General features: G+C 44.8%; 1 protein-coding gene across 4 annotated transcripts; it reads left to right on the top strand.

The window, feature by feature from the left end:
• Positions 1–62,941: 62,941 nt before the first annotated feature.
• RBM47 (RNA binding motif protein 47) lies at positions 62,942–276,683 on the top strand. 4 transcript variants are annotated; one of them, XM_075333897.1, is made up of 7 exons: positions 62,942–63,005; positions 63,194–63,415; positions 171,089–171,289; positions 248,386–249,548; positions 264,100–264,303; positions 268,226–268,413; positions 275,003–276,683. In XM_075333897.1, the coding sequence occupies exons 4-7, from the start codon at positions 248,417–248,419 to the stop codon at positions 275,240–275,242; spliced, it is 1,764 nt and encodes a 587-aa protein (XP_075190012.1). In that variant the 5' UTR covers positions 62,942–63,005; positions 63,194–63,415; positions 171,089–171,289; positions 248,386–248,416; the 3' UTR covers positions 275,243–276,683. The 4 variants fall into 4 exon arrangements, with proteins under 4 accessions (XP_075190012.1, XP_075189997.1, XP_075190017.1 ...); XM_075333882.1 differs by having other exon boundaries at positions 264,097–264,303; XM_075333902.1 differs by lacking the exon at positions 264,100–264,303.
• The last annotated feature ends 11,675 nt before the right edge of the window (positions 276,684–288,358 follow it).

Raw genomic sequence — 288,358 nt, 5'->3', positions numbered from 1 at the left:
ATACCTTCGGTCCGCTCAGCGACTGAACCCACGGCAAGCCAGGTGGTCCTTATTCTTTGCCAGGTTTGATTTCCAGCTCCATTTCCGACCCGCGGACAAGAATGTACGCGCTGATGCCCTGTCCAGGTCTCTCATGCCCATGGAGCAGGAGGAAGAGAGTACCCAACCTATCATCTCTCCTAGCAAGATTATTCCGGTGGCTCCTGTCACCCTGGCCCAGATACCGCCCGGGAAGACCTATGTCTCTGAGACCGACAGGCAAAAAGTCTTACACTGGGGTCATGCCTCAAAAACAGCCGGTCATGCAGGTCAGAAGAGAACATGGGGTGCGATTGTACGCCATTACTGGTGGCCATCCCTTCGCACGGACGTCGCTGCTTTTGTCTCTGCCTGCTCCTCTTGTGCCAGGAACAAGACGCCCAAGCACCTGCCATATGGCCGTCTTCTGCCTCTGCCTATACCCTCAGTTCCATGGCAACACATAGCGATGGACTTTATTACGGACTTGCCATTATCCTCCGGGCACACAGTCATATGGGTAGTGGTGGACCGGTTCTCCAAAATGGCTCACTTCGTCCCTATGGCCGGACTGCCCTCTGCTCAGGAACTCGCGGAAGCCTATATACATCACATCTTCCGCTTGCATGGCTTTCCATCCCACATCGTGTCCGACAGGGGAACTCAGTTCACCTCCCGCTTCTGGAGGGCGCTCTGCAAACATCTGGGAGTGACTCTGGACTTTTCTTCTGCTTACCATCCTCAGTCTAATGGCCAAGTGGAGAGGGTCAATCAAATCTTGACCGCCTTCTTACGTCACTATGTCAACGCCCATCACGACGACTGGTCCACGCTTCTGCCTTGGGCTGAATTCTCCCATAACCACCACATCAGTGAGTCGTCCTCCAAATCTCCCTTCCATGTCGTTTACGGACTTCAGCCCTCCGTCCCGTTGCCTATATCCCCTTCTTCGGATGTCCCTGCTGCTGATACTGTAGCCCGTGACTTCGCTACCATTTGGGACTCTGTCAAGGCGTCCCTTGGGCGCGCTTCCCAGCGGATGAAGAAACACGCCGACAAGAGGCGCCTGGACCCTCCGTGTTTCTCTCCTGGTGACCTGGTCTGGCTTGCTTCCCAGTACATCCGATTGAAGATACCTTCTTACAAGCTGGGTCCTCGCTACATCGGGCCGTTTAAGGTCCTCAGCAAGATCAATGAGGTCTCCTACAAACTGAGGCTTCCGGCCACGATGCGGATTCCCAACTCCTTCCACGTCTCTCTGCTCAAGCCGGTTTTCCTTGGTCCCTTCTCCGCTGCTGCCAGTCCGGCTCCTCCTCCTATTGCTGAGGACGACATCTATGCGGTAAGGGATATCGTGGCCATGAAGACTGTTCGAGGCCGACAGTTCTTCCTGGTGGACTGGGAGGGGTATGGTCCTGAGGATAGGTCCTGGGAGCCCAGGGAGAACGTGGGCACTCCTCTGATCCGTGCCTTCATGTCCCGGTTGCGGGGAGGGGGGCGTGGGGGGGGGGGGTACTGTCACGCTCCCCGGGTCCTCGGCTTCCCTCCCCGGGTCCTCTGCTCCGCTCCCCGGGTCCTCAGCCCCGCTCCCCGGCTCACCTACCACGCTCCCCGCTCTCCAGCCTCCGGTGCCCGTCATTCCCAGGGTCCCTGGCCTCCGATCCCGGCGTCCGACGGCTTCCCAGGCCCTGGCCGGCTCCCCTGCGTCCTCCTCTCAGCTTCCTTCCCTGGCTTCTGGCACCCGGGCGGCGCGCATGCGCATTAGGGCGCGCGCGCGGTCACTGACCCTTTCTTAAAGGGCCAGCGTCCATTAACAGGAAATGAAGCTAAACAGGTACAGGGTATATAAGGGTTTATTGTCCAAGGGGGCGGGGCCTGATCTTCGTGTTTTCCAAGCTAGGAGTCAGGTCTCCTTGTGTCTCCTTGCCATACTCACGTATCTCTCTTCTAGAGCTGATCCTGCCTCGGCATCCGGTCCTGCTGAATCCCGAACCCCGCACGCTGTCCGTCTGCCATCTGACAGTCCGTACCATCTCGGATCCCTGCGGTGACCCGTCATCTCGCTCCAAAGGTTCCGGACCCCGCCTGACATCATCTCGGCTTCCGAACCTGAGCTACGTCACCCGGACTACCATCTGTGACTCCGTGGTCCCAGGGACTTCTCCGTTACACTCACTTGCACGGACTGTTCTGCTGCCCATAGTGCTTCAGCTACCGGACTCCTTACCACCATCTTAGAGTTCGGCCCAGTGGATCCACCTCCTGGGTCTGCCCGACCGCCTGGCCCTGACACTAAGTGACTCTAGAATCTGAGTTGAAGAAGGGTGTGGGTTGAGGCACAAGGAAATTGTCCATGATATACACCTAATAACCATATAACCACTTAAAGAGAACCAACCACCAGGATTTTGCAATATGAACTAAAGGTAGTGCCATACTGGCACTTAGTACCTGAATCCAGGCATACCTGTTGTAGAAAGATCTGATGCTTGGTTACAGAATTGTCTTTATTCAAAGTTGCTGCACTTTGATTGACAGGTGCAATGGGTTCGGGTCTTTGTGGGTCAGGTCCTCACTGTAAAGTCCTCCTCCAGCTTCCTTTATGGTGTGTCTTTTTTCATTATTTGAATCTCATGCATTACTGTTGTTGGCAGCGCGTGCACATTGACAAAGTGATTCTGTCTTCATTAAGGTGATACTGGAGTCCGCATATGCGCAAACCGCCATCTCTAGCGGCATTTTATTGAAGACAATGTGGTGAAAACTATGAGAGGCATTGGCACGTGCGCAGATTTTTTTTAAACATTTGAATATGTGGTAGAGATGTTTTTTTGCCAGGTGGTATAGATTGGGTGCAGAAATATGGTGTAAACATTTTAGCATAAATCTGCATCTCTTGCCAAAAAACCCCACAGTTTTCTGCCAAGAAATGCAGGTCTGTGAACTCAGACCTCATTGAGGTCCCCTAAGGTCAGGTTACCTGCGGTCACAGGCGGAGGGTCGTGGGAACCTCCAGCTGTGACCGCAAATAACCTGAGTGACGTCAACACTCATCGCTGCGGCTTAGGCGCTGCCTGAAATTTCATTGTGTGGGCATGTTTTATTGCCGCACGCTGCTAGTTCAGATGTAGCAGAGCTGGAATCGTCGAGTGGATTACGTCGGACCTGGGTCTTTTGAGGGTTAATAAAGTGGTGAAAGAGGGTGTTTTTTGTATTTTATTTCAAATAAAGGATTTTTTCCAGTGTTTGTGTTTATTTCTTTTCACTTACAGATTAGTAATGGGGGGTCTCATAGACCCTCCCCATTACTAATCTAGGGATTAGTGGCAGCTGTAAGCTGCGATTAATCCCTTATTACTCCGATTGCCACTGCACCAGGGTAATCGGAAGAGCCAGGTAAAGTGCTGGGAGCTTGCACCTAATAAATATGGCAATTTTGAGTGGCTGCAAACTACTATTTTTAGGCTTGGGGGATCAATAACCATGGGTCTCCCCAGTCTAAGAGTACCAGCATCCAGCTGTCGGGCTTTATCATGGCTGGGTATCAAAATTAGGGGGCACCGCATACAGTTTCTTCAAAATTATTTATTTAAATAATTTAAAAAAAACAACGCATGAGTTTTTTCCTATTTTGATACACAGCCAAGATAAGTGCACAGCTGAGGGCTGTATCCTAAAGCCATGGCTTTTTCTGTGCTGGCATCAATACATGGGGGACCCTACGCCAATTGTTTTATTCATTTATTGATTTTAGATCACTATAGAGACCCACACAGCGTCTGTGATTCCAGCCAATCACAAATGCTGTCTGGCAGCAGGGTCTGACTGCCGCCAATCAGAGACGCCAATGGCCAGAGAAAGCAGTGAATATGGATGAGGGATAATTATCAGGCAAGGAAGTAGCGCTGCAGCTGCGGGGAGAGTCAGTATGTACTACGTTAACCATTTTGCTTCTTTTTTTTACACTGGCCAATCACAGCCATGCCAATACTTGACATGTATGTGATGGACAGGGAAAGTATGTTTTTTTGCCATCTGAACATTTACCATTCCTTGGCAAGATCGCCGACTTTTGCGGTAAATGTTCCGATGTCTGATCTTGATCTAATCCGGCCAAAGGTTGTAGAATTTAACATTTTACGATCTTTTCCAATCAGGATTGCTCATCTCTAGTAATAAGGCCTATGTGATGGCAACTCCTGAAATCCCCCCTCTGAGAACACAATACTAAAATCCAAGAGAGAGAAGACTTGTGGTAACCACCGAAATACAGGTTACTAGACAGTGGTCTTTACAATTTGTGCTCCATTTTGTTATCTCTTGGTTTTGCCAATTTACGGTAGGGTTATGTAAAGCTAATCAGGAAAACCCCAATACTATTTGTGTTAAGGACATAACATAATTTGCGCTCCTAATTAAGAATACCTATGAGGACTTCCAGCCCCTGCAGACACACAAAAAAGCCCCCTTGTGTAAAAGGTGAGAAGTCAATGGCAAATATCTACGCAGGATTTGATAATGACTACAAATCCAACCCTGCGGAACGAGCAAACTATTCATCAATCATGTTTGCCCCTGAACCACGATCAAGAAAAACCATAATAGAGACTTCAAGAGACAGGCACTGATAAAGTGTCCCCTTTGCCACACAAAAAAAACCCTCCACCCCTTTTTAGTGGCATGGACTTTGCATTGGCTTGGGTGAAGCCTCCGGAGGAAATGCCGGTACAAAAACACCTTCCCAGAAAGTTTTGGTTTCATGGGACCTCTGCCAAAATTGGTGATCAATTCGTATTACCTGAGATATGGCACATTCTAAAGAAGGAGAAGTCTCGTACATAACTAACGCCTTCTTTACCTTCTCGGATAAACCCTGGAAAGACTGGCATTTAAGTGCAGGGTCGTTCCACTGTGTGTCCATGGACCAGTATTGGAATTTAGCGCAATACTCCTCTGCTGCCTGATCCCTTTGGTAGTGAATGGATCTTAGACTCAACTAAAGACGTTTTATCTAGATCACCATAGATGAGACTGAGTGCCAAGAAAAACCCATCCACCATCAAAAAAAACGGTGAATCAGAGGGAAGCAAAAGGCCCACGCTTGCAGGTCTTCACTCAACAGCGAGACAATAATTCCAAGCTGCTGTTCCTCACCACCACAGAAGTGGGGACATAAACCGAAGTATAACTTACACGACTCTCTGAAACTAACAAACTGGCCGTGCATACCCAAAAATCTTTTTGGGAGAGGCAGTTTTGGGTCAAATGATCCAGCGTCCAGAACTGATTGTAGCGGTAGTGGCAGGCGTATGGTGGTATTATTGGTCTTTGTATAATGTGTGTTGTTTTTTGGAAGTAATGGCCATATTATAATATTGTGTACTCACAATGTAGTTAATATTATATAACAGTATTATTTTGGCCTTGTATAGTAGTAATTTTGATAATATTGGTCTTTGACTAATGTCAACAGCAACAGTAGTATACTATAATTATATATGTATAGATCTTCTTTCAAGTGGCTGGAAGATCATATGGGAAAACGTGCTTTGGGGCTCGGGTCCCTGATATTTTAGAACATTAACAATGCCCCTGGGCTACTGCACTATAAACAAAAGTTATGTTAGCACTAGTACAAGTGTTGTCAGTCAGTTCTCCCGTCTATGTCGAGCTCCTGCATTTACCAATCACTTCTCAGTTATTTCTCCATTTTATCTTATTAGGTGGTGCAGACTCGCTCCTTTGTGCTCCACATCAGCTGGCCTTACTTTGAAATACAACTTTTGGTAATTGACTTGCTAGCGACTTGAGTTGAATGGGTTTAGACAGATTAACATTCTAACAGCAAGAGGCAGTCAGTCAACGGAGCTAAACAAAATCCTCATTAGTTGCAGTGAAAGAAATGAAGGAAAATTGTTTTGTTTAATAAAAACCCCTATAATAAATGCCTCATACCCATAGGTGGATTATAATGAGGGTAATCTGGGCTACTACCCAGGACCGAGGGCTCTGAAGGGGCCCATAGCCAGATTTCCCTACTATAATGTTTTGTATGTCGCCATCGATGACGCACATGTTCAGCCAGGAAGCTCCGCTGCCGGTAATACACAATGGCAGGGGAGCTCCTTTTTCCTTTTCTGGGAGGTGCTGGCACAATGGTGTTATATATTCGCTGGCCACAAGGAGAAGTGGAGCCACAGGAGGTCATGTGGATCATGTGGAAAGGTAAGTGTTAATCTTTCTTTTGTTTTCAATAAATGAATGAAATGAGGGTGGAAGAGATGTCTAACAAATTGTGTGTGTGTGTGGGGGAGTGAGAGAAAAAATTATAATGAATTGAGGGTGGTATGGTGGGAGAGAGGACATGACATACTAAATTGGGGTGAAGGGGGCATGTCAATATAATGAATTGGGGGGCATATAATTATAATGAATCAAGGGGGACGTGAATTTATAATGGACTAGCTGTAGTACCGGGCATTGCCCGGGATAATAGCTGTCTCTGTCTCTCTCCCAGTCTGTCTATTTGTCTCTGTCTGTCTCTGTGTCTGTGTCTGTCTGTCTCTGTGTATGTCTGTGTGTCTGTCTGTCTGTTTGTCTCTGTGTGTGTCTCTGTGTGTCTCTCTCTGTGAGTTTGTCTCTGTTTATCTCTATCCATGTGTGTCTCTGTCTCTATCCATGTCTGTCTGTCTTTGTCTAGCTCTCTGTCTCTCTATCTCTGTCTGTCTCTTTGTCTCTCTCTATCTCTGTGTCTGTCTCTCTCTGTGTCTGTCTCTCTCTCTGTCTCTCTCTATCTCTATGTCTGTCTCTCTCTAGCACTATGTCTGTCTATCTCTTTCCCCGTCTGTCTTTTTCCATGTCTGTCTCTTTCCATGTCTGTCTCTTTCCATGTCTGTCTCTTTCCATGTCTGTCTCTTTCCCCGTCTGTCTCTTTCCCCATCTGTCTCTTTCCCCATCTGTCTCTTTCCCCGTCTGTCTCCTTCCCTGTCTGTCTCTGTATGTCTTTGTCTGTCTTTGTCTGTATCTCTCTGCTTGTCTCTTTCCCTGTCTGTCTATTTCCCTGTCTGTCTCTTTCCCTGTCAGTCTCTTTCCCTGTCAGTCTCTTTCCCTGTCTGTCTCTTTCCCCATCTGTCTCTTTCCCATCTGTCTCTTTCCCCATCTGTCTCTTTCCCCGCCTCTCTTTCCCCGTCTGTCTCTTTCCCCGTCTGTCTCTTTCCCTGTCTGTCTCTTTCCCTGTCTGTCTCTTTCCCTGTCTGTCTCTTTCCCCATCTGTCTCTTTCCCTGTCTGTCTCTGTATGTCTTTGTCTGTCTCTTTCCATGCCTGTCTCTTTCCCCTTCTGTCTCTTTCCCCGTCTGTCTCTTTTCCCATCTGTCTCTTTCCCCGTCTGTCTCTTTTCCCGTCTGTCTCTTTCCCCGTCTGTCTCTTCCCCCGTCTGTCTCTTCCCCCGTCTGTCTCTTTCCCTGTCTGTCTGCCTTTTTCCCCTGTTTGTCTCTGTCTGTTTGTCTCTGTCTCTTTCCCTGTCTGCCTCTCTGTCTCTTTCTTTGTCTGTCTCTGTCTGTCTGCCTTTGTTCCCTGTCTATCTCTGTCTGTTTGTCTCTCTCCCTGTCTGCCTTTATCTGTCTGTCTCTTTCTGTCTGGCTTTTTTTTCCTATCTGTCTCTGTCTGTTTGTCTCTTTCCCTGTCTGTCTGTGCTTGTCTGTCTGCAACCAATCACAGCTTCTATTAATAGCATGTAGGTTGCAGCTCCATTCACTTTAATGGAGGCAGGTTTTTTGGAAAGTCAAAACATAGTCTATGACGTTCCCTGAGTCACATGGGGCGTCTGTGCAAAATTTTGTGATTGTAAATGCAACGGTGCGGATTCCTTTAGTGAACATACACACACACACATACATACATACATACATACACATACATACACTCAGCTTTATATATTAGACTAGCTGTAGTACCCGGGTGTTGCCCGGGATAGTAACTGTCTCTCTGTCTCTCTCCCAGTCTCAGTCTGTCTGTGTCTGATGTCTGTCTCTGTGTCTCTTTGTCTGTCTGTATCAGTCTCTTTGTCTGTCTTTGTATCAGTCTCTCTGTCTGTCTCTGTATCAGTCTCTCTGTCTCTGTATCATTCTCTCTGTCTATATCTCTGTGTCTGTCTGTCTCTCTCTGTCTGTCAGTCTCTTTCCCCATCTATCTCATTGCGGGTCTTTATCGTTCTAGGTCTGTCTCTTGCCCGGTCTGTCTCTTTCCCGGTCTGTCTCTTTCCCGGTCTGTCTCTTTCCCATCTGTCTCTTTCCCCGTCTGTCTCTTTCCCCGTCTGTCTCTTTCCCCTTCTGTCTCTTTCCCCTTCTGTCTCTTTCCCAGTTTGTCTCTTTCCCGGTCTGTCTCTTTCCCCGTCTGTCTCTTTACCCATCTGTCTCTTTCCCCGTCTGTCTCTTTCTTTGTGTCTGTCTCTTTCTGTATCTGTCTCTGTCTATTTCTCTGTCTGTTTACTTGTCTGTCTCTTTCCCTGTCTCTTTCCTTGTCTATGACTGTCTGTCTGTCTCTTTACCTGTCTCTTTCCCTGTCGATCTCTCTCTGTTTTTCCCTTTCCCTGTCTCTCTGTCTCTTTCCCTGTCTGTCTGTGTCTTTCTGCCTCTGTCTGTCTCTTTGACTGTCTGTCTCTCTCTATCCATCTCTTTCCCTGTCTGTCTCTTTCTGTCTCTGTCTCTCCACCGACATCTTATTACTTCACACATATGCTTCTTATACTAACAATGTCTTTCGTCCCTACAGCAACCAATCACAGCTGCTATTAATAACCTAATACCTCGCAGCTCCATTGACTTTAATGGAAGCAAATTTTTTTGGAGAGTAACCGTAAAGCGCGGGGTTAAATTTTCCCATCAAAACTTAGTCTATGACGTTCCCTGAGTCACATGGAGTGTCTGTGCAAAATTTCGTGATTATAAATACGACGGTGCGAATTCCTTTAGCAGACATACACACATACATACACACATACACACATACACTGAGCTTTATATATTAGATTGGGGGAGCGGGAGCTACACAGTGCTGAGGCGTTGAGAACACAGGAGAGTAACTGGTAATAAATTGGGGAAAGAGCACAATGGCTAATTCATTTATATATTTATTGGGTGGGGTAAAAGTAGATAATTATAGTTAACAGGAGGCCCAGTGGTGGATTATCAATTTATATTTGTAATGGGGAGTTGCATAATCCCTATTTATACATTAATGGTAGGTGCATGTCGGTATCCATTGGCTCAGTATGGGGGGATTTCTTATTCAGGAAACATACGTACAGTATGTGTACATATATGTGGCCTTTTTCTATTTTCAGGGGCGATGTGATCAATGCGGCAAACTATGCAGTGACCAAGTCCTGGCATTAAGACATCAACATCAAGGTTTGATAAAATGAAGAAAAAGGCTGAAATCAGATGAGACGTCAGCAGTAAGTTACTGGATGTATTTATTCTGTATAGGAGTATGTCTACAAGGATCCACCGGCAGCACTAAACGGCCACCGTTCAGTAAAACATTAAAAGCCGGTAGTCGTTTACTGCAGTCTGTCTGTTTAAACACACTATTAAACGATGCACACTGAATGATCTATCCTGTATTATATAGCATTATCCCTAGTTATATATAGCGCTGTCCCTTATTACAGAGTGTCCACATGTTATATATAGCACAGTTTCCTATTACATATTATCTTTTATTATGTATAATGTTATGTTAAGACCCCCTTCACACGTCATTGTAAAAACACACATTTCTCACGGTCCGTCCATGGTGCAGTGAATATTCATGAGCATAATGAGCGGGCCCAGAAGCAAGTGACAGCAGCGCCGAAGACAGCAGCGCTGGAGACAGGTGAGTATAGAAAATAATTTTCTTTTCAAAGACAAGTGTTTACTCCGGTACGTGTCACATTGATGTCACACGGATCACATCAGTGTGCGGGCCCTGTGACATCCGTGCTGCCGGAGAAAAACAGAATTGTCTCTATGTGAAGCACACAGACACGCATGTGCTTCACACGGACACACGTCCACAAGAAAACATGAATGTGTGGGCAGACCCATTGATTTTAAAGGGTCTGTGTATGTCTGTGTCTCTGCTACGTATGAAAACGGATGACATACGTACCGGAATCACAGACATATGAAGGAAGCTTTAATGTATAGTAGTGGGGAAACTTCAGCACTGAGAAATGAAAATGACGATTCTTACTGCAAATAATGCTTCATTACATGGCATACACAGGATAGTACCTGTACAGGTGTCCCTGAATAAGACCAAAAACTGGGCGAAACGTTGGACTGTGGACTGTGTTCAATTTTGTTGCGGAATTTTTGTTATAAAGCCTTATTTACAGTAAGAATCCTTATTGTTCATTTCTCAGTGCTGCGGTTGCCCTACTACTATATTACAGGACTTTGCAGCTCTTTCTCAAGCATGCGCACATATTTTCACAGTGCTGAGCTGTTTCTAAATAGCTATGTTTTGCATAGCGCTGTACACTAGGGAAAAAACTTTGTGTGGCGTGGATTCTGCGTTGCTATCTGTGTCATTTTGCTTCTGGAGATCATGATAAAGGAAATTGTGACACATCGGGTGCTGGGGGTCCCACACCCTCTAAACTGCCCGGGGCACTGGCTACTCTTACACAGTTCATGCTCATGCCATATAAAACCTTGACTTTTACTTACATCATGTCATCTATAAAGCACGTATCAAATGAATTGAATGTAAAAATTGATTAGATTTGTCAAATGCATTCACAGCAGTTTATAAAATTTCTCTATAGGTTTGTAAAGTTATGGTCACACATGTGCCCTGATGTCTGGAGCCTGTAGACTCTTCTGTCAGATAAGAAGAAAGCAGTAATATAGACAATGCAGAACTCTAAAATAGTTTATGATAAATGCACAAAATGTGATCATATTGCACAGATGCATACTTCATCTTTATTGACTATAAGTCACATAAAGTGTAAAATATGATGTTGCTCATGACAATCCATCCCTCGGCCTTTCCTCTTCATCCAGCTATTGTGACGCCCTGGACTAGTCAGGTCCTCCCAGGTAGTCCCATGCACACCCCCCCCACCTCCCCTTAGAAAGGTGACAGCAGCCAACCTACAAACCCTTGTCACCACCCTCCGGGTTTGATGTCCACACCAGGGGGCGGAGCCAGGTGGTTGGCTCCGCCCACCGAGGAGTTCACAGGCCTGGAGGCGGGAAAAACAGTAGTTATAGGTGGAGAGAGTAGTCTTGACAGTGGAGGAGAGAAGTCAAGTTGAGGGGCAGACCTGTGACCAGGCCTGCCATAGTCTACCAGGTGTCTGGGTTGGAGCCCAGTCACCTCTGGCAAGGAGGCAGACGGTGGTGGCCGCCTGCAGGAGCTGGGATTACAGCCGGTGGAACCGTAGGGACCGGGGTCGGGCGGTGGCCCGCCGGTACCGAACCCGGGAAGCCGATTGGAAACCAGACCACCTGGAGGGGTACTCAGACCCAGTACGAAGCCCCGAACCAACAGGGCTGAATCAAATCAACTGATTGAGGACTGGACTTTAGGACCTTTCCCACACAAGACCCGACTGAAGACAACAGCCCAACCATTAAGGTAAAGCCACCGCCAAGGCATAGAGACCCAAGGGGCCAGCATCTGTGGGCAAACAGGGCTCTTGCGACACACAGCAAGCCGGGGAGCGGACTACCGTTCCTTAGGCATAGGAGTCATAATGTTCACATTAAAGAGGTGCAGGAGAAAGGCGGTAACCACCAACCTGTTAAGGGGAAGCTGCAGCCGGCTGCGGGCACCGTTCATCATCCCGTTTGGTTTACCAGAGGCTCCAGTGTGTTGTGTCATTGTGAGTACACCAGTGCCTTCGGGCCGCGCTCCGCGCCGCACCGCACCGACGCGCCGGCACCATCCATCCCCCTGCCTCGGCACCTCCCCCGGGCCCCCGGGACCATCACTTCCCTACCCACGGAAGGGTTAACACCACCCCAACACCACGCCCCAGCCGTGAAACTCCCCACCGAGGTCCCTGCGTGTGGCGCCAACCCCCTTGCAGAGCGACGTGACCCCCGGGTCCGTGGGGAGCTCAAGCCACCCACTGTACGAGCACGGACCCAAGCGGCTCAGCAGCCGGCCGAGCCCGCGGGGCAGTACACATCGACTCATCTGGCGTCACGAACAGGATTGAACCCATCCACTTACCTGTGGAAGTGCGCCTTGAAGTTATCATCAGTGGAGTCCCCATTGAAAAATTGCAGAATCCGCCATCTTGTCACCTTCCTGTGACGCAAAGTTTCCCGCCCAAGCCGTCTTCTCCAAGCAGAAAGGGCGCGAAAGAAAAGCCCGCCCCCTGAGAGCAGAGCGGTGCAGAAAGCAAGTGAAGTGCCCCGAAAAGACCTCGGGGGGAACAGATGGAAAGATGTCGGTGTTTCCGGACGGGAGCGGCGGGACTCGGAAGTAGCAGAGGTGGAGTAGCCTTTGAGGACTGCGGCCCGGGTGAGCTTCCTGATGGAACCGCTGCCTGGTTGGAGCGGGAGCTGGGTCGGTTCTGCATGAAAATGAGGGCGCAAATTCTGCAGCAGTTACTCGACTGGAAGGTCCGCAGGATGGTTGCCGTGGTGTGGGCCCGTGAGCAGAGAGCCGCTGCAGCCGTGGAGCGCCGAGATAAAGCCACGCAGACTCCCATGTCGTCCCTCATCAGCTGGGAGCTAGAGCCCGCCAGTACCGTAACCAGCGAGCCCGAGGTAGCACAACTCATGGAGGAAGAAGTACCATGTGCGCTGCTCCCACCACCATTCCCGGTAGTGGCCTACAGCCCCGGAACCTACTGCACCTGGAAGGGGAGCCTGATTGATCGTCAGACCGTTGGCGGATCCGGTCCCCTGCGGTGGTAGCCGCTCCGAAATTGCAAGTTTTTCCAAGTTTTAAATGTTTTAAAGACCCGCTGCTACGAGTTCCCGTGTTCCTTTGTTGAACGTCCCCATGTTCCCGGGAGACGCCATCCGGTACGCCGGGTGGAAGGAGCCAGACCCTGCCTGACTTGTTGAACGCTGCCGGGGTCGGAGCCTCGGTGGGCGCCATCAGGGGTTGGAGCCCCTGGTGGAGGACGGCAGGGAGTTGTGAGGAGCGAGGACAGTTCCCGTTACAGAGCCCGGTTCACCGTACCCGCACCGCAGGCAGTGGAGAAGGGGTCTTTCTGGATGGTGTCACTATGAGTAAATGTGGCATTGGGGACCCGTGCTGCCCTGTAGTGGACTGTGGGAAAGTGGCTGGAGGAGGCTGCGCCGGCAGCCAGAGTCCCGTTTGTAAATAAATCCCTAACTGGCCTTCCCATTTCACAGCCTCCGGAGAGGCAGATGGGCCTGCGGGAAACAGATGGCCGAGGCCCGCCACCATTGCAACCGGTGGCCATCCTCTGGGTCCAGGGGCCCCATTGACGTGGGGCCTCTGAGAGGCAAGCAGATGTGAAGCCTGCACCCGTCCCGTTAAACAACGCCTGGGCCCATTCCTGGACTGGGGAAAAGGGGTGCTGCCCGTTTCTTAGGGGCAGCATCAAGGCCAGGTTTGTTTGGGTGGGTGACTGAAGGACCCGGTCCCGTCTCGCATTAATAAAAGTGTTACCGTTTGCAACGTTTAAGAATGTGCCTCCCGTAAGGGAAGATTAAAAAAAAAATGCATAATGTTTAAAAATGTTTTATCTTTTTGCAGTTACAAAATAAACCGGTAATGGACGGGCAGCCCGCGGACGGTCTGCATTAAACCATGGGGGAATGTGACGCCCTGGACTAGTCAGGTCGTCACAGGTAGTCCCATGCACACACACACACACACCCCTCCCCTTAGAAAGGTGACAGCAGCCAACCTACAAACCCTTGTCACCACCCTCCGGGTTTGATGTCCACACCAGGGGGGCAGAGCCAAGCGGTTGGCTCCGCCCACCGAGGAGTTCACAGGCCTGGAGGCGGGAAAAACAGTAGTTCTAGGTGGAGAGAGTAGTCTTGACAGTGGAGGAGAGAAGTCAAGTTGAGGGGCAGACCTGTGACCAGGCCTGCCATAGTCTACCAGGTGTCTAGGTTGGAGCCCAGTCACCTCTGGCAAGGAGGCAGACGGTGGTGGCCGCCTGCAGAAGCTGGGATTACAGCCGGTGGAACCGTAGGAACCGGGGTCGGGCCGGAGAGCCGATTGGAAACCGGAGCACCAGGAGGGGTACTCAGACCCAGTATGAAGCCCCGAACCAACAGGGCTGAGTCGAATCAACTGATTGAGGACTGGACTTAAGGACCTTTCCCACACAAGACCCGACTGAAGACAACAGCCCAACCATTAGGGTAAAGCCACCGCCAAGGCATAGAGACCCAAAGGGGCCAGCATCTGTGGGCAAACAGGGCTCCCCCGACACACAGCAAGCTGGGGAGCGGACTACCGTTCCTTAGGCATAGAAGTCATAACGTTCACATTAAAGAGGTGCAGGAGAAAGGTGGAAACCACCAACCTGTTAAGGGGAAGCTGCAGCCGGCTGCGGGCACCGTTCATCATCCCGTTTGGTTTACCAGAGACTCCAGTGTGTTGTGTCATGGTGAGCACACCAGTGCCTTCGGGCCGCGCTCCGCGCCGCACCGCACTGACGCGCCAGCACCATCCATCCCCCCGCCTCGGCGCCTCCCCCGGGACCCCGGGACCATCACTTCCCTACCCACGGAGGGGTCAACACCAAGCTGCGCAACACCGTCCCCGGGAGCCTTGTCAACGGCAGCGGTGGTGTCCATCCATTCACCACAACCCGTGGGTGGCGTCACGAACTTAAATCCCCTACAAACCACCGCGGCCCCATCCGTGGAACTCCCCACCGAGGTCCCTGCGTGTGGCGCCAACCCCTTGCAGAGCGACGTGACCCCCGTGAGCTCAAGCCACCCACCGTACGAGCACGGATCCGAGCGGCTCGGCAGCCGGCCGAACCCGCGGGGCGGTACACTATCACCCCATATGACTACTCCCATTCACCTAAAGACATCTCAGAACTATGTGTGTTGTGGAGCTGTGTGTGTGCTGTGGAGCTGTGTGTATAATATGCCTGCTGTAGAGCTCTGTGTATAATATGCATGCTGCAGACCTGTGTGTATAATATGCATGCTGTAGAGCTGTGTGTGTGCGCTGCAGAGCTGTGTGTATAATATGCATGCTGTAGAGCTGTGTGTATAATATGCATGCTGCAGAGCTGTGTGTATAATATGCATGCTGCAGAGCTGTGTTTGTGTGCCGCCCCCGCGTCAGCAGCCGGGCTGCTCGGATCTGGATCCGCGGTGGCTCGAGGAACGTCCGGACCCGGGGGGGTCATGCAGCCACTCGAATTGAAGGGGGCTATATACAGGGGATGGTGTGGAAAATTCATGACACCACCCGTGGTGTGTGGTAAGGGTGAAATACCACCGCTGCGGCTGGGAGTACCCGGTGGCGATGGTGTGGGCAGCCAGGTGTTTAACCCCTCCATGGGTAGGGGGGATGTCCCGGGACTCGGTGATGGTGTCAGGGAGGTGCCGTCGGGTTGGTAAGGGTTAATTGCGTACTCACTCAGTCCAATAATGCTGACGCTAACAACCGGGGTAAACCAAAGTTCTTGATGCCACTACAGCACGGAGGGAACCTGCCTGGATCCCGTGCCCGTTGGTGATGCTTGTTAGCCTGTGACCTTGACCTTGGCACCTTTTTCTACAGTTGGTCTTTTTCAGCTTGAAACTAAAATGGGTCCCGCTCACCCGTAAGGCTAACGGAGCTTGCTCTCCGGGTTCACGCTTGGGATTTTCTGGACTAGGCAGTGGGAAAGTCCTATCCCCCTCGTTGCGCTAGTACCCCGATTTTGGAGCGGGTGGAGAACGGATCTTGAAGGCTTCGTCCTCGTCGGGTGAATTACCAGGACGCCTGAAGCTACTTCCTGGCCTGGGGTCCATGTACCCCGTCGTGCCCTGGCCCCTGCCCGGTGATGGCACAAGGTCGCCAGCTGTCCTCCTCGACAGTCCGTCCCCCTTGTCATGATCCCCTGCGACCGGGGTCCAGCTCCTACCAGGCCCAGAGCAACGTCTGCCACCTAGTAGTAGCAAGGAGCCCAGCTCCTGACCTCTCCACTTGAGAGTCACCACTCAACTTACTGTCTCCTAACACTCCTGACCTCCCCTAACTTAGCAACCCCAAAGGTCAGGGACCCGTAACCAAGGAGGAGGTGGATATCATGCAGAAGGGCAGATTGCACAATACCCTGTGACGACCTGATAGGCCAGGGCGTCACATTTGCAGAGTGGATGTGCTGAGAATCTCTACTTGTGTATAAAAGAGATATTAAAAATTGTTAATAACAAAACAAAAACTAAAAGAAACAAGCATGGTAAGAATACAGGGGAATATGGAAGAATCACAGAACAGAACAGATTTATCTTGATAGCCAAATGTAACAGAACAACTATTGTATATGCACCATTGCAGATTGTTCCAAAGGTCAGAAAATGAGCACATACTAACAGGAGCTGACTGTTAACCATTAACCTCTCTTCTATCCTATGATAAAAAATGTTAGTGACATTGAATCCTTCATTTCTTAGAAGACCAGGGACATTTTAATTATTTAATTAATATTTTCTGTTGTCAATGCCTGGGTGTGTCTTGTAGACTGAGAAGTAAAAAAAAAACAGTTAAAGGAAACCTGTCTGTCTCTTTCCCTGTCTGTCTCTTTCCAGGTCTGTCTCTTTCCAGGTCTGTCTCTTTCCAGGTCTGTCTTTTTCCCCTTCTGTCACTTTCCAGGTGTGTCTCTTTCCAGGTGTGTCTCTTTCCCCGGTCTGTCTCTTTCCCCATCTTTCCCTGTCTGTCTCTGTCTCTCTTTCCCTGTCTGTCTCTTTCTCTGTCTGTCTCTTTCCAGATCTGTCTCTTTCCAGGTCTGTCTCTTTCCACAACTGTCTCTTTCCAGGTCTGTCTCTTTCCCCGTCTGTCTCTTTCCTCGTCTGTCTTTGTCTGTCTCTCTCTCTGTCTCTTTTGCTGTCTGTCTCTTTCCAGGTCTGTCTCTTTCCCCGTCTGTCTCTTTCCCTGGTCTGTCTCTATCCCCGTCTGTTTCTTTCCTTGTCTGTCTTTGTCTGTCTCTTCTGCTGTCTGTCTGTCTCTTTTGCTGTCTGTCTCTTTCCACGTCTGTCTCTTCCCCGGTCTGTCTCTTTCCCCGTATTTCCCTGTCTGTCTTTGTCTGTCTCTCTGTCTGTCTCTCTGTCTGTCTCTTTCCCTGTCTGTCTCTTTCCAGGTCTGTCTCTTTCCAGGTCTGTCTCTTTCCAGGTCTGTTTCTTTCCCCATCTGTCTCTTTCCTAATCTGTCTCTTTCCTAATCTGTCTTTGTCTGTCTCTCTCTGTCTCTTTCCGGATCTGTCTCTTTCCAGGTCCGTCTCTTTCCCCGTCTGTCTCTTTCCCCATCAGTCTCTTTCCCCATCAGTCTCTTTTCTTGGTCTCTCTTTCCCCGGTCTGTCTCTTTCCTCGTCTGTTTCTTTCCTCGTCTGTCTTTGTCTGTCTCTTTTGCTGTCTGTCTCTTTTGCTGTCTGTCTCTTTTGCTGTCTGTCTCGTTCCAGGTCTGTCTTGTTCCAGGTCTGTCTCTTTCCCCGGTCTGTCTCTTTCCCTATCTTTCCCTGTCTGTCTTTGTCTCTCTGTCTGTCTCTTTTGCTGTCTGTCTCTTTCCAGGTCTGTCTCTTTCCAGGTCTGTCTCTTTCCCCGTCTGTCTCTTTCCCCGTCTGTCTTTGTCTGTCTGTCTCTTTCCCTGTCTCTTTCCCCATCTCTTTCCCTGTCTGTCTTTGTCTGTCTCTCTGTCTGTCTCGTTTGCTTTCTGTCTCTTTCCCCGTCTGTCTCTTTCCCCGTCTGTCTTTGTCTGTCTCTTTCCTTGTCTGTCTCTCTCTGTCTCTTTCCCCATCTGTCTGTCTCTTTCCCCGTGTGTCTTTCTGTCTGACTCATTCTGTCTGTCTGGATTTTTTTTTCCTATCTGTCTATGTGGGTCCCTGTTTGTCTCTGTCTCTTTCCCTGTGTGCCTCTTTCTCTGTCTGTGCCTGTCTATCTCTGTCTTTCTGTCTCTCAGTCTGTGTCTGTCTGTGGCTGTCTCTCCACTGACATCATATTACCTCACACATATGCTTCTTATACTATGAATGTCCTTTGTTCCTATAGCAACCAACCACAGCTGCTATTAATAGCCTGTAGCTCACAGCTCCATTCACTTTAATGGAGGCATGTTTTTTGGAGAGTAACTGTAAAGTGCAGGGTTACATTTTCTGTCAAAACATAGTCTATGATGTTCCCTGAGTCACATGGGGCATCTGTGCAAAATTTTCTGATTGTAAATGCGACGGTGCGGATTCCTTTAGCGGACATACACACACACACACACGCACACACGCACACTGTACATACACACACACACACAAACACACAAACACACCTTAAATCTTAGTTTGACCACAATACCTAACAATTGTGCTGTGGATCAATCCTTAAAATCTGCACCATAACCTATAATGACCTGCATAAAGAGTTTAATGTAGATTTAAAGGGAACCAAACACCAGGATTTTCATATATAACCTAAAGCCAGTGTTATACTGGCACTATCAGGTTGATTCTCTACATACCTTTAGTGGTCAGCTCGGATGTTTAGGTTTTGAAATCCAAGAAAGTAAAGTTTATAAAATCATCAGCTTCTTAAGTAACAGCAGCTGAGGATTGTCACACTGTACAAAGGTTAGTAAGACGTAGTACAGCGTAATACCCACTAGGTGGCAGCAGAGTAGTGAAGGAGAGACAAGGAAACAATGTAACGGAAAGGCAGCTGAAGTACAGCAAAGTAACTTCAGTAGGCAGTTAACAGGCGAACCACCAGGGGGCAATAGAATAGTCAAACAGTCAGAGTCTAGCCAGGAAAGTCGAGTCACTGCAAAGGGTGGATCAATATCAAAGTCAGAAAACAGAACTGAGTCGGAAGCTGGGAGATCAGGTATGCAGAGGGAAATGAAGCGTCCCTGAAGCCATCAGGGAGCTACAAGGTACTGCATCCCTCACCAGGATGCAGGGCCTACCCCCTAGGGACCCAGAAGACCAGTGCTGGTAACACACAAACATTCCAGAAAATCCCAGTTTTCCCCAACATTCCCCCCATAGAATGTTACCAGGCTAGGGTCAGACCAATGGATGGCCGCCTAGAGGTGGAGCCAGTCCAGTCCACTAGTTGACCAGGTGGGAGGGGCAGACTGTGGACAGTCAGACAGTGAAGAGTGAGGAGTTGAGCAGTAACTGTGAAAGTGAGCAGACGTGCTGGCCGGAGTGAAAAGTGACTTGAGGGTCCAGGTGGTTAGTTGCCGGTGGAGTATGGTGGAGTACTTCCGTAACTACGCACCAACGGCGTACAGGACCCTAGGTCAGGCTGAAGCTCCAGACAGGCCTGATAACACCTGCACAGTGAGGGAACCATCAAGGATCTCACTGACCTTGAAGTTTGGGACTCAGTAGATAAGGGAGAACTGGGGACAGGACCAGAGACTCCAACCCCACAGGGTTCACGCTACTGTCATACGAACTGCAGTTGAAAAACCACCAGGAGGGGACCCCCAGCTGCTCTACGCCATGGGGACCCACCAAACAAAAGACAGGTGCAGGGGAAGAAGTCACCAGGTTGTTAAACCAGCACTGGGACAAAGGGGACCTGAAGGTGAAACCAGCCGGTCTCAGGTGACCAGTTACCACCAGAAAGTGAGTAAAGAACCAGTTGCACTGAAGGTGTCACCTACCTTCTTCCGATACCCGTCACATCACCTAGCCTTTGGGGCCCGGCCCTGCTTGCAGAGGGCCAAACATCCAGGCTGCCATTAACACCAGCCCCAGTAGTGGACATTGTGCAGCGACGGCTCCATCTACATAGCCGCAACACCGCAAGTGACGTCATGTGTGAACATTATTCTAATGCCCTGTAAATATTCCACTTTGAAAAAAATCACTCAGGGCACGGAACCGGGCAACGGCCACCAAAGTGACATTCCCCAGTTATACACTGCAAGGGACCGAGTACCCCATAACCCTGGGCGACACAGAAACACAAACAACAGACAGGAGAGGGAAGTCAGGGACCAGGACAGGCAGACGAACGGGGGAGGGTCAAAGTCAGGACACAGTAGCAGGGAGGCAGAATAGATCGGGAACACTCACCAGATCCAGTATACAAGCTGAAAGTGTCACGGGCAGGGGGTTACTGACCACGTCAGGGAAGGCTGCCCGAGGCGCTCGGATCCGGGATCATGGCTGGGGCTCGAGTGGCAGCCGTATCCGGGGCTCGCGCAGTGGCCCGTCGCCCACAACAACAAAAAAAGGGGTATTTACAGGGGAAGAGATTGTCAGTGACGCCACCCGTTGGTGGGTTGATGGAGCGGGACAGCAAGGTGGAATCCCCTCCACGGGTAGGGGAGGTGTAGTCCCAGGGCCTGGAGGATGGTGAGGGGTTGCAGGGAGCAGTCTTTAGGTATGGACCGGGTGGTACCGGTGTACTTACTGTGGTAATAAATCACACAAAGTCCATGTGGTAAACCAAGACCGAATGCCAGGAGCCTCTGGAGGGGTGTGCTTGGTCCCGCACACGGGCTGACAGGGCAGGGGCCCTTCCTCCTGCACTTGTAGTTTCTTGTGTGGTGACTTAACCCGCATAAAACGGGAGAAATCCGCTCCCCAGTGTTTTGTGTACTGTGGGAGTCGTTGCCCGCAAAATCTGACCCTTGGGATCTCTGTGGGTTCTGGCGGACACCCTATCCCCCTCGTTGGGTTTCCGTTTCGCTCTATGGGCTACTCGTGGGACAAAGTCTGGAACTTTGTCGCCTGCTGGCTAATCGGTAAGGTGCTTGAAGCAGTCCTTGCCCTGGGGTCCAGGTACCCCGACTGTGCACAGCCTCCGGACCGGATTTCTGTTGTCGGCACCAGCGGGCTACAACCCTGCCCCGGTCCACTTAAGGTCTCCTGCGACCGGATCTCCGTCGCCTGTGGCCCTGCTCTGCTGTCTGCCACCTAGTCAGTAGTCCGGTAGTCCAGGGGCTCCAGCCACTGACCCTGCTTCACTCCACACTCCTCTTGTGACGCCCTGGCCGGGCCAAGTAGTCACAGATAGGCCCCTGCACTACACCATTCCCTCACAGGTGACATCAGCCAACCTTTTTAAACCCTAGTCACCCCCCTCGGGGCTGGATGGACACATCAGGGGGCGGAACCAGGCGGTTGGAAGACGCAGTGATGTCACAGTACAGGGGTAACATGCAGTGCTGTCACAGTACAGGGGTAACATGCAGTGCTGTCACAGTACAGGGGTAACATGCAGTGCTGTCACAGTACAGGGGTAACATGCAGTGCTGTCACAGTACAGGGGTAACATGCAGTGCTGTCACAGTACAGGGGTAACATGCAGTGCTGTCACAGTACAGGGGTAACATGCAGTGCTGTCACAGTACAGGGGTAACATGCAGTGATGTCACAGTACGGAGGTAGTGAACACAGGGATGTGACAGCACAGGGCAGTTTATGTAGTGTTACAGGCAGACATTTGTACATTATAATGTTCACCTGCTCCTGTGCTGTGAGAGATATTAGTGGCTCCCCGCTCTGCTGCACTTCCTGTGGGTCTGGCTGTGTTCAGATCCTGTCCTTTGCTTTTCTTTCTGGTTCTTCTGCTCTCTGCTTCTCTCTGTGTGCTCTACTCTCTGTTTGCTGTGCTGATTCTGCTCCTTCTGCCTTGTTGCTCTGCTCTGTTTACTATGCTCTCTGCTTCTGCTCTGTGTTTTTCATCTTTCTATCTCCCGTGCTGTCCTGAACAAGCTCCGCCCCCTCTCTTGATTGGCTGTCCTCCTCCTGACATCTCTCACAGAGGCCGCGCTATTTGAACAGTGCGGGCCCCCAGTGGCTACAATCAGCTGCTTGGTGACCTCCCCGGGGCAGCCCGCTGGTGCTGGAAAGTGAGAACGGACACTCAGCGGGCAGCCGGGGCTGGGCCCCCTTCACGTCAGGGGCCCCATGGCAGTGGCGTGGTCTGCCTCTATTGACGGTACGCCACTGGCTGCAGGTTATATAGGTAAATCCTGGTAATTGGCTCCCTTTAATAAATGGTATTCCAATGAGTGAAGTCTGTCATAAACACTTGGTATATGAAACCAGTCATTTTCTGAAAATCTGCACAATCTTTTGTTTTCCCCTAAATTTCTTGTTCCATTGACAGTAAGAGCTCATTTGTTTTCATACGGCAGCAGAGTAATCATCCTAATGAACATAATGTCCCAACATTATCATAACAGTCACTTTATGTATCAGTGCCAATGTAACACAATACCACAGGAGGAACAATGACTTTCTTCAGGCTCTCACAAAAGAGAGACAGCGTCACCTTCTTAGGTAAATACGTTTGCTGTGCCTCTCCTTGTGAGATAAGAAAGTTCATCAACAGAAAAAGTCTCCCTATTATGTTTTCTTTCGTTTCCTCCTCCATCATCAGATAAAGATTGATTAAATATTGATTAAACATTTATTGAAGGAATGCTATCATCAGATAATTACCTATGGATTAAATCAGGTTTTTGTGTTATTTTTTATTTTTAGGTATATATACAGTATTTTTTTTACACAGCACATTCTGTATTAAAAATAAAAAGTAGATATTTTGCAATATTGCAAGTTTAGCACTGGTCACTGGGGCTTATTTTGGCCTTGTGCGCATGCTGCATTTTTTTCAGTGTTTTTCGGGTGCAGTTTTGGTCCCAAAACTGCATGAATTTCCTTCCCCAGCAAAGGTTATGAGATTTCATTTTTGCTGTGCGCACGTTGCAGATTTTTCGGCTGCATTGTTGTGGTGACCACAAAGATGCAGCATGTAAATTCTTTTTGCGTTTTGTCCCTGCATTTCGGGGGACTGGCAGATCAATCCCTTGCTGACTCAGGGACGGCAGGTGATTGATCTCTGGTATCTGGCCAGGTGCTGGATCCAATATAAAGTCTATCGGGACTAAAATCAAAGGGGTAGAAGCAAGCACTTCATACTTACCGATTCACATGGGCGGTTGTCACACTGCTCCATTGGCATCTCATTCTTCTTCCCAGAACACTCATTAGGCTCATACATATTCACTGCTTCCCAGGTCCACCAGCTTCTGTGATTGATTGCAGTCAGACAAACCCCCACACTGAGTAACAGCGTGTCTGAGGCTTCCAATTACAAATGCCGGTAGACAGGTGTCACACTGTACAAAGGGCTAGTAAGACGTAGTACTGTGTATTCCACACTAGGTGGCAGCAGAGTAGTGAAGGAGAGTCAAAGTTACACTGTAATAGAAAGGCAGCTGAAGTACAGCAGAGTAACTCCAGCAGGCACAGCTAACAGGTGAACCACCAGGGGGCAATAGAGTAGTCAAACAGTCAGGGTCTAGCCGGGAAGTCAAGTCAGTGCAGAGGGAGGATCAAAATCAAGTCAAAAAACACAATCGAGTCAGAAGCCGGGAGATCAGGAATGCAGAGGGAAACACAAACAACAGACAGGAGTGGGAAGTCAGGGACTGGGACAGATGGACGAATGGGGGAGGGCACAGGTCAGTGCATGACAACAAGGAGTCAGATAAACCAGGAAATCTCACAAAAGCAACTCACAGACTGTAGAGCAAAACTATAACCAGCACATATAGTGTCTCCTGAAACCAGAATGAGGCTGATGGAAGTTAACCCCTCAGATGACCAGGCCGGGTCTGTGAAACTCTGGAGCGGAGAATACCGGTCCTGGATCATGACAGTAGGTTTTTATCGTACATTAAATTAAATTATTAAAAAAAATTGCTGTAGGATCCCCCCCATATTATGATAGCAGCACAGATCAAGCCGACAGCTGGGGGCTGGTATCTCAGGCTGGGGATACCCATGGTTATTAGGTGCCCCCCAGCCTAAAAATATCAGCCACCAGACACCCAGAATTAGTGCATCCATTAGATCTATTTTGAAATGCAGATACGTTAACACAAAATCTTTGTTGTAAGGTTTCACAAATGACAATGTAATGTTTAGCAACCTACAGCCAAAACGTTTTGACTGGAGTCCTTACCATTTCCCTTTCTCATGTAATAACCATATTAGCAGCAGCTGCCTCCATAAATAAAATACTTATATTATAGGTGTTTTAAAATTTTTGACTTACAGACCTCAGTTTCATCTTACAATAGCAATTCCTGTCCATACGGGGACAGCAGCCACACACCCTCTAACCCTATTATTCTTACAGTGAACTCAACACTAAAGGGTGCTTTACACGCTGCGACATCGCTAGCGATAGCTAGCGATGTCGTGCGCGATACCACCCACCCCCGTTGTTCGTGCGACATTTGGTGATCGCTGCCATAGCGAACATTATCGCTACAGCAGCGTCACACGCACATACCTTTTCAGCGACGTCGCAGTGACCACCGAACAATCCCTCCTTCAAGGGGCAGCTGCGTTCGGCTTCATAGCGATGTCACTGCGGCGTCACTAAGCGGCCGCCCAATAGCAGAGGAGGGGCGGAGATGAGCGGCCAGAACATGCCGCCCACCTCCTTTCTTCCTCATTGCCGGTACACGCAGGTAAGGACTCGGATGTTCGTCGTTCCTGCGGTGTCACACATAGTGATGTGTGATGCTGCAGGAACGATGAACAACCAGCGGCATGCACCACCAACGATATTATGAAAAGGAGCGATGTGTCAACGATCAACGATTTTTGACGCTTTTGCGATCATTGATCGTCGCTCCTTGGTGTCACACACTGCGATGTCGCTAACGGTGCCGGATGTGCGTCACTAACGACGTGACCCCGACGATATATCGTTAGCGATGTCGCAGCGTGTAAAGCACCCTTAAGGCCCCGATTCATCATTGCTGTTTCTCAACTTTTCTGGAGTAATTTAATCCTTTTTTGTGGCTTTATGTTTTGTGACATCTTTTAAGTTGTCTTTCTTATTTTATGCCTTTTTTATTGTTCCCTTGCTGCTTATCCAGATATGTTAGACAGATTCATGAAATGCGCCTATTATAAAAATGTTGTTTTTTTGTTATCCCTGACTGGAGTAAGGTTTCTGGTGGAGTTTTCTGCATTTTTTACAAACCTGCGACTTTTTAAAGGATTTGTGACTTGGGATGCAGAAAAGTCACAAAAAAAACCATAAAACATAAATATAAAGAGCGTTTTTGACTTTGCGCCAAATTCATGAACCATTATGAAGAATTTGGAACAAGAAGTGTCAACATATACCACAAGACAAAAGAAAAAAGGAAAGTCACTTCAATAAAACTGGAAGGGTGAATCATGCCCTAAGGTTTCTTCTGTGCCAGTTCGCCATTCTTCAGCATAGAGCATAGTCTGACTTGATGAGTGTAATGAGTGTGATTCCCTCTCGGCAATGTGGCTGACTGGTTCTCCTTATAGCGATCAGCTGACAGGCAATGCTCCATGGGAGAAAAATATACAAATTAGGTCTGTCATAGCACAAAATAAACAAGCTTGGCATTTGTCTCTGTTTATATACTAAAGTATACTCACAGCAAAAAAGAGGGCAACCAGTCCAGTTAGCCCAGGCCAACACATCTAATGCACCAACAGGATGCAGACAAGCCTCTCAACATGATGGACATTTCACAGGTGCAAGGTAAATTGCACACTAGTGGCGCGCATAGGGCACTGTTCACACTTGTATGCGCATGGTATCCAGCCAGCAACCTATTATCACTCCCTTACTATTAGGTTAGGCGGGTTACCCGGACACTACTCACTGCAGCACACAAGGGACAGAGACTCCACTATGCACGGCCGTATTAAGAGGCCCGGCTGCACCCCGTGTTAAAAAAAAAAGGTGCAAAAAATATATTTCAAATATATATGAGGTATTAGTTAGTAAATTGGCCAATGTACATAAACCCACAATACTCATCACGGATCCTCATGCTTGTGGGTCCCTACACTAATAAATATCAAGAAATAGCAACAGAAAGAGGAGATAAAAACTCCTCCAAAAATTTAATATACTCACAGCAAAAAAGAGGGCAACCAGTCCAGTTAGCCCAGGCCAACACATCTAATGCACAAACAGGATGCAGACAAACCTCTCAACATGATGGACACTTCACAGGTGCAAGGTAAATTGCACACTAGTGGCGCGCATAGGGCACTGTTCACACTCGTATGCGCATGGTATCCAGCCAGCAACCTATTATTACGCCCTTACTATTAGGTTAGGCGGGTTACCCGGACACTACTCACTGCAGCACACAAGGGACAGAGACTCCACTATGCACGGCCGTATTAAGAGGCCCGGCTGCACCCTGTGTTAAAAAAAATACATTGGCCAATTTACTAACTAATACCTTATATATATTTGAAATATATTTTTTGCACCTTTTTTTTTAACACAGGGTGCAGCTGGGCCTCTTAATACGGCCGTGCATAGTGGAGTCTCTGTCCCTTGTGTGCAGCAGTGAGTAGTGTCCGGGTAACCCGCCTAACCTAATAGTAAGGGTATGTGCGCACGTTGCTTTTTACCTGCTTTTTACCTGCTTTTTTGCTGCTTTTTCTTCTGCGCTGTTTAATGCCAAAATGGATGTGTTCTTCTATTCAAGCAAAGTCTATGGGAATTTGGGTTTCTTGTTCACACTATGTTGTTCAAAATGCTGCCTTTTTGAGGCAGAACTTTGGTCAAAAACTCAGCTTTGCAGTGCAAAACCCAAATGGCAAAAACAATTGACATGTTGCTTCTTTGAAAAGCTGAGTTTTTGACCAAAGTTCTGCCTCAAAAAGGCAGCATTTTGAACAACATAGTGTGAACAAGAAACCCAAATTCCCATAGACTTTGCTTGAATAGAAGAACACATCCATTTTGGCATTAAACAGCGCAGAAGAAAAAGCAGCAAAAAAGCAGGTAAAAAGCAGGTAAAAAGCAACGTGCGCACATACCCTTAGGGCGTGATAATAGGTTGCTGGCTGGATACCATGCGCATACGAGTGTGAACAGTGCCCTATGCGCGCCACTAGTGTGCAATTTACCTTGCACCTATGAAGTGTCCATCATGTTGAGAGGTTTGTCTGCATCCTGTTGGTGCATTAGATGTGTTGGCCTGGGCTAACTGGACTGGTTGCCCTCTTTTTTGCTGTGAGTATATTAAATTTTTGGAGGAGTTATATACTAAAGCTCACTAAAGGGTCGGACATTGACTTTTAAGGTAGCTCCCCAGTGTCCTATCTACAAGCTGATGGGCCCCAATGCAAATTCTTCAAAGTGTCTTTAAAGGGAATCTGTCAGGTGGTTTTGTAGTACAATACTAATGTTACCATTTAAATAGGGCTTAAGGAGACTTTTCAGGAACAGTGTTTTATTTCACTACCTTATCCTGTTATCTTGCTGTAACCTCCATAGAATTCAGTGTCTACTGCACCATGAACAAGTGTAAATACAATTTGCATAGTCACACCTCCCAGTGCATTCACTATCTGTGCTGAGACCTGGGAGGGACTCTGGGTGGGGACAGCAATGCAAATTCAATTCACATTTACTATCACTGATGCCAGCAGTGAGAGGTGGGAGGAGGGAGCAGGGCATATGCAGTTTGTATCTACATATGGTTGACTAGTTACTAATCACAGTGCATTCTACAAGATAACAGGATAAAGTACAGCAATAAAACTTACTGATACTGAAGTCCAATTTATAGATAACATTAGTATTGTACTAGAAAATAATAATAATAATCTTTATTTCTATAGCGCCAACATAATCCGCAGCGCTTTAAAATTCAGGAGGTTCATATACAAACAAATAACAGTTATAGAAAATACAATAATTAGAGTATGAAAAAAACAAAGAGACAATCCTGCTCGTGAGGGCTTACAATCTACAATGAGATGAGGAGGAAACGAGGTGCAAGTGCTTATTAACAATGACTATCCAGCCATCTCAAGGAAATGTGGGATAGATAAGGGATGCCTGAACCAGTCAGCCAGACCCTTGAGATGCATTTGGGTGCCATGGAGTTTGACGTGGCGTTATGTTCTGAGAAGTTGTGGAGGGACTATGTAAATTTAATTTGGCTAGGGAGTGTGATAGGCCACCCTAAAAAGATGTGTTTTTAGGGAGGATCTGAAGATGAGTAAGTTGTGATTCGTCCTAGCTTCTTGGGATAGAGCGTTCCAAAGGATTAGTGCAGCTCGGGAGAAGTCTTGGATACGGGAGTGGGAGGTTCGGATTAGTGTGGAAGTAAGTCGAAAGTCATTTGCAGAATGTAGGGCACGGGTAGAGTGACAGAGAGGAGGGTGGAGATGTAGGGAGATGCCGCACTGTGGAGAGCTTTGTGGGAGAGAACAAGCAGTTTGAATTGGATCCTGTGATATATAAGGCAGTCAGTGCAATGACTGGCACAGAGAGGAGGCATCCGAGTAGCGGTTAGCCAGGTAGGTGACCCTGGCTGCTCCATTAAGGATGGACTGTAGAGGAGAGAGTCTAGTTAGGGGGAGACCAATTAATAAAGAGTTAAAGTAGTCAAGGCGGGATTGGATCAGGGCCACGGTGAGGGTTTTTGTCATTTCTATTGTGAGTAAGGGGCGGATTCTAGAAATGTTCTTGTGGTGAAAATCACTTGACAGATTCCATTTAATAGTATTAGTATTCTAATATGGGTCAAAACACATTTTTGGCTCCTCCCTGACATCCAGAGTGCAAATGCCCTCCATACACCTATTATAGTAATGTGACGCCCTAGCCTATCAGGTCGTCACAGGGTATTGTGCAATCTGCCCTTCTGCACAATATCCACTCCTCCTTGGTTATGGATCCTGGTCCTTTGGTGTTGCTAACAGCTTAGCCAGTCAAAATCCTAGGAACACTTTGCACCATACCCACCAGACACACCATTGGGGGGCCTGAAGGGAATAGGGCCGCCCACATGGGGGTTGGTAGGGGAAGGTGAGAAAGTGACAAAAAGCAGTGAAACAGTAGTGGAAGGAGGAGGAGGTGGAAGGTGACTCTCGGAGAGGGAGAGATCACCGGTCCGGAGAAAGGCTCCTGAAGTTTTCTAGGTGGCAGATGTTGGTCTGGGCCTGGTAGGAGCTGGAACCCCGGTCGCTGAGGATCACGTCAAGGGGCATGGACTGCCGAGGAGGGCAGCCGGCGGCCTTGAGCCATCACCGGGCAGGGGCCAGGGCACGACGGGGTACGTGGACCCTAGGCCGGGAAGTAACTTCACGTGTACCGGTAATTTACCCTACGGGGGTGAAGACTTCAAGATTCATCCCCAACCCATTCCAAAATCGGGTTACTAGCGCACCGATGGGATAGGACTTTCCCAAATACAGTCCAAAGAAATCCTACGCGTGAACCCTGAGAGCAAGCTCACTACGTTAGCCATATGGGTCAGCGGGACCCGAAAAGTTTCAAGCTTGAGGGTCCAACTAGTGAGAAGGTGTCACGGAAAGGGCCACATGCTAACAGCAACACCAAGGGCACGGATCTACGCGTGCTCCCTCCATGCTGCAGCGGTGCTCAGAATTCTGGTTTACAAGCTGTCAGAGTTATTATTCTTGGACTGAGTGAGTACGCTGAAAAAGCCCCTTTTCCTCTACCCAACGGCACCCCCCTCACCAACACCCAACGGGCCCCGGGGCACAAACCCCCTACCCAAGGAGGGGTTAAACATCCTGCTGCTACACCATCGCCACCGGGCTCCCCAACAGCAGCGGTGGTCTCCTACATTACCACGCACCGTGGGTGGCGTCACGAACTTACACATCCCTTGTACATACAGTTAGGTCCAGAAATATTTGGACAGTGACACAAGTTTTGTTATTGTAGCTGTTTACAAAAACATGTTCAGAAATACAATTATATATATATAATATGGGCTGAAAGTGCACACTCCCAGCTGCAATATGAGAGTTTTCACATCCAAATCGGAGAAAGGGTTTAGGAATCATAGCTCTGTAATGCATAGCCTCCTCTTTTTAAAGGGACCAAAAGTAATTGGACAAGGGACTCTAAGGGCTGCAATTAATTCTGAAGGCGTCTCCCTCGTTAACCTGTAATCAATGAAATAGTTAAAAGGTCTGGGGTTGATTACAGGTGTGTGGTTTTGCATTTGGAAGCTGTTGCTGTGACCAGACAACATGCGGTCTAAATTGAGTCCTCAATTGCGGTCCTCAATTGAGGTGAAGCAGAACATCCTGAGGCTGAAAAAAAAAGAAAAAATCCATCAGAGAGATAGCAGACATGCTTGGAGTAGCAGGAGTAGCAAAATCAACAGTGGGGTACATTCTGAGAAAAAAGGAATTGACTGGTGAGCTTGGGAACTCAAAAAGGCCTGGGCGTCCACGGATGACAACAGTGGTGGATGATCGCCGCATACTTTCTTTGGTGAAGAAGAACCCGTTCACAACATTAACTGAAGTCCAGAACACTCTCAGTGAAGTAGGTGTATCTGTCTCTAAGTCAACAGTAAAGAGAAGACTCCATGAAAGTAAATACAAAGGGTTCACATCTAGATGCAAACCATTCATCAATTCCAAAAATAGACAGGCCAGAGTTAAATTTGCTGAAAAACACCTCATGATGCCAGCTCAGTTCTGGAAAAGTATTCTATGGACAGATGAGACAAATATCAACCTGTACTAGAATGATGGGAAGAAAAAAGTTTGGAGAAGAAAGGGAACGGCACATGATCCAAGGCACACCACATCCTCTGTAAAACATGGTGGAGGCAACGTGATGGCATGGGCATGCATGGCTTTCAATGGCACTGGGTCACTTGTGTTTATTGATGACATAGCAGACAAGAGTAGCCGGATGAATTCTGAAGTGTACCGGGATATACTTTCAGCCCAGATTCAGCCAAATACCGCAAAGTTGATCGGACGGCGCTTCATAGTACAGATGGACAATGACCCCAAGCATACAGCCAAAGCTACCCAGGAGTTCATGAGTGCAAAAAAGTGGAACATTCTGCAATGGCCAAGTCAATCACCAGATCTTAACCCAATTGGTCATGCATTTCACTTGCTCAAATCCAGACTTAAGACGGAAAGACCCACAAACAAGCAAGACCTGAAGGCTGCGGCTGTAAAGGCCTGGCAAAGCATTAAGAAGGAGGAATCCCAGCGTTTGGTGATGTCCATGGGTTCCAGACTTAAGGCAGTGATTGCCTCCAAAGGATTCGCAACAAAATATTGAAAATAAAAATATTTTGTTTGGGTTTGGTTTATTTGTCCAATTACTTTTGACCTCCTAAAATGTGGAGTGTTTGTAAAGAAATGTGCACAATTCCTACAATTTCTATCAGATATTTTTGTTCAAACCTTCAAATTAAACGTTACAATCTGCACTTGAATTCTGTTGTAGAGGTTTCATTTCAAATCCAATGTGGTGGCATGCAGAGCCCAACTCGCGAAAATTGTGTCACTGTCCAAATATTTCTGGACCTAAATGTATCTACCCCCCTTTCTTTTGAATTTGAGTGTCCGCGCGAACCCCGGGTCCGAAGACCCCTCGAGCCACCGCAGCTCCGGATCCGAGCGGCTCAGCCGCTGGCTCGGGGGCGGTACAGTAACACTTCTGTAGCTGACTTTCCTTGATGGTACGGAAAACCTAGAAGTTTTGCAACATGGAGTCTTTCATTATATGAGAGAGCTAATGTGCTTACTTTCCTATAATGGAGCATTATCTTTAAGAGGTACTTTACACGCTGCGACATCGCTAGCGATTGCTAGCGATGTCGAGCGCGATAGCTCCCGCCCCCGTCGCTTGTGCAACATTTGGTGTTCGCTGCCATGGCAAACATTATCGCTACGGCAGCGTCACAGGCACATACCTGGTCAGCGACGTCGCTGTGCCCGCCAAACAATCCCTCCCTAACGGGGGAGTTGCGTTCGTCATCATAGCAACGTCACTGCAGCGTCAATAAGCGGCCGGCCAATAGAAGCGGAGGGGCGGCGATGAGCGGGACGTAACATCCCACCCACCTCCTTCCTTCCTCATTGGCCGTGGACGCAGGTAAGGAGATGTTTTTCGTTCCTGTGGTGCCACACATAGCGATGTGTGATGCCGCAGGAACGACGAACAACATCATACCGGTGTCAGCAGCGATATTAAGGAAATGAACGACGTGTCAACGATCACCATTTTGGAACGATTTTGCGATAGTTGATGGTCGCTCATTAGTGTTACACATTGCGATGTCGCTACCAGCGCCGGATGTGCGTCACTAATGACATGACCCGGACAATTTATTGTTAGCGATTTTGGGAGGAAAAATGCATCTTATAAATTGAAAAATACGGTACATTGTGGATTTGCTGAAGATTCTACACTGTCCATTACCAATGGTGAAATCCATTGTGGAAATCCGCACCATAACTGGACATGTTCTAGATTTAAAATCCGAACTTTGGGTAAATTTACACTGCAGATTGTTATTAGCCGTGTAGATTTTGTAAAAACGTGTTTTCTTTGCTAGTGCTGTTATACACAATTGTGCTGTGAGAAATCCATAGCATATGTTACCTCGTGGGAAAAAACCCTAAAGATCAATAGCCTACCCTCCTATTTAACATATATGTTTGATTTGGCCAGGAATATACGTTATGTATATATATGTATGCTTATTCTTAGTGTAGTTGTGTGACTGCTGACTTGATCCTATTAATTATTCATGTATGTGAACTTCTCTACGTATTACTGAATCTATATCACATGCTTCTTTGTGAACATAAACCACGTTATACTGTGAGATTGAGTGGGTGATAGATCGCTGGCGTTTGTCCAGTCTCCTCTGTGACTCAGCATCTTGTATCATATCAATAAGTTCTTCATGTGCTGTCGAAAGCTGAGCGCGTCCCATCCTCTTCTCAGCATTTTAGTCATTGCGGCTAATACTGAAGCATGATTTTGTTGGAAACTTCATGTGATTAGGCGACACATTTAGTTCTCAGTCCGGATTTTTCACACACTAAGAAGCAAATTCCTAAGAGATCTGGAGACACTAAAATGTAACGTCCCTTTGGTCAGCTGCAATTATGACTATGCAGAATAGTATTGGATTTTTATGTGGTTTATAATGCTTAATCAGTATAAGGCGAGGAACGCACTTTGTGTTCACCTACTTGCAGTTTAGAATGCACGTTTTGGGCTTAACCCCTTCAGCCCCCGGGCACTTTCCGTTTTTGCGTTTTTGTGTTTTGCTCCCCTTCTTCCGAGAGGCGTAACTTTTTTATTTTTCCATCAATCTTGCCATATGAGGGCTTGTTTTTTGCGGGACGAGTTGTACTTTTAAATGAAACCATAAGTTTTACCATATAGTGTACTGGAAAACGGCAAAAAAATTCCAAGTGCGGAAAAATTGCAAAAAAAGTGGGATCGTACAATAGTTTTTGGGATATTTTATTCACCGTGTTCCCTATATGGTAAAACTGAGGTATCTATGTGATGCCTCAGGTCGGTGCGAGTTTGTAGACACCAAACATGTATAGGTTTACTTGTATCTAAGGGGTTAAAAAAAATTCACAAGCTTGTCCAAAAAACGTGGCGCACGTTTTGCGCCATTTTCCAAAACCCGTAGCGTTCTCATTTTTCAGGATCTGAGGCTCATTGATGGCTTATTTTTTGCATCTCGACCTGACGTTCTTAACGGTACCATTTTTGCGCACATGCTACGTTTTGATCGCCTGTTATTGCATTTTGCGCAAAATTTGCGGCGACCAAAAAAACGTAATTTTGGCGTTTGGAAATTTTTTTGCCGCTACGCCGTTTACTGATCAGATTCATTGATTTTATATTTTGATAGATCGGGCATTTCTGAACGTGGCGATACCAAATATGTGTGTATTTTTTATTTTTTTAACCCTTTAATTTTCAATGGGGTGAAAGGGGGGTGATTTGAACTTTTAGGTTTTTTTATTTTTTTTTAATTTTTTAAAACTTTTTTTTAAATTTTTGTTTTTATTTTACTAGTCCCCCTAGGGGGCTATAGCAATCAGCAATCCGATCGCTCTGCTACAGAGCTGAGAACTGCAGATTTGCTGCTTCACTTTCAATACCGGCTGTATTGCGGCATTGAGAGGAAGTGAGTCATGTTAGCTACAGGTGTCATCACATGACCCTGTGCTACCATGACAACCACCGAAAGGCACGTGATCATGTCAAGTGACTTCCGGTGGGGGCGGGGTAAGTGACTGTCATGGCGGCACCCATATACATATCGCTGCCAAGATTTTGGCAGCAAAATGTAAGGGGTTAATGGCCGCGGGTGGAAGCGATTCCCCAGTACGTCATGGGTCGTTAAGGGGTTAATTGATATGACCAAAGTTTTTGCCGCGTATTTGATGCGTTTTCAACGCTTTTTATCTGCGTTTCCACCTGCGTTCTGATAGTTGCGTTTTGAACATAAAGACACTGCTTAGTAAAGTTTAAATAGTCAAAATCTTAGAAAAAATGGTTAAAAAAAAATCAAATCTATAATCATAGAAAAAATCATGAAATTAAATTTTGTTCATTAAATTATTGCGGTAATATGATATTTTATGGAAAAATTGCAATAAAGTATTATTTTCCTTAATTTAAATTGTCGGACTATGTGTGTCTGTGTAAAGGGACTTATGAAATCATTATTTTATTGATCAAAAAGCATGAGTTTTGGTAGTTCAAAACGCATGCTTTCTGCACTGAAAAAGCAGGTAAAACGCAGGAATTTGAAGGAATCTTGGTTTTTGCCATTTCTCATTGACTCCAATGTTAGCAAAACGCACCGAAAATGGCAAATACAACTGACATGTTACTTCTTTGAGCGCATGGTTTTTGCCACAAAATATGTAAATTAAACGCAGCGTTTTGAAACGCAAAGTGGGGTCGGAAAATCCAATTTTTCCATAGACTTTGCTGGTAAATCAAAACGCATGCCTTATGGCAAGAAAATGGACCTGAAAAGCACCTAAAACGCAGGTAAAAACGCAAAGTGCGTTCCTAGCCTAGTCTATGGTACTTCCTGCAAGGGGAACAATAGAAAAAAAAATGATATGTGTTGGTCCTTATACACATCCCAGACATAAAATATCATTAATAAAAAGCCTTAAAACATTGATAAACAAATAAATAAGAAACTAATAGTAGTTTGATAATTGGCTTGTTTTACTTGCAAGGTAAGTGGTCATTTTTGGAGAGTAATAACAGAAAGTACAGTCATATTAGGTATCTCTTTTTTTAAGTTTTATTCTCAAAAAAAACAGATTATTTCCTATTGGTTGGAAGGAGGGATAACTTGCTGACTGCTGGTGTGACGCCCTGGCCCATCAGGTCGTCACAAGGGTGCCGTGCAACCTGCCCTTCTGCATGGTACCCGCTGCTCCTTGGTTACTGCCCCTTTGGTGTTGCTAAGAACAGGTATACACAAATCCTGAGGAACACTCTGCACCACACCCACCAGACACCCATTGGCAGCCTGAGGCGAATAGGGCCACCCAGATGGGGGGATGGTAGAAGGAGGGACAGAAGTGTCAGGAGTAGAGAGAGGAGTAGTTGGAGAGAAGTGTCTATGAGCGGTGACAGGAAAGGTCACGCTGCGGAGCTGGGCTCCTGTAACCATCCCAGGTGCCAGACGTTGGTCTCGCCTGGAAGGAGCTGGAACCCCGGTCACAGAGGGTAGTAACAGGGGGCACGGTGCTGCCACGGAGGGCAGACCGGCGGCCTTGTGCTACAACCGGGCAGGGGCCAGGGCACGACGGGGTAAGCGGACCCTAGGCTGGGAAGTAGCTTCACGCAGCCCAGTAATTCACCCGACGGGAACGGAATCTTCATGAACCGCTCTACACCCACTCCAAAATCGGGGTACTAGTGCAATGAGAGGGATAGGACTTCCCAAAATTGTCCAGAAAATCCCAAGTGTGAACCCTGAGAGCAAGCTCACTCTTCTAGCCACGCAGGTGAGCGGGACCCGAGTAGTTCTAGGTGAAAGGGATCCACCAAGTGTAAACACGGTGCCAAGGGACAAGGCTTCAGACCAACCAGCAATGCCAAAAGGGCACGGAGCCGTGTTTGGACTAAGGCTGCAGGGCGTTCAAGACTTTGGTTTACCTGGTGTCAGTGTCAGCATCTCTGGACTGTGTGAGTACGTTGTGCCCTTTGCTCCCAACGGGTCCCCAGCCTGCCAGCACCAAGCCCTGGGACACCTTCCCCTGCCCACGGAGGGGTTAACAACAATAGCTGCCGTTCCATCGCTCCCGGGCGCTCTCATCTCCCCTAAACGCAGCAGTGGTCGTATCCCAATTTTTACCACGAACCGTGGGTGGTGACTACTCTTTTAGTGTGACCTCTGCAGCCTGTCTTATATCATCACAGGAAGCTGGGTTATAGAGAGACTGGAAGGAACCTTAGAAGCACCAGGAAGGTGAGTATAGTGGTTTGCATTTTTGTGTTTAAAGAGAACCTGTCAAGACCCTTCTGCGTTGTAACCTACAAGCAGGGTGATGTGTGGCCTAGAAACCCCTTCCTGCCTATCCCTTTGTTGTAATATTGTGTAATATGAATTTATAAAAAAATATTTTATAACTTACATGTACCATATGTAAATAGGAGAGGGACTAGACCTCTGGGCGTCGCTTCGCCCCGTGGGCGTTTGCATGCTTTCCGTGGTATCACGTCCCTGTTGACGTGATACCATGAATTTAGATGACCGACTTCACCGTCAGCTCCTGGAGATCCCGCATGTGCACACTTCACATTCGCGCAGCCTTCTTATCTGGGTGTTTACTTGCCGGCTTCAGACGCGCTCTGCACATGGTCAGAACTGCAGGAGTCTTCTGAGTGTGCACAGTGCACTTGTGAAACTGACAAGCAAACACCTGGATAAGAAGGCTGCACGAATGCCAAGTGCACATGTGCGGTATCTCCAGGAGCTGACAGTGATGACTCTCATGTAAATCCATGGTATGACACCCACAGGGGTGTGATAAGACGGAAAGCATGCAAACGCCCATGGGGCGAAGCGATGCCCAGAGGACTATACCCTCTGCTCATTTACATAGGGAAAATGTAAGTTATAAAACTTTTTTTATAAATTCATATTACACAATATTACAACACAGAGATGGGTAGGAAGGGGTTTCTAGGCCACACATCACCCTGCTTGTAGGTTAGAACGCTTATGGGACCTGACAGGTTCCCTTTAAACTTAGCAATTAGTTTTTTTCTAGTAGTTGCAGTTTTTTTCAGCAAATCCACTAGTATTCTAACTCAGTAAGCATTATAGCAAAAATAATTACCAAACTTTGCCTATGGCTCTACCTTCTAATTTATTTACATATGATTATTTTTTTCCATTTAGAGTTAAACACTCTTTAATTTATATTAATAAATTTATTCTTTCAGCCAAAAAACATTTCAGAGTCTGAACAAACAATTTGCTTTTCATTTAGTAATCTCATCCTTTGTCAGATTTATTTTTTTCAGTTTTTTTCACTGCATTAATCATTTTCACTTCCTGTAATGTCACAGGCGTAAAACCAAAGTTTAGACCCCAGACTAAACCAGGCTCATGACTTCCTCATAATCTTCTTTGTCAACAACATGTATTTTGCAATGAAGCTGAGATTGCTAATTTTGTATTCTCCATAAAGAGTTGAGTGATTTGTAACAACTGTCCATTCACATTTTGCCTATGCTTGACATTATTCGTAATATTGATATTGATAATAATAATAATAATAATAATAATAGCAGCAGCAGCATTATTATAGTATTATAAAAGGAAAAAAAAATGGGGAAAAAAGAGTCTCCTGAATTAAATCATGGAAGGGGTAGAAATGGTCAGCAGAGGTCTTCAGTGTAAAAATTATGACTGGACCACCATCAGCTACCAGTGTCTCGTATAACACATGCCACACAAGTACCCGTATGTGCTTAGAGAGCAGATCCCACACCATTCCCTGACTCATGTCATGTCACCAATAACATAATGTATATTTATTTAAAAAGGTTGTCTGGTACTTTGAAATTTGATGACCTATCCTAAGGGCCGCTTTACACGCTGCGACATCGCTAGCATTTGCTGACGATGTCGAACATAGTACCCGCCCTCGTCGTACGGCCAATACGTGGTGATCGCTGCCGTAGTGAACATTATCGCTACGGCAGCGTCACACGCACATACCTGTTCAGCGACGTCGCTGTGACCGCCGAACAATCCCTCCATCAAGGGGGAAGTGCATTCGGCATCACCGCAACGTCACTAAGCGGCCGGCCAATAGAAGCGGAGGGGCGGAAATGAGCTGGACGTAACATCCCACCAATCTCCTTCCTTCCTCATTGCCGGTGGACGCAGGTAAGGAGAGGTTCCTCGTTCCTGTGGTGTCACACATAGCGATGTGTGCTGCCGCAGGAACGACGAACAACATCGTACCTGCAGCTGCAACGATAATTGGGAATGGACCCCCATGTCACCGATTAGCGATTTTGAACCTTTTTGCAACGATTCAAAATCACTCATAGGTGTCACACGCGACATCGCTAACGCGGCCGGATGTGCGTCACAAATTCCATGACCCCCAACGACATCGCTTTAGCGATATCGTAGCATGTAAAGCGGCCCTAAGGCTGTCTGATCAGTGGGGTTGTGAGACCCAGCACCATTGCCAAAGAGCTGTTCTCAGCGCAACCGCTGCTGGCCGAAACTACTCAGTTACAAACCTGCACAGCTCCATCAATGGAATAGTGGCCATGGTTGAAAACCTCACGTCTGCCCCTTATTTATTTGAATAGGGGCGGCAGTTTTGTAGTCCCCGTCCACAGCCACAATATATTTCACTGAGCTGTGTTTTTCCAAAAACTTGGTGACAGATTCCCTTTAAACGAAATCTGTTATCTGTTTTTTTGCTAACAAATCTGAGAGCAGCATAATGTAGAGACCCTGAGCTTTGTATAACTCTACCCCCATCAGTTGGCAACTTTCTGCCTAAACACATGGTATATAGAAGCTGCTAATCAGTGGTGTGGACGGGGTTGTACAGAGCTCAGAATTCATAGAACTGGCAGAACTGCAGCAGATAAAATTGTGATTTTATTAAAACAACCCACATCACTGCAATCAGGATTACTGCCCCTCCATCGTGCTGCATTCAAATGGGGTAGCAAAAACCTGGTGATGGATTCCCTTTAATTTTGCAATTTCAATTCCTATAACTTAATTTCCTATATATAGAAATGTATACTTACAAGATACAATCATGCATGTAGATGCTCTTGTATGATCCAATTTTGTAAACACCTTTTTGGCCAAGAAGAGAGGGATATTTCTTAAGATCAAGAAATACCAGGCACTTCTCGGCATGGCATGTACAGTATGCATGTTTCCAATAATTCTTAAATTTAGGGTATGCTCAATTTAGTTAGTAAAAGTTATGAAATGTCCCTGTGACGCCCTGGACTAGCCAGGTAGTGACAAACACAACACCACACACACCCCTTCCCCGGACAGGTGACACCAGTCACACAGAAATCCTTGTTGCCACCCTCCAGGTCTGATGTCCACACCAGGTGGGGCGGAGCCAGGCGGTTGGCTCCGCCCACCGAGAAGTTCACAGGCCTGAAGGTGGGAAAACACGGCAGATAGAGTTGATTGGAGTGAGGAGAGGAGAAAAGACACGCAGCGGCGGACCTGAGGCCAGGCCCGCCAGTGGAACTGCTTGGTGTCTGGGTCAGAGCCCAGGCACCTCCAGCAAGGTCGGCAGACGGTGGTGGCCTTCTGCAGGAGTTGGGAGTACGGTCGGTGGAACCGTAGGACCGGGGTTGGGTGGTGGCCCGCCGGTTCTGAACTGGGGAGCCGATTGGAAGCCAAGCACCAGGCAGGGTACTCAGACCCCGACTAGGCTCGTAGCCGCACTGATAGTCAAATTCACTGATTGCGGTCTGGACCTCAGGGGTTCATTCCCACCCAAGTCCCGATTGAAAGCAACAGCCCAACCATCCAGGATAAGTGCCACCGCCAAAGGCAAGAGATCCAAAGGGCCAGCGTCTGCGGGCAAACAGGCTCCTACGACATTTATACGCCGGGGAGCGGACTACCAGTGCCCAGGCACAGGAGTCAACATACACACAACATAGGTGCAGGGGAACGACAGCCATCACCAACCCTTCCAGGGAGAACACTGCAGCCGGCTGCGGGCCCTGTCCATTCTGCTGTTTGGTTTACCAGAGACTCCCATATCTTGTGTCAGAGTGAGTACACCAGCGCCTTCGGGCCGCGCACCGCACTGCACCGCACCCAGTACGCCCATGCTCCCTCACCTCAGCACCTTCCCGCGGGCCCCCGGGACCAACGCCCACTGCCCACGGAGGGGTTAACACCGAGCTGCATAACACCATCCCCGGTAGGCCTAGTCAACGGCAGCGGTGGTGTCCACCATACAATCACCACAACCCGTGGTCACGAACTCTAACTATTCCACCCAAAACCCCTGCGTGCACTGCCACTACCCCTTTTAGAGTGACGTGACCCCCGGGTCCTTGAGAGGCTCGAGCCACCACCCGCAGTACACGAGCACGGATCCGAGCGGCTCGGAGGGGCGGTACATCCCCATACCCCAACAACCATGGAGAAACCTTTTCTAAATGCAATTTATCAGCATCTGACATTGCTACATTTTCTAAAATATCAAGGATTTCTATAGATTTGACACATTTAAGCTGATCAATAAAAAATTTTAAGAATGATTTGTAGGAATGACATTACAAAAAACAAAACAAAAAAAACAGAGGAAGTTGAAGCATATCAATAAAAAAACATTAAAATATTTTTAAAAATCAATTTAAAGGGTTATTTCCATCTTCAAAAATGGTTATATTCAGTTACATATTATTAAAACAAGTGACTTTCCAATTTACTTGTTGAAATTTCCTCTGATTTTCCCGATATGTCTGATATTGTATTTTAACATTTGCATTGGCAAGGAGACTGGCCAGAGCTTGTCATCTGTGAGACCAGCCAGAATCTCCCCCTGCCCATTACTAATAGAAAGGAGGAGCGTCCGGTCCGGTCCACCAACCCACCCATCAGGAAGCCAAGCTGCTTTAAATACAAATGGGTATCAGGGTCAGGCATCCTTATTGATTGTAACATTATTACAACATGTAATTATGCAACAATCTGAAGCTCCCGGAAGAGACGAACAATCTCCGCCTCTGTTAGTTGGTTCTTGGCTGGCTTATGACAGACGGAGCTGCAATTTTTTCAGGCTCTCTTTCTGCCAAAGTCACGTCCCTGAATGCAGCTGTTTCGAAACCAATGTATTCAAAGATACAGTCTCTAAAACAGAACCAGACAAGACAATACTGCCCATACAGTAGGCCAAGCCATAATACAGCTGGCATAGTTTTATACTAAACATTCGGAGGTTGTGAAAACATCAGGACAGGAGTGGACACAGATCGAAGAGGTCCCCTGTGCAAGAACAGCTCAAGAACCCATTTATGTGTCGGTGACAAAAGCTACTTACAGCTTTGGAGGCAGAAATGGCCCCATATTGCAGACGCGTGACCACGTGACCGCCATTCCTGGGTCTGAAGCCGGCAGATCCTCACAACGCAGAGTGCATACGATGTGAGAATTCATAAATCCGCCGTCACATACAGTATGTCATAAACATTAGTACACTCATCACGTTTTTTTTAAATATTTTATTATATCATAGGACAACTCTAAAGATATGACACTTTGATACAATGTAGAGTATTCAGTATACAGCTTGTATAACAGTGTAAATATGGTGCCCTCTAAATAACTCAACACATTAAAATCAAAGCCGTGGGCAAAAAAGTGAGTACACAGTAAGTGAAAATGGCCAAATTACACCAGATTAGCCATTTTCCCTCCCCAGTGTCATGTGACTCATTAGTGTTACAAGGTCTCAGGTGTGAATAGGGAGCAGGTGTGTTACATTTGGTGTTATCACTCACACACTCTCTCATACTGGTCACTGGAAGTTCAACATGGTACCTCATTGCAAAAAATTCTCTAAGCATCTAAAAAAATAACTGTTGCTCTACATAAAGATGACCTAGGCTATAAGGAGATTCCCAATAAGATGAAACTGAGCTGCAGCACGGTGGCCAAGCCCATACAGCAGCATAACAAGACAGGGTCCACTCAGAACAAGCCTCGCCATGGTCAACCAAAGACATTGAGTGCACACGCTCAGTGTCATATCCAGAGGCTGACTTTTCAAAATACATGTATGAGCGCTGCCTGCATTGCTGCAGAGGTTAAAGAGGTGAGGGGTGAACTTGTCACTTCTCAGAAGATATTGATCTACATAGCTGTCATCCCAGAAGGACACCTCTTCAAAAGATGATGCACAAGAAAGCCCTCAAAGAGTTTGCTGAAGACAAGCAGATTAAGTACATGGATTACTGGAACCATGTCCTGTAGTCTGATGAGACCAAGATAAACTTATTTGGTTCCAGGTGAGGAATACAAAGACAAGTGTCTCGCCTATAGTCAAGCATGGTGGTGGGAGTTCCATGGTCTGGGGCTGCATGAGTGCTACCGGCTGTGGGAAGCTACAGCTCATTGAGGGAACCATGAATGCCAACATGTACTGTGACATACTGAAGCAGAGCATGATCTTCTCCCTTCAGAAACTGAACTGTTGGGTAGAATTCCAAAATGGTATCGACCCCAAAAACACCTTCAAGACGACCACTGCCATTGTAAAGAAACTGAGGGTAAAGTTGCTGGACTGGCCAAGCATGTCTCCTGACCTAAACCCTATTGAGCTTCTGTGGGGCATCCTCAAACGGAAGGTGGAGGAGAGCAAGGTACCTAACATTCACCAGCTCTGTGATGTCGTCACTGAGGAGTGGAAGAGGATTCCGTGGCTCTTGTGAAGCTCTAGTGACCTCCATGACCAAGAGAGTTAATCCAGTGCTTGAAAATAATGGTGACCTCACAAAATATTGACACTTTGGGCACAATTTGGACATTTTCACTTATGGGGTGTACTCACTTTAATTGCCAGTGGTTTTAACATTAATGGCTGTGTGTTGAGTTATTTAAAGAACACCAAATTTACCCTGTTATACAAGCTGTACACTGACTACTGTACATTGTATCAAAGTGTCAGATCTTCAGTGCTGTCCCATGAAAATATATAATAATATATTTACAGAATGTGAGTGGTGTACTCACTTTTGTGATATACTGTGTATGGATTTAGACCAAACAACCCTTTTAATCTGTTGCAGCAAAATTTGTCTTTGTATAAATATGCATTGGAAATGTACTAGTGAGTGCAGGTATTGATGCAGTTGCAGTCCATGGCTCCTTCACTTCTATCTGCTCTCCTCCTTTGCTTCAAAGACCATAGATAGAGCCTTAAAGGGAACCAATCACCAGGATTTTCGTATATAAGCTAAAGCCAGTGCTATACTGGCACTATCAGACTGATTCTATACACACCTGTAGTGGTCAGCTCGGATGTTTAGGTTTTTAAATCCAAGAAAGTAAAGTTTATAAAATTGGCAGCTTCTTGAGTGACAGCAGCTGAGGATCAGATAATATCTGGGAGTATTCATAGTTATCCCCTCCCCCTATTAGAATTAGCATAAGTATTATACAAACAATTCACTTTTTCCCTTGCAGGACCTGTGTGAGGTCATACCCATGTGACCAGAAGGGGCAGGGCCTCAGCCAACAAAGCTGATACTATGAAGCAACATTTTTCTGTTGACCTCTCACAGGTCCTGCAAGTGAAAAAGTTAATCATTTGTATAACACGTATGCTAATTATAACAGGGGGAGGGCATAACTATGCATACCTCCCAGATATTATCTGATTGTCAGCTGCTGTCACTCAAGCAGCTGCCGATTTTATAAACTTTACTTTCTTGGGTTTCAAAACCTATAAATCCGAGCTGACCACTACAGGTATGTATAGAACCAGCCTGATAATGCCAGTACAGCACTGGCTTTAGGTTATATACAAAAATCCTGATGTTTGGTTCCCTTTAAGTAATGCTATAATAAAATGTGTAAATAAATTGTGCATATACTTCTCAAATATTGCCGTACCAATGTCCACATGGTCTTATGGATGAGTCCTTAGTTGTAAAAATTGAATAGATTACTAGAAAAACATATTTGACTGTGTGAACTGATCCTTAGTTTTGCTCAGTCCTGTAGCTGTATAGACAAGAGGCACTGAATAATTGATTGAATAATGCCACTAATGATTTGTTTGAGGGACATGTGAAGTGGTTAAAGGGAACCTGTCACCAGTTTTTTGCCCTATACGCTGCGGCCACCACCACTGGGCTCTAACATGCTGTAAATAAGAGGCCAGGCCGCTGGATATAACATAAAAAACACTTTATAATAAGGCTATGTGCGCACGTGTGCGTATTTCATGCAGTTACGCTGCGCTATGTAGCGCAGCGTAACTGCATGCGTCCTGCGTCCCCTGCATAATCTATGGAGATTGTGCAGGGGCCGTGCGCACGTGGCCTCTTGGAGCGCAGTGCTTCGGCTGCTGTCCGAATCGCGCGTTCTAAGAAGTGACATGTCACTTCTTTTCTGCGATCTGCCGGCAGCCCCCGCTCTGACTATGGCAGGAGCTGCAGTCTAATACTCACTTAGAAGGTTGCTCCGGTGCACAATGGTCAGATGGGTGGCGCCGTTCTCCGGGACCGGCGCCTTCCCTTTTGGCCATCTTGGTCTTCCTTATTCTGAATAATTCAGGACCTCAATGTCAGTGCATATGTATGATGCACCGCGGCTTCAGAATAGGGAAGACCAAGATGAGGCCGAAAGGGGAGGGGCCAGTCCCAGAGAAAGTCGCCACCCATCCGACTGTTGTGCACCGGAGCGACCTCCTAGGTGAGTATTATAAAGTGATTTTTATGTTATACCCAGCGGCCTGGGCTCTTATATGCAACATGTTAGAATGCTGTATATAAGAGCCCAGTGATGGTGGCTGCAGTGTATAAAACTGGTGACAGGTTCCCTTTAAGATTACAGCAGGGAAAAAATGGGCTGCATACAATACGAAGTGGAAATTTTGCAAAAATGATGTTGAAACCACCTGACAATACAGTCATGCAGGAACACAATTTTTCCACACAATGATACATTTTTTTTACTAACTCACATTTCCCATTTTAACAGACAACACATCATGTATTGTCTGATGGAGAATTTGATAGGCAGTAACCAGATGGTTCTTTTCATACAGGTCTTCTTTCTCTTTTTGCAAACCCCCTTGAGTTTGAGAACAGTCTTCTAGGAACCTGTTAAACTGGTCGGGGCACATTTAGGGAAAATGAGAATAATGTTGTTTTTGTCGTTTTGATGCAGTAGAATATTTGCTACTCATTCAACACAATGACAGTGCAGTATTGATACTAGAATTAGAAATGTAGGAAAATGAACGTTCTACTCTGCATGCTATCATGTCATGGAGACAGTCTGACCCACGGAGAGCATATCTGGACTTTAATTTTCTAATTCCATCTGTAAACTGAATGTCTACTAGAAGTAAAACTTGTTTTTTTACTGACTTTGTCATAAATTAGCCCAGTTGTCTATTCTAGAGAAGCCTGCTGTGTAAACTTGCTAGAAAGGTCTACAGTTTGCTTACTCATGTTTTTGTGGGCGTCTTTGACAGGTAAAATTTACTCATTCACACTTTCCCTAGTTATGTGAGACACGTGACACTAAAATATTTTTGTCAAGTAAGAATCTCTTGTACAGTTTAAGGCCTCCAACACACATCCGTGCCGCCGGTACGTGTTTGGTACTTTTTACCCTATGGTAACAGGCACAGACACGTAAAACCACACGGAACATGTGTCCGTGTGGTTTGTACGTGTGAGCGTTTTTTTGCACGGATGACATGTCCGCGTTTCTCCGGCATCACGCAGACACGGACCCGCTAAAGTCAATGGGTCCGTTTCTGCACGTAAGTGACACGGACCCTGTACGTGTGTTATCCGTATGGTCTGTGTGCGTTTTGTATTTTTTTAATGGTGAAACGTCTGAAAACACACGGACTCCATATGGACTGCACACGGACATGACATGTACATATCTCACGCATACACGGACATTCAACACGCACGCACGGCAAGCATACAGCACCACACGGATGTCATACGCACCAGAGAAATGGACCTGAAAAAAGGAACACGCACCCGAAAAACGGAATATGAGACACGTACGTTTTTTATACTGAAGTGTGGCAGAAGCCTAAGAGATTGTCGAGGCTTCTGATATTGATGACCTATCCTCACATAAGATTATCGATTTGAGATCGGTGTGTTTCCGACAACTAGCAAGCCACCTATAATGCTGTGCTCACAGCAACTTGTAATGTCTGTAACACTCACGGCCGGTGAAGGGCCAGAAAGAGGGCTTAGTGAACCCACTGGACCACAGGAGAACCCCGGGCTTACCCCTTAGTGGGAGGGGCTTAACTTAGCACCCACCATGAGACAGACACCAGGTACCACTACGGGGGTAGTGACCAGGACTGTGGCAGCTGACCCCCAAGGCAGGAGATGGACTTGGCTATAGACACAGGTGCAGGCAGGTACAGACGGGGATGGCTGAGGCAGACAGGCAGGTGGGTACGGACAGGTAGGGTGGGCACGATAGGGACAGATAGGTATGGGAAGACAGGTACAGGGTGTTGGACACAGGGATAATGGGACAGGAGCACAGAAACCTGACAACTAGCTAGCAGCAGTCTGGTATACTAACTAACTAAGGTTGTTGTGCAAGCACCTCTCCAAATGGGAGGGTGCCTTAAATACACAGTGTTTCTCAGCCATAGGCTGAGATGCATTTCCTTGAAATAGTGCCGGCCCGTTAAGAGGAGGGCCAGTGTGCGTGCTCGTGCCCTAAGTACACTCCTGGGAGAGCTGGGCTGTGTGCACATGCCCTGGAAGGGAAAGGAGGCAGTAGCACACATGGATGGCTGGGAGGGTGCTGAATAGAACGCGACCTGCCCGGGGCATTGTGTAAGTCGGTGTCCCTTCAGGGATATCGGCTCTACAATGTCTCTGCAGTGAGAGCAGAGCAGAGTGACATGACATCTTACACAGGAGTAGTTCAGAACAGGCAGACAAGACATGTGTGACACATATAATGACTGACTTCTCTGATCTCACTGCAGAGTGATTACAAGTTTCTGTGAGCACAACCGACATAAGTGATTACTGACACTATTGAGATCTCATCTCTGGACTGGCAATGTGGTAGGAGAGACAGTACAGTAGAGGTGACCGTGGTAAGAGAAGAGGAGAGCTGATAGTAGGGTTCATAATGTGACTCAGCTAAATTTAACTGCTGGCGCTCCTCCAATAGGTACCTTATCCTAAAAGTGTTAAGGGGGCTTTACATGCAGCGACATTGCTAGAGATGTCGCTCGTGAAAGCACGCGCTCTCTTCGTTTGTGAGTCACGGGCAAATCGCTGCCCGTGGCGCACAATGTTGCTGGGAGCCGTCACACATACTTACCTTCCTAGCGATGTCGCTGTGACGCCACACAAACCGCCCCATTAGAAAAGAGGCTGTTCGATGGCCGGCCTCTTTTCTAAGGGGGCGGTTTGTGCGGCGTCACAGCAACGTCACACGGCAGGCGTCCAATAGAAGCAAAGGGGCGGAGAGCAGCCGCAGAAAGTCATGCCCACCTCGTTGCCGAAGGACGCTGATACGGTGTTGTTCGTCGTTCCTGGGGTGTCACACTTAGCGATGTGTGCTGCTTCAGGAACGATGAACAACCTGCGTCCTGCATGAGCAATGACATTTGGGAAATGGACAACATGTCAACAATCAACAATTTGGTGAGTATTTTACATCGTGTCACACGCAACGCCACCGCTAATGAGGCCGGATGTGCATCACGAATTCCGTGACCCCAACGACATCTCGTTAGCGATGTCGTTGCGTGTAATGGGGCCTTTAGTCATGTGTGTGCACTACTCTAGCACTTTCTACTCGTGTAGGAGGTTAAACCAGGAGATCAGGATTTTTGTCATCATTACATTTCACAAAATGAAAATCTGCTCTTGGTGGGGTGTGTTCTTCTTTCTCATAAGTGGTACTGCCTGCTTATGATTGGGCAACATAATACAGTGCGAGAAGTGTATTGCAAAAACTATCTAATAATACTCACTTGGACTTAACAAAAAAATGAATTATGTGCCAAATACTTTGATTGCTAATAATTCCACAATGTAGAGGTGAAATTAAAAAGCAAAGTTATATTCTGCTCGACAGTAACTACTACATTGTGTCCAGTTCAACATGAAAGACTTAGTGAAAGATTCTGTCCAGCATTTCCCTACTCCTCTTTTCCATAAACATCAATGGGCAGCACCTGTAACCTGTTTTATCTGTTAGCTGATAACTCATTTTCGTCCCTGCCACCCTAAAGACCATTCTCTGCTAAACAGGTCTTTCAATGTAGTCATAGCTTCTTTATGATGTCCATAGGACCTAGCCACATAAGACAACTAGTTTTACTCAGACTATAAAACTGTCAATTAAATGCTGACTTGGAGGGAGTTAAAGGTCATGTATATACTGTAGCTATATTGTGTTCATAAAGGGATTAAAAATTAACTCATTTATTCTCATCTACTGCTACCCACCTGGATCCAGCACATTGGACTCCATGGTCTGTGGTGAAACAGGAAGAGAAGACATCACCGTTCCACCAGCAGCAGGATCACTGTGGCCCGTGATTGGCTATAGTAATCAGATGACTTGAGTAGTAAGTCTTTGCATTTTTTTTTATGGATATTGAAAAAAGTGAACGGATATAATAATACAATGCTGCCACCAATGTTGATAATTAATGTTCAGTTTATTTATTTCAGGTCGACGCTTATCTGGAATCAACGTCCCCTTCCTCAGGACCAAAGAAATACAACATATGTCAACTGACAAACATATAAACCCCCTATTTTTTTATGATGATGTGCTTCTCATCTGACTATTCCAAACCATTACAGTAATTAGTGCCTTCTCACATGATTTAAGATGTACAATCATTGTCAAAAGTATTGGCACCCTTGAAATTGTTTCAGAAAATGAAGTATTTCTCATGTTTATTTTCTTTGTATTTGAACAACATACAAAAAAACCCCAGAGAAGAAAGGCAAATTGGACATAATTTCACACAAAACCCCCAAAATGGTCTGGACAAAATGATTAGCACCTTTTGAAAATTATGGATAAACAACTTTGTTTGAAGCATGTGATGTTCCTTCAAATAACAGGTGTGGGCAATATGAAAATCACATTTGAAACCAGATAAAAAGGGGAGAAGATGACTCTCTGACATGTGTGTCAATCTTTGTATTTTGTGCCACACTAAGCATGGTGAAGAGAATGAAAAGAGAACTTCTTGAGGACTTGAGAAACAAAATAGTTCAAAAATATCAACAATCTCAAGGTTACAAGTCCATCTCCAGAGAACTGAATGTTCCCTTGTCCATGGTGCACAACAAAATCAAGAAGTTTACAAAATATGACACTGTAGCTAATCTCCCCGGATGTGAGTAGCAGAGAAAAATTGATGAAAGGATGCATTGCAGGATAGTCCAGATGGTGGATAAGCCACCCCAATCAAGTTTCAAAGAAAATTCAAGCTGTCCTTCAGGATCAGGGTGCATCAGTGTCAGAGTGAACTATCCGTCAACATTTTATTTAAATTAAATGCTATAGCAGGAGACCCAGGAGGACCCCACTGCTGACACAGAGACATAAAAAAAGCTACACTATAGTTTGCAAAAATGTAAGTTAGTAAGTCAAATTCCTTCTGGGAAAGTGTCTTGTGGACAAATGAGATCAAGATAGAGCTTTTAGTAAAGCACATCATTCTAATGTTTACCACAAATATAATGAGGCCTATTAAGAAAAGAACACAGTATGTACAGTCAAATATGGTGGAGGGTAAAATATGTTTTGAACTTGTTTCACTGCTTCTGGCACTGGGTGCCTTGACCATGTGCAAGGTATAATGAAGTCTGAAGATTACTAGATGATTTTGGGTCGCAATGTACTGGTCAGTGTCAAAAAGCTGTAGTTGCGTCTTAGGTCATGAGTATTCTAGTCGGACAATAACCCGAAACATACTTCAAGAAGCCCCCAGAAATGGATGGAAACAAAGGGCTGGAGAGTTGTGAAATGGCAGCAATGAGTCCAGATATACATCCCATTGAACAACTGTGGAAAGATCTTAAAATTGCTGTTGGGAGAAGGCACCATCAAATATGAGAGACCTGGAGCAGTTTGCAAAATGAGAGTGGTAAAAAAATCAAGTTGAGAGGTGTAAGACACTTGTTGGTGGTTATAGGAAGCGATTGATTGCAGTTATTTACTCCAAAGGGTGTGCAACCAAATATTAACTCCTAGCCACCACTAAAGGGTGCTTTACACGCTGCGACATCGCTAGCGATAGCTAGCGATGTTATGCGCGATAGCGCCCACCCCCGTCATTCGTGCGACATTTGGTGATCGCTGCCGTAGCCAACATTATCGCTACAGCAGCGTCACATACACATAATTTGTTCAGCGACGCCGCTGTGACCACCGAACAATCCCTCCTTCAAGGGGGAGGTGCGTTCGGTATCATAGCGACGTCACTGCGGCGTCACCAAGCGGCCACCCAATAGCAGAGGAGGGGTGGAGATGAGCGGCCGGAACATGCCGCCCACCTCCTTCCTTCCTCATTGCCGGTGGACGCAGGTAAGGAGATGTTCATCATTCCTGCAGTGTCACACATAACGATGCGAATTTGCGCTTGTTGATCGTCGCTCCTTGGTGTCACGTGCTGCGATGTCGTTAACGGCACCGGATGTGCGTCACTAACGACGTGACCCCGACGATATATCGTTAGCGATGTTGCAGCGTGTAAAGCACCCTTAAGCCTGGTTTTCCCCTTCATGATGGGGCCATTTTTTCAAATCTGACCAGTGTCGCTTTGACAGATTATAACTTTGGAATGCTTCAACAGATCCTGGTGATTCTAAGATAGTTTCTTCGGGACATATTATACCACATGATATTGGTAAATTTACGAATATCTTTTTTGCAATTATTTATGAAAAAATCGTAAATTTAAAAAAAAAAAAAATTGAAAATTTTGCAATTTTTAAACTTTGAATTTTTATGCCCTTAAAACAGAGAATTATGTCACACAAAATAGTTAATAAATAACATTTCTTACATGTTTACTTTACATCAGCACAATTTTTGAAACATCATTTTTTTTGTTAGGAAGTTAGAAGGGTTCAAAGTTTATCAACAATTTCTCATTTTTACAAGATTTATAAAATCATTTTTTTAGGGACCATATCGCATTTGAAGTGACTTTAAGAAGCCTAGGTGACAGAACACACCCACCATTCTAAAAAATTGGACCCTTCAAACCTCTCAAAAACACATTCAAGAAGTTTATTAACCCTTTAGATGCTTCACAGAAACTAAAGCAATCTGAAAGGAAGAAATGAAAATGTTACTTTTTCCCACAAAAATGTTACTGTAGCCCCAAATTTTGCATTTTTACAAGGGTAACAAGAAAAATACACTAATCAGTTTGTTGTGCAATTTCTCCTCAGCACATGAATACCCCATAACGGGTGGAAATCTATTGTTTGGGCACACGGCAGGGCTCAGAAGAGAAGAAGTGCCATTTGAATTTTAGAGCACAAAATTGTCTGGAATAGATAGTGGACTTCATGTTGTGTTTGTAGCCCCCTGAGGTGTCTAAACAGTGGAAACTCCCCACAAGTGACCCCATTTAGGGAACTAGACCATCTCAAGGAATTTATCTAGATGTTTGGTGAGGACCTTGATCATCCAGGTGCTTCACAGAATTTTATAACATTGAGCCGTGAAAATGAAAAATAAATTTTTACAGCAAAAAAGTTAGTTTAGCCCCAAATCTTTCATTTTTACAAGGGTAACAGGATAAAAGGCATTATACTGTTGTGCAATTTCTCCTGAGTACACTGATACGCCACATGTGAAAATCTACTGTTTGAGCACATGGCATGGCTCAGGAAGGGAAGGAGCGTCATTTGACTTTTTGAATACAAAATTAGCTGGAATTGCTAGCACCTGGTGTGCTAAACAGTGAATTTTCCCCACCAGTGACTCAATTTTGGAACCTAGATCCCTCAAGGACTTTATCTAGATGTATAGTGAGCACATTGAATCCTCAGGTGCTTCACAGAATTTTATAGCGTTGAGCTGTGAAAATGAAAAAATTCATTTTTAACTATAAAAATATTGCTTTAACCCCAAATTTTCATTTTCACTAGGGTAACAGGAAAAAAATTGACCATACAATTTGTTGTGCAATTTCTCTTGAGTACATCAATGCCCCATATGTGGTGGAAAACTACTTTTGAGGTACAACACAAAGTGAAGAAGTGAAGGAGTGCCATATTTCAGTTCAGATTTAGTTGTAATGGTTTGTGGGTGTTGTGTCACATTGACAGAGCCCCTGAGGTGGCAGCACAACAGAAACCGCCCACAATGGACCCCATTTTACAAACTGTATTCCTCAATGAATTCATCTAGGGGAAGAGTGAGCATATTGACACCACAGGTGTGTCACAAAATTTTATACTATTTGGCGGTGAAGAAAAATAATTACATTTTTACCACTAAAAATTTGTTTTAACCCAAGTTTCCAATTTTCACAAGGGAAATAGGTAAAATAAGCCCCATAATGTGTTAAACAAGTTCTCCTTAACATATCAATACCCCACATGTGACTGTACAGTACTGTTTGGCCGCACCGCAGGGCTCGGGAGTGTCATTTGATTTTTCAAGCACAGATTTTCCAAGAATAGTTTGTGGACTCCGTTTGCAGAGCAGCTAAGTGCCAGAACAACAGAAACCCCCTCAAGTGACCACATTTTGGAAATTACGCCCCTCTGGGAATTCATCAATGAGTGTACGGATGATTTAGTCTCTGGAAAACACCTGTGTCAAACTCTGTGAATATTGCAGAATTAAAATTTGCTTATAAGCCCTTGTTATGCCCAATACATTGTAGGGCCTGTGCATTGTGTTCAGCTTGTGCTTCTGGAGACCTGCACCTTGTAAATTAAGTGGGCTATCCTGACTACAATAATGCCAAACATGTGGATATTATCTATGATTTAGGCACAGTGTGGGGCTCAGAAGGGAGGGGGATATTTGCATTTGGGAGCTGAGATTTAGCTGGATTTGTTTTTGAGGTGGAGGAGCCATAGCATTTTTGCAGAGCCTTTATGATTCCAGTAACAAGGAAGCTCTTTATATTCCTGTTAGCTGATAATGGATATGAGTGGGGACTTGTGTTTTTGTGGGTTGAGTTGAATGTTATTTGATGGCAATTTGGGGCACATAACATTTTGGATCAGTTCACATTTATCCTGTGCTCTATGCTGAGCACTTACATTGGGGTTTGAATCTACATCTCCGAAATACGTGATTCAGGTGAAACCCCCGATGGATCCATTCACTAATGAGGCAGCAGAGTTAAGCTGGTGTCACACATAACGACGACGACAACGACGTCGCTGCTACGTCACCATTTTCTGTGACGTTGCAGCGACGTCCCGTCGCTGTCGCTGTGTGTGACATCCAGCAACGACCTGGCCCCTGCTGTGAGGTCGCCGGTCGTTGCTGAATGTCCAGCTTCATTTTTTGGTCGTCACTCTCCCGCTGTGACACACACATCGCTGTGTGTGACAGCGAGAGAGCGACGAAATGAAGCGATCAGGAGCCGGCACTGGCAGCTGCGGTAAGGTGTAACCAGCGTAAACATCGGGTAACCAAGGGAAGACCTTTCCCTGGTTACCCGATGTTTACGCTGGTTACCAGCCTCCGCTCTTGCTGCCAGTGCCGGCTCCTGCACTGTGACATGTGGCTGCAGTATGCATCGGGTAATTAACCCGATGTATACTGTAGCAAGGAGAGCAAGGAGCCAGCGCTAAGCAGTGCGCGCGGCTCCCTGCTCTCTGCACTGTGACATGTAGCTGCAGCACACATCGGGTTAATTAACCCGATGTGTGCTGCAGGAGAGCAAGGAGCCAGCGCTAAGCGCGGCTCCCTGCTCTCTGAACTGTGACATGTAGCTGCAGCACACATCGGGTTAATTAACCCGATGTGTGCTGCAGGAGAGCAAGGAGCCAGCGCTAAGCGCGGCTCCCTGCTCTCTGAACATGTAGCACAGCGACCTTATGATCGCTGCTTCTGCTGTGTTTGACAGCTAAGCAGCGATCATAACAGCGACTTACAAGGTCGCTGTTACGTCACCGAAAATGGTGACTTAACAGCGACGTCGTTGTCGCTGTCGTTTAGTGTGACACCAGCTTTACTCTGGATTCTGTTGGCCTCTGTTCAGCTGTGTACGTCTTTTCAAAGGTGAACAAAAGTGTTGATTACCGCACTTTTATGCACGTCTAAAAAAAGAGTAAAAAGATGGACACTGCCGGACCACAGGCCAGATGGGAGTTCAAAGTTAATTTTTTATTGGGAAATTTTTCTGAATCACGTTTTTCAGAGATTTACACGTAATACCTGGTCTAAGCACTCAGCGTAGAGCGCATGAATAAATATGAGCCACGCCGTAATGCAATCTTTGGGAGACAGAATAAACAAATCATCAGCAGTTGAAAATGCTTTTTTACAAAAAAAAAGGTTTTTTACATCACCAAATTTTGAAAGCTATAGTTTTTTTCTGCTGACAGAAGGATGCAGGATGAGTTGGAAATTTTATTAGTACCATTTTGTATCACACAATATTTTTTGATCACTTTCTATTCTGCTTTTTATGAGGCAGAATCACAAAGACAGCAACTCAGGAATTGTTTTTCGTTTCTTTTTTATAGACAGCTTTAATCTTCGGGTCAATACGATTACAGCGATACCACATTTATATAGTTTTTTTATGTTTGCTGTTTTCACACCATAAAAACTATTTTATAGAAACAAAATAGTTTTTGCATTGCTGTATTATGAGAGGTATAGCTTTTTTATTTTTATGCTGACGGAGCTGTATGGTGGCTTGTTTTTTGTGGGACAAGTTGACATTTTCAGCTGTTCCATTTTTATGTAGATATTACTTTTTGATCGCATGTTATTTCACCTTTTTGTAAGCTGTATACTGAAAAGACAGCTTTTGCTACATTTTATTATTTTTTTTACCGTGTTCACTGAAGAGGTTAACTAGTATGACAGTGTTATAGATCGGGTTGTTTTGGACTCGGCGATACTAAATATGTGTACTTTTTTTTTACATATGAAGTGATGGCCCAGGGGCACCTCTGGCTGTGTAGTCGTGGCACTGGTACTGAGGCAGACCCCTGGTTCCACCACTTCTTTAACTTCGGGGGCTGACTTGAATGTGCAGTGTGGGACGTCTCTTTCACCGGCCGATGCACAAAGAGTCTTCAGGCAAAAGTTGAAATGCATAAAAACTGACATTTATTCACACAGAAAATAACACTCCGGTCAACAGATTCCGGCAATATTGGTGGAGCTGGGGACAACCTGCCCAAACGCGCCCTCTGGTGGGGATATGCCCTAGATACTCTTCTTCTCCGGGCTCCCACTCTCCGGTCAAGCACGCACTGGACCCACACCAGCGGAATAGACCCTCCTTTGCTCCGGCGTCCCCTGGTGTTCCGCTCACACACTCACACTTGCCGCTGCAGATGTTCACTGCCTGCTGTCCCGGATCCTTCTCTACCCACACACACTCAGACCTTCCCTAGATATCCGGCCGACTCCTCCTCCCCGGTGGCAACAGCCGTCCCACCCGGCCACTAGGGGGTGCCCTAATACACAACACATACAATAATAAAAATCAACACTTTTAATAATCACAATGCCGGGTAAACTATGCTAAACTAGTAGGGGGTAGGCCCACCCACTACATTCCTCCCCTCTTACAATCCGAGCCTCCCGGCAAGGCTCTTAACCATAAACACATTAAAACATAAAACCTTTTAGGGCAGTCCACACCAACAGCGGCACCAGTTCAGCGGCGCTCCCGGTCTTTAGGGGCGCTTTGAGGCGCAGCAGCGCTCCCGGTCTCTAGATAGCGCCCGGAGGCTCAACAGCGCTCCCGGTCTTACGATGGCGCCCGGAGACGCAACAGCGCTCCCGGTCTTAGATGGGCGCCCGGAGGCTCAACAGCGCTCCCGGTCTTAGTTGGCGGGCAACAGACCCGTAAAACTTTCAACAGAAACCTTCTGCCGGTCTGGGAACAACACCGGTCTTAAACATGTTGGCTGAAACGACTTACTCTGGGGGCCAGGCCCTCTTCCACTCCTCCGCTTGAGCCTGGATGTAGGCCCCCAGAGATTGTCCCGGCTGACGGCGGATCCGTCGGAAGGACAAGGGGGCAAAGGGTGGTTCTGCTGGCGTGGCTGCCTCGGCTCCTGGCGGGGGTGAAGGTGTCGCTACCCGGGGTGGCGGTGGCGCGTCCAAAACAATGACCGGTTGATTGGTCACATGCTGACTCACGGTTACCACTGGAGGAATCTTCTCCGGGTCAACGGTCGGTCCAGACGATGTTTCCGGGGCAGCAGTCACGGTGCGCCGGGGGTGAGAGGGCTCGGACGGGACTGGTCTTGCATGGCTCCGGCGCCGCTCTTGTTGCTCCTCCCACTCCAGTTCCTCTTGCCACTGAGCCGCTTCCCGGGCGGTCGGCGTCCGGTTCACGGCCACGGCAAATAGGCCGCGACTACCTGCGTCCGGCAGAAATTGAACCTTCTCGCCCGGCCAGAGTGTGTGGAGCCGTTTGGGCAACCCCTCCACGTCCAGGTGGACTCTATTATAAAAATAGTCGTCCCCGGTGCTGACCTCGCGGATGAAGCCGTACCCCTCCTTCTGATTGAATTTTACCACCACGCCGGTGGTAAACTGCAGGGCCAGCTCCTCTCCGCCCGGACCGGACAGCATCTCCCGGACAAGGGTTTCGGACAGAAGACGTTCCTGAACAGGGTCGGGCTTCGGGGACGGAGCTCTGGGGTGCGGTTCGGCGGACGGGACGATTACCGGGTCCCAGATGAAGCCCCGGTGGTCCTTCTCCAGCCGCTCGGCAAACACTTCAGCCGGCTCCGACAAGGGAGCAGATGGTGTGGCGGCGGCGCCAAGCTGTGGAGTCTCCCAAGGGAAGGCTGTAACCCCCGAACGGCCTCCTGGTGGCGTAGCATACGTCGCCTTCACTTCGGTGATGGTACTTCCGGTCTGTGCGTCCCAGGTGGTTTTCCAAGACACCTTATCAGGGCGCGTAGAACCTCCCGGTCCCACTGGAAGATCCACCAATGCTGCCTCACTGGCAGGGGCAAACCTGGGTCGGCCCCGGCCTAAGCTGATCAAAGCCATGGTTGTAGCCAGTTCTTCCGGTTGCCCAAAAGCTTCCATCTCGGATCGCTGTGCTGTAACTAGCGGTGGCGTCAAAGCGAAGACTGAGGAAACAGAAGGCGGGCCTCTGCTTCCCGCTCTTAAACAGTATCCTCCCCCAGCTTCACGCAACATCTTGACTCCTCCGCGGCGGTACTTCTTTCTCTTCAGTACACCGCCCACTCTACATGTTCTTCGGCGTGCCCTGGGACTGGCGCCTCCCCTCTTTGGGCGGAGTACTCTGTACCTCTTCCTCGGCACCGGCCAGCCCCAGGCTCTTCTTTTGGCGCCAATTTTTCGCGCCTTTTCTTCTTCTTGGGCCCGGTCCAACGCTACGGGCACTGTGTTCTCTTCCCACCAGGGGGCTGGGAATTTTCTTCCATAGTCAGGATCCTGTGCCTCAGGCACTACCTGATCTTCAGCTTCCTGGGTCCCCGGCAGGGAACTCGCATCCTGCCGACTACGCCACATGAAGTGATGGCCCAGGGGCACCTCTCGCTGTGTAGTCGTGGCACTGGTACTGAGGCAGACCCCTGGTTCCACCACTTCTTTAACTTCGGGGGCTGACTTGAATGTGCAGTGTGGGACGTCTCTTTCACCGGCCGATGCACAAAGAGTCTTCAGGCAAAAGTTGAAATGCATAAAAACTGACATTTATTCACACAGAAAATAACACTCCGGTCAACAGATTCCGGCAATATTGGTGGAGCTGGGGACAACCTGCCCAAACGCGCCCTCTGGTGGGGATATGCCCTAGATACTCTTCTTCTCCGGGCTCCCACTCTCCGGTCAAGCACGCACTGGACCTACACCAGCGGAATAGACCCTGAGGTTGCGTCCACCTCCTTTGCACCGGCGTCCCCTGGTGTTCCGCTCACACACTCACACTTGCCGCTGCAGATGTTCACTGCCTGCTGTCCCGGATCCTTCTCTACCCACACACACTCAGACCTTCCCTAGATATCCGGCCGACTCCTCCTCCCCGGTGGCAACAGCCGTCCCACCCGGCCACTAGGGGGTGCCCTAATACACAACACATACAATAATAAAAATCAACACTTTTAATAATCACAATGCCGGGTAAACTATGCTAAACTAGTAGGGGGTAGGCCCACCCACTACACATACATGTATATATTTAAAGGAATAATAGTTTTACATTTTTTTGTTCTTTATTTTCAGGCGGCTTTTGGTTTTTTTTAAATATTTTTACAGATTTTTTGTAACTTTTTTTATTTACCCCAGATTCCTATGGCAGCGACCGAGTCCCCGTGATCACGTCACAGGAGGCCTGACCGCTTGGGAGAACAATGCGATCCTGTCCCTGCAACCTAAATGCTGCATTTGCTATTGATCACACCATTTAGGGGGTTAAATGGGCACTGCTCCTGGCAGTGACAGCTAGGTCTCAGTTTTAACATAAGCTGGAGACCCAGGGGCAATCATGGGGGCACAGCGTCTGAGCCTCCGTGATTGCCATGACATACTGGGTACGTCCTTGGTCCGGAATGCACTGACTATCAGGATGTACCCAGTACGTCCAAAGTCATAAACAGGTTAAGTTTAGGATGCCAACAATGTTGCCCTGTCCATTTTTGCAATTTTGTGTGGTTATGTCCACTTTGACTTCTTTTTCCTCTTTTTTTTGTTTGTTTCAATACACACAAAGGAAATAAACATGTGTAGGACAAAATATCTGGAATTGCAATAATTTTTTTGGAAAAATACTTTACTTCCTGGAACAATTTCAAGGGTGCAAACACTTTTGGCAATGACTGTAAAGCCAAGCAAGAATATTTTCCAAAAATAAAAAACATCCAATTTCAAACAGTTGTTTCAGGGTGTTTGCCCTTAATCAGTGCAAGGCTCTTTAAAGGATTAATATTGACTTTTAGGATTTCTGCCTCCCAGAGGTGGCAGGAGAGTCTGTCCTCTTCAATTGCATGGTGTCACATGATATTTGGCTCTAAACCCGCCCACTGTCATGGTGGCACCTGACGGTGTTCACACTGCAGAATCTGACACTCCACACTATGCCTTCTCTGGTCCTTCTGAGTTGCACAGGCTGGCTCGTGCATCGACCACCTGTGTGCTCATTAGTGATCGGGCTAGCAGGAGTTAATTTCTGCTAGCCTGCTGGTTACCTCTTGGATCACATGTTGTGGGAGACCTATAACGACAGCTGTGTTCCAGTTGCTGTTAATTTATTGCATGCTGCTTGGTGTGCTGTGGAAATCCTCTTGTTGCCTAGTTATTCCATCCCTACTTTTTATAGCCTCCTTATCACATATCGTCTTATATCTCCGTGTGTACTAGAGATTTTAGTTTCCCCATTTGTCTATATCTGTGGGTTCAACCACTCCTGCCCCAGTCCTCCGCTGGGGTGGGGGAGTGGGGGTATAAGATCCGGTCTTGCCAGGAGCAGGGCAAGAAAAGCGGCCCAGACATCTACACCATTAGAAGTATCTTTGGGATTAGGGACAGCTAAGGACCCCTAATCTGAGGGCCAGTCTAGGAGCCCCGGTTCCTTGTTATCCCCTCACACCCCGTGACACATGGCTTATAAATTATCCAACATTATTTTAGTGCTATCCTTAAGGATAGACTTTGCTACCAAACTCACTGTAGAAGGACAAAGCCAAACATTCTCCTACATTGTATTTATGAGTGGCAAGAACCCCCAAACCACTTTCTGTTTTCCCCAGATACTCTGACTGAGGATACGGTTCCACTAGCGTATAGTTTCCGATGCGAGAGCATCAGAAGCGATATGCTAATTACCCTCTGCTGCGAGCGTCAGCCGAAGGTCATGTGACTGTAATCCAATCTTGTGATCGCATCACAGGTGCGGAGAAGAGGGAGGGAGCACTTTCTCCTCATCTCCTCCGCTGCCTGTCTCTGCGTATATCGCACTGCACTTGGATTACATGCACATGCAGTGCGATATTTCACATGTTCCCATAGACTTGTATGGGGGTACATGAGCCAAGACTGACTGCCAAACGCAGCATGCTGCGATTAATTCTACATGCTGCTATGGCATGAGAAATCAATTACAGATGGACACTGCTCCATAGTTTTGCACTGGTGCGAGTGCAATCCATTGTTTTATCGAATTGCACTCGTCCATGCAAAATGCAAGTGGAACCGAACCCGCAACTGTAATCCTCGCATGACACTCGACTCACGCTGGCAGCACAGCAGGAGCCGAGTGTCAAGCGAGTGTCATTGCGACTGAGGTCTTATCGTGCAATCGGACCACAGCTTTGGGGGCGGGCCGACTCTGAGGAGGGGCGGGCCAGCGCTGATGAGGAGAGGGAGGGATTTATCTGCCGGCTATTGCCATTCTCATTCTGTACTCGCGGTACACCGGTGTAATGCAAGTGCAGTGCGATGTTTCTCTCACCCCATAGACTTGAATGGTTGCGAGAAAATCAGGATCGCATTGCACCCGCAGCATGCTGCAACTGTTTTCTCGGTCTGATTAGGGCTGAAAATATAATCGCTCATGGGTGCTGGCACATAGAGTAATATTGGTCCGAGTGGAATGCAATGTTTTATCGCATTCTACTCACTCCGATTTTCACTCCGTGTGTCTTAGGCCTTACTCCTACACTCCTAAAAGACATACTGATATGCTATTTTGATTGTGAGCCTTAATGAGGACAGTGATTGATGACTGCATGTAAACTGCTGCACAACATTGAGATGACTAAAAAGATTGACAGGAACCTAATCCAGCAGCCAAGTGTATATTCTGTTGCTACCAGAGTAGAGCCCTGCAAACCTCCTTCTAACTGCCAGATTCCTTGGCATCTCTTCGATTTGTAACTCTGGTATGACGTGACTGTAGCGATGTGACATACACATGGCGTCGTGCCGGTCCTACTAATCAATCTGTAGATGTGCCTGGGATTCGGGAGTGTAGGTGTAGGCTTTAAAGAGGTTATTAAAGAGGTTGGCCACCACTGTAACATTGATCTCTTATTGTTAGAATAGGTAATCAATGTCTGATTGGCTGGGGTCCTACACCCCACTCCCCTGCCAATCAGCTGTTGTCTGTGCTGGCGGCAGTACCACGTGGCCGGAAATGCTCAGTTTCAGAGCTGCTTCATCTTCTGATTCTAGCCGTGGCCTGATACTGCACATCAATAAGAGGCGGATGTGCAGCCACTATCAGTTGACTGAACATTTCCGCCGGCACTGAGAGCAGTTGATCGGCGGGTGTGTGGGTTGTCGGACCTTGATGACCTATCCTAAGGATTAGTCACTAATGTTAAAGTAGCGGACAACGTCTATAAGTCAGGCATCCAAAGACAACCAACATGGCCGCTGGACAAGGGTCCTGCAAATCTTTTTGATCATGTCTTATAATGAAAAAATACATAAACAACTACGTTACATCTTGAGCACCAGGCACATGCATGGTATTTTCTAGAAAGTAACTTTAACAATTTTACGCTCTTGTCAGTTGACAAGTGGTGAGACTGTGCTGGAATTTTCCTTGTCTTTAAGGCCATATTTTGTATTATTTGTATGCTTCTATGATGTCTTTATTATGTCTATATTGGCCTCGCTAATCATTCTCTGAATTAAAACAGACCGTGGAGTGATCTAAGGCCAGGGTTAGGCACTGACATACCCATAATCAGAATTTTTTTTTCTACAATCGAGTTTGTTTTTTGTGCTCTTATCTGTTCCCTTACTGTTAACTGCCTATGTTTACTATAAACCCTGTCTGTGTGTTTTAGCTGAGCATGCCATGAGATTTGTCACTTGCTTAACCCTTGAAAGGCATCTGCGTGCCCTTATTGTGTCAGGGGGAAGTAAAAACAGCGTTTCACTCCGTAGATCTGGGCATGGTTTAAAACTAGGCTTGGCAGTGGTAGAACAGGTTTGGTCTCCTATTTTCTTTCCCTCGTATCCATTTTGTATACGGTCTATAAATAATACCGGCAGAGTAGAGGACTGAGTGGGTGATAGGGTGTTACACCCACCGCGTGGCATTGTCAGTGTTGGCATCATCCACATGTGTAATCGTGATATGCACATTTTCTCTTCGAGAGTGTGGAAGTTTAGTAAAGAAAGGGGAAATGAATCAGGTGCCTTCACGACAAAAAAAAAATAAAGACAAAACTTCAGATCGCCAAATGTGGAACTCCCTCTGTGTGTGTCAGTGACCAAAAAGGACCCAAATGAAGGCATCATGAGCACTTTTGCCTTTGTAGTAAAGGTATCCGGAGAGGAATGCTGTACTGGCCCATGGCCAGTAAGGGCTCACTGAGCAGGATAAAATTTCAGTTTGGATGTGCGGGAAGTTGCTTGTGTTAGTTAGGAGTTAGATTCTGGTTTGGTGAGTTTAAGGGCAGGGAGTATACCAGCAAGAGACAGGCTTCTCACAGCGAAACTGATAAGACTGCCGGCCAACCTCTACTGCCTGACTCCGAATACCACTTTATCCGCTTTTCCTCTACAGCAAAGGGGGCTTTCGGTATGCCTTAGGAGGGATCACATACTTCTAATGATTTCCGTCTAGTCAGGCTTTTTTTTTTCCCCTTCTAATTTTATTAAAATATCCTTCTGAGACCCTTCTTATATTATTGGAATGTGCAGCGAGGATTTGAGATTAGTAGGATCCTGCTAATTGAGATTTATTTTTTTTTCTGTGCCTTTTTCCAGTTTTCAAAGGGAAAGAAAAATTAAAAAAAGAGAGCGTTGTGAAGACTCTGAAAGTGAGCGTTCAAGGCTACGGGGCTTGGTTGCTATCAACAACAGGAGGTGCTCACAGATCCTTCTCCTGCCAGAGGAAAGGAAAGCAGGAGATGCAGTAGGGTTTGAGTCACACAGAGACGTCTCCAGGTTTACAGCACATGCTTGGCTGCAGAAACACAGGAGAAGCAGGTAAGTGTTAAACTTGAGTAAACGTGTTTATTACGGACCATGATCGAGTATAAGCAGCGGCGTGCAGAGCAGAAAGTTGCATAGTACTATTGATTTTTGAATTTTAAAAAAAGCATGTGTATATAATAAATAATAGTATTCTTCCCCACTTCTACCAGTATAGAGCAGGTGAACATTAGCTGCCATATGTTTAAAGGGCACTATGGTGACAACTGGCAACCATCATCATCTTTTCACATTAGGCTCTTTGATGTTTTTCTGGGATTTTTACCCCTAATACAGAAATCTCTCTGGACTAGACTTTTAGGGAAGGACTAATTCTCCTATTGGATGTGGCAGAACGCTTCCAATAGATTTTCAGACTGAGACGGTATAACTGGTGGTGGGAAATGGCACGTAGGTTTGCATCATGATTGTCAATTTTCAATTTTTCACACTATATAAAATGTAGGGTTCCGTTTTCAGGACCCAAATACTATCCGAGCAAATGCAGGTGTAGCAATTTTAGCCCAGACTGGAGGAGTGAGCGACATCATTATCAGAAGGAAGACGATGGTAACTTTATATTGGATTTGGGCAGCCACGTTACACTTTGCCTGAAGTAGGGATTGATGCTGTAAACCATAGTTTGCAGCGTGCCAATTGCGCTTTTGGGGTACGTGACCACGATCAGGACGCGCTGCATCCTGGACAACGCGGGTCCTGACCGGCGGGGCCAAGAGTCTCCTCCGTAGGAGACCACAGCTGCTCATAATCAGAGTTCAGGGGTCTCTCACTTGTGTTCTCCCAGCAACTCCGCAGCAAAGAATTGACATGCTGCGGCTCGGAACTTGTGTTCTCCGCATGGAGGACGCTTTCAACTCAAAAATTGACATGCCGCTGGTCAGAAAGCCACACCCCAGGTCAGTTTACACTGCGGGCTGTACACACACAGCGGGCATGGGATTTCTATAAATCCCATCCACTGTGCTTGTACTGTACAATGCAGTGTTTTGGAAAATGGGCTGCACCCAAAACGATGTGAACACTGATCATGGGCACGCAGCCTTACAGGAAGCTAAATCTGTAGCCACAGAGGCATCACTTACAGTTATTTTGTGACAATCAATCATATTTTGGGCTTCAGTGGACCTGCTCCAAAACTGCTCCAAAACTGCATACAATATTAGCGCACGTCTGTTATATTTTGTGCCATTTTCATATCAGAAACTTTTTACACCTGAAATCTATAATACAATAGTGGTGATTATAGAGGACTTTTTAGCTAATGCTGAATTGTATTCATTTAATTTATATTTTCATACAACCATTATTGCCCTCGCTGTGTTAGACTTGATTCACACATCAGTATTTTGATCAGTATTTCATCAGTATTTTTGATCTGTGTTTCATCAGTATTTTTGATCAGTGTTTCATCAGTATTTTTGATCAGTGTTTCATCAGTATTTTTGATCAGTATTTCATCCGTATTTTGATCAGTTTCATCAGTATTTTTGATCAGTGTTTCATCAGTATTTTGATTAGTTCTTCATCCGTATTTTTGATCAGTATTTCATCAGTATTTTGATTAGTGTTTCATCAGTATTTTGATCAGTTTCTTTCATATTTTTGATCAGTATTTCATCAGTATTTTGATCAGTGTTTCATCAGTATTTTTGATCAGTGTTTCATCAGTATTTTGATCAGTTTCATTCGTATTTTTGATCAGTATTTCATCCGTATTTTGATCAGTTTCATCAGTATTGTTGATCAGTGTTTCATCAGTATTTTGATCAGTTTCATCAGTATTTTTGATCAGTGTTTCATCAGTATTTTGATCAGTGTTTCATCAGTATTTTTGATCAGTATTTCATCCATATTTTGATCAGTTTCATCAGTATTGTTGATCAGTGTTTCATCAGTATTTTGATCAGTTTCATCAGTATTTTTGATCATTGTTTCATCAGTATTTTGATCAGTGTTTCATCAGTATTTTTGATCAGTGTTTCATCAGTATTTTGATCAGTTTCATTCGTATTTTTGATCAGTATTTCATCCGTATTTTGATCAGTTTCATCAGTATTGTTGATCAGTGTTTCATCAGTATTTTGATCAGTTTCATCAGTATTTTTGATCAGTGTTTCATCAGTATTTTGATCAGTGTTTCATCAGTATTTTTGATCAGTATTTCATCCATATTTTGATCAGTTTCATCAGTATTGTTGATCAGTGTTTCATCAGTATTTTGATCAGTTTCATCAGTATTTTTGATCATTGTTTCATCAGTATTTTGATTAGTTTTTCATCCGTATTTCCAAAAACACAGAACAGGTGTCAATGTTTCAATTATAGTTTTTCTTTGTAAGTTCCACTTCTGGTTTTGGCAAAACAGATAGCAATCAGGTAACGGATCCATTTTCCATAGACTTCCACGTTAAAAAATAAAACGCAAAAAAGCCCCGGATCCTGTAAAAATATTTTTTGTTTTTAAATCGAACAAGATAGTTGTGTTTGCAGTGCCATTGGATCAGTTGGAATAGATGACTACTACTACATGTGAACTCAGCCTTACACCTTGTAAGTTGTTCTGAGCTCGCTCCAAAAAGGTCCACTCTGATCCTCTGCTTCCTTGTAGTAGTACCTGTAACTCAGCCAGCAGGTGTAACTGAATTAAAGGGAATTTTCCGTCAGTTTCGTCTGCCCTGTATTATCCTTACTTCCTGCACTTTACATGTAAATGACTTGTATGCCACATCATCATCTTATTGTCCCCACTGAAAAGGAAAGGATTTGGCATATTGCGAGTGACTGGAGCAGGGAGCTTACAGCTCTAATACAAGATGTGACAGACTGGTACTGGTTTGAATGAAAAAAAAAAACATTTTCAATGGAAGTATACGAGATTACTTGAGGGATCAACCTTCTTTCCTGAACAGAGGTTATTCTGAGAGCCATGAGAGGGATTTATAGAGAAATCTCAGATCTCTGGTTCCCTCCTCTTACATAACATATGATTTTAGGTTGGTTTATTGCAGCATATCTAAGAAAGTATTGGTCGCGTATCGCCCCAGCGCCAGGACAACAGAAATAAAAGGGGGGTATTTGCAAGGGGTTTTGTCGTTAGAGTTCGTGACGCCACCCACGGTGTGTGGTAAGGTGTAATACCACCGCTGCTGTGGAGAGCGCCCAGTGGCAATGATATGGCAGCTATGGGTAAGGGGAGAATACCCCGGGGCTTGGTGGCGGTGAGAGGGTAGCTCCGTTGGGGAGGAAAGGGTCACTGCGTACTCAGTCCAATAACGCTGACACCGACAACTTGTAAACCGGAATTCTTAGCACCGCTGTAGCAGGGAGGGAGTACGCTGGGATCCCGTGCCCGATAGTGGTGCTTGTTAGCCTGTGATCTTTTCCTTGGCACTTTCTTTACTGGTTGGCCCCTGTAGTGTAAAACTAGTCGGGTCCCGCTCACCCGTATGGCTAACGGAGTGAGCTTGCTCTCAGGATTCACGCTTGGGATTTTCTGGACTATGTATTGGGAAAGTCCTATCCACCTCGTTGCACTAGTACCCCGATTTTGGTGCAGGTGGAGGACAAATCATGAAGTTTTCGCCCTTGTCGGGTAAAATACCAGGACGCTTGAAGCTACTTCCCAGCCTAGGGTCCACGTACCCCGCCGAGCCCTGGCCCCTGCCCGGAGATGGCTCAAAGCCGCCGGCTGCCCTCCTCGGCAGTTCCATGCCCCTTTACACGATCCCCTGCGACGGGGGTTCCAGCTCCTACCAGGCCCAGACCAACGTCTGCCACCTAGTAAATGAGGAGCCCAGCTCCTAACCTCCTCCAACTACTTGTGACCTCTCCTCTCGAGAGTCACCACTCGACTGACTACTCCTGACACTCCTGACCCTCCCTAACCAACCACCCAAATATGCGGCCCTATTCCCTTCAGGCTACCCATTGGTGTGTCTGGTGAGTGTGGTGCAGAGTGTTTCTAGGATTTCAATTGGCTTGTTCTTAGCAACACCAAAGGCCAGGGACCAAGTAGGAGATGGACACCATGCAGAAGGGTAGATTGCACAATGTCCTGTGGCGACCTAATAGGCCAGGGCGTCACAGTAGCAGGTGTGTATCTATAGGGGGTGCGGAGATCACAGTCACACTAATATCCCTTATGTTACATAAGACACATTGGATGCACTGTTACAGATTTTGCATTTGCTCATTTCCCCTACATTTTATGTTATATGCAGCAGTCAAAAAAATGTCTTTCTCTGCACCAAATATCTATTATCTCATGTCTGCAAACATCTCAGGAAAAAAATCATGGGCATGCCTGGTGATATTTTTAGAGTGGCATGTAATAGTTTGGGCACCCCTGGTCAAGATTGCTGTTATTGGGAACAGTTAAGCAAGTTAAAGAGGAACTGATCTCTTAAAAGGCATAAAGTTATAGATGACACATTTCCTTTGTATTTCAGGCAAAAAAGTATAATTTCATATTTTACATTTTAAAATGAACAAAAAAGGAAAATGGGCCTATGCAATAGTTTGGGCACCCTGCATGGTTAGTAACTAGTAGCACCCCATTTGGCAAGTATTACAGCTTGTAAACGCTTTTTGTAGCCAGCTATGTCTTTCAATTCTTGTTTGAGGAATTTTCATCCATTCTTCCTTGGAGACATCTTCCAGTTATGTGAGATTCCTGGCTCGTCTTGCATGCACTGCTCTTTTGAGGGGATTGTGAGGGCCATTGTAAAACCTTCAGTTTGCATCCTTTTGAGGTCGTCTATTGTGGGTTTAAATGTGTGTTTAGAATCATTATCCATTTGTAGAAGTCATCCTCTTTTCAACTTCAGCTTTTTTACAGATAGTGTTATGTTTGCATTAAGAATGTTGAAATTTCATTGAATCCATTCTTCCCTTACCTGTGATTTATTCCCTGTTCCATTGGCTGCAACACAACCCCAAATCATGATTGAACCACCCCCATGCTTAATGGTTGGCAATATGTTTTTTTCCTGAAATTCTGTGCCCTTTTTTCTCCACACACACCCTTGACCACTTCGGCTAAAGTGTTCTATTTAATCTCATCGATCCACAGGATTTGTTTGCAAAATGCATCAGTCTTGTTTAGATGTTCTTTTGCATAGTTCTGATGCTGAATTTTATGGTTAGAATGCAGGAGAAGTTTTCTTCTGATGATTCTTACATGAAGGCCATATTTGTGCAGGTGTCTCTGAACAATAGAACAATGTACCACTACTCCTGAGTCTGCTAAATCTTCCTGAAGGTCTTTCACAGTCAGGAGGAGGTTCTGATTTGACTATTGCAACCCAATAAGCAGCTCTCACAGAAATTTTGATTGGTCTTCCAGACTTTATATAGAACTACACTGTTCCTGGTAACTGCCATTTCTTAATTACATTTTGAACTGAGAAAAGGGCAACTTGAAAACTCTTCTATCTTCTTATAGCCTTCTCCTGCTTTGTGGGCCTCCACCACTTTCATTTTCAGAGCGCTAGGCAGCTGCTTAGAAGAACCCATGGCTGCTGTTTTTTGGCACAAGGTTAGAGTAGGATGGGTTTTTATAAAGCTGTGATATTTGCATCATCTGCCTTTCCTAACGTTGACAGTTAATGAACAAGCCATAATCATAACAGGCTAGTCTGAAACCTTGGTCAAAGTTATCTGAGCACACAGATCTCCAAGGGTATCCAAGCTTTTGCATCAGCCCATTTTCCTTCTTGTAATTTTTAAAATGTAAAATATGAAAATATATATATTTTTGCCTAAAATACAAAGGAAATGTGTCATGTTTAACTTTATGACTTTTAGAGATGATTTAATGCTCACCTTGCTTAACTGTTCACAATAACAGTAATTTTGACCAGTGGCGCCCAAACGTTTGAGTGCCACTGTATATCTGCTTTCCACAGTTCCATGCTACCTAAAAATTTGTAGTTTCAGCATATTTGGTTTCAGCATATACTGTACTTCTGAATGCTACAATATGTAAGGACTTACCTATATAATAGTAATAGATATAGTTTCATAGTTTTTAAGGTTGAATGTAGACTTAAGTCCATCAAGTTCAACCCATGACCTAACATGTTGATCCAGAGGAAGGCAAAAAAAAACATGTGGCAGACAGTAAACTCCACATTAGGGGACAAAACTCCTTCCCAACTCCACATACAGCAATCAGACTAGTTTCCTGGATCAGCGCCCAAGCACAGAATCTAGTGCACATAACTAAAAATATTATCCAGGCCTCTCTTATATTTTAGTAATGAAACAACCATTACACTATTATGTGTCAGAGAGTTCCATAGTCTCACTGCTCTTACAGTAAAGAATTTGCATCTGTGATTATGATTAAACCCTCTTTCATCTAGATGCGGTGGATGCCCCCTGTCCCCGTTGCAGACCTAGGTGTAAAAATATTATTAAAGAGAGCTCTGTACTGTCCCCTCATATATTTGTACTTTGTAATAAGATCGCCCCTAAGCCTTCGTTTTTCCAAGCTGAATAACCCCAAGTTTAATAACCTGTCTTGGTACTGCATTCCACCCATTCCTTTAACATTGGTTGCTCTTCTCTGCACCCACTCTAGTTCAGCTATGTCCTTATACACCGGAGACCAAAATTGTACACAGTATTCTAAGTGTGGTCACGCTAGTATGTAACTTGTATAGGGGTAAAACTATGTTCTTCTCATCTATGCCTCTATTAATGCATCCCATTATTTTATTAGCCTTGGCAGCAGCTGCCTGACACTGGTCAGTAAAGATGAGTTACCCGTCCAACCAATATCCAAGTACTTTTTCAGTGAGAATTTTATCCAGTGTTTTACAATTAAGTACATAGTTTTACATTTTATTACCTTTACCCAAGTGCATGACCTTACATTTATCCACATTAAACTTCAGTTGCCATTTGTCAGCCCAAGTCCAGTTTACACAAATTCTTCTGCAATATTAAACTATCCTCCTCTGTACTAATTACTTTTTAGATTTTATTATCATCCTGAAATATTACCATTCTACTCTCAATGTCTGCTACAAGGTCAATAATAAATATGTTAAAAAGAAGAGGGCCCAATACTGATTCCTATGGTACCCCACTGTTAACTGTATCCCAGTCCTAATGTGTCCCATTAATAACTACCCTTTGTTTCTTATCACTGAGCCAGTTTTTAACCCAGTTACAAATATTTTCCCCTATTGCTATTAATCTCATTTTATGTATCAATGACTTGTGTGGCACTTTATGAAAAATGCCTTTGAAAAATCCTTATAGACAACATCTACTGCATTTCCCTGGTCCAGTCTGGATTAGTTTGACAGGATCGATCCCTCATAAACCCACGTTGATACTGGGTCATGAGGTTATCCTTCTTGAGATACTCCAAGATGGTATCTCTTAGGAAATCCTCAAGGATTTTACTCACTGTAGAGGCTAAACTTACGGGCCTATAATTACCAGGCTCAGATTTTGTCCCCTCTTTGAAAATTGGCACCACATTTGCTATGCGCCACTCATGCCGTACATTTCCTGTTATTATGGAGTCTTAATTCCGGCAGTACTCAGGGGTGTATGCCATCCGGGCCTGGGGATTTATATGCTTTAGTTATTTTTGAGGTGGCGGCATACTTCCTGCTGGGTTAAGCAGGTGACATTTAGGCTATGTGGACACAGTGCTTTTTTCGTGGCGATTTTGAACTTTTTTCGGGTGCATTTTTGTACGTTTTTGGGCTCCAAACTGATGACTTTGCTTCCCCAGCAAAGTCTATGAGTTTTCATTTTTGCTGTCAGCACACACCTTTTTTTTTTTGTTGCGTTTTTGAGCTGAAAAAAAAAAAGGTCATGTCAATTCTTTTCTGCGTTTTACTGCATTTTCCACCCGTGCAATGCACTGGAAAAACACAGCCAAACGCAGTGATCAAAAACGCAGCAAGACGCAGCCAAAAACACACCAAAACGCTGCAAAAACGCATGTGTTTTTACCGCGGGTGCATTTTTGTGCGTTTTTAACGGCAAAAATGCAGCGTTTTAAAAAAGCAATGTGCGCGCATAGCCCAAGTGGGGAATTTAAGGTATCCCTGATCATGTCTTGGGATTTTCTTGTATAAATTACTGAGTCAGTTTTGTAGAGCCGCATTGGCCCATGCATCAAACATCAGTTTCAGGTAACAAAAATGAAGCTGTCAATACAGTGGTAACTTTAAGGCTATGTTCACATGTAACATTTTTTGCAGCTTTTCACAGTGGGTTGTTTTCCTGACAAAATTTGAGAAACGCAGCAATTTTTAAATTTTAAATCTGCATAATGTCAATCCTTTCAGCGTTTTGCAGTGTTTTTGCACTCAGAAATCAGCGAGAAAGTGAAAAAGCACAACAAAGGTTTTTGCAGTGTTTTTGTAGGGTTTATTAATAGGGATGATCGAATACCTCAAATATTCGGCTTCGCCGCTATTCGCGAATATTCGATGCGCAATGTAAGTCTACAGGAAACCCGAATAACAATTTTTGGAACTATTCGGGCTTCCCATAGACTTACATTGCGCAGCGAATATTCGCATAGCGGCGACCTATTCGTCGGATATTCGCGAAGCCGAATATTTGAGGTATTCGATCATCTCTACTTATTAAATGTGAGCGGCACGGTGGCTCAGTGGTTATCACTGCAGTCTTGCAGCGCTGGGGTCCTGGGTTCAAATCCCACCAAGGACACCACCTGCAAGGAGTTTGTATGTTCTCCCTGGGTTTGTGTGGGTTTCCTCCGGGTTCTCCAGTTTCCTCCCACACTCCAAAGACATACAGATAGGGGACTATAGATTGTGAGCCCCAATGGGGACAGTGTTCCTGATGTATGTAAAGCGCTGTGGAATATGTTAGCGCTATATAAAAATAAAGATTTGATTTTTTTTTTTTTTTTACATCCCAACCTGTTTTCAAATATCCAAAAAACTGACCCGCACATCCAACAAATGTGAACAGATGGTAGCTGAAAAACCATAGTAACTATAAAATGCATACAGCTGCACACTGAAAAGCCAAAAATGTACAAGGGCACTGCATTACTGCAAAAGAGAGATATTTAGTTTATGTATTGGCCAATGCATGTAAGCCTGTTTTGATCTTCATGACCAGGCCATTTTTTCATTTCTTACCAGTGTCACTTCATGATGCACCATAATAACTCTGGAACACTTCAACGGATGCCAGTGATTCTGAGAATATTTTTGTGTGACATATTGTACTTCATGTTAGGGGTAAATTTAGGACGATATTTTTAGTGTTTATTTGTAAAAATATCGGAAATTTGGAGAAAATTTTGAAAATGTTCAAACTTTGAATTTTTATGCCTTTAAACCAAGGAGTTATATCACACGAAATAGTTAATAAATACATATTTCCACATGTCTACTTTACATCAGCACAATTTTTGAAACATCCTTTTTAATAGTTAGGAAGTTAGAAGGGTTCAAAGTTTATCAGTAATTTTTCATTTTTCCCCAAAAATTTACAAAACCATTTTTTTAGGGACCACATCCCATTTGAAGTGACTTTGAGAGGCCTGGGTGACAGTAAATACCCAAAAGTGACACTATTCTAAAAACTGCAACCCTCAAAGTATTCAAAATTACACCCAAGAAGTTTATTAACCCTTTAGGTGCTACACAGGAACTAAAGCAATGTGGAAGGAAAAAATGTAAATTTAACCTTTTCCCACAAAAATGTTACTTTAGCCCTAAATTTTGCATTTTCACAAGGGTTACAAGAGAAAATGCACCATAAAATGTGTTGTGTCATTTTTTTTTTGAGTACGCTGATACCTCATATGTGGTGGAAATCTACTGTTTCGGCACACGGCAGGGCTCATAAGGGAAGGAGCATCATTTGAATTTTACAGTGCAAAATTAGCTGGAATCGTTAGCAGACGCCATGGAGAGAGTCCCTCCCCTTAGTGGAGCTCCCCCACAAGTGACCTCATTTTGGAAATTAGATCACTCAAGGAATTTATCTAGATGTTTGATGAGCATCTTGAACCCCTGGGTGCTTCCCAGAATTTTAAAATGTTGGGCCGTGAAAATGAAAAAAATACATTTTTAACCATGAAAATGTTGCTTTATCCCCAAATTTTCAAATTTACTATGGTAGCAGGGTAAATGATGATAATGAACTATACAATTTGTTGTCCAATTTCTCCTCAGTACCCCATATGTAGTCGAAAACTACTTTTGAGGCACAGTACAAAGTGAAGAAGGGAAGGGGTGCCATATTTGAGTTCAGATTTAGTTGGAATGGTTTGTGGGTGTTATGTCACATTAGCAGAGACCATGAGGTGCCAGAACAGCAGAAACTTCCAAAAGTGACCCCATGTTACAAACTGCACCCCTCAATAAATTCATACAGAGGTGCAGTGAGCAAACGGATACTATAGGTGTGCCACAAAATGTTATATTATTGGGCAATGAACAAAAAGAATTATATTATTACTACTAAAATGTTGTTTTAACCCCAGATTTCCAATTTTCACAAGGGAAATACTTAAATAATGTGTTGCACAATCTCTCCTGAACGTGGCAATACCCTACATGTGACTGTACAGTACTGTTTGGCTGCACCACAGGGCTCAGGAGGGAAGGAGCGCCATTTGATTTTTGGAGCACAGATTTTCCTAGAATAGTTTGCGCACTCTATTTGCAGAGCCCCTAAGCGTCAGAACGGAAGAAATCCTCTCAAGTGACCTAATTTTGGAAATCCCACCCCTCTGGGAATTTAGGTATGGGTGTAGTGATGATTTAGTCTCATGGTGTGAAAAGCAGTGAATGCTGCAGAATTAAAAATTGCAAATAAGCCCTTGTCAGAGTTGGAAGTACATTGTTGGGGCACCGATCGGAGAGGAGAGGGAGCGCGATCCCTCTTTCAATCCCCTAATCGATATTCATGGCGGCATTTAGGGTGTTAAATTACCATAGATGGTGCGGGGATCATCCCTGGCTATGAGTAGGGGGCTCAGCTGTTGGAAAAGACGAATTTTCGACTCCTGTGCCCCCGCAATCGCCAGGACATAACTATACGGTCCTAGATCAAGAACTACCTCCCTTCTAGGATGTATGGGTACATCCAAGGTTATGAAGGGGTGAAACACGTACAGTAGACAAAACCCACATGTAATCTGTACCAAAAAAATATGAGAAAAGTTGCAAAAATGGGCATTTTTAATGGAGTATTTTTAATATCAAGAGACCAGGTTTTTGGTTGCAGAAAAAAACGCAGCAAAAATGCTGTACGGTGGCTCAGTGGTTAGCACTTTTTACTTTGCAGCGCTGGGGTCCTGGGTTCAAATCCCACGAAGGACGACATCTGGAAAGAGTTTGTATGTTCTCCCCGTGTTTGTGTGGGTTTCCTCCGCATTCTCCAAAGACAAAGTGATTATAATGTCTGTGGAGCCTGTGGAAAAAAGCATAATAAATTAAGGATTTTTGTTTTGTAATTGGGCTCTTTTTATAAATGCCCATTTAGTACATTTTGACTGTATAGAGATTTTTTGATATATTACTACTATTAGCTAAACCTGTCTACTAGATGATAAATGTAAAGAATTGCAGGCGTCCAATGAGGACAATGGACACACATTATATTGAGTAGGTACGTTATAATAACGTTTGGATACAGGTTATTGGAAAAAAAAAAGCTTCAAAAACTCTCATAAATGAAGCACTTGTGAAATATTTTTTGGGTACTTTCATGGGAGTGAATAAATTAAGAAATAAATGTCTCCCATTACAGTTGATTTGTCTATAAGTATGTAGTCATGTATTGTATCACGTAGTATGCAGTATGGGTGGGATGAGCACAGATTTTCATTCTTAGCGCTTCACAAGTATTGTGTCGTAATCCAGCTGTATACATGAAACATAATGCGGGTGCATTGATGTTGATTTACCCTTGTCTCTGGCTGCAGGCTAATTGTGTGTTATTCACAGCCATGAAAAAAGTATTCATTATTTGTACTTTTGTCATGATGTGACTGCAGTATAGGCGATATAGCAAAGGACAGGGGGTCCTATACTGTCCCTCATGCTATAGGCTATCCCTAACCTTGGGATTACCCCTGAAGATGGAGATGCCAGAGTCCCATGCTTTACTATTCTCCTGACTAGATCTAATGTTACTGCCTTCCCCAGGGAATGAAGTGGCAGGAGTGTAATGGAAACACAGATTAAAGCCCGCTTTACACGCTGCAATGTATCTTACGATGTGTTGGCGGAGCCATGTCGTAAATGACGCACATCCGGCATCGTAAGGTACATTGCAGTGTGTGACAGCTACGTGCGATTGCGATTGAACAAAAATCCGTTCATCACATGCACGTCGTTTATGCCTCATGAATTGAACATGAGGTTGTTCAATGTTCCCGAGGCAGCGCACATCGCAGTGTGTGACACCCCAGGAATGATGAACAGATCTTACCTACGTCCCATGGCTGCAGCTGGCTATGCGGAAGGAAAGAGGTGGGCGGGATGTTTACGTCCCGCTCATCTCCGCTCCTCCACTTCTATTGGCCGGCTGCCGCGTGACGTGGATGTGACGCCGAACGTCCCACTCCAGGAAGTGGATGTTCGCCGCCCACATCGAGGTCATATGGATGGGTAAGTACGTGTGACAGGGGTTGATCGTTTGTGCGGCACGTTCAACAAATTGAACGTGCCACACATACGATGGGGGCGTTGCAAATCGCATACGATATCGTATGCGAAATTGCAACGTGTAAAGCAAGCTTAAGACAGACAGGGGAAAACCAAAACTCAGACACACTGCTAACTCACAAGATTAAACAGTAACAGACAAAGGAGAAAAGCAAGAGCAGGAAGGCAACAACAAAAAGACAACAGGGGTTAACACCCCAACTCCTCACCACAATAATGCACAATAGCAACCAGTAAGTCTGCATCACACCACACCAGACCAGTATAGGTAAGCTATAGCTGGCATTAATGGAATAGTCCAAGGAGCATATATAGGAGGGGAGAAAATGTTATTGGCTCCCTCACAGCATATTATCAAGTAGAATAACAAGCAGCCCATGAAAGATTAACTCTTGCTAGCCTACCTAAATCTGTGGTCCGATGCCCGCATCTCCCTACGCTGATCACAGAAGATCAGAGAAGTTAGTAGAGTGCCACAATCTGTAATTTCCACAGATCCTGGAGCTGCCATGACAGCTGGAGATGCCTGCAAAAATCTCCAATGCCCAATCTAACAATTTCCATCTTTTGGGAAAAAAAAGTGGATTATCATAATGCCTAGATCAGCAATTATTTTTTATTGACAGACATGCAGAGCTTAGTAAGAATTCTGGGCTAATGGAAAATTTAAGAGTATCAGGGTTAAGAAAGTGATGTACTGTTAAGGGTTTAGTTAATTATAGGGATTAGAAACTAGAGAGGGGCAATAGCTGGTGGATAGTGAGACAGCAAGACGTAGAGTTCACCAAAGGAAAGAGATTAGGACAACCTCATAAAAGTGAGACACAAAGACATTTTTCCATTATGTGTAGGAAAGCTGTTCCCACCCACCCTTCCTTTTAGGTTCTCATATATATTAGATTCAGTTTGGCCAACCTTCCAATGACCTGATGAATACTAGTGCCTTCTGACTCTTCCGTAATGGATGAAGAGTAAAGGATCGGGCAGTTTGAATGTTTATGATCCTATTTTTTCCAGGGGACATAAGCCACCACCAGAGGTGTCTGACAGCATGTTTCACCCCATTACCCATTGAAAACACATGAATGCTTGTTTGAGCTTGGTGTTCATATCTGTGAAGGAGATGGCGGAAATAGTTGTTTCCACCAATCTCAATTCAGTATGACTAAATTAAAACATTCCTATAAATGCCACCAGTACACTGGTTTATCTGTGTATTTTACAATACTTAAGGTTACATTATGGTTGTGTTCCATCTTGCTCCTTAGCTACTGTGTGCAAGCCCCAGTACATATAAGGCTGGCAGGGTACATTCAAACATGCAACTCTAAGAAAGCTAGGGGTTCAGCATTTGACATTATGGTACTAATATCCAGCAAGGCTTCCCTACCGCTAGGTAAAGTGATTGTCTTCTGAAGTGTGGACATTGTGGACATTGTAAATGGTGTAAAGACGCCACTCTAATGAGCCAGAGCTTCTAACAAACAGCATTTCTTTCTTTCCGAATGGCTCAAGTTATTTAATGTCTTAAAGGAGTTGTCCACTACTATGTCAACCCCTTCTCATTCCTCATGTTTCCCCCAGGTAAGATAAAACAGCCTATACACCTCCCGCACCAGCACTGTTACAGCACTGTCGCGGCTCGCGTTCCTGGGGCTCACGTGATATTGTGACATCACGCGAGCCCTGCGCCTGTTTCTGTCTCCTCGCCTTAGGACCAAATCAGCAGGAAGTGAGCTGTGTGGCTGTGCTCACTTCCTGTTTGCCTGTTTGGTCCGAAGGTGGGGATGCAATAGCTGGCGCTGAATGGACGTGTGGCTTGCGTGACGTCAGAATATCATGAGAGCCTTGGCACCGTGAACCTGGACACCACTCGAGTGAGCTTCAATTAAAAATACTCAACTATCCAGTGTATACAACTCCAATGTGTCCCAAGGTGCATAGTATGTACATAATAATAATAATAATAATCTTTATTCTATAGCGCCAACATATTCCGCAGCGCTTTACAATTCAGGAGGATCATATACAAACAAGTAACATTTATAGAAATACAATATTTAGAGGGAAAAAAAAAGAAAAAACACAACTCTGCTCGTGAGAGCTTACAATCTGCAATGAGGTGGGGGGGGGCAAGGTTCAAGTGCTTATTTACAATGACAATCCAGCCATCTCACGGAAATGGGGCTAGATAGTGGTTTTCTGGACCAGTGGGCCCGAGCCTTGAGATGCCTTTGGGTGCCATGGAGTTTGATGTGTAGTTATGTTGTGAGACGTTGTAGAGGGACTATGTGAATCGAATCTAATTAGGGAGTGTGATAGGCCGCCCCCAAAAGATGCGTCTTTAGGGAGCATCTGAAGCTGAGTAAGTTGTGATTTGTCCTAACTTCTTGGGGTAGAGCGTTCCAGAGGGTTGGTGCAGCTCGGAAGAAGTCTTGGATCCGGGAGTGGGAGGTTCGAATTAGTGTGGATGTTAGTCGAAAGTCGCTTGCAGAGCGTAGAGAACGGGTGGGGTGATAGACAGAGAGGCGGGTGCAGATGTAGGGGGGTGCCGCACTGTGGAGAGCTTTGTGGGTGAGAACAAGCAGTTTGAATTGGATCCTGTGATCATGTACACACCCGGTGTATTCCGATCACACACTTACTGGACCCGCTTTACGATAACTTTGATGAATACTACTATTCCACATGTTTCATTTACGCTGTTGTATTATTCAGGTTTGGATCTATTTTGTAAATATTTTAGGATTTGGTAAAGAGATATTCATGGAAAATCATTGTTGGTATCAAGCACAGCCTGGTATGAGAGGGAAAATGTAAAAGCTGTGCTCCGGAGATGTGACAGATAAGGTCTTATTGTGGATGATGTCCAAAAATAAAGGAAAAACTTTAGTTAGATGTATTTTCTTACTGCACAGACGAGGGGCTGCTGATAAGTCTTTGTGATGTTTTTTTGTTTCTATAGTAACGACTGTTACATCACATGAAAGCCTTATGTGTCTAATATATGTTTTCAAAATTTTGTGTTTGTTGCTTATGGCAACAGTGTTCTACGCATGCGGAAAAACAAAATGGCGGAGTCTAATGCGATATTCACAGCAACTGAGAGCAGAGGAGTGATAAAATTCTTGTTTCTACAAGGAAATACCGACAAGCATATTCAAGGTGGTATGTCGCAGACATTGGGGGATCAACGCCCTTCATATTCCACAGTTAAGAACTGGGTTGCCAAACTTAAAACTGGCCACTTCAGCACCAATGATGAGCAACGTTCTGGACGACCGAGAGTGGTTGTTGTTCCGGAGATCGTCGATGCTGTGCACAACCTCATACTGAAGAATTGACAAGTTTCAGCTAAAGCAATAGCAGACATCATGGGGATTTCCCGTGAATGTGTTTGTGTCATTATCCATAAACATTTGGACATAAGGAAGTTATCTACAAAGTGGGTCCCTAAATGTTTGACAACAGATCAGAGAAGCATACGAGTGAAAACTTCCCAGTCCATTTGTCAGCATTTTGAGACTGATAAGAACTTCCTGGATCACTATGGTCACTATTGAGGAGACCTGGATTGATTTGTATGACCTCAAAAATAAGGAGCAGTCAGAAGAGTAGAGGCACAGTGGTTCTCCTAGTCCAAAGAAGTTCAGTGTGAAAAAAAAAAAATCAGCCACTAAGGTGATGGCGACTGTGTTCTGTAATAAGGAGGGCGTGATGGTAGTGAACTAACTTCAAAAGGGTTCCACCATCAATGCAAGGTATTACATTGAACTTTTGGACCAATTGAAGGCAGCTCTGAAGGCCAAAGGTGCGGCAAGCTGTCCAAAGGAATCTTGATCCTGGAAGACATCGCCTCCATTCACATTACCCAAGTGATCATGGCAAAACTGGCAGAGCTGGGCTTCCAGCTGGTTGACCAGCCACCTTATTCACCAGATCTAGCTCCCTCTGACTATCATCTGTTTCGAAACCTGAAGAAACACCTCAAGGGTACCAAATTTCACATCATTTCTGATGCCATGGCTGCTACGGATGCCTGGTTTGAGGCACAACCGAAATCCTTCTTTTTGCTAGGCTTACAGAACTTGGAATACCGATGTAAGAAGTGTGTTGACATCAGTGGAGAATATATGGAATAAATGTAAAGTTTCATCATCCTATCTCGTTTCCTTCTTTGTAAAGCCAAAGACTTATCAGCAGCTCCTCGTACTAATATCCAGGAAGGCTTCCCTACAGCTAGGTAAAGTGATTGTCTTTTGAGGAGCAGCTCTGTCGTCTGTATGTGTGGACATTGTACAACAGTGTAAAGATCCCCTCTAATCAGCCAGAGCTTCTAACAAACAGCATTTCTTTCTTTCCGAATGGCTCAAGTCATTAATGTCTTAAAAGGGTTGTCCACTACTAGGACAACCCCCTCTTATTCCTCATGTTTCCCCTAGGTACAATTAAACAGCTTCAATAAAAAAAAACTCAACTATCCAGTGTATACAGATCCAATGTGTCCCCATGGCTGCATAGTATGTACAAACCCGGTGTATTCTGATCACACACTTACGGGACCCGCTTTATGATAACTTTGATGAATACTACTATGCCACATATTTTTCATTTACGCTTTAGTATTATTCAGGTTTGGATCTATTTTGTAAATACTTTAGGATTTGGAAAAGAGATATTCATGGAAAATCATTGTTGGTATCAAGCACAGCCTGGTATGAGAGGGAAAATGTAAAAGCTGTGCTGCGGAGATGTGACAGATAAGGTGTTATTGTGGATGATGTCCAAAAATAAAGGAAAAACATTAGTTAGATGTATTACACAAATAAAACAGTGTAACCATTGTGAACATTGTAAACACCAGAAATACCTTAAAGAATAAAAGAAAAACCTTTCCAAACCAGTACCACTGTTCCAAAATTGGTACGGTGTTCCCTGCCGGTCTCCTGGAATCAACATGTGTTGAAGGGAATCACATGACTGCTGCAACCTATCAGCAGCTGTTGATGGGCTACAGCCTTCATGTGATGCCCTAGCCTATCAGGTTGTTGTCACAGGGTATTGTACAATCTGCCCTTCTGCACAGTATCCACTCCTCCTTGGTTACGGATCCTAGTCCTTTGGTGTTGCTAACAGCTTAGCCAGTCAAAATCCTGGGAACACTTTGCACCATACCCACCAGACACATCACTGGGGGGCCTGAAGGGAATAGGGCCTCCCACATGGGGGGTTGGTAGGGGAAAGTGACAGAGTGAAAAGGAGTTGTGCGGTGACTCTCAAGGAGAGCGGTCACGGGAGTGTTGTTGGAGGTCAGGAGCAGGGCTCCTCAGTACTAGGTGGCAGACGTTGGTCTGGGCCTGGAGGAGCTGGAACCCCGATCGCAGGTGATTGTGTCAAGGGGCATGGACTGCCGAGGAGGGCAGCCGGTGGCCTTGAGCCATCTCCGGGCAGGGGCCATGCCACGACGGAGTACGTGGACCCTAAGCTGGGAAGTAGCTTCACACATCCCGGTAATTTACCCGACGGGGGTGAAGACTTCAAGATTCATCCCCAACCTGCTCCAAAATTGGGGTACTAGCGCACCGATGGGATAGGACTTTCCCAAACTACAGTCCAAAGAAATCCTACGCGTGAACCCTGAGAGCAAGCTCACTCCGTTAGCCATACGGGTCAGCGGGTCCCGAATAGTTCCAAACTTGAGGGTCCAATAGAGAGAAGGTGCTACGGAAAAGGCCACAGCCTAACAAGCAACACCAAGGGCACGGATCCACGCGTGCTCCCTCCCTGCTACAGTGGTGCTCAGATTTCTGGTTTACAAGATGTCGGTGTCAGTATTCTTCGACTGAGTGAGTACACTGAAAAACTCCTTTCCTCTCCCCAACAGCACCCTGTCACCAACCCCCAGCTGGCCCCCGGGCACAAAGCCCCCTACCCACGGAGGGGTTAAACATCTTGCTGCTACACCATCGCTACCGGGCTCTCCAACAACAGCGGTGGTCTCCCACATTACCACGCACCGTGGGTGGCATCACGAACTTCTAACTCCCCTGTATATACACCCCCCTTTCTTAACTTCGAGTGTCCGCGCGAACCCCCGGGTCCGGAGACCCCTCGAGCCACCACGTTTCCGGATCCGAGTGGCTCGGCCGCTGGCACTGGGGCGGTACATTCACATTTCATTTTTACAGTAAAAAAAGAGGTTTGGAAGGCTCCAAAAAAGATGTGGAGGCTGCAGTTGATTAGAAGCTGCTGATTGTGCTCCACCACCGGTCCCCTATGCGCTCTACCACAAGTCCTCTATGCGTTCCACCACAGGTCCTCGCGCTCCACTGTACTGCGTGCCATTATTGTCGCCCGGAAGCAATCGGTATCACCTGATGTGCTGAGTGTGTGTGAGATTGTGTGTGCGATCTGATGTGTGTATATGAGTGTGTGCGATCTGATGTGTGATTGTGATCTATTGTGATCTAATGTATGAGTGTGTATGTGCGATCTGATGTATGTGTGAGTGTCGGCCAGAAGCAGGGAAGGACCGCGTGGAGCATACCTGCTGGGAGCGCCCACTGAAGATCACAGGAGGACCTAGGAGCGACTCAGATGTACGGGGGGTCTGGTAAGTATGATTCTCCTGGAAAGGGGGATCTGCATTTTTTGGGGGTAAACTTTCCTCCAACCGTGTTTCCCTGAGAATAAGCCCTACCCTGAAAATAAGCCCTAGCACATTTTTGGGGCAAAAAAGTATAAGACAGTGCTTTACTTTCAGGGAGACACAGTATTTCTCAACTTCTTTAACATTAAGGACAGATATATGCTAGTGTGGTGCCATACCTTTAATTGTGGCTGATATTGCAGATCACTTTGGCTCAGTCTACATAGGAATAAGATTGACCTGGAGAGCCAGGCACAGCCACACTTGTATATACAGAGGGGAAAAAGTCCTCCCCTCCATCAACAATTATAGTAATAATGGAAATGCTAATCCAAACATTAAAGGGCATTTGTCAGGTTATTCATGCTGAACAAACCACGGGCAGCATTAATATAGTTTTCTCTGAAATGTACAAGTGAGGGAGAGACCTGTCAATCACCTGCCATAGAAGCCGGACGGGGCAGTGCTGGACTAGTGTCAGCTCCCTCTATGGTCCCTGTGCAGATCTACTAACGATATACCTGTCTGCAATCGTACAGCCAAGGTGCGACTCATTCACCCCGCGGTTTCGGCGGCATGACAAGTTCCCAGATTTTTCAACTTCCAAACATGTGTGTTTATGTGTGTAAACTACTGGTAAATCTGAATGAGTTTATGCATTGTAAGGTCATGTGAGTGCTTAGATTCTGTCCTTTTATATTTGTTTGTTTTTATGTTGTTTTTTTGTTGTAGCTGGGTGTGTATTTAGATGCATTTAACTATATCAATTTGTGCATAGCTCTGCCATGTGTGATGTTAAGAAGGCTGCTGCATATTGACTGATTGTAATTTCACAGCTTGTTAGTAAGATGGAGTGGGTGTACAGTATGTATGGTATGAGGGGCTTAAGGACAGTTTTGCACCAGGGCCCTGAGCTTCTAGTTATTAGTGTATCAGTAGATCTATTTTCTCATTTGTTTCTTTTTTTTTACTGTTTTGAGTAGTATAACTTTATAATGTAGTAGTCAATTTTGCATGATTGTGACAATGGGTATTGTAGTCACTTTTTTTATTAGTTACACTACATTTAAAATTTACAATGCCGGATTAATTTTAAAGGGAACCTGTCAGGTCCAATATGCACCCAGAGCCACGAGCAGTTCTTGGTGTATATTTCTAATCCCTGCCTAACTGTCCCTGTATCTAGAAGTATAGATAAATAGATCTTTAGAAAAAGTATTAATAATGGACCTTTATGATATGCTAATGAGCGAAGGAACTAATCGCAAGGGTGTTAGTTCCTGCGCTCATTCCACCCTCTTTGCATGGGACAGGGGCGTGCTAACATGCTGTTCAATGCCCATCACCCAGTGTCATCAACGGTGATGCTCGTACCTGTGTCCGTTGTCACCACATAAGGTGCTGGGCAGTGCGCATGATCAGAAGTCAACGCACTTCCGGTCATGCGTACTATGAAGCTGGGTGTACGCGTAGTTAGGCAGGGATTAGCAATATGCATCCAGAACTGCTCGTGATTCTAGGTGCATATAGAGAAGGGTTGGAGCCGGGGCACAGCCATAGCGGAAGAACGGACATGACAGGGGTTTGTAAGGCCAGGCACATATAGGGTTATTACGGAGTTTTGTAGGAAGCGGTTAACAAGGAATTGGCGGGCTGCTCGGCAGTATAGGGGGAGCTATGGGCATTCAAATAGTCACGTGGTGAGGAGTCAGATAAGGGATTGGAAGCAAGTTTGTAGGAAGAGGTGGGGAAACAGGGTGAGGGAGTACCTTTATAAGAGGAGGAAGAGCCATTGCGACATCCTGTCTTTTGGGATCCAGGACCGGTGAAAGACCCGCCCACACGCCCCTTATTAAGTGGTGAATAAAGAATTTATAAAAAATATATATATTTATTTATATATGTTAATGTAATTATACTTATGTGTGAGGGTTTTGATTGTAGGTTGCATTTATGTCATGGCAGCGGAGGTGAGGAGGTCAGGGATGGCCTTGGTTAATGTAGTAAGGGCTCACATCGGAGGTATGCTGACCCTTCATATTTGGTTATGGTTAAGTTCCGGCCAGGACAGTTCCCGGGGAACAGGTTAAAAATTTGGAAGCGACAGCACTGTGACCTGTGACAATGGTCAGCCCCGAGTCGGTGTGGTGCGACTCGGGATGGTTTCTGGTGCTGTTTTTTCAGTGGTTTAGGCCATCCAGGATCTCCTCAAGGAAAAGGTTATGGTTATGATGGTTTAACATTTTTGAGTATGTTATTAATTGTAATTAATAGGGATGATAGAATAACGCAAATATTCGGCAGCGCCCATATTCACCGAATAGGTTGCCACTATTCGACGATTTGCGAATATTCGATGCACAATTTAAGTCTATGGGAAAACCGAATAGTTGCTGAATAGCAAGTATTCGGGCTTCCCATAGACTTACATTGTGCATTGAATATTCTCATAGCGGCAAACTATTCGTCAGATATTCGCGAAGCCGAATATTGCCGAATACTTGTGATATTCGATCATCCCTAGAAATTAATAAAGGCTGCTGTGGCAGTATATTTCAATAGTCACTCAGTGTTGGTGTTGTTATTTGTGCATGGGGATAATTTACAATTCCTTGGTCATGCACCTGACAGGTTCCCTTTAATAGTGGGAAAGACAGCGTTTAGTACATTTATACCTTTATATATGTACATTTTAGTACATTTATATATGAACCTCCTGAATTGTAATGCACTGCAGAATATGTTGGCGCTAAAGAAATAAATATGTATTATTATTATTATTATTATAATTAATAATACTACAGTGTTCAATACTTTTCTTCCTGGATTTACAAACCGCTAATAATCAATTGTTCTAATCAAAAGCTGTGACCAGCGGGCATTCACCGGACCATCAGGTTACAAGGCCACTAGTATTGTAGAAATTGAGCAACCTTTTGTTATTGTATATGTAATGTCGCTAGTATCACAACAATACATCAGGAATGCTTGAGCTTGATACCTAGTAATTTTTTATGTCATAATCACATTATCATTCCCTTTGTATTCACACATGAATATGTGAGGTTACAAATGGTACACAGAGTATCACAATATACAAACATGCAAACATTTTTGTGTATTGATATGTTTCTACTGTTTTCTTATGGTAATTGGTGCAGATGAAACAGAATGCGTATGATTGGTGCTGGGATGAGGTCTGGACAGATTAAGTTGTTGTTTAGGGTTTATAATTTTATTTTTTTAAAAGCGAAGGTGTCACATTAGAACAATTGTCTGATCTGCCCAACAATTGTTATAGGATAGGAGGAGCTGAGCAGATTGAGAAAAGATTAGTTTTTTTGCTGAAATGACCAAACGTTCTAGTAACTTTCCAGAATAAAGTGTGAGGAAAGCATTGGTAGATCAATACGATCTTTCTGTGTCTCCCTCCACTTGTTTCCTCACTGTGCTCCTCCTCATTCCTCTTCTCACATCTCCATATAGTAGACTACATGACACCACAATGACCTGGAAGTCTGTCTTGTCTGAGAGGTATGGATTTGAGCCGGGTTTTTTCAGAGTAGATGACAAGTTCAGCAGTCGGGGTAGATGTGTGGGTGGGAGAAGTGTCTGATTAGTGGAGAAGGAAGCAGATTTCTTTGTTAAAATATATGGCAAAGTTTTTTATATTCACCTGTACTATTGATTTATACAAAGTTTGTTGAACGTACAGTTATATGTGAAATCCAGCTCATCCTTGTCATAATTGCCAAATGGGTGGCCCTAATCGGTGACTGACAGCCTATACTATATAGTAAGAATAGAACTGTCAATCTATGACTAAATCCTGGCGCTTAACTTCTTAAATTCATAATATTTGAGTATTTCAGTAAATTAAAAATACATTTTGCTGAATATTTTTCACACAAAACTATTGCAAATCAGATCAGTTAAGTCTGTACAGGAGGGGAGGATATAAACCTTCATTGTACACTGCAAACACTTCATAACATGTCTGTTACCCACCTATCTCGGCTCAGGCGATGGTCCTTGTTTTCCCCTTTGCATGGCTCCCCTAGTGCTAGATCATGTCAGGTTTCTGTGGTAGCACCAACACTCAAGGCCTTTTAATGCTGGCTCAGGCTGCCATATGCTGCCTGAGTATTCAGGAAATACCACTTTCTTTCCATAGGCTTTATTAGGAGTTGTTTTCACTTCCACTTGACTCACTTCCAGCCAGGTGGCGTATCTACTCAACAACGCCAGTCTGTGCGTTTTCAAGCAACTTCTACCTCTAAGCTCAGACCAGGGAGTCCTTTTATTTTCTGCTATCAGTTCCACATTGTCAAGCTTCAAATGCCACCTTCATCTCTGCATTAAGGTGCTGTTCACACCTGCTACTCTGCTGCAACAGGTATCTGATAATAAACTCCTCTCTGTTAGGCCTCTGCCACACTCACGTGAAAATCACGCACGTGCCGAGAGACACATATTTCCCCTGCGTGTTGCGTGCAGGTAAGTACGTGTCTCTGGTACGTGCGGGACACGTGTGTTCTACGTGTGCTATCCGCGATAGCACACGTAGAACCGGTAATTTACATACTCACCTGGTCCTTCCTGCTGTCCGCACTGCTGTCTGAGGTGCTGATCCTCGGTCTCCAGCCCTCCCGTCTCCCCTCTGCTGCTGCTGCTGCTGCCAGGCAGTGAAGTGAATATTAAATGAGAATAATGAGCGGCGGTCAGTAGCAAGAGGCAGCAGCGGCAGAGACAGAAGGGCTGGAGAAGGTGAGTTAATGTTTTGTTTTTTTTACTGACACGTGTGTTTTCTCCGGCGCGTGTCACACGAGACCGCATCCACACTACACCCGTGTGGTACGGGTGCGGGCCGTGTGACACCCGTGCTGCCAGAGAAAACACTGACATGTCAGCGCTTTGAAGAACGCACACACGTACAAACGCACACGGACAAACGTTCCGTGTGGTTTTACGTGTGTGTGCCTGCTACAATAGGGCAGCATTGCTTAACGTGTCTCCGTGCCGCCGGTACGTGTAAAAAAATGACAAACACGTGCCGGCAGCACGGATGTGTTTCGCAGGCCTTCTTACTAGTACTTTTTACACCTATGATTCTGCTGCAACACATATCCAATAAAAGATTCATCTCTGATTCTGGTGCTGTTCACACTTACAAATCTGCTGCAACAGGAACCTGATAATAAACTCCTCTCTGTTAATACTGGTTCTGTTCACATCTATGATTCTGCTGCAACACATATCCAAGAAAGGACTTATCTCTGCTGATTCTGGTGCTGTTCACACTAACAACTCTGCTGCAACAGGTATCTCATACAGAACTCAGTGCAGCACCAATTACATTCAAATGGAACTATATATTCAACAAACTTCATAAAGCAATGTTAAAAGCACATATACAAAACACTTCTTTATATTTTCAGAGAAATTTTCTCCTTTATCCACTTTTGAGTCACTTTAATCCCCCTCCTTTGCTTCTTGAACTCACAATCTACCCTCAAAAAACAGCTGAACTCAGTCTTTCTGAAGACAACGCAAGCTTTTTGCTCACGCAGCTGTCACATTACAGCTACTATTATATTCTATGGCAAAAAGCAGCAGCAGGGGGGTGAGGAAAAAATTGAAAAAAATAGGCAATAGGAGACACAGAAAGATCATGCTGAGGTTTCTAACATATCTTTTAGGCCCCCTTCACACGTCTGTGTCTTCGGTAAGTGTTTGGTCTGTTTCCTCACGTGCTGGAGACACGGGCACACGTAAACTCATTAAAATCAATGGGTCTGCGCTCACGTGCGTATGTTGCCATGGAACGTGTATACGTGTGGAGCATACGCGTGTCCGTGTGTTCCACACGTAGACATGTCCACCTTTTCTCTGGCATCACGGGTGTCACACGGCCTGTATACGGACCACACAGATGTGTTCTGTGTGACACGTACCGGAGAAAACACATGTGTCAGAGAAAAAAACCCAAATCTTTACTCACCTTCTCCAGCCCTCATGTCTCTGCCGCTGCTGTCACTTGCTGCCGACTGCCGCTCATTATGCTCATTTAATATTCACTTCACTGCGGCCAGAAGAAGCAGCAGCGGGGAGGCGGCAGGGCTGGAGACCGAAGTTCAGCACCACGGACAGCGACGCCAGGAACAGGTGAGTTGAAAGTTCTCGTTCTCCGTGTGTTATCACGGATAACACACGGAGAACACACGTAGTGCCATAAATACGGCTCACGGAGGGGAAAATGCACCTTTGACACGTCCGTGAAACACGTGCGTGATTTTCACGGACGTGTGAAGGGGGCCTTACCTGTACTGCTGTATAATTTCCTCAATGCTGCTGCCTCTCGCTGTGTTCTAACTAAGCAAAGAAGAGAAGCCATCCCTCTCTGTGTGTAGGAAACTTCATAGCAATTAATCAACTCCCACCAGCTCAGAGTCAATTGTAAATTAACAGCTAAAACCTGCAGAGTGGACAACTGGAGAAAATATACAAGCTATACAGTATAATGGTCAGTTTCCATCATGTTTTCTGGGCATATTATGGAAGTAGATTGCCAGGCCTTTCTTCTGCGCAGCAATGTCGCACCCCCAGAAGGAACCACACTGAATCAGAGCTGTATATTGTCAATATAAACCGCCTCATCAAACAGTGTCCCACTGCTGACGTTGGTGCTTGACGGTATGCTTAGTGCGGCATCTCAGTTGAAACCTGTCTGCCTGGGGTGGCCCTGATGGTAAAATGCATAGCAGAAGACATGGCTTTCAACACCACTGATCCACACAAATGCACAATACAGATAAGAAATATACAATATAAAAGGCATCAAATCCACAATACACAATATAGACACATAACCAATATAGACATCAACAGGGCTGTATTTTGCCTTCGTGCTGCCCTAGGCACTTTAAGTGGTCGCGCCCCTTAGTGACAACGTAAAACTGAGTTTTCGCACACGACATCTGTTTAAGGCAGATCTACTCTGTAAAACACTTTAAAAAGTATCAATAAGAAACTAACCCCCCCCCCCCCCAATGGGAATCACCACAGGCACATCAAAACATAGCATGTGTATAAAATATTCCCACCACACCGTCCCCACTTATATACTGTGACTGTCACACTGCCCCTAATAAACTAAAACACCACTCTGCCCTCCCTTATAAACTACTGTATATCCACCACACCTTCCTCGATTATGAAATATGATCTGTACATTGTGAGGAGGGAGCGGCATGATGTGAGGACAATGTCCCATGCATGCTGCCCCCTGCTCACAATGTCCCATGCATGCTGCCCCCTCCTCACAGTGTCACATGCATGCTGCCCCCTCCTCACAATGTCCCATGCATGCTGCCCCCTCCTCACAATGTCCCATGCATGCTGCCCCCTGCTCACAATGTCCCATGCATGCTGCCCCCTCCTCACAATGTCCCATGCATGCTGCCCCCTCCTCACAATGTCCCATGCATGCTGCCCCCTGCTCACAATGTCCCATGCATGCTGCCCCCTCCTCACAGTGTCACATGCCTGCTGCCCCCTCCTCACAATGTCCCATGCATGCTGCCCCCTCCTCACAATGTCCCATGCATGCTGCCCCCTGCTCACAATGTCCCATGCATGCTGCCCCCTCCTCACAATGTCCCATGCATGCTGCCCCCTCCTCACAATGTCCCATGCATGCTGCCCCCTCCTCACAATGTCAAATGCATGCTGCCCCCTCCTCACAATGTCCCATGCATGCTGCCCCCTCCTCACAGTGTCACATGCATGCTGCCCCCTCCTCACAATGTCCCATGCATGCTGCCCCCTCCTCACAATGTCCCATGCATGCTGCCCCCTGCTCACAATGTCCCATGCATGCTGCCCCCTCCTCACAATGTCCCATGCATGCTGCCCCCTCCTCACAATGTCCCATGCATGCTGCCCCCTGCTCACAATGTCCCATGCATGCTGCCCCCTCCTCACAGTGTCACATGCATGCTGCCCCCTCCTCACAATGTCCCATGCATGCTGCCCCCTCCTCACAATGTCCCATGCATGCTGCCCCCTGCTCACAATGTCCCATGCATGCTGCCCCCTCCTCACAATGTCCCATGCATGCTGCCCCCTCCTCACAATGTCCCATGCATGCTGCCCCCTCCTCACAATGTCCCATGCATGCTGCCCCCTCCTCACAATGTCCCATGCATGCTGCTCCCTCCTCACAATGTCCCATGCATGCTGCTCCCTCCTCACAATGTCCCATGCATGCTGCTCCCTCCTCACAATGTCCCATGCATGCTGCCCCCTCCTCACAATGTCCCATGCATGCTGCTCCCTCCTCACAATGTCCCATGCATGCTGCCCCCTCCTTACAATGTCCCATGCATGCTGCCCCCTCCTCACAATGTCCCATGCATGCTGCCCCCTCCTCACAATGTCCCATGCATGCTGCTCCCTCCTCACAATGTCCCATGCATGCTGCCCCCTCTTCACAATGTCCCATGCATGCTGCTCCCTCCTCACAATGTCCCATGCATGCTGCTCCCTCCTCACAATGTCTCATGCATGCTGCTCCCGCCTCACAATGTCCCATGCATGCTGCCCCCTCCTCACAATGTCCCTTGCATGCTGCTCTCTCCTCACAATGTCCCATGCATGCTGCCCCCTCCTCACAATGTCCCATGCATGCTGCTCCCTCCTCACAATGTCCCATGCATGCTGCTCCCTCCTCACAATGTCTCATGCATGCTGCTCCCGCCTCACAATGTCCCATGCATGCTGCCCCCTCCTCACAATGTCCCTTGCATGCTGCTCTCTCCTCACAATGTCCCATGCATGCTGCCCCCTCCTCACAATGTCCCATGCATGCTGCCCCCTCCTCACAATGTCCCATGCATGCTGCTCCCTCCTCACAATGTCCCATGCATGCTGCCCCCTTCTCACAATGTCCCTTGCATGCTGTCCATCTCCATGAGCTCCTAATGCTGCCTTCCTCTTTTCCATAATGAGACCTTCATGTTGCCCCACTCATGCTAAGACCACCACACTAACGCTTATGCTGAGACCCCCCCACACACACTACCCCAATCTTGATATTGACTCCCCTACATTGCTCCACTCCATACTGATCTCACACATGCTGCCCCTTCTTCATAATGAGCTCCCAATGCTGCCCCCCTCTTATTCTGAGTCCTTACACTCCCCCCACCCAATCGATTTTGTCATTGCACTATCCCTCATCCCTTGTCCTCTGTCTCTAGCATTAGCCCCTCTCTCCCACTCCCCCAGCCAGCATCAGCCTCTCTCCCCCAGCATCAGCCTCTATCTTCCCTCAGCATCAGCCTCTCTCCCCCAGTCTCAGCCTTTGCCTCCCCCCAGCCTCAGCCTGCCCCAGTCTCCGCCTCAGCCTCCCTCCAGCCTCCCCCCAGTCTCCGCCTCAGCCTCCCTCCAGTCTCCTCCTCAGCCTCCCTCCAGCCTCCCCCAGTCTCCGCCTCAGCCCTCCTCCAGTCTCAGCCTCCCTCCAGCCTTCCCCCAGTCTCAGCCTCAGTTTCCCTCCAGCCTCCCCCCAGTCTCAGCCTCTACCTACCCCCAGTCTTAGCCTCTGCCTCCATCCAGCCTCCCCCCAGTCTCAGCCTCTGCCTCCCTCCAGCCTCCCCCCAGTCTCAGCCTCTGCCTCCCTCCAGCCTCCCCCAGATTCAGCCTCTGCCTCCCTCCAGCCTTCCCCCAGTCTTAGCCTCTGCCTCCCTCCAGCCTCCCCCCAGTCTCAGCCTCTGCCTCCCTCCAGCCTCCCCCAGATTCAGCCTCTGCCTCCCTCCAGCCTCCCCCCAGTCTCAGCCTCTGCCTCCCTCCAGCCTCCCCCCAGTCTCAGCCTCTGCCTCCCTCCAGCCTCCCCCAGATTCAGCCTCTGCCTCCCTCCAGCCTTCCCCCAGTCTCAGCCTCTGCCTCCCTCCAGCCTCCCCCCAGTCTCAGCCTCTGCCTCCCTCCAGCCTCCCTCCAGTCTCAGCCTCAGCCTCCCTCAAGTCTCAGCCTCAGCCTCCCTCCAGTCTCAGCCTCCCTCCAGCCTCCCCCCAGTCTCAGCCTCAGCCTCCCTCCAGCTTCCCCCCAGTCTCAGCCTCCCTCCGGTCTCAGCTTCTGCCTCCCTCCAGCCTCCCCCCAGTCTCAGCCTCCCTCCAGCCTCCCCCCAGTCTCAGCCTCCCTCCAGCCTCCCCCCAGTCTCAGCCTCCCTCCAGCCTCCCTCCAGTCTCAGCCTCCCTCCAGCCTCCTTCCAGTCTCAGCCTCTCTCCAGCCTCCCCCCAGTCTCAGCCTCAGCCCCCCTCCAGCCTCCCCCCAGTACCAGCCTCTGCCTCCCTCCAGCCTCCCCCCAGTCTCAGCCTCTGCCTCCCTCCAGCCTCCCCCCAGTCTCTGCCTCTGCCTCCCCCCAGTCTCTGCTTCTGCCTCCCTCCAGCCTCCCCCCAGTCTCTGCTTCTGCCTTCCTCCAGCCTCCCCCCAGTCTCAGCCTCTGCCTCCCTCCAGCCTCCCCCCAGTCTCTGCCTCTGCCTCCCTCCAGCCTCCCCCCAGTCTCTGCCTCTGCCTCCCTCCAGCCTCCCCCCAGTCTCTGCCTCCCTCCAGCCTCCCCCCAGTCTCTGTCTCTGCCTCCCTCCAGCCTCCCCCCAGTCTCTGTCTCTGCCTCTGCCTCCCTCCAGCCTCCCCCCAGTCTCTGTCTCTGCCTCCCTCCAGCCTCCCCCCAGTCTCTGCCTCTGCCTCCCTCCAGCCTCCCCCCAGTCTCTGCCTCCCTCCAGCCTCCCCCCAGTCTCTGTCTCTGCCTCTGCCTCCCTCCAGCCTCCCCTCAGTCTCTGTCTCTGCCTCTGCCTCCCTCCAGCCTCCCCCCAGTCTCTGCCTCTGCCTCCCTCCAGCCTCCCCCCAGTCTTTGCCTCTGCCTCCCTCCAGCCTCCCCCCAGTCTCTGCCTCTGCCTCCCTCCAGCCTCCCCCCAGTCTGCCTCTGCCTCCCTCCAGCCTCCCCCCAGTCTCTGCCTCTGCCTCCCTCCAGCCTCCCCCCAGTCTCTGCCTCCCTCCAGCCTCCCCCCAGTCTCTGCCTCTGCCTCCCTCCAGCCTTCCCCCAGTCTCTGCCTCTGCCTCCCTCCAGCCTTCCCCCAGTTTCAGCCGCTGCCTCCCTCCAGTCTCAGCCTCTGCCTCCCTCCAGCCTCCCCCCAGTCTCAGCCTCTGCCTCCCTCCAGTCTCAGCCTCCCTCCAGCCTCCCCCCAGTCTCAGCCTCTGCCTCCCTCCAGCCTCCCCCCAGTCTCAGCCTCTGCCTCCCCCCAGTATCAGCCTTGGCCGCCTCCCCCCCCCCCGCATGCGCAGATCTCCGGTCTGCATTAGAGACACTCCCACGCTCCTTATGAATCCATTTACTTGCTCCAGTGCCCGCCGCCATCTTCCTGGCTCACATGAGTATCCTCTTCTGACACCGGCTTCCATCACGGCGTCCTCCGCGGCGTCCTGCTGTGCTGTCCTCTGCATGTGACGTCCACACAGCAGTGGACGCAGCACAGAGGAAGGAGCTGATTGGCGCGCGCCTGTGACCCCGGAAGTGCAGGCGCCGGCAGTTCCTGTGACCCCGGAAGTGCAGGCGCCGGCAGTTCCGGGGTCAATCAGCTCCCTGTGCTCGGCGGCCGCAGAAAAAAAAAAAAGTAAAAAAAAAAAAAAAAAAAAAAAAAAATTTTTTTTTTTTTTTTTTGCTGCCAGAAGGTGCCGCCCCTCACAACCTGCCGCCCTAGGCACCGGACCACGGGTGCCTAATGGTAAATACGGCCCTGGACATCAAATACACAATGCAGACTGTCATGATCAGGCCATTTCTCAGCCTCCTCCATGACGTGGGATAGGGGTGCCTATAAGGGGGTCACATGGCTTTACAGATCAATCTCACACTCGCCCCTCACTCAGGCTACAGAATGAACACAGAACGTACCCCCAATTAGTCCACACACCCAACATGATCAATGCTACCAGCGCTTACTGAAAGTGCGATAAGTCCCAAAGCCATGCACCCAATGTACTCACAGCCCGCAGGCCATACACAGATCACATGCACAAACTACCATTTAGTCTTTATGGAGACACTTAACTTCTTTTCCCACCACTTGTCTCAGCTAATTAAGGATTCACTATCTAAGCTCAGTTTATTTATTTAAATATCTACTTAGTATGCCATGCCTCTGATCTTTTTGTGTATATAGTAGTGTTTATTCAGATACTTTTTGCTATACCATGTGTTATGAAGAAACTCAAGTTGTGTTGATAGCTTGCTTTGTAACATCATTTATTTTATTTTATCAAGGTATCATAAAAACAAGACTATTATTTTATTTCTCCCACTGAGAGCAATTAATCTTTTTTCAAGTGGCTAACACGGTGCCAAACCTTTTTTCTTTTAGTGGTAAAGATGTCATTATTTTATTAAAGTAGATGAGAAACTGTGGAAAGAAAAGCGCAATAGGGTCTCACCCCAAAAAGGGGAGGAAGATATGTAATAAAAACACACTCACCTATAATGGTTGTGCCAGTCACAACCACTATACAGGCATATATAAGATCCAGGTCCAGGCAGCAGTCCCAAAGTTGGCTGATAACAGAGAGTGATAGAAGAAGGGTCTTAATTCCGCGCCAAGGACTCAATGGATCCAGGAAGAGATTAATGCTTCTTTAATAACATGCACAAGTCTACGCGTTTCTGGAGACACAGCTCCCTTCATCAGGACACAGCTCCCTTCTTTGAGATTTGATGTTCTCTTTCCAATGTCCTGATGAAGGGAGCTGTGTCTCCAGAAACGCGTAGACTTGTGCATGTTATTAAAGAAGCATTAATCTCTTCCTGGATCCATTGAGTCCTTGGCGCGGAATTAAGACCCTTCTTCTATCACTCTCTATTATTTTATTAAAGGGACTCAGCCACCAGGTTTTTGCCACCAAATCTGAGAGCAGCATAATGTAGAGTCAGAGATCCTGATTCCAGTAGTGTGTCACTTACTGGGCTGCTTAGTGTAGTTTTGATAAAAATCACTGTTTAATCAGCAGCAGATTATCATTAGAGGACTACTTGGCATGCTGCAGGTAGTCCAGCATATTCAAAAGCTCTGCATAACTGCTAGATCTGCAGCAAATAAATATCAGATAAAGCTCAGTAAGTGACACATCACTGGAATTAGGATCTCTGTCTCTACATTATGCTACTCTCAGATGAGGTAGTAAAAACCTGGTGACAGATTCCTTTTAACTGCAAATTTTTCGGTTACACAAGGGTTAATAAGTGAAACTGAACCCCACAATTTATTGTACAATTTCTCCCTAACATGGTGATGCCCTATATGTCATCAGAAAGTACTGGTTATCCACATTGCATGGCTAAGCAGGAAGGAGCGCTATACGGCTTTTAGAGCAGATTTTACTAGAATAGTATACGGGCGGCGTTTGCAGCGCCCCTAAGGTGCCAGAACAGCAGGGAAACCTCAAAAGTGACCCCACTTCGAAATACCAGAAAGGATATAAGTGTGCTGAACAATCTGATCAGCCTCATTAGGAATCTGTACAACGACCAAAATACAACAGTCCCAATGAAACATGGCGATACGACATGGTTCAAAGTAGAGTGAGGCATTAGACAAGGCTACATCCCATCACCATTTCTCTTCAATTCATATGCAGAATCTACTTTAATTGCTACATTGCATGCAGGAGCTATTTATGTTTGCTGGACAAATCATCAACAATCTCAATTACACAAGAAATACAACATTGATAGCAAAAAGCATAGATGGAATGAAGGACTTATTATGAAGTCTCAAGATGGAAAGCTCAAACATGGGACTGCTAGTCAATAAAGATGAGCGAACCTGAGGTTCAGTTTTCGAACTGAACATCAACTTAAAAATACAGAGCGCGGGTTCGGAATTTGGATGCTTTACATGCAGACTTATCTTGTGTGAGCATCGCTGTGCTCGGGTACTCTCGGTGCTTGGCCCTGTGCGAGCCTCTTGCAGTGTTTGAATGGCTCACACTGGAGGTAACAACAGCATGATCAGATGTAGAGTGCAACCCAAAAAAAAATTTGAAAAAGTCCATCCACCCTCTCCCGGAAGTGATCTGCTTATGCCTGGCTGTATGTGCGTGGAGACTCAAACTGCTAATCAGTGTTTTCGAACCGGGCTCGGGCTAGTTCGGACCAGTTGAGGTTTGGTTAGATTGCAGCCAGTGTACCGAACCTCCAAATGTTCACTCATCTTTTACTTGTCAATCTAAAGGAGACAAAGATATTGACTACTGCCAGGTACAACCGGGACACATTTGAGATGGACGGCGATCAACTGGATTTTGTAAACAACTTCAACCTGCCCGGATCCATGATTACTCAAGATGCAGCGATGACACCCGTAAGTAAATAGCAGAATAGCTATGAGCAAATCAACAATGAAGTCACTGGACAAGGTCTTCAACTCAAGGAACAGTTCACTGGTGACAAAGACACAGCTCGTCCATAGTCTGGTCTTTTCTGTGGTAACAAACGCATGCGAAACATGGGTGATAAATAAACAATACCATGGTTGTCAAAAAGAACAAATAAATCAACTTTGGGACAAATTAAGCCAGACATGTCATTTGAAGCAAGGATCACCAAGCTAGGACTTGCCTACTTTGGACATATCATATGTAGAATGCAAAAACTAGAGATGGATATCATAGTTGGAAGACTAGAAGGAATAAGGCAAAGATTAAAGGGGGTGTTACATGCAGCGATATCGCTGGTGAAAGCACCCGCCCCCGTTGTTTGTGCGTCACGGGCAAATCGCTGCCCGTGGCGCACAAAATCGTTTGGAGCAGTCACACGGACTTACCTGCCTAGCGACATCTCTTTCTAAGGGGGCGGTTCGTGCGGCGTCACAGCGACGTCACTAAGCGGCCGCCCAATAGAAACAGAGAGGCGGAGATGAGCGGGACGTAACATCCCGCCCACCTCCTTCCTTCCTCATTGCTGGCGGCCGCAGGTAAGCTGCAGTTCGTCGTTCCCGGGGTGTCACACGTAGCGATGTGTGCTGCCTCGGGAACGATGAACAACCTGCGTCCTCAACAATCAACGCTTATTTCAAAAGGAAGGACGTGTCAACGATGGACGCTAACGTGAGCATTTTCCATCGTTAATGGTCGTTCCTTGCTGTCACACGCAACGACTTCGCTAACGAAGTCATGCACAACCTGTCTCCTCCCTACATCTGTGACCTAGTCTCCCGGTACCTACCTGCACGCAACCTTAGATCCTCACAAGATCTCCTTCTCTGCTCCTCTCTTATCTCCTCTTCCCACAATCGTGTACAAGATTTCTCCCGTGCATCCCCCATACTCTGGAACGCTCTACCTCAGCACATCAGACTCTCCACGACCGTGGAAAGCTTCAAGAGGAACCTCAAGACCCACCTCTTCCAACAAGCCTACAACCTACAATAGCCTTCAGCCCAGTAGACCACTGCGCAACCAGCTCTGTCCTTACCTATTGTACCATCACCCATTCCCTGTAGACTGTGAGCCCTCGCGGGCAGGGTCCTCTCTCCTCCTATACCAGTCTGTCTTGTACTGTTAATGATTGTTGTACGTATACCCTCTTTCACTTGTAAAGCGCCATGGAATAAATGGCGCTATAATAATAAATAATAATAATAATAATAATAATGTGCGTCACGGAATCCGTGACCCCGGCGATATATCGTTAGATCCGTCGTTGCGTGTAATGGGGCCTAAAGACCAGCAACCCTATTGATTGGACACAAGTGATGCATGGAAATATTACTTTTTAAACTGGGCCAATTGTTATCAGCAAAATAATTGCCAGCTGACTTGTGCATCAAGAGATCTTCTCTTTCCTTCAGGTGTGATGCCTGCACTATATCAGACTCTGATGCAAAGCAAAGAAATAGGATACAAAGCACCATTGCAATGTGAGAAAAAAGATTTATGTGAAAACAATGTCTGTTCTGGAGGTGTGGCAGCCCTTTTACTATGGGATTTCCATGATATTTTTAGATATATTCTTTTCACTGTCAAATATGTAGAATGCAGAATGCCCAGAAGTCATATAAAATGCGTGTACATTCATCAAATGTCAGGACACATAGCTAAAATGCTGCATTTAGTTCTGCTAATACCAATTTCACGTGTCTTCAGAAAAGATTTGTCATTTCTTTTCATACTGTAGACAGTCCTTATGTGTGAAGTTAGGTGTAGTGACATTTTTGAGGTGTTGTCTGTTTTCGCTAAACACATCTCATGACATCGATCCAACTGCAAAAGAAAAATTGACACAATATTTTGAGAAATATAATATTCAACATGTATGATTTTTATCGAACTATTGCAGTTTTGTAGCTAAGGTATCCATCACGCTAGGGGACCCTAGACTATCCCTAACCTCCAGATTACACCTGATGGTGAAGACGCCACAGTTCTGTGCCTTACTATACTCCTGAGTAAAGTTGATCTGTCCCCTCCTCCCCCAGGAAAGGAAGGGGCAGGAGTGTGATGGAAACACAGATGAGACAGTAAGGCAGCAATAAATGGACAACAAAGGTTAACACTACAACTGCACACAACAATAACATCACAACCACTTGTAAACCTGGATAAATCTACTTCTCCAGACCAGGTAAAGTCAAGCTATAGCTGGCAACATAAGAACAGTGCAGCCAGCATATATAGGAGGACAGCGAACTTGACTGGCTCCCCCATAGCATGTGACCAAGGAGACTAACAAGCAGTCCAGTAGAGATAAACTCTTGCTAGCCTGCCACAGGTCTGAGTCACCCTTAGCCTTAAAATTTTTGGAATCAACCAGTAAACTCACATATATAGGCCCCGATTCATGAAAGTAATTTTTCGACAATTCTGGAGTAAATTGCTTAGAAAAGACTCTAAATTTTGTTAGGCAAACATTTTATGAGTTTTGATGTTTTCACACCAATTTCTCCCAGCTACACCAAAATGGAAGAAGCTGTGTGGAGCTGGGAAATGACAGGAGCTATAAGGGGGCATGATTCTAAAGGAAGAGGATCATGTTCAGCTTCAGTATGTCACAGTACATATAGGCATTCATGGTTCCCTCAATTGACTGTAGCTCCCCACAGCTGGCAGCACTCATGCAGCCCTAAACCATGACACTCCCACCACCATGCTTGACTGTAGGCAAGACACACTTGTCTTTGTCCTCCTCACCTGATTGCTGTCACACATGCTTTACACCACCTGAACCAAATAAGATTATCTTGGTCTCATCAGACTACAGGAAATGGTTCAAGTAATCCATGTCCTTAGTCTGCTTGTCATCAGAAAATTGTTTGTGGGCTTTTTTGTGCATCATCTTCCTTCTGTGACAACAGCCATGCAGACCAATTTGATGCAGAGTGCAGCATATGGTATGAGCACTGACAGGCTGATCTGTCTATTGGGAAGAGACAACCTCTGGATATTACGCTGAGCATGTGCACTCAACTTCTTTGGACAACTATGGCGAGGCCTGTTCTGAGTGGAACCTGTCTAGTTAAACCCCTGTATGGTCTTGGCCACCATGTTGCAGCTCAGTTTCAGGGTGTTGTCAATCTTCTTATAGCGTAGGCCATCTTTATGTAGAGAAACAATACACTTTTTTCAGATCCTTAGAGAATTCTTTGAAATGAGGAGCCATGTTGAACTTTTAGTGATTATAAATGGTGTGTTACATTTGGTGTAACTAGGGCTGGGCGGGCCTGGACTAAAAAAGTCCGAATCCGCACAGTTTCAAAGTTGCCTGAGTGTCGGACCCGGGCCCGGGATTCCGGGTGTTTGATCCAGATCTGGCACTCGAGAAAATTAAAAAAATAAAGAAAAAATAAAGAAAATAAGAATGAAGTAAGTGTGCCGCCCCCGTGCCAGCAGCCTGCCGCTGCTCGGATCCGGTCCTTACGGTGGGTGGCTCGTGGGTCTCCGGTCCCGGGGGAGTTCCATGGACACTCTGAATGAAAAGGGTGGGGGGTGGTGGATGTAGGACGTATATGTACGGGCTGAGCCGTATTAAGTTCGTGGCGCCACCCACGGTGTGTGGTGAGGTTGGACACCACCGCTGAAGTTACGGGGCACCCGGGGAGATGTTATGCAGCAAGTTGTTAACCCCTCCATGGGCAGGGATGGTGGCCCCGGGACCCATTGGGGTTTGGTGCAGGGAGATGGAAACACACGAGTCTCTGGTAAACCAAGGTGATGGTGGTCGGTGCCCGCAGCCGGCTGCATTCTGGTTCCCTCACCCGGCTGGTGGTCTCTGTCTTTCTCCTGCACCTTTTTAGAATAGTGGCCTGCCTGTGCTTGCAACTTCAGGAGTCCGCTCCCGGATGGATGTGGCCTAAGGAGCCCTTGCCCGCAGACGCTGGCCCGTGGGATCTCTGAGCCTTGGCGGTGGCCTTTTATCCCCCTCGGTGGGCTGTTGTCTTCTTATAAGGACTTTGGGAGGGGACAGGACCTCTAGTCCTGGCCTCAATCGGTTAATTAACTGGTTCCAGATGCTTCTGGTCCCGGCTTCAGGGTCCAAGTACCCCCCTGTGTGCTCCGGTTTCCGAGTCGGTTCCCCGGGTCAGTACCGGCAGGCTACAACCCTGTCCCGGTCCACATCGGTTCCACCGAGCTGTCTTCCTGGCTCCTGCAGACGGAGACCGCCGTCTGCTTCCTAGCCAAAGGCACCAGGGCTCCTACCCTGGCACCGTTCAAGTTGGGGTATTCGCCTCTGCTGGAGCTGGACACAGCTCCAGCCCACACTCCTCTCCAACTTTAACTCTAATGCCTCTCCTTCCTTCGTTCAACTCTTTACTTTCCCGCCCCGGGCTGTCTAGACTCCTTGGTGGGCGTCTTCCAACCGCCTGGTTCAGCCCCCTGCTGTGTCCATCTAGCCCTGAGGGGGGTGACTAGGGTTTTAAAGGTCCGCTGCTGTTACTTGTGAGGGAAGGTGTTATGCAGGGGCCTACCTGTGACTACCTGGCCCGGCCAGGGCGTCATATAAGCATTTCATACTTACCAAGGCTCAGGCCCGGCTGTACACTGCTCCCACACTGCTATACACTGCTTCTGTGGCCTCCCTGGGTCGCTCATTTCATATGCATGGCTTTCCGTGCCCTCCGGCAGGCCTGGCGTCTGTGATTGGTTGCAGTCAGCCGCAACCCCAGCCTGTGTGATGCATCTTCCTGCATCTAGTCACTGCTCATCGTAGCTCATTCATTCTGCACTCACACCGGGCAGCCATGCTGCTCTATAGCCACTCACTGTGATATTCAGGTGTAGCAAAGCTGAATCATTATGGGACCTCGTGTGGATTACGTCGGACCTGGAGGGTGTGTTGAGGTTAATAAAGTGGTGAAAGAGGGGGATTTTTTGTATTTTATTCCAAATAAAGGATTTTTTTCAGTGTTTGTTTACTTTTATTTATAGATTAATGATGCGGGTGTCGACACCCGCCATCATTGATCTAGGGTTTAGTAGCAGCTGTGCACTGTTATTAACCCCTTATTACCCCGATTGCCACCGCATCAGGGCAATCGGGAAGAGCTGGTAAAGCTCCGGGATTGTCACATCTAATGGATGCGGGAATTCCGGGAAGCTGCATGCTGATATTTTTTTAGGTTGGACCTCCCCAGCCTGAGAATACAGCCCCAGCTGTCAGCTTTATCTTGGCTGGGTATCAAAGTTGGGGGGTATGCACGTTGTTTTTTTAAATAATTTATTTAAATAATTTAAAAAAGAAAAAAAAGCCGCATGCAATTCCTCTTAGGCAGGAGGCACATATGAGTCTTGCATCGCATCACCCAGCATGGCTGCACACTCTCCTGACATGAGCGTGCATCTGCATGTAGTTCTATGCAGCTGCTCACTCATGCCTGGAGACCATCAGGCTGTGCCAGGTGATGTGATGCGAGAATTGTGCACATGTGACTCCGGCCTTGTGGTGCGCTCACAAGAACTATATGACTCGCACGAGTCTCGCATCGCATCACCTGGCAGCTGCACACTCTCCGGACACGAGCGTGCAGCTGCATATAACTACATGCAGATGCACGCTCCTGTCAGGTGATGCGATGAGTGACTCGCGCAAGTATGATACACAGCCATGATAAAGCACAACAGCTGGGGCTTCAGCTGCGGGCTTTATCTGTGCTGGCATCAGAATATGGGGGACCCCGCGCCGATGGTTTTATTTATTCATTTATTTTTATACCACGATACTCACCCGCAGACAGCTGCACTGCTTTCTCTGCCCACTGGCCGTCCTGGCGCCTGTGATTGGTTGCAGTCAGCTGCCACTCAGGGTGGGGGCGCGTCTACCTGCAACCAATTACACGGGCGGTGGGCGGGGAAAGCAGTGAATATTCAATCGGGGTTAATTGTCGGCTCCAGAAGGGAAAGCGTGACCTGAAAGTAGCTTGCCGCCATGATGGAGGTTTGGTGACTACACCGTGCACGCTCCTACCCTTCTACCAACATTTTTAATCTCCAGATTCTGGTTCCCATAGACATATATGGATACCAAATTCCGCCCCAGATCCGGGTTTTTTTTAAAATTCAGCAGGAACCCGCCGGTTCCGGTTTTCTGCGAGTTCGACCAGCTCTACTTGTAACACTAAACTAAAGGGTGTACTTACTTATGTTGCCAGCGGTTTAGACATTAATGGCTATGTGTTATTTAGAGGGCAGTAAATTTACAATGTTATACAAGCTGTACACTGACTACTTTACATTGTTTCAAAGTCTCATACCTTCACTGTTGTCCCATGTAAAGTTACAATGAAATATTTATATAAATGTGAGGGGTGTACTCACTTTTTATATATATTATAGATACATTAAAAAACAGCAGTAGTCCAAGTGTACTAAAATAGAAAAAAACCCAAATCAAATGTAATGAATAAATTATTATTATTTATTATCACGACGTTAATTCCATGCTACCTTACATATGAATACATGGCTAAAGTCAATGCCTGATACATGCTACCATTTACCAGCTGTCAGGTTACCTTTAATTAGCAGATCACATTAATTTTCTATAGAGAATTAGTTACTATATTACATTAAAATGGCTGCCGTCTTCATACACAAGTGTTAGTAGGGCTGGTGTCTGTGAGCATGTGCATTAGGAAGCCATGACCTACAGATAGGTATTGGTTGTCTCCGGCTTCCTACTGCACATGCTCACAAGCACCAGATGTGTCCTAAGATTCGAGGACAGGCCTATTAAACATGTTCTACCATGTATGTGATACAAATATTATTTTGTAAGCCCAGGTAAGACAGTGATGCTATCATTGAACACAATCTTTGTACAGATGTAGGGGTGGCAGGGGGCCATAATCGTGAGCAGAGACGAGTCCCTGCTTCCAGGCAATGTCTCTCTTCGGTGCTGCACTCCTGCCGCCTCCACAGTGCAACCAGGGACACCGCAGCTTCTCCTCCTCAAGACAAATCCAGACATGAAGTCCAGGATAACGTTTAACACTTCTTTACTGAATAACTCGCACAGTTTCTGTGGAACACATCCACTGCGGGTGTGGCGCCCTGGACAAGCCAGGGGCCACAGGTAACAACACACACACGCCCCCACCCCCAGCAGTTCACAGCAGTCATCCCCAGTGAGACCTGATTTCTTCCCTCGGGTTCAGACAGACACACCAGGAGGGCGGAGTCAAGCAGATAGGCACGCCCACCGAGGAGTTTAGCTGGCCTGAGGCAAAAACCAGCTCAGACAAGTCCAGGCAGAGGAAGAGAGAGGAGGTCTGTAGAGAGGCAGACGCAGACTGGGGCCTAGGTTGGCCTAGGTCCCTCGTGTAGCCAGTGAGGCAGACGGTAGTGGCCGTTTGCAGGAGCCGGGAAGACAGTCTTGGTGGAACCGTAGGTAGCCGGGGCTGGGCGGTGGCCCACCGGTACCGAACCGGGGAGCCAGCTGGAAACCGGAGCACAGGAGGAGCGTACACGAAGGTGAAGGAAAGGACTTACACTACCAACCTGGGGTCAGGGGAAAAACACCGCAGCCGTCTGTGGGACCCGTCCATCCAGCCATTTGTTTTACCGGAGACTTTGCCTTATTCATTGGCTGAGTGAGTACCACCGTGCCGTGCGGCACCGCGCTGCCCCCGCGACCCTGCACCTCACCAGGCCCCGTAACCCGCCTGCCATCCCTAACCCTCACCGGGCCCCGGGACAACCAACCCCCCCTACCCACGGAGGGGAGAACCAACATCCAAGCTGCTCCCTGTCATCGCTCCTGGGATCCCCGTCCAGAGCAGCGGTGGTGTCACAACCTCACCACAACTGTGGGTGGCGTCACAGACAATATCCACAAACCACACCACCCCCTTTCACTCACGGGCGAGGAACGCCGCTCGAGTCCCCGGGATCCGGCCCACCGCTCGAGCCACCACCAAGCAGCAGCAGCAGCCGGACCCGAGCAGTGGGTGAGCGCAGCGTCCCCTCCTCCGCCCGCGACACGGGCACATGGCTTGAACGTTACAAGCATGTTACAGTTTGGTTTCTTTACACTTTTTCATGCTCACTGCTGCGTCCTGCACAACTCTCCGGCTACTATAGGACTGTCTGTTTCCACCAGCAACACCTCAGTGGCAGCTAGTAAGTGCATGGAGTCCCACATGGATCTAATCGCGTCCCCTCCCACGGGAATTTGTTTCACCACCGGATGGAGTTCCTTCACCACTGTCTCTGTGATGACCCGTTTGCCCAGTCTATGTTACCTCACACCTAGACCAGTCCTATTGGAGTGAATTGTTTTCCAGAAATTCCACTAGAATAAAGGCCCACAACTTTAGGGTCGGTCCATGCTGTTTCTGCATCTGGCTACTGAAGAGTTTCCTTTGTTCACTTGATCTGGGTTTCCTGGGGTGACCCTGAGGGTCTAGCCAAATTACTCTGGGCTTTTCTAACTATATGTAACGCCTGCCTGGAACTACAGTCTCAGAATGGCTGTCACAGACAGGCTAGAGGCTAGCTGCCCACTAAGCAGGATCCCGAGAACCCCGAAACCCTTTAACCCCTATACATGGATTTTTAATTACTACAGGGCCCTGGAGATCACTACCCGTGAAAAGCTGCAATTCCAACAAGAGTAGCTGTCAGGCAGGGTCAAACCAGGAGATACAGAAAAGGGACGAAATCGGCAGACAAGGGCATAGTCAGGAAATCAGGCTAAGGTCAAAACTGGAGATGGCAGCGAGGTACAAAAAAGGCAGGCAGAAGGGTAGTCAGAGAGCAGGCAGAGGTCAAAACACAGGGATCAATATACAGAATAGAGCAGGTACCAGAAACAAGCAGGAATACAAAACTATATATGGCAATGACCAGCAGTCAGGAGGGGGAATTAGAAGGTAGAAGGGTGTGGTGTCTTCCCATTGGCTGGAGCTGAAAGGTGGTAACTTCAGCTGGAAGACATACGCCACCTACGGTCAGCCAGTGGTACTGAAGGTCCCAGGGAAACCCAGCTTAGTAGATGAGTGGAGCCTGCACCCACCAGACCACTGGCACCGACTCCTCTCCTATCACCAGTACAGTCCATGGCGGGAATACGACGGCACCTGGTGACCGAAGCAGAAGTCGCAGGAGTGGATTCCAATGGGGACATGATACTATATCTCGCTCAAGTACAGTTTCTTCTCTCTACTCATCGGTGTCTCTCGCTGACTAATCCCAACTGTCAACTCACTGTTGCTGGGCAGATTTAACCTTTAACTGCTTCAGCCCTGTTCTCCATTTCAACCCCAAGATATGGGACCAGGGAGCAGTGACACCTAGTGGTGCCTGAAAACAGTGCACCCGAGAGCACACACATATAAACAACATTTCCCATACATAAATACACAAAATAATTATGATGTCTTCAGGGGGCTGCAGGGCACCGGTCACCCTCCTACACAGACACTGTTCCTTCACTGTGTTGTAGCACGATAATCATAGTGGCATTACAACTTCATATTTATTTTGCATGGTTAAAAAGCATTTCATGCTTTGGGGGGAAAAGTCTTGATAAAAAACCCAAAAGAAAGGCCAATGTGGTTCATGTTAAACATATGATTGGTGTGCAGCACTGCAGAATGTATTGAAGAAATAAATGCACAAATCCCATCTTGCGTTGGTTGGTGTCATCTATCCAGACACATATTGCATAAGATTTCATTCGTTTTCATGAGTTTTAGTCCTACGCTTCCCTGCTCTGTAATACTCCTCTGTCTCTGTTGGCACTTGGCAGTAGAGGAGTTAAGGTCTCTGTGTCAAGGTCACCTTGTGAGGAACAATGGTGCTGGCAGCGCAGTTTATTATATTTAGTTTTGCAACATTTGTCCTTCGTTCCACTTTTTTTTTAACTTGCAAAAAATGTATGTGTTATAAAAATACAGTGTGGGGTTTTTAGGGTCAGAGGTATACTGCTCATCTAACTGCAGCTGCAATTGTATAACAAATTCATTCATACAAAATGTTATTAATCACACTGGGTTGACGCATGTTATGCAAAATTCTACTTAGAATGGAAATAAAGGAAGGTTGTAATGAACCCTTTATTCTGTGATATTTAATAGGGAAAAGCTAATTAAAGGAATCTGTCAGCAGGGTTTTTTTACCTAATCTGAGAGCAGCATATCGTAGGGGCAGAGACCCTGATTCCAGCGATGTGTCACTTACTGGGCTACTTAGTGTAGTTTTGATACAATCACTGATTAATTAGCAGGAGATTAACATGACAGGACTATTAAATCTCGCATTGGTCTCGAACCAATGTTAATCAATGAGGCACCTCCGATCTGCTTTTTTTCTCAGCTCCAATCGGACTGAGAACAGAGAGAGGTAGAAGACGGGTTTTCAATGCCGCGCCAAAGATCACCAATCAGAGGATCAGATTTATGTATCTTTATTGTTGCATAGGTCTACGCGTTTCAGGAGCTCTGCTCCCTTCCTCAGGACCGTCAGAAATAAGACCACATCAAAATCATGAGATTTTGATGTCTTATTTCTGACGGTCCTGAGGAAGGGAGCAGAGCTCCTGAAATGAAGTAGACCTATGCAACAATAAAGATACATAAATCTGATCCTCTGATTGGTGATCTTTGGCGCGGCATTGAAAACTCGTCTTCTACTTCTCTCTGTTATATGCCGTTTGGGTTGCTGCTGCCTTGGTCCATTTCTACATGCGATTATAGTGGTTGTGACTGTCACAACTCCATTTGGTGAGTAATATTGCTCCCCCCTCCCCTGTACATATTAGGGTAAGACCCTATTGCGCTTTATTTTCCACAGCTTTTCTACCAATAGGACTGAGGAAATAATCACAGCATGCTGCAATTGCAAGGGTATCTCGTGCGAGACTCACCAATGCAAGTCTAAGGGTGCGAGAAAAATACGGATGTCACACGGACAGCACACGGACCATCCTAGTGACGTCCATTTTTGTGGATACAATTCTATCATGTAGCACAGAATGGTCCTGTAAATGGTCCTGTAAATGACTAATAGCTGCTGAAAAAAAATGGATTGCACACTGACAGCACATGGATGACAAGTGAGAAAAAATCGTCCTACTCTACGGCATGAAAATCTGACCAATTTTTCATACGCAAGTGTGACTCCAGCCTAATTGCTAAATCTGCAGCAGAGAAAAAACTTATTTTATCAAAATGACAGTAAACAGCTCAGTAAGTGACACATTGCTGGAATCAGGGTCTCTGTCTCTACATTATGCTGATCTCAGATGGGGGAGGAAAAACCTGGTGACAGATTCCCTTTAAATTGACCTCATTTTAAGAAATCTCTTAGCAGTGCCAAAGGAGTTTATAGAGTTACATTCACACAGCACCAGGCGGCACGGTGGCTCAGTGGTTAGCACTGCAGTCTTGTGGTGGCTCAGTGGTTGGCACTGCAGTCTTGCAGCGCTCGGGTCCTGGGTTCAAATCCCACCAAGGACAGCATCTGCAAGGAGTTTGTATGTTCTCCGTGGGTTTCCTCTGGGTTCTCTGGTTTTCTCTCACACTCTGAAGACATACAGATAGGGACTCTAGATTGTGAGCCCCAATGGGGACAGTGTTCCAATATATGTTGTGAGCCGCTCTGAGTCTTTGGAGAGGGGCGGCATACAATTTTGACAAATACAAATGTAAAATTGACGGTGTGTCTGCATTATTTTTTTTATATGCTCATGCGAACTTAGCTTCTAGAAATCACTTATGGGCAATTTCTCACCAAAGTGACCTTCTCACATCTATCTAGGATACATTAGAAGGCACTGCTTGGGCTCCTACAGTGATAAACAGAACAAGCACAGATTAGTGTCTTCTTGTTCCGCCATTGAAGTCCCTGTACCAATGCTATGGGAGTCTCCCTACAGCCGGGGTATGTTAGATTGTTATTTTATTATTCAAGAATGTTCTTGATATTGTAGGAGGTTTTATTTAATCTTTGTCAGTTACTTATTAGCTCAAGTCTAAACTCACAGGAATCCATTTGTCTATATTTTTTTATGTGATACATTGTGTCACCCTAAATGTATGTTACACAGTGATAGAGCATTGAGGGTCTATGGTTACAAAGTAAAAATGTTTGTTGGAATATCAATTTGAATAACCGAGGCTGCACCTATCTAATCGAATTCTGCCTGGGAGTCTGCATATTATTATTATTATTATTATTATTTATTATTATAGCGCCATTTATTCTATGGCGCTTTACAAGAGAGAGAGGGTATACGTACAACAAACATTAACAGTACAAGACAAACTGGTATAGGAGGAGACAGGACCCTGCCCGCGAGGGCTCACAGTCTACAGGGAATGGGTGATGGTACAATATGCATATCCCATATCTCGAACCACATGACCGCCGTTCTCGACTCTGGAGAATCCTGACAGTGAGCAATGTGCCGGACTCGATACTCGCGATATTCGTAAGTGCCGCCCAGCAGGTTTGGTGCCTGTCTTGCTGCCACTAAACATGCTGGGCTTCTTAACCAATCACAGTAGTGCTGCAGCCATCTTGGTTGTGGCATTACTGTGATTGGCTAGCCACGCTTCATACTTACCAATCACCGGAGCAGAGCGTAGCGGAGAGAAAGAGACAGAAAGAAAGAGAGCGAGAGAGATCCATATGTGAGTCAGAAATGCATCCAGACTCTCCCCATTCAGTTTCCCCACTTTCCCATCCATTTCAGCCTTTTCCTCGGGCCCCCAGACCTCTTTGTTGGGTCTAGCAGAAAATTACTCACATTTCCCATTGACTTGCATTGTACTCGCTATTCAGAATGAATACGCAAGTATTACAAAGTACTCATTACGAGTGTAGCAATTACCTATATTTCGGTACTCGCTCATCTCTAACATTAAAAAATCATCCAATAAGCCATAGATATGTGCAAGAAGTTAACTTGATCAAAAACTAATTTTCTATATAAATATATTCTGTATCCCCCATATGCATAATAAATATACATCAATACATACCGTATATACAATATATATATATATCACATATGATACATAGAAGCATCACCGTGCAATGATCTTGCAGTATACTCATTAAGATCTGCCATTACATACAGGTGACGGGTTATGTTTAGCAGACGTATGACCCACAGCTTTGATTTTATCTGTGTTTAAGACATAACAAAGACACATAATATGGGCAGAAGTTAAACTGTTTGTTTGTCCAGGTTGTTTTTATTTCACATTATACAAATTGGAGAAGTCTAAGGAACTCTGCTGAAAAGAATTCTTTCTTTACGTGATGGAGACACTGAAACCTTTTTTCCCCTCTCATTAGTGATTGTCTTAGATGAGACTTTTATTTGTCTCGTGCACTTCTTCTTCCTAAAGGCTGCATGTATTGCCAATGATAACTATATTATATGTAACCCAATACCTGGGCATGATGCTTGGCTGCCCAATAGGCTTGCACTGTGTAAACTGGACTTGTCTGCTGTTGGCAATGGCATATATTGGTGGAAAGATATCCTACATCACTGTAGAGATCAATACTCATCCTTGGTCCCAATGAGGCTAGGGCCACACGAGCGTATGGCATCCAATCTGCTAATGGTCCTCCTCTCCTGCTCTGCTGCGATCATTAGCCGAGTATCATACAGCTGTGATCCGATCTTGTGATCGGATCACAGGTGCAGAGGAGAGGGATAAATTAATCTCTCCATCCTCTCCATTGTCAGCTGATGCGTATATCGCGCCAGTGCGGTACTCACACAGGCTGAACGGGTGACAGGGGGTAAGGGCAGCACACAGCATTCGCTGTGAGCTGTACAAAGATGGCGGTGATCTCCTCCCTCTGCTGTGATCTGGACAGCCCAGGGGGCTCATCCAGCTTACAGCAGAAGCTGTCTCTGTGTTAAGTCTAGGGGTCGCAGCTCGACAACGGTCTCCTATGCACAGGGCCCTGCTGTATTTGAGGTAACTGTCGTTACACACAGCAAATCCAAGATGGCAGCCCCCAGTGTTTCAGTAAAACTACAATTAAATAAAAACTAAATAAACAGTGAGTTTAATTTTGTATTAAAAATACTTGATTTCATAATCACTATTATTAATACAAAAATACAAAAACGCGAGACCTTACCTATAACAATATTTTAAGGACTAGTTACATTTATAGTCTTGCAATTACAAGAGGCCATTTGAAGGCTTCCATAATTCTGTTGTGGCCGTTGGTGAAATGAAGTTTGACGCTCATGTTCTATATCACTTCTAGGAAATTAGACTCTAAATTGGAGATTGTTGTGTCTTTCATGTCTCCTGTTAATCAAATCCATTCTTCGAGGCAGAATGTCGCTTTAAATGAGAGAGGGACAAGGAATGGACTCTTCAGAAGTGAAATGTTTGCTGTGGGAAAGCCCACTTGACAATTATCAGGCAGCATGAATATCTTTTTGTTTTGGTATTTCTTTAATAGATAGGTTCTGAGTACACTTAGACCTTGCCAAGATCAGGGGCATCTTCTCAGTATCCTACTCCACACAATGTGAGCTTTGTGTTCTTAAGACAGGAGGGTTCAGTGACACAGAAAAGTCAATGGAGCACTAAGATCTCCTTTTTAACCCTTCGCTGTTCAACCTGAAACTTGCATGATTTACGAGAAGCTGGCCAATGTCTTTCACATCTCATCTCCTACAACCCAAGTGACCCCATTTAGAGTCAATCTAAGGAATGTGCAGTTAGAAGTCATTCATGATTTATGAGAGCAGCAGCATAAGGTTATGTCGTTGTATTAAGATATTTCATTAAGACCATGCGCATTGACAGGGCTTAGAGATTATAACAACTGGGAGCAACTAAAAAATAAAAATCCCGAAGGTGGAAGTAAATTTGTGAATTAAGGATGAAAAAGAAGCACCTTTGGTTCCTGAGGCCACTGTGAAAGACTATTGTATTCCACTTGGTATTAGTATTAGAAATGGCTCACTTTAAAAATAATAATAATACAACTTTAAATAATATTATATGTGTATATACATTGTGTAGAGATATAGATAATATATATATATATATATATATATAATTTTTTTTTATACCATTTCTATAATAAAAAATAAAGCTAATACTAAAATACCATTGTGCTGTTTAAGTGTTCCCTTTATTTTTTTTTGAGAAGTAAATATGCATATTATATACACATATATATATATATATATACATGCATATTTTCTGCTCAAAAAAAATAAAGGGAACACAAACAGCACAATGGTATTTTAGTGTTCCCCTTATTTTTTGAGCAGTATATATATATATATATATATATATATACCAAAAGTTTGGACACACCATCTCATCTCGAGAACAACTGTTAAGAGGAGACTTTGTGCAGCAGGCCTTCATGGTAAAATAGCTGCTAGGACACCACTGCTAAGGACAGGCAACAAGCAGAAGAGACTTGTTTGGGCTAAAGAACACAAGGAATAGACATTAGGCCAGTGGAAATCTGTGCTTTGGTCTGAGTCCAAAATTTCAGATCTTTGGATCCAACCACCGTGTCTTTGTAGAAAAGGTAAACGGATGGACTCTACATGGCTGGTTCCCACCGTGAAGCATGGAGGAGGAGGTGTGATGGTGTGGGGGTGCTTTGCTGGTGACACTGTTGGGAATTTATTCAAAATTGAAGGCATACAGAACGAGCATGCCTACCACAGCATCTTGCAGCGGCATGCTATTCCATCCAGTTTGCGTTTAGTTGGACCATCATTTATTTTTCAACAGGACAATGACCCCAAACACACCTCCAGGCTGTGTAAGGGCTATTTTACTAAGAAGGAGAGTGATTGGGTGCTATGCCAGAGGACCTGGTCTCCACAGTCACCAGACCTGAACCCAATCGAGATGGTTTGGGGTGAGCTGGACCGCAGAGTGAAGGCAAAAGGGCCAACAAGTGCTAAGCATCTCTGGGAACTTCTTCAAGACTGTTGGAAAACCATTTCCGGTGACTACATCTGGAAGCTCATCAAGAGAATGCTAAGAGTGTGCAAAGCAGTAATGAAAGCAAAAGGAGGCTACTTTGAAGAACCTAGAATATAAGACATATTTTCAGTTCTTTCACACTTTTTTAAGTATTTCATTCCACAAGTTTTAATTCATAGTTGTGATGCCTTTAATGTGAATCTACAATTTTCAGAGTCCTGAAAATAAAGAAAACTCTATTAATGAGGTGTGTCCAAACTTTTGGTCTGTACTAATATATATAAAGTGTGTGAATAAATATATATATATATATATATATATATATATATATATGTTATAATACATATATATGTGACATACAGTATATGTTATATAGTATATTTATTTGTATTGAGAGCATAAAATGCAATTTAAAGGGAGTTTTCTGGGAATTACTGTACATATTGATATCCTACTCTTTCATTGAGTCATTAATATTTATTAATAGGGAAAATGTCACATCCGCATACACATTATTATTTCCATTACCTGTTGCTGTCTCATATTCAAGAGAGGATCTGTGGTCCTTTTGTTTCACTGATCCCAAAGATAAGTGCTGGAAAACCCCTATAAGTTCTGCACTTAGGGTATGTTCACACAAAATTTTTATTTCGGATTTTGGAAAGAAATCCATGCCAAAATCCACAGTGGAATAACTCTGCAAAACCACTTATTGCAAGCTTCCTATTCATTTTAATGGGAAAACTAGCCTTTAGTGTTACAAGCTACATTTTTTGTACAATTTTTTTTTTTCCACATGGACAACTCACTAAATTTAATATGGAAATCAAATAAAGTTGGACAAAACCTTTCCACACTCCAAAGCTGCACAGAATGACTGTCCAAACCAAGTGCAGGTGCTCAGTGCATCATCGTATGACCAAACATTTAGAATCTTCCCACTTACTTGTTCTTTTTTTATCGCCACCGCCCTCTTTGATTGACAGCTCTGGCTTTATAGAATCAGAGAAGTGCAGAGATAGATGGAAAACCAGCAGGTAGGAAGGTGGATGTAAATGATTGGCCGCTATGATGCGCGAGTGAGTCGCCCACCACTGCGGCGGCCATTTCAGGGACACCGCTCCACCTCCAGGGACGCCGCAGGGACCACTCTTTGTAATCTTCTCTGGTGACAGGTATGTCCGGTTATTTAGATCTGAGTCGTGACGCCACTCTCGGTTTCCGGTCAGGATTATGGGTGACTGCTACTGCAGTTTTAACGAGAGTCTGGGGCTGATGGAATCTGCAGTCTGATGGTGTGGCCTCCCGAGAGTGAGGCTGGCCCCAGGGGCTCTGGTATATGTGTGTAGAACAACAGGTCGCAGAATAATTCAGTCTCAGTCCAAAGTGCCTCGCAACTGGTTTTTACTCACTTTCAAATGCTTCAAGTGGTACCTGGGCGATGCTGAGATACACCAAGAGAGAACCAGGTATCATTCAGGCTGGTATAAGGGTAACCGTTAACTCGCCTTCCTAGCACTGTTTGTTTCAGATAACCCTTGACTTGAAGTACCGTGGGATTCATCCACCGAAGTCGCAACTGCCTTTTCTCCCCTTTTTGGCCCGTTTGCTGGCAGCGTGGACCAAGGTGGATAGCTTCAGGCTCAATCCTCCTTATGGGCCCCCTCCTTGCTGCTGATGTTCGGACTCTAGTTGGTTGGTGTAGGACTTCTGGTTCCCCCACACTGGAAGGTTTAGTAGGTAGTTAAACTTGAGCCTACTTCGGGAACCTGTTTCCCCCGCGTGCCTAGCTACCAGTAGTTTCCGTACTCGTCCAGCTGACTTATTCAGCGGCTTTCTGACCGACTTTCTGGCAATCGTTCTTCCCCGCCAACGGTTACTACATGGATAGGGTCTGACTAGCATGTCAGCGCCCCTCACTCCTCTGCGACTACACTCTGCGCTCTCCCCTAGCAGACTGACTACTCCTCTCACTTTCCTTACAGCCACTGCCACCTAGCTTCCAGCCTCTCTACCGCACCCCTTGATTGGATGTGGCGGCACGCCCCCTCCTGGGTCTGCCCATGGGGTCCCCTCAATGGTGTGTGAGACCTGGTCACTATGTGTCTGTGCGTACACACCCTATTCAGCCTTTGGATTACCTGAAGGTACTGCCCCCTCAGCATGGGTGCAGTACCCAGTGGTGCCTAACCAGGTCAGGGGCACCACACGAGCACCTGCACTTGGTTTGAACATTTATCCTGTCCGGATTGTCCCTTTAAAGTGAACCTATAAGTAACACTACACCTACGCAAGCAGAGGGAGTGCAGGATATGGCCATATAAAATATTATGGAACATACCATTGCTGTCAATCACTGCTCTGAAACTTGTCTTTTATTGATATACAATTTAAACATGTCCCTCCCTCATGCTTCTTGATTGACAGCAGAAATACAGGTTGTGTTCCATCTTGTCATCTCTGTTCTGTTAAGGCTACTAGTGTACTTCCCTACTTAATTTACATATATAAAAAGCTGAATTTCGGCGTAGAAAATGGTGCAGTTATACTCAAGTTTCATAATTTTTTTATAGTACCCTACCCTGCATTACCTCTCCTTGAACAGGCATAGCACTACTGACAGGTTCCCTTTAAAAATGCTTGAACATATCCTTAAAGGGAATCTGCCAGCAGGTTTTTGCTACCTCATCTGACAGCAGCATGATGTAGGTAAAGAGATCCTGAATCCAACAATGTATCACTTACATTACTGGCTGCAGCCGCTCTGACACAATCTGAATTTTCATTATTAGTCATGTAGGAGAGCTGAGAGAGCTGAGAGAGCTGTCCCCACCCGCACCAGGATCTGAACAGAGATTTTGTATTGACTGTGTGGTGTCAATCACAGCAGGGAGTGTGTCAGACTCTAGTTCTGTAATGATAAGAGTCCTACTGCTTAAACAAACATAGAAAATAATCCAAAGATCAGACTGTGACAAAACAGGCATGCCAGAAATTTCTGTGTTAACCCTTGCAGCATGCTGGCTTCAGTTTACATAGCAAAAACCTGCTGACTGATTCTCTGTAAGGCTATATGCCCACGGCGAAGCTGCAGGAGCTCCCAGAAATCCGCAGCACAACTTTTGTCTGTTTACATGCTGCGGATGTGCTGCTGAATGTCCTGCGGATATGCTGCGGTCATTCTGCATTGAGGATACAGTGCCATGGCTTCGTCACTGCATCCTCAATGCAGAACAAGTGCTGGAGTGTTGGGGGAGTTCACACTTACCTCCATCACGCAGCACTTCACTTTACGGCCGTGTCTGTCTGCACTTTGCAGGAGAAGGTGGGCGGGCCTGAACTAGCTCTGGCTGTCACATGACTGGAGCTCGTGCAGGCCCCGCCCACCTCCTCCTGCTGCCTGCTCCTGGCTCCACCGCGCTCCTCTGCACTGGAGGAAGTGACTCCAGTGTCTGCTATCAAGGCAGGTAAGTATGGGATCCTATGGAAAAATCCGCAGGAATAATTCACATGCTGCAGATTTTTCCACAGGGAAATCCGCATTATTTCCGCTGCGGAAAAAAATGCAGCATGGGCACAGCATTTCCAAAATGCCATAAAATCCACGGAATTTCCGCGAAAAAATCGCTGCAAATTCCGCGAATTTTCCGCAGCGTTGGCATATAGCCTAAAGGTGAACTGAATTCTATTTATTGCACTGGACTCTTCGGTAATGACTTCTCCTAGGCAGTATAATCATGCGGTGCTGAACTGAGCACCTCAATGGTCTTATAATGATTCTTATGCACTAATTAGGCCCATCTGTATCAAAGACTGTAGGGTCAGCAAAAACAAGAATATTGTAAACTGGAAAAATTAATCTGATGTCTCCATTGTTGCTAACATTGTGTTTTTGCATTTTCCAGACAACTAAGCCTCAGGCCATTTTACACACCACAAAGTATTACCTCATTGTGTCTTTAAATAGGTGAAATCTGTAGCAAAAAAAACCCCCACACACAATTTCTGCAACAAATCTGCCTGTGTGAACAAGTATATATAGTGAGAGATGTAATTTTCAAATTAATGTTCTATTCTTTTCAAAGTTCCCACCCCGAGGCCTCGTGTACAAGACATGGTGAACTACAACTTTGCTTTCATCTTTTTCCCCCTTTACTAATTTCATAGACGCGTTTCGCACAGTGCAACATCTCACAAGCGAAATAACACGTAAATCCGACACTTCTAATCCCCAGTACGTTGGATTACATGAATCTGCTTTACCCAAGAAACCAAATTCCTGGATAAATTCCCTTTAAAGAATTTGAGGCTCGATGTCACGCTTTCTTATAAGATGACTCCCATTCTTGGGATCTTTCATTGGAGGTGTAACATAAAGGCGTTTCTCTATATTGTCCCCTTTGTCAAGATGAAATGTATATTATAATGCCCCGTGAGAAAATAAACAAATAAAAGAAAAGGATAATTCTCTAGTTCTCTATCACTTTACAGTTCCTCCTACCCGCACAATAAGAATCTGTGAATTTGAGAATTTGTGCACAAAAGTTAATCTAATGCAATTTTTTTTGTTAATGTATTAAGGATTATAATGGAATTAAAACATTTTTTTAGCTTTTTTTTTTACACCCAAGTGTCAAATGCCAGTCATGTTAAGTAACATTCTCCTCCCCTGCCATTCTGTCTGTGTGGCATCCTACACATGGCCGGTATTATTATTATTTAGTATTATAGCGCCATTTATTCATTGGCGCTTTACATGTGACAGGGGTATACATAATAGGGACAAGTACAGTAATCAAACAATACAAGGCACAGACAGGTACAGGAGAATAGAGGTCCCACGAGGGATCACAGTCTACAAGGGATGGGTGAGGATACAGGAGGTGAGGACACAGCTGGTTGCGCAGTGGTGTACTAGTCTGAGGGATATTGTAGGTTGTAGGCTTGTTGGAAGAGGTGGGTCTTCAGGTTCCTTTTGAAAGTTTCCACGGTAGGAGTCTGATATGTTGGAATAGTGCATTCCAGAGTATGGGGGAGGCGCGGGAGAAATCTTGTATGCGATTAGGGGAAAAGGAGATAAAAGGGGAGTAGAGAAGGAGGTCTTGTGAGGATCGGAGGTTGCGTGCAGGTAGGTACCAGGACACTAAGTCACAGATATATGGAGGAAGAGCTTGTGGACGGCTTTGTATGTCATGGTTAGTGTTTTGAACTGGAGTCTTTGGGCAATGGGAAGCCAGTGGAGGGATTGGCAGAGAGAAGAGAGGCTGGGGAATAGTGGATTAATCGGTCCACAGAGTTTAGGATAGATTGGAGGGGTGCAAGAGTGTTGGAAGTTAGGCCACAGAACAGGAGGTTACAGTAGTTGAGGCAGGAGATGATGAGGGCATACATTAGTGTTTTTGCTGATTCTTGGTTAAGGAATGCACGAATGCGGGAGATATTTTTGAGTTGTAGTCGGCAGGAGGTAAACATGGGCTAGGATATACTATGAAGCCATAGATGTCCTAGATGCTCTCTTTGCCATTGGCTGACAAAGATAGAAAAGAAATAGGAATAACGTTTGGAACACCATTCTAAGTCCGAACTGGGTGCAAAAACCTAAAAAAACATCACTATGGGGAGATAACACTACGCCAAAGTATTTCTCATACGCATAAATAGCCTGGGTCTCAGCTTCCCATACACGGTAAGTTTTTTAACTGCATGAGAGGACACACACAAGCTAGGGACCCCAACGTAGAGAAATACTTTGGCGTAGTGTTGGGGCTCTATTGCATTGATCAATTCAGTAGCTACATTTCTCTTGATTCATATGTTCATGGCAGTAATGCAGATTCCATTTTTCACATTTTCACTCTTACATATAGCTATTGGATTTTTCAAGTCAGTATTCACACAGCAGTTTCTGCTATTACATGTATTCCCCTTACATAGTCACTGGTGTGCATACCTTATCTCCCCATAAAGATAGAAAAGAGCTCCTGTGCCAAAAGAGTATATGGGCCTTTTCAGTCCAATAACTCATCAAAATGCTCTATTTCACCTGCTTTGGAGGTAGAAATGGGGCCCCTTACCTCTTGGTTCCCTGTTCTGCTACACAGGTTGCACCAATGATATGTTCACCCCCACCTGTTTTCCACCACATGGTGTCTTGATATTGCTGCTCAATAGCTTTCTAACAGCTTTTTTTCTGTTTGATTTAGTAGAAATCAGATGATAAAATTTCTATGTACGGTTGAAACCAGAAGTTTACATATACTATCTATAAGGACACTTATGCATGTTTTTCTCACTATCTGACATTTAATCAGAAAACTCCTTTTCCATTTTAGGCCAATTAGGAACCAAAATAATTTATATTTGCCAAATTCCAGAATAATGAGAGAGAAAATGTTTTAATTCATTTTTATTTCTTTCTGCAAAGTCAAAAGTTTACATACACTAAGGGGTACTTTGCACACTACGACATCGCAGGTGCGATGTCGGTGGGGTCAAATCGAAAGTGGCGTACATACGGCGTCGCTGTCGATATCGTAGTGTGCAAATCCTTTATGATACGATTAACGAGCGCAAAAGCGTCGTAATCGTATCATCGGTGTAGTGTCCGACATTTTCATAATTTACCTGCAGCGACGGTACGATGTTGTTCCTCGTTCCCCTGCAGCAGCACACATCGCTGTGTCTGAAGCCGCAGGAGCGAGGAACATCAGCTTACCTGCGTCACCGCGGCTCACGCCGGCTATGTGGAAGGAAGGAGGTGGGCGGGATGTTTACGTCCCGCTCATCTCCGCCCCTCCGCTTCTATTGGCCGCCTGCCGTGTGACGTCGCTGTGAAGCCGCAGGACCCGCCCCATTAGTAAGGAGGTGGGTCGCTGGCCAGAGCGACGTCGCAGGGCAGGTGAGTGCATGTGAAGCTGCTGTAGCGATAATGTTCGCTACGGCAGCAATCACAAGATATCGCTGCTGCGACGGGGGCGGGGACTATCGCGCTTGGCATCGCTAGCATCGGCTAGCGATGTCGCAGCGTGCAAAGTACCCCTAAGAGTACTATGCTTTTGAACAATATGGGACAGCCCATATGATGATGTCATGTCTTTGGAAGCTTCTGATAGGTAAATTGGCAACATCTGAGTTAATTATAGACACACCTGTGGATGTATTTTAATGCACACCTGATAAACACTGCTTCTTTGTGTAGCAACATGGGAAACGCAAAAGAAATCAGTAAAGATTTAATGGTTGTACATGGTGTCTTTGAAGCTGTGATGTGAACGTTTCCATGAACTCAAGTCACAGCATGAGTCATGTTATGATGGGACCAGGTTGACCTATCTTCTTTCCACTCACTTTCTGGAGCAGCGGCTACAGAGAGAAAGTGAATATTTGCTCTTCCGGTTCCAGTCAAGGAGTCACCACTCATAGTGAACGGGCTGTAATCAGTTCCCGGCCTTCTGAATGACAGCTCTGCCGCACATTGAACACACACTGCAGACATGTCTGTCAATCAAAGAGCTGGGAAGTGATTAGAGTGTGCTCATTGTATAATGTGGTGACTGTATCTGCTTCCTTCACCACCCGATGACTAGAAACCAATGGCTGGGGGACAAATTTATACCCCATTACGTGTAGGTTACCCCTACATCTGCAGGTAAATAGCGTTTATGGACATGATAGATTCTCTTTAAGGTATCATGCACATAGCTTCCTTTAGGTGGGGGGGGGGAGTGTCTATAGTGACATAGACCAGAGCCATCGGCACCACATGCTCTATTGTGTTGTGTAAGTACTGTACAAATGTAAGTGAAAAATATTTTTTTCTTTACCTAAAACATGTTGAGAATCAGAAAGCAATGCTGGTTTGTGTTTCTGCCCCATGGGGGATAACAAACAGATGGAGAAAGGTATATATACCTACGGCAGATTGGTCACTTTATATGACGGTTTATTGTAGCAGCGGGACCCCGGGTACAGAAAGTGACATTTCTTAGGAAGAGATTGACAAAGAGAGTTAAATGAAATAATTTTTAATCTTTTGATCCTTGTCACACCACCCTAGTGCTATGCAGTAATACACTGAGGAATTTTTAGAAAGTAATGTTTAGGGACTTAACTTTTTCGCGGCCCGGGTGGTCTGCAGTTTGTTCTTTCTATGTTCATAATATATCTGCCATTTAATTTGTCTTGATATATATATAGGCACAACTAAAAAACAAAAAAGCAAAAATAAAAATTCTAAATATCTTTTGTGGGGTTTTGCATATCAAAATGACCATTCTCATACCAGCCCAGTAGCCACATCATGGTAGGACATAGTACAATGAGGTTGACATGGCAACTGGGCAGGTATGAGATATGCAAAACACCTAAAAAAATATTTAGACATTTTTTTTGCTTTTTTGTTTTTTTTAGTTGCAAGCTTTTGCATGTAAGTCTTTCTTTTTTGGCTTGATATATAGACAGGCTGATGTCCCCCTCATACAACAGTCATTTCACCTGTCCTCCCACTTAAACTTCCATTCATGTGGGGGGTTTTCATTCCACCATCTGTTAGCTATTATTATTAATATATGTACAGTGCATGCATTAAGATACTTTCTGAATGTCAGCTTCTGCCGTTTCCAACTTAGCATCAATCCTCTCCTGCATCATATGACCACTGTAGTGACCAGCATTTCTATGTGGGCTGGAAGTCACTTTCTCAGTGAGGTTCTCATAGTCTTACGTTAAATGCTATTAACCTGTAGTCATAGGGTTAATCTGCAGGTTAATAGCGTTCTGAACCTGGCCAGTGCCTACACAATGAACCCCTCTGCTGGGAGGAAATGAACCTTAATCCTCCTGGCAGCATTCAGCTTTCAGTCATGGGGGAGGTGCCATAGCAGGTTCAGTCACTGCTCTGTGTATGGAGAGTAGCAGCTGTCACCAGGCCCCACACACTGACTGACAGCTGGCTCTGGTGCTGAGAGGCTGTCAGTCACTGCAAGGGGGCAAGGTTATACCCGTCGCTTTAGATTCACAGAGCGATGACTGAACCCACACCAGTGCCGTGACTGAAGCCAGAATGCTGCCGGGAGGATTAAGCTTAATTTCCTCCCGTCAGCGGGGTTCAATGTGCAGGCGCCGGCCAGGTTCAGAATGCTATAAACCTGAAGATTAAACCCATATCTGTAGGTTTATAGCATTTTTCCACATGACAGGTTCCCTTTTATGGGCTTTCTCACACTGACAACGATTCCCTCATGTGAAATAATCAGATTCATTCTGCAAATCATAATTCTGCAAATCATACTCGGTTCAAACTCTGCATCCAGAATCGGATCACAGGTGCAGAGAAGATGGAGAACATAATTTCTCTATCTTCACCATTGTCTGTTTTTGTATATTGCACTGCACTCAGATGACATCTATTAATAAATGTAAAAAAATGACATCAATTTAAAAAGAAAAAGCGTGTGGGATCACATCTGTTTTTGAAAACCAGGGAAAGTAAAGCAGGCAGCTGAGGGTTGCAGCCCAACAGTTGTCTGATTTACCTGTCCTGGTTATCGAACATAGGCAGGAATCTATGTCATTTATTTTTAAAAATGTATTCCCTATCCATATCAAATGAAATTTCTGCTAGAAAATTCATCTGACGTGCTTAAAAACCTGTCTGCATACACAATGGTTGTAACATGTAAACAGCATCTGAAGGATAACTGAAAGGCAGCTCCATTATAGGAAAGAGAAAAGGTTTTGTTTTGGGATGACAACCAATTTGATCATCTGTACTATTCGGTGTGTGCACCCAGCTTTACTCACATCGTAGATTATGCTTATTTCAATTTTGCTTTTTTTAAATGGCTTCTCTCCAGCTTGCTATTTCTTATAACTCTTGGCTCAGTTTTTTGCTTCTGTTAGAAAGGAAGCGAACCTCTACTCTACTAACCATAATCATCTAAACTTGACTTTGTATACAGTGGATACGGAAAGTATTCAGACCCCTTTAAATTTTTCACTCTTTGTTTCATTGCAGCCATTTGGTAAATTTAAAAAAGTTCATTTTTTTTCTCATTAATGTAAACTCTGCACCCCATCTTGCCAATCCCCCCCCCCCAGAAAAGTAGAAGTTTTTGCAAATATTTTAATAAAAAAAATGAAATATCACATGGTCGTAAGTATTCAGACCCTTTGCTCGGTATTGAGTAGAAACACCCTTTTGAGCTAGTACAGCCATAGTCTTCTTGGGAATGATGCAACACGTTTTTCCACACCTGGATATGGGCATCCTCTGCCATTCTTCCTTGCACATCCTCTCCAGTTCCGTCAGGTTGGATGGTGAACGTTGGTGGACAGACATTTTCAGGTCTCTCCAGAGATTCTCAATTGGGTTTAGGTCAGGGCTCTGGCTGGGCCAGTCAAGAATGGTCACAGAGTTGTTCTGAAGCCACTTCTTTGTTATTTTCGCTATGTACTTAGGATCATTGTCTTGTTTGAAGGTGAAGCTTCGGTAAAGTCTGAGGTCCAGAGCACTCTGGAAGAGGTTTTCTATGATGATATCTCTGTACTTGGCCGCATTGATCTTTCCTTCAATTGCAACCAGTCGTCCTGTCCCTGCATATCATGATGCTGCCACCACCATGTTTCACTGTTGGGATTGTATTGGGCAGGTGATGAGCAGTGCCTGGTTTTCTCCACACATACCACTTAGAATTATCACAAAAAAGTTCTATCTTTGTCTCATCAGACCAGAGAATCTTATTTCTCATAGTCTGGGAGTCCTTTGTGTATTTTTTTGCAAACTCTAAGAGGGCTTTCATATGCTTGCACTCAGGAGAGGCTTCCATCGGGCCACTCTGCCATAAAGGCCCGACTGGTGGAGAACTGCAGTGATAGTTGACTTTGTGGAACTTTCTCCCATCTCCCTTCTGTATCTCTGAAGCTCAGCCACAGTGATCTTGGGGTTCTTCTTTACCTCTCTCACCAAGACTCTTTTCCCATGATTGTTCAGTTTGGCTGGACAGCCAGGTCTAGGAAGAGTTCTGGTGGTTCCAAATTTCTTCCATTTAAGTATTATGGAGGCCACTGTGCTCTTAGGAACCTTGAGTACTGCAGAAATTCTTTTGTAACTTTGGCCAGATCTGTGCCTAGCCACAATTCTGTCTCTGAGCTCCTTGGGCAGTTTCTTTGACCTCATGATTCTCATTTGGTCTGACATGCACTGTGAGCTGTGAAGTCTTATATAGACAGGTGTGTGCCTTTCCAAATCAAGTCCTATCAGTTTTATTAAACATAGCTGGACTCTAATGAAGGAGTAGAACCATCTCAAGGAGGATCACAAGGAAATGGACAGCATGAGACTTACATATGAGTGTCTGAGCAAAGGGTCTGAATACTTATGACCATGTGATATTTCAGTTTTTCTTGTTTTAAAAATTTGCAAACATTTCTACATTTCAGGGGGTTTTTCTGTCAAGATGGGGGCAAAGTGTACATTAATGAAAAAAAAATGAACTTTTTTGAATTTACCAAATGGCTGCAATGAAACAAAGAGTGAAAAATTTAAAGGAGTCTGACTATTATCCATACTTACTGTACATGAAAAGACGTAATAACGTGTCATATATATTACATAACCATTTATAGGCATAAACAGGTCACTATCACTCTATTTATGTCTGTTTTGTTCTTTGAGGATAGGTGTGTGTCGCCTAGAGCTATGGGGTACTTGGTCCCGGGCGGTGTACTGCTGGGGAGATGTCACTTGGTGGCTGTTGCTCGGTTCCATGACCCTGGGGACGTTTTTAAAAGGGGTATATTTACAGGGGAGATTAAATGAAAGTTAATAACATGACGCCACTTGCGGGTTGCGGCTATGTAGATGGAGCTGCCGCTGCACAGTTCTCACTACTGGGACTGGTGTTGGTGACAGCCTGGATGTCAAGCAGGGGCAGGCACCAGAGGATAGCTGATGTAGATGGGTGCAGAAAGAAGGTAGGCCACACAAGGGGTTGCAGTATAACTGGTGCCTTTACTCACAGTCTGTTGCAAACTGGTCACCCGAGAAAGGCTGGTTTTCACCGCTGGTCCCCTTAGTCCCATTGCTGCTTTAGTTACCTGGTGGCTTCTTTCCCCTGCACCTGTCTATGGTTCGTGAGTCCTCGTTGCTTGTAGCGTCTGGGGGTCCCCTCATGGTAGTCTCTCAACGGTAGTCAGTATAATGGTAGCGTGAACCCTGTAGAGTCGGAGTCTCTAGTCCTGTTCCCCGGTTCTCCCATTGCTACTATATCCCGAACTTCAAGGTCAGTGAGGTCCTTGATGGTCCCCTCACTGTGCAGATTTTATCAGGTCTGCCTGGAGCGTTTGCCTGACCTAGGATTCTGTATCCCGTTGGTGCTGTGGTTCCGGGAGTACTCCACTGGCAACCACACTCCTGGGCCCTCAGGTCACCATCACACTCCTTTCAGTGCTTACACTCGCTCTCTCTCTCTCCGTCACCGACTAACTCTTGATTCTGGCTGCCTGTCCACTGTCTGCCCCTCCCACCTGGTTGTCTAGTGGACTGGATCGGCTCAACCTCTAGGTGGCCATCCATTAGGTCCAACCCTAGTCTGGCACCAGTCTTTGGGGAATTTGGGGAAAAAACAGGGATTACAAGGAATGTTTTTGTTGTTACCGGCACTGGTCTTCTGGGTCCCTGGGGGTAGGCCGTGCATCCTAGTGGGGATGCAGTACCTTGTAGCTCCCTGATGGTTTCAGGGGCACTACATGAGTTCTATAACTTTTATTTTTAAAAGAGGATCTGTCACCACGTCAAAAGTGGCCAGCTTTTGGTTATATTTTACTCCCATTGCTCCCCTGAGTATGCCGATTTTTGTTTGGTTTAAATCCGCCATACAGTTCCAGAGAAAGGGGGTTCTACTCACAGCATTTTCTGGGGCATGAGAACCCCCTTTAGTAAAAAACATAAAAATTAGCACTAAATAAAAATGCCCATACCTCTAGAGCCATATAGCATATTTGATAAAAAAAAATGTTGGGAGAGAATACCCAGGGAAGCATCAGGAATAAAATAAGAACAAAAAAATGTTCCATTTGACATGATGATATTTTCTCTTTAAAGGGGATCTGAATATATTTTTAAATAAATCTTTTAGACCTGATGAGGCTAATGTACTTACTGTGATAATACATGTCAGAATGTCTCTAATGTTTTTGAAACTTTAAACTTAAAGGAGTTGTCCCATTTCAGAAAATCTTGGTCCCCGGGTGCAGTTTGTTATAAGAAAACAAACTAACTGTGCTTTACTCACCGTCCACAGGTCCGGCACTGAGCCTCTGTATATGGTGCGGCAGCCAATCAATGAGCTTAGTAGTTCTCAGTGGTGCATTCTGTCTATACAGGCAGCGCTACTGAGTTCACTGATTGGTTGTCATGCTGTTGATGTGATGTTAACGCTGCAGACATTACTGGACACCGGGAGCAGTGGCAGACTTGATGCTGAGCCCTCGGACAGGGAGTAAAGCCCATTTTATTTTTTAATAGCAAACTGCACCTAAGACTTAATTTTTCCGAAAGGGAACAACCCATTGCTTGATTGAGTCTCTCCTCCATTTGGCTAATGAAATCTCACACTGCTCAGTACATGCTACAGCTGTCAGTCAGGCTGGGTGGGTGGAGACTGAATACATTGGACTCTCACTCTTTATCTGGACTCATAAAATGCTCTTAATTTCAGGATTATACAGCCATTCTGATGTGGATTTTCAAAGTACACTAGCCTCATCAGGTTTAAGAGAGCTATTTAGTATGCAGTTCATTTGTGGGATCTGGTGACACTTTACAGTCACTTCAAAAAAGAAAGAACATGACACAGCATACTTTTATTTTTTGCAGCGTCCACATACATACATGGCCGAAAGTGTTGGCACTCTTGAAATTGTCCCAAAAAATGAATTATTTCTCCCAGAAAATTATTACAATTACATATGTTTTGATATAAACATGTTTATATAGTTTGTGTGTATTGGAACAAAAAAGAAAAAAAAGAGAATAAAAGGTAAATTGGATATCATTTCACACAATTCTTCAAAAATGGTGTGAAGAAGTCCTTCTTCTCAGCCGTGTGTGAATGATGCATCCTACATCATCCACACAGAGGCCTCCATTGCGCTACTGCGCATGCCCACTTTGATCTGCCCGCTTGGGGGCAGATCAAAGTATTGTGGTGCTCATACGCAGGCGGTTTTTGACCTTTCTTCGCTCCTTTGCATTACAGTACCTTGATCTGCCCTCAGCAGGGCAAATTAAAGTGTGTATGTGCAGGAGCGCAATGGAGACCTCTGTGTGGATCAAGTAGGACGCGTCATGAACATGGGGCTGAGAAGGAGGTTGTCAATCGCACAAGATGGAGGAGGTGCCAGACCGAGAGCAGTAACACCCATCGGACCGGACCACCCTCTAGGTGAGAATAATAAAGGTATTTTTTACGTTGTACAGCGCGGCCTGGGGTCTTATATACAGTATTCTGGAATGCTGTATATAAGCGCTCACTGGTGGTGGCTACATCTCATAAGGGAAAAACCTGGTGACAGTAATCATAAACAATACAAGACACAGACAGGTACAGGAGGATAGAGGTCCCTGCCCGCGAGGGCTCACAGTCTACAAGGGATATGTGAGGATACAGTAGGTTAGGGTAGAGTTGATTGTGCGGCACTGTATCAGACTGAGGGTTACGGCAGGTTGTAGGCTTGTCGGAAGAGGTGGGTCTTCAGGTTCCTTTTGAAGCTTGTCAAGGTAGGCGAGAGTCTAATGTGTTGAGGCAGAGCATTCCAGAGTATGGGGGAGGCACGGGAGAAATCTTGGATGCGATGGTGGGAAGAGGAGATGAGAGGGGAGTAGAGAAGGAGGTCTTGTAAGGATCGAAGGTTAAGTGCAGGTAAGTACCGGGAGACTAGGTATGAGGACATATGAGGACATTATGTTACCTCACTGCCCATTTTTGTTCTCCTGTCACTTCCTATAAGCCATAAAGTAATACAACTCTGTTTCCCTCAACAATTAAACACTTTATAGCTTCAGTTATGAATATAGGCTGTTTTTATTAGTCACAATCCAACCAGACATCTTCATAGTGACAGAAATAGAATATTGTAAAGCGTGTACTATATGTGACGTCACTATTTGTCATTATTTGCACAACTCTATGTCTTTCGACACGCACCCAAGATGGACAAGAGGAGTTTTACAATTAGCAAACTATAGTGTAAAAATAAAATTATCATAAAAAATGTATGTAAATGTATATTTCATAACCAATGTAAAAGATCCTTGCAGTAGACCAAGTGCTTCATTCAATGATTTGTTTATGAAGGGCAGGAAAGGTTTATGGAGCTACTAGGTTTTGTAAACTGGAAGTTTTCCAGGATTAGACAAAATAATTTATTTGCTTTTTATATTAGCGATAGGCCCTGCTTAATTAAAACATAAGGCTGCGTTCCCACGATGAACTATTGGTACGGTTTTGATGCTACAAAATTTCTGCAATATTTCTGCCCCTATAATGTAAATTAGGTTACTTTAATTTTTTATTGCATTTTTGAGTACATTTTTCAAGTGCATTTTTATTGCGATTTTGACTCTTGTGGGTTTGTCATGTTTTATATAAAACTGCTTTGTCTTTGATATGTTATGATACCGTTTGCTTGCTGAATTGATCTTGATTTGTTGGAGTATGTTCTAACTCATATTCAAGGACCAGGTATATATCCAGCTCCAAGGGACTGCAATGGGGGCATCTTGTGCACCCTCATATGCAAATATATTTCTTGGAGCTTGAGAAAGGGACATCTTTGTGAGCAATCCAATTGATGAGTCACAATATATCCACAACTGGATACGTTATATAGATGATATACGGTTTGTTTGGGAGGGCTCACTTAGTCATTTGGAAAATATGATGACCAGGTTAAACAATAATCATCTAAATATCAAGTTGACATTCCCACATGGACCCAAATTAAACTTTCTGGATATTGAAATTTGCAAAACGGCTCAAGGATAGCTCAAAATGGCTCAAGCATTTTCAGGAAGCCAACGTCTAAAAGCTCATTGCTTCATGCCACATCCTCTCATCCAAAAGGCACCATAAAAAGGTATATCTATTGGTCAATTCCTCAGGGCCAGAACTTTTTCCACTAAGGAAAATTTTAAACAACAATCAGTTGTAGTTCATGATACTAATAGTATCCTGAAATAGGTGTTGGGCAGCTTTTTCAGGATATGTTACTGTTATTGCTGTACATTTCCCCTTTGTGTTGCTACAAGCCTCGGAAAATTTATAGCCTCGCGCCGGCTGGTTAAAGTATGTTAATGCAAAAAAAATATTCACTCTTTGACCCGCCTACACCTCTGTGCCGCATGTCAGTGGTTGGGTGCATCAGACTGCTGTATCAATTGCCCGTTAATGCAAAACGAAAAATAGAAATACATGCTGTCACGCTCAGGTCAGGAGAGCCACCGGCCAGTCTGAGGACGGCGATGCGATCCTCAGGCAAGTAATACAGCAGTCTGACTGCACCCAATCACTGATATTGGCATAAAGGGATGGGTGGGAGATTGATTTTTGCATTAACATATGTTTAACTAATTGGCATATGACTATACATTTGTGGGGGCTTACAGCAGCACAACGGGGCAATGAACAGCAATGTATAGAAAAAGTAATCAGACTTTCAGGCTCAAGTCCAAATTTGGATCCCCATCCTTTCCCCCTTTAAAAATAAGACATAAAAAAATTACAAAATAAACATATTTATTATGAACACATCAGTAAAAGTCCAAGAATCAAAACAAATTAAAAATCAAAGCAGTAAAAAAAAATATATGTTTTTAAGTTGCCGCATTTCTCCAATAAAATGCAATAAATAGCCATCAAAATTGTATTAATAACAATATCATCTCTCATACAGGTGCATTGACAGAAAAATAAAAAGTTTATGAGCCTCAGAAATAGATAGCAATACAAACCAAATTTATGTCACAACCATATAAGTTTGACATCGCCGTAATCGAATTGACCTGGAAGATGAGTTTCACAGGTTTTCACTGCACAGTGAACTCCATAGGTACAAAAGACAACTATGGGGAAAATCAGTTTTTTCACTATTTCACCCAACTTAGAATTTATTTCTTGTTGTCCAATATATTTTATGGTAAAATAAATGATGTCATTCGAAAGTACATTTTGTCCCACAAAAAAAATAAGCCCTTCTTTGGTTTTGTCAAGGTAAAAATGAAAAAGTTACGTCTGTGGGAAAAAGTGGAGAAAAAAACAAAAGTGCAAAAACGCCAATTGGTGGAAAGAAGTTTAATGATAGAGTTGTACACTTAAATAGGCGACTATGACATACAAAATGCAGCCACCAATTTTTTATGTCAGAAGTTTATAAGTTTATGGGGACCAGAATATAGGTATTAAAAATGGTAGTAGTAGGGATAGGGGGATAGGAGCAAGCGGGCTGTACTTACTGAGTCTCCGACGTGGCTGTAACTGCTTCCAGGCCGCGCATTCACTTCCGGAGCTGCTCATTTACCTGCATTGCATATGCACAGCTGCCCCCACCCTGAGTATCAGCATGTCAGTTGACTGGTTCCAACCTGCAAGCAGCTGATCAATGGTGGTGTTGGGTATCAGACCCACAAAGATTTGATAGTGATGACCTGTCCTAAGGATATACAGTAAGTCCTCAACAACCCTTTTAAGGCCCATACACATTTGGTTAAAGGGAACCTGTCACCAGATTTGGGGTCTATAAGCTGCCACCAGTGGGCTCTTATATACAGCATTCTAACATGCTGTATATAAGAGCCCAGGCCACTGTGTAGAACGTAAAAATGACTTTATAATACTTACCTAAAAGATCGTTGCGGTGGAGTTGGATCATATGGGCGTCTCCGTTCTCTGGTGTCAGCGCCTCCTCTTTCGGCCATCTTTGTCATCCTTCTTCTGAAGCCAGGGTGCATGAAGCGTCCTACGTCATCCACACTCGCCGGCATTGAGGTCCTGCGCAGGCGCACTTTGATCTGCCCTGAGCAGGGCAGATCAAAGTATTGTCCTGCGTCTTTACGGGACCAGTGAGTGTGTATGACATAGGATGCGTCATGTACCCCGGCTTCAGAAGGAAGACGAAGATGGCTGAAAGAGGAGGCGCCGACACCGGAGAACGGTGACACCCTTGTGGCCCAACTCCACCACAGGGATCGTTTAGTCATTTTTACATTCTACACAGCGCCCTGGGCTCTTATATACAGCATGTTAGAATGCGGTATATAAGAGCCCACTGGTGGCAGCTTATAGGCCCCAAATCTGCTGACAGGTTCTCTTTAGGCCCCCTTCACACGTCCGTGTCTCCGGCACGTGTTTGGTCCATTTCCTCACGTGCCGGAGGCATGGGCACACGTAGACCCATTAAAATCAATGGGTCTGCGCTCACGTGCGTGTTTTGCTATGGACCGTGTGTCCATGTTGAGCATACGTGTACCAGTGTGTTCCACACGTAGACATATCCGTTTTTCTCTGGCATCACGGGTGTCACACGGACCGCACGGATGTGATCCGTGTGACACGCACCGGAGAAAACACACGTGCCTGTGAAATAAAAAGAATTTCTATACTCGCCTTCTCCAGTGCTGCTGTTTCTGCCGCTGCTGTCACTTGCTTCAAACCCCCGCTCATTATGCTCATGAATATTGACTTCACTGCGGGCTGGAAGCAGCAGCAGCGGGGAGTCGGCAGGGCGGGAGACTGCAGATCAGCACCACAGACAGCGAAGCCAGGAACAGGTGAGCAGTAAGTTCTCGGTCTCCGTGTGTTATCACGGATACCATACGGAGAATACACGTGTGCCATAAACACGGCACACGGAAGGCAATATGCCCCTTAGACACGTCCGTGAAAAACGTACGTGATTTTCACGGATGTGTGAAGGGGGCCTTAAAGAAAGCTAATCCTACCAATTTTGTTAGCATCAACATACCATATAATGTGTATAGAGGCCTGCTGACAGATGTCTATGGAGTGAAGGATCAGACACTTTAAATTGAAGCACCTGATCCTTTTCTTTTCAGTGTCTTTCTCACTTCTTTCCATTTAAAAAAACATGAAGACTGAGCTGACATGAATATTCAAGTATGTATGGGGGTAATTGGGAGACAGAACTGTAGGTGAGGCAATCTAAGGCTATGTTTATATCACGTTTTAGTATATATTCAGTGGCTGTCAGGGCTTATGTTCGAACCTCTGCAAAATGGAATTCGGACTACGCGCTGATGGCGCCATTAACTATAATGATAGAGACAGAGTCACAGTGTTCTCTGTGTGCATCATTTTCGCTCATATGTGTCTATTGGAAGCGAGCATCTAGACACCTAAGGTACTGTATATGGGTGCTTTTATGGAGAAATATTATTTTTTTTTTTTGCTAGTTAGTTTACATTATAGGTGGGACACTTAGGTTTTTATGTTTGCACCTTATCTTTGCTGCTGTCTATTTAGGAGCATGCAATAGTTTGAAGAAGTACAAAGTTGACAGCTTTTGTATATAGCAGGAAGGAGGGAGTGTTTTTCAGTGGAAATTAATACATGCTTACAAAAGAAACAGGTTTTTCAGAATGCTGGTGAGGTTTATGTGTTTGCCAAGTGTATTATATGTTGCACAATATCTATGCACTCACAAGGGCACGTTGCATTGGAACAGCTTGCTTTTCTGCTTAGTGCTAATATAGAAATAAAACAAACTCATTTCATATAAAGTTGACGTAAACATGACCGTCATATATTGGTTAACATGCACGGTATCTTTCCATTTCGCTGCATAAATTCAAAATACTATATTATGCAGACTAATTGAGATATATCTATATATATATATATATATATATATATATATATATATATATATATATATATATATATATATATATATGTGTGTGTGTATATATATATATATATATACATATATATATATATATATATATATATATACACATATATATATATATATATATATATATATATATATATATATATATATAGTCATATGAAAAAAAAATAAACAAGATTTGACTGGTGCAAAGGTATGGGCACCCTTATCAATTTCTTGATTTGAACACTTCTAACTACTTTTTACTGACTTACTAAAGCACTAAATTGGTTTTGTAACCTCATTGAGCTTTGAACTTCATATGCAGGTGTATCCAATCATGAGAAAAGGTATTTAAGGTGGCCACTTGCAAGTTGTTCTCCTATTTGAATCTCCTATGAAGAGTGGCATCATGGGCTCCTCAAAACAACTCTCAAATGATCTGAAAACAAAGATTATTCAACATAGTTGTTCAGGGGAAGGATACAAAAAGTTGTCTCAGAGATTTAAACTGTCAGTTTCCACTGTGAGGAACATAGTAAGGAAATGGAAGAACACAGGTACAGTTCTTGTTACGCCCAGAAGTGGCAGGCCAAGAAAAATATCAGAAAGGCAGAGAAGAAGAATGGTGAGAACAGTCAAGGACAATCCACAGATCACCTCCAAAGACATGCAGCATCATCTTGCTGCAGATGGTGTCAATGTGCATCGGTCAACAATACAGCGCACGTTGCACAAGGAGAAGCTGTATGGGAGAGTGATGCGAAAGAAGCCGTTTTCTGCAAGCACGCCACAAACAAAGTCGCCTGAGGTATGCAAAAGCACATTTGGACAAGCCAGTTACATTTTGGAAGAAGGTCCTGTGGACTGATGAAACAAAGATTGAGTTGTTTGGTCATGCAAAAAGGCAATATGCATGGAGGCAAAAAAACACGGCATTCCAAGAAAAGCACTTGCTACCCACAGTAAAATTTGGTGGAGGTTCCATCATGCTTTGGGGCTGTGTGGCCAATGTCGGCACCGGGAATCTTGTTAAAGCTAAGGGTCGCATGGATTCAACTCAGTATCAGCAGATTCTTGACAATAATGTGCAAGAATCGGTGACGAAGTTGAAGTTACGCAGGGGATGGATATTTTAGCAAGACAATGATCCAAAACACCGCTCCAAATCTACTCAGGCATTCATGCAGAGGAACAATTACAATGTTCTGGAATGGCCATCCCAGTCCCCAGACCTGAATATCATTGAACATCTGTGGGATGATTTGAAGCGTGCTGTCCATGCTCGGCGACCATCAAACTTAACTGAACTGGAATTGTTTTGTAAACAGGAATGGTCAAATATACCTTCATCCAGGATCCAGGAACTAATTAAAAGCTACAGGAAGCGACTAGAGGCTGTGACTTTTGCAAAAGGAGGATCTACTTAATATTAATGTCACTTTTATGTTGAGGTGCCCATACTTTTGCACCAGTCAAATTTTGTTTAAATGCGGATTGCCCATTTTCTGTTAGTACAATAAACCTCATTTCAATCCAGAAATATTACTCAGTCCATCAGTTATTAGATATATGAAACTGAAATAGCTGTTGCAAAAACCCAAATTGTTATAAAGAAAAAAGGTTAACATTAATAAGTGTGCCCAAACTTTTTCATATGACTATATATATATATATATATATATATATATATATATATATATATATGCAGTACATCTATATATACAGTACAGACCAAAAGTTTAGACACACCTTCTCATCTCTAGAACAACTATTAAGAGGAGACTTTGTGCAGCAGGCCTTCATGGTAAAATAGCTGCTAGGACACCACTGCTAAGGACAGGCAACAAGCAGAAGAGACTCGTTTGGGCTAAAGAACACAAGGAATAGACATTAGACCAGTGGAAATCTGTGCTTTGGTCTGATGAGTCCAAATTTGAGATCTTTGGATCCAACCACCGTGTCTTTGTAGAAAAGGTGAACGGATAGACTCTACATGCCTGGCTCCCACCGTGAAGCATGGGGAGGAGGTGTGACGGTGTGGGGGTGCTTTGCTGGTGACACTGTTGGGGATTTATTCAAAATTGTAGGCATATAGAACTAGTATGGCTACCACAGCATCTTGCAGCGGCATGCTATTCCATCCGGTTTGCGTTTAGTTGGACCATAATTTATTTTTCAACAGGACAATGAACCCAAACACACCTCCAGGCTGTGTAAGGGCTATTTGACTAAGAAGGAGAGTGATGGGGTGCTACGCCAGATGACCTGGCCTCCACATCACCAGACCTGAAACCAATCAAGATGGTTTGGGGTGAGCTGGACCGCAGAGTGAAGGCAAAAGGGCCAACAAGTGCTAAGCATTTCTGGGAACTCCTTCAAGACTGTTGGAAGACCATTTCCGGTGACTACCTCTTGAAGCTCATCAAGAGAATGCCAAGAGTGTGCAAAGCAGTAATGAAAGCAAAAGGTGGCTACTTTGAAGAACCTAGAATATAAGACAAATTTTCAGTTGTTTCACACTTTTTTGTTAAGTATTTCATTCCACATGTTTTCATTCATAGTTTTGATGCCTTCAATGTGAATCTACAATTTTTAGAGTCATGAAAATAAAGAAAACTCTCTGAATGAGATGGTGTGTCCTAACTTTTGGTCTGTACTGTGTATATATATATATATATATATATATATATATATATATATATATATTTATATACCATGTATATGTATGAAAATAATGGACTAATTCATCAGTGATTTGGATCAGATTCCACGCTTGATCTGTGTGTCAGGTTTTATCATCATTGTTTCATTAGATAATTATTTATTTTTTATGTATTTTACTCTCTTATCAAACATTATTAACCTTACAAACATCAATATCTTGTCTCATATGCTAAATAACAAATTACAAATCTTCTGTTACCCATAATTATGTTTGAAGGCACCTGTAAGGCTGCTTTCACACTTGCGTTCAGCGCAATCCACTGCTATGGAGAATAGCGCAGTCCGTTAACGCACTGCGCTATTCTCCATAGACTTGTATTGATGACGCACTGTAACGCAAGTGTCTGCGTTTCATCAGCTGGACGACGCTGAGTCGTTATTTTGACGCAGCGTCGGGCGGAGGGAACGCTACATGTAGCGTTTTTTGGGTCGTTAAAATAACGCACCTTGACGGATTCCATTGGAATCCGCCAAGGTGTCTAATGATTGTCTATGGTGGCGGATTCCGCCGCTATGCGCAAAGCGGCGGAATCCACTGACGGATTCTGTCACCTACTGAGCATGCTCAGCATGTCCAGCAGAACGATCTAAATCATTTAAAATCACTCCTGGTCTCTCTCCCCCCTCTCTCATACTCACCGATCACCAGCGCGGTGCTGCACAGTTGTCACAAAGCTCCAGCGGCTTTTCCTCTTTTTAAAATTATTATTATTCAATCTTGTATTCCCTGCTTCCTGCGCCCACCGGGGGAAGTTGCAGTTGGCTCTCAAGCCTATACAGGTTGGAGTAGGACAACATGTATAAAAAGTATCATGTGATCAAAATACTCATTTGCCTATTAATTCTGCACACAGTGTAGAGGACTTGGTCCACTAAGAAACAAAAACAAACAAACAAAAAAACAAGCAAAAAATGGACATACTGTATGGCTCCATAAGGTATAATTTAATGTATTCTTTTCATGAAAATCAAAGAAGGTGTATATGAATAATGGATGTCTGTATGAGACATTAAGGGTTTTCTAACATCTGTGTATAAATATGCCGAGTGCAATGCAATAAAAATCGCATTGCACTCACACCAATGTTAATCAATTAGTCAGTGCTGATCTGCAAGTTATCTGGAATCCGGCTGAGGAAAAAAATCGCAACATACTGTGTATTGCCGTGTATGCAGGACGAAACTCGCCAATGCAGCATGGCATGCATGAGACATGTATGAATATTCAGTACTATTATAGAGTTAATTAATAGTGATAAGTGAATACTAAATGTTTGTGTTTGGGTAATTCATACTGAATACTTAGGGGTACTTTGCACACTACGACATCGCAGCTGCGATGTCGGTGGGGACAAATTGAAAGTGATGCACATCCTGCGTCGTTGTCGAGATCGGAGTATGGAAATCCTTTTTGCTACGAATAACGATCGCAAAAGCGTCGAAATTGTATGATCGGTGTAGTGTCGGTCATTTCCATAATTTCGGTGCAGCGACAGGTACAATGTTGTTCCTCGTTCCTGTGGCAGCACACATCGCTGTGTATGAAGCCGCAGGAGCGAGGAATATCTCCTTACCTGCGTCCCGCCTGCAATGAGGAAGGAAGAAGGTGGGCGAAGATGTTTATGTCCCGCTCATCTCCGCCCCTCCGCTTCTATTGGCCGCCTGCTGTGTGACGTTGCTGTGACGCCGCACGACCCGCCCCCTTGGGAAGGAGGCGAGTCGCCGGCCAGAGTGACATCGCAGGGCAGGTAAGTGCATGTGAAGCTGCCGTAGCGATAATGTTCGCTACGGCAGCTATCACAAGAGATCGCATGTGCGACGGGGGCGGGGACTATCGCGCTCGGCATCGCTACAATCGACTAGCGATGTCGCAGTGTGCAAAGTACCCCTTAGTGCTATTCCAATATTCATCATGAATAATGAGCCTAATGCAAGTCAATGGGGAACCCGAGCAGTTTTCTTGAAGATTTACCGGAAAAAATGCTACGGTTCCCCATTAACTTGCCTTAGATGCAATAGGTTCAAAAGTATCACTTTCTGGAGCTCCAGGGCTGCATTCTATGAAGATACACCTTGTTCCCTGACCCCCCTTGTAGACCCCAGAAATACCTTTATATAATCTGCCGCCATGAATGTAAATTAACCGTTCTGGTTGGATGGGCGTCTTTTTCTTGGTCGGATGGCGTCCTTTTCTTGGTCAGATGGGCGTCCTTTTCTTGGTCGGATGGCGTCCTTTTCTTGGTCAGATGGCATCCTTTTCTTGGTCGGATGGGCTTTCTTTTCTTCGGCTCCTGTCCCTCCTTCTGCCGTTGTTTGCCATCATCCTTTCATGATTGACGTGGGTGACACCTTCCTCATTATCCAAGTTGCTCTGCAAAATCTCGCACTTGTGCAGAGTCATTCCCGGCTCACAAAGGTGCAGTTTGCTCTGCCCCATCGCAGGCAGAAGTGAAAACATAGGTTGTCTATTGGAATGAGCACTGAGGCCAGTATGCAATGGAATTTATTGCCATATAATGCGTGTATAACATTGGAATAAGAAGGATTAAGCGGTTAGCTTGCTGAATGGTGCCAATGTTTCCTCCTTTTTCTTCTATGGTTTGAAAACATAGGTGCCCTTGCGCAAGCCGGTGAGGTCTTTACACATGCGTGAAAATTAGGTTGGGTACGAGGATAACACAGTTGACGTCATCCATATCGCCATCCATAATCTCGCTAAATGGCTAAGTAGTTAAAAAAAAATAATAATTCAAACTCATGCAAACCACATATTATTCAAAATGTTTTTAAAGGGAACCTGTCACCAGATTTGGTGACTATAAGCTGCGGCCACCACCAGTGAGCTCTTATATACAGGATTCTAACATGCTGTATATAAGAGCCCAGGCCGCTGTGTAGAACGTAAAAATGACTTTATAATACCTAAACAGCCGGTACACGTCCTACGTCATGCACACGTGCCGGCATTGAGGTCCTGAGCAGGCGTACTTTGATCTCCTCTGAACAGGGCAGATCAAAGTATTGTAGTGCGCCTGCGCAGGACCTCAATGCCGGCTAGTGTGGATGACGTAGGATGCGTCAGAAGGAGGAGGATAAAGATGGCCGAAAGAGGAGGTGCCGCACCCGGAGAACAGAGACACCCATCTGACCCGTCTGCACCGTACCAATCATTTAGGTAAGTATTATAAAGTGATTTTTACGTTCTACACAGCGGCCTGGGCTCTTACAGTATATACAGCATGTTAGAATGCTGTATATAAGAGCCCACTGGTGGCCGCAGCTTATAGTCATCAAATCTGGTGACAGGTTCCCTTTAATATTCTAGTCAAGCATTTAATGGCAACTTGTGATATGTTTAGAAAAATGAATTTTAAAGGCTCCAACTCAAATTAGGTTTAAAAGGTTATTCCCATCTCCAAGATCTTATCCCAATATGTAGTAGGTGTAATAATAATATTAGCAAATACCTCCAATTAGAAATGTAGTATCGTTCTTCTGATCTACTATGTCGTTTACCTCATGTTCAGGGCATTGTGGGACCTTAGGTATCCATGGTTATGATCAAGAGCAACTAACTATCTAGCTGTCACTACATGCGTGGTCGTAACCATGGATACCTAAGGTCCTGCAATGCCCTGAACATGAGGTAAGCGACATAGTAAATCAGAAGAACGATACTACATTTCTAATTGGAGTTATTTGCTAATATTCTTATTATTTCACCTACTTCATATTGGTAAAGGATCTTGGAGATGGGAATAACCCTTTAAGTCTGCTGAAGCTGCTGTGCATGTTTATAACAGGAGCTTTCAGTCGAGTTTTATTGATCTGATATATTTGGTAAATTTTTCAGTCCCTAGATATTTGGATTCCAAATTAAATGTTAGGACATGTCTTGGTGCTTCTTTTGTAAATAAATGTTCCCATATCAAATAGTAAATAATATGGTTTTCAAATAGTTACTACAAAAAGTGACTCCCAGTTTAGTAGATAAAGCTCCATCAAATTAATTTCAATAGCCAAATTAATGGCTATATTTCACCTTTTTCAGCTTTATGTGTTAACAAGAAGCCATTGTCTAAGGCCTCATTCAGATGGTTGATTTTCTCACGTAAGACCAATTATTTTGATGACAGTTTCTCCACCTCCTCCTTCAAAAGAAGCAAAATGGGGATTAAAGCAAAACAATTATACCAAGATTCCGCGCAGCTGTCACACTGTTTCCAGGTCCACTCATTAAAGCTTATGAATATTCACTGCTTCCCCCACCCACCCTCTGTGCCAGCGTTTGGGATTGGTTGCTGTCACACTAGCTGTCTGAGTGCCCCAAAATGGAGTATAAAAATGTGAAAAAATGGCATAAGGTTCCCTAAATTTTGATACAGTGCAGATAAAGCAGACAACTGGGGCTGCAAGCCACAGCTGTGTGTTATCTCGGCTGTGTATCAAAAAATGAGGGACCCTATGCGGCTATATTTTAAATGATTTGAATAAATAATAGGATCCGGCGTGCGCCCCCCCCCCCCCTCAATTTTGATACCCAGCCAAAATAAGTAGACAGCTGTGGGCTGGTTTTCTCAGGCTAGGAAATACTATGGTTTTTGGGCCCTCCCCAGCATAAAAAGAGCAGCCTGCAGCCATCCTAGAGTTGGCGCAACCATAAGAGTTTGAGTTTCGCCCATCACTGTTTGTAAGCCAAAACCAACAATGGGTCAAAAATGTAGAAGTGGTACACATGTTTCTATTGTACTTTATATTATTATAATTTTCCTCTGATTGTTTCTCTTACAAATACTGATGCAAAAAACTACAGAAAGGGGGGGAGCCAGCACTACTTGAGAATGGCATGTAAACAATTAAAAGTGTAAATGGCTTCCCCCCTTTCTGTTGATATAAAAAAACTGTCTAAATACTTAACGTGTGAACGTGGTCTAACTGGATAGAGTGCAGAGAAGGGAATTGGTGCTATTAGGGGTTGGGAGATAACGTACAGTCTGATAATGTGAAATGTTAAATAAACGGCCAGATCGAGAGTGCCGAGGTTGGTGATAGGGGTTTGTACGTTAGGACAAAAAAAAAAGTTTTAGAGTTGTTTTGGATGATTGGATAGGAAGGTGTTGCGTTTGGTGAAATAGGCTTGTTGGGCACCATGAAGGGCAGAGTTGGTGACGAGACACAGAAATTTATGTCCATCTGTCAGCTGTTGGTCACATGCGACACTGGTGGGACTGCTAATGCGTCGTCATGACACCACGGCCTAACAATGGCCCCCATGCCTGTCAGCTTACAGCTCCTATTAAACCCAGCCAGGGCTGGGGAGAATGTCTGGCAGCATTATGCTGACGCACAGAATGCCAAGCAATACAGAAGTAGAGCGATCAATCTCACTTAAGTTGAAGTCATTGCACGTGACTGCTGGTTGTGTTTTCTACTGCAATTCTCTCAAACTGTTGAATGTTTGAAGGTTCCTTCTCCTAATAGAAGAATAGAAGATTTCAGCCATTACCAAAGATTTTTCAATTGGATAGAGAACAGGACTCTTTTCCTGATCAGTTTAGGGCCACATTCACATGATTGTATTTTCAGTCCAGATGCTGTCTGTGGGAAAAATGGCAACACTCGAGCCAATGTTATCAATTAGGGCTTTTCAGATGACCTATATTTATATTGACATAATGTCAGCATGAAAAGAAAAATCTGCAGCATGCTTTAGTCTCTTCCGTCTAGCACTTTTATGGATACCTTGTATTTAGACTTAATTTTAATAACTGATGATATAAAATAAAAAAAATGCCATATGGCTTGCTTGCAAACAAAACAGATGCTTTCTTATTTTCTCAATGAAAATTGAATATCTTATATATTTATGTGCCTTTAGCCTAAATCAGTCCATTTTTTTTCCTTCCTAACCATTCTTGTGTACGTTTGGTGTGTGCTTTAGATCATAATTTTGCTGTATGAACCATCAGTTTGACTCAAACCTAGTTTTGTTGCATTTGGGTGCACATTTAACTCTAAAATTCTCTGATAATCCTCTGATTTCATTTTTACTGTAACATGTTCAAGGTGTCCAATCTCAGAGGCAGCAAAGCAGCTGAACAACGTTATGATCTTCCACCATGTTTCACTGTAGGTGCATAGCTTTTGCACAGAATATAGTTGATTGCTGGTTGCTTAGCTGCCTGGATCAACCAGTGTAAAAGCGGAAATAAAAATCATTACACCTAACTAATAAGCTTTTTTTTGTCATGTAATTGTTGGGAGCATGGCTTTAAATGAGTCATTAGTAGAGATGAGGGAACATGTGGAAGTTCGGATCAGCGGCTTCAGACGGACTTTAAAGTTTGTTTTAGGACCCAGACTTGACCTGAACCCCAATGGAAATCACTAATTGGGCAGTTCGAGTCTCTGCCCCATGCAGCCAGCCATAAACAGAACACTTCTGGGGGGTGGGCGGGCAGAGTTTTAACATTTTTTTTGTTTGGTGCACACTACATCCGATCATGTGGTTGTTACCCCAAGTGTGAGCCGATCAAACACTGCCACTGCAAGCAGTTCGCAATGGGCCGAGCACCGAGTATACCTGAGCACAGCGATGCTCGCATGAGTGGTGTTCATATGTAAAGCACCGCAACTCCGAACCTGAGCTCTTTTTTTTTTGTAAAGTCTGTGTTTGGTACCAAACCTCAGGTTCGCTCATCTCTAGTCATTAGATTTAACCCCCTTTCTCCAAAGACCCCAAAAAACTGAAAAATAAGGAGCGCTGATAGTGTAATATCAACAGATCGGTGAGGTAGATCAGGAAAAATACACTCACCTGAAAAGGGTGTGATAGTCAGAACCACTGATAGAGCATAGGATGATGGCGTCTGCTGCAGCCCCACGTGGATGTGCATACAAATCAGAGTGAAGAGGGGGTTAATGCCGCGCATCAGCCAAAATGAAGATGTAGCACGTTGATGTTATAAACGTATTCTTTTATTCCATCGGTCTACGCGTTATATCCTCGAAACGCGTAGACCCTATGCACATCCAAAGACCCCAAAGCAGCCACACCTACCTCAGCTCTATTGTATGTACTGAATGTGCCCCAGAAAGTAAGATCAAATAAGTGAATTATGGAGTTGTAAAATCGTCAGCTTCCTCACATGAAATAACTCCTCTCTTTGAGATGTTTTTACAGTATGACATGATCATCTAAATATAATAAAATTCATGGGGTGGAATTTGCGACATTCTCTACTGTCAACTATAAATCTCTTGCCTTCTGTTAATTGAACGGATATAGAATTAATCATTAATTATACTACATTTACATGTGAGGTTAATATATTTTTAAATTTTTTTTGTTAATGCTACGTAATTGCTTTGTTATATTATTCTATGTACTTTTTAATTTTAGAGCATGCATCATAAAAGGTGTGTTTCATTACAAAGTGCTTACTAATGCATTATGACCCCAGCCCAGTTCTGCAAGTCATATATTTGTAAAGGCATTTACATTAAATTTAAATAGACTCCGTAATGATTATCAATCAATCATTATTGTTTTTGATGTACCGCCACTTAATAGGATAATCAGACCTAAATAGTTAACAATTTTTTCGAGTCTACAAAAGCACAGGGCCTCAAGTTAAGCATATGGACGCGATCTCTGTGTGTTTCTTAACAAGTACCTAGGTTTTATTTTATTAATTCTGGGCAAAAGTAAACTATGTTGGGGTGCCTTATGTGCAATCTTGATACGCAAGATGCAGGGTATGGGGCTGTGCCGCCGTTCTCTGCTTCGTTCGTGGAAAAAAAGGATTTCTAGCTGTAAAACTAACCCTGAATGCCCTTTTTATTTGAAAAAAAAAATAAATTGGTGTGGAGACAGCAGTCAGATCCCGATTGCCAGAAAGCGATTGCGTATCCTGGTGATATGCCGTCACATTGTGAGATAAGGAAACACCTTTAAACGTTTGTTTTCTGAACAATTTCGTCAAAACATTTATCAACTATTCACAGGATAGGTGATAAATGTATAAATGCTGGTGGTCCAACCTCTGGAACCCCCAACAATCCTAAGAATGGTTGTCCGAATATCGTCTGTGTTAATGCAGGGATAGTGGGCTTGGAGTGCAGATCACACATGCTCGCTACTGCGTCACTCATTTAGGTGATTTTTGGGCCTCCCACTATTTTTGTGATTCAGGGGGTTTCAAAGTAGTTATATCCTGCGTAGGCGATAAATGTTATTTATGGGACCACTCCTTTAGGTATTGTGCAGCCCTAATTGAGAATTGGTTGTAAGGAATTACAGCGTTGACCCCATCATTTATTATGAAGTCAATTATATTATAGTTACCCCATCCTCTCTCATGGGTGTGTCATGGGTGACAGACAGTCATGGGCTTTGTGGTAATAGAAGGCCACAACGTTTGGCTGTGCAGAATGCTCCCTGACTTTCCATTGTTCCTGCTGTCAGTGTTCATTGGCATAGGTAACTTTCCTGCTGGATTCATCTCTCTCCCTTTTCGACTCAGCAGGAGCTCGACTTCCTCCCAGCTGTTGATTATCAGTATTCCCTTGGTGTTTAAATACCCCTTCCTTCCTTTGGACTGGTGCTGGTGATATTTTCAGTTTCTTCAACCCTAGGTTGCAAGCAGGTTGCTTGTACTCCTCTGTGGTATCGTTGCCGAAAACTCTGCTGTACTTCCACCTGAGTCATCTAATAAGTAGTTCATGCTTTTCCAACTGTGTGTCCCTCTTGTGTTTTCTATAGTTATTTAGTGGATCGATGAAGAGCTCATCCCATCCATTCATTATTTAGGGCCCAGCATTAGGGATACCTAAGGTCAGGTATACGACCCGGGGCATAGGTGCGGAACCTACCTTGGGTAGTGAGGGACCCCTGGGACCAACAGTAGGTTTGGGCAGTGGTCACCATCTTCCCTTTCCCTAGACATAGGGTTTCACTTCCCTATCGCCGTGCGCTAGCGTACCTAGCGTGACAGCTTCCTTCCTTATTAAAGGTTTAAACTGTCTCCCTTTTTCCTAATGTTTAAGAAGGAAAATATTCAAGGCTAAGTAGCAAGTGTGCACATTCAGCTTGGTCTACCAGCACAGTTAGGTCTTGTTCAGACACAGTTTTTCCTGATATCTGTGTCCTTCACAGCTAGAACACGCAGCTATTAGGCTATGTATACATGTTACGTATTTTCTTGCGTTTTGGTTGTGTTTTAAACTGCACTGTGTCATTGACAAAATGTATGTGTTTTGCTTCCCCGGCAAAGGCTATGAGAAATCAGAAATTCCATCTCAAGGTTGCTTTTTTTAGGCAGCGTTTTGTTTGACAAATATTTGTGAAAATTGTTGCCTAAAAAATAGCAGCATGTCACTTCTTTATTGCATTTTATCACCCATTGAAATGAATGAGGTGTGTCAAAACGCAACCAAATTTTTAGCTGTGCATTTTGGTTGCGTTTTGGATGCATTTTTGTCAACAAAAACGAAGGTCACCAATTTTTTTCCATTCTCTCTCGCTCTCTCTCTCGCTCTCTGTCTCTCCCTGCTTCATACTCACCAATCACCGGCGCCGCGCGGCTGTCACTCTACTTCCGCAGCCTCTTCTGCTTCTGAAAGTGCCGACCGTTCATTAGGATAATTTCATATTCACTGCTTCCCCAGCCCACCAGCGCCTATGATTGGTTGCAGTCAGACATGCCCCCATGCTGAGCGATAGCTATCTGACTGCAACCAATCACAGCTGCCGGTGGGTGGGTCTATATTGTACAGTAAAATAAATAATGTAAAAAAAGACTTGCAGTCCCCTCAATTTTGATACCCAGCCAAGATAAAGGCTGATAGCTGGGGACTGGTATTCTCAGGCTGGGAAGACCCACGTTATTGGGAGCCACCCAGCCTAAAAATAACAGCCAGCAGCTGCCCGGAATTGCTGCATCCATTAGATGCGACAGTCCCTGGACTTTACCTGGATCATCCTGATTACCCTGGTGCGGTGGCAATCGGGGTAATAAGGAGTTAATGGCAGCCCATAGCTGCCACTAAGTCCTAGCTTAGTGATGGCAGGCATCTGAGATACCTGCATCAATAATCTGTAAGTGAAAGTAAATAAACACGAACACCGAAAAATCCTTTATTTGAAATAAAAGACAAAAAAGACACCCTCTTTCACCACTTTATTACCCCAACACAACCCTCCAGGTCTGACATAATCCACATGAGGTCCCACGACGCATCCAGCACTGCTACATCTGACACTGACAGAGAGCACCATAGAACAAGACTGCCCGTTGTGAGCTCCACGCAGCAACTGAAGTGAGTTGTGCTATCATCGATGATGTCACTCAGGTAAGCCGCTGTCACAGCTGGAGTCCTCTACCTGTGACAGCAAATCAACCAAGTGACTGAAGTGAGCAATGCGATCAGTGGTGCCATCACTCAGGTGATTTCCAGTCACAGCTAGAGTCCTTCACCTGTGACCGAAAATTAGGCCGCACCACAGAGACAGAGAAGAATGAACTCGGGTGAACCTCTGATGTCACAACTGTGGACCCCACACTACTGTCTGAGTTAATTCTCATCGCGCGGCTCTGTCTCTGTCTGCTGTCAGCGGATGCTGTTCGCTGTTACAGGACAAGGATGTAGCAGAACTGAATCGCCATGGGACCTCGTGTGGATTACTTTAGATCTGCAGGGTGTGTTGGTGTTAATAAAGTGGTGAAACAGGGTGTTTTTTGTATTTTATTCCAAATAAAGGATTTTTCAGTGTTCATGTTTATTTACTTTCACTTACAGATTAGTGATGGGGCGGAGTCTCATTGACAACTGCCATCACTAATCTAGGACTTAGTGGCTACTGTGGGCTGCCATTAACTCCTTATTACCCTGATTGCCACCACACCAGGGCATCAGGAAGAGACTAGTCCAACACCAGAATTGGCGCATGTTATGGATGCGCCACTTCTGGGGCGGCTGTGGGCTACTATTGTTAGGTTGGAAAGGGCCAAATAACGATGGGCCTTTCCACCCTAATAATATTAGTCCCCAGTTGTCTGCTGTACCTTGGCTAGTTTTAGAAAATGGGGAGACCCCACGTCATTTTTTTTTTTTTTTTAAATAAATCAAATAAAAAAAAAAGTGTAGGATCCCCTCTTTTTTTTCATAACCAGCCATGGTACAGCAGACAGCTGAGGGTTGCAGCTTGTTCCTGTGCTGGATATCAAAAATGGGGGGGACACCACGTCATTTTTTTACCAAAATTATTTTTTAAAAACAGCTGTCCAAGCTAGTTATCCCTCTATCAAGCTATTCTGTTATTTCTATTTATTCTACAGTGTATATGTTCTTTCGTATTATCTATTCTATTTGTTCTTTTTATCTATTCTATATGTTCCTTATTATTATCTATTCTGTATGTTCTTTCTATCTATTCTTTTTATCTATTTTATCTATTCTAGCTATCTATCAATTATCCTATTCTATCATACTTTATTTGTCCTTTAAAAAATGAACTGACAAAAACGCATTTTAACACTAGAACTACTGGACTCGTCACACCTATATAGAAATACATGGTGCAAAGTAGTCTAAATGACTACCTCAGTAGTTCTAGTGTTAAAACGCATTACAAATGCATCGAAAGCACTTGCATTTTACCGTGTTTTTTTTGTCAAACACAGTGTTTACAGTTGTAGAATCTGCCAGTGGGTGATCTTTTTTTTTTGTCAAATCAAGAACGCAGCATGCGGCCATAGCCTTCAGTCTATGGAGCTGTTCACTTGTCTAGGTAGTTTCTGAACCGAGAAATCCGCACAAAATCACAGACATATCCAAGATTCGGATCAAAACCAGATCAGACTCGGTAATGCAAGTCCATGGGTTAGTGAAAAAATTGGAAAGCACTTGGATGCCATTACGGAATGTTTGATACTAGAAGCTTGAGAAACCTCCATCAGTTCTGTGGTTTGATGTTATTATTATTATTATTTATTATTATAGCGCCATTTATTCCATGGCGCTTTACAAGTGAAAGAGGGTATACGTACAACAATCATTAACAGTACAAGACAGACTGGTATAGGAGGAGAGAGGACCCTGCCCGCGAGGGCTCACAGTCTACAGGGAATGGGTGATGGTACAATAGGTGAGGACAGAGCTGGTTGCGCAGTGGTCTACTGGGCTGAGGGCTATGTTGTTTTCTTCTCCATCAATGAAATACTAATGAAACTAAAACAGCTAATTTTTTGGAATATTACAAAAAAATCACTGACGTCTGACTGAGCTCTTACACTAAGGCATTGTAACAAAGGTAGATTGTTTTTCTAATGTTACTCCAACAACCTGGCACCCCAGTGTGATCATGTATTGTGACCTGAACCTTTTTATTTTCCATATGTTCTTGGTCGGAGCTGACGGGTTATGCAAGCTGTGATCTGTAATCCTCTTACTTTTATGCTTTTACAAACAATGGTTTGTTTGGGGAAGAATTTAATACAGTCACATGCAATAAGACCTCAAAAATCTTGCTTAACCATATTATGCCACATTCTGCTTATATTCAGAAGACAGTTTAACACCAGCAGACAGGTTGGCTGTTTACTGAGAATAGGACTTTATAGGGTAATCACAAACTAAAATGTCCTTTGAGGGGCAATACCCCAAAACAGCTGTCTGTGGATTGATACCTGGCCTTGGTATTTCCCTTGTCATATCTTTAAACTTGTCAAAGAGTTGGATATTGACTAAAAGGGCCACTTAATATGGTGGTTACGGTGGTTTCCTAAAAAGAGCCACTCCTTGGCTAGGTCCTTTCCGAAGGGATATCTGTCTAGTTTCTGTGTCGAGACTCCTAAAAGAGGCTCCACGGACTTTTTTGATTTGCATATTTCCCAAGGGGCAATGCACCTAGGATTTCACTGTGTTGAGCGCCCTCGTTGGCTGCCGGCAGTGATTTCTCTGGCTGCTCTCCCAAGATCAGTGATTGTTTTGTCTTATATGATATGTTTGGCGTAAAAGCAACACAGCTCATCACCCTGAACACACCATCCCCACTATCAAACATGGTGGTGGCAGCATCATGGTTTGGGCCTGCTGTTCTTCAGCAGGGACAGGGAAGATGGTTAAAATTGATGGGAAGATGTATGGCGCCAAATACAGGATCATTCTTGAAGAAAACCTGTTGGAGTCTGCAACAGATCTAAGACTGGGACAGAGATTTGTCTTCCAACAAGACAATAATTCCAAACATAAAACAAAATCTACAATGGAATGTTTCACAAATAAACGTATCCAGGTGTTAAGCGGGCTTTACATGCTGCGATATCGGTACCGATATCGCTAGCGTGCGTACCCACCCCCATCGTTTGTGCGACACGGGCAAATTGCTGCCCGTCGCAAACAAAATTGTGCATCCCCATCACACGGACTTACCTGTCCTATGACGTCGCTCTGGCCGGCGATCCACCTCCTTTCTACGGGGGGCGGGTCGTGCGGCGTCACAGCGACGTCACACGGCAGGCGTCCAATAGAAGCTGAGGGGCGGAGATGAATGGGACGTAAACATCCCGCCGACCTCTTACTTCCGCATTGCTGGTGGAGGCAGGTAAGGAGATGTTCCTCACTCCTGCGGTGTCACACATAGCAATGTGTGCTGCCGCAAGAATGAGGAACAACATCGTTAATTATAAGAGAATGATTTTTTGATTTAGGACGACCTTTCCGCGGCAAACGATTTTGGCCGCATTTGCGATCGCTTTAGGTCGCACAAAAGTGTCACACGCTGCGCTATCGTTAATGACGCCGGATGTGCGTCACTAGCGATGTGACCCTGACGATAAATTATTAACGATATCGTAGCGTGTAAAGCCCCCTTAAGAATGGCCAAGTCAAAGTCCAGACCTGAATCCAATCGAGAATCTGTCGAAAGAGCTGAAAACTGCTGTTCACACTCTCCATCCAACCTCACTCAGCTCGAGCTGTTTGCAAAGGAAGAATGGGCAAGAATTTCAGTCTCTCGATGTGCAAAACTGATAGAGACATACCCCAAGCGACTTGCTGCTGTAATTGCAGCAAAAGGTGGCGCTACAAAGTATTAACTTAAAGGGGACGAATAATATTGCACGCCCCAATTTTCAGTTTATTATTTATTATAAAATTTTAAAATAAGCAATAAATATCATTTAAGTTCACAATTGTGTCCCACTTGTTGTTGATTCTTCACCATAAAATTTAAATGTTTTATCTTTGTTTGAAGCCTGGAATGTGGGAAAAGGTTGAAAAATTCAAGGGGGTGTGAGACTGTGACCGGGGTTATCTATGACGGCCGGTATGTCTCGCCCCGGTTGTGCTCACTCCATGATAGAAAGTAAATCCACTCTAGGGTTAATGCTGTTTCCCTACAGGCTGAAGGAAGGGTTAAATGGAAACAGGAACAAGGGCAGGTGTGCCGGGTGTGAGGGAGTGAACACAACTCCCTGAGTTCTCTGCTGGAGAGGCACATGTATATTGGTGTGGACTTTTGTTTGGACATTAAACCGTGTGCTGTGAAACTTAATGCCTGGATCCCGTGTCTTCTGCTGCGCAGCCGACCGTGCTACCTCACATATGGTGGAGAATGCGGGCATCCCGGCCGGTGAGGTGTAGCTTCCTTTTCTTGTGACCCGGTAGCACATGTCCTGGATTCAAGCGGCTATACTACGGCCCAAACCCAGCGACGCCATGGAGGACATACTAAAGCATTTGGCTCAGGCTAATGCACAGCAGCAACAGACCAATGCACAGCAACAAGAGACCAATGCACACCTGCTCCAATCCTTGAAATCGCAGGACCAAAGACACCAAGAACAGCTGGTTCAGGCCAATGCACGTCAGCAGCAAGCCTTACAATTGCAGGAACAAAGACATCAAGAACAGATGGTTCTCCTGGCCAAGTCGATCCGTGCTGGACCGGCAGCAACAACCCCAGGAACGGGTGATGACAGCAGCGTCCGGAAAGCGGTGAGACAAGCGTTGCAAAAGATGACCCCGGGGGATGATGTGGAAGCGTTCCTGGCGGTGTTTGAGCAGATCGCCGAGCGGGAAAAGCTGCCGACCCCCCAGTGGGCTGAGGTATTGTCGCCCTATCTGACGGGGGAACCCCAAAAAGCGTACCTGGACCTCTGTACCGAGGACGCCATTGACTATGTGACCCTAAAAGCCGAAATACTGGCACGGTTGGGGGTGAATACCTATGTACGGGCTCAGCGGGTAAATCAGTGGTTCTATGAGGAAGCCAAACCCGTACGCTCCCAGGCCTATGACTTGTTGCATCTTGTAAAAAAATGGTTGCAGCCTGACACTCTGAGCCCGGCGCAGATGGTGGAAAGGGTAGTAGTGGATCGTTTTGTGCGCACTTTACCCGTCACCGTTCAGCGGTGGGTAGGACAGGGTGACCCGAGTACCCTGGACCAATTAGTGTCCCTGGTAGAGCGGCATGTGGCTACGCAGGACTTGATACGGGACACTGAGACTTTGCGTACCGCCCGTCGGTCCGGCCCCTCCAAGCCTAGGGCCAAGGACCCACCGCCGACAACAGTGCAGGAGTCCCCTACCGTCCCGCCTGAGGCCGCGGCCGCCAATCCTGAGGTCCGGAAGGTTCTGTACCCTAAACGACAACCCGTCAAGGGGGTTTCCGTCCCCATTAGATGTTGGCGGTGCCAGCGGGTGGGACATATGGAAGCCCAGTGTCCACTCACCACGGAGCCCATGGATTGTGGGGTTACCCGACGGGGTTCAATGTATGCTCAGGTGGTGTGTACCGCTGACCTGGTCTCCCCAGAGATGGAGCCCCACTTGTGTCAAATACAGGTGAATGGATGTCCGGTTACAGGATTGTTGGATTCCGGAAGCTTAGTGACCCTTGTGCGATCCACCTTGAGGGCTAAAGTAAAGGCCACAGGACGTACCGTGGGGGTGGTTTGCATACATGGGGACCGCCGAGACTATCCCACGGGGATTGTCACCATCACAGCACCTTGCGGTCAGGTGCAACATGAGGTGGGACTTCTTAACACTCTTCCTTATGACGTGATCCTAGGAAGGGATCTGCCCTATTTTTGGACTTTATGGAAGGGACCCCCTAAGTCTCCTCAGATATTGGTCAGTCCGGGACCTGAGCCCTACAATCCTGAATCCGGGACACCTGCCGTAGGGGTCCCCATGATAGGGACAGAATGTGAACCCGATAGGTCGCCCCTAGAGGTATTGGCAGGAGAGGCTGAGACGGTCGAACCCATCCCGGAGTTGGAGGCGTCCCCGGATACGTTTGGGACTGCCCAACTCCAGGACCCTACATTAATACATGCCCGGAGTCGGGTGACAGTAATTGACGGGGTGGCACAGCTGCCCGGTGCCCAGGTAAGGTACCCCCATTTCGCTCTTAAGCAGGATTTACTCTACCGGGTAGATGAAATACGGGGCGTGGGGGTAGAGCAGTTGGTGGTGCCCCAGCCGCATCGTCGGCGGGTCCTCGACTTGGCTCATAAACACCTGATGAGTGGCCACCTAGGGGTCAAGAAAACGCAGGAGCGAATATTGCAAAGGTTCTATTGGCCCGGAGTCTTTGGGGAGGTAAAACGGTTCTGCGAAACCTGCCCGGAGTGTCAGCTTACCGCACCCCTGACCCATTTTCGCAGTCCGTTGGTACCGTTACCCATTATAGAAGTCCCTTTTGAACGGATAGGGATGGATCTGGTGGGGCCCCTCGTAAAGTCCGCTCGAGGGCACCAACACATCCTAGTGATCGTTGACTATGCCACCCAGTATCCCGAGGCGATACCTCTCAGACATACTGCAGCAAAGCTTATAGCTCGGGAGTTGTTTGCGGTGTTCTGCCGGGTGGGGTTGCCCAAGGAGATCCTTACGGATCAGGGGACCCCATTCATGTCTAAAGTGACCAAAGAGCTATGCCGGCTACTCCAGATCAAGCAGTTGCGTACGTCTGTGTATCATCCTCAAACGGACAGTCTAGTCGAGCGTTTCAATAAAACCCTGAAAACCATGCTCAAAAGGGTAATTTCAAAAGACGGGAAAGACTGGGATATGATGCTTCCCTATTTGATGTTTGCCATCCGTGAGGTGCCACAGGCATCCACGGGGTTTTCGCCTTTTGAATTGTTATACGGGCGACATCCCCGGGGATTGTTGGACCTGGCAAAGGAAACATGGGAGCAAGAGCCCACCCCCCATAAAAGTGTGATTGAACACATTTTGGGTATGCAGAACCGCATAAGCGCGGTCATGCCAATTGTGAAGGAGCATTTACAGGAGGCTCAGGCCGCGCAAAGCGGCCGCTACAATAGACAAGCCACCGTGCGGACCTTTAAACCCGGGGATCGGGTGTTGGTATTAATCCCCACGGCGGAGAGTAAATTCCTGGCTCAGTGGCAAGGCCCCTACGAGATAAAGGAAAGAGTCGGGGTGGTTAACTATAAAGTATTGCAGCCCGGTAGGCGGAAACCTGAACAAATATACCATGTCAACCTATTAAAACCTTGGCAGGAACGGGAAAGCCTGATGGCTGTTTTTTCCCCATCTCCCTCCTCTTCGGGTCGTTCACCTCCGCCTCCAGCGACCTCCGGAGAGGACGAACCGGAAGTAAGGATTGGAGAAGCCCTCACCAAGACTCAGAGGCGAGAGGCCAGACGGTTGGTTCAGCAGAACCCCGATGTGTTCTCCGAGCTGCCCGGTAAGACCAGTCTGATACGACATGATATTGTCACCGAGCCCCACCTGAAGGTACGCCTGAAGTCATACCGGGTACCGGAGGCTCGACGACAAGCCATATCGGAGGAAGTAAAGACAATGTTACGCCTGGGGGTCATCGAAAAATCCCGGAGTGAATGGGCTAGTCCGATTGTCCTAATACCAAAACCCGATGGCTCCTTAAGGTTCTGCAATGACTTTAGGAGATTGAACGAAATATCCAAGTTCGATCTCTACCCCATGCCCCGGGTGGATGAGCTGATTGATAGGCTGGGACAGGCGCGGTATTTTACCACGCTCGACCTGACCAAGGGGTACTGGCAGGTGCCACTGACGGAGTCCGCCAAGGAGAAAACCGCTTTTGTTACGCCGGAGGGTCTCTTCCACTATGTTGTCTTGCCTTTTGGGTTACATGGCGCTCCGGCCACGTTCCAGAGGTTGATGGACTTAGTGCTGGAACCCCACCAGGCGTATGCATCAGCGTACCTTGATGACATCATTATTTACAGCTCCGATTGGCAGACCCACTTGGAACAGGTACAAGCGGTGGTGGACGCGCTTCGAACAGCCGGATTGACAGCCAATCCCAAGAAATGTGCGTTGGGACTCACGGAAGCCCGCTACTTGGGCTACGTGATAGGCCAAGGAGTGATTAAGCCCCAAATTAACAAGGTTGAGGCGATCCAGAAGTGGCCTAGACCCCTGACCACGAAGCAGGTTAGGGCCTTCCTGGGTATCGTGGGGTACTACAGGAGGTTTGTAAAGGATTTTGCGGGACTATCAGCCCCCTTGACGGACCTTCTCAAAGGCAAGAAGTCCGTAATGGTGCGCTGGACTCCGCAGGCCGAGGACTCCTTCCGGGCCCTGAAGGGGGTCCTGTGCCGACAGCCCGTTCTCGTACACCCTGATTTCCGGAAGGAGTTCATAGTACAGACTGACGCCTCAGAGGTCGGCCTGGGGGCAGTGCTGTCTCAGGTGGTTCAGGGGGAGGAACACCCTGTCACCTTCTTAAGTAGGAAGCTCACCCCTCCCGAGCGGAATTATAGCGTAGTGGAGAAGGAGTGCCTGGCGATCAAGTGGGCCTTGGAGTCCCTACGCTATTACCTGCTGGGACGGCAGTTTCGCTTGGTGACGGATCACTCTCCACTGGTCTGGATGAGGTCCGCCAAGGAACGGAATGCCCGGGTTACCCGGTGGTTCCTTTCTCTGCAGAACTTCCGGTTTACGGTTGAACATAGGGCCGGTGGGTTGCAGGGCAACGCCGATGCCTTGTCCCGCGGCCCGTGTTTGATGGCGGGAGTTCAACCCCGCACGCTTGAACTGAGGGGGGGGGTATGTGAGACTGTGACCGGGGTTATCTATGACGCCCGGTATGTCTCGCCCCGGTTGTGCTCACTCCATGATAGAAAGTAAATCCACTCTAGGGTTAATGCTGTTTCCCTACAGGCTGAAGGAAGGGTTAAATGGAAACAGGAACAAGGGCAGGTGTGCCGGGTGTGAGGGAGTGAACACAACTCCCTGAGTTCTCTGCTGGAGAGGCACATGTATATTGGTGTGGACTTTTGTTTGGACATTAAACCGTGTGCTGTGAAACCTAATGCCTGGATCCCGTGTCTTCTGCTGCGCAGCCGACCGTGCTACCTCACAGGGGCCAAATACTTTTCCAAGGCACTGTACCTCTAGTTGTGAGATCGGATGTATACTTTTTTTTCTTTTTTTTTTGGTTTGCATCTTTTTATTAACATTTTACAAATTTTAATACAAGAAATACAAGGAATAAGGGAGGAATTAGGGAAAGGGAAAAAGGAATAGACATAAAGGAAAAAAGGACAACCCAACAGTTAAGTGTCGCCTTTATGGCCAATGCTTCAAAAGTATTACCATCAAACGTTTTGTCACCAACGTACTTGGAACAACAAAAACAATAATATACATGAGATATAATAATCATTACATGTCAGGAGGCTAAGTTATATGCAGACTAGGCATAAATGTTTCCGCCCATAAAGACCATCTCAATTTGTAAGGATGTATACTTTTTGAAATATAGGCAGGTAAAGTTTGTGAAATGCACTGTTATTTGATGAGAGGTGCAACGGAATATCTAGTAGGTGGGTCCGGTTTTGCTGGTTAATCCCGCCCCGTCTGTCTGCCTGTCCTAGAATAGTGTATATAAGAGCTTAGGCCACTCTGTAGAATGTAAAAAAGAGCTTTTATTATACTCACCGAGGGGGCGGTCGGGTCCAATGGGTGTTGCTGGTCTCAGTCCGACGCCTCCTCTCTTCCCTCCATCACCGTCCTCCTTCCCAGCTCCGTATGGATGAAGCATCCTAGATCATCCACACAGAGGCCTCCATTGTGATCCGGCGTATGTGCACTTTGATCTGCCAAGCTGAGGGCAGAGCAAAGTACTGTAATGCGCAGGCATGGAAAAAGGTCAAAGACTGCCTCTGCATGCGCACTACAATACTTTCATCTCCCCTCAGCAGGGCAGAGGGAAGTGCGCTTGTGCAGGAATGCAATGGAGGCCTCTGTGTGGATGATGTAGGATGTGTCATATATGTGACGCCCTGGACTAGTCAGGTCATCACAGGGTTCTGCACACTCTTCCTCTCCCCATGCAGGACTCAAACCCCCATGGTTCTGGGTCCCCTTCTTGCAGTACTGCCTCCACCAGCATCTACAAATCCTAGTTACACCTCGCACCACACCCTGTCAGGCACACCAGTGGGCTGCTTATGCTTAAGCTGGAATAGGGCCGCCCACCTAGGAGTCAGGCAGGGACGTGGGAGGTGACAAGTCAGTTGAGTGGTAGCCCTCAAGCTGTGAGGAGCTCGGAGGGAGCTGGGAGTTGGAGCTCCCAGGGGAAAAGCAGACTAGGTCACAGATGGTGGTCTGGACCCGGAGGAGTCAGATACCGAGAGATGGGAGATGGGAGATTGGGACTGGGTGCTTGGCTAGTCTTGGAGGATAGCCAGCAGCCGCAGTTCAATAGCCGGGCTGGGACCAAAGGCACGTCGGGGTGCATGGACCCTAGGTCGGGGTGAAGCTTCAAGCAACCCGGCAATTAACCTGCAAAGGACAAGGCCTATATGGGCTGTTCCCACGAAGCTCATAGATCGGGGCCACTAGCGCAACGAGGGGGATAGGGCTTTCCAAGCAAAGCAGCCCACTAAAATCCCAAGCGTGAGCTCCTGAGAGCAAGCTCCTCTGCTACTCCTAGTAGGGAGCGGGGCCCGGAAAGCTCCAAGCTGACAGGCCAACTGAACACTCTAAAGTGCTGCAGGGGATGGGACCCGGACGAGCTCCCCAAGAGGGCAGCGGCACCCAGAGACTTGGTTTACCACATTGTCAGCGTCTGCTTTCTTGCTGAGTGAGTACCTGATTAACCCCTGCAACCAGTGAGCCTGCACTCCCCCTGCACTCCATTCCACCATCCAGGGTCCCGGGGCCTTTCCCTACCCATGGAGGGTAACGTCATCTGGCTGCCCCACTCCATCACCCCGGGTACTCCCAACGGCAGCAGCGGTACTCCCTATCACCGCACACCACGAGTGGCATCATGAACTAAATATCTCCCCTATAAATAGCCCCTTCTTCATTCGGGTGTAACCCTTTAGCCCCCGGGTCCGGAGACCTTCGAGCCTCGAGTAGCGATGTCCGGATCCGAGCGGTTCGACCGCTGCTTAGGCATTACATATACATGGGGCTGGAAAGGAAGACGGCGACTGCACAGGTGAGAGGTGGTGCCGGACCGAGATAAGCTACGTACACTGGATCCAACTGCCCCGCAGGTGAGTATAATAAAGGTGTTTTTTACGTTCTACAGAGCCGCCTGGGCTCTTATATACAGTATTCTATAATGATGTCACCAGGCTTACTCCTGGTGACTGCAGCTCATAAGGGAAAATCCTGGTGACAGGTTCCCTTTAAACAGGCAATGTGCTGCTGACAATATACATGTATGGAAATATTAGACAATCATTCAATCCTCATACAGTCTGTATTGACTTTCTATTTCACTGATCGGCTCTCGTTGGGCAGAAGTATTTCATGGTCTGTCCTCTGATTGTAGATTGAAATTAATGTGACAACAATGATTTGTTAAACCACAGAAAAGGAAGTGTTATCATAGGGAAGGTAGAAATGGGAAGTCGCTTCAGGGCTTTATGTTTAATCAATGACATCTCATGTCATGATGCACTCAGAAATAAGGTCACAGAACAAGAGCTTTTCATTTTTAACATACAGTAAAGAGGCTTGGTTTCTGGTAGATTCCCTCTGATGTATCAAGTTATTAAATTATTGGAAAAATTGATCTAATGTATACAGCAAATGGCCTTTATAAAGGAATCGTGTCTTGAAGCGACATGCACTAATCAAACACTCGGGAGACGTCAGTCACATCAGGATTTAAGGTGAAGGATCCAGCTTCCATAATGTATTAAAGGAGACCTTAGTCTGTTTAAAATCCGCAATATATACATGAACACCAGATGGTGATTGAGCCAGGGAGCACAGGAGTCGGCAACGTGTTTCGAATGCAAACCACGTACTTTGTCTAGCCTTGACAAAGAAAGTGGTTTGCGTTCGAAACGCATTGCTGACCGGCTTCCTGGCTCAATCATTATTTGGTGTTCATGTTTATACTGTGGATTTTAAACCGAATAAGGTCTCCTTTAATGCATTATGGAAGCTGGATCCTTCACTTTAATCCTGCTCCGACTGAAATCTCCAGAATGTTTGATCCATTCATGCTGCTTTACCATCACGGAGTGAGCTGGACTACCCTCTGTGTCTCTCATTTTCAGTAGGTGATACTGGGGGCACACCTCATAGTGGATTGCCATCTAACTGGATCACCAGTCAAAGTTACCACAGAAAAGCAGAAAAGGCAGCACTCCCGAGCTTCAGTGCAAAACATGCGAATATCGACTTCCATAATAGCCATTATCATCCGTTTAGAAAAGAGACTCAAACCGCACATAAATATTATGTAGTGGCAGTACCTATGACATCATCAGACTGCACCCATGTAATGACAGCACCTATGACATCATCAGACTGCGCCCATGTAGTGATAGTACCTATGACATCATCAGACTGCGCCCATGTAGTGACAGTACCTATGACATCATCAGACTACGCCCATGTAGTGACAGTACCTATGACATCATGAGACTGCGCCCATGTAGTTACAGTACCTTTGACATCCTCAGACTGCACCCATGTAGTGACAGTACCTATGACATCCTCAGACTGCACCCATGTAATGACAGTACCTATGACATCATCAGACTGCACCCATGTAGTGACAATATCTATGACATCTTCACACTGCGCCCATGTAATAATAGTACCTATGACATCTTCAGACTGTTCCCATGTAGTGACAGTACATATGACATCATCAGACTGTGCCCCTGGAGTGCCCAATACCAGTAATAAGAAAACTCAGGGAGTTACAAAGTATTGATTTCCTGTATATCTACTGTATATAACTGTGTCTTATTATTTTTTGTATTTTGCCCTACATGGGCGCACACTGATGTTGATGTCATTGGTAATGTCTTGCCTTTGTTGTGATATCATTACATACTATTTATTGTGCTTAGGAATGGATTACTGTCCTAAATACTTAAAACCGTCTGGGATGTAAGTCTTAATGTAGCATATTGGATTATAAATACACCCTGTTTTGTATTGAAGCTCGGGAGTGCTGCCATTGATCAGTTATCCAGGAAAACAGCGCTTGAGGATCCGTCCCAATGACAGTTTCGTTATTACCGGTTAGAGACGTTGTGGTGTTTCCGAGAAAGCATAATTTAAACAGTTTATAACCAGGAAGCCTGTCACTATTTCATGCTGCTCGTGATCCAGGTAGCATGAATGTGGTGACAGGTTCTCTTTAAGGCATATAGAGACGTTATAAGCACTTCTGGAACCCGTCCATATAACAATAGCAGCAATTTGAAAGACCTGACCGAGTGAACGATTGCTTCTTTAAGAGGCGGCTCTGCTGCACTTTAGCCTGTTTATGTAATACCGGTGTACTCTGTGGAGAAGAATAGTTCACTTAGCTTAAATGAGTGATCATGTTCTAAAGATTATAATTTCAGCAATTTTCCTATGTGAATTTTATTTTTAGAAATGTTGCTATTGTATTGTAAGGCAATTTTAACTTTCTATTCTCCGCATGAATTTGTCCCTCTGGGTAAAAGTCTTGTTTAACTACCTGGTAAAAGTCCTTGCCTTGACGTCACACAACCTTGTTCTTACCAGAAAAGAATGTCACATAAACTCCTAGACTAACTTCTTATCGGAGTCCTAAGGTGTGATAGGTGTCAGTGTACCGCCCCGCGGGCTCGGCCGGCTGCCGAGCCACTCGGATCCGTGCTCGTACGGTGGGTGGCTCGAGCTCCTCACGGACCCGGGGGTCATGTCGCTCCTCAAAGGGGTTGGTGCTACACGTAGGGACTTCGGTGGGGAGTTCCACGGCCGGAGCCGCGGTGGTTTGTAGGGGATTTAAGTTCGTGACGCCACCCACCTGTTGTAGTGAATGGATGGACACCACCGCTGCTGTTGACTAGGCCTCCCAGGGACGGTGTTGCGCTGCTTGGTGTTGGCCCTTCTGTGGGTAGGGGCATGATGGTCCCGGGGGCCCGAAGGAGGTGCTGAGGTGAGGGGATGGGTGTGTGCTGGGTGCTGATGCGGTGCGCGGCCCGAAGGCACTGGTGTACTCACTATGACACAACACACTGGAGTCTCTGGTAAACCAAATGGGATGATGAACGGGGCCCGCAGCCGGCTGCAGATTCTCCCTTAACAGGTTGGTGGTTTCCGCCTTTCTCCTGCACCTCCTTAATGTGAATGTTATGACTCCTATGCCTAAGCAACGGTAGTCCGCTCCCCGGCTTTCTGGATATCGGGAGAGCCCTGTTTGCCCGCAAACGCTGGCCCCTTGGGTCTCTATGCCTTGGCGGTGGCTTTACCCTAATGGTTGGGGTGTTGTCTTCAGTCGGGTCTTGTGTGGGAAAGGTCCTAAAGTCCAGTCCTCAATCAGTTGATTCGACTCAGCCCTGTTGGTTCTGGGCTTCGTACTGGGTCTGAGTACCCCTCCTGGTGCTCCGGTTTCCAATCGGTTCCCCGGTTCGGTACCGGCGGGCCACCGCCCGATCCCGGTCCCTACGGTTCCACCGGCTGTATTCCCAGCTCCTGCAGGCGGCTACCACCGTCTGCCTCCTTGTCAGAGGTGAATGGGCTCCAACCCAGACACCTGAGTAGACTATTGGCAGGCCTTGTCATAGGTCTGCCCTTGAGCTCGACTTCTCTCCTCCACGGTCAAAGCTAATCTACCTTTTGCACCAGAACTTGTGTTTTTCCCGCCTCCAAGTCTGTGAACTCATCGGTGGGTGGAGCCAACTGCCTGGCTCCACCCCCCTGGTGTGGACATCAAACATGGAGGGAGGCGACAAGGGTTTTGTAGTTTGGCTGCTGTGACCTTTTTAGGGACGGTGTGTGTGTACATGGGACTACCTGGGATGACCTGACTAGTCCAGGGCGTCACATCAGAGACGGGTGTGTAATGGATGGCCAGGGGACACAGGAAATCCTATGCAGACCCTAAGACTGGGGTCACTGAGCTCACCCTCCCACCAGAGGTACCCTTAAAGGTAGGGAGGTCCGGGCCCCCAACCTGACCCTGCCTCCTGTCCTGGCCCTGTTGACAAAGTCCCCACCACCCACACCATCCAGGGGACCGACCAGGACGGAGATCCCAAAACCCCACCAAATCTGAAAAACAGAGAGGTGTAAAATAAAATCTCATGCACACCTAAAACCTACACCAGGGAGCAACCAAAGATATAAGGATAGGTGTAACAAGGGAATAGGAGTAATAACAAAAACAGACAACAATCAACAAACCACAGCAGACAGCAACAAGCATGTCCTCTCTGTTCCTTGGTTAGCTCCAAACTGAGTTGAATAACCAACAACCTATGCAAGAAGCAGAGGGATTAAATACAGCCCGGAAGTGCTCAACTTTAGACAGCTAAGTAAGTCTACTGCTGCACCAGGGAAGGATTAACCCTAAAATGCACAAAGGATAAAAAGCGTTTAAATGTGCATGAACTCAGATAGTAATAGAGAACTCTGATCCTGAGCCTGTCCTTATACACGTGACAATAGGGCTCATAGGGATCTGTACATTATACCAATAGATCTTTGCAAAACAATTTTCCCATTACCTGTAGCCTGCACATAGAGTCAAAGTCACAAACTAATGCTACATTCAAACATATGTGTAAGACGGTCTAGTGCTGCCCGCCTTTGTTCTCTGGCAGCACACAGACTAATAATTTAATTGATCCATACATACACGAGAGTTTTAAATATGGATCAATGTGTCTGATCTGTGAGGCTCAGAGCAGCATAGGTGTATTATAATGAGTGACTGCAATCTGGGCTACCGAACAAGTCCCATAGTTCCAGGGGAGCCCATGGCCAGATTGCCTTCATTATGTTTTGTGCGCCAACGCATACTCACCTCGCTCCAGGTTCCCTGGCCCAGATCTCCGGGAAATGAGCTTACCTGCAAGTACACTGCCATCAATACAGACCGACAGCGCAGCTACAGGGGAGCTCCGGTCACCGTGTAGACCATGTGCTGAGGTGGTCTCTCCAGAATACAGCAAACCGTGGACAAGGAACACGATCAGACATGATTGTAGAGTACAATGGGTACTGATATTACAGTGTAGGAACCAGAGAGCGATAGGTTACATTACTTCATCTTTAGGGGCTCTAACTACTTATAGAAACATCAAAACTTGTTGTTCGTCAGTCTTCACAATATGTAATCAACAAAAGGAAGGCACACGACCCTATCCTGATAAAAGCCAGGAAAAAAAAAGTGAAGAATCAGCACACATACTATCTAGGAGCTATTTTTACCAGAAATCCAACTGGCCTTAGCTGAGTCATATCCATGAGTTTTTCACAGCAGCACACAATGTGACAATGAAATATTACCATGAAATATTTCCTAATATTAAATAAACAACTACAGACAATAGCATGATCAGCAAACGCGATCAGTTATCTGAGTGACATTCTGCCCTCTAATGTCATCTGTAGGGACATGGACATGTTTTCTGCTTTTCATAAAACATATCAATGGGATGCCAATTAAGGACTAATCTTAACACTATGCAGATTAGTATTTATATAGTACGATGTTGTATTTAAAAAGCATCTATCGCCAGCCTGTGGCTGCTCTTTTTATCGAAGAAAACCACATTTGCCATGTTATTTCCAATATATAAAAAAATAAATACTAAAATCTTGCTTTTTTTCTCATATTGCTGACCACTGGGCCAAGGAGAAGACTGACACTTCTGTTTTGTAGCGATCACCTCATTATCACCCCAGGGAGAATTATACTATGAGTATCAAGCATATTAAAGCAGAAGACAGTACAGAATTCACCATTATGTGTGCAAGTGATTAGGGGCTGGCCCACAAATTTTGTCTTGCGGGCAACCAGAAAGTTATGGCCTTCGAGTTGCAGCAACCCACCTTTAGCCTGCTTATCTCTGGCTGCTATATTAAAGCAGCCAAGGTAAAAGGGTTTCAAAATAACATGCCCTGGGACAGAGATACAAGAGCAGAACCGAGCTTACTACATTGATTCAGGAGCAGAACCGAGCTTACTGTATAGATACAGGAACATAACTGAGCCTAGTACATAAATACAGTAACAGAACTGAGCTTATTACATAGATATGGGAACATAACTGAGCTTACTACATGTACAAGACACAGACATGCACACGTACAATACACAGACATCCTCACACATATGCAGATATGTGCACATACAGTACATCGACATGCACATGTCGCGGGCGGAGGAGAGGACGCCGCGCTCTCCCACTGCTCGGGTCCGGCTGGCACTGCGGCCTGCTGCCGCTGCTCGGTGGCTCGAGCGATGGGCCGGATCCCGGGGACTCGAGCGGCACTCCTCGCCCGTGAGTGAAAGGGGTTGTTTGGGTGTGGGGATTGTTTATTGTTCGTTACGCCACCCACGGTTGTGGTGATTTGTTGACACCACCGCTGCTCTGTATGGGGATCCCGGGAAGGATGGTATGGAGCAGCCAGTTGTTGTGTTGCCCCTCCGTGGGTAGGGGTTGGTGATCCCGGGGCCCAGTGATGAGGTGGGTGATGCAGGGCTTGGTGGGCGCAGGGACGCGGGGGCAGCGCTGTGCCTGGCGGCACTGTGGTACTCACTCAGCCTGAGACGATGACACAGTTCTCGGTAAAACACACAGCTGGAAAGACGGTTCCCACGGACGGCTGCACTTGCTTTCCCCAGTAGGTGACGGTCCCTTTTTCCTGCACCTAAAGTGATGATGGTTGCGATGGGTTCCCACCGGTAACCCGCTCCCCGGCTTGGATATGGGCCGGAGGAGCCCTACTTTGCCCGCAGGCGCTGGCCCTGAGAAACTGGTGCCCTGGCGGTGGCGGTGTCTCTCCGTTACAGTTGGACTGTTGCCTTCAATCGGGACTTGGTTGTTAGGAGACAGACGTCCCCTTCACTGACGAATTTGGCAAATTATGGTGACTCCTAGCCTTGCCGGGATCCGAAAGGCCCCTGCCCTGGTGCTGACTGTTCTTCGTATACTGCTCCAGACCGCCGGGCCACTACCCGTCCGCGGTCCTTCCAGCAACCTCCGAGCAGTCCCCCTGCAGACTTTCACCGCCGTCTGCTGACCTTGCTGTCACAGTCCGGGGCACACACCCGGACTAACTTCAGGCTTTACTACTGTTTCTTGCCACTTTACTTCAGCTTTTCTCTAAGCTCCACTACCACTTCACTGTTTACTCCTTCACTACCCTAGCTGTTCTCTCTTCTAGCCCTCAGCTAGACTTCAACTGCCTGGTTCTTCCCGCCTCCAGGGCTGTGAACTCCTCGGTGGGCGGAGCCAACCGCCTGGCCCACCCCCTGGTGTGAACATCAGCCCCTGGAGGAAGGCAACAAGGATTTTGGTTAGCCTTGGTGTTCCTAACTGGGGTGTAGGGTGTGGTGGTGTTGTGACCTGTGACCCCTGGCTTGCCCAGGGCGTCACATTCCCCCTTAGCAAAATGCAGACCGTCCGCGGGCTGCCCGTCCAACACTGGTTTTATTTTCTGAAAAATATATAAAAAGGGTAAAACGGTAACATAACAATTTATAACATCATCCCACATCGGGAGGTTCAGTACTTGAACGTTGCAAACGGTTTACGGTTACGGTCTCCGCTCTCTCCCACCCAAGCAACCTGGCCCTGATGCTGCCCCTAAAACCCAGGCAGCACCCCTTTACCTAAGTCCTGCACCAAGTCACCCGAGCGGGATCTGTCCTTCCCCTCCAGAGGGTTCCTGTGGTGGCTGGGCCCCAGCCTGCTCTGCTGAGGGCCCTCCCTCCAACCTGCCTCTCCGGAGGCGGCAACTGCGGAAACGGTAACGGTAGAACAACTTATTTACATGCCACTAACGTTTGTGGTTGCCCAGCAAGTTCACGGGCTTGTCCATGGAAAGTTCTCCATGCAAACTTTCAAACGGTCCCCACGGGGACAACGGTGCCGGCAACGGCCGGTTTTCTCACAATCACGGTGAATCAGGTAAAGCTTCGGTTCCATTTTTGATTATCATTTTCATTTTTCAAACAAACACAACTCAGTGGTGGTCCCAACGGGGACTGGACAACGGTGCTCCGCTGCCCTTACTCCTACTCTTCGACTGAGGCGGACCCATCCTCTTCCGACACGGGCTCGGTGTCAGGCCCGGAATCACTATCGTCGGCCTCTGCATCAGACGGGTGGCTACCAGCTGCCGTAGCCTCTAGGCTGGCTATTCTCTTGGTCACAGTCACGGAGGGGGGTACGCATGACGGGCCAGGCGCAGTACGGTGCACGGGTAAGGAGGACGGAGGTGGCGTGGGAGCCAGGGGCAGACCGGGTCCCTCAGCCACAGCGGCCGGTCCCTCGGGGACACAGGGGCGTGGGTCACTCACCAGCTCCTCCATCATGGCCTCCATTCCATATACTCGTGCAACCGCAGCTATATTCTCCACCTCCGCGGTCCACTGCTCCATCAGCCTGCAGATCTGGCCCCGGTAGTGTCGGCAGATCCCTGCCGTTCGGGCCCTCAGCCATCCCGCTGTCCCGGGCACCGGCTCAGTAGCCTCCGCGTAGCTGGGCAGAACAGACATTTCTTTGCAAGGCTCGGCAAATCACAGGGTCCCAGCGTCCTGGCTCGTACAGCCGCGCGCTACATACGTCTAACCGCCATTGCGTCTCCCTTAGCTTCTCTCCGGCCCCTCCTCTATTGGGGCGGGGTTTTGGCCTTCGCGCCTCTGCTACTCGAGAAGACGCTCGAGCGGGAACTTTTCGCGCTAAAGATGGCGACTTCTGAAATTTTCTGACCGGATACCTCCGGCGGTCACAAGGTGCACCTCTACCCAACGGCAGAGCGGTAAGATCCTGTTCGTGACGCCAAGTTGTCGCGGGCGGAGGAGGGGACGCCGCACTCTCCCACTGCTCGGGTCCGGCTGGCACTGCGGCCTGCTGCCGCTGCTCGGTGGCTCGAGCGATGGGCTGGATCCCGGGGACTCGAGCGGTGCTCCTCGCCCGTGAGTGAAAGGGGTTGTTTGGGTGTGGGGATTGTTTATTGTCCGTGACGCCACCCACGGTTGTGGTGATTTGTTGACACCACCGCTGCTCTGTATGGGGATCCCGGGAAGGATGGTATGGAGCAGCCAGTTGTTGTGTTGGCCCTCTGTGGGTAGGAATTGGTGATCCCGGGGCCCAGTGATGAGGTGGGTGATGCAGGGCTTGGTGGGCGCAGGGACGCGGGGGCAGCGCTGTGCCTGGCGGCACTGTGGTACTCACTCAGCCTGAGACGATGACACAGTTCTCGGTAAAACACACGGCTGGAAAGACGGTTCCCACGGACGGCTGCACTTGCTTTCCCCAGTAGGTGACGGTGACGGTCCCTTTTTCCTGCACCTAAAGTGATGATGGTTGCGATGGGTTCCCACCGGTAACCCGCTCCCCGGCTTGGATATGGGCCGGAGGAGCCCTACTTTGCCCGCAGGCGCTGGCCCTGAGAAACTGGTGCCCTGGCGGTGGCGGTGTCTCTCCGTTACGGTTGGACTGTTGCCTTCAATCGGGACTTGGTTGTTAGGAGACAGACGTCCCCTTCACTGACGAATTTGGCAAATTATGGCGACTCCTAGCCTTGCCGGGATCCGAAAGGCCCCTGCCCTGGTGCTGACTGTTCTTCGTATACTGCTCCAGACCGCCGGGCCACTACCCGTCCGTGGTCCTTCCAGCAACCTCCGAGCAGTCCCCCTGCAGACTTTCACCGCCATCTGCTGACCTTGCTGTCACAGTCCGGGGCACACACCCGGACTAACTTCAGGCTTTACTACTGTTTCTTGCCACTTTACTTCAGCTTTTCTCTAAGCTCCACTACCACTTCACTGTTTACTCCTTCACTACCCTAGCTGTTCTCTCTTCTAACCCTCAGCTAGACTTCAACTGCCTGGTTCTTCCCGCCTCCAGGGCTGTGAACTCCTCGGTGGGCGGAGCCAACCGCCTGGCCCACCCCTGGTGTGAACATCAGCCCCTGGAGGAAGGCAACAAGGATTTTGGTTAGCCTTGGTGTTCCTAACTGGGGTGTAGGGTGTGGTGGTGTTGTGACCTGTGTCCACTGGCTTGCCCAGGGCGTCACACACACATACAGTATGCAGACATGCACACATACCATACGCACAATGCACACATACAGCACAGTATGCAAACATGCACACACGCACGTATTCACACATACAGTACACAAACACACTCACACACTCACACACTCAAACATTCACACATACAGTAGGCAGATATGCATATACGGTACACAGACATGTACACACATGAAACATGCAAACATACAGTATGCAGACCTGTTCACAAATGGTACACAGCATGCACTTGTCACGGGCGGCGGGGCGCTGCGCTCGCTAATGCTCGGGTCCGGCGCTGCTGCTCGGTGGCTCGAGCGGTGGGCCGGATCTGGGGACTCGAGCGGCGCTCCTCGCTCGTGAGTGAAAATGGGGTGGTTTGTTTGGGGATTTAGTCCGTGACGCCACCCACGGGTTGTGAAGATTGGCACCACCGCTGCTGGTGACGGGGATCCCGGGAGCGATGGTAGGGAGCAGCTGGGATGTTGTTTCCCCCCTTGGGTAGGGGTTGGTGGTCCCGGTGCCCGGTGGTGTAACGGGGAGGCAGGGTTGGTGAGGTGCAGGGTTGCAGGGACAGCGCGGCGCGGTGCCGAATGGCACTGTTGTACTCACTCAGACAGAAAGCCACAAAGTCTCCAGTAAACCAAACGGCTTGATGGACGGGTCCCGCAGCCGGCTGCAGTGTCTCTCCCCGGACAGGTGATGGTGGCTGTCTTTCCCTGCACCTATGTGTACTGTGTTGACTCCGATGGCTTCCCAACGGTAGCCCGCTCCCCGGTGTATGGATGCCGGAGGAGCCCGTTTTGCCCACAGGTGCTGGCCCTTGGATCTCTAGCCAGTGGCGGTAGCTGTATATCCTCACGGTGCGGACGGTTGCCTTCTAACGGGTCTTTGGTTGTTAGGAAACCCCTGGGGTTCCGGTCACTATCGGATTTGACCTTTGTCGGCGGCTCCAAGCCTGATCGGGGTCCGAAGGCCCTGCCTGTGTGTGCTAGCTTCACTTCGCTCCCCGGTTCGGTACCGGCGGGCCACCGCCCGACCCCGGTCCTACGGTTCCGCATTGATCCACCACTCCTGCAGACGGCCACCACCGTCTGCCAACCTTGCTGTCAGTGCCTGGGCCACACACCAAGACACTTGCAGTTTTCTCCACTTTCACCTCCTAAACTCATCTGCTCCTTTTCCCGCCTCCAGGTCTGTGAACTCCTCGGTGGGCGGGGCCAACTGCCTGGCTCCGCCCCACCTGGTGTGAACATCAGACCCTGGAGGGAGGCAACAAGTGTTTTGGAACTGACTAATGTAACTGTCCGGGGGTGGGGGTGTGTGAGTGTTGTGCCTGTGACAACCTGGCTAGTCCAGGGCGCCACACACACACACACACACACACACACACACACACACACACACACACAGACATTCACTCATATGAAAACATGCACACACATGCAGATCTGAATGAACACGGTGCACAGACATGCGCACACACAATATGCAGATACGCACAAACACATACATGCAAATACATACTTGAACAAAATATATACCCAACCATAAGTATTGACACACATAGATATATGTGTCATATTTACACAGACAAACATACAGACACAGAGGTATTTTTAACATGTGGAATCCAGCAATACGACTTGCTCATCCCACCCCGGTTCTGAGGGATGGCTGTCATTTTAACAAACATGGCCTCACACAGTGGACTGTACAGCTGTGTCTGGCTAGTTGTGACTGCGTTTGTAGATTTGCTTGTGTGCCAGCCCAACTGCATCATTGCTAGCAGACAGCCGCAAAGTGCACTGTGCTAAAGTGACGGCCATCACGCAGAGCGCAGAAAAAGAACCAGACAGTCCTACACAGCTGCTGGGCAACAGCCAGGGGGGCATTTGCATCTAACCCCTGGCTCAGCCCGACCCTGCAAGTGATGGTTACAGCATATCCCTCCACCTCCCGCACAATGACAGAGATGTCCTTTAATCAGACAATCATTTAGGAGTGAAGAAATAAGGTTACAAACTCTGCCACCAGATGAGCTCACTAATCGATTCATGTGTTAACTCATTATATATACAGCTATGTCCTGTGCGATACACAGAGGGTGTAGAAACCAAATGTTCCATTTTTTTTTTTTTAATAAAAATCATATTGCAAAAAATGATTTTGACCCCAAAATACATTATATTCAGTAAGACCTTAAAGATGTCTATATCTTTTTAGGAAAATGTAGGTCAAAATGAGCAGTAATCACATGTAGTAGTTGTATATTGATTATTTTGTGCTATTTTCATTCACTGTTACAATAGTTTCTGACTGTCTTGTGTTGTTGTGTGGAGTTGTGGAGGAACGACCATGGTGTTGGGATAGGACCTTTAGCCACTTTGTCTTACCAGGGTATTTAGATTCAGGAAAGAAAACCTAACTACACCTCTACAATGTGGCCTCCAGATTTTTCCAGTTTAGAAGAAATGGGTGTCTGGGAATTGACCCTTGAAGAGAATGGGCCTCAGCTTAGGTTGAGCTCCTCCTGTGTTTGTGCCTGGACCTTGCAAAGATTGGGCCCCAGCTTAGGTTGATCTTCTCCTGTGTTTGGGTATAGGCCTTGGAGAGACTGGGCCCTAGCTTAGGTTGATCCCCTCCTGTGTTTGTGTCTGGGCCTTGGAGAGATTGGGCCCCAGCTTAGGTCGATCTCCTCCTGTGTTTGTGTCTGGTCTTTGGAGAGACTGGGCCTCAACTTAGGTCGATATCCTCCTGTTTTTGTGTCTGGGCCTTGGAGAGATTGGGCCCCAACTTAGGTTGATCTCCTCCTGTGTTTGTATCTGGGCTTTGGAGAGATTGGGCCCCATCTTAGGTCGATCTCCCCTTATGTTTGTGTCTGGGCCGTGGAGAGATTTAGCCCCAGCTTAGGTTGATCTCCTCCTGTGTTTGTGTCTGGTCCTTGGAGTGATTGGGCCCCAGGTTAGGGTGATCTCCTCTTGTGTTTGTGTCTGGACCTTGGAGAGATTGGGCCCCAGCATAGGTTGATCTCCTCCTGTGTTTGTGTCTTGGCCTTGGAGTGATTGGTCCCCAGGTTAGGGTGATCTCCTCCTGTGTTTGTGTCTGGGCCTTGGAGAGATTGGGCCCCAGGTTAGGTTGATCTCCTCTTGTGTTTGTGTCTGAACCTTGGATACATTGGGCCTCAGCTTAGGTTAATCTCCTCCTGTGTTCCTGTCTGGGCCTTCGAGAGATTGGGCCCTAGCTTAAATTGATCTCCTGTGTTTGTGTCTGGGCCCCAGCTTAGGTCTATCTCCTCCTGTGTTTGCTACTGGTTGGTGGGAAGACTCTATACAGATACAATGAGTCAGGTGCCAACATCAACCTGCTCTTATCATGCCTAAATTACCAACATTAGAGTCTTTTGGAACGGAAACTAAGCAGAAATTCTAGTTTTTAACAAAGATTTGGAAATGTTCCGCTCAGTTTCTTCTCCAAAAACTCCTAGAAAAAAATCCTCAGTATGCACAAACACTAATGAGGGGGGTCCACCTTGATTTTGCTGCTAACATTCCATATGTATCATGTGTATGCAATAAATTCAGGCTGCAGAGTCTGGCCATAGTGGGATTATTGGAAAGTAATTGTGTTTCATGTTGCGCATTTTCTGTGAGTTTCCCATTAATGTTCAGACGACATTGTTTTTCTTTTTTTATGTTCTAGGTATCACAGATGAACAGTCAGTACAAAGGTCGGTCAGGTAGAGTCGAGTGGTAACGGCACCTCCTCAACCAGCAATAAGTAAACACCGGAGTCCTCTGATGCCCTTGAGCTGTTTGAGCTGAAACAAAGTAGACTTGAGAAAATCATTCAGAAAGCGCACAATCCCAGTGCAGCCCTCTCCCGTCCTCCGTCAGCTAACAGGTATGCCGATCATGCAGAAATATTTCTATAATTTGGCACATTGGACCCCTGAACTTTGCTTCCTTTTATTACTCATGAACGGGCCCCCTAGAGAGAGGGATTAACAATTCACCCACCCTATGAATGTGTTAGGTCTTTAGTGGATTAACCAATATGTGTCTCGCAGTGCAGTAGAGTGGTTTAACCTTTAGATGCTGCTGCTTTGGTAATCTGAGTTTTAGATTTTGTTCATTTCATCCTGGAATGTGTGTCCTGAACTTTTGATAGATTTAGCGAAGAATTTGGAGAGGTGCTGCCACCTCTTAACCATTTGTGGTGAGTCCTTGTGTAGGTGTATGAACTTCACTGACTTGTCATTCTAGGTGCACAGTAAAAGGTGGCATTTCTTCATTAGCCAGTCGTTTAGTTTTCTTTCCTGTCAGGCACACCTTTTCTTTATCGCCTTACAATGGTATCAAAGGTCAAAGTGACTAATCTATTTCTAAAAATTCCTATGCACGAAGGTATTGATGAATAGTTGGCCTTGAATATTTCTAGCAGACAAAAATAAATTCCGATGCTATGGAAACAGGTAATAACTTTGACGGGTGCACGTGCTCTCATTTTTGAAATTGTGATTAAGAAAAGTTAACCATGTCAGGTGAAGATTGGCACTTCAGCAAAAACTTTCAAAGACGTCTAGGTTTTGTATCATATTGCACCCACCCTCAAGTCTTCATGTTACCTTGAAAAAACTCTATGAAATCAGCTTTGGAATTGTGAATCATATTCTCTTAATTTTGGCCCCATTTGATTATTATCTTTTTCTGAAACTCAAAAAATCATTTTGATTTATGAATTAAAGGGAATCTGTCAGCAGATTTAACATCCTAATCTATTTAGTTTTTATGTGCATATAAGGGTCTGTTTAGACTGCCCAAGCGGCATCACAATACTGTCAAGCTGACTCTGGGATAGCGGGGAACTGGGGCTCTTAAACTGTCCCTCAAGCAAGGATGCCCTATGTTTTCCCTAATCTTAGGGATACTCCTGATGGTGAAGAGGCCTGAGTCTCCTTCCTGGCCCTGCTCCTGACCAGTTCTGATCTGATTCCCTCTCCCCCAGGGAGGGACGGGACAGGAGTGTGATGAAACCTACAAATAAAAGCCTACATAGGAAAACCAAAACTCTGTCACACAGCATGCACGCACAAAGTTAAAGACAATAAGAGATTCAGGAGGAAAATCAGAGCAAGAAGGAAGCTACAAAACAACACAATTGCGCCAAGCAAAAAGCACAACTTTCCCCAGTAAGTTTGAGACACCACACCTCACAGACCAACATATAACAAACTATGGCTGGAATGGGTGGAAGGTTTCAACCAGCATAAATATTAAGGAAGCTGATGTGATAGGCCTCCCCACAACATGTGATTAAAGGAGCAAGCAGACAAGCAGAAGTTTGTGCAAAACTCCATGTGACAGATATGACCAGTTTTATCGATTGGCGGTCATTTGAGTTCAAACCAAAGAAAATGATGCAATATTTCAATAAAATACATTTAGCCAAACCAAGTTAAAGAGGTTGGCTACCTATACAGCCCATTTTTTAATTCGATTTCTAGGTCTTTATACACAAATTAACTACAAAACGCAACTCTGAAAATCTGGTTTTACAGCTGACTAATTTAAAAAGTGACTGCATAAAATAAACTAATCTCCAAGTGTCTCCCGTGAGGACCGTTGAGACTCAAGATCGCTTAGACCCAGGGACAATATTTTGTGATGAAACTTGTCATTATAGGAGTTGTCACTAGTGATGAGTGAGAGTGCTCAGCACTACTTGTTGCTTGATCGAGCAGCGGGGTGCTCGGGGACTTGCAGAGCTCAGCTGAGTATTGCGGGAGTTTGGATATTTTGTCTATAAAATAATGACCACAACACCCAGGCTTGTTTCACTACATGATGTGTGCAGGCATCTCTGGGAAACCTAGTCGCAGTGTCTGAATGGCTCCCCCGGGTGATAAAATAATGTTCTCTGATGTAGTATGACCAAATTTCGCAAATCAAAAAAACGTTCAAAATCGCTCATCGGTGACATCACCCCCTATTCCCAATTATCATTGCTGCTGCTTGGACAAAGTAGTTCGTTGCTCCTGCGGCAGCACACATCGCTATGTCTGACACCGCAGGAACAAGGAACCTCACCTTACCTGCGGCCGCCGGCAATGCGGAAGGAAGGAGGTGGGTGGAATGTTACGTCCCGCTCATCTCCGCCCCTCCGCTTTGATTGGGCGGCCTTTTAGTGACGTCGCTGTGATGAAGAACGAACCGCCCCTTTAGAAAGCAGGCGGTTCGCCGGTCACAGCGACATCGCTAGGCAGGTAAGTAGTGTGACGGGTGCGCGCGATTTGTGCGCCACGGGCAACAATTTGCCTGTGTCGCACAAACGATGGGGGCGGGTACACACGCTAGCAATATCGGTAACGATATCGCAGCGTGTAAAGCGGCCCTTAATGTCAGTTTTACTTTCTAGCAGCTGTCCTGTCCTCAGGTGCTTCCGTTTGTTGACCACTCCCTTCCCCTATATATGGTCACAGCTCCCAGTAGAGGGCATCAGTTATTCTGATTAATTCTGATGCTAGGCCTTGAGGTGGAAGGAGATGCTGGATCCCTTGTAGTTGGAAACAGTGTGGGCTGCAGTCCTGGTGTCTCACTGCAACCTTGAAGTCGGGTTTTATCCTTTTGTTGTTTCCCCTGTCTGTCTTACTTTCCCTTCATGTTGTATTAGTGCAGTGGTGGGACTAGCGCTCCTCACATGCCAGCTCACTAGCCAGGGTTATTAATGGGGCTCTCAGGGCTTCAGGTTCCTGCTTGGCAATAGGTGCGGAACCTGTATAGGGGCTTGGTAGGAGTGCCGGGTGCAGCTGCAGGTGAGTGCAGGAGGTATCCCATCATCCCTATCCCTAGCACCAGGGCCCTCTGTTGTTTATGTGCTCCCAGTGTCCCCCTTGTTTGTTGTTGGTAAATTGCTTGTTGTTATGTGTCTTGCCCCATGCCGGACTATACCCAAGTCTGCCTGAGACACCAGAACAGGTCAATCATTGACTTCCATTATACCCGTTTCTCACATCGAGCTCGTCCGAGCATCTGACCAGCTCAACTCAAGTAATGACCATTTTAGCATCACTAGTTGTAACTTTCAACAAAGTTCTGCCTTTAGGCTGTTACATGTAAGAAAACAAACTGTGCTTTACTTGTCTTTCCTTGGTCAAGCTTGAGTTTCCAAAGCTGCTGCAATCTCTGTTCTTTGTTATTTGACTGCATGCAGTGGTCCCATGACTTAAAGCCACTTAGACAGTGATTGGCTGCAGCTCTGTCTACGTGATGTATTTGATTTCCCTGCAGCGCCACCAGAGGGAATAATAGGCATAGGACTCTCCGAAATCAATGGTTTGTCTGTGTAATACAGGACTCTGGGGAAACTGTCACTGCTCTCCAAGACCAAAAGATAAGGATCCTGACCAGACAGGATCCCACCTCCTCTACTGACTCCAACATAACAATGTACACAAAAATGTTTTTTTTTTTTTTAAAGTAGACAACCTCTTTATATTTTTGCACGCCTTGCACAGTCCAGTGTATCATGACTACTTATTATGCACGTGATAAATTCTTATTTTCATAAAAATAAGACCACTTGCTTCTTTCTCTTTGCTCTAATGTTCTTTCTAATTGCGTTCGTTCTAGTGTCACCGGACAAGTCATCGTGGGCTTTTTCCCAGACTGAATCTTTACCACCTTCAAGGCTCTGTGTGACTGTTCCTGAATATTATTTTTCATCCTTCGTATGATGTTTGCACTGAGGGTGGAACACAGGGGTTGTTTAGTGTCTGGTGAAACATTTACTAGAAGCAATCGACCGTGAGTTTGAAGGGCATTCCATTACCAGGCTTGTTCTCTGAAGTAACAGGGTGAGAGGGACAACCGAGCTAGAAAAAACAGAGAGAACAGGCAGAAAGTCCAAGAAAGACACGTAGCCAGTACAACATGTTTTATTAAATACATGAGCGAAGCAAGTGCTTAAAACATTGACACTGTTTCAGGAAGCCTTACAGATTTCCAATAGTATATAATGATAGCGCCTATACAGGACTATGGTGGTGATGATATTTCTCTAGTGACCATCAATATTAATCAAAACGTTCACTACTTAGCTATACTAGCCACATCGATATAATGATCAGAAACAAGGCTTCTCTGAAATACCTTGTGTCGGCAATAGTGCCTCCGAGCGGCGCTATGGGAGTCCGCTCATCCCCATCGCATGTCCACCGGGCTCCATGACCTCTGCAATCCAGTCATATCACGTCAACTTCCAATTGACCCAACTTCACAGAGGCCGGACCTAGTCTCTGTGAGTGATTGGGCTGTGAGCGGAGTTTTCCCGCACATCACAGTCCAGCATCGCTCCTGCTTGCAGCACTCTGCAACAAAGGAAAGAGTGCACGTCATGCTGGGCTGTGACCAGTGGTGAAACTCCGCCCACAGCCCAGTCACTCACAGAGATTAGGGCCCACCTCGGTGATGTCGGTCACTCATGGAGACTGGGGTTGGCCTCAGTGATGTCTGGTCAACTGGAAGTTGACGTGACATCACCGGATCTCAGAGGTCACGAAGCCCGGGGGTCATGCGATGGGGATGAACGCACCACAATAGCGCAGCTCAGAGGCACTATTTGCAGCACAAGGTATTTGAAAGAAACCTTGTTTCTGAATGTTATATTGATGTGGCTAGTAATGCTAAGTAGTGAACCACGCCTTTAACTGGATTTCATATACTGTGGGGAAAATAAGTATTTGATACACTGACGATTTTGCAAGTTTTCCCACCTGCAAAGATAGGAGAGATCTGTAATTTTTATCGTAGGTTCACTTCAACTGTGTCAAACAGCAGCCCCACAAAAACATCCAGAAAATCAAATTGTATGATTGTTAAATTATTAATTTGCAAATTGAAATGAAATAAGCATTTGATACAATAGAAAAACAGAACTTAATATTTGGTACAGAAACCTTTGTTTGCAGTTACAGAGGTCAGACGTTTCCAGTAGGTCTTGACCAGGTTTGCACACACTGCAGCAGGGATTTTGGCCCACTCTTTCATACAGATCTTCTCCAGATCTTTCAGGTTTCAGGGCTGTCGCTGGGCATCACTGAGTTTCAGCTCCCTCCAGATATTTTTATTGGGTTCAGGTCTGGAGACTGGCTAGGCAACTCAAGGACCTTGAAATGCTTCTTCTCACTCCTTAGTTGCCCTGGTTGTGCATTTTGGGTCATTGTCATGCTGGAAGACCCAGCCAGAACTCATATTCAATGCTTTTACTGAGGAAAGGAGACTATTGGCTAAAATCCCGCGATACATGACCCCATTCATCCTCCCTTTAATACGATGCAGTCGTCCTGTCCCTTTTGCAGAAAAGCACCCCCAAAGTGTGATGTTTCCACTCCCATGCTTTATGGTTGGGACGGTGTTCTAGGGGTTGTACTCATCCTTCTTCCTCCAAACATGGTGAGTGGAGTTGATACCAAAAAGTTTTCTTTTGGTCTCATCTGACCACATGACCTTCTCCCATGCCTCCTCCGGATCATCCTGATGGTCATTGGCGAACTTCAAATGGCCCTGGACACGTGCTGGTGTGAGCAGGGGACCTTGCATGCTCTGCAAGATTTTAATCCATGATGGCATAGTGTGTGACTAACGGTAATCTTTGGGACTATGGTCCCAGCTCTCTTCAGGTCTTCCTGTGTAGTTCTGGGCTGATTCCTAACCTTTCTCAGAATCATCCTTACCCCATAATTGAGATCTTGCATGGAGACCCAGAGTAAGATTAGCAGTAATCTTGTGCTTCTTCCATTTTCTGATAATTGTGCCAACAGTTGTTTCCTTCTCACCAAGCTGCTTGCCTATTGTCCTGTAGCCCATCACAACCTCGTGGAGGTCTACAATTTGATCCCTGATGTCCTTAGGTTATGTGCGCACTTTGCGTTTTCACCAGCTTCTCCAGAGTTACCATGGGCCTCTTGGTTGCTTCTCTATTTAGTGCTCTCCTTGCTTGGAAAGTCAGTTTAGGTGGATGGTCATGTTGTGTTAGGTTTGCTATTGTGCCATAAATCCATTTTTTGGATGATGGAATAATCAGTGATCCTTGAGATGTTCAGAGCTTGAGCTTTTTTATAATCTAACCCTACTTTACTCTTCTCCACAACTTCCCTGACCTGTCTGGTGTGTCTTGGTTTTCATGATGTCATTTGATCCTTATTGTTCTCAAAAAAACTTCTGAGGACTTCAAAGAACAGCTGTAGTTATACTGAGAGTATATTACTCACTTGTGAATTCAATTTACTAACTAGGTGGCTTCTTGAGTCAATTGGTCATGAGTCTTCCAGCAGGATGATAACCCCAAACTTCTTCAAGAAGCACCCAAAAATAGATGGAAATAAAGTGCCTGAAAGTTTTGAAGTGGTCAGCAATGAGTCCAGATCTACATCCCATTGAACACCTGTGGCGAGATCTTAAAACTTGTTACGCTGGGGCGAGGGACCAATTTCATGGGTGCCACTGTTGGCCATGACTGTATATATTATATTTATATCATTTGCCAGCTGTCCAGTAATGATATATTGATCTGCTTAGTTATAAGATTGTTATAAAATCCCCAACTATTGGCCACATGTGTACTTATTGGATGTAATATCAAGTCTCAGTGTGCATTAGGGAAAAGTATAACATTCAAAGGAAAAACAAATTTGGATTACATGATCTAACTAGCTGTAGTACCCAGCGTTGAATCTCTCTCTCTCTCTCTCTCTCCAATTCGCCCTCTCTCTCACTCGCCCTCTCTCCCATGCTCCCTCTTGCCCTCTCTCCCGGTCGCCCTCTCTCCCGGTCGCCCTCTCACACCTCAACTCTCTCACACCTCAACTCTCTCACACCTCAACTCTCTCACACCTCAACTCTCTCACACCTCAACTCTCCCACACCTCAACTCTCCCACACCTCAACTCTCCCACTCCTCAACTCTCCCACTCCTCAACTCTCCCACTCCTCAACTCTCCCACTCCTCAACTCTCCCACTCCTCAACTCTCCCACTCTCCCTCTTTCCCACTCTTCCCCTCTCCCACTCTCCCACTCTTCCTCTCATTTCAGATACTGTAGTTTTGAACCTCTGAGATGTGTCCATAAACTAGGGCTTTTTTATGCTAAGGAAGACCACGTTTAGTTTTTTCACAACTTACTAAACACCCCATCATATTTTGTCCTAAGGTGTATTGTTTTTTAAGTTGTTTTTTTTCCAAGTATACAGATTTTATATCGCAACTTTCAATTTCCTTGTTTGAGCAACTGCCTAGTGAAAGGACTCGGCCAACTACCATTTGTATGCACTCCATAGGCTATCGATGCTGTTATACATTTTTGACTATCATATTACATTTACATCCCATTTAATGGGAATCTGTCATCAGGTTTTTGCCACCTAATCATTGAGTGTTGTTGCTCAGCTTACTTGTTAGAAGAATACCAAACTTCTTCTCCTGTTCTGTAGTCCCTAGTATACTAACATTGAATGTATATGAAGCTATAGGATTACTCAATCCTAGATGTATTACTCTACATTTATCAACATCTCATTTGCCAAATATCTGCCCATTCAGTCATCTTATCCAGAAAATTTTATATCAATTTTTAATATCCTATATAGTTTGGTATCATCAGCAAACACTGACATTTTATTCTCTATCCCATCCACAAGGTCATTAATAAAGAGATTAAAAAGAATCGATCCCTGCATAGATCCCTGCAGTTTCCACTATTCACTATAGCCTATGTAGAATGTACTATTTATGACGACTCTCTGTATCCTGTCTTTTAGCCAATATCTTACCCATCAGCATCTAGTTTCCACTAGTCCCTGCTTCTGGAGCTTCAGTATAAGGCTGTTATGTGGTACGGTATCAAATGCCTTTGCAAAGTCCAGATACATCAAATCAGCTGCATTACCAATATCCAGATTTGCCCTTACCTCCTCATAAAAACATATTGGTTAGACACAACTTATCTTTCATGAGTTCATGCTGGTTGTCAGTTATTATAGTATTCTCTGCAATATATTTTTGCATTTCAACTCTTAAATGCTCTCAAAAATTTTGCAAACCACTGATGTCAGACTTTCCAGACAGTAGTTGCCTGGATCCAACCTTTTACCTTTCTTAAATATTGGTATCACATTGGCCATCCTCCAATCCTGAGGCACTAACCCTGTTACAAGAGAGTTTAAGAAGATAAAATACAATGGTCTGTCAATTACTGAGCTCAATTTACTCAATATCCGTGCATAAATGCCATTTGGCCAGGGAGATTTTGTGTGAAAATGTGAAATTAGTTATATCAGGTGCTGAACTTTTATTTTTGTTTTGTTGAATGATCCTGAAACAGCCAGTTCATAGGTGAACACAGATGAAAAGTGTCTGTTTACTATCTCAGCCTTTTCTTTGTCCTCTATAAATATCCTGTTATTATCTTCAAAAGGGCTGATACCACCCAATTTTTTCTTTTTGGCATTGATGTATTTATAAAAAAGCTTTAGGATTCATTTTAATGTCATTGGTTATTTTTTTTTCAGTAGCCAACTTTGCTAGCTTGATTTCTTTTTACTTTTCCTATTGGGATCTTTATACCTCTGAAATGCAATTTCTTTATTCTCTGCCTTCAAGATTTTGAATGGCCTCTGTTTTTGTTTTATTATGCTTTGCACTGGCTTATTTATCCATAGTGGCTTCTTTTTATTCCAGGACATTTTATTACCTAAGGGTATAAGTTTTCCACAGGATTCTAGTAGCATATCCTTAAACTTGCCCCATTTATGTTTAGTATCCCCAGTTACCCTGACTTTGTCACAGTTTAGACGATTAAGCTCTTTCTTTATTTGTTGAAATAAGCTTTCCAGTTCTAGGTTTTTCCATTTCCCATTTAAAATGTTCTATTTAACATTACATTAAACCTTACCATATTATGGTTGCTCCCAATGCTCCCAAACCTGTATATCTGAACTTGCATCTGGTCTATTTGACAGGACAAGATCCAACAAGATATCACTCCTGGTTTGCTCATCTAAAGCTGGTGTCACACATAACGACGACGACAACGACGTCGCTGCTACGTCACCATTTTCTGTGACGTTGCAGCGACGTCCCGCCGCTGTCGCTGTGTGTGACATCCAGCAACGACCTGGCCCCTGCTGTGAGGTCGCCGGTCGTTGCTGAATGTCCAGCTTCATTTTTTGGTCGTCACTCTCCCGCTGTGACACACACATCGCTGTGTGTGACAGCGAGAGAGCGACGAAATGAAGCGAGCAGGAGCCGGCACTGGCAGCTGCGGTAAGCTGTAACCAGCGTAAACATCGGGTAACCAAGGGAAGACCTTTCCCTGGTTACCCGATGTTTACGCTGGTTACCAGCCTCCGCTCTTGCTGCCAGTGCCGGCTCCTGCTCTGTGCACATGTGGCTGCAGTATGCATCGGGTAATTAACCCGATGTATACTGTAGCAAGGAGAGCAAGGAGCCAGCGCTAAGCAGTGTGCGCGGCTCCTTGCTCTCTGCACTGTGACATGTAGCTGCAGCACACATCGGGTTAATTAACCCGATGTGTACTGTACCTAGGAGAGCAAGGAGCCAGCGCTAAGCGCGGCTCCCTGCTCTCTGCACATGTAGCGACGTTATGATCGCTGCTTCTGCTGTGTTTGACAGCTAAGCAGCGATCATAACAGCGACTTACAAGGTCGCTGTTACGTCACCGAAAATGGTGACGTAACAGCGACGTCGTTGTCGCTGTCGCTTAGTGTGACACCAGCTTTAGGCTGCTCTCACATCAGCGTTATTTTGCCGGAAAGCCGGATCCGGCACAAATGCGGTACAGTTCAAGACAGTTCAATGGAATTGCGGCATGATAAAGTAACATGCGGTAACATGCGGCCGCGGCCACATATGACCTTTTCTTGCCGAAATTCCACTATATTGAATTGTACTGCATTTCTGACGGATCTGCCATTGCGGCAGAATACCGCTGATGTGCGCGCAGCCTAACTGAGACAGGTAATTGTCTTGAATTGTAGAAAAGAACTTGCAGCTTTTAGCACAATTAGAAGATTCAGTGTCTGGATATTTAAAATCACCCATAATGGGGACCTGATTATTTGCTGCCGTCTTTAACTTGTTGCAGCATTTCATCCTTTATCTGTTCAGCCATGTTAGGAGGTTTACAGCAAACTTTTATTTCCACATAATTAATGTTTTATCACAAGGAGATAATAACTGCCAGGACAACATGAAACATAAGCCCTGATCTAACCACACACAAAACTTTGATAAGCAGCTCATCGTCAATAGACAATGTACATTTAGAGCTTGGTGTGGGCAGGGTTAGTTTTCTGAGCTCTACTGCATGCTACATTTAAGAACTCTGATTGTGTCACAACTACTGCACCCAGTAAACTACAGTAAGTGATACATCGTTGGAATCAGGGTGTCTTTTCCTACATCATGCTGCTCTCACATGAGGTAGAAAAAGCTTAGTGACAGATAACTGTTGGATTTCCAGCAGATAAAACAGAGATTTGATTAAAGAAATATGACTATCATGCTCTTCTCAGATGGGGTAGAAAAACCGGGTTACAGAGTCCCTGTAACACATCTTTTTTGGATATTCATGGCTGGCCTTCGTTATGTGCCACCAGTGCAGTTACACCTGGCTCCGGCTGCCAAATTGCATTTGGAAGCAACCCCGAGTCAGGAGCAAGTTACTTATTCTTTTTTATATATATATATATATATATATATATATATATATATATATATATATATAGCTTGCTGTTGCCACAAAGCCACCACTGAGCCACTCCGCCTTGAGTCGCTGATCATACACCACCTCCTCAGCTCTTATCTTTTGTCCTCCTTGGTGAAGTCATCGTGCCAGTCTGGATATAAGGCACAGCACAGCTCAGCAGGCTTTTAGGTCAGTAATTAAATAGCGGTCTTGAAGGGCGTAGCCCCTATAGATAAAGTGGTGATTTGCTATTATTACCCATTTTGTGATATTTTGTTTAGTTCCCCCCTTTCTTTATGCAGATTTCTCAGGTCAGCTCATACATTAGATTGCAATTACAGGGTGCTTAAAGTGATTAATAATTAGCAATACTGTCAACATACTCTAGACTAGACAGAAGCTTTAAGCTGGATAGTAGACTGTTTTTTCTTTTTTTCTTTTTGTTTGTTTGCAAATGAGTATTTGCACTACGTGTGCATTTTTTTAGTAGTCTAGAGGAAAATTGAAGTGAAAAAGCATATAAAATGTTGTGACCAAAAAACGGCACTACAAAGCTATGTGACTCTCATGGTAGGGAAAAAACTGTGTGCCGGAATTCTAAATCAATTTTACTAAAAGATAACAGGCCGCTTCCTGCTCACACATTTGGGCTTGAAAAACAGAACAAAACATAATGGGGTATGGCCACCAATGGGCAATTTTGCACAAGACACCATTCAGTCTAAGGCCCCCTTCACACGTCCGTGTCTTCGGTAAGTGTTTGCTCCGTTTCCTCACGTGCCGGAGGCACGGGCACACGTAGACCCATTAAAATCAATGGGTCTGCGCTCACGTCCGTGTTTTGCCATGGACCGCGTGCCCGTGTGGAACATACATGTGCCCGTGTGCTCCACACTTAGAAATGTCTGTTTTTCTCCAGCATCACGGGTGTCACACGGACCGCACGGATGTGATCCGTGTGACACGCACTGGAGAAAACACACGTGCCTGTGAAATATAAAGAAATTCTATACTCGCCTTCTCCAGCACTGCTGTCTCTGCCACTGCTGGCACTTGCTTCCGACCCCCACTCATTATGCTTATGAATATTCACTCCACTGCGGGACGGAAGCAGCAGCGAGGAGTCGGCAGGACCGGAGACCGTAGATCAGCACCACGGACAGCAACGCCAGGGACAGGTGAGCAGAAAGTTCCCGGTCTCCGTGTGTTATCATGGATAACACACGAAGAACACACGTGTGCCATAAACACGGCACACAGAGAGCAATGCGCACCTTTGACAGGTCCGTGAAAACCTTGCGTGATTTTCACGGTCGTGTGAAAGAGGCCTAAAGGCTACTTTACACACTGCGATATCGGTCCCGATATCGCTAGTGTGGGTACCCGCCCCCATCTGTTGCGCGACACGGGCATATCGCTGCCCGTGCCGCACAACATCGCCCACAGCCGTCACACATACTTACCTGTCCGGCGACGTCGCTGTGACGGGCGAACCGCCTCCTTTCTAAGGGGGCGGTCCATGCGGCGTCACAGCGACGTCACTGAACCGCCGCCCAATCGCAGCGGAGGGGCGGAGATGAGCGGGACGTAACATCCCGCCCACCTCCTTCCTTCCGCATAGCGGCCGGGAGGCAGGTAGGGAGAGTTTCCTCGCTCCTGCGGCGTCACACGCAGCGATGTGTGCTGCCGCAGGAACGACGAACAACCTCGTTACTGCTGAAGTAACGATAATTGGGAATGGACCCCCGTGTCGCCGATTAGCGATTTTGCACTGTTTTGCAACGATGCAAAATCGCTAATCAATGTCACACGCAACGGCATCGCTAATGCGGCCGGATGTGCGTCACGAATTCCGTGACCCCAACGACTCCGCATTAGCGATGTCGTAGCGTGTAAAGCCCGCTTAAGACTCTCTTTGTTCACATTAATAGAAATGATAAAGATACTGGAAAATTGTGTTGTGTGTCTAGCTTGAGCTTCTAGCTTGTATCAGATAATAAAGTCAAGACCCTGATTTCAGCGATGTGTCACTTACTGAGTTTGCTGTCATTTTGATAAAATCAATGTTTTCTCTGCTGCAGATCTAGCAGTTACATAGAGATCATGTATATGCCGGACTACCTGGCCACACGTCAAGTAGTCCTGTAATGATAACCTAATGCTGATTAATCAGTGATTTTATCAAAACTACACTAAGCAGCCCAGTAAGTGACACATCACTGGAATCAGGGTCTCTGTCTTTACAATATGCTGCTCTCAGATTAGGTGGTAAAAACCTGGTGACAGATTACCTTTAACCAGATTTTCTATTTTGCCTAATCGGATACAATCATATATAACCAAGCAGGTGGAAAATGTGTTAATCTTTGCAGCCGGCGCACGTGCACATGTAATCATCACAGAGGAATCGTCCATCACAGTTATTTGCTGACTTTTTCCTGCATTCCTGTTATTGTACGTACTGTAACTGCGAAGGGTTAAAGATGTGATGTTGTGAAACCAGCCAGCTTGATACTTTTTTGTCTGTATCTCCCACTGAGTAAAATCTTCTGTTCAAGGCCATGTACAAAACATACTTGCCCTATTGGCCTCAGGGCTAGTTTCAATTCAACAATTCCTGATTTTGGAAACAATGCAGAGAGCCCTGACAGCTTCCCCTTTCTCCAACTGCAGACACATTGTCCTCCTGTTTGCATGAGAACAATGTCAATGGAGACCTAAGCACAGCCTCAGCCTCAGGTAGGTTCAGTATACCTTCTCTATAGGGGGATGATGAGACAACCCCTGATCTTATCTGGACCTGGAGTAATACAAGTCATTTGGTACCGGTGGGAGTTTTTAGATGGGGAACTTCTCGGTGGTTGAGCTCCATGTCTTGTAGACACGACTGTAAAGGACGCAGGGATGGACGACAATGTAGTGTAAGTAGCTTCAACAGGGACTGTTATGTGGACTGTAGTTTTGCTGGTTTTATATTACCTATTCACTGTCTATATAGTAAGTTATAGCCTATTTACTATACACATTGTATTATGAAAGAAAGTAATGTATTTTTTCCATTGAGAGGATTCTTGGTCCACCAAGATACACTGTAGGGTCGTCCGTAATCTCACGAGATGTCACTGTGCTCTGAGACTTTTCACTTCCAATGGGAAATGCACTTTTAGAAATTTTAATCAAAAGCATTTACATGTTTTTCATGATAAGCACCTGTAACTGATACTGCGCTCACTGTCTCCATCAATGTTTACATATATATATGTATTTCTAATAACCTTGCTTTAACTTGGAAATAGTCACATACACACACTATGCACAGAAATCGACATTAAACACATATGTGCACACATATGCAGTATACACATGTGTTGACAAACATTGAGCGCACACACGTACACTAAGCACACACATACAGGTGTTGAGGGCAGACATGTGTATGTGCATAAAGGTATTGAGTGAACACACGCTGAACCCATACATACAGGTATCGTGGGCACACACACTAAGCACATACATACAGGTATTGAGCATGCACATGTGCAAGTACATACAGGTATTGGGTGAACACACACTGAACCAGTACATACAGGTGTTGAGTGAACACACGCTGAACCCATACATACAGGTATCGTGGGCACACACATGCACACTAAGCACATAAGCACATACATACAGGTATTGAGCACGCACATGTTCAAGTACATACAGGTATTGAGCGGACACACACTGAATCCAATCATACAGGTATTGAGGGCACACACATGCACACTAAGCACATACATACATGTATTGAGCACGCACATGTGCATGTACATACAGGTATTGGGTGAATACACACTGAACCAGTACATACAGGTGTTGAGGGCACACACATGCACACTAAGCACATACATACATACATACATACATACATACAGGTATTGAGCACGCACATGTGCATGTACATACAGGTATTGAGCGGACACACACTGAACCCAAACATACAGGTATCGAGGGCACACACATGCACGTATGTGAGGTCAATGTACAATGGGAGGTATGTCTATAATTTGATATTTATTGCCTATACCCAGATTCGGATCTGGGTTTTCTGGCATCTGAATCAATACAGCTTGGTATCCACTCCTATACACAACTCAAGCCGTTATATGCGATTTTTAAACTTACAGTCGACAAGCTGCTCTTCCTAATTTTCTCAATGATCAGTGAAATACTACATCTAGTGCTTCATTGAGAAAAGCAGGAGTAAAAGCCAGCTGTCACATGACCGGAAGTATGAAAATTGCATATGGGTGCTTATATAATGACTGCTGGAACCGGCAAGCACAGCCAAATCCTGACAGGGAGTAAATTACACTTCTAAATTCTCACTGCTCGCACACTGCACACTTTTAGGATGCACCTGGACCAGTGGCAACAGTTAGTAGTTATGGTTTGCCAGTATGCGGTAAGATGGGCAGATATGTGGCCATTTTCCAACTAGACTTGTTTGGCCTTTCTCAATTCACTTGTATTGAGCGAGGCCATGCATGCCTAATTGACACATGTCTGAATGTATGCAAACCAGGTGATCTTCCTCTCTCACCACTAGCACAAAAGGAATGTTGACAAATGTGTAGTGTGCACATTGTAAGGATTCAGAAGTCTGCAGTCACATAGACAAAAACATACAAGATGCGTTCTGCATACTGCTATTAATGAATACATAAACTCCAATATTGCTATAAATGTTAAAAATATAAGATACTCTGCTTTTTTTAATTAAAGAGCACAAAAGCCATCCAACCACATCAAGATGTACCTTTAATATCAGAAGAGGCCTTGTTTGGCACATGGAGAGGTAGCACAATACTGTTTAGGAACCATCCATATAAAAATTATACCTTGACGTGGTTGGATGGCTTTTGAGCTCTTTGATAAAAAAATGCTAAGTACCTTATGTTTTTAATATCTATAGCAATATTTAACAACTCCTTTAATTGCCCCAACATAAATATGAATATAGTGTACAATAACTTGTCAGATGGCACAACAGTTTATTAACATAGCTATGTATCATTTATCTGGTAAGTACTGAATTGTCAAGAAAGAAATACTTCACCAGAACAACCATCAGTACAGGAATACATAACCAGAACCACCATTAGTACTGAAATACATTACAGGAACCACCATCAACACATGATAACATCACCAGAACCATAATTAATACATCACCAGGATGAATATCCGTATATGAATACTGCACCAGAACCACCATCAGTACAGAAATGCATCACTATAACAGTTATCAGTACATTAATGCATCACCAGCACCATCCTCCATACATGAATACATCACCAAGCTTACTACAGAGCTCAATTGTAATGTCAGCACAGCCCCATATACATTTATATTGCACAAACCTACAACTTCCTGTATGTCCTTAAAGGGAACCTGTCAGCTGATACATGCTACCCAAATGCTGCGGCACTTGGGCATCATGGATTTGGAGCATTTATCACCAATGTTCTTCGCACTGGAGAGTAACATCAGCATTGTGATCAGGTGACAGGATCACACTGCAGACATAGCACTGACCTGGAAGTGCTGGCTGTCAAGGCTTCAATTATACTTGCATCTGAAAGATGCAAGTACAATTGATTGCTGGGAGCAAACTCGCTACACCTTCTTTGAGCCGGCTGTTAGCTGAACCCCACTACAGGTGGTGGCAAAATGCATTTGCCAGGGAAACATGTCGGACCACTGAAAATGCTCCATGTCGCCTCCCCCAGATACTCCCCTGCTTACACCAGAATGTCTTTAAAAAAAACCTGGCGGGTTTTAAAATGCTATTAATCTGCAGATATTCGGTTAATCTGCAAGTTAATAGCAATATGAAGGTGTCCAACCGCTGCACTAAAAATTCAGAACCCTGGAGAAAATAAACTTTATTTCTTTTTTGAGCCGCCAGCTTTCAGTCATGCAGGCATTTCGGCATGACTGAAAGCTGGAGGGCATCAGCGCACACCTCCAATGCCCTTGTACACTTCATGTGGCTTCTAAGCTCAATCTCTCAGAGATGGAACATCATATAAGCTACAAAACCGTAGTTATTTTCTTCACCGACCTATACAGCCATACCACTAGTTTCAGTACTAAAATCGTCCATACAAGTTCCCTTCATGTAAAGACAGTACAGGTGGGGTCTTACATTTGGTTTTGGTGCAGATTTTGTGGCAGTTTTTTATTTTTCGTGTCTGCCCAACTTTAGATCCGCAGTATTAGAAGCATATTCACAATTACAGTATTTTGCTCGACCTCTGTTTCTGAAAGATACTGTACTGAGCACGGAGAAAAGCGTATACTCCAAAAAGGAACATGTGTGAAGCTGCTAATTTCTATATAGAAGTGAATCTAAAAACAAGGAAGTTGCTTCTTACATCTGTGATGGGGAATTTTTTTTAATTGTTTTTGGAAGAGTGAATTAACTGAATTAATTTCTGATTTATTATCATTTTGATATTGGTGTAAGCGTTTACAATACGGGATTATGTGCATTTTTCTTGTCCAGTGTTTGGTTTTACATATAGTGAAACTTTATTTGAATATACTAATATTTATGAAGATTATGTTGTAAAGATGTGAGATTACTATACACACTTTTACACCAAAAAATGTTATAAGCGAAGTGTGCAAAGGCAATGTGTAGCTAGCCTTAAAGGGAACCTGTCACTAGATTTGGCGACTATAAGCTGTGGACACCATCAGTGAGCTGTTATGTACACAATTCTAGAATACTGTATATAAGAGCCCAGGCCGCACTGTATAACTTAAAAAACATTTTTATATTACTCACCTAGGGGGTGGTCGTGTCGCTACTCTCCAGTCCGGTGCCTCCTCTGTGATGCGATATCCGTCCTCCTTCTTCCCAGCCCGCATCTACATCATCCACACAAGCCGACATTGTGGTTCTGCGCAGGTGCACTTTGATCTGCCCAGAGGGCAGATCAAAGTACTGTAATGCGTAGGCTCGAGGAAAGGTTAAAGACCGCCTGCGCATGCGCACTACAATACTTTGATCTGCCCTGAGTAGGGTAGGTAAAAGTGTGTTTGCGCAGGACCTTAATGCCGGTTAGTGTGCATGACGTAGGACGCGTCATGCACATGGGCCTCAGAAGAAGGAGGACAGCGATTGCTGCAGAGAGGAGGCACCGGATCGGAGAGAGGAGGAGCCAGATCAGAGACCAGCGACACCCATCGGACCGGACCACCCCTTAGGTGAGTATTATAAAAGTGTTTTTTATGTTCTACAGAGCGGCCTGGGCTCTTATATATAGTATTCTGGAATGCTGTATATATAAGGGCTCACTGGTGGGGGTCGCAGCTTTCAGTCGTCAAATCTGGTGACAGGTTCCCTGTGACACTGTTAAAAATACTATGCCTAAAGAAAAATCCTAAACCCATCACCCTTCCCAAAAACAGGACAGCAGCCCCTTAATTATGTTAATTAAACCTATAGATGGGTGTTTTTCTTCTATTTTAATTGAACTAGTCTGATTTCTTATCTCAACCTGATTTCTCAGTAAAAGGAATCCCTTCCAATTGATCCCTTCACTGATCAAAGGTTATATACAATGATGGGGTGTGGCTGGGACAGGCTGGGATCTTACTAGTAGGCTCATCTCCAAGAATGGCTTCTCATACAAGGTCATAAATTATCTACAGAACAAAAGCCTTAGATATATTGTGATTCCTGGTTCTAAGGGGACATTTACATGGTTATCTTGCCGTGTAAACAGGCTGCTAATCGATCATCCGATCAACAAGCAAAATGCTGGTCCATGAGTGAAATAGTCTTTTATGCAGCATGAAAGGTCATCGTTCTCGGATGTACATTGTCCTACATAATCAGGACTCTCGCTCTATAGCAGCCAATGTGCACTGAGTGATCTAGTTTAGTCACTGGACACACTAAAGGCCAAGTCACACACAACGACTTACCAGCGATCCTGAAAACGATGCGACCTGATAGGGATCGCTGGTAAGTCGATGGGAGGTCACTGGTGAGATGTCACACAATCAGGGGTACTTTGCACACTGCAACATCGCTACTGCGATCTCGTTGGGGGTCAAGTCGAAAGTGACGCACATCCGGCGCCAATAACATCGTCACAACGTGTAAAGCCTAGAAGCACCGATAAACGATCGCAAAAGCGTCGAAAATCGGTGATCTATGTAGTGTCGGTCATTTCCATAATTTCGCTACAGCGACAGGTACGATGTTGTTCCTCGTTCCTGCGGCAGCACACATCGCTGTGTATGAAGCCGCAGGAGCGAGGAACTTCTCCTTACCTGCGTCCCGCCTGCAATGAGGAAGGAAGCAGGTGGGCAGAATGCTTACGTCCCGCTCATCTCTGCCCCTCCGCTTCTATTGGCCGCCTGCCGTGTGACGTCACTGTGACGCTGCACGACCCGCCCCCTTAGGAAGGAGGCGGGTCGCCGGCCAGAGCTACGTCGCAGGGCAGCTAAGTACGTGTGAAGCTGCTGTAGCGATTATGTTCGCTGAGGCAGCTATCACAAGATATCGCATGTGCGACGGGGGCGGGGACTATCGCGCTCGGCATCGCTACAATCGGCTAGCGATGTCGCAACGTGCAAAGCCCCCCTCAGACCTTACCAACGATGCAGGAATGATACAGGTCGCAGTAGCGACCTGTATAACGATCTCAGCAGTCACCGTGACCCTGTCACATAGTGTCAAACACAGCGATGTGTTCTGCCCAGCAGGACATCACCTTTGAAGAAAATGGCCTGGACCATTCTGCAAGGACTAGAGATCTCACAGCAGGGGCCTGATCGCTAGTAGATATCACACATAACGAGATCGCTACTGCATCACAGAAACCGTGACTCAGCAGCGATCTCGCTAGCGATCTCGTTATGTGTGACGGTACCTTAAGGCTCTGTGCCCACGTGTGCGTATTGCATGCAGTTACGCTGCGATCTGCACTGCAGCGTAACTGCATGCGTTCTGCGTCCCCTGCACAATCTATGAAGATTGTGCATAATCCATGCCCTCGTGGCGTTTTAGAACGCAGTGATATGCATGCTGCCAAATTGCTGCGTTCTAAAAAGCAACATGTCACTTCTTTCGTGCGCTTTGCATGCTGTCTCCATTCTGTCTATAGGGCGAGAGGCTGCATCCAGAGCGCACGAATTCTGCAGTCACCAAAGTTTCAGAACGGAGCTTTTCAGCTGCGCTCTGAAGCGGACATGCAGTGACGTTACGCTGCTGTGCAGAGCGCACACACGTGGGCACATAGCCTAAGTGTGGCCATGTGCGCATGCTGCATCTTTGTGGTGACCACAAAGATGCATGTTTTTGGTCCCAAAAAAAAACTCCCTTGGCATGCATTTTTTGCATTACTGCGTTTTTTACAGCGCTTTTGCCCAGTGCCTTTTCTAAGTCAAATCTATTGACTGTAAGGAAACGCTGGCAAAAATGCCGAAAGAATTGACATGTTGGTCACCACAAAGACGCAGCCAAAAAAAAGCTGTACCATGCAGACAGCAAAAATGAAATCTCATAGACTTTGCTGGGAAAGGACATGCATGCAGTTTTAGGACCAAAAAAAACGCACAAAAACTCGGCAAAATAAGCAGCATGCGCACAAGGCCTTAGATTGCTCCATTCACATTGTGTGCTTTTGAGTCAAATGACCACCATAAATGGACCCTAAATTAATAGCAGGGGAACACTGTCCAGAACTCAATCAGCCACAATGAAGAGTGGAGGAATCGGCATTTCTGAGGTTATGGACTTCCCATTGTTTGAAATGAATGCTAAGTTATTCTGTATTTTCTCAGTAGCTGTTTTGCAGGGGGACTTCTGTGACCAGGGACATCTTTTGTGCAGTCATCAGAAGTTCTTTCGCAATGTCTCTTCAAAGTGTAACCATCGTTTTTTTATTTTTAATTCATAAATCAATAGTACATGTAAAAAAAAAAAAAAAAGTTTGTAATATATTTTATCAGGGAAATCTGCATATATTTGATTGATCAGTCTCAAAATTCTCTATTCTTGGATAAAATCTGTATTCACTGAAGACAAAATCATACATTACTTAGATAGAAGATGGCAGATACTACTGATAGAGATTCTATGTAGAGAGAAGGGAGGAGCTGGAGGTCAGAGAGAGGCGGTGAGAGGGAGGAGCTGGAGGCAGAGGGAGGAGCTGAAGGCAGAGGGAGGAGCTGGAGGCAGAGGCAGGAGCTGGAGGCAGAGGCAGGAGCTAAAGGTAGAGGGAGGAGCTAAAGGCAGAGGGAGGAGCTGGAGGCAGAGGGCGGAGCTGGAGGCAGAGGGCGGAGCTGGAGGCAGAAGAAAGAGATAACAGCAGAGGAAGGAACTGGAGGCAGAGGGAGGAGCTGGAGGCAGAAGAAAGAGATAACGGCAGAGGAAGGAGCTAGAGGCAGAGGGAGGCGCTGGAGGCAGAGGGAGGAGCTGTAGGCAAAAGGAGGAGCTAGAGGCAGAAGGAGGGGCTGAAGGCGGAGCATCTGGAGGTAGAGGGAGGATTTAAAGGCAGAGCTCATATGGTACCTCCTCCTCCTCTTCCTCCCCCTCCCTTCTCCCATCTCTTTTCCCATTACTGAGATATCAGATTATTGCTGTCTGACTATTGCTCTGTAGATTTATGAGTAAAAAGAAGCACAATGGGAATTAAATTTCTAGAAATCTCACCCACTTCACTAGAGCGGTGAAATGGTGCAATTTTGATGCAGAAAATTCAGAGTCACAAACTCACCAAAAACGTATCAAGGGCGCAAAGCCAAAAACATCAAAACTCAACAAAAAACAGGTGCAAATGCAATAATGAATTGGGTAACTAGCTTTTTAAAAGGGACTGTCTGCATAGATTGTCTGTTCAAACCAAGTACAGGCGCTCGTGCATCATGGCGGGGCTACATATATAGGCTGAGTTCACATGTCCAGTAGTCATATGTTAGAACGGATCCATTGGCAAACAAGTTCTGCAAACACAACATTCTTGGCGATTTTGAAAGAAATAGATTTTTGCCGGATCCATTTTTTTTAACACTGCAGTCTATGGAAAACGGATCCATTAACTGATTGCTATTTAAGAAAAAAAAGGGGGGTTTTGTTCAGCTCACCATTCCATGTGTGATTTTGTAACTCCTGTTCCGGTGCTCGGATCCTATGGTTCGGCTTCCACAGCTGCACAATCAATCCAAGGGAAAAGGGGGAAGGAAATATTCAGCACCAATGTTTATAAAAAAAAAAAAAAATCCTTTATTTAATCTTATTAAAACATGTCTTGAACAAATAGTGAAAATACGCCTTACACCGTTTCGGAGAAATGGACCTCCTTATTCATAGGCATCATGCCTATGAATAAGGAGCTCCATTTCTCCGAAACAGCATAAGGCGTATTTGCACTATTTGCTGAAGACCTGTTTTAATAAAATTAAATAAAGGATCTTTTTTTTTTTTTTTTTTAAACATCAGTGCTGAATATTTCCCCCCCTTGGATTGATTGTGATTGCTGGTTAGCCATCTGTTTTTTCTTTAATTTGTAAAGGATCCATTTTTTTTCTTACTGGATAATTTTCAAATGGACGATGAATAGCAATCCAATAACAGTTCTGTTTTCCATAGACTCCCATATTATAAAAATGAATTCTGCAGAAATCTATTTTTTTCAAAACAGACAACAAAGTTGTGTTTGCAGAATTTTTTTGCCAACGGATTGCTGTTGGATCCGTTCTAAGGGATGAATACAGGACATGCGAACTTTGCTTTACAGGGAAGCTATCATGTCAATATAGACTATTACCCTATAGATATGGGGTTAATATGCAGGTCAATAGTGTTATAAATAGAGCTAAGCGGATTGCTCATAATCCGGGTCCGGCGGATCCGTTGCGGGTTGTCAAAGAAGTCCGGATCCGATCCAGACCCATGTAAGTCAATGGGGAGCGGATCCGGGGACAAGGCAGAGAAAAAGAGAAAGAAAGAGAAAGAGAGAGAAAAAAAAAAAAAAACCAACGACCCCGGATTGTGCAGCCACATTTCCGGGTCCACGTCGGACCCGGATCGGACCCTAAAACCGCGCGGATCCGGACTTTTACAGTTCGGGTCCGCTCAACACTAGTTATAAAGCCACTACACCGAGAGCCCCGCTGCTGTGAGGAAATTGACTTTATTCTTCCCGCAGCATCTGGGTTTCAGTCATGGAGGCTCGGCTTCAGTCAGTGCTCAGTATACAGTGAGTGGCAGCTTTAACCATGCCCCTGCAGTGACAGTCGGCTCTGCACTGCTAAAGTGGCTGTCAATCAGTGTCGGGGAACGACTACAGCCAACGCTCATTGTATACTGAGCAGTGACTGAAGCCGCTCTGACCTGAAAACTTTATAATGATATTAACCTGCAGATTATTAGCATTTTTTGACTTGACAATTCCGCTTTAAATTCACCTACCCACCTGCTTGTCTTCCCTATCTCCACCCTCCCCTCTTCTTTGATTGACAGCTCTGGCTTCATAGAGCCAGAGAAGGGTGGAGGTAGATGGAACATAAGCCAGTGGGAAGGTGAATTTAAAGGTTTGGTCCCGCCATGATGCACCAAGTCCCTTTGGTTTCCATCGTAGGAACAGAAATGCAAAAGTGCCATAAGACCATGTGCGCACTTTGCGTTGAGTTTCTTGCAGTTGTAAACGCATCCTCTGGCAGAAATTGTCTTTGTCAAATTTGGTTTTGACCACAAAAACGCTATAAATACGCTTGCGTTTTGGCCTCGTTTTTAACGCGATTTACATGCTTTTTTATTGCTTAAAGTCAGATGCGTTTTGTAGACAAATACACTACTAAATAAAGTTTAAACATTCAAACACTATGAAAAAAAGGGAAAATAATGATAACAAATATCATGATTAAAATCATATACAATATGGCTTATTTTATTAAAATAACTGTGTGCTAATATTTATGCATTAAATAACATTAATTTCTTGATTTTCATTAGTTTAATTGTCGGACTGTGTGTGTGTGTAAAGGGACATATCATGCCATTAATATAATGTCAAAAACGCATGCATTTAATTTGTTAAAAAAGCATGTTTTCTGCATCAAAAAAGCATGTGAAGCGCTCGAATTTTGATTTATGCTGCGTTTTGAAACTTCTCATTGACTCTAATGTTAGCAAAACGCTGCCAAAATGGAAAAAACAATTGACATGCTGCTTCTTTAAACGCAGAGATTTTGGCAAATTATCTGCAACTGAAACGCAGCATTTATAACAGCATTGTGCGCACAAGAAATCCCAATTTCCCATAGACTTTGCTTGAAAATCAAAATGCATGCATTTTGGCATTAAAACGCTGCAGTTCAAAACGCTGCGGAAACGCATGTAAAAACGCAAAGTGCGCACACAGCCTTACAGACACCAACACCTCTTAATAAACCCTACTGAATTATGATAGAGCCTGTCAGGTTCCATTTTATATATATATATATATATATATATATATATATATATATATATATATATATATATTTTTTTTTTTTTTTTTTTTTAATTTCCCGTTAATAACTCAATTTGTGATGGAGACACTGTAGATGTTAACGGCACGCTGCTCCTGTCTGACACTAAATGATACAATTTACGTCTGATTTGTTTCTATGTAATTATTAGTATAGCTTATTTTGTATGTAGTGTAACAGCTTCCAATTAAAGCGCGTTGTGCTCCTGCAGAATCTATCACACACTTATTTTCATTTTTGCAATTAAGTGAAACATCCTGAGAAAACTCCAGTGTGGTTTTGCTGGGTAGAAGCTTTGCTCCCGGAATCAGTCATGTAATGCAAGAGTGCACAATCGGCTCTGCTGACAGCTACAAATGACGGTGTTCTCTACCAGTGACTTTAGAGGTCATGAGAATAGTTTTGAGTTCTGTGTTGCAATTATTCATCAGCTGATCGGCCACCTGACACACTCATTTCCTGAATACAGAACTCTAGCCAACAGTTCCCGTGATGTGTTCCTCTAAAGACCCAAACTAGAGAATGTATCTTATTTGCAGCTGTATTGATATATCAGGGTATAGCAGAGACACAGGGGTAGCAGCAGCACCAAGCACTGGTGCATGAGGGGGTCCGAATCACACAGGAGTAGCAGCAGCACCAAGCACTGGTGGATTAGAGGATCCGAATCACACAGGGGTAGCAGCAGCACCCAGCCCTGGTGCATAAGTGGGTCCAAATCACACAGGGGCAGCAGCAGCATCCAGCCCTGGTGCATGAGGGGATCCGAATCACACAGGTATAGCAGCAGCACCCAGCCCTGGTGCCTGAGGTGGTCCAAATCACACAAGGGTAGCAACAACACCCAGCCCTGGTGCATGAGGGTGTCCGAATCACACAAGGGTAGCAACAACACCCAGCCCTGGTGCATGAGGGGGTCCAAATCACACAAGGGTAGCAACAACACCCAGCCCTGGTGCATGAGGGTGTCCGAATCACACAGGGGTAGCAGCACCCAGCCCTGGTGCATGAGGGTGTCCGAATCACACAGGGGTAGCAGCACCCAGCCCTGGTGCATGAGGGGATCCGAATCACACAGGTATAGCAGCAGCACCCAGCCCTGGTGCCTGAGGTGGTCCAAATCACACAAGGGTAGCAACAACACCCAGCCCTGGTGCATGAGGGTGTCCGAATCACACAAGGGTAGCAACAACACCCAGCCCTGGTGCATGAGGGGGTCCAAATCACACAAGGGTAGCAACAACACCCAGCCCTGGTGCATGAGGGTGTCCGAATCACACAGGGGTAGCAGCACCCAGCCCTGGTGCATGAGGGTGTCCGAATCACACAGGGGTAGCAGCACCCAGCCCTGGTGCATGAGGGTGTCCGAATCACACAGGGGTAGCAGCAGCACCCAGCCCTGGTGCATGAGGGGATCCGAATCACACAGGAGTAGCAGCACCCAGCCCTGGTGCATGAGGGTGTCCGACTCACACAGGGGTAGCAGCAGCACCCAGCCCTGGTGCATGAGGGTGTCCGAATCACACAGGGGTAGCAGCAGCACCCAGCCCTGGTGCATGAGGGTGTCCGAATCACACAGGGGTAGCAGCAGCACCCAGCCCTGGTGCATGAGGGTGTCCGATTCACACAGGGGTAGCAGCAGCACCCAGCCCTGGTGCATGAGGGTGTCCGATTCACACAGGAGTAGCAGCACCCAGCCCTGGTGCATGAGGGGATCCAAATCACACAGGGGTAGCAGCAGCACCCAGCCCTGGTGCATGAGGGGGTCTGAATCACTCCTTCCAAATAAAGACACCAAAATTATAAATAGTGCATAGCCATGTTACTGATTTTGCATTGACCTGGGCAGGAGAGGCTTGTATGGTTCCCTTGGCATCAGTTCCTGCGATCGGTTGGCTGCATCTCCTTCCATCAGCTGTACTCTTCTAGCAGATGATCAGAAAACCAGCAATATTGGAAGTATCTGGTTGGCACACTCTAAGGCCTTGGGCGCACGGTGCAGTTTTTGATGCAGTTTAGGGCCCAAATCTGCATATCTATCCTTATCCCAGCAAAGTCAATGAGAATTCTGTAGTGCTGTGCGCACATTACCCTTGAAGTTTTGGGTGCAGAAAATATTCTACAGCATGTCAGTTTTTGGTGCGTTTTTTTCCTGCGTTTTTTAGCCCTTTCAGTCATTGATTTCACACAAAAAAAACGTATGGCACAAAAACGCACCAAAAAAAGCATACTCCGTGTGTGCACATAGGCTTAAGCTCATGCCTCATAATTTAGGAGCTCTGGCTAAACAAAACACTTGCTAAAATTGCCCCAATACTGCAGTGTGGGAATAAGACCTATAGAGCAGATACTGGCTTCCATTTCTGAAGCTGTAGCTGAAATTTTGTCTTTACATCCATGGTCAATTTTCAGCCATTGGACTTGACAATGTAAGTTTATGTTCACACAGTTTTTAGTTGGTTTGTCATATTCAACACCAAAATTTCCATAATAAAAAATATAACATGTTCATTTGAATAGGATAGTAAAACTATACTGCATATGTGGGATTTTTTTTGTGCTCTTATTTAACACTTGGTGGGAAAAAAAATTCCAACTCAATGACACTCTGTGACACTCTAAGCTTGGTGGTGACTTCTGTCTGAGAAGATCTTGCTCAAAGCCTCGTAATGGCGCGGTACTGGTGTGTTGATCAATTGTTAGGCCTCTGTCACACTCACGTGAAAATCACGCAAGTGCCGCGAGACACGTATTTTCCTTGCGTGTTGCGTTTGGTAAGTACGTGTCGACGGTACGTGCGGGCCACGTGGGTTCTACGTGTGCTATCCGCGATAACACACGGAGAACCGATAATTTGCATACTCACGTGGTCCTTCCTGCTGTCCAGGGTACTGATCTTCGGTCTCCAGCCCTGCCAACTCCCCGCTGCTGCTTCCGGCCGCAGTGAAGTGAATATTAAATGAGGATAATGAGCGGCGGTTGGCAGCAAGTGACAGCAGCGGCAGGGACAGGAGGGCTAGAGAAGGTGAGTACAGATTTGTTATTTTTTTCTCTGACACAGGAGTTTTCTCCGGCGCGTGTCACACAGAACCGCATCCACACTACATCCGTGTGGTACGGGTGCGGGCCATGTGACACCCGTGAGGCCGGAGAAAAACGGACATGTCAGCATGAGAAACACACGGACACACGTAAGTACGGAATGGACACACGTTCCGTTACAAAATACGTGTGTCCAAAACCATAGGATTACATAGGTCCACGTATGTACGTGTCTCCGGTACGTGAGAAAACTGTCAAACACGTACCGGAGGTACAAACGTGTGACAGAGGCCAAAGGCTGCTTTCACACATCAGTTTTTTTGGCATCAGGCACAATCTGGCAAAAAAACTGATGCGACGGATCCAGCGAAAAAACGGATCAGTTGCATCAGTTTTTTCCATCAGTTCCTTCAGTTTTTTCACAGATGCGGTGTGATACTAAGCATGCTCAGTTAAAAAAAAAACGGATCCGGCGGACGGATCCGGTTTTTGCCGCATTACGTTGTATCCGGCGTTCATAGGCCTCCATTATAAAAGACGCTGTACGGCGCCGGATCAGGCACGATCCGCTTTTTTTGCCGGGCACAAAACGTTCACTTCAACGTTTCATCCGGCCGCCGGACAAGTACATTTTGCCGGCAAAAAAATGGATGAAACGCAAGGCCATCCGTCACAATCCGGCGCTAATGAAAGTTTATGGGGGAATAAACGGATCCGGCGGCAACAGACGCCGGATCCGTTTTTTCATGTTTTTGCCGGATTGTGCCTGATGGCAAAAAACTGATGTGTGAAAGCAGCTTTAGGCGTGCGACACACATCCATGCCGCCGGGACGTGTTTGCCATTTTTTACACGTACCGGCGGCACGGAGACACATACAGCAGTGCTACCCTATTGTAGCAGGCATACACACGTAAAACCACACGGAACGTGTGTCCGTGTGCGTTTGTACGTGTGTGCGTTTTTCTACACGCTGACATGTCAGTGTTTTCTCCAGCAGCACGGGTGTCACACGGCCCGCACCCGTACCACACGGGTGTAGTGTGGATGCGGTCCCGTGTGACACGCGCCGGAGAAAACACACGTGTCAGTGAAAAAAAAAAACCTTAACTTACCTTCTCCAGCCCTCCTGTCTCTGCCGCTGCTGCCACTTGCTGCCGACCGCCGCTCATTATTCTCATTTAATATTCACTTCACTGCGGCCGGCAGCACCACAGACAGCAGGAAGGACCACGTTAGTATGCAAATTACCTGTTCTCCATATGTTATCATGGATAGCATGCGGAGAACACACGTGGCCCGCACGTACCAGAGACACGTACTTGCCTGCACGCAACACGCAGGGGAAATACGTGTCTCTCGGCACGTGCGTGATTTTCACGTGAGTGTGTCGGAGGCCTTAGGCTCTGTGCGCACTAGTGCGTTTTACCCGCGGATTTGCCGCGGAAATTTCTTGAGAAATGTCTGCAATCTTTGTGCAGACATTTCCCAGCAAATTCTATGAGAAAAAAAAATAGCTGTGCGCACGCTGCGGATCTTTCTCAAGAAATTTCCTTGAGAAGAATTTCTCGAGAAAATTTCTTGAGAAAATGAGCATGTCAATTCTTTTCCGTAGGTACCCTGCGGATTTCGGCAGTACAGCCTGCAAAATCCGCAGGGAACCACCCGTGGGAAAATCGCGGCAAATCCGCATGCGGATTTGGTGCGGATTTTTTCCGGAGGTCCGGAAATCTTTCACTCCCAGAAGTTTCTCAAGAAATTTTCTTGAGAAACTTCACATTTCTAGTGCGCACATAGCCTTAGGTGTCGTCTTGGCCTCATGATGTCAAAATGTGAACAGCATGATGAGGAGGACTGGTTAATACCAATTCTAATTGAACCCTGATTATTGGGAGACTCATGGATAAAACACCTGTTGTGAACTTTATCATTAAAGCTCCTTGTTAGAGAACAGCAAGTTGTACAAGAAGTGCTGAAGCACTGCAGAGCTGGACATGTACATCCAAAAGTTTAGAGAATTATTATTATTAATTTCACCTGAAAAAGTCAGAGCATTTTAGGATCATCCTGAAATTTCACCTGAAAGTCAAAAATCTCTTTTTGTGAGTAGTGATATAAATATACAGTATATATAATTTGCATTGAAGAGGAGCAGTCAAAAATGACTGGATATTGTGCAGTTTATTTTTGCTATGAGTTTTTTTTTTTTTAGTCATTTTTATGATCTTTACAGGGTGGCATGGCTCACTGGGTTCTTTGGGGTCATTTCTTTGCCTGCTCTGAAAATTACGATTCTCATTCCGGAGAGTAGGACGACTTTTTTCTCACTTTTCATCCGTGTGCTGTCCGTATGCAATCCGTTTTTTTCCACAGCAGCTGTTACTCATTTACTGTCATGTACAGGGGCATTTACAGTGTTCTCTGCTACATGATATAATCGTATTTAGAAAAACTGATATCACTAGGTGTGACAAGGTGTTTTTTTTTTTTTTTTTCTTCTCGCACCCATAGTTTTGCATTGGAGAGACTCGCACGAGAGACTCTAAAAATCGCAGCATGCTGCGATTATTTATTTATTTTTTTTCCCCTCTCTTGCCCCATAGACTTGAATGGGTGCGAGAGAAAACAGGATTGCATTACACCCGCAGCATGCTGCGATTTGTTTTCTTGGTCTGATTAGGGCTAAGAAAATAATCGCTCATGGGTGCTGGGACATAGGCTAGAATTGGTCTGAGTGGCATACGATTTTTTTTTTTTTTTTTTTTATAATTGCACTCCACTTGCACCGATTTTCATGCCGTGTGGCTTAGGATGGCTACTTATAACCTGGAGTCTGGCCTCTGTCAAGATATCCTCAAAAAAGTATGGAAAAAAGTCTTTAATGACATTGTAAATAACTTCAAAGAAAAACATGCAAAAACAATACCAAAAATCGTAAACAATGTTTTGAGATGTCCTAATAATGCAAGTTGGAATTCAATGAATATTTAGTTAGTTGTTTTTTTTCTTCTAAATTTTTTTTTTTTTTTTTTTTTTTTTTTTTTAAGAAAAGTGAATCTCAGATATGGTTAAATAACCCAGAAGCTGCAGCATTTCTACAGGAGACCAATATTCCACAATTTGTACATCAGGTCACAGCAGATTATATTGACCACTATGGGTCACAGTGTAATTCCTCTTGGGATGGCTGTTGACTGTGTTCACACATTAAGTATTTGCAGTACATTTTTCTGCACCAAAAACCAGAGTGTTGGTAGGATCAGGCTGTGTGCGCACGTTGCGTAATTTCATGAATTTATGCTGCGTTTCGCACTGCAGCTTAAATGTATGCGTCCTGCGTCCCCAGCACAATCTGTGCAATCCTTGCGCTTTGGATGCAGAAATGTTGATCCTAATCAGTGCGTTTAAAAATGCAGCATGTCAATTATTCCGTGCGCTTTGGATGCAGCTCCTGCTCTGTCTATGGGAGAGGCAGCATCCATAGCGCATGAAATCGGCATCTATTCTGCTGAAACACTGCATCCATTACGCAGTGTTTCTGCAGCGATTTGAAGTGCATGTGCACTGCCCAATCACTGCAGCATATACGTGCGCAGAAGCCCTAAATGCAGCGGAAAACACTTCTGTTCTTGACGCTTTTTTACGTGTCTTTTTGATGCACTTTTTTTCTTCATAAATTTTTTTTTTCACCCCATTAATGGGGGAAAAAGCTTCAAAAAAACACTAAAAAAAGTGACATGATGCAGATTTGAAAAAAAAATGCTTTGAAGATTCAGACTACAAGGGAAAAATCAACATTTTTGGGAGATTTTAGAAATCTGATTCACTTTGCTTGTGCAGCATTTTTTACCCTTGAAGACCAAGCGGAAAAAACGCAGCATGTGAACCGGCCCTTACCGGAGTCACAAAACTTTGGCTGGAGAGAATCTAAGTGTTGTCAAAGTCACTATGTATCTTTGGACGATTATTTTTATATTGAAGTATGTTGAGATATGAGACTAAAGCTGCATATAAAGGTTGGAAATAACTATAGATTATGGCTCTCCTCATGCTGAGCTCTAGAACCCAACCCTGAACTGCTTATTTGCTCAATCCAAAATCCTGTTTAATCATTTAGCTTGTGAAATGTCTTTATAATAGATCCCTAATAAATCATCTTGTTTTATTGTAATAATACACTGAGGTTAATGACTCTATAATTATCAATTTGCGCAGTTACTTTCTTTTGTACCTACGCGCTGTGTAATCGCTCCAGATAGAAGACTTCTCCAACACACAACCAGTATATTGGGGTCATATGTTCTGAGTGCAACATTTTCAGTATGGATTATATAATGCAAATATTATTTTCATGATGTTGGTAATCGGTGGTCTTATATGAAGGAATATTATATATATATATATGTGTGAAGTAATAACATGCAGTGTACGGTTCCACTTGCATTTTGTGCAATTCGTTAAAACATCGGACTACACTCGATCCAGTGCAAAACTATGGGGCAGTGTCCATCTGTGATTGATTTCGCATGTCATATCAGCCTGAGAAATGAAATGCAGCATGCTGCTTTTGGCGGCAATTCTCGGCTCACGCGCCCCCATACAAGTCTATGGGTGCATTTGAAACAACGTACTGCACTCGCATGTCATCTGACTGCAGCGCGATGTACGCAGAGACAGGCATCGGAGGAGATGTGGAGTAAGTGCTCCCTCCCTCCCTCTTCTCTGCAGCTGTGATACGATCGCAAGATCACATCACAGTCACATGACCCTCGGCTGAGGCTCACAGCAGAGGGACATTAGCATATCGCTTCCTATGCTGTCGCGTCAAACTATGCACAAGTGGAACCGAACCCTCAGTAGTACTTAGGCCCCAAAAATTTGGACCGCACTCTGACATCCGTGTAAGGTCCGATTTTTTTTTTTTTTTTTTTTTTTTTTAACACAAGGCAGAAGGTGAAAAACATTTTTCTTTCTCTACGTATGAGAAAAACTGATGGCACTTGAACCAAACTCTGATACAAGAAAATCAGCCTGATTTTTCAAATAAAAAAAAAAAAAAATGGATGTCTGAATGAGGCCTAACCAAACAAGAAGAGTGTTAGAAAATCTATGTGCAGAGCCAGTGACTTAAAAGAAAGGAAGTGATAATCAGATGATGATGATGATTGTTTAAAAAAAAAAATTGACTTTTAAATGTCATGAAAAACTTAAAAAAATAAGTTGCCAACTCTGTTGGAATTTTCACGCTGGCCAAAGAGACTATTTTAGATTTGTACTACTCACCTACTCAGGACAGATCAAAGTATTGTAGTGCGCCTGCGCAGGACCTCAATGTCGGCTAGTGTGCATGACGTAGGACGCATCATGTACCCAGAGGCTTCAGAAGAAAGAGGACAAAGATGGCCGAAAGAGGAGGCCCCGCACTCGGAGAACGGAGACACAAATTTGACCAGTCTGCAGTGAACCGACCGTTTAGGTGAGTATTTATAAAAGTAATTTTTATGTTCTACACAGCGGCCCGGGCTCTTATATACAGCATGTTAGAATGCTGTATATAGGAGCCCACTGGTGGTGGCCGCAGCTTATAGGCCCCAAATCTCGTGACCGGTTCCCTTTTTTAAAAAGTCAAAATTGATGAATCTGGAGAAAACATCTAGAATCATTAAATTCCACTCACAAAGCAGAAAACAAAACAAAAAAAAAAAGTTGAGAAAAACAGAATAACAAATTGGGTGCAAACAAAAAAGGCACAAAACTAAGCAAATTTCCTGAGATTTCCTCCCTTCAAACAATAGCTGTTCTATTGTCCTGTATTTGTTATTTTCTGCCCCTTCCTGATTTTCTCCGTTTTCATCGCGTTCCTGTCCCCAGTGCGGTGATCAGGTGCACCCCCCCAGCGGTGACGTCCTGCTTGTCACCTGGCACTTTCCAGAGCACAGATTCTGTTTGTCCAGGAAGCAGAAACACAGAAAGGCCCCATTGTGATTCACGATATATGCACACAGCCTAAGTGGTGTAATCTAAACAGATGCAATGAGCTACAACATTTTCTGTTTCCAGACCGCACTGAAATGGAAAGACCTCTTCACAATAGGTCAGTGGTTAATAACTGTGATTGGTAGACCTGTATTTTTGCGTTTCTTGACACAGGTGTCTTTTTCAATATCTGAGGCTCTAATGAGGTTTCCATATTTCTTGCATATTGGCTGTGGCCACTTTTCCACCCTTCTTGTTGCTCCAGTGCATCTAAAATAAAGAACATTTATAAATAGGTCTGCATGAGTGCTTTAAACACAAAATAGAGGTAGGTATTTTTGACAAGACTATGTGCCATAATGGTTCAAAGGAACCTGTTACCTTCAGAAACATTATCATTCCCCATGTACCTTGATATTCAACGTGTGTATGCAGAGCAGTTGTCAGTCAATGTGCTGGGGCAGTGACTGTAACACCTCCCTGCCCCGCCCCGATGACTGGAAGTGCTCCAGGGAGAATATAACCTCTTTTTCTCCATATAGCTGCTGCTCCAATAAAGGCTGCTTTACACGCAGCGACATCACTAGCGATCACACCCGCCCCCGTTGTTTGTGCGTCACGGGCAAATCGCTGCCCGTGGCGTACAATATTGCTAGTAGGAGTCACACGCACTTACCTTCCTAACGACGTCGCTGTGGCCGGCGAATAATCTCCTCTTTAAGGGGGAGGTTTGTGCGTCACCCAGCCGGCGACCAATAGAAGCGGAGGGGCGGAGAGCAGCCGCATTAATGACTCTCCCACCTCATTGCCGGAGGACGCAGGGACACTGTTGTTCGTCGTTCCCGGGGTGTCACATGTAGCGATGTGTGCTGCCTCAGGAACGACGAGCAACGACATTTTGAAAATGAACGACGTGTCAACGATTAGGTGAGTATTCTTGATAGTTAGCACTCGTTCGTCGCTAATGATGCCAGATGTGCGTCTCGAATTCCATGACGACGACATACGTTAGATATGTCATTGCGTGTAAAGCGGCCTTTAGACTATTAAATGCCTAATATATATATATATATATATATATATATATATATATATATATATATATATATATATATATATATATATATATATATATATATATATATATATATATATATATATATATGTGTATGTATGTATATGTGTGTGTGTGACATGCTAAAGTTTGAGCACCCCTGGTCAAAATTGTTATTGTAAACAGATAAGCAATGTTGAAGATGAAATGATCTCTAAAAGGCATAAAGTTATAGATGACACATTTCCTTTGTATTTTAGGGGAAAAAAACAAACATTTTCAGCTTTTACATTTTAAAATGAACAATAAAGGAAAATGGTCCCATGCAAAAGTTTGGGCACCCTGCATGGTTAGTACCTAGTAACACCCCCTTTGGTAAGTATCACAGCTTGTAAACACTTTGTAGCAGCCAAGAGTCTTTCAATTCTTGTCTGAGGATTTTTTTTTTTATCCATTCCTTGGAAAAATCTTCCAGTTCTATGAGATTCCTGGCTCGTCTTGCGTTCACTCCTCTTTTGAGGTCTAGCCACATATTTTCAATGATGTTCAGATCAGGGGACTGTGAGGGCCATTGTAAAACCTTCAGCTTGTCTCTTTTGAGTTAATCTATTGTGGATTTTGACATGTTTTTAGGATCATTATCCATTTGTAGAAGTTGTCCTCTTTTTCAACTTCGGCTTTTTTACAGATGGTGTTATGTTTACACCAAGAATTTGTTGAAATTTCATTGAATCCATTCTTCCCTTTTACCTGTGAAATGTTCCCTGTGCCATTGACTGCAACACAACCCAAAGCATTATGGAGCCACCCCATGCTTAATGGCTAGTGACATATTCTTTTCCTGGAAATCTGTGCTTTTTTTTTTTTTTTCTCCACACTTACCTTTGATCATTGTGGCTAATGAATTCTATTATAACCTCATCGGTCCACAGGAGTTGTTTACAAACTGCATCAACTTGTTTAGATGTTCTTTTTGCATGCTTTTGATGCTGAATTTTACTGTGAGGAATCAAGAGAGGTTTTGTTTTGATGTCTCTTCCATGAAGACCATATTTGTGCAGGAAATTCTGAACAGTAGAACAATGTACCACAACTCCAGAGGCTGCTAAATCTTCCTGAAGGTCTTTTGCAGTCAAGCGGGGGTTCTGATTTTTCTCTCTAGCAATCCTATGAGCAGCTCTCACAGAAATATTACTTGGTCTCTCAGGCCTTATCTTGACCTCCACTGTTCCTTATAACTGCCATTTTTTAATTACATTTTGAACTAAGGAAAGGACAACTTGAAAAGCTTTGCTATCTTCTTATAGCCTTCTCCTGCTTTGTGGTCCTCCACCATTTTCAGAGGGATAGGTAGCTGCTTAGAAGAACCCATGGCAGCTGTCATTTGGCACAAGGTTAGAGTAGGATGGTTTTTATAAAGCTGTGAAATTTGCATCACCTGGCCTTTCCTAACAATGATGGTGAACAAGCCATAACCCTAACAGGCTAATTAAGATCTGAAACCTTGGTCAGTTATTTGCGCACACAATCCTCCAAGGGTGCCCAAACGTTTGCATGGATCCTTGTTTCCTTTTTGTGATTTTAGATTTTTTTTTTTTTTTTTTTTTTTTTTAAGTCATCTTTTAACTTTATGCTTTTTAGAGGGCATTTCATCTTCAACTTGCTTAACTGTTCACAATAACAGTAATTTTGACCAGGGTGCTAAAACTTTTGCATGCCACTGTAGCACTAGTTAAAGACTGCAAACAAATTTGATACATTGATTATATCCAGCAACCGCCAGAGCCAACTTCAGCTGATTAGTGGGTGAAAAAAGTGTTGGATCCCCGCTGTTCTTTTTGACATATCTATAAGATCTATACATTGTTTATATCTGACACGGATCTGAGGAGAGGGGGAGAGGGCTAGTTTTAGGCTCCATCTCATATTGATGAACTATCCTGTTAATAGGTCATCAATTATTTAGTCCCGTTCAATGTCCTTAGGCTGAGTTCATATGTCCAGTAATCATCCATTAGAATGGATACAGTGTGACGCCCTGGGCAAGCCAGGGGTCACAGGTCATCACACCACCACACCCTACACCCCAGTTAGGAACACCAAAGCTAACCCAAAATCCTTGTTGCCTTCCTCCAGGGGCTGATGTCCACACCAGGGGGTGGGCCAGGCGGTTGGCTCCGCCCACCGAGGAGTTCACAGTCCTGGAGGCGGGAAAACCAGGCAGTCAGCTCAGGGAAGAGCTTGAGATGAGCTAGGGAATTGAAGGAGTAAACAGTGAAGTGAAGTGGTAAAGGAGTAGAGAAAGTGACAGTTTTGTGAAGCCTGAAGTTGGTCCGGGTGTGTGCCCCGGGCTGAGAGACAGCAAGGTCAGCAGACGGCGGTGATTGTCTGCAGGGGTGACTGCTCGGAGGTTGCTGGAAGGACCGCGGACGGGTGGTGGCCCGGCGGTCTGGAGCAGTGTACAAGGAACAGTCAGCACCAGGGCAGGGGCCTTTCGGATCCCAGCAAGGCTAGGAGTCGCCATAATTTGCCAAATCCGTCAGTGAAGGGGACGACTGTCTCCCAACAACCAAGTCCCGATTGAAGGCAACAGTCCAACCGTAACGGAGAGACACCGCCACCGCCAGGGCACCAGTTTCTCAGGGCCAGCGCCTGCGGGCAAAGTAGGGCTCCTCCGGCCCATATCCAAGCCGGGGAGCGGGTTACCGGTGGGAACCCATTGCAACCATAATCATCTTAGGTGCAGGAAAAGGGACCGTCACCGTCAACTACTGGGGAAAAGCAAGTGCAGCCGTCCGTGGGAACCGTCTTTCCAGCCATGTGTTTTACCGAGAACTGTGTCATCGTCTCAGGCTGAGTGAGTACCACAGTGCCGCAAGGCACAGCGCTGCCCCCGCGTCCCTGCTCCACAAAGCCCTGCACCTTCCCACCACATCACTGGGCCCCGGGATCACCCACCCCTACCCACGGAGGGGCAACACAACAACTTGCTGCTCCACACCATCACTCCCGGGATCCCCATACAGAGCAGCGGTGGTGTCAACCAATCACCACAACCGTGGGTGGCGTCACGGACAATAAACAATCCCCACACCCAAAAACCCCTTTCACTCACGGGCGAGGAGCGCCGTTCGAGACCCCCGGGATCCGGCCCACCGCTCGAGCCACCACAGAGCAGCAGCAGCCGGACCCGAGCAGTGGGGGGAGCGCAGTGCTGACACCCTCCTCCCCGCCCGCGACAACAGCGGCGATCCGTTTGCAAATATTTTGTGCAGAAACAACTTTTTTGTCCATTGTTAATGTGCCGCCCCTGCAGCAGATCGAACTGCTTGGATCCGTGTGATGACTTGTGGCTCGAGGGTCTCCAGACCCGGGGAACCGGGGGCCACTTCTAAACATAAAAAGGGGAAGTTATTTCCAGGGAAGATATAGTTTGTGACGCCACCCATGGTGTACGGTAATTGGGAGTACCGCCGTTGGGAGTACCTGTGGTGATGGAGTGGGGCAGCAAGATATCGTCGCCCTCCACCGGTAGGGGAAGGACTCGGTGATAGTGCCGTGGGATGCAGGTGTCACTCAGGTACTCACTCAGTCAATAAGCAGATGCTGACAACTGGGTAAACCAAATCTCGGGGTATCTCTGCCGCTTGAGGGGAGCTCGTCTGGGTCCCGTCCCCTATAGTGTTGCCTGGTGATCCGTGACCTGCCTTCTGGCACTAAGTTTAACTTCAACGTGGTGGCCCAGTAGTCTGAAACTTGCTGGGCCCCGCTCCCCACTGTGGCTAAGTGTAGGAGCCTGCTCTCAAGGCTCACGCTTGGGATTATCTGGACCGTTTGTTTGGAAGGCCCTATCCCCCTCCTTGCGCTAGTGCCCCGATTCTGGAGTGGGTGGGAACAGATCATAAAGGCTCCGTTCTCCTCAGGTTAATTGCCGGGTTGCCCGAAGCTTCTCCCTGACCTAGGGTCCGTGTACCCCGCTGTGCCTTCGATCCCGGACCGGTGATAGTGCCAGGCTGCTGACCGGTCCTCCTGACAGGTCCATGCACCTAGCCGCAATCCCCTGCGACCGTGGATCCAACTCCTCTAGATCCAGACCACCATCTGCAATCTAGACAGCTTCTCTTGGGAGCCACCACTCCCAGCCTCCTCTGAGCTCCTCACAGCTCGAGGGCTACTTAATCACTCTCCACTGACTACTCACTAACTCTCTCTGACTACACTCCACACCTCCCCTTCCTGACCCCCCCACCGGTGGGCGATTCTATTCCACTGAAGCCGTCCACTGGTGGGTGTGGTGCAGTGTGTATCTTGGATTTGATTTGCTGTAGGAGGCAACACTACAAGATAGGGACCCAGAACCATGAAGGGATTCATAATACTGCATGGAAGGGCAGTTTGTACAGTACCCTGTGATGACCTGATAGTCCAGGGGCGTCACATTAAACATTTGATTTTAGCTGCATCTGTTTATTTCATTGAAGTCTATGGAAAATTATTCCGATAATTAGTCATCCGTTCTTCTTTCATTAGTAAAGGATCCATTTTTTTTTTTTTTTTTTTTTTTTTTTTTTAACTGGATCAGTTTCAAATGGAAGATAAATGGCAATCAGTTAACGGATCCATTTTCCATAGACTCCAATGGTCCAAAAAAAAAACTGGATATACCTTTTGTAAAGTCCGTTATGTCCATTTTTTTTTTTTTATTTTTTTTTTTTTTGCCAACGGATTGCTGTTGGATCCATTTTAACAGCGGATTATGGGACATGAACCTAGCCTTACCTATAGATAATAACATGGAAATTGGTAGACCAGGACTTGACTGCAGAGAAAGTTATCGCTCAACTTGATTCTCACATGTTTTTGGCGTAAACTGCAATAAAAATTGCTGCAAACCACTGCAATGCTTTTATTATACTCACCTGGGGCGGCGGTTGGATCCGATGGGCGTCGCTGGTTTCGGTCCTGCTCCTCCTCACTTCCTTCCATCTTAGTCCTCCTTCCAAGTTTCGTGTGGATGATGCATTCTATGTCAGAGGCCACCATTGCGCACCACCTGCACATGCGCACTCTGATCTACCTTGCTGAGGGCAGCATAAAGTACTGTAATGCGCATGCCCAAGAAAAGGTCAACGATCGCCTGCCAAGTGTACTACAATACTTTGATCTAACCTCAGCAGGGCATAGAGAAGAGCGTGTGTGCAGGAGCACAATGGAGGCCTCTGTGTTGATGACATAGGACGCATCATCCACATGGCGCTGGAAAGGAAGACTGCAACTGCACAGGATAGAGGAGGCGCTAAATCCGAGACTAGCAGTGCCCATTGGACCAGACCACCCCCCTTGGTGAGTATAATAAAAGGTGCTTTTTACGTCCTAGAGAGCGGCCTGGGCTCTTATATACAGTATTCTAGAATGTTGTATATAAGAGCCCACTGGTGATGGCTGCAGCTTAAAGGAAAAATCCTGGTGATGGATTCCCTTTCAGTTGATTTGCTTTCCTTTTTTGCCCTGTGCATTTAATTGATATTTTTTGTGCCAAATTCTTTAAAATAACACTTTTTGAATTATTTATGAATTTTAGTCAAAATAAAAAATTGCTATTCGTAGTCCATGATTGGATGAACTTGTTAGAATGGTTCCGAGTACTAGAGTATCATCTATCGCTGTTTCAGCCATGTAATCTTATCATAACACATTGTAGTCTCCAAGTACGGCCATGTATTATTTTGAAATCAAATAAATCATATAGTCAGTTACTAAATAATCACTGTGTAATGTCAGATTTGTGCTCTACCAGTTTATGATTATTTGGTGACAGACATATAAGTAAAGAAAAAAAGATGCTACATGCTTCAAATAGCAGGGAGGGTTGTGTCTGGTCGTCTGTTATGTAGGAATTTTTCCGTTAGTTAATAATTACCGTAATTCTTATTGCATTACAGGAAGTCATATTATATGGGAAGTTGAAGGAACATTTTTTTTTTTTTTTTTTTTTTAACTCCACTGTTTGATTCCAATTCTCAGTAATTTGTGTCACGATTCCTCTCTGCAGAGCTTCTTGCAGACCTGAAGCTGTGCTACTGAGCTAGCAGCCTGATTGACAGCTCAGGATTTCATGTTGGTGCTGATTACTCACGTGTTCCACCTTCCTGGTAATTTCTCAGGCTTCTTTACTGAGCATGCTCACCCAGAATCTTGCCAGTTGTATTTTCTGGTTCTGCAGTTGTGCTGTTGGCTTGTGTCTCTATTAGTGTTCTGATCTTTGTTCTCTGACCCCGGACTGTTATTTGACTCCTCTTCGCCTGCTCCCTGTTCCTGTTGTGACCTCCTGCCTTTTGACCTCGGACCGTTACCTGACCATGTCTCTGCTTTCTCTCTGAACTGATTACTTGCTCTCTTGGCTTTCTGACCCTTGGATATTGACCTAACTATGCCCCTGTTTACTCCCTGTGCTCATACGTGTCACCCCATTACCAAACCCCGGCTTTCCTAACTACTCTTCCTTCCATACTTCCCGTAAGTAGTGTCTAGCATCACACTTGAAAAGCCTTTGGATTGTTTCTAGTTCTGCTACAATTACGTAGCCACCCACTGTCTATACTAATGATATACACTAGATGTGACAAGAAATATATAGTTTGGAATAGAATGTGTGATGATAAAATCACGTATTTTTTAATCCTTTAAAAAAAAACTGGTAATTACTCAAACTTGAGTTAAATACTTTGGCTTTATAAAAATCCCTGAGTTCCTCTGTTTCTGCTGCAATTTTCCGTTTTACGATACGTCACTGCATTCCAGAGATGGGGCTCGTGCGCACGTTCCGTAATTGCATGCATTTACGCTGCGTATAGCACTGCAGCGTAAATGCATGCGTCCCCAGCACAATCTATGTAGATTGTGCATGATACGTGCGCACGATGCTTTTATGAACGCAGCGATTTGGGTGCTAAAATTTTGACTCAAATCTGTGCGCTCATAAAATGAGCATGTCAATTAATTTGTGCGCTTTGAATCCCACTCTGTCTATGGTGGGGGCAGCAGCCCGAGCGCATGAAATCGGCTTTTTTTTGTACAGAAAAACTGCATCCATTATGCAGTGTTTCTGTAGCGATTTGATACGCACATGTGCTGTCAAATCGCTGCAGAATATTCAGCAGTTACGTGCGCATGAGCCCATATTCACATTTGATGCTTTTGGAGGAAAGTATGTGAAATCTCTGCTTGCCGTGCAATTGGGTGTTTCTTCAGAGTCTTCGCTGGGGGCGTGTGATTTCCACTCTTCCTCCCAGATGTTGACAATCACGGCTCTGTAGTGTCTGAGACTGCTAGATCAACTGACATGTTGTGATTGGCAGTATCTAGGAGGGAGAGGTAACAGCACAACCTCCAGAAAAGAAATTAAAGAAATGCCCTTTTGGTCTTCAATCCAGAGATTTCACATTCTGTGCTCTATAAGAAAGAAATGTGAATAATTCTGCAATGGAGTAATACACCACAAAAAGGAAAAAAGTGCCGGAATCGGATAAGCCCAGGAATTTTTAGAAATATAATATAATATTTACTCAGTTATATTGCGCCTTTAATTCCACAGCACTTTACATACATGCCAACACTGTCCTTATTTGGGGTCACAATCTAAAGTCCCTATTTATTATGTCTTTGGAGTGTTAGAGGAAACCGGAGAACCTGGTGGACACCCACGCAAACACAGGGAAAACATACCATCTCCTTGCAAATGTCATCCTTGGTAGGATTTGAACCCTGGACCCCAGCACTGCAGCACTGAGCCACCGTGCCATATTTAACTTAATTGTTTTGAGAAAGTGACTAGTCGTCTTTAAGGACACAACCAATTTTCATTTTTTTCCTACTCTTTTCTAAAGAACCATAACTTTTTTTTTTTTTTTTTTTTTTTTAATTTTTACATCAACATTTTTGTGGGCTAAGTTGAAATTTTGAAATGCACTGCTCACATTACCATATAGGGAATGGAAAATGAGGGGGAAAAATCAAAGTGAGATTAAAATATTGGAACAAAAAAAAACGTCATGGTTTTTTGAGTTTAGTTTTGGAAGACTGGAATCTGTCAGCAGTGTTTTTACTATTTAATCTGAAAGCAAAATAATCTAGGTGTTTGTGACACCCCAGGGCTATGGGGTACTTGGTCCCAGGCGTATGTGTGACACTCAGGGGAGTTGTGGTCACAGCCAATGCCCGGTTACGTGACTCTGGAGGTTGGTCTGAATAAAATGGGGGTAAAAATAAAAGAAGATAAAATAAGAGTTTGTCGACTACGCCACTTGTGGTATGCGGCCAGGTTATTTGAAGCACTGCTGCAGGATTCTACTGGGGCTGATGGAGTAGTGCAGCTTAGGTGTTGTGGGCCCTCCGCAAGCAGGGCTGAACCCCCAGCAGTAGATGATGGGGGATAGTAGTGGCGTACCGTCTGTGAGTGCACAAGATGACCAAAAACACAGTCCACACCAGTATTGGTTTCACTTGACTTTACTTTATTGCGGTGGTACCTGAACCCGTGGGTGCTGGTCCCAGGTGTACCCGCTCCCCTTGTTCTCCATGCCAGCTGTGACTTTGGTTGGCTGTCCTTCGTGCACACTCGTTGTGGTTGGACTCCCGGGGCCTGGAGCTATTTGGAAGTCCCTTTTCTTAGCCTTGGTCTTTTTGCAGGCAACCTCTTTGCTGCTTGTGCTTCAGACTTTTTTTTGGGTTGGCGATGGACCCTGGAGATCTTCTCGCCCGGCAGAGTTAACAGCTGACCATAATGTGTCCCACTGTCCTCGGGTCTGCACCCTGCCTTGTGCTGAGTCCTGTGAGCCTTGGTTCTAGACTTCCACAGACCTCCCGTGGTTCCTGGAGTCTAATGCTTCCACAGGTAACCCGCGGTGCCTGGAGTCCTGGTTCTGTACTCCACAGTCCCTCACTCCTTTTACAGCACTCCGGTGGTTCTTCAGGTCAGTTTCTGTACTTTCCACTTTCTACTACTTCACTCCTCTCCTTCTTGCTTCCTCACTCGACTCTCTACTTCTAACAGACTGCACACCACTTCTTCCCGCCAACTGACCACTGGCCCCTCCTCTTGCTGGGTCTCTCCCTACAGATTGGATGGCTACCATCCAATCAGTGCCCTCCCCTTTTACCTGTTACTAGGCAGTCTCCCAGTCTGGTGCTGGGGTTGTGTATGTGGCCTGAAGGTGCTGGTGTACTTGCTGGCATGGGTATTCTGGGGTTTGGGTTTTCCACGGGTTACATTTGTAGCACCTGGTACCTCAAGGGTGCTACATGTTGAAACCCTGATTCCAGAGATATGTCACATATTAGACTGTGTGTTGTAGTTTCAGTAAATCAGTGTTTTAGCAGCAGGAGACTATCACTGCCGAACTAGGTATCACATACTTGCCAGTCAGACTAAACCGTACACAGGAAGCTGCCACGCTGTTCTCACCAGTGCTACATCTACAGCACAGAAAGGGAGTCTATCCAAACTAGAATCCCTGCTCTCTGTGCTTCTGGAATTTGTTGAGTTTTTTCTCCCTCAGTATTTGTAGCCAAAATCAGGAGTGGAACAATCAGAGGAAAAGTATAATAGAAACACGGGCACCACTTCTACATTTATCAGCCACTCCTGGTTTTGGCTACAAATACTGAGGTAAAATACTGACCACACATGACCACACACTGAACGTGTGAACGTGGCCTAAGTGTGTCATAAAAATGACCTAGAAACAAGATTATTCAGGTCACTTACTATTCTAGAGAATATTAAGAATTACATAATGTATTTTACCACTTTGGTGGATTAAAATAAAAATTCTGAACTTGGTAAAAAAAAAAAAAATTGACGTTAGTGTTTTCCAAGGTTTTTTTTTTTATTTTTATTTTTTTCTGTCAATGGGCTGTAATGAGGGTTTGTTTTGTGCTCAGAGTTGTGGTTTTTATACATCTTGGAGCGCATACTACGTTTTCATAAAATGTTAGTACATTTTTTTTGTGGGAGGTGTATATGAGGCTACCCGCAGGAATTCCTGTAATACAGAATCAGCTCCTGAACCTGACCCATATACCCTGATTGGCTTCATTATAGAAATAGTTTTTTCAAATTCCTTTGCCGAGACTATATCCCTCCACCTCACAGGTGTGACATATCAAGATGCTGATTAGGCTGTATGAATATTGCACAGGTGTGCCTTAAGCTGGCCACAATAAAAGACCACTCAAAAATGTGCAGTTTTACTGTATTGGAGGGGACCTGGGAAGGTGAGAACACCAGTCAGTATCTAGTGTGACCACCATTTGCTTTACTCAGTGCAACACATCCCCTTCGCATAGAGTTGATCAGGTTGCTGATTGTGGCCTGTGGATTGTTGGTCCACTTCTCTTCAGTGGCTGTGAAGTTGCTGGATATTGGCAGAAACATGAACACGCATTCTTATACGCTGATCCAGAGCATCCCAAACATGCTCAATGGGTGACATGTCCGGTGAGTGTCACCCATTGAGCATGTTTGACCATGAGATGTTTTGTGTATGTGTCGCGGGCGGAGGAGGGGACGCCGCGCTCTCCCACTGCACGGGTCCGGCTGCCGCTGCTGCGGCCTCTGCTGCTCGGTGGCTCGAGCGATGGGCCGGATCCCGGGGACTCGAGTGGCGCTCCTCGCCCGTGAGTGAAAAGGGGATTGGTTTGGGGGATTTATTGTCCGTGACGCCACCCACGGTTGTGGTGATTGTGTGGACACCACCGCTGCTCTGTATGGGGATCCCGGGAGCGGTGACAGGGAGCAGCTTTGTTATTTCTCCCCTCCGTGGGTAGGGGGTTGGTTGTCCCGGGGCCCGGTGATGGGGTAGGGATGGATGGCAGGCCGGGTGCGGGGCCTGGTGAGGTGCAGGGGCAGCACTGTGCCGTACGGCACGGTGGTACTCACTCAGCCTGAGACGTTGACACAGTTCTCGGTAAAACACACGGCTGGAAAGACTGTTCCCACGGACGGCTGCTGTTGCTTTTCCCCGGTAGTTAACGGTGACTGTCTCTTTCCCTGCACCTTGTGTAATGTTGGTAGCGATGGGTTCCCAACGGTAACCCGCTCCCCGACTTGGATATGGCCCGGAGGAGCCCCTCTTTGCCCGCAGGCGCTGGCCCTGAGAAACTGGTGCCTTGGCGGTGGCGGTGTCTCTCTCCTACGTTTGGACGGTTGCCTTCAATCGGGACTTAGTTGTTTGGAGACCCGGAGGTCCCCTTCACTGACTGATTTGGCAAATTCACGGCGACTCCTAGCCTTGCCGGGATCCAAAAGGCCCCTGCCAATAGTGCTGGCTTCTCCTTGTGTACCGGTCCGGTACCGCCGGGCCACCACCCATCCACTGTCCTTACGGCACCTCCGATCAGCCTCCACTGCAGACGGTCACCGCCGTCTGCTAATCTTGCTGTCTCGGTCCGGGGCACACACCCGGACCAACTTCAGGCTGCTCTGTTACTTTTTCTCTTTCCACTTCAACTCCTCTCCCTTGCTCCTCAAACTTCAAAACTCATCTGCCTGGTTTTCCCGCCTCCAGGACTGTGAACTCCTTGGTGGGCGGAGCCAACCGCCTGGCCCACCCCCTGGTGTGGACATCAGCCCCTGGAGGAAGGCAACAAGGATTTCTGGTCTAGCTTAGGTGTACCTAACCGGGGTGTAGGGTGTGGTGATGTCATTACCTGTGACCCCTGGCTTGCCCAGGGCGTCACATATGTACAGACCAAAAGTTTGGACACACCTTCTCATTCAAAGAGTTTTCTTTATTTTCAGGACTCTGAAAATTTGTAGATTCACATTGAAGGCATCAAAACTATGAATTAACACATGCGGAATGCAATTTTTAAAGTGTGAAACAACTGAAAATGTCTTATATTCTAGGATCTTCAAAGTAGCCACCTTTTGCTTTGATTACTGCTTTGCACACTCTTGGCATTTTCTTGATGAGCTTCAAGAGGTAGTCAGCCGAAATGGTCTTCCAACAGTCTTGAAGGAGTTCCCAGAGATGCTTAGCACTTTTTGGCCCTTTTGCCTTCACTCTGCAGTCCAGCTCACCCCAAACCATCTCTATTGGGTTCAGGTCTGGTGACTGGGTGCTACGCCAGATGACCTGGCCTCCACAATCACTCTCCTTGTTAGTCAAATAGCCCTTACACAGCCTGGAGGTGTGTTTGGGGTCATTGTCCTGTTGAAAAAAAAAAATGATGGTCCAACTAAACGCAAACTGGATGGAATAGCACGCCGTTGCAAGATGCTGTGGTAGGCATGCTGGTTCTGTATGCCTTCAATTTTGAATAAATCCCCAACAGTGTCACCAGCAAAGCACCCCCACACCATCACACCTCCTCCTCCATGCTTCACGGTGGGAACCAGCCATGCAGAGTCCATCCGTTCACCTTTTCTACAAAGACACGGTGGTTGGATCCAAAGATCTCAAATTTGGACTCTTCAGACCAAAGCACAGATTTCCACTGGTCTAATATCCATTCCTTGTGTTCTTTAGCCCAAACAAGTATCTTCTGCTTTTTGGCTGTCCTTAGCAGTGGTTTCCTAGCAGCTATTTTACCATGAAGGCCTGCCGCACAAAGTCTCCTCTTAACAGTTGTTCTAGAGATGAAAAGGTGTGTCCAAACTTTTGGTCTGTACTGTATATATAATACATACATACATACATACATACATACATACATACATACATACATACATACATGTCACAATTTCGCAAGTATTTGACTGGTCACTGGGTCATTTTCTTTCAGGAACCTCATGAGGACATAAGGAGCAATAGGCTGGTTCTGACCCTACTTATTTGTATATAATGAGCATGATCTTATTCGGGTCAATATCATTTTTAAGGGAGGGGTAGGAGGTGACATCACCTCTTATGAATGGCCGATCTTGTGAGATCTCCACTACATAAAGGTGTCACCTTTCATCGTAATCCTGCTTGTCAATATTGCGACTTCTAAAAAGTCTTCTGCAAAGAGGAAGTGTGAGTCTCAAATTATGCCTTGTGCCAATTTGAAAATGGCAAGATTTCTATTAATTCAAAAAGTAAAATTGATTTAAAAAAATAAAAAAAATACATTCAACATAATGGCATACATACAACCTGACACATTTCCTTTTAGCTATAGTGTGCGTCTTATGTATCCTCCATTCATTCACAAGTAATGCGCAGCCACCTCGCATTGGTAAACTTGGAGGTAAGGGCCAAAACTGACTCATAGTCTGGATCGTTAAGGTGCCAGAAGCCTCTGACTGTGACATTTGTATTCACAACTTAATGGCATCCAAAATTACATTGTGTCATTGGGTGAGTGTAGGAAAACCTGTTGTGCCACAATATCTTTGCTCTGAACTGGCACAACTGGCTACAGAAGTCTATGTATGAAAAGGCGAGGGTGAAGGAGGAAGAGAGGGAGACAACAGGCCAACACAGACCCTTGCTGCTTTCTAGTAAGTGTTTTATTTTATCACTTAGCTGTATTCATTTATACACTGTTCAGTATTAGTATAACATCTTCATTGATGCTGCTGCTTCTCTACATCTAGAAAAAAAAAAATAATCATCAGACAGTATTTTTTGGAATTTTCTGCCACCCCATGTTGTGATGGTTGATTCACAACACAAGTTTAAGGAGAGCTTATGTGTATTCTTCAAAAGTACATATTAAAGAATATGAATACAACATTCTGGAGATGAGAACATTGATCCAGTAACTAATATATGTAACAAGGCAAAGGCGGATAGTTCAGGGCTGTTTGACTGACCCTAAGACTGGGAACCCTGTGCTGTCCTTTATCTCGATGTTAGACTTAATGGTAGTCAAGGTCGAGCCTCCAATGTGGCCCTGTCTCCTTGCCTGGCCCCAACGACTGTCCCCACCACCCAGGGGACTGACCCAGATGGAGCTCCCAAAAACCCCACCAATACAGAACAGACTGGGGTAAAAAAAACCTCAAACACACCTAAAACCTTCACCAGGGGTTAGCCAGGGTGAATGACTAAGGGTATAAAGAAAAGGAAGTAGTAGAAACAAATTACAAAAATCGCAGCAGTAGTAACAACATGTCCCCTCTGCTCCCAGGCTAGCTCCTAACTGAAGAGAATAACCAGCAACAAGTCCAGGAAGCAGAGGGCTTAAATCCTGGCTGGAAGTTGATTAACTGCTGCCAGCTGAGCCGGTCTTCACTATGCTTAAAGTGCATGGTCCAGATGATAAGAGAAGAGCTAGCCTTTGCCTGTCCCTACACGTGACAATATAGTTGCCATGTATGGAGTTGAAAATAAATTATTCCCGCAATTTGGGGCAACTAATATCATCTTCATGAGGTCTTTGTCTCACTTTGGATCTATATAATAGGTTATAGGTTGAAATAGACATTTATTTTTTTTTTTCAACCTCAATGGCTCATTTACACGTCTATATTTTCCATGTACGATATAAATGTTTTGATCAGTGTGGTCTGAGTGTCATCAGTTTTTCTCGTACGTAGAGAACAAAAAAATAAAAATCTCCCAACTTCTGCAGTCTGTGTTTTTTTTTTTTTTCCCACACAAACTCATGGACATGTGAACAACCACATTGACTACTATAGTACTCATGAAAACCAGAGATAATACTTGAACATGAAAAACTGATGTCTGAATAAAGCCTAACACTGAAATGTGTTACATAGGGACAGGAGAACAGGAATATCCCATCTGTGTGTGCTGCGTATGGGAGACATCATGGCAGCCAGTTTCCACCCACTATCTACAGACGACTGAAAGTTAGAGAGAACCTGCAGATGGGAAACTTGGTAGCAAGTAAGAAATGCAGGATACAAGTCCTATAATGGTCAGAAATGTTTTTTTTCTCATGTACACACATGATGGCTTATTCTGAAAACGTAATTAAAATAACAAGTATGCTTCAACTGATAGAAACATTTTTTTATTACCTATACATGAATATGTATGAAGTGTTCTACATAATGGTAATGAACGTCAATGATAATGGTCAGATGTTCTGAAATTTAGATCAGGAGCCATTAATGAATATGAACCATTGAGTTATTCTTTTAAATGATTAAGTAGATTAATGCTAATACGTTTGTCTTTGAGGACTGAAATAGCAGTCACATGCAGATATATAAATTCCTTTGCTGCCTCCACCCGTGTAAGAGAATCAGGAAGTTAGCAAGTTTATAATAAAGTTGACTGAAATCCTTGGCTGCACGGATTTAAAGGGGTTTTCCCCAAATTATTAATTATCCCTTATTCTTAAAGGGAATCTGTCAGCTGATTCATGCTGCCCAAACCGAAGACTTGTTAGGACAACTTGCTGATTGACAGCAGTCTTGGCCATCACATCCCATGGATGGGAGGTAACTTATTTTTTTGGGAATCACCCTTTAAGCTGTAAAATTCAAGTAGGCTATATTACCCAAATGACATGATTCCACCCTTTTTTGCCTAATGCTTGAACAGTAGTAAATTCTAAATGTCACATAAAAGATTTAAGGTGGCCAGAAACCTTGAACATCTGGTGACTGACTGCTGTCATGTTTGGTATGGGGAAGTACCAAGTGAATGGCAAAAGGGAAGGAAAACCCTGTGTCTAGGGAAGGGGGAGATGGTGAACCCTGACTAAACCTACAGCTGGTCTCTGGGGTTCCTCACCACCCTTGATAGATTACGCACCTATGCACCGAGCCTGATACCTGACCCTAGGTGACCCTAGTGCTGGGACCTAAATAGGGAACCGATGGGATGAGCTCTTCGTCAACCTCACTAAACCGTATAGAAGACACAAGGAGAGCACACAGGGGAAAATGCATGAACTACTTGTCTACAGATCACACAGGTAGAAGTCCAGCAAAGTTTTTAGCAACAACACCACAGAGGAGTATAAGCCATCTGCTTGCATCCAAGGCTTAAATGAACTGAAAAATATCACCAGCACCAGTCCAAGGAAGGAGTATTTTAAGCACCAAGAGAATGCTGAAGATCAGCAGCTCGGAGGAAGGCGAGCTACTGCTGGGTCCAAAAGGGGGAAGAGATAAATCCAGCAGGAAAGCGAACTATACCAATGAATACTGACCGCAGAGACAATGTAAAGTCAGGGAGCATTCTGCGCAGCCAAACGATGTGACCTTCTATTGCCAGAAATCACATGAATGTCCGTCACCTGTGAAACTGCTCAATGGGTTGAAGGGAGTCCCTCCTGGCTTCGTCATACACTTGCATGCTTGGTTTGGTCAAGCTGCTGCCAATGCCTGGCCGCAGTTTATATTCCTTGAGAAAAAAATAGAAGGCTCATGTTAAGCGGTTTGATCATGTTTTCTCCAGATGTAAACAGTTCATTCAGCATGTCCACTAAAATCCGTATTTTGTCCTCCTTTTAGGTTTCAAATACTCTACTAAATTGCAACAGTTAAACTTAAAACCTTATTTTTCTAGCCAGATATACATTCCTTGGTCAAATAGTTGGCCATCAACTTTAACCTGAGGTATACTAAAGCCCCCCAACTAATGCCTGCTGAATGTGAAATTATTGATGGGTTGAGCTGACAATCTGTGTATGGAGATGCCAGCCAACTAATCGTCAGGAACGATCTCGATCCGGCATGTCTGAATTCGGACTGGTGATCACTTTCTTCTCCCGGAGAGAAGGCGATGTTAAAGATGACTGTTGGCGACTTTTTCCCGAATGATGCCCAAATCATCATTCCACCAACAGCCATCTAATGTGTATGGGAGCCTTTAAGCTACATTCAGGATTTGTGTTGGACCCATACTGTACGTCTGTTGCATACTCTTGAATCTGTGAGAAAACAGCATTACTGTGCTACAAAAAGTTTTCTTATTACTTGGCAGGAATAATGTGGTCAATCAATGTGTCTCCGAACAGTAACCCAATGATAATGGATTTCTTCTAAATGTTTATGAATTGTAGTTGTCACATATCATTGTATTACAACCATTGTACTAAACCACAAAGTCATAGACCAGCTGTAATTATGGGAAAGCACCTTACAGTTTGAACATTTAAATGTAAATTGAAACTAAAATTTTAATGTGTCCCACAATTCTATTGAACCCTGAATGCTGTTTTGATCATGTCAATGGCTGCTCTGATCACTGGCAGGGTCAGCTTGAAAGACGGTCACTACATGTAGCCAATTTACTGCAATGGGTGAATGTTTTGAGCACATAAAAAAAGATGTAAAAAGATGCAAAAAAATGCTCATCTTTATGGAGTAGGTTAGATACATTGGTTTTAACCATAGCATTCAATCAAGCACTGGGGTATTGTCGTCATTGCAAATATACTTGTCTTGAAAAGGAGTTGGGTGAGTTTACACTGGACGGTGGCTGACATTTATTACTGCCATTTGGCTACTTCGAAGGCAATCAGTAGCGGCTTAATAACTGGTGTAGAGAATGAGCACCGTACAGTCGGTAATTAAATCATTTTGTGTACATGAACTGTCATTATTCTAAGTAACATAGGACATGAGTTGCCAAGAACAATGTGTGTTGTGGTTTTTTTTTTTTTTTTGTGGAGAAATACACAGAATATGTAAATGAAATGTTAAGATGTATGGACCGGACATAGCTCTCCCTGAGAATCTGTCTCTAGAGCTTGTGAGACATGTACTGACTGACAGTCTGCTCTTGTTATCTACATATCTCACACTGGTAACGGTCTCTTTCATTTAAATTGAGCTTTAGAGACAGATTCTCAGCAAGATCTGTGTCCAGCCCATAACATTCTAAAAAAAAGTGTATAAAACATCAGATTACAGATATCGAAGTATCATTTTATTTAAATTACCTACATGTCTACAGTATAGATGACTTAGAAGGGTTGATCCTACTGAGAGATGCCCTATTAAGCAAGCTTTAGGGTATATTTTCACTAGATAGTTATCAGGAATGGTCATTCTAAGGATACGGTTCCACTTGCCCATAGCTAACGTTGCGAGAGCATCGGATGCGATATGCTAATGACCCTCTGCTGTGACCGTCAGCCAACGGTCATGTGACTGTGATGCAATCTTACGATTGTATCACGTCTGCGGAGTAAAGGCAGGGAGTACTTTCTCCCTATCTCCTCTGCTGCCTTTCTCTGCGTATATCGCACTGCACTCGGAAGACATCTGAGTGCAGAGTGGTTTCACACGCTCCTGTGGCGCCCTGGCCTAGCCAGGTTGTCACAGATAACACACAAACACCCCACCCCTAGGACAGCAACACTAGTCAAACACAAAATCCTTGTTGCCTCCCTCCAGTGTCTAATGTCCACACCAGGTGGGGGCGGGGCCAAGGCAGTTGGCCCCACCCACCGAGGAGTTCACAGGCCTGGAGGCGGGAAAAGTGACAGTTGAGTTGAGGAGGTTGAAGTGAGAGGAGTAAACACTTGGGTGTCTGGGTTGGAGCCCAGGCACTGACAGCAAGGTTGGCAGATGGTGGTGGCCGACTGCAGTAGTGGTGGAGCAACGCGGAACCGTAGAACCGGGGTCGGACGACGGCCCGCCGGTACCGACCGGGGAGCGAAGTGAAGCCAGCACAAACAGGCAGGGCCATCGGACCCCGACCAGGCTTGGAGCCGCCGACAACAGTCAAATCCGAATGTGACTGGAACCCCAGGGGTTTCCTAACAGCAAAAGTCCCGATTTGAAAGCAACCGTCCACACCGTGAGGGTATAAAGCCACCGCCAACGGCTAGAGACCCAAGGGCCAGCGCCTGCGGGCAAAACGGGCTCCTCCGGTACCTATACACCGGGGAGCGGACTACCGTTGGGAATCCATCGTAGTCAAACAAGAACACTAAGGTGCAGGGAGAGACAGCCACCATCACCTGTCCAGGGAGAGATACAGCAGCCAGCTGCGGGTCCCGTCCAGCCGTTTGGTTTACCGGAGACTTTGTGCCTCATTTGCTGAGTGAGTACATCTGTGCCATCCGGCACTGCGCCGCGCTGTCCCTCCAACCCTGCACCTCACCGGCCCTGCAGCCCCATCACCTCACCGGGCCCCGGGACCACCCACTCCTACCCATGGAGGGGGAAAACAACATCCCAGCTGCTCCCCACCATCGCTCCCGGGATCCCCGTCGCCAGCAACGGCGGTGCCCATCTTCACCGCAACCCGTGGGTGGCGTCACGGACTAAATCCCTCAAACCAACCACCCCTTTCACTCACGGGTGAGGAGCGCCGCTTGAGTCCCCGGATCCAGCCCACCGCTCGAGCTACCGAGCCTCAGCAGCGCCGGACCCGAGCGTTAGCAACCACGCAGTGGCGTCCTCCTCCACCCGCGACACTCCCGTAGATTTGTATGGGGGGGTGTGAGCCGAGAATCGCTGCCAAACCCAGCGCACTGCGATTCATTTCTCAGGCCGATACGGCTTGAGAAATTAATCGCAGATGAACACTGCCCCATAGTTTTGCACTGGTGCGAGTGCAGTCCGATGGTCTATCAGATTGCACTTGTCTATGCTAAACGCAAGTGGAACCAAGCCCTTAGGAACACTCATTTCCTCAATACCAATCACCTGACTAACAAGCAAAACACTCAAATGTCAAGTGAAATAATTTTTAAGGAGGAGTTTTCATCGGAAAATTTTACCTATTGTTTAAATTAGGATTTTGTGTTAAGTGTATTTTAAAAAAAAATAAATATAGTAGTTTTTTCCATATTAATATCTTTATTAAAGAAAATGTTATCTCGCTGTTGGGGCTTATTTAAACTCATACTAACTGTCCTTTTTAGGAAACATTTACAGCAAAGTTCCAAGATTGCAATGATGGGTAACATCTATATACAGAGCTGATAACATAGGATTCATCAATCACAATAGGCAATGCCACAGCTGACCCAGTTCCCCTTCCCTTCAAAATGACCTTTGCACAAGCTCATTAAACAATTCAATGCAAAAGATAGGGTTGGGGGTCATACCATTGTGTCTATGTACATGTGTTGTTTCCTGAAACAGGAAGTTAGTCCAAAAAAAAGCCCCAGTGGCCAGTGTGAAAATTTGCAAGAGTTCTATTTTTTTCTTTGTAATGCAGACTGCGACATGTAAAGAAAAAAAAAACCAAAACAATTATAAAAAATTTTAGTGAGAAAACAACATGATTTTAAACCACTAGATCATTTTCTGATAGCTTGCCATTGAGCTTGTTTTAAAAAAAAAAAAAAAAGGCTCATTCTTGGCAGCACATGCTCCCGTGTAAACATGACATCTGCTGCCGAGAACAATGGTATTCTATGTGCACAGAAGGATCGTGTCAACAATTGTTCTGTCTGCATGGAAGCGTGGTTGACCTGTCTAAGCTATTAAACAACTGATCGGGGTGTATGTAACTGATCGATGATGGTTTAACGCTGCAGGTTGGACAGTCCAAATGCACCGTAAAAATCATCAGTTCATCTGCTGATGGGCAGCCTGTTTACACTGGACGATTACTGGGAAACAAGTGTTCCTAGGAATTGTAAATGTGCCTTAAGAGTGTAGAAGTGGCTTTTATGTTGCACACTTTGCAACTTAATTTTGCAAAAAACTTCCAATTAGTAAATGTACTACTTTTTTTGGTAAAAATGAAAAGATACAAAAGAAAGCCAAACTATAACTGTTATAAAAAAAGATGTGTAACGCCCCTGAACTAGTCAGGGTGTCACAGGGTACTGCACCCCCTTTTATCTTTTGGTGCAGGACTCAACCCTCATGGTTCTGGGATCCTAACTTTTGGTATTGCTCTATCAGCATGCAAATCCTAGTCACACCTCACACCACACCCAGTCAGGCACACCAGTGGGTGGTCTAGCTGGCAAAGGGCCACTCGCCTAGGGGTCAGGCAGACTGGTTGGAGAGGGTGAAGTCAGAGAGAGGAAGTGGAGAACAAAGCTTAGGCAGTGTAGTAGTAGCTCCCAAAGAGTAAGCAGTTGGGAGTTGGAGCTCCCTGAGGACTTTTGGCTAGGTCGCAGACGGTGGTCTGGGACTTGAGGAGTCGGAGACCCGGTCGCAGGGTATTGGAGAAAGGTGCCAGGCTTAGTTTTGGGGAACAGCAGGCACCAAAGTACCTAGTAACCGAACCGGAACGAGCACGGTGGGGTACTGGACCCTAGATCAGGGAGTAGCTTCACGCAACCTGATAATAAACCTGTGGAGGATAGGTGTTGTGTGTGTTGTTGTGTGGTGTTTTTTTTTTTTTTTTTTTTTTTGTTTTTTTTTTTTAATGGACTTTCCCCAAGAGCTCAGAGATCGACGGCATCAACACAATGAAGGGGATATGGCTTTCTAGCTTATGCGGCCCACTAAAATCCCAAGTGTCAGCAATCGAGAGCACAACTTCACTACTTAACAGTGGGAGCGGGACCCCAACAGCTTCAAGCATAGGGGTCACAACGGACACTAAAATACAGCGCATGGAGGCAAGGTATAGACCATCAGCAATACCAAAGGGAGCGGACTCCCTGACTAGCTCTCCTGACGTGGCAGCAGCACCCAGAGACTTGGTTTACCTTTGTGTCAGAGTCTGCTTTGCGGTCGCATCACTATCAACACTGCCTGAGTGAGTACGCTGTCCTCCCCTGCTTCCAATCTGCACCACGCTCCCCTACACCTCCACCTACCTACCCGTGGAGGGAACGTCATCTGGCTGCCCCACTCAATCTCCCCCCGGTACTTCCATCGGCAGCAGCGGTACCCCCCTTACCGTGATCCACGGGTAGCGTCACAAACTCTTATTCCCTGTAAATACCCCCTCTTCATTTGAAGTGGCCGCTAGCCTCCGGGTCCGGAGACCCTCGAGCTACAGCAGACCCCGGATCCGAGCGGTTCGACCGCTGCAGGGGCAATACAGATGCTCACAATAAAAAAAAAAATAATATGAAGGAAATGGTCTCATTAGTGCTGCTTGAACAGGATATGCCACAATTTTTCTCCCAGGTTGAGTATGGTCTTGTAGTGTTCTATGGAGGTCATACAGTGTATCCATACAACACGAAACATTAATACTGTCCTGTGCACAAGGCACTGTAGTAATTGCATACCTGATTATATTGTATCCAGTACGTTCATTGTGTCTCACAGTGAATTGCTGTTCATGGCTCTTAAAGGGATTAAATAAAACCCAAAAGCACCAAAAAAACCTGTTTTAAAAATAACTTTTAATAGATATAATTAAAGCCCACAAAAATGGACAAGCCTATTATTAGAAATATAGTAGGTACCTGGATAGGTCAGGGGGCTGCCACATGCCTCGTATTCCAAAATAAAACAACAAGGGAAGGACACTAAATATATGAGTCCGTCCCTGTGATGTTACTGGAAAACAATCACCATGAACATACTAAACAGTTTTCAAAATAAATGGGTAGCACCACTTTCATAAGATAGGCAGTCTTATTTCAGGAATCCTATACAGCTGTCCCTGATAGGCCGTAGAAGTCCCTAGCTGTCAATGGAGGGTATGACACCATAACTGTTTTGGGCGCCACCACAGCCTTCTCTTGGGAGTCCCTGCATCTGGGACCCTTGTGGTGTATGTACCCTGAGGAACCCTGGAGTATTCATTACTTGGAGAAATGCGTCGGGACGATGCATGACTGGTCGCCCTTGGATGCGAGCAATTAGATAAGTACCTGAAATCAATTTTATGTCTGGTTGGTGCTTTACTTTGAGTAGGGACATCGTAGGGTTGCTCTAGGTCTTCCCGACGGTGAATGGGGGCACCCAAAAAAACTATTTTCGGGGTAGGGCTTATTTTCAGGGAAACACAGTTGGGGGGAAAGTTTACCCCAAAAAGATGCAGATTCTCCTTCCCAGGAGAATCATGCTTACCAGACCCCAGACATCTGCATCGCTCTCAGGTCTTCTTGCGATCTTCAGCGGGCTCTCCCAGCAGATATGCTCCACACGGTCCTCCCCTGGTTTTGGCCAACACTCATGTGCATCAGATCGCAGACATACACATCATATTGCACATACAATCATACGCGCACACTACATCCGGCGGTACCAATTGCTTCCAGCCGGCAGAGGACCGTGGGATGCAGTGCAGTGGAGTGTGAGGACCTGCGGTGGAACGCATGGAGGACCTGAGAATGCATTGATGTGTTCAATCTCAGGTCCTCCATGCGTTCCACCGCAGGTCCTCACGCTCCACTGCACTGCACCCCACATTCCTCTGCCGGCTGGAACCAATTGGTATCGCCGGATGTGGTGTGAATGTACGATTGTGTATGTGTGTGCGTGTGTGATCTTATGTGTGTGGGAGCGCATTCCACTGCAGGTCCTTGACCTCCCGTTCGGCATCTGGTGAATATGATTGTGGGGTCTTCTGTCTAATTTCTTCTCTCTTTTGGGGGTGTCTGCTTATGAAGTTTCCTGCAGTATTATTAACTTTTTTAGCTGCATGGACACTTCATTATTGAATAGGGCTTATTTTCAGGGTAGGGCTTATATTTAAGCCTTATGCCTAAAATGATGAAAATTCCTGCTAGGTCTTATTTTTGGGGTAGGTCTTATTTTTGGGGAAACATGGTAGCAATCGTACCCATGATAATCTTTGAGACCGTTCATATGTCTGTTTGTTTTGTTTTGGTTTTTTTTTGTTTTTTTTTTAATCTTCAGACCAAATGGTCTGCAAAAAAACATGTAGACGTGTGCAATATCGATCCGATTCTCAGATCAAAATTTGCAATAGAAGTCTATGGGTGAGAGAAAAAGTAAGATGGTACTTGAATGCCATCTGTGTGCTGTCTGTTTGATTTTTCTCAGATTGATCGGAGAAGCTTGAAAAAATCCTAGAAAAGCTGTTGAAACACTAATAAAAACACTGCTGAAACTCGGGCCGTTTTTCTCATACAAGAAAATGACTGATGTGTGAAGGAGCTCTTAGGCCACATGCACACGATGAGTATTGGGTGAGGTTTTTTTACCTCCAGTATTTGTAGCCAAAACCAGGAGTGGGTGATAAATACAGAAGTGGTGCTTGTGCTTCTATTATACTTTTCTTCTGATTGTTCCACTCCTGAGTTTGGCTACAGATACTAAGGTAAAAAAAACCTCCCCAAATACTCATCGTGTGCACATGGCTCAATAGCATGTGCACAAGATTTTTATTTATTTATTTATTTTTTTGTTGCAAAAAATCTGCTGAAAATACTCGAATGTTGGCAACAAAAATGCTGCAGAAAATAAGTTTTTGACACCTTTTTCAATGTGATTTTTGATGCGTTTTACTTGTATTTTTGTTAATTCCATTTGAATGAGTGAAAAATGCTGAAAGAATTGACCTGCTGAAAACTACTTGATGGCTCAAATCCTCAAGGAAAAAATAAGCCGCATGGGCATGAGATGTCAGAAGTCTCATTCACTTTTCTGGTTCTGTAAAACGCTGTTTTTGTCTTTTCCTAAATAAAAAAAAAAGCAGCGTGTGAACAAGTCGTTAGACTGATAAAGGAGGGAATGAAGCTTATAAATTCGCTCTAGCTCTAAAAGTAGATTGTCAATGGTGGTGGTGGTTAATGTACATAAAGTTAATAGGTAACTTCTGACCTATGGTTGTCTATGGTTGGCTTGTGTATGTTCTTGTCTTTTTATAGCATTCAACTTTCCTGCAGTGAACGAACTGGTTTACAAAGCTTAAAATATGTTTATAGGGAACCAGTACAGACTTCATAAGGCTACACTGTCAGCCATGGTGCTTTTGTGGCCACCGAACTACCATGACTATGTGCACACGCTGAGTATTTGGTGAGGTTTTTTACCTCAGAGTTTGTAAGCCAAAACCAGAAGTGAAACAATAAGAGGAAATTATATAACTCTGCATTTTACAGTACAAGCAAAGTGGATGGGATTAATTCTACAGTGTTGTTGTTTGTTGGTTTGTTTTTTGTTTTTTTTTGTTTTTTTTTTTTTTAAGGCTATGTCCGCACGTTGCGTCGGAGTACCTGCAGTTTATTCTGCACGTTTTCCTTCCCTTGGTTTTTGACCAAATGGCTTTTGACAATTTTTTAGCGCTAAAAACGCATGCGTTTTTACCGCGTTTTTAGTGCGTTTTTAGAGCTTTTTACCTGCGTTTTCACCTGCGTTTCTGCAGATGCGTTTTTGAGATCAAGACACTGAGAAATAAAGTTGAATTAGTCAAAAAGAATGAAAAAAGAGAAAAAAAGTATAAAATTAACTTTTAATAAAATTATATGGGAAATTATCATTTTTAATGTAATAATAGTGGTTATGCAGATTTTAACAGAAAAATAGCTAAAGTTTATTAATTTTTTACATTTCAATTTTCGGTTATTGTGTGTATGTGTAAAGGAACACTAGAACCCATTATTTTTTGCCCAGAAAAGCATGCGTTTTTGGAGCCAAAAACGCAGTTGAAAAGCAGGTAAAAAGCATGAAAAACGCAGGAATTGTGATTTTGGTTGCTTTTTGCCATTTCTCATTGACTCCAATGTTAAGGAAACGCTGCAGAAATGGCAAAAACAACTGACATGCTGCTTCTTTTTCAGCATGGTTTTTGACCACAAATATGCAAATTAAACGCTGCAGAAAAAAAAGCAAAGTGCAGACAGGATTTCTGCTTTTCCCATAGACTTTGCTGGAAATCAAAAACGCATGCGTTTTTGCCCAAAAACGCTGCTGCCAAAAACGCTGCAGAAACGCGGTAAAAAACGCAACGTGCGAACATAGCCTAATGCTGCATAAACTGCTTTTCCAAGCCGCAGCATATTGATGTCTTTCGCAGGAACTCTCAGTTTTCCTCATATAGACTTGCATTTGATGAGGAAAATGCGCAGGTAAGACACACATGCGTTTTTGATGCATTTATGCGTCGAAAACCCACCAACAACCCATGTACTCTGCACCTAATGATGAATACCAGTAAGTTTCAAAAACAGAACAGGTTTATTTAAAGCATGACTCATCAAACAGACAAAAACGCAATGAAAAAATTCAAGTAAACTTAAGTGTGGAAATGGTGCAGAAATTTTGCTGTGTCAAAAATGTAATGCATCCTGATCGTGGGAAAGTAGCCTAAAGGGGGCTTTACACGCTACGACATCGCTAATGCGGAGTCGTTGGGGTCACTGATTTTGTGACGCACATCCGGCCGCATTAGCGATGTTGTTGAGTGTGACACCGATGAGCGATTTTGCATCGTCGCAAAAAACTTGCAAAATCGCTCATCGGTGACATGCGGGTCCATTCTCAATTATCGTTACTGCAGCAGTAACAATGTTGTTCCTCGTTGCTGCGGCAGCACACATCGCTCCGTGTGACGCCGCAGGAATGAGGAAGCTCCCCTTACCTGCCTCCCGGCCGCTATGAGGAAGGAAGGAGGTGAGCGGGATGTTCCGCCCGCTCATCTCCGCCCCTCCGCTTCTATTGGGCTGCTGCTCAGTGACGTCGCTGTGACGCCGCACGGACCGCCCCCTTAGAAAGGAGGCGGTTCGCCGGTCACAGCGACGTCGCCGGGCAGGTAAGTATGTGTGACGAGTCTGGGCGATGTTGTCCGGCACGGGCAGCGATTTGCCCGTGTCGCACAACAGATGGGGGCGGGTACCCACACTAGCGATATCGGTACCGATATCGCAGCGTGTAAAGTAGCCTTTAGGCCGGAATTAAAGCCCTGTCACACAGAGATAAATCTGCGGCAGATCTGTGGTTGCAGTGAAATTGTGGACAATCAGTGCCAGGTTTGTGGCTGTGTACAAATGGAACAATATGTCCATGATTTCACTGAAACCAAAGATCTGCCAAAGATTTATCTCTGTGTGTGACAGGGCCTTTACACTTACAAGTCTCGTATCGCATCCCTCGGTACGGCCGCACACTCTCCAGACATGAACGTCTGCGCTGCATAGAAATACATGCAGTCGACTCGCTCTTATCAAGAGTGTGTGGCCGTGCCGGGTAATACGATGCGAGTCATTTGCAAGTGTAACTCCGACTTAATACAAACAGTATTTGCCCACTCCTGATTTGGACGGAGGTAAAAAACTCCCCAAATACTCAACATATGCACATGACCAAAGGCCATGTTCACACATCCATTTATCTCAGTATCTGTAAACCAAACTCAGGAGTGGAACAATCAGAGGAAAAGTATAACAGGAACACGTGCACCACTTCTTCATTTTTACCTACTCCTGGTTTTGGTTGCAAATACTGAGGTAAAATACTGAATGTGTGAATATGGCCTAACACGACCAGTACACAAATTACAATACTGTTGGACTTTTGGTGACAAGTAATGAGACACATGCGACTTTGCCACCCATGCAACTTGCATATAACCTGTCTGCATTTCAACTGTAAAAAAAACCTCTAAAATTGTGACAAAGTTGCTGATAAGTCGCACACCCTGTCTGAGTCACGTGAACATTGAAGCAAGACAGGCCGGTAGAGTTGATATTTTGGATGTGTCTGTCTACAAGTGAACCTGTGACTGACAGGCATCTAGAGTACATATTTTGGGTTCCCCAACAAATCCTTTTATTTTCTCTGAAGAACCCCACTCCTATTTAAGCACCTTCTCATTAGGTGCCATATATGAAATCTTTTTGTGGTACAAGTGTAAGAGGTTGGCAGAATGCCCCACTCCTACTTGGTGTATACTGCATTTCATATATAATATTAAAAAAAAATATATATATATATATATATCTTCTATTGTACAAAGAAAAAAAAAAATCTCCACGTCCAAGTAAATAAAAGGTCAATTTTTAGTCAGAATCCATTAAAAAACATGGGTTGATGTACATTACATCCCAAGACATAAAAATCCTCTCGGACCCGTCATGTAGATGGAACGCGTTTCGAGCAAATTGCTCTTAGTCCAAGTCCATACTAGTTCAAGCACATAATGGGATTTTAAAGGCAAAAAGAGAGGGTGGAGAAACAAAAAAGGAAATGACATCACATAGAATAAAAAAAAAAAAACACACATCAGACTTATTAGAGACCATGTATATAAGACTCAATTCACATCATCTCGGTAGTATATATGTCAAACATAGGAACCTGAACATGGTAAAAAACAAAAATACTATCAGATATCATATAATACAATATTGCAATTATATCAAAACCGCATTCCTCCTAAGCAACCGTAACCACCAGAGCACACCGACACATATCCCCAACTTTTCAGTGTGGGACATGCGTCAATGCGCACACAAAGTGTGTTTGTTATATTCTCCCTATTTGGAGTCTCCAACAGACCTGGGTGAGCTGATTTTGTGTTTGTTGTATCTTCTATTGTGTCTGAGTATGTAATGTATGTCATGGCTGCCGAGCAATATTGTATTTTGACATCTGGTGGGTAATGTGTTTTTATATAAGGTCTTTTACTGTAGGAAAATATTGTATTGTCAATAAGTAACGCATAAGAATATTAAGTTGGACAATATGGAGTAAGCTATAGATTACTATTCCTATGGCTGGTAGTTTAGAATGTATTAAGGTAAGATTTAGTGCAACGCAGGGACCAAGTGTGCAGGAGGAGATGTCAGTGGTAGATACTTTGATAGCCTGGGACACAAAGCATAATGAGAGGAGCAGAGAGTTGGTTAGGCAAACAGGCCAGGAAAGCAAGTCAGTTCTGCACAGGGGTTTCTGGGACTGATGAGCACTGTTTGAGAAGTCTGACCAGGACTTAGGAGGTATCCTCCATTGTGTCCCACGGGCACGGCAAGCCGCAAAGACAAGAGACTGGGAACGCAGAAGTCAGACTCGGCTGCTGGAGAGCTAATACCAAGAGCGAGGGCTAGAGATAGAACAGCAGAACGGTAACGCGGTTGGAAAGTGGCATGTTTTTCCTGGAAAGTTTGCTATGAAGGTATCTCTCACGAAGATTATATGCTAAATAAGGAAGTTGGAGTTTGAGTTAACAGAAAATTGTTTCTATGATGTGTTGTCCAACTACATCTATCACAGTGATCGGCGACTGGGTTTTGGACGAGCCGCTGAAGACTCGCACCGGCTGGGGTGGAACACATGCACAACAACGGATTAAGGAAGGAGAGTGGAGGCCTGCCGGCCATTATCTAGCTCCCCCTTCATGAGTGCATTTTCCCCTCTTTTTAATACACCTGACCATGAACAAGTCCTACAATTCAATATGGAGCTTGATTTAGGGCGTATGAACCAGGTACACATCTCGACGACTGGGCCTGTTGCTGTTGACCAGCCCTCGATATATAAAGCTACACATACCCTATCTAAGATCACTGTGCTGCCAGCTCATTGGACGCTTTATCTTATCTGCTAGGTAACACTGTTTGCACAACGCCTTGTGCTAGGGTAGAGTTGTTTGTACTTAAATCACTTCCGTGCTGACAGTCATTATACCTTGAAAGGGTATATTTATACTAAATTCCAAGCTCTTTGGGCAATTTTATGGTTGTGTCTCGATTTCTTGTTATGGCAAAAATAACAAAAAAAAAAAATCAGTATACGCCGAACATTCATTGTGAAGGTGCTTACAGGCTGTCCAGCATTTGGGAGATATAAGATACGCCTTCATCCAGTCAACCACACCTACCTAAACTAATTTCAGGTGCCCTTAGCAAATACCTTCCAAGGAATGTAAATGGTCCTTTGCTGCTGACCAATAAACATATGCATGAGCTAAAAATCCTGTGACTGAGAGTGACTCCTCCAGCAGAGGCGTTCTGTACTACTGACCTGTCAGCAAGGCTTGAGAGGTATGGAAAAGCTTGTATACTGTAAGTTTCTTTTCTTTTGCCACTACAAACCTCATTTTGTATTAAATAGATTGGGAATTGTGTAAAATACGATAGCCTCATGTGATTCTAAGACTCTTATTTGGTCCTATTTGTTATAAAATCGTCGGTTGATAGTTTATATTCTTTATATAGTTTTGTAAGTTGTTATAATTTTATGTATATTTTTTTTTTTATACTTTTTGAGATTTGTAATTATCCTAGTGGTACACTGTCAAAAAAAGGAAATTGATGAATACATGTTAATGTGACGTGAACATATTTATAAGTAGAGAAAGGATAACTATTTTCCGTGAGTCTCTTCTGAGTTCTGTTTTCTATGTACAGTATATGTGTGACTTTAAAGTAGTTGTGTTTTTTGGTTTGTGTTTTTTTTTTTTTTTTTTTTGCTTTTAAGGGTTTGTTTTTTGACCTTTTTTTTAACGCCTTTGAAAAATAACAACAGTTACTGGCATAAGATTGGGCATGTATGACAGCCTGTGTAGGAAAATATAGTTTTGTGTGTGTATACTGTACACTTACAGTCAATAGTTGTTGTTGCCCTACATAACTCGCTTAACAGGTAAGATAAGGAACAAAGGTGGGCGTCTTTCAATTCACAGAATATGAATGGACTCTTTTTTTTTTTTTTTTTCCCCTGAATTGTATGTGGCAAATACCTAAAAAGTTAGATTTGCAGACGGTTTTTATGTTCTCTTGGTTGCGGTGATCCCAATGGTAAAGTTTTGAGAGACTCCGATATTCGATAAATATCATAATATTAAAAATGAAGCCAGACTAGTAGTAAATGCTGAATGCACCCCAAGTGTGTGTGTATGTATAAAATTATATATATAATATAAATATGGCAGGCATTTCCCGTATCACATACAGACCGAATGACCACGCTTTCCAAAGACTTTTCATTAAAGTCAGCAAGTTCACTGATTTTAGTATTCTTCACCTTATGAACTATGAAAACACATGTTTAAGTCATATTCATCTTCTACATCTGTAGATTATATCCATTATTTGTGATTGTAATATTTGGGCCCAAGTGCAAACTATGTCAAAATCAGACAGAAAAGTTTTTTTTGTTTTTTTTTTCTTTGAAGAAAATTTTTCCAATCTTACTTGAGTAAAAAAAAAAGGCTAAAACACGACTTTAGATAATAATTATTATATTTATTATAATTTTAGTCACGCATGGCAGGTATGAAATCATAGAGCTGTTTTATAGGAGGCGTTGAATACGTAACAGCTCCTGGGGAGTGACTGCTACATGGAAAGTTGTGTATTTGTCTATGGCGTTGTTTTTACATGGTGTAGCACTTAACAACAGATAAGATAGTGTAACTGATAGAGGTTAGGATAATAGAAGGTGGAGTAAACTTTCTAATCTTGTAATTGGTTTCAATTCGGCTTTAATTTTGCTAAATCCAAGTGCTGGTAAATAGTTTAGACTTTTTCTTTTCAACTGAATGAATTGAAGGGATTAACAGTGGTCTGTGTTGCACTGAATTTCCTTACCTGACTTTTCACTGAAGGGGTTAACGGGCACAATGTATGCATTGTTCTAGATCCAATCTCATTATATGGCTCCCCTGACTGATTTTAGACTGTATAAGTTGTTTGTTGTTGTCTGCACTTTAGACTTTGCAGGTTGAAGACACTTGCTTTCATGGTTTCTGTGTGATGCTACAGTAGTAAAGCCCCCCCCCCCCCCACGTACCCACCCTCCCTCCACAAGTTAGACTAAAGGGCACTTTACATGCTGCAATATCACTATAGATATCGCTAGCGAGCAAATCGCTGCCTGTGGCTCACAACATCGCTTACACCCGTCACATGGACTTACCTTCCCTGCGACGTCGCTTTGGCCAGCAAACCGCCTCCTTTCTAAGGGGGCGGTTCGTGCGGCGTCACAGCAACATCACACGGCAGCCGTCCAATAGAAGCAGAGAGGCGGAATATCCCGCCCACCTCTTTGCTGCCTCATTGCCAGTGGACGCAGGTAAGGAGATATTTGTCGTTCCTGCGGTGTCACACATAGCGATGTGTGATGGCGCAGGAACGACGAACAACCAGCGGCATGCACCACCGATATGAAAAAGAGCGACGTGTCAACGATCAACGATTTTTGACGTTTTTGCGATCGGTGATCGTTGCTCCTAGGTGTCACACGCTGCGATGTCGCTAATGATGCCGGATGTGCGCCACTAACGACGTGACCCCAACGATATATCGTTAGCGATGTTGCAGCGTCTAAAGCACCCTTTAGGCTGACCATACACTTTAGATGTGGCTGATTTATTCAGATGTTAGGTGGCACTCACATAGTCGGCGCTTATTTCAGGGAGAACAGTGCAATTGGCAGTTCGAAATCAGATATTCAAAATCGATGACTCTCCCGGTCATCAGTCGGCAAACACAACCATACAAATTAGACCATCGGTCGACCCTATCGACATCTGTGGGTTCAGACTACTTTGGCTTAATGTGTATAAGGCCTTAATATCAACTGAACCTGCTTGTTGGTGGGCTTTGATGATGGTGTAACGCGTATGGTGGGCCTCCCAATTCTCTTCCCACAAAACGGATGATACAGGAGAAAAGCTTCCGGAATTTCCGATTTTTGGACTGACTATTCTTTTGTTTCCTCTGAGCTAACTCCCACAAGAGGAGTCATCAGCAGCACTCATGTAGCCCCACAATAGGACACTGCCACCATCACTTCTCACTCTAGGCACCATGCATTTGTTTGTACTCCACCCCTTTTGTGCCGCCAATTAGTTTTGAAGCTATCAGTTCCAAAAATGTTTATCCTGGTCACCTCAGTCCAGATTATAGAGTCCCAGTAGTCTTCATATTTATTGAGCATCAGCCCTAACAAATTCTACGTGCACTACTTGTGCATGGGCTTAAGGAGAGGCTTCCTTTGTGACTGACACCCATACATGCTTCTCTGCCATGTACTCTATATTGTGTCATGGGAGACATTCACCTCAGTTTGGCTCTTTACTTCATTAGCTATCTGCAGTTGAAATGGCATGCCAACTTTTCTTCAACCCTGATCAGAAGATGCTCCTATTTAGGTGTTAACTTCTGTGGTCGTCTTTGTCGTTTCTATGAGATGGTTGAAGTTCCATCTTTATTACATTTTTTTTTTTTTTCTTTATATATCAATTTTTTTTCTATAAATTCTGGCTAGTAAGGTGTTGCTGATCTTTTTGTAGTCTTCACCATTCTTATGTAAAGATATTTCTAAGGTTTTGTGACATTTCTCTTCCATGTGGTGCCATTGTGAACGGCATGAATTTGGAAGAGGGTTTCTTTGTTGGGTGATGTCCTTTTTATAGTCAGCTGCCTGCTGGACACTGGTTTATGGAATAATTAGATTTATCTGTGGTTGAATTCTTGTTAGGCCGTAGTCACACTTGTGAGCGACTCGCGTGAATCTTGCATCACATCACCCGGCATGGCTGCACACTCTCCGGGCAGGAGCATGTCAGCTGCATAGAAATACATGCATTTCATCCGCTCCTGTCTGGAGAGTGTGCGGTTGTGCCGGGTGATGCGATGCGAGACTCACGCGAGTCACTTGCAAGTGTGACTCCTGCCTTTAAAGGGACTCTCACCAGGTTTTTGACACCTAATCTGAGAGCATCATTGTGAAGAAAAAGAGACCCTGATTCCAGCGATGTGTCACTTACTGGGCTGCGTAGTGTAGCTTTTATAATATCGCTGTTTAACACTAGAAGTCCCAGAGAGGGGTCATTTGACATTTTTACCATTAGAACCCTATGGAGCTCGAAATTCCTGGGACTTCTAGTGTTAATCAGCAGTAGATTATCATTAGAGGACTATTTGGCGTGCTTTCCAGTACTCAAGGAAAAAAAGCAGCGTTTTTTGAATGTGAGAACTTGACCCTAATGGGAAAAAAACATTAAACAAGCAACGTAAAGTGATTGTAAAAAAAAAAACACGAAAAAATGGCTTTTTTTTTTTTTACAATCCAGAAAAGAAAATTTAAAGAAAACCCTAAGGAGCAGTTTGGCGATTCTTACAAGAGGAAATGTAATGATTAAATCTATAGCTGTTTTTTCTGAAGTGTCGAACAATTCCCATTGCCGTCACCTTAGCTATTATTGTACTATTAAACACGTAAGATTGCATGTTATAAATTTACCCAAATCATGCAAGGTGCAAAGATCTCCTTTTCCGCCCTAAACCCTGGTTAAACATTTGAATATTTTTATTACATTAACCCTGTGCAGAAGTCGTCGCTGGTTCGTGTAATCCTTAACAATCACTGTAAACGTTTATTTCACAATTCCTATAAAGGGTTATACAAACATTTCGGATCAGAGGTCACTTTCAAATTGCTGCACTTTGCAGCCTCATTCTGCCGATCTGACAGAAATACAGATATGAAGATTGGGCCGCCCCAACCCCCCCACCCTGAAATCAGCAGCCGGTGAAATGCTTGATTTGTACAAGTCAGTCATTGGTACCTGGGATTAATAAGTAACTTCAAAAGCAGTGGAGCTTTCTGTAGAGCAACACATATATGCAGAAAAGGTCAGATCTGAGAGCATTCACCTCCTGAGGCTGGGGTCACACAAGTGTATGAAAAAAACTATGCCATTCTCATCCAGGAGAGTAGGACCATCCCCCCCCCCCTTCCCCCCCCCCCCCGCTTGTCATCCGTTTACAGTCCATTTTTGTTTGCTTGTTTTTCTACTATGATTCATTTACTATGTTCTGTGCTACAGAATAGTAATGTATCCATTAAAACGGACGTCACTAGGATGGTCTGTGCTGTCCGTGTGGCGTCCGTTTTTTCTCTCGCACCCATTGACTTGTATTGGTGAGTCTCGCACGATTTCGGCATCCACTCGCAGCATGCTTTACATTTTTTTTTTTTTTCTCATCCAGAATCTAGAGGAGGAAAAAAACCTGACAATCTGCTCTAACACATTGTCTAAGGCCAGAGTCATAATTGCGAGTGACTCGCGTGAGTCTCGCAACACATCACCCAGCATTACCTGCCTTCACCGGACAGGAGCGTCTCAGCTGCTTAGAAATGCATGCAGGTGACCAGCTCCTGTCTTGAGAACGGCAGGCCATGCCGGGTGATGCGATGCGCGACTTGCACGCGAGTCACTCACAAGTGTGACTCCAGTCTTACAGTGGTCAGAGTGCAATGGGAGATTTTCTCGCATTGCACTTGACTTATTAATACGCTCGTGTGAGCAAAGCCCAAACATAAAAACAACCAACCACAGAAAAGACGATGCAAGCCTATGCCAACCTCACCAGAAGTCCGGGGCCACACAGGACACTAGTGCAATCCTCGCATGACACTTGGCTCACGCTGGCAGTACAGCAAAGCCGTGTGTCATGCGAGTATCCCTGCGACTGAGGTCCGAATGTGCGAGCGGACCTCAGCTGCGGGGGGGGGGCAGTGCTGCAGAGGGGAGGGAGGGATTTCTCACCCTCTCTCCTCCGTAGCCGGCTATTGCGATTCTTGCTCTGCAGTCGTGGACCGTGGTACACCAGTGTACCGCGAGTGCAGTGCGATTATTTTTTTTTTTTTTTTTTTTTTTTTTCTCTTGCCCCATACACGTGAATGGGTGCAAGAGAGTTTTGTATTAGTCGCAGCATGCTGCGATTGTTTTCTCTGTCCGATTAGGGCTGAGAAAATTGCTCATGCTGGCTGACACACAGGCTAATATTGGTCAGTGTGGAATGCAATGTTTTATCGCACTCCACTTACACCATTTTTCTCGCCATGTGGCTTAGGCCTAAAAATATATATATAATATATATTTTATTCAATATGAATTAAAAGGTTTCAATAATCTACTTATCAAACTGATTATATATATATATATATATATATATATATATATATATATATATATATATATATATATATATATATAGTGCTAATAGGAAATACTCTGATTTAAATTTTTAGTATCACTATAATAACATAAGACCATTCAATAAAACAGTCTAAGAATCACCATAAAGTTCCAGAAATGGTAAGTAATAAATATCATAGTAGGCACAAGTGTAGCAAAAAGAGGCAAGTGCCTCAATGTGAACACAATTACCAGTCCAAAGAGCCACATGTAAGGGCCAGGTCCCACTGCACCCGACGCGCGTTTCGCAAGAAATGCTTTGTCCAAGAGGCCCAAAGACTGCACCAAGCAAACACTATGATGAATGGCTCGCTCTCAGTGGGGTATAAATCGGACAAGTGCTATACTATGTTCTGTTGGATAGCACTCGCTCCAATGTTATACTTATGGGGCAGTACCGAAGAGTATGGTTTTTTTTTTTTGTTTTTGGTTTTTTCCTTCTCATGCTCATTATGTAAATGTATTCATGGATTACTACCATCATCTAAATTAGTTGATCACACTTATTTACTAAAAACAAAAGTATAATTTTGTTACTTTCTGTATTTTTAGATACTGTATCAAAGGAATTTTAGTGAATTTATTTAGTTCTAATATCCTTCAGTAGTTCAACTGTTGCCTTGATAGGGAAATCCAAAGTGTGGTCTGCAGTCTGCTAATTGGAAAATGTGCATTACTTTGAGAAGGTACCGTAATGCTAGATTTCGATCAAGGTAAATTAGGAAAATCCAGTCTGACCTGGTACATTTTGCCTCAGGGTGTAGAGGTTGAGAAATTTGCTTCTTAATGGTGAACATGATTGTGGGCCTCTAATTTTAAAATAAATGAGTTCATTTTATGGCCAAGAAAACAGGAGTAAAAGCCATAAATCTATTACCTTTATGGCATGTAGCTAATATATACAGCCTTCTACATTGAAGTGTGCCAAGAAAATTTGTCTGTTTCGGGCTTCAACATGTTGTCATTCCTGTGAGCAAAAAAATAAGAATAAAAAAAGTTACAAGTCCATCTCCAGGGATCTTGATGTTACTTGTCCACCATACACAACAGAAAGATTACAAACTATGGCACAGTAGCTAATCTCTATGGGCGTGGACAGCAGAGAAAAGTTGATGAAAGGATTCAACGCAGGATAGTCTGGATGGTAGATAAGCTGCCCTAATCAAGTTCCAAAGAAATTCAAGCTGTCCTGCAGGCTCAGGGTGCATCAGTGTCAGTGCAAACTAGCCGTCAACATTTGAATGAAATGAAACACTATGGCAGGAGACCCAGGTGGACCCCACTGTTGAGACCGACATCAAAAAGCTAAACAGCAGTTTGCCAAAATGTACGCGAGTAAGCCGAAAATCCTTCTGGGAAAGAGTCTTCTAGATAGATGAGACCAAGATAGAGCTTTTTGGTAAAGCACATCATTCTACTGTTTACAGAAAATGGAATGAGCCCTACAAAGAAAAGAAACCGGAACCTATAGTCAAATATGGCAGAGGCCCAAAGATGCTTTAGGGCTGCTTCTCACTTGCGAGTTTCTCGCAGTAGAGCAATGCGAGAAAAACTCGCATTGGAATCGGACACATGTTAGTGAATGATTCAGCTCTCATCTGCGTTTTTTTTTTTTTCCTCAGTCCAAATCGGACTGAGAAAAAAATCGCAGCATGCTGCTTTTTTGCGAGTTTCTCGCACCATTTGTCCCAATGATTTCCTATGGAAGGGGATTAAAAGTAGGATCACACACGCGCACCAGCGTTCACATTTGCGAGTGTGGCAGTAACTTCGTTCATTAAATATTCAACAGATGAATGTGACATCACATTCCCAAAGGTAAATTAAATGACATGTGTAATAGCTTTTATATAATTTAAGATGTTGCATGAAACTAGCATCGCAAACGTGACACCCACGTGAGCAAAAAGCATCGCACTAGCGTTGCACTCGCACCTAAAGTGAACTAAAATCAGCCGAGTATTTTTCAGCCCAGTCGGACCGATTTTACTCGCATAGATGTGTTTCCAGCCTAAAGGGTTGTTTTGCTGCCTCTGGCACTGGGTTCCTTGACTGTGTGCAAGGCATTATGAAATCTGAAAATTACCAAAGGATGTAGTGCCCAGTTTCAGAAAGCTAGGTTTGTGTCCTAGGTCATGGGTCTTCTAGCAGGACAATGGTCCCACATATACTTCACGAAACTCCCAGAAATAGAAACAAAGTGCTGGAGAGTTGGGAAGTGGCTCTGCATCCCATTGAACACCTGTGGAGAGATCTTAAAATTGCTTTTGGGAGAAGGCGCCTTCAAATATGACAGACAGGGAGCAGTATGCATAAGAGTGGTCCGAAACGCCAGTTGAGAGGTGTAAGACGCTTGTTGATGGTTATAGGAAGAGATGGATTGCAGTTATTAATTCCAAAGGGTGTGCAACCAAATATTAAGTTGAGAGAGGCAACAATTTAGTCCAGCCCATTTTTGGGGTGTTGTTCAAATACACAAAGGAAATAAACGTATAACAAATCGTGTGAATGCCGGCTACGAGGCGGCGTTCATAGATCGTGATGTCTGCCTTAGGCTATGTGTCCACGGTAGAATGTACCTGCGGATTTTTCTGCATGAAAATCAGCGACTTTCGCGGCAAATCCGCACCTTATTTTTGCCGCGAATTTGCCGCGGATTTTGATGCGGATTTTTTTTTTTTTCCCCCATTCTATACCCAAAATCCGCACCAAAATCCGCAACAATAATTGACATGCTGCAGATTTTTCCGGATCAAAAATCCGCAGCATGGACACAGCATTTCCAAAATGCCATTGAAATGGCTTGGAAGTGCCGCTGCTGCAGATTTTCGGAAAATCCGCGGCAAAATCCGCGGTAAATCCGCAGCGTGGGCACATAGCCTTACAGTGCAGTTCTGATTCTGATTCCCTACTCTGTATAGAGCAAGGGATCAGAAAATCACCGCTTCAAGTCCCTTAAGTTCAGAAATGTTTTTATCTATCAAAATATAAAATAAAATAAATTACTCCAATTGGTAAATGGCATACCCCCCAGCTCCAAAAGCCGACAGAATTCCTTTTCTTTGCGCCGTAAAAACTTTGCAATAAGAGGGAATCCACGTATCATATCTACCCCAAAAAAGTAGCTGTAAAAATGTCAGCCCTGTGTGCAAAAAAATAAGGCCGTCTAGCCCCAAAACCTGTAAAGTTAGAAAGTTATTACATGGCAATAAAAGCATTTCCCCCCCCCCCTTCCCCATTTAAATACTTGTAAACAGATAGCAAACATGTATAGCTTTTGTTTATCTATGTACTCATACCGACCTGAAAAATCATAATGGCAGGTCAATTTTATTGAACATCGCAATTACAAAAATGATTATTTTTTTTTTTTTTTTTTTCTTTTTTCAACGTCACCAGACTTGGATTTTTTTCTCCTTATGCTATGTGGTAAAATAAATGGTGTCTTTCAAAAGTTCAGCCATTGTACGGCTATACTGCCTTATAAATAAAAAGGTATGGGTTTTAGGAAGAAGGGGTGGAAAAAGTGAAACTGCAAAGAATGGAAAATGGCCATGGTGTGAAGGGGTTAAAGCTGTTATATTGGGCAGGGTTTCATCAGCTAGCTCTGTATTTCATGTCTGAAACCATGACCATATATTTCAGCAATAAAGAAGGCTGCAATTCACTTCAGACTGTAATTAGGGTTCACAAAGTTTTTTCCGCTGGCACTTCGGTGATGTGGCATTCACCATGGCAACATCATTCGAATAAACAAATTAAAGTGTAATTGTGCCCTGAAGCTGGTAGAACCAGTATGTCAACCAACTGCTGGAGATCCAGATCTGCCACATACACTTGTGTAGGAATCTAGATCATGGAGATTAGACATTTCCAAAGGAAAAGCTAATTCCTGGGAGGAAGAAACCTAGTGGTAAAACCGAAACTCCTAGAAGGATGATTAGATGGGTTTAGTAAATTGTGAGTCTCGCTTAAAATCCTTTCAGTCAACACTATATTATTTTCAGTGTACAATGCCCTTGGCTTCCTGGAGGTCTAGGGAGGCGAGAGTGACCATGGGTTTCCTTGTGGGGCCAAAGTTCAGCTGTTGGTGGATACTTGGGTAACCTCCCAGCTAGAAGCCAGGAACAAGGCTGGCATGAAGTTATACGTTTCATAAATGGCATTTGATGGATACAGACTAGTCATACAGCTGTGTGACATACATAGAGAAGATTATAATAGTCTGGAGAATGTGTTTAATCAACCTATTATTCCAATTACGCTCACGACTCATCATTGCAAAATGTGTTAAATATGGAACATGTCTATCAAGTGTTTATATAATAAGACACCATTATTGCATCTTGGAACGTTCCAACTGTACATGGGTATTCCTATTCACCCACATCGGAAGCTGGTTTATAATTACCCCCCACACCACCCACAAAATAAAAACAAAAAAACTCCTTTTTTGTATGCGATTGCATAAATATCCAATGGCTTTGCCTTCCATTCTAGTAATGTCTTAAATTTTAAACTGCCAATAATCCCTTTAAGCACAGACCATATACCAGATGTCCAGCCCAGATGTATTTACGTGTATGGCAAAGAGCTGTAGATGTCTTTCATGTTTCTCGTTTATTTTCTTTTTGTGTATTGGAACAATAAAAAAAAATGGAGAAAAATGGCAAACTTGACATAATTTCACACAACCCCCAAAATAGACTGAACAAAATTGTTGGCACCTTTTTAAAATTGTTGTTGAACAACTTTTGTTTCAAGCATGTGATGCTCATACATACATACATACTCATTGTGGCAAGTAACAGGTGTGGGAAACATGAAAATCACACTTTAAACCAGAAAAAAAGGAGAGACGTTGACTCAAGCTTTGCATCGTGTGTCTGTGTGCCACACGAAGCATGGAGGACCGAAACCGAAGTGCACTGTCTAAGGACTTAAGAACTAACATTTTTGAAAAATATCAACAATCTCAAGGTTAGAAGTCCATCTGTAGACATCTTGATATTCCTTTGTCCACGATGCATAACATAATCAAGAAGTTTACAACCCATGGCACTGTAGCAAATCTCCTTGTATGAGGACAGGAAGAGAAAAATTGATGACAGGCTGCAACACAGGATAGTCCAGATTGTTAAAGAGCAGCTCTAATCAAGTTCCAAAAAAATCTAAGCTGTCCTGTTGTCTCAGAGTGGATCAGTGTCATTGTGAACTACCCGTCCACATCTTAATGAAATAAATCGGTATGGCAGGAGGACCCCACTGCTGACACAGAGATATCAAAAAGCTAGAGTGCAGTTTGCCAAAATGTATTGTATATGGGTAAGCCGAAATCCTTCTGGGAAAGTGTCTTGTGGACAGATGAGACCAAGGTAAGAGTGGTTTGGTAAAGCACATCATTCTACTATCTACTGGAAATAGATTGAGCCCTGCAAAGAAAAGAACACAGTACCTACAGTCAAATATGGTGGAGGTTCAAAGATATTTTGGGACAGGGCGATTTGCTGCCTCTGGTCTGGGTGCCTTGACTGTGTGCAAGGCATCATGAAATCTGAAGATTACCAAAGGATATGGGATGGCAATGTAGTGCCCTGGGTAAGAAATCTTGGCTGCTAAGTTATGGGTCTTCCAGCAGGACAATGACCCCAAACAAACTTCAAGAAGCATCCAGAAATAGATGGAAGCAAAGTGTTGAAAAGTTCTGAAGTGGCAGTAATGAGTCCGGATCTAAATCCCATTGAACATCTGTGAACAGATCTTAAAATTGCTGTTGGGAGAAGGCGCCTTGAAATATGAGAGACCTGGAGCAGTTTGCAAAAGAGTGGTCCAAAATTCCAGTTGATTAGGTGTAAGAAGCTTGTTGATGGTTATAGGAAGCAACTGATTGCAGTTATTTAAACCCAAAGGGTGTGCAACCAAATAGCAAGTTGAGGGTGGCCACAATTTTAGCCCATTTTGGGGGTTTTCTGTAAAATGATGTCCAATTTTTACCATTTTTTTTGTTGTTCCAATACATACAAAGGAAATTATACAAGTGTATAATAAAACGTGTATTCACGATAATTTTCTGGGAGAAGTACTTTAATTTTCTGGAGTCAATTTTCAAGGGTGCCAACACTTTTTGGGTTTTGACTGTATACTACAATGGACAGATACTAAAATTTAAATGTCTATATGATCATGACCACATCTTTGTGACTATAGCCATTTTGATGACCTCTTTAGATATATTATGCCAGAGTTTTACACTTGGTAGCTTCGTGTTTGGCACTGCAACTTCTCAGTGCTGGAGTCCTAGGTTCAAATCCCACCAAGTGAAACCTCTAAAGGGAGTGTTTTATTTTTATGCTCTCCACCTGTTTGCGTGGGGCTCCTCCCTTGCTCTCTAGTTGCCTCCAACACTCCAGAGACCTACTGATACAGTATGAACCCCAATGGGGACAGTGATGTCTGTAAAGTGCTGTGGAGTGTAATAAGTGAGTGAGATATATATATATCGATATGTAAAATATTATATATATATATATATATGTATGTATGTATGTGTGTGTGTATATATATATATATATATATATATATTATATTTTACATATCGAAAATAAAATATTAGCGAAGATGATATATTTTTGCTTTCTCATTCGTGTCTGTATATTAGTAACGATGAATCAATCTGTATATTTACTTCCTAACTGCTGGGTGAAGGGTTTCTGCCTTCTGTTGTGCAAGTCCCTGCATGATAAGGAGTGTCTTTCACTTCCAGAGTAGCTGCTGTTTCTTCATATATATATTTTTTGTGATTTTATTTATTTTTTTTTAGCCAAATTTTTTTTTTTTCTAGTTTGTGCTGTATGGCAGAATGTGAGTTATTTTCGCTGCTGTTATTTAGTTTACTCTGTCAGCTCACATATTAATATTTTGCTATTCTTCTTCAATAGGTTCCAGCAAGTACTGCATGACTTTGGCATAATGACAGCAGAGGATTCTCTTGCTATGATGAGTAACGATTCTACGAACATGACATCAAAGATCACAGAGGGAGTTGCCGGTGCCCCGAATGAACCTGCTCTCTTTGCACTCATGGAACGTACAGGTTACGCAATGGTCCAAGAGAATGGGCAGAGAAAATATGGAGGTCCACCACCAGGATGGGAAGGGCTCCATCCACCACGTGGCTGTGAAGTGTTTGTGGGAAAAATACCCCGTGATGTATATGAGGATGAACTTGTCCCTGTCTTTGAAAGTGTGGGTAGAATCTATGAAATGCGTCTGATGATGGACTTTGATGGGAAAAACAGAGGCTATGCCTTTGTCATGTATACTCTAAAGCATGAGGCCAAGAGGGCAGTCCGAGAACTTAACAATTATGAAATAAGGCCTGGAAGACTCTTAGGTGTTTGCTGCAGCGTAGATAACTGTCGGCTTTTTATTGGGGGCATTCCAAAGATGAAAAAGAGAGAGGAGATCTTGGAAGAAATCTCGAAAGTCACAGAAGGGGTTTTAGATGTCATAGTCTATGCTAGTGCTGCTGATAAAATGAAAAATCGAGGCTTTGCATTTGTCGAATATGAAAGCCACAGAGCTGCTGCTATGGCTAGAAGAAAACTGATGCCTGGACGAATCCAGCTCTGGGGCCATCAGATAGCTGTGGATTGGGCAGAGCCAGAGATTGATGTTGATGAAGACGTCATGGAGACTGTAAAAATTCTGTATGTAAGGAACCTGATGATTGAAACATCTGAGGACGCAATTAAAAAGATTTTTGGCCAGTACAATCCAGGGTGTGTTGAGCGTGTGAAGAAAATTCGTGATTATGCGTTTGTGCATTTCACCAGTCGAGAGGATGCCGTCCAGGCCATGAGAAACCTGAATGGGACAGAACTGGAAGGATCTTGTATAGAGGTTACTTTGGCCAAACCTGTTGATAAAGAACAGTACACGCGTTACCAGAAAGCTGCTAAAGGAGGAGCACCGGCCACCACCACCACCCCTGAAGTTGCTCAGCCTAATTATGTTTACTCTTGTGACCCCTACACTCTAGCCTATTATGGATATCCATATAATGCTTTGATTGGTCCAAACCGAGATTACTTCGTCAAAGGTTGGTAACTGTATGCACTTATCTAGAAGCCAAAAAAGTATTTGTATTTTAAAATTTCATCTGTATCCAACACTTAGATATTTGTAGATTAAAAGCAAATGTAGGTTAGACGTTTATGAAGCAAATATGGTAATATGCAATAAGACTTGATTAAAGGGGTAAACCTATTACCAATCTAGAGGGGAGGTAATAAATGAATGATTGCTGAAGGGTCCTAAGGGGTGCTTCACACACAGCGAGCTCGCTGCCGAGATCGCTGCTGAGTCACGCTTTTTGTGACGCAGCAGTGACCTCATTAGCGATCTCGCTGTGTGTGACACTGAGCAGCGATCTGGCCCCTGCTGCGAGATCGCTGCTCGTTACACACAGCCCTGGTTCGTTTTCTTCAAAGGCGCTCTCCCACTGACACACAGATCGCTGTGTGTGACAGCGAGAGAGCGACGAAATGAAGCGAGCAGGGAGCAGGAGCCGGCATCTGGCAGCTGCGGTAAGCTGTAACCAAGATAAACATCGGGTAACCAAGGTGGTTACCCGATATTTACCTTAGTTACCACCCTCCGCAGCTCTCACGCTGCCTGTGCTTCCGGCTCTCTGCACATGTAGCTGCTGTACACATCGGGTTAATTAACCAGATGTGTACTGTAGCTAGGAGAGCAAGGAGCCAGCGCTAAGCGGTGTGCGCTGGTAACTAATGTAAACATCGGGTAACCATACCCGATGTTTACCTTAGTTACCAGTGTCCGCAACTTCCAGACGCCGGCTCCGTGCAAGCGCAGCGTCGCTTGCACGTCGCTGCTGGCTGGGGGCTGGTCACTGGTCGCTGGTGAGATCTGCCTGTTTGACAGCTCACCAGCGACCATGTAGCGATGCAGCAGCGATCCTGACCAGGTCAGATCGCTGGTCGGATCGCTGCTGCATCGCTAAAGTGTGAAGGTACCCTAATGCTGCAACACTCACTGATCACAAGACAGAGTGCCACCCTTTTGACAAAAGCATTGTGATCCATTATCACAAAGACCCCATTCAGTCTATGGGAGTGATAAAGATGTGAACAGAGCAGCAGTGCACATATGTGACCTGAACTGTACCCCAGCAATCATAGACTTATTAGTTATATCCTGGGATAGGTGATAAAGGGTTTGGCCCACTAATATAATTTAATAGTTAGGAATCAGACAAATGTTGATTTATTATTATTATTATTATTATTATTATTATTATTATTATTAGAATACTAACTCTAGCTCTATTTTAAAAAGTAACTAAACTTCAATTTTTTCTTTTTTTTTTTTTTTTTTTTTTTTTTTTGGTCAGCATGGACACTTGCAATTCAGTTTATTAGAGGATTTGTCGCCATTTCTGTTAAATTTTGCATGTAAATTGCTTCCAAACCCATGCTTTACCCCAGTCCGTTTGCTTGATTTTAGTTGAATTCATACTAGAATGTACCCATTTGGAGTACAGATGATAGTAGTGGAGTGATCAGCTCAGCACTTGTCTCACTAACTCTGGGGATAAACTGCTGCAAGAGATTGTCTTCATAAGGGTACGGTTCCACTTGCGTTTTGCACGGACGAGTGCAATCTGATATTGCGTTGGATTGCAGTTGCACCAGTGCAAAACTATGAAGCAGTGTCCATCTGTGATTTGATTTTTCATGCCATGTTGGCATGCGAAATGAATCACAGCATTCTGCGTTTGGCAGCAAGTCTCTGCTCACATGCACCCGTATTAGTCTATGGGTGTATATGAAACCTCACACTGCACTTGCATGTCATCCGACTGCAGTGCGATGTATATAGAGACAGGCAGTGGAGGAGAGGGAGAAAGTGCTGCCTCCCCTCTTTTCCGCAGCTCTGGATCAGAGTTGCATGACCCTTGGCTTGCAGCAGAGGGTCATTAGCATGTTGCTCCCAATGCTCTCGCATCAGAAACTACGCGCAAGTGGAACCGTACCCTAAAGCTGGAGCACAACGTGCGTGTGATTTGTGCGATGCTCACATCGCCCGAACCGGCTGGCGGCTCTCCTGTAGAAATACATGAAGCTGACCGGCTCCTGTCAGGAGTGCCACGGCCAGTCCGAGAAATTTAATCCTCACGTAAGTCACACGCAAGTGTTGCTCCAGCCGAAGTACAACATTCAGAGGAGACTAGTGCCGACCATTTCACTGCCATCATCTGTACTCCAAATGAGTGCGTTCTGATATCAATACAGCTGAATACAGGAAAATCGACTGGGGAAAAGCCATAGTTTGGAAGCCACTTGCATGCCTTTATTTTTTTTAATAGGAATATAGAGAAATCCTTTAAAGTGATTTGCCAAGTTTCATTACTTGATTAAATTCTGAAAAAAAAAAAAGTTTAGTTACTCTTTAAGTTTGCTATTGTGTTACATTTCTTATGGGTCGATATTCATCATGTGGGAAAAAATTGTGAAATTGATTTCTGATTACTGGCAAAACCATGTGTAGCTATTATATCCTTTATCTAACAAATCCTTCTGTCTTTCTTTCTGCAAATTTGCAAAGATCATCTCAAATTGTTTTGAAGAGCAAAATTCTCCAAAAATGTTTGTATAGTCCTGAATATCATTAGCAAGCATTTATTATGCGACATGTTTCATTGTTCTCCCGTCTCCATGATTGCTGACTTTAGTTATGAGGTGCACTGTGACCCAGTGGAAGTTACAACAATCCAAAAATGACTGATTTGGCATTCATTGAAGCCAGTAAGCTAACAACAAGCGTAGTTGAGAGAAACACATTTGATCACACTCAAAATGTAAAACTTTGTACAATAAAATACAAAAAATTCTAGATCCCAGTTATTTAGAATGAATCATACAAGTAATTCTTGTCCTCCCACTATATACAGTATGTAGAAATATATTTTCTGACCTTAAACCTGGTTGGTAAATTATAGTTTAGGCTTTAAAAGGATTGTCCATTTTCACCAAAATATTTCCAGTATTGTGTCCCTTCTGCTGTCCCAGTCTGCGTTTACCTGCAGCGGTGTTGAGTTTAATGTCACCACTGCAGCCAATCACTGCGCTCAGTAGCTTATGCTGTCAGTGGCATCAAGTCCTAATCTCAGTAATTGGCTGCTGTGCTGTCAACATTATGTCACCATAGTAGTCAAATGGAGACCGGACATCGCTGGAGACAAAGTGCAGTTTGGTGTTGTTTAGCGTTTGTTTATTTTAACACCTTTAAATATACACCTTTTTAGGGCTGGTTCACACTAAGCGACAGCGACAACGAGGTCGCTGTTACGTCACCATTTTCTGTGACGTAACAGCGACCTTGTAAGTCGCTGTTATGATCGCTGCTTAGCTGTCAAACACAGCAGCCAAGCAGCGATCATAACCGCGAGAGCAGGGAGCCGCGCACACTGCTTAGCGCTGGCTCCTTGCTCTCCTAGCTACAGTACACATCGGGTTAATTAACCCGATGTGTACTGCAGCTACATGTGCAGAGAGCAGGGAGCCGCGCACACTGCTTAGCGCTGGCTCCTTGCTCTCCTAGCTACAGTACACATCGGGTTAATTAACCCGATGTGTACTGCAGCTACATGTGCAGAGAGCCGAAGCCGGCAGCACAGGCAGCGTGAGAGCTGCGGAGGCTGGTAACTAAGGTAAATGTCGGGTAACCACCTTGGTTACCCGATGTTTACCCTGGTTACAGCTTACCGCAGCTGCCAGATGCCGGCTCCTGCTCCCTGCTCGCTTCATTTCGTCGCTCTCTCGCTGTCACACACAGCGATCTGTGTGTCACAGCGGGGAGAGCGCCTTTGAAGAAAACGAACCAGGGCTGTGTGTAACGAGCAACGATCTCACAGCAGGGGCCAGATCACTGCTCAGTGTCACACACAGCGAGATCGCTAATGAGGTCACTGTTGCGTCACAAAAACCGTGCCGTAGCAGCGATTTCGGTAGCGATCTCGCGATGTGTGAAGCACCCCTTACACCACAAGTAGTTCTGGGTGCATATTGCTAATCCCTGCCTAACTGTCCCTGTATCTAGCAGCATAAATAAAGAGTTCTTTAGAAAAAGTATTTCTAAAGATCTTTTATCATATGCTAATGAGTGCAGGGAGTAGGCACAATGGTGTTATTTCCCCTGACTAGTCCACACTACTAGTATGGTAGCACGCCACAGGGGCATACTAACATGCTACTCAATGCAGCATCACCAGCGGTGACGCGCGCATCTGTGTCCTCTGTCGTTGCTGTTGAGAAGTCCCTGGCTCTTTCGGTCATGCGCACTAGACCTCACTGAAGCTGGGATGCGTACACTCGGCTTCATACTGCATATGACTGGAAGTGCAGGGGACTGAACAGTAGACGCAGGTACGCACGTCGCCTCTGGTGATGCTGCATTGAGTAACATGTTAGCACGCCCCTGTGGGCGTACTACCATGCTAAGAGGGTAGACTAGTCAGGGGAAGTAACACCTTGTGACTAGCCCTTGTGCATATCATAAAAGATCTTTAGAAATACTTTTTCTAAAAATCTCTTTATGCTACTAGATACAGGGACAGTTAGGCACGGATTAGCAATATACACCCAGAACTGCTCGTGGTTCTGTGTGCATATTGCACCTGGCAGGTTCTCTTTAACAAAAATTTGAAAGCATACAACCCCTTTTAATGACTCATATATTTTTTTTGTAGTGTAGAAGAGTGAAATGATTTATGTTTTCTGGTTATCTGCCATTTTCAGTTTTGTGTAGAAAGGACAGTGGAGGCCAAAAAACACATTAGTTGTACAGTATATATTGCACAGGTTACATGGATATTTTGCATTGGGGTTACATGGATATTTTGCATTGGAATCCAGGAGCTTCAAATTAGCTGTCTGGGTATTTCAGATCCCATACAATTACCATTCATTATAATAAGGTAAAGTTACAACAAAATAATTTTTATTGGTGCCATCACATAGATGTTTTTTCCCACTGATCAATAAGTTATTGCCTATCCTGTGGATAACTGATGACTTTTTTTCACCTGACAATTCCTCTTCCTGTATCGGATGACCTCTGTCCCCAGCTCAGTTTGTTTTACAATAAAAACCAAACTGTGCTTACATACCAACCCCTGTTGTTGTCTGCGGTGCTAGCGTTTTGTCTACTGTGCTGCAGGCAACAACTGAAATCCGTGTGTCTTTGCGACTCATGACCTCAACTCGGGCAGAGGATATTAACTTGGTTAGTCTGCAGCTCTGTCGATGTGACGTCTGCAGCTCTGGACCGACGTCTGCAGCGCTGAGCGACGTCTAGAGACTAGGAGCTGTGGAAGAGCTCGAGCTGGACCTTGGGAGGTAGAGTAAAGCACACCTTGGTTTTCTTAAAACAAATTCCAGACAGGGATTTTCACAAAACCCATTTTAATTTTAATGTTTAAACTTTTTTGGTTTAGAAATATTAGATCAGTATAATGGCTGAAGACCTACAGTTAGGTCCAGAAATATTTGGACAGTGACACAATTTTCGCGAGTTGGGCTCTGAATGCCACGACATTGAATTTGAAATGAAACCTCTACAACAGAATTCAAGTGCAGATTGTAACGTTTAATTTGAAGGTTTGAACAAAAAATATCTGATAGAAATTGTAGAAATTGTACACATTTCTTTACAAACACTCCACATTTTAGGAGGTCAAAAGTAATTGGACAAATAAACCAAACCCAAACAAAATATTTTTATTTTCAATATTTTGTTGCGAATCCTTTGGAGGCAATCACTGCCTTAAGTCTGGAACCCATGGACATCACCAAACGCTGGGTTTCCTCCTTCTTAATGCTTTGCCAGGCCTTTACAGCCGCAGCCTTCAGGTCTTGCTTGTTTGTGGGTCTTTCCGTCTTAAGTCTGGATTTGAGCAAGTGAAATGCATGCTCAATTGGGTTAAGATCTGGTGATTGACTTGGCCATTGCAGAATGTTCCACTTTTTTGCACTCATGAACTCCTGGGTAGCTTTGGCTGTATGCTTGGGGTCATTGTCCATCTGTACTATGAAGCGCCGTCCGATCAACTTTGCGGCATTTGGCTGCATCTGGGCTGAAAGTATATCCCGGTACACTTCAGAATTCATCCGGCTACTCTTGTCTGCTGTTATGTCATCAATAAACACAAGTGACCCAGTGCCATTGAAAGCCATGCATGCCCATGCCATCACGTTGCCTCCACCATGTTTTACAGAGGATGTGGTGTGCCTTGGATCATGTGCCGTTCCCTTTCTTCTCCAAACTTTTTTCTTCCCATCATTCTGGTACAGGTTGATCTTTGTCTCATCTGTCCATAGAATACTTTTCCAGAACTGAGCTGGCTTCATGAGGTGTTTTTCAGCAAATTTAACTCTGGCCTGTCTATTTTTGGAATTGATGAATGGTTTGCATCTAGATGTGAACCCTTTGTATTTACTTTCATGGAGTCTTCGCTTTACTGTTGACTTAGAGACAGATACACCTACTTCACTGAGAGTGTTCTGGACTTCAGTTGATGTTGTGAACGGGTTCTTCTTCACCAAAGAAAGTATGCGGCGATCATCCACCACTGTTGTCATCCGTGGATGCCCAGGCCTTTTTGAGTTCCCAAGCTCACCAGTCAATTCTTTTTTTCTCAGAATTTACCCGACTGTTGATTTTGCTACTCCAAGCATGTCTGCTATCTCTCTGATGGATTTTTTCTTTTTTTTTTCAGCCTCAGGATGTTCTGCTTCACCTCAATTGAGAGTTCCTTAGACCGCATGTTGTCTGGTCACAGCAATAGCTTCCAAATGCAAAACCACACACCTGTAATCAACCCCAGACCTTTTAACTTCTTCATTGATTACAGGTTAACGAGGGAGACGCCTTCAGAGTTAATTGCAGCCCTTAGAGTCCCTTGTCCAATTACTTTTGGTCCCTTGAAAAAGAGGAGGCTATGCATTACAGAGCTATGATTCCTAAACCCTTTCTCCGATTTGGATGTGAAAACTCTCATATTGCAGCTGGGAGTGTGCACTTTCAGCCCATATTATATATATATATAATTGTATTTCTGAACATATTTTTGTAAACAGCTAAAATAACAAAACTTGTGTCACTGTCCAAATATTTCTGGCCCTGAGTGTATATTCATCTATTTTAAGAGGAACATCAAGACCCACCTCTTCCAACAAGCCTACAACCTACAATAGCCCTCAGTCCAGCACACCACTGCGCAACCAGCTCTGTCCTCACCTATTGTACCATCACCCATTCCCTGTAGACTGTGAGCCCTCGCGGGCAGGGTCCACTCTCCTCCTGTACCTGTCTGTTTTGTACTGTTAATGATTGTTGTACGTATACCCTCTTTCACTTGTAAAGCGCCATAGAATAAATGGCGCTATAATTATAAATATATTTTCAGTCTTGCTACATATCGAGCAGGAAAACCTCAGGGCGAGGAAGCCTTTATAAATCTACTTTGTAATGTGTGAGCACGGCAGATAAGAGAACATTACCAAGGTCACATGAACACTTTTTCTCCCTCTTGGTCATAGTGCACCTCATTTCTCCGTTATCAGTCAATCCTTGTTTGTCACCTGATTACCTGGTAGCGCTACCTCTGACATAAGCAACCATGATTTGTTTCCTGATGTCTGGCATGTACTTTACATCCCACTTTCATACTAAAGCTGTGAATCCTTTCTGAGCTAAAATACAAGATTTCCTTAAGTCTAAATTTACCGTGCTATATGGAAGCGTACGTGAGTAATGCCTCGTTCTTGTCAGAATGCAAAATATAAGAAACACGCAGGTTTTACTATTCTGATATATAGCATACACATACACAAACTTGTAGGTACAATTCTTGTAGGTACCAATTCTCACAAATTTGCTAGGACTGTCCGATTTATATAGACACAACCCTCCTTTAGTTTTCTGAGATACCCAAGTTGTTGTTTAAGAGTTTTTTTAATTTAACCTTTTTGTCTTGTCTGCCACAAAATACGTCTTGTGTGCCAATTTTGATTATTTTTCTTTTTACATTATGACTGATACAAAAGATGCTGCTTTTTTTTCTTTTGGCTCTTTTATACCTACTTGGAGTAAAGTTCTCCATGCCTTTTGAATAAGCTTTAAAATGGATGGCTTTAAGCAATATTGAATTGAATTCAGAAAATGTACAGGTATTGCACTCCATAAAGGGTACTACAATTGTCCAAAAATGTTGCTACATTTCCAAAACTCGCAAGCGATAAGCTTGGCTGAAATATGACAATAACCAAAATCATGCCCATGATGTCAAACAAAACAAAAAACGCAGACAAAACGAAAAAAAAAAGTTTATTTGGAAAAATAGATGAATTTTTTTTCCTCACAATTAGAACAATTTTTATCTCGGGGGGAAAAAAAAAACAGTATGGCAAAAGATTAATCTGCCCCGTAGTTCTTCAACATGGCCAGGCCAGAATTTTTCCATGAGTACCGATTTTGTGCATAAGAAGTTTAGCTCATTTAATGGGAAACTGTCACCAGAAAATGACCTACTGTTTTTAAATTGAGGATTTGTAGGTTGTTTTTTCCCTTATTAAACTTTTTGTTTTTTGTGTATTTTTAGTTGTTTTTTGTTTTCACAATCTGTAGTCAAAGAGAAAATTTAAATCTTGCACTTTTTACACCGGGATGTTCTAGACTGTTTCCTGTTCTTTTTCTATAATGCTGATGAGACTTGTGAAAAGTCTTCTTTAGGCCATGTGCGTACTAGAAAGTGCTTTTTTCTTAAGGAAAATCAGGACCCTCTTAAAGAATCCAACACCTGCGGTAAAAAAAAATCGCACTGAAACTGCAGCGAAGTCCACATGCTGTTTTACCGCGGATTTACCGCAAGCTGGTCCCTGCGGAGTTTTACCATTATCTATGGCAAAAAATGCAGGTACCTGCAGAAAAGAAGTGACATGCTCATTAATCCTGCAGCGGAAAATCCGCGGGTATAAATAAAAAGCAGTGTGCACACAACACTTTTTAAAACCCATAGGATTTGCTGTGGAATGACTGCAGCAATGTAAGTCACATTTTCTGCAGCAAATCCACTGCAAAATCCGCGGTAAATCCGCAACGTGCGCACATAGCCTTAAATGGGAACTGAACTGAGAATTGCTCCAAGGGTATAATAAAGATGCGGGGAAAAGTTGGGCTGCTCTAGGTTTTTTTTTTTTTTTTGTTGGGGGTGTGGTGGAGCCTATTTGTTAGGGAAGTCTGTGAGATCAGCAACCATTTTCACCATCATACCTAAAGAAAAGAAGTGGGAATGGGGGTGTTTGTGTGTGTGTGTATGTATGTATGTATGTATGTATGTATATGTGTGTGTGTGTGTATATGTATGTGTATATATATGTATATATATATATATATATATATATATATATATATATATATATATATATATATATATATATATATATATATATATATATATATATATATATATATATATATATATATATATATATATATATATATATATATATATATATATATACACACACACATATACATACATACATACATATATATATATATATATATATATATATATATATATATATATATATATATATATATATATATATATATATATATATAATTTTGACCAGTTTGTATGTTATGACGATAGGGCGGTTCTAGCCCATGCCCAATTAGTTTTTGTTTTTTATTCCAGTGGTTGGCTTTCAGGGATGTTTTTTAATTTGAGAACAGTTGGAACGAATGGGTACAGTACTGCAGTTAGAGGAAGGTATTATTTTTTTTTTTTTTTGGTAAGGATTTACAGTTGTTGAACATAGGTTGGCCACAGCCTTTATAACCCATAATTACAGTAATTTGGAGGGTTACAAGGTAGTGGAGTTTAGGGGCTGGTGCATGACACTCCTTGCAGTCGTAAAGAACAAAGTATGAGTCTAAAATAGCCCCAGTGGTAAAGTGTGACGATTTACAAGATTTCTATTTATTTTTTTTTTATTTTATTTTTAAATGCAGATTGTGATATTTATTATAAAATATATATAAATATTGCTCTGCCGCCACCAGGTAAAAATTTTCCAAACTGAACATGACGTTCTTACTTTAACAACCTAATCAGATTTTATGAAGCCCCAAAGCACCCATGCTGATAGGTTGTCCCCATGAATCCAGGCCACACCGCTCCACAAGTACAGCACCACCACAACAATGGCCGCCACACAGCACCAACACCAAATGACAAGCTAAAAAAAACCCTCATCTCATACTGTGAGCTGGGAGCAAAAATAGGTGGAAGCTCTCTTGGAGGCCCCTGCTAATTTACAAAACACCTGGGTCAAATAGTGCTGGTCCAAGTAAAACATGGCAGACAGTAATTCATAAAAAATATTTACTTTAAAAAAAAATATCTGTGTGTGTGTGTATATGTTTAACACAAGAGCCCATGTATTATCAGAAAATTACCCATTTATTCACATCCCCTGTTCACATGAAATCGAGCAAATCGGATCAAACCCTGGTCAAAATTGTTGATCTCTTCTATGCTTGGTCAAGGACGAAAATGTTGTCACCCTCAGAAAATTCAGTATTTCTCCCAGAAAATTACTGCACTTACACATGTTCTGTTATGCACATGTTTATTTCATTTTGTGTGTATTGGAACAACACAGAGAAACTTAGGCAAACTGAACATAATTTCATATAAAACTCCAAAAATGGGCCAGACAAAATTGTTGTCACCCTCCACTTAATATTTGGTTGCACACCCTTTGGAATAAATAACTGCAATCAATTGCTTTCTATAAACATCAACAAGCTTCTTACACCTCTCAACTGGAATATTGGAACACTCTTTGCCTGAACACAGCTCCAGGTCTCTCATATTTCAAGGCTCCTTGTCCCAACAGCAATTAAGATCCCACTAGAGATCTTCAATGGGATTTAAATCTGGGCTCATTTCTGCCACTTCAGAATTCTCCAGCGATTTGTTTCCATCCATTTCTGGGGATTTCTTGAAGTATGTTTGGGGTCATTGTTCTGCTGTAAGACCCATGACCTAGGATGCAAACCCAGCTTTTGACATTTGTACACCACATTGCAGTCCAAAATCCTTTTGGTATTATTCAGATTTCATGATGCCTTGAAAGCAGTCAAGGCACCCAGTGGCAGCAAAACAACCCCAAAACATCTTTAAACCTCCACCATATATAACTGTAGGTACTGTGTTCTTTTCTTTGTAGGCTTCCTTCCGTTTTCGGTAACCAGTAGAATGATGTGTTTTACCAAAAAGATCCTATCTTGATATCATCTGTCCACAAGACTCTTTCCCAGAAGGAATTTGGCTTAAGTACATTTTGGCAAATTGCAGTCTAGTTTTTTGATGTATCTGTGTCAGCACTGATGTCCTCCTGGGTTGCCTGCCATAGCGTTTCATTTCATTGAAATGTCGATGGATAGTTCAGGCTGACACTGATGCACCTTAAGCCTGCAGGACAGCTTGAATGTCTTTTGGAACTTGATTGGAGCTGCTTAACCAAAATCCGAACTATCTTTTATTGCAACCTTTTCATCCATTTTTCTCTGTAGTCCACATCCATGTAGATTAACTACAGTGCCATGGGCTGTAAACTTAATTATGATGCACACTATGGACAAAGGAACATCAAGATCTCTGGAGATGGACTTCTAATCTTGATATTGTTGATATTTTTCAACAATTTTTGGTTCTCAAGTCTTGAGACAGTTCTCTTCACTTTCAGTTCTCCATGCTTAGTGTGGCATATATAGACACAATGCAAAGATTGAGTCAACTTCTCCCCTTTTTTATCTGGTTTCAGGCATTATTTTCATATTGCCCTCACCTGTTATTTGCCACAGGTGAGTTTAAATGAGCATCACACGTTAGAAACAGTTGTTTACCAACAATTGTAGAAAGGTGCCAACAATTTTGTTTGGCCCACTTTTGTGGCTTTGTGTAAAATTGTGTCCAATTTTTAGTTTTTGCCTTTTTTTTTTTTTTTTTTTTTTTTTTCTTCTTGTTGTTCCAATAAACACACAGGAAATTAAACATGTGAATAACTGAATAACAATGTGTAATTGCAATAATTTTGGGAGAAATACTTAATTTTCTGGAACAATTTCAAGGATGCCAACACTTTCAGCCAGTTTTTGGACTATATGAAAGTAACATTTTGGGTGAAGATTTCATCTATTCAACTATCCTTCTTGAGATGCATATAGGTGGATAGACACACAAAATATAATATTTCAATATCTAAAATCAAACATTTTGCATTCTGTCAAGAACAAGTATAATATAAAAGGAACCTGACCGTTGATTTATGAGCAGCATGAACCAAGAGTCCAGCTCTGCCATGTCAGTCAGGTATGTTTTACTCTGCAAAACAGCAGCACATCAAAGAAAACCTACAGTTAAAGGGAACCTGTCGGGTGCGATATGCACCCAAAACCACATGCAATTCTGGGTACATATTGCGAATTCCTGCCTAACCGTCCCAGTATCTAGTAGCATAGATAAAGAGCTCTTTAGAAAAAGTATTTCTAAAGATGTTTTATCTTATTCTAATGAGCGCAGGGACTAGTCCCAAGGGTGTTCTATTCCCTGACTAGTCTGCCCTCTTAGCATGGTAGCACACAGGGGTGTACTAACATGCTACTCAATGCAGCATCACCAGCGGTGACGTTTGTATCTGTGTCCGCTGTGATCTCTCTTAAGTCCCCAAAACTTCCCGTCATGTGCAGTAGACCTCTCTGAAGCTGGGATGCGTAAACTGAGCTTCATACTGCGCATGTTCGGAAGTGCCTGGCATTCAGAAGCACAGTCAGTGCACACAGGTATGTGCGTCACCACTGGTGATGCTGAATTAAATAGCATGTTAGTACACGTGTGTGTGTGTGTGTGTGTGTGTGTGTGTGTGTGTGTGTGTGTGTGTGTGTGTGTGTGTGTGTGTGTGCGCGCGCGCTAACATGCTCAGAGGGCGGACTAGTCGGGGGATATAACTCCTTGGGACTAGTCCAAGCGCTCATTAGCATTAGATGAAAGATCTTTAGAAATACTTTTTCTAAAGATCTCTTTATCTATGCTACTAGATACAGGGAGGGTTAGGCAGGGATTAGTAATATGCACCTAGAACTGCTCGTGGGTCTGGGTGCATATTGCACCTGACAGGTTCACTTTAAAAGCCGGCCAGGGACTGCTTATCTAGGAGGCCAACCCCCAATGTGTTCTCCCGGTCTCCCTGCCCCGTTACCCCTTAGTGACAAGTCTCTCCCTGTACACATTCATGGGGAGTGGGGCAGGTAGAAGATGCCTATAAGGCTTTTTATCGCAGTTTTTTTTTGATGCGTTTTTGAGGGCAGTTTTGTTTTAAAACTGCAAGCAAATCCTGGTGCCAGCAAAGTAAATGAGAACCCTGAAATTTGGTGAGCAGTTTGAATATTTTCTACTTGCAGGTTTGGTGCAGAAAATTATCTGCAGCATGTCAATTCTTTTAGCCTATTTCACCAATTGAATTCAATTGAAAAAAAAAACATGCAAAAAATGCGCATTTTTTGCTCTGCATTTTTTTCAGCCAAATGTTGCAAAAACGGTGCAAAAAAAAATTTCTGCAACTAAATATTTGTATGTACGCACATTTGCAACAGACTGTTCTGCTGCAAAAAAAACGTGTTGGAAGGAAAAATGCTGTGTAAAATATATACATTTTTGAGTGCATTTTTAATGTGTGGGGGTTTTTTTTGAATGGGTGTAAAATGGTGCAAAAAATACTTGAAAAATTGACATGCTGCCGATTTGAGAAAAACAAAACCCTTCTTCTTTTTTTTTTTTTTTTTTTGAAGGTTCAAATCTGTAAATCCGCAAGGAAAAAAAGTAAAGCAGTTTATGCATGAGATTTCAGAAATCTCATTTACTTTGCTGGTACTGTGAAATGTGTTATTTCCATAACAAAAAACACATGGGTAAAAAAAATATATGGCAAAAACACAGGTGAACAAGCCCTTAGACTAGTCAACGGAGCAGTAAGGTCCTCGGACGGCTTATAAATGTTTTTCTCTGACATGTTGCACAGTTTCGCGTAAAACATATCCCAGTAAAATAACGGAGCTGGACTCTAATGCTGCACGAACCATTAATGCTATAGCATTGATGATCTGGTTCCCTTTTTAAACCATTTCCAGTCATGTAATAAAAGTTTACTTGTATTTTTGCTTCTGTTTCCACAAAACCTGCAATTTGCTTAACTCGTGCTTCCATTTTGAAGATGACATTGCACCAAGATCTGTAATGACCATTTGCAATCTTGGAAGGAGTTAGAATCTAAAGAAAATACAGAAATATCCCTGGCAAGTTTTAGAAAAAGTGGAGAAACCAATATTTTGCCAGGTTAGCCCCGAAAGAGGGACTGTAGAAACTCTTGTATTTGCTCCTTGATGCTTGTCATTCACCAAAAATGGAAACGCCTATCCATTGCTCGGCATTTGCTCTTGGCGGTTTTAGTTGTGATCTCCTGTGATTTCTGATTGTGTTATGTTGGTATTACAAGCAGGCAGCATAAGAGGCAGAGGGCGAGGTGCAGCTGGAAACAGAGCCCCCGGTCCCCGGGGCACGTACCTGGGGGGATATTCGGCTGGCCGCGGCATTTATAGCAGATATCATGAAGGGAAGGGTAAACAGCAAGAAAAAGGCTTTGAACTTATACCCAACCTGGAGTTACCAGCGGTCAACCCAGTTGCTCTTAAACCTGGTGCAGGTTAGTCCGAACATTTTACACTGATCCCTAATAATTCAATTCATTCCTTCAGTGAAGAAATCTGGATGGTGTTTATTAAAGTGGAGCATGGAAAACCATAGTTATAAAAGTGGACTTAAAGGGGTGGTTCACTATTCTGCATTAGTGGCCACATCCCTGTAAAACTGATAAGGAAAGGCTTGTTCAGCCTATTCTGCCTCTGAGCAGCGCTATCACTATCTGCTCATCCCCATGAAGTGACTCCCAAGGCTCCGTGACCTCTAGGATCCGGTGATGTCATGTCAACTTCCACCTGACACCACCAAGGTCAGCCCCAGTCTTCATGAGTGACTTAGCTGTGGGTGGCGTTTCACAACCCAGCATCTCACGCAATTTCTCCTTCACTGCAGAGGGCCGCAAGCAGAAGTGATGCCGAGCTGTGATTAGCAGTGAAACGCCACCCACAGACCAGTCACTCAGTAAGACTAGGGCCCACCTTGGTAATGTCAGTGACCTGCCATCACCGGATCCCAGAGGTCACAGAGCCCAGGGGGTCAATTCATGGGGATGAGCGGACCACAATAGTTCCACTCAGAGGCAGAATTGGCTGAACAAGGTATTTAGAAAAATCCTTCCCGATCAGATTTACAGGGATGTGGCCACTATAGTAGAGTAGTGAACCACTTCTTTAAAATTACAAACCACATAGAGAGACATTAAACCTAAAGTCTAAATGATCGACTTTTCCATTCCAACTGCATGCACTGTGGTTGTTCCCTGTAAGCGGCCTTATCGGGCCGGGGAGAGGCTGACCGTAGTCTTCTTCAAAGTGATTACTTATCGGGATCGTGGGGCAGGGCTTTTCCTGGACTTCCTATATTATCGTTTTTCTAAACTTTGTACTCTAGGTTTAGTATTCCTTTTTAAGGCGTTGTGTGAGTTTGAAAAAATATCCACTTTCTTCCAGAAACAGCGCCACTGTTTTACATGGTCTGTTACTAGTATTCTCATTTAGCCCCATTTTCTCTAATTGAGGTAAACTTTAAAGAGGACCAACCACCAAGATATTCATATATAACCTAAAGCCAGTGCTATACTCGCACTATCATGCTTATTCTAACCATACCTTTTAGTTGTGAGATCGGATGTATACTTTCTGAAATACAGGCAAGTAAAGTTAGTGAAATGCCCTGTTATTTGATTGATAGCAGCTACAGAATATATCTGTGAGTCAGGTTTTACTAGTTATTCCCGCCCTTTTGTCTACCTGCCTGTCCTTACTCCTCCTGTCCCTCCTTCTTCCCCCTGTTCCTATAGAGACGGGGGAGGAAAGACAGACAGGGGCAAGAATAACTAGCAAAACCCGACCCACCTATTAGATATTCTGCAGCACCATCAAAATAAGTGCATTTCACAAACTTTACTTGCCTGTATTTCAGAAACTATGCATCCGATCTCACAACTAAGGGTATTTTTAGAATCAGCATGATAGCGCCAATATAGGGTTGGCTTTAGTTTATATATGAAAATCCTGGTGGGTGGTCCTTTTTAATATGGTACACTGGCTATGTCAATGGCGGCACTGTTTCTGACAGAGCATCTTTTTTTGTAATCTCATACAACCCCTTTATCATGGTCCATAATGTCTACAATTATAGAGAATAAACCCCATTCCCCATATACATATTGTAGAGTATAAAAGGGACTGGCCACATGATGTGTTTGTTACGAATTACTCCACAATCCGTACTTCCTAACATGAATACACTGCTATTGAATCAGCCTTCATTACAAGGATCTGTTTCTCATATCTGAAATTGATCAATCATTTTGTGTTCCTTGATCATTGTTTCCCAAATCACTCATTCATGCCTTCTTATCTGCTAGACTAACATACTATAGCTATGGTGCAAGATGCTTTTCCAAGTCCTAGACCACTTGTTTAATGTACGTTGCATATGGCGCATAGAAAGTTTAATCATACAATATATGTACAGCACAGCTAGAAGAAAATGTCTTATTATTTATGATTAGAATTTACCTAATTTATCAATTATATATTTTGGAAGCACACCATACACTACAACGAATGCAAATAACAGTGCCTTATGTTAAGGGATAATCTCATTAATCCTTTTCCATTTTCCCGATTTTGAAGCACATGGTTGTTGTAGAGAGAAGTTCTTGGTGGACTTAAGATGTCCATTAATTTCACGGGCTACCATTTATCTGATGGCTACATGGCCAGAAAAGACTGCCCTCAGCATTATCAACTTTTTTCCCCTTTTTTATTTGGACCTATCTGGTCACCCTCAGGTCACTACTTACTCTGTGTGGTTGACATGTGACCGCTGCAGCCAGTGTCGGACTAAGTGCCCACCAGTAATATTGACTCTGGGGTCCCACTGTTCATCTACATGCAAATATTAACCCTCATTCACAAATTTACCTTTTCCTTTCTATAATAAACTTGGTAATTTGTTGAATGAACATTGAGATGCTGCCATTTGTGAATAAAGTGTATTTTGACTACTACTGCTCATATAGAGTGGTGGGGGGCTTATTCCTGCAGGGGCCTACTGGGGAATTAACCTGATAACCCCCCCATGGGCCAGTTTGAATCTGGCTGCAGTTAACCATTTTCCACAGCAGTGACCAACACATCACTGCTACAATCACTGATTGACAGCAGGGATCACATCTGTTTAGACAGAACATGAAGAACACAGACCAATGGCAAACTTAAAAGGAACTTGTCACCAGGTTTTTCCCTTTATAAGCTGTGGCCACTGCCAGTGAGCCTTTATGTACAGCATTCTAGAATGCTGTATATACGAGCCCAGGCCGCTCTGTAGTACATAAAAAAAAAAAAAAGTCCATTATTATACTGATCTAGAGCATTGCTGTCTCGGGACCGGCGCCTTGTCTATCTTGTGCAGTTGTGGTCCTACTTCCCAGCTCTGTGTGGATGACAAGTCCTACATCATCCTTAGAAAATCCGCCGTTGCGCTCCTGCGCATGCACACTTTGACCTGTCCTGCTGAAGGCAGAGCAAAGTACTGTAATGCGCAGGTGCGAGGAAAATTCAAAGATCGCCTTCACATGTGCACTACAATACTTTGATCTGACCTCAGCCAGGCAGGTGAAAGTGTGCATGCGCAGGAGCGCAATGGCTGCCTGTGTAGATGGTGTAGGACGCGTCATGCACATGGGGCTGGGAAGGTGGATGATGATCGCACAAGATGGAGAAGGCGTCGATCCGGATTGTCCCCCAGGTGAGGTTTGCATTCTACACAGCGGCCTGGTCTCTTATATATACAGCATTCCAGAATACTGTATATAAGAGCTCACTAGTGGTCGCTGCTGTTCATAAAGGGAACCTGACACCAGGTTTTTCCCCTTAAGTGGTTGGACAGCCTTTTCCTTTTAAGCCTGTATTTATATAGATGCCCACTAGTGTCAACCCCAACAGATCCCAAACTTGTACAGATATGGACGTAGATGACAATAAAAATTCTATAGGGATCTAAGTCTATTCAGTAGAACTGAGGGATGTCCAGGTATTCTTGCCATATTATGGCATTAAAATAGTCACTCCTTTTTAATACTACATTGTTACAGGGATTTTCTTGCCGTAGGAATTTTATGTGTCTACCTTGTAAATCCATCATCAGACACACACTTCTGCAGACTATAGATTACCACAATCGGCGGCCTATAATTTGCTGTAATCTGTTCGGCAGCAATGGAGCTAAATAGATAATTTCCAACTAGAATTATTTAATACATTCAATTATTCTCCATCACTGTCATGGTGTCACATCACTATGCAGCTAATATGAACTTTTCATCGACACATTCTTCATTATGAATTTATAAAAAAAAAAAAATATAGGATAAAATGAAGAATACAGCATTACTCACTAATTTCTGTATGTTCCAGTGGCCATTCCAACCATTGGCACCCAGTACTCCGTATTTCAGGCTGCATCAGCTGCTAAGCTGATCGAAGAGGGCAAAATCCATGGGATGGAGCACATGATCAATCCCATCACGGTGCAGGCCGACCCCGCCACTGCTGTTGCTGCAGCCGCAGTTCTGCCGTCAGTGTCCACTCCACCACCATTTCAGGTTGGTAACACATGTAATATATGTAATATATAGAAATGTTCAATTAGAAATTAATATTGTGTAGGTTTAAAGGAAAGTTTCACCTGCGATGCAAAATTCTGTCTTATGTAAAAAATGTTGTGTTTGGACTCAACTGAGGGTTATCCATATTCTTGCACATAAAATGTATCCAAACCAAATTTCTCTAAAGTGACGAATAGAAAAACTATCATTCCACAAGCCTAATTTTTCTATTAGAAGCTATTTTTGATTAATGAGGTTTCAATTGATCTTTGTGGCCAGGACCACAACTTCTCCCTGACCATAATAAGTGCCCTTTTAGGCAACACTCCTGGACAAAGATGGCAGCAAATCTCATGAGCTCTACCCTACTCTAAGAAACCTTCCAGAAACCAACTATTTCTGAAGGAAATTATTGCGGAAGAAGGGACTTGGACATATTGGGAAAGAGACTGGGTGTGGAGTGGAATATTTAAAGGGAACCTGTCAGGTGAAATATATGCACCCAGAACCACGAGCAGTTCTGAGTGCATATTGCTAATCCCTGCCTAACCATCCCTGTATACACTAGCAGCGTTGGACTGGCTACCGGAGGAATCTCCAGTAATGCCAGGCCTGGATTCAGGTACCTGCATTACACTCCAGAGCTCTCACCTGAGCTCTGGCGTGCAGCCTAGACTGTACCGCGAGCGCCGAGTGATTGATTCCCCGGCGATTACGATTCAGTTCATGTCAGCTGCAGACAGGCCGGGGTGATCTCCGGAGTTCAGGTGAGCGCACCGGAGATCACCCTGGCCTGTCTGCAGCTGACGTGAATTGAACCGCAATTGCCAGGGATTCAATCACTCTGCGCTCGCGGTACAGTCTCGGCTGCACGCCAGAGCTCAGGTGAAAGCTCCAGAGTGCAATGCAGGTACCTGAATCCAGGCCTGGCATTACTGTAGATTTCTCTGGTAGCCAGTCCGACGCTGTACACTAGCAAAGATAAAGATCTTTAGAAAAAGTATTTCTAAAGATTGTTTATTATATGCTAATGAGGCCAGCGACTACTCCCAAGGGCGTCAGTTCCCTTGGCTAGTCGGCCCTCATAGCATGTTGGCTATCATGCGCACTAAATTGATGCCGGGTGTAAGCTTCCCGGCTTCAGTGAGGTATAGTGTGCATGACCGGAAGTCCTGGCAACGGATTCCAGATCATACGCTGTGTGCATCCATCCTCCGCCGGCCGCCATCAATACTGAGGTATGTGCAGCATCACTGTGCATTCATTAGCATGTTAGTACACCCACAGGGGGCCGACTAGCCAAGGGAACTCATGCCCTTGTGACTAGTCCCTGCGCTCATTAGCATATAATAAACAATCTTTAGAAATACTTATCTATGCTAGTATATACAGGGACGGTTAGGCAGGGATTAGCAATATGCACCCAGAATCTTCCTGTGCTGAGATCTTACACATGTGGCTGTGTCTGTCCATGCAGGAACATTGTTTGCACATGCCACAGCTCTTGGCAAAAGATGGCTTAGGATTGCTACTACTTTCTGTGAGGTAAAACATTTTGCTGCTTGTATAAAAGCACAGAAAGAACAACATGGGATCATAGCTGATTCGATCTGTATTCTTTCTTTTGCATCCTCCCCGGCCCAGGAGATGTGATATGATCAGACAACGTCCCTGTACGGTCAGACCCTGCCATTACACAGAACATAGCAAGGGCACATTTATAAGATTATCTCAGCACAGGAACATTTTTTATTTTATCACATCCACTTGTGGAACTCATTATTTTTTTCCAAGATCTATCGATTTAGAATTGACTTTGCTCATAGGATAGCCCCTTTTAAAGTTTGAGGATTCACGAGACACGTATGACACACTAAAGTAAGTCCAAAGTATTTCTTCCTAGTTATCAGTTTTTAACTGATCCATTGTTAAGAGTCAGTGGATAAAGTTCAGACGCCTCTAACTGCGTCGGCGAAAAAGGAAAAAAATTGGCATGTGAAAAATAAGAAATTTTGCAACTAGAATGACACAGAGGGGAAAAAAATCAGTCCACTTCTCTTGGATTGTAGTACTCACACAGATGTGTGTATCCAGGCTTGAGGATAGAAGGTGCATTACTCGGCAGTGGCCACTAAATGATGTATGGGGCTGCGGAGTTTCACCCCATGTAGTTGACGCGCCCATGGGGCCTCAGGGCTACTTGTCACCGGGCCAGTGGTATTTGGGGTTGCTGTGAATGGCCGACCCAGTTCCGTGGCCCCATCGGTGTCAATAAAAAGGGTGTAAGTTGACCAGGCTAGGGGGATGATGGGGTTTACTTTGCAGTGCCACCCATAGTATGTGGCCAACGATCAGCCGCTGTTGCGAGATATTGCTCTCCTCCAGGGTGGATGGTCACGCAGCTCAGATGGTCCAGCTCCCCACAGGTGGAGGACAATGGTGGGGCATAGCGGCCATAGGCGCCAGAAAGCGGGGCGCAGTCAATGACAGGACAACACCAGGTCTGCAGGCAAAGTTCTTTTACTCACTGTCTCAGGTAATCACACTTGGAGTGCCGGTTTCCACCATAATGGCCCTCAGCCGATCCCGAATGATTCAGAGGCCACCACCGGTGTTGTGGAGTGTGAGACCTTCATTCCTTGTGCTTGTAGTGTGGATCCCCATGGCGTGGAGCTACTTGGGGACCCCAGTGTCCTTGGGTTTAGTTCCCGTCCCGTTCGCTGGTGGCGCGGGTCCACTGTGGGGCCTGACTTTTAATCATAGCTCTGGACCCTATGTGCCACTGTGCCCTGCGACCTTTGTGGTGGTTAGTGGGACATTAAATCCCCCTTCCCTGAAGATTCTGATGGCGCAACGTGGAGTGTACGCCACCTTGGGGATCTGCACCCTGACTGTGTCAGTCCCGAAGGGGCTGTTAGGCTCTCCCGTCGGCTACTGTGTTTCTCCTCTGTCTCACCAGCTCCCCCGGTCATCTCCTGCTTCTTCCAGTCTGCCTGGTCCTATCTGAAGGAGCTCTTAAGCACGCCCTCCAGCGACCAACCACGGTCCTGAGAGTCCCTGATGTTATGGCACGCTCTGTCGTTCCCGGTAGAGCTCTTAGGCTCTGTGCGCACTAGAAAAGTGATTTTTTTTTTTTTTTTTTTTCTCAAGAAAATTTAGCTGCTGCGTGACAAGCTGCTGATACTGCGGGCAGACACTGATACCCTGCAGTGCAGTGTCAGTGTCTGCCTGTGTCAGTGTCTGCCTGCGCTGCAGCGTGACAAGCTGCTGATACCCTGCAGTGCAGTGTCAGTGTCTGCCTGTGTCAGTGTCTGCCTGCGCTGCAGCGTGACAAGCTGCTGACACTGCGGGCAGACACTGACACACTGCAGTGCAGGCAGCCGCGAGGCTGGAGCGGGAAACAGACTGCACGGGCACCTGGAGGTCACACGGAAGTGCTTCTGTGCGGCGTCCAGGGAGTGTGACGTCTGTGTTTACTCTGCTCTGCTTCCTCTTCCTGGCATAATGACATTGCTTTCTGCAAAACCGTGGCAAAGGCCATTACCGCAGGTAAATCGCGGCTATACCGGGGGTATACCGCACAACATTTGCTACCTGCGGTATACCCCCGGAATTTCACGATTACATTACAGTGAATGGAGTGAAATTCCGTGGGTATTCCGCAGGTACCTGTGGAAAATAATGGACATGCTCATTTTCTCAAGAAAGTTTCTCGAGAAAATTTTCTCATGGAAATTTCTTGAGAAAAATCCGCAGTGTGCGCACAGCTATTTTTTTTCTCATAGGATTTGCTGGGAAATGACTGCACAAAGATTGCAGACATTTCTCAAGAAATTTCCGCAGCAAATCCGCGGGTAAATCCGCGGGCAAAACAACCTAGTGCGCACAGAGCCTTAAGCACTCCTCCCGGTCGGTCCCTCTGAGGCGAGCTATGCAGCACACCCCTCAGTGATCCTACTTCTCCTGTGTCTCAGACTGCTCTGAGGTAAAAGTCTGCGTGTCCCTCACTTCCCTCCTGCTGCCCCCACCTTCCTGATGACTCACTGTTGCTGGGGAAGTCCTGTTGCTATGGAGATCACCCCTAGCCCAGTTTCTGTGGGAAAGCGGATCCTGTTTTTGCAAAGAAAAACGTATGCAAACATATGTGTTATTTTGCAGGATCCTGTCACTTTAAGTTTATGGGCGGGCACTGGGGTCATGTGATCGGGAGTGAGGGGAACTGAACGTGAGACTGGGAGCCGACATCTGACAGCTGTGGAGGCTCGTAACCAAGGTAAACATCGGGTAACTTGCTTGGATACCTGATATTTACATTGGTTACAAGCGTCTGCAGCTGCTAGGAGCAGGGCTGCCTGCTCCCTGCACACGTAACCAAGATAAACATCGGGTAACTAAGCCCGCGGTTACCCGATGTTTACCTTGGTTACGAGCGTCCTCCGCTCTCAGGCGGGTGAGAGTGGTGAGAGAGAGGGAGGGAGGTGGAGAGAGGGAGGGAGGGGGGAGGGAGAGACTGATTACGCGAGGCTGGTTTCTGGGCATGCTCAGTAGAGCAAGCAGGATCCTGTCTATCAGCATGCCAGCGTTCACATACATTTGCGTGCTGTTTAGTCAGGATCCAGCAATTTGCCGTATTTGGACGCAGCTCAAAAACGCTACAAGTAGCGTTTTTTAAAAAAGTTAAACTGAAAGTCGCTAGATCCTTACTATAACGCACGCAAACGCAGGTGAACGCATGTTGACGCGAGTCCATTGCAAATGCATTGAAATGAAAACGCATTTGCACTGGATCCGTTTTTGCGTTAAAAAAACGTTCATGACGAATGTTAAAAAAACGTAGTGTGAAAGCAGCCTAAGTGAAAACCAGTGATTAACCTCTTCCTTACCCAGGATAAGTATTGCACCTCAAGTCAGATGCAATACCCTGTGGCGACTGAGCCTCAGGGGCGCCACATATTCCTAATATTTGCCAATTGCCAAAACGGATAATAATATGTATTCATTTATATAGCGCCATTAATTCCACAGCGCTTTACATACATCAGCAACACTGTTCCCATTGGCGCTCACAATCTAAATTCCCTATCAGTATGTCTTTGGAGTGTGGGAGGAAACCAGAGAAAATCCACGCAAACACGGGGAGAACATACAAACTTCTTGCAGATGTTTCCTTGGTGGGATTTGAACCTAGGACCTCAGCGCTGCAGGACTGCAATACTAACCACTGAGCCACCGTGCCACCTATATATTGGCTAAATTATGGAGGTCAAATACCTGGCTCCCCCACCTTTCTGATATTGATGTCATATCTTACAAATTGGTAATCAGTTGATTAGTCCTACACAACAGTTTAATACTCCTCTAGACAAAAAAAACACCTTAATACAAATATTCACTATCACAGATCCTAGTAAGACCTAGTTAGAAATTATAATGAGAACTTGAAGTGTTATTGCCAATTATAATAGTATTTAATGTAAGCCCTTTCTTGCTAAATAAAATATTACCACTATTTCCATAGATCTAATGCCCAGTCGTATTAATAGATATTTTTTTTTTAGGTTTCACTGTTTTGAATATATTTGTAAAATGATTTGAACTGATCTGAGTAAATGTATATAAAGAACACAAATGGTGCAATAAAGGTGTGGAGTGATAGGAGTCACCAAAGACCATACCGCAGAGTGTAATGGAAGTCATTAGGAACAAAGGACAAAGTTGAAAGATAAAGGATGCAATAGACAATTTCTGTGATTCTATAAATGCCAGAGATGAGGAGCTGCCAGAGACCTGTCACAGATTATGAAAGAACAGAACTGGGCGTATGCTTCCTCAAAGATTGATGAATGAAACGCCAGTCCTGACTATTGTAGGCCAAAGAGATTACCTAGAAAAGGGAAGAGGTGCAAATAATTTGGGATCTCTCTGATGGCACAGATCAGGTTACCATCGCACTGGGCCTCTTCCCTATTTACACCTGTGGTTTGGGGACAGGATATCCGAATTTAAAGAAGACCAGCCACCAGGATTTTCTTAAATAAACTAAAGCCAGTGTTCTCGCACTATCATGCTGATTCTATACATACCTGTAGTTGTGAGATCGGATATATACTTTCTGAAATACAGTCAAGTAAAGTTAGTGAAATGCACTGTTATTTGATTGATAGCAGCTACAGAATATCAAATAGGTGGGTTGGGTTTTGCTAGTTATTCCCACCCCTGTCTGTCCTTTCTCCCCCTATCTCTGTTATTTAAGGGGGAGAAAGGAGGGAGAAAAGACAGGGGAAGTAAGTACAGGAAGGCAAACAGGGGCGGGAATAACCAGCAAAACCCAACCCACCTATTAGATATTCTGTAGCTGCTATCAGTTAAATAACAGTGCATTTCACAAACTTTACTTGCCTATATTTCAGAAAGTATACATCCGATCTCACAATTAAAGGTATGTATACAATCCGCATGATAGCACCAGTATAGCCCTGGCTTTAGTTTATATAGGAAAATGTTGGAGGTTGGTCCTCTTTTTAATGTTTTATTTCCTCTTACATGTTGTAAATGTTTTATCCTTTCTTCTTTTCCTATATTTCAGGGCCGTCCCATAACTCCAGTGTATACCATGGCTCCAAATGTGCAAAGGATTCCAGCTGCAGGCATTTATGGCGCAAGCTACGTCCCCATTGCAGCTCCCACCACAGCCACATTAGCCACACTACAAAAGAATGCCGCTGCCGCCGCAGCAGTATACGGGGGATATGCTGGTTATATACCTCAAGCTTTTCCTGCTGCAGCCATCCAGGTTCCATTACATGACCTCTATCAAACCTACTAAAACTGTCATCTCCAGGAAGAGGGCAGGGGACTGAAGGAACTCTAAAAATATTTATGAAGAAGAAAAAAAAGCGAAAAATATATCCCTAGAAAAATTTTATATATGTGAATTTTTTTTTTTTCTTGCAAGTCAGTTTTTAAGATGCATTCGTTCAGACATTTCTTTTTGAGTTTTTAATGCTTTAACCATATAGTTCTTATATTATGTGGTTTGGTTGCTTAGGTTTTTAACAGTATATACATAGGCAACAAATCTGGTATGAAGGTTTTGTTTTTATATATATAATTATAGTACATTGTGCACTAGAGATATAAATATAGAAGTAGAACATTAAATAATATTGAAACAGAAGTGTTTTATGTCTGCAAAAATACATGAGCAGCTATAGGCCTACAGAGTAAATATTCCATATTTAAGACTTATAAATAGATAAAGAATATATAGATATTTGGATGGTACTTAATTTATAAAGATATACTGGAAGATCTTTGGGACCAACTAGGAATATATGGCATCTGCCAAAATTTTGTAAACTAGTCACCTTTATGGAGTGAGAAGAGAAGCGGTCATGTAATATTGCAAACGTCAGTGCCAATGCAGAGATTTTATGGAATTTCAGTAACCGGTTGGATTTGCCTCCTAACGGGTTAGACTGATAATTCGAGCAACAGTGCCTTAGGGCCAGGCGCCCCTTACAATAATTTGTTTTTTTTCTGTGTGTAAAGAATGCTATAGTGGTCGTTAAAGACTTAAAGGGGTTGTCCACTACTTTTTACATTGATGGCCTATCCTTAGGGGCACTTTGCACACTACGACATTGCAGGTGCGATGTCGGTGGGGTCAAATTGAAAGTGCCGCACATCCGGCGTCGCAGGCGATATCTTAGTGTGTAAAGCATTTTTGATACGATTAACGAGCGCAAAAGCGTCGTAATCTTATCATCGGTGTAGCTTCGGTCATTTACATGAATTGGGAAATAACAATGTTACGATGTTGTTCCTCGTTCCCCTGCGGCAGCACACATCACTGTGTATGAAGCCGCAGGAGCGAGGAACATCTCCTACCTGCGTCCCGGCCGCATTGCGAAAGAAGAAGGTGGGCGGGATGTTTACGTCCCGCTCATCTCCGCTTCTATTGGCCGCCTGCCGTGTGACATCGCTATGACACCGCACGACCCGCCCCCTTAATAAGGAGGCGGGTCGCCGGCCAGAGCGACATCGCAGGGCAGGTGAGTGCATGTGAAGCTGCCATAGCGATAATGTTCGCTACGGCAGCTATCACCATGATATCGCAGCTGCGACGGGGGAGGGGACTATAGCGCACGGCATCGCAGCATCGGCTTGCGATGTCATAGTGTGCAAAGTGCCCCTTAGGATAGGTCATCAATGTCTGATCATCTGGGTTCGACACCCTACACCCCTGCCGATCAGCCCTAGTTGGTCCCAGCAGCAGCTAGAAATGCTTAGTTCCGGAGCTGCTCCGTCTTCTGATAATGGCTGCGGCCGTGTACTACACATCCGCCTCCCATTCTAATCAATAGGAATTGGATGTGCAGTACCCGGCCGCGGCCACTATTAGAAGACTGAGCAGCTCCGGAACTGAGCATTTCCGGCTGCCTCCTGCCACCACCAGGACCGAAAACTGTTGATTGGTGGGGGTGCAGAGTATCGGACCCCGGCTGACCTAACCTAAGGATAGGCCATCAATGTAAAAAGTAGTGGACTAACTCTCTTTTTAAGATTGCTTTGTCTTGTTCATTAAATAAGAGATGGCTACTCAGCATAAATGGACATTCCAGTGGGGGTACTGTTACATCACTGGCAGTGTGCCCCTAAAAGCATTTTACATGATGAACTTATAACTCTCACAATATTCAACCGCAGATAGAATATACAAGCAGACGTGCTACTAAGACTGTTATACGCATGATGGAAATGGCTGCTTTCATTCTAAAACATTCCTGCAGCGTTCATCACTTTTGTCATTTTTGATCCAATGGTCAAGATTCACTAAAATACAGAAATATCTTTAATTCCTCTTCCACAGAGCTAATTCGTTTTAAGTGACTCTCTAGCTTTAACACAATGTTTTATCTATATGGGTCCAAAATTCTGTTGATTTATTTTTCAAATCTTTGTATCAGGAAAGCTATAGTTTAACACCCAGAATATATTGATAAATAATAACTTTTTGGCTGCTTGCCATCACCAGTAGAGGGCGCTTACTGCACACTATTTCTATATAAAGCCCAATAATAAAGCAGGATTCAGTAACCACACAAACACTCCTAATGCAAGCCGCAGATACATAATTTTATCATTTTAACTCTCTTAATATAAAATATAATATAATATAAGCTCTTTAACGTCCTAACGAACCATGAAGTGCTTTGCATGTCATGAATAATTTCCTTGCTTTGGATGTGGGTTCACATGCCGAGCCCACATCTTTCTCAGGTGAAGGCTGAATCATTCAGTTTTCAGAGGGAGAAATGATCCACCCGCAGCTGTTAACCTGTTAAATGCCATTGCCAATCTCTGACAATGGCAATTAACGAACACTGGCGGGGGCGCGCTACTATGAAACCTTATCAGTGTGCCAAAGAAGCGATCGTGGGATGCCAATGAGATGTCATGACAGCCTGGGATCGGCTGATGACCTCTGTGTCTGCCATCTCAGTACTCCTATGGAAACCAGCCTAGACTGGAGTCCATAGGAGACTAAGGTTTCTTCTATATATAGTACTGCTGTAAAGAACTCATGGGCGTACCCAGGATCAAAACTATGGGGGGGGGGGGGCAAGCCATGGTCTTTCAGGTTGCAAAATATTAGAAAAGGTGAATGAAACAAAAATTTTAAGAGAATTAAATGTAATTATAGCTCGATTAATCACACACACACACACACACACACACACACACACTTCATGCTCCTTAACCCCCCCACACACACACACACAATACATCCTCCATCACCCACTACACACACACACAAATACAATGCACCCCCCCATAACCCCTATACACACACACACACACACACACACACAATGCACCCCCCACATCACCCCCTACACACACAATGCACCCCCTACACACAATGCACCCCCCCATCACCCTCTACACAACACACACACACATAATGCACCCCCCCATCACCCCCTACACACACACACACACACACACACACACACACACACACACACACTGCACCCCCATCACCCCCTAAACACACAATACAATTCACCCCCTACACACACACTACAATGCACCCCCATTACACACACACACTACAATGCACACTCTATTACCCCCCCACAATACACCCCCCCATCACCCACTACACACACAAATACAATGCACCCCCCCATCACCCCTACACACACACACACACAATGCACCCCCATTACTCCCTACACACAAAATGCACCCCCCCATCACCCCCAACACACACTACAATGTACCCCCATTAACCACACACACACACACACACACTACAGTGCACCCTCCATTACCCCTCCCCCCACACACACAATACAATGCACCCTCCATTACCCCCCTCCCCAGACATAATACATTTCACCCCCATCACCCCCTGCAGACACAAATTACACTACCCCATCACTACACACTCCTGCCTCCCCTCCCTCGGAATACAGTGCTCCTCCTCTGCCTGTCAAAGCTGTCTCCTTCACAAATGTTCCCCGTTATCGCTCCTCAGCCCCTCCCCACACATCTCCATTAACCCCTTCATGACCATGGACGGATCTTTCCGTCATGGATCGTGTCCCGGTAATCCCCGCCCCCTGCCGCGGGCAGGCGGCGTGGATCGGCACACATATCAGCTGTTTTCAACAGCTGACATGTGTGCCTACATGTTCCGAGTGGAATCGCATTCCACCCGGAACATTAACCCCTTAGATCTCGCTGCCAAAGTCTGGCAGCGAGATCTATATGCGCGCGGCCATCTTTTTTTCTTACCGCCGCCCCCTCCGGACGTCACGTGAGTGATCACGTGACGTTCGGTGGTTGCCATCGTAGCACAGGGTCATGTGATGACGCCTGGTGCTAAGAAGTTTCACTTTCATTCTTCCTCGGCACGGAGCAGAGGAAGAAAGAAAGTGACTATTTCTGCTGATTACAGCGGTATAGCTGTGATCAGCAGATAGCGATCAGCAATCGGATTGCTGATCGCTATAGCCCCCTAGGGGGACTAGTAAAATAAAATAAAAAAAGTAAAAAAAGTTTTAAAAAATTTAAAAAAAAACAAAAAACCTAAAAGTTCAAATCACCCCCCTTTCCCCCCATTGAAAATTAAAGGGTTAAAAAATAAATAAATATACACATATTTGGTATCGCCGCGTTCAGAAATGCCTGATCTATCAAAATATAAAATCAATTAATCTGATTGGTAAACGGCGTAGTGGCAAAAAAATTCCAAACGCCAAAATTACGTTTTTTGTTCGCCGCAAGTTTTACGCAAAATGCAATAACAGGCGATCAAAACGTAGCATCTGCGCAAAAATGCTACCATTAGAAACATCAGCTCGAGACGCAAAAAATAAGCCGTCACTGAGCCATAGATCCCAAAAAATAAGAACGCTACGTGTTTTGGAAAATGGCGCAAAACGTGCGCCACTTTTATTGGACAAACTTGTGAATTTTTTTTAACCCCTTAGATACAAGTAAACCTATACATGTTTGGTGTCTACAAACTCGCACCGACCTCAGGTATCATACCCACACATCAGTTTTACCATATAGTGAACACCGTGAATAAAACATCCCAAAAACTATTGTGCCATCACACTTTTTTTGCAATTTTTCCACACTTGGAATTTTTTTGCTGCTTTCCAGTACACCATATGGTAAAACTTATGGTTTCATTTAAAAGTACAACTTGTCCCACAAAAAACAAGCCCTCATATGGCAAGATTGACGGAAAAATAAAAAAGTTACGGCTCTCGGAAGAAGGGGAGCAAAAAACAAAAACGCAAAAACGGAAAGTGCCCCGGGGCTGAAGGGGTTAATTACACCGCTGCCTGATGAATCCAGTGTGGCGCCCGCAGCACTGTAATGACGTCAGCAATGTGCTGATCTCATCACGTTGCTGCACGTCGGGGGCGGGGCCCCGACCCGGCGCGCTGTTCAAATGTATTTACGTCTGAAAGACGCAAATACATTTGAATAGGAAGAAGGAGGAAGCTGCAGTCACCGGCGCGCTCCTCTGCACTGTGTGCATGCCGGGCACACAGCACACAGCAGGGCCGGCACAGCACAGCGTGCTGCCTCCTGCTGCAGCTAGTGTGCCCGGCATGTACACACTGCTGAGGAGCACGCCGGTGGCTGCAGATACAGCGGCCCGCTACAGGCACCGGCCCACTACACCGTGCCCCTGCTTCTAGGGGGGGGCAGCTGCCCCCCCTGCCCCTCACTGGGTACGCCCATGAAAGAACTATTAAGTACAGTAGAAAAAATGTTTTTAAATATAATAGTTCAGATCATTCCCCTTTTACCACATTAAAAATGTAACAAATAAGGATCAAAACAAAAAAACATTTTGGTATCTCTGGGTTCGTAAAGGACCGATGAAGGAAAAGATAAAATAAATCCGATCAATAAAAGCGTAGAAAGAAAAAAAAATGCCAGAATTGCAGTTTTACAGCCTCTGCTCTGGGTGAAAAAAACATGCCCCAGATCCCAAAAATTTAAAACATTGTGTCTTTTGGAAAATCATGACACAAGTAAGATTTTTTTTTTTTTTAATTTATTTATTTATTTTTCAATATTTTAAATTATAAAATAGAAAATATACATGTTTGCTATCTTCGTAATCGTACTGACCTGGAGAATTATACTTCCATGTCAGTTTTAAAGTAACCTGAACGATGTGAATCAAAAAACTTTAAAAAGCAATTTCAGTATTTCACTTCATTTTGCTATTTCACCACAATTGGAATTTTTTTTTTTCGCCGCTTACCATTACATCATATGATCAAATGAATGATGTCATTTAAAACTACAACTCGTCGCGCAAAAAAACAAGTCCTCACGGCTATATCGACGGAAAAATTAAGTTATTGGAATAAGGGAAGGAATAAACAAAAGTGCAAAAACAAAAACTCTGTCCTTAAGGGGTTGAAAAAATAAAAAAGCTCTATCCTGACAATAACAATCCATGAAGAATAATTCGATCAGAACTGTTGGACCCAAAACAACATTGTGTTGAAGAGTGGAGATTCACTGTAAGGCCGGAGTTCCACTTGCGTAAGACTCCTGCGAGTCGCGCATGGGTATCACTCGGCATGGCCTGACGCTCTCCGGACATGAGCGCCTCAGCTACATAGAAATACATGCAGCTGACCCGCACCTGTCAAGAGTGTGCAGCCATGCTGAGTGATGCCGATGCGACACTCGCACAAATCATACACAAGTGGAACCGTAGCCCAAGGCATGAACTCTGAAGGAATGAAAGAGATTTTTAATTAGATCTGAGTTTGTTTGTTTTTTGTTTTTTTAATAATTTTGAGATTTTGCTTGTTCCATTGTTGAGACCCCTGGGAGGTCTGGCATCTGCTGGCATAGACCTGTAACTGAATGCCGCTGAGTGCACCAGGCACGGGTGTTTTGGGGTAAAGGCAATATTCTGCCATCTGTACTTTTTTGTATATGGAATGACTTTATAAGAGCACAGTATATAGTACTAGACATTTAGCAGAATTTACTATAAAGCGTACAACTCAGGAATTGCTGACATTTGTAGGTATATGGCCAGCTCACCCAAATATGATATATACAATGTGTAGCATACATTTTATAAATTGTATATTTTAACCTATAGCTGCTGTGCTGCCAGCAGTCTCGTCCTGGGAGATCTAAAAACTGGATTATTTACTTACTTTTTATATCATGTTTCTTATTTGCTTGCATTCTATGGGTGTGTTATTGGTGACTTTTAGATGAACTCTAACCTTTTTTGCTTACCATAAAAGGCGGCATCAGCCCCTGATTGCTGAGCATTAGGCTATGTTCACACGGGGCTTTTCTGGTGCGTTTTTTTCCTGACTAAAACATGATCTTGTGGCAGAAAATCTCATTTGAGTCATCTGCGTTTTTGGTGATTTTTTTTTATTTTTTTAGTGGCATTTTTGGTGCGTTTTTTTTTCTACAAAATGTGTTGCATCAATGAAAAGCATTTAAAAATGCTGCAAAGAACTGACCTGCTCATTCTTTGAAATCTGCAGCAAAAACGTAGGTATTTGACAAAAAAGTCAGGAAAAAATCTGCAGGTGTTTGTGTGTGTGCATGAGATTTCAGAAATCTCGTAGACTTTGCTGGGACTGTAAAAAGCCGCTTTTATTAGCATGGATTTGCATAAAACCAAGGCAAATCTGCAGCTAAAAAATGCAGCAATAACTTACCAAAAAAGCCCTGTGTGAACATAGCCTTAGGGTTCCTGTTGTCTCCGAGGTCGAAATTGGTTATGTATTTCAGATGGCATGATGCTTTTATTTTTCTTTTTATTTCTTTTTTTTTTTGCTATTTTTTGGAGGTAGAACCATTTTACTTAATATATAAATGTGTTTAGTGAATATATATTTGCAGTGTTTTTATTTCCATTTTTTTTCAGCCTGTTTTAAAGGCTTTTAGAACAATATTTAAGTTTAAGTGCAGCATTTTATTGTGTGTCGGTGTTTTATCTTTACATCAGAATTGTGCCATAATGTTGCATTGAATTTACAATATATTAAAGATCCTCTTTTTATTTATTTGTTCTCCACCATTGGCTCTTTGCTGAATGTTTCCGCTGATGTGGCACGTGGGCACGCAAGTCCCCATGTTTTATAACTACTTATATCATTTACCCCAAATAGCTCTGCAGTTACTTTAATATTAATGCCGAATTGTATTGCCCATAGATTCAGCAATTATTATTAATAGATCTTTTAATACTAAGTTCCAAAATTTGATTATTTTTTTTTTTTTTAAATGTTCCTGTGCTGAGATCTTATATATGTGTCCCTGCTATGTGCTGTGTAATGGCTGTGTCTGACCATACAGAGACATAGTCTGATCATACCACAGCTCCTGGACCGGGGAGAAAGTAAGGCTATGTCCGCACTTTGCGTTTCCCCCTGCGTTTCAGGTGCTTTTTAGGTTCGTTTTGAACTGCACCTTTTCTTGCCAAATGGTATGACCACTGAGGAAGGATTCTCCGGTCGTGATGGTTTACCATATCCCCCTAACTTAACCTAATAAATAACACACCGACTGCATGCGACTTTGGTTAAACAAATTGGCCACAGCAGCCTTTATTACCTATTATTAACATTCTAACACCAGGGGGCGCCATCCAACGGGCGACCCCAAACAAATAATAATAGGTAACACATAAATAATACACTGTACAAGTAACCCTATGTAGGCCCGGTCCAGAAACACTTTCCTACACCAATATCCCTGGCCGCAACACTCCGACCCAGAGATGAGGTATTAATCACCCCACGGATTAATACCCCCCAAACTTTGCAGAACCCCGTGCCTGCAATTTACCGGAACCCGGAGACACCATACCAAGACAGTGCCTCTCGGTCCAGCCACCAATCCCTTACAACCGCCTCTGGACCAGACCTACCCCCGCTGCTGCGACAGAACATATGACCCCCACCAACTTAGTCTTCTTTTTGTTTTCTGTTTTTTGGTTTTTTTTTTTTTTTTGTTTTTTTAACTTTCTTCAACCAGTTTATCCATTGAATTAATCTTTTATTGTTAAAACGACATAGCCGGAAAAACACGCACAAAAACACAAGGGAGGGTGGGCGGGAATCCTTCACCGTCCGGACTCACAAGGGAAGGTAAGACCCCCTCCCCTATAGCTTATATACTCCCCACCCCCCCTCCCTCCCCTATAGGGACCCTTTTCCACCAATCCCCTACGATGTCCCATAATCCCCTTATTTCACTTTATTAACCCCCTCACTCCCTCCCTTCCCTTTGGTCATGTCGCCCCTCCACCCTATGGGGTCCATGGCTTTCTTGTGTTTTGATTTTCCATAGTAGTCTATGAAAAATGAGGATTTCTAGTCCGCACTTAGCGTTTATAAACGCTGCGTTTTAATTTGCATAATTTGTGGCAAAAACCATGCGTTCAAAGAAGTAGCATGTCAGTTGTTTTTGCCATTTGGGCTGCGTTTTGCTAACATTGACTTCAATGAGAAGTAGCAAAAAGCAAGAAACATCAAAATTACAGCGTTTTACCTGCTGAAACAATGCGTTTTGGACTACCAAAACACAAGCTATTCTAACATGAAATAATATGTCCCTTTACACACACACATAGTCCGACAATTAAAATAATGGAAAATATAAATTTAATGCTATTTTACTGCTAAATAGTATAAAACCGCTATAATTATGAGACATAACTATAATCTTTATTTTTCACATTTTTTCATTGTGTTTGACTGTTTAAACTTTATTTAGCAGTGTCTTTATGTTCAAAACGCATCTTTACAAACGCAATGGAAAAGTATGTAAAAAGCGTTAAAAACGCGGCTAAAACGCGATAAATACGTATGCCTTTTTAACGCTAATTTGTGGTCAAAAGCAACTTTGGCAAAATCAATTACTGCCAGAGGATGCATTTTTGACCTGCAAGTAGGGCGACGCAAAGTGCGCACATAGCCTTAAAAAGTATACAGACATTACTGCACGGGATCACAAAGTATTCTTTCTTTGAGGTAAAACATTTTTTTTTTAAACCAAAACGGAAATGTTTTAATTCACAAAAATAATGAGCTATGATCTGGTGCTGTAATATCTGTATAGCCTTTTGCTTACTCCCTGGCCCAGGAGATGTGGTATGATCAGACCATGTCCCTCTACGGTCAGACACGGCCATTACACAGTACATAGCAGGGGCATACTGTGTGTATAAGATTATCTCCGCACAGGAACACTTTTTAAACACTTCCAATTGTGGAAATTATTATTATTCCAAGATTTATTAATTAAAATGAATTTTATAATTGTTTGTGAGAAAATTCCCCCTTTAAGTTCCAACCATGAGCTTTTGAAGCTATACTAAAAAATGCTGCGTCTTACAGTTCCACCAAAGTGGATATGATTTATAGAAATCTAGCCCCTGTGCTTTTTATTTATCCTGAGATAACTGACTTCAGGGCATTTTTGAAATCCACAACATATAACTTTTTCTTGTGACTTTTATGTGCGGATTTTCCCTATATCACTGAATTATATACAGAAAATCCACAAAAAAAACACATGCAATCTGCGCATGACTATATCAATAAAGTTTTATTAAAGCCAAATACCAGGAAGTGTCAAAAACAAAGAAACTTTATTTAAAACCGAACGTGCCACAAAGACAAACGCGATGAATGACAAGTAACCTAACTTGGCTAATGGGTATTTAAATACTACAGAAAATCTGCAACCTCCAACTATTCATTATGGGAACGTAGCCTCACAGAGAAAATAGATTGGTCATATCAATTCACACTGCTTGATCCTTATCTTCCCAACATCATGTGAATGGGAAAGACTCAGTCGGTTCCCATATAAATGATAAGGTTGGCCGGTCAGACATAGGCAACATAAATCTAATGTGTACAGAGCCTTTAAACAGTGCAGTATATCAATGACTTATAGATTAAAGAATAGAAATTAATTATCACACAAACTGGCCTTAAAAAATGGTACAATACGAATTTCTTAAACCAGGTAAATGTCCTCTTTTAAGACCCCTTCAGACGTCCCATGTTTCACATAGAATATTTATTTGTCTGATTTTTTTTTTTTCATGCTTAGAGGACCAACCACCAGGATTTTCATATAATATATAAACTAAAGCCAGTGCTATACTGGCGCGATCATGCCGATTCTGTACATACCTGTAGTTGTGAGATCGGATGTATACTTTCTGAAATACAGGCAAGGTAAGTTTGTGCAATGCACTGTTATCAATAATTATTATTATTATTATTATTATTAATAGGTGCAACAGGTTTTGTTAGTTATTCCTTCCCCTTTCTGCCTGTCCTTCCTCCCCCGGTCTCTATTTATGCTAATTACAGTATATCACAGATTTACTAAGATTGCATCTGATTTGTTGCCTGTGCACAGCGCTCATCTCTGGCGCCATCTTTGTGAAAATGTGACATTATCTTATTGTTTTTGGGCCTATACCAGGGCGGCGCATGCGCCCTTGCATCCTCTGCACTTGTGATCGCGGGATTGCATGCCTCGGCCTTGAATAGGCCACAAAACAATGAGATTATGTCACTCTCTCTTCACAAAGTGGGCGTCTGGAGATGAGCGCAATGCGCAGGTGCTAACTCTGACGCCATCTTAGTGAAGACATTTAGTAGATCTGTGATATACTGTAATTAGCATAAATAACAGACTGGGAGGAAGAACATGCAGACAGACAGGGGCAGGAATAAAAAGCAAAACCCAACCCACCTATTAGATATTCTGCAGCACCTCTCGTCAAATAACAGTTTATTTCACAAGCTTTACTTGCCTGTATTACAGAAAGTATACATCCGATTTCACAATTAAAGGTATGTATAGAATCAGCACAATAGTGCCAATATAGCACAGGCTTTAGTTCATATATGAAAATCCTGGTGGCTGTTCCTCTTTAAAACAGATACCTATTATGGTCTATGGGCATGAATTATTATTTTTTTTTTTTACATACTAGAAGAATAAATATGGCATTTTTATGGTAAATATTGGAGCAAAAATGCATGAAAAAAATTGATGGAAATCATTCCTTTTCATTTATTTATTTTTTCTTGTACACAAAAAAAGACTTGTGAATAAGGCCTGTGCAAATCAATTTCTCAATATACCAATATTTATTAGTGCTGAATTTTACATATTCAGACTAAAAAAAAAAAAATGTTCAAGGGTTGACCATGACTTGAAGCATATTTAATACAGAATTCTTGTAGCTGCTTTTATATACAGTGCCTTGTGAAAGTATTTGCCCCCCTTGAATTTTTCAAACTTTTCCCACATTTAAGGCTTCAAACATAAAGATTAAAAATTTTTATGTTATGGTGAAGAATCAACAACAAGTGAGACACCATTGTGAAGTTGAATGAAATTTATTGCTTATTTTAAACTTTTATAAAAATTAAACTGAAAATTGGGGCGTGCAATATTATTCATCCCCTTTACTTTCAGTGCAGCAAACTCACTCCAGAAGTTCATTGAGGATCTCTGAATGACCCAATGTTGTCCTAAATGACTTATTATGATAAATATAAGCCACTTGTGTATAATCAAGTCTCCGTATAAATGCACCTGCTCTGTGATAGTCTCAGTGTTCTGTTTAAAACACAGAGAGCATCATGAAGACAAAGGAACACAACAGGCAGGTCCGTGATACTGTTGTGGAGAAGTTTAAAGCCAGATTTGATTACAAAAAGATTTCCACAACTAGAGAGGAAGAGGACTTGAACTCTAGTGCCACCTATTAGAAGTAGAAATCCTAAAAGTCAATATCAACCCTTTAATGACCCTTGTCATATACTTAGGATAAAAGCCAAACCAGAATCTCAGTTTGAAGACTCCTGTGTTTCAGAGTACTGTCCCTCATCAGTGCATGGAAGTTCGAGAGACGTTACCCCAAAACAGTGTCTGCAAATTGAGATTCTGGTTTGGCTTTTGTCCTAAGTCATATGACAAGGCTCATGAAAGGGTCGATATAGACTTGTAGAATTGCTACTTCCAGTAGGTGGCACTAGAGTTCAAGTTCACTTCCTCTCTGAAGAGGCTATTTGCATTTTATTTTTCAAAACAAATTTGTGTTTGGCTAAAAATAATTTGCCAAAATTTTAAATGAAACTAAATTGCCACAGTTTGGCCATTTGTTCCAATGCACATTGGTGACTGATTATGAATCAATGGAGAAGCTTGTTCTGTCTGAGTCCTCCTCCACCTAAGTTATTACAGCTGGTTTATGATGATAAAGCACATCAAAGGGCAGCTGAGCTTTGCTGTGGTCCTACATCAGCTGAGAGGAGCTCAGTAAAAGACAGACAAGATTTGGAAACTCATTCTTCATAAAGAGCTCACAGATGGA

This window comes from Anomaloglossus baeobatrachus, chromosome 1, assembly GCF_048569485.1.
Source record: "Anomaloglossus baeobatrachus isolate aAnoBae1 chromosome 1, aAnoBae1.hap1, whole genome shotgun sequence".
Lineage (NCBI taxonomy): Eukaryota > Metazoa > Chordata > Amphibia > Anura > Aromobatidae > Anomaloglossus > Anomaloglossus baeobatrachus.
Note: the sequence above shows the minus strand (reverse complement) of the source record. Positions and strands in the feature narration are given on the sequence as shown.

Excerpts from the sequence above, each read along its gene's own strand:
- RBM47 (XM_075333882.1), top strand. The coding sequence starts at position 248,417 with ATGACAGCAGAGGATTCTCTTGCTATGATGAGTAACGATTCTACGAAC. Across the intron at positions 249,549-264,096 it reads CCGAGATTACTTCGTCAAAG|CAGGCAGCATAAGAGGCAGA; the intron begins GTTGGTAACTGT and ends TGGTATTACAAG. Across the intron at positions 268,414-275,002 it reads CCACTCCACCACCATTTCAG|GGCCGTCCCATAACTCCAGT; the intron begins GTTGGTAACACA and ends CCTATATTTCAG.